The sequence below is a fragment of the Pelobates fuscus genome, chromosome 2 (assembly GCF_036172605.1).
Source record: "Pelobates fuscus isolate aPelFus1 chromosome 2, aPelFus1.pri, whole genome shotgun sequence".
NCBI lineage: Eukaryota > Metazoa > Chordata > Amphibia > Anura > Pelobatidae > Pelobates > Pelobates fuscus.
Window position 1 is genome coordinate 78,566,779 of NC_086318.1, and position 265,110 is coordinate 78,831,888.

Below are 265,110 nucleotides of genomic sequence, written 5' to 3' on the forward strand. Positions count from 1 at the left end.
TCCGCGTAGGCCGCCACTTTATAGTCTGTGTCCCGATTTTTAATGCCGGTAATGGTTGCGTCTTGTCGGATTGCCTGTAGGAGGGGTTCCAGGGAGAGGGCGAAGAGGAGAGGGGAGAGGGGGCAGCCCTGTCGTGTACCGTTGTGGATCGTGAAGGTGGGAGGTTGGGCATTCGGGATAAGAAGGTTTGCTGTGGGTTGGGAGTATAATCCTTTAATCATTCCGATAAAGGTCTCGGGGAAGCCCATTTTGTTGAGGGTTGTGAATAGGTAGGGCCAAAGGATGCGGTCAAACGCCTTCTCGGCATCTAGGGAGAGGAGGAGTGTGGGGTGGTTTCGTTTGTTTGCTAGCCAGATGAGGTCAAATGTTCTCCTGGTGTTGTCGCTGGCCTGGCGGTGTGGGATGAAGCCTACCTGGTCCGGGTGTATCAGTTTAGGCAGGAATGGGAGAAGACGGTTGGCGAGTAATTTCGTGAGGATTTTGATGTCGGTGTTGAGTAGTGATATGGGTCTGTAGTGGCCCGGGTCCTGGCGGTCTTTATCGGGTTTCGGTATCAGGCATATGTTTGCCCTTAACATGTCTGGGGGGGGGGGTTCTCCTTCCATGATGGAGGTGAATAATGTTAGTAGGTGCGGGAGGAGTTCCGTAGGGTAAGTTTTATAATAGAGGCCGGAGTAACCGTCGGGTCCTGGGCACTTATTCGGCTTTAGGGATTTTATAGCTTGTGCAATTTCCTCGGTGGTGATTGGTGTGGTGAGTGTTTGGCGGCCCTCTTCTGTTAGTGAGGGCAGAGGGATGCGTTCTAGGAACGCTTCTATTTTCGTGTGCGCCAGGGTGGGGTTCTGTCTTATATCGGGGGTATGGTCGTAGAGTGAGGCATAGTATTTTTGAAAGGCAGACGCGATCTGGTGTGGTAGCGTGTGTATTTGTCCGTCGGGTGTTTTTATCTGGGTTATATGTTTAGCTCTCTGCCGCCGGCGCAGTCTGTGGGCCAGTAACGTGTCCGCCTTGTTTGACTTTTCATAAAACATCTGCCTCGTCCATTGGAGTGCTTTTCGGGAGTCTTGCGCCATAAATTTGTGTATGTTGTTTCTATGCGTTTGCAGTTGGGCTGCCAGGGCGGGTGTAGGATTTGTTTTGTGTAGAAGTTCCGTCTTCCTGAGGGCCGCGAGGTGTAGTTCGAGTTCTGCTAGTTGTTTCTTTTTATGTGCTGTGGCTGCTGCTATCAGCTTGCCTCTAATAACGGCCTTATGTGCCGCCCATAGAGTGCCTGCCGAAGATACTGAGTGTTTGTTAAGTTCAAAGTAGGTTTGAATCAGTGGCGTACATACCGGGGTCGCAGGGGTCGCGGCTGCGACCGGGCCCGGCCCACCAGGGGGCCCGGCCGCCCTGCGACCCCGGTATGTATGTCACTGGGCCAGCCTCTTCTCCTGGGGGGCCCAAGAGCCGGCCACCTCAGGGCCCCCCGAGGCTGGCCCTGCTGTCACCCGGCTGGCCGGTCCTGAGCGCGCGCGAGGGAGCACTGTCTCCTAGGTGCTTCCTCTTCAGCTCCCTCGCGCACCGCACTGATACCGGAGCCGGAAGATGACGTCATCTTCCGGCTCCGGTATCAGTGCGGCGCGCGAGGGAGCTGAAGAGGAAGCACACAGGAGACAGTGCTCCCTCGCGCGCCCGCAGGACCGGCCAGCCTGACTGCTCGCCGGGTGACCGGCCCCCCAGGAGCCCAGCAGCACCACTGGACCCCAGGGAATCCCCTCAGCTCTCCCACAGGTAAGGAGGCTGGGGGGATTTAAAAAAAAATGTGTTTGTGAGTGTTAGTGTATGTTAGTGTTTGTGAGTGTATGTTAGTGTGTGTGAGTGTATGTTAGTGTGTGTGAGTGTGTTAGTGTGTGTGAGTGTGTTAGTGTGTGTGAGTGTGTGTTAGTGTGTGTTTGTGAGTGTGAGTGTGTGTTTGTGAGTGTGTGTTTGTGAGTGTGAGTGTATGTTAGTGTGTGTGAGTGTATGTTAGTGTGTGTGAGTGTATGTTAGTGTGTGTGAGTGTGTGTTAGTGAGTGTGTTAGTGTGTGTGAGTGTATGTTAGTGTGTGTTTGTGAGTGTATGTTTGTGAGTGTATGTTTGTGAGTGTTTGTATGTTAGTGTGTGTGAGTGTATGTTAGTGTGTGTGAGTGTGTTAGTGTGTGTGAGTGTGTGTTTGTGAGTGTGAGTGTGTGTTTGTGAGTGTGTTTGTGAGTGTGAGTGTATGTTAGTGTGTGTGAGTGTATGTTAGTGTGTGTGAGTGTATGTTAGTGTGTGTGAGTGTGTGTTAGTGAGTGTGTTAGTGTGTGTGAGTGTATGTTAGTGTGTGTTTGTGAGTGTGAGTGTATGTTTGTGAGTGTATGTTAGTGTGTGTTTGTATGTTAGTGTGTGTGAGTGTATGTTAGTGTGTGTGAGTGTGTTAGAGTGTGTTATAGTGTGAGTGTATGTTAGTGTGTGTTTGTGAGTGGGAGTGTGTGTTAGTGTTAGATTGTGTGTGTTAGTCTTAGAGTGTGTGTGTGAGTGTATGTTAATGTGTGTGTGTTAGAGTGTGTGTTAGTGTGTGTGTCTGTTACTGAGTATGTTTGTGTGCATCTGTTAGTGAGTGTGTATGTATGTCTGTCACTGAGTGTGTGTCTGTCAGTAAATGTGTGCGTCTGTTCATGAGAGTGTGTGTGTCTTAAGCACTTACCTTTCTCCAGCGCCGGACTCCCTTGGCGCTGGGAATCTCTCCGCCCCGATCCGCCTCTCAGCTCCGAATGCGCATGCGTGGCAAGAGCCACGCGCGCATTCAAACCGCCCATAGGAAAGCATTATTCAATGCTTTCCTATGGACGTTCAGCGTCTTCTCACTGTGATTTTCACAGTGAGAATCGCAGAAAATCCTCTAGCGGCTGTCAATGAGACAGCCGCTAGAGGCTGGATTAACCCTCAGTGAAACATAGCCGTTTCTCTGAAACGGCTATGTTTTCAGCTGCAGGGTTAAAACTAGAGACCTGGCACCCAGACCACTTCATTGAGCTGATGTGATCTGGGTGTCTGTAGTGGTCCTTTAAGTGTATGTGTTTATGCATGCACTGGCGTACATACCGCGGTCACACAGGTCGCAGCCCTGCGACCCGGTGCCCGCCGCCATGTGTTGCGGCCCCAGCCCGCACAGAGTAAGCGCGCGGGGGGGCCCACGGATCAGTTTTCGCACCGGGGCCCCATGGGTTGTGTGTACGCCACTGGTTTGAATGTCCTGTCTGATGGCTTCTTTAATAGATGGGTTGTGGAGGTGGGTTGGGTTGAGTCTCCAGGACCACATTTTGGTAGTGTTTGGGATGGTGAGTTGAAGGAGGATCTCCGCGTGGCCTGACCACGTGATCGACCCTATCGATGCTCGCGTTATATATGGGAGCAGGGTGGGGGAGGTGAGGAACATGTCTATGCGCGAGTACGAGGTGTGGGGGTGTGAGAAGAAAGTGAAGTCTGCTGTGGCGGGGTGTATTGTTCTCCAAATATCTACTAGTTGTGTTCGCGTGGCGAATGCTTGCAGCAGTTTGTCCGTGCGGGTAGTTGGTGGGGGCCTTGTGCCTAGGGTATGAGTCCTTTTCCTGTCTATGTCTGGGGCCAGGGTCGCATTGTAGTCCCCACCTACGATCATATGGTGTGATGGGCAGAGTCGGAGGTGGGTCTGGAAGGTGTCCCAGAAGTTTGGGTCTGGGAGGGTAGGGGCATAGATGGAGGTTATTGCGTACCTATGGGGACCTATGTGTCCTGTTATTGTGACGTATCGGCCTTGTGGGTCGGCCACTGTGCGTGTAATCGTGAGTGGGCAGGAGGTGCGAACCAGTATGGCTACCCCGTTTTTCTTTTCGGCTGGGGAGTTCGCTAGGTGACAGTCCCTATAATCTATTGCGAAGGGGGAATGCTCTGGAGTTTTCATAGTGCGTCTCCTGGAGCAGGATGACGTCGGCTTTGGTTCGGTTCGCCCATCTAAGTAGACGGTGTCTTTTGGTCGGGTTGTTTAGGCCTTTACAGTTTATGGATATGCAGGTGAGGTGTTTAGGTTTGGGCTTGGGTTCTGGTCCTGGAATGTGGGTCGGTCCCTCCGGAGGTCCGGTTGTTGGGCTCTGCGGCATCTGGAGGGGGGAGCGAGGAGGGGGAGGAAGCGCAAGGTGGTAGCGGGTGGAAGATTGAAGACTGAAAAAGACGGGAGGAGGGAGAGAGGAGTAGAGGAGAGGAGGTGGGGGTGGGTATTAGGTCGTGTATGTGGTGGGTGTGTAGGTGTATGAAATGAGGAGTCGTCTACACGGTAGACCTGGTCTTATGACAGGGTTGCCAGGTCGTATGTGGGGGTGGCCGTGGACGTGGGTGTGGGGGCCTCTATCCGGTCGGTGTGGACCTTTGGTCCTGTGTAGGGGGTGAGGTGGGCGAGGAGTGGGGCCTCCCTCTTCCCTACTTAGATTCATGTGTTATGGGTTACGAGTTGTTCGTCACATGTTAGAAGGTTGTCGGTGTGGGTTCCTAGGAGGTTTGCGGTCGTCCCGTGTGGGTGGTGTCGGATAGTGTCTTGTCGCGTCTCGTCCTCCAGTGGTGGAGGTGGGGGTTTGTCAGGGATCAGAGGTGTAGGGTGCGTCAGGGGTGCCTGTTTAGGTTGAGGATGTGATCCGACCTGAGGTTGAGTGTGGCAGTCAGGGTAGTGGTCCAACTGTCGTGTCTTTGGGGCTGTGGGGTCCCATGGGCCATCAGTGGTTCAGGGGGAGTTGTGCGCTTTGTAAGTCAGCGTCCCCATGGGTCGTTGAGGTGTGGTCTATGGGCCGGGGGTGGGCGTCTCTTTCGTCTGGGCGTGTCACTTCTCAGATTCCCGTGAATGGTGGTCGATGTGTCATGGGGGGGGAGTCGTGGTACCCAGGGGTCAAGCTTCCTCTTTTCCTATGACTCTATTACCATGTCATGTGAAGTGCTGCGAAAGATAAGGCAGATAAATGCAGTTGATATGACAAATAAACATTACATGTAACATGAGAAGGTTGCTGGCTGGTGGAGGGGTTAAGTTGTAGGTTAGCCTCAGGGGGGGGGGGTGAGGGGTAGGATCCCTTAGGGTCATTGGTATGGTAGTGCAGCATGAACATGAGGATCAGACATATGAGGAGAAGGCCTATGAAGATATAGCGCATTCGTGACAGTGCCGATGACTCCTGGTCCCCCCACCCCTGCGTAATCGGGTTTCCCTCCTTAATTATAATTTTCCACAGAGCCCTGTTCCGGGTGCCTGGGGATTTGTGGGTGGGTAGGCGGGGCCCAGTGTTGGTCCCAGGTGTGGTTGGGTTGCGTTATGGGGTGGTTGGCACCTGGGAACCGGGTGTATTAGCAGTAGTTGGGGTCCCTCTGGGTATCTAGCGTTGATCATAAATATCAGGGGCGGGGGGGGGAGGCACCGACACTGTCACCGTATCTCATGCCGGGTTATATGCTTCCGTGCGCTATAGTACAATATATTATTTTGCAATATCATGTAGAGCAACCTAATATAATACAAAACGATATAACATAACATAACATAATACGATACCCTTCCTAGGTTAATATCTGTGGGTGGGTGACATGCACCGTGTGTTAGAGTCTCTAGTTCTTGGAGCCAGTTGAACGAGGTTGGGTCCGGTCCGTGCTCGCGGTCGTGTTCGGGGATGGCGTCGGTTGCGGTCTCAATGTCCAGGTAGGTGCGTGAGGAGCATCTGAGTGGGAGCATAGCGGGGCTGTCCGGGTGAGTATGTCCATGTCCTTTGGGCTCCTCGAGCGGTATAGGTGATGTTCCTGGGAGCCCTGGGGGGGGGGGGGGTTTGTGTCCATGGGGTGTCTCAGGGTGATTTCCAGGTCCCTGGCGTTGGCTTGAGGTCGGGGGGGATAACAAGTTGGGTCATCCAGGGGAGCAGTTGTATGCAGGTGTGTCGGTCGGAGGCACATGCAGGAGGTGGTAGGGCTGTGTTTAGTTCTGTTCTTCAGGCCTCATGGGGAGCCTCTTCCGTGATGTTCAGCGGGGGGAGTCCGAGAACCTTTCACGTTGGGTGCGTGGTCTGCTCCTCACATTCATGGAGTTTGTTTGCTGGGCTGGTAGGAGGGTAAGTCCCAGTGAGTCCGCAAAGGGGGTCATTTCTGCCGCACTCACCAGAACGTGCGTTTGGCCGTCTTTTCTGACGATCAGTTTGAATGGGTGACCCCACATGTAACGGATTCCATAGTGATTCAGTGTGAGGGTGAGCTGCTTGAGGTCTCTTCTTTTCTTTAGTGTGGATGGGGCTAGGTCTTGGAAAAAGGCCAGTCGGGTCCCTTGATATTGAGGAGGGTTGTCTCTAGAAAGGTTGAGGATCCGTTCTTTTATCGCAAAGAAGTGCATGCGGACTATAACGTCTCTGGGGGATTCGGAGTTAAGGGTCGGTGGCCGGAGTGCTCGGTGGGCTCGGTCCATTAGGAGGTCTTGTGTGGAAGCCTCTGGTAGTATAGTGCGGAACAGGTCCGTTAGGGTGGCATGAAGAGCGTCTGGTGTAACCTTTTCAGGTAGGCCTCTGATCCGAATGTTGTTGCGTCGCGACCTATTATTTAGGTCTTCAATGTTTTCCTCCATAGTTTCAATCTTTGCGTATAGGTATGCAAGCTCTTGTGAATGTTCACGGGATTTGGAGGTGAGTTCCGTGATGTGTTCTTCGGTATCGTCTGCTCTCTGTGTCAGGGATGGGATATCTTCACGGAGGCCTACAAGCCTCTTATCAAGCTCCGATGCCATGTGGGATTTAATGTCTGCCGTGGCTTCGTGGAGCATTTGTCGCATTACTTGCAGGGTGAGAGGGGCGTCCCGCATAGGGCTGCTGGGGTCGGCCGTGTTTCCATCTCTGTCTGCTGTAGTTTTGTCTGTCATGTTTTGGCGGCAGGACGGCCCATCAGGCTCCGGTTGGGAGCGGAACATCGTGGCGACGGACGGAGTCTGTTCTTTGGGGTCTTTTTTTTGCTTTCCGCCGCCCATTTCACCGTTCCGTGTGAGGGGTGCCCAGTATAACGTTGTCCGGGTTGTCTGTGGCGTTTTGGGTGCTCGTAACTGCGGATGTTTGCGGATTCGAATAGCGGGGAAGAGGGAGCTACAGGATTATGCTGCCATCTTCCTCGGCGGTCAGGCCACGCCCCTCCTTCTTTTGTTTTTAATCTAACTAATCCTTGTTTTACTTTTCTTTTCTCATTTATGTATCTAAAAAAAGTTTTGTCCCCCTTTTTTACTGACTGTGCTATTTTCTCTTCTGTGTGTGATTTGGAAGCTCTTATAACTTGCTTAGCCTCTTTCTGCCTAATCTTATAGGTCATTCTGTCTTCCTCACTCTGGTTTTTTTTATAATTACTAAATGCTAACTTTTTGTTTTTTACTATTTTGGCCACATCTGCGGAGTACCACAGTGGTTTCTTGAATTTTTTGCTTTTACTGACAAGCCTAATGCAATTTTCTGTTGCCTTCAGTAGTGCAGCTTTTAAATAATCCCATTTATTTTGGACTCCATTTAAGTTGCTCCAGTCTGATAATGACTCCTTTACACATATTCTAATTTTAGAAAAGTCTGTTTTTCTAAAGTCTAAAACTTTTGTTTTTGTGTGGTGTGACTCAGTCACTGTTCTTATATTAAACCACACTGACTGATGATCACTGGATCCTAAACTTTCACCTACAGTAATATCTGATACCAAATCTCCATTTGTTAACACTAAATCTAGTATGGCCTCTTTACGAGTTGGCTCCTCAACGACTTGTTTTAGAGACAATCCCAGTAGGGAGTTTAGAATATGTGTGCTTCTGGCACAAGTAGTTATTTTTGTTTTCCAATTCACATCAGGAAGATTAAAGTCACCCATGGTGATAACTTCCCCCTTCATTGTCATTTTAGCTATTTCTTCAACTAATAGATTATCTAACTCTTCAATTTGTCCTGGGGGCCTATAAATCACACCTACACGAACTATTGTGTGATTACCAAATTCTAACGTAACCCAAATGGACTCTATGTTCGTCTCACTAACCTTTATTAGGCTAGATTTTATGCTATCCTTCACATACAGGGCCACCCCTCCCCCTTCCTTGCCTTCCCTGTCTTTTCTATATAAAGAGTACCCTGGTATTGCTATGTCCCAGTCATTTTTTTCATTATACCATGTCTCAGTAACAGCGACTAAATCTACACTATCAGTTGCCATTATTGCCACAAGTTCATGGATCTTATTCCCTAAACTGCGAGCATTTGTAGACATGACTCTAAGCTTATCATTTTTTAACACACTTGCTACAGGCACCTTCTGTCCTTGTTTTGGGGGACAATTGGATTGATGTTTTATCACCCTTTTGCCCCCCCCTCCTAGTTTAAATACATCTTTGCAAAACCTCTGAACTGCTCACTGAGAACATTTGTTCCCTTTTGAGAAAGATGCAAACCGTCTTTTTTGTACGGTTTATTTCCATTCCAAACAGAGCAACCATGAGCAATAAAGCCAAATCCTTGCTCCCGACACCATTCACCAAGCCACAAGTTAAAGTCCCTAATACGCATCCGCCTGTCATTCTGAGTGTTATGCACAGGCAGAACTTCAGAGAATGACAGTGTGGAAGCAACCTGCCGTATATCATTGGCCCATACTCCCATACAAAACAAGATAATCCCTCCCCTGTACCTGGGAGATAATTGAGTCAAGCACTGTATTAAACTCAATTATCTCCAGGTACAAAAGACACACATTTCCCAAACACCCCAAAAGTACCTTAAGCATGCATAACATCCCACAAAAGTTACATCCCCTGATAGCCCTGATCTGGGTGACCAACATTTCCAAAAATCAGATTTTGACCGACCGCACGCATGGTCCCATGCCCAAAACAGTTCCAAAGAATCAGGGCTTGCGGTCTTCCTAGTTCAGTAGTTTAAAAACCAAACAAACTACTAACATAGTCAAAGTTCTTACCCTGGAGCTTGTTCCCCTTGTCCGTGAGGACATTTCCACTGAACAGTGTCTTTCTAAGTGTTGTAGAACCGAACGCAGGCGATCATGGAAGTCCATCGGTGTTCGGGAGTTTCAGTGTCTGAAAATAGTTCCATGAACTCAACGACCAAACACCGCTGCCTGTGTTCATGCGAACAAGATGGCCGCCACCTCGTGCTCGTCCAAAGGAATTGTGGCCACCCAGACGAACACTTAGAACACTGCGGTGCAAATTGCTACAAAGTATCAATTAGGCTTAACTGATACCGGAGAAACTGACGGAAGCCAAGCACAGATAGATGGACACAGGTTTCTTCAGGAAGGAAGAGATTCTTTATTCGGTTCACCGATCGGGACTCAGAGGGACTAATGTCACCAAAATACAGCAAGTTCTGAGCCCCGGACAATAGTGCAGGCTCCTTATATAGGCATATAACTCCTCCCATATTAAACTCCACCCGCACATTCTCTTGACCAATCAATACAAATAAGAATTAACTTCCTGCTTGACCGCATGGCCTGTCCAGCACAATGGAGGAGGGGAATACTACATCCTGTATTCTCGCACATGCTCCGTACACTACTGATCGTATCTTGCCTTGTGCAACCAACTGATCGATACGTCAGCATATGCACGTACACATGCCACGTGGTAATCTCGGCCTACTAAATTTATTTTTACAGAGATTCCACCACATTCCCCCCTTTGATGCCTCTTGATATTTCACAATTACTTGAGGCATCACTTAACCTTGGTTTGCATACACCGCAAGTTACCATGAACCAGACCAGACTTGTCTATGATGTGAATCTTTTAACACTCATCTTCCTGCATTGGTTCTCCCTGATCTAGAGCCTTATATTTATAAATTGCCATTATCTGTGCAGCAGCCTTATTTTCTGCTATATTTTCTATCAGGCTTTGCACAGACCTAACTACTAAGGGTATAAGACATGGCAGGAGTAGACACAACATTAAAATCAGTAGGACTCCACCTACCAATGCCTTAAGCCCTCCAAACTGCTCATACCAGCTACCAAACCAACTACTTGGATTATACCCTTTCCATACCTGAGTAGGCACATGCGCTAGTTTAACCATATGGCTAGTAAGCTCAGCTATTGCTTGCCCTTCGTCATCTATTTGAAGACAGCAATTGCTCAGGTTAAACTTCCCACATACACCTCCCTCTACTGCCAATAGGTAATCCAAGGCTAATCTATTTTGGTATACTGCTGTCCTCATCCTGGTATTATGCTTCGCTTGAAGATTGAGCGCTTGTGAGGTCTCGTTAGTAATAATCTCAACCACCGCCTGTAACCTTATAATACGGTTGAGCATATAAATTGGGGTTCTATATCCAAAGGTACCATCCTCTGCCCACGTGGCTGGCCCATAGTAATCTATAATACGCTGGGGAGGCCATTCATCATCTTCCCAGGCGCCTATCTCTATGGGTCCCCTTTTCTTCCTATGATAAATAAATTACCATATTTATCTAAGAACTTGTCGGGGTTATTTATAAGTATATGGACTGGATTGCATTCCATAGACTTACAGTATGGATTGGTAGGCAACTTAGTCACAATCATGTCCTTGTCTGCTGTCTGTCCCCAAGTTGCCCACCCCACACAAGACCAATATGGGCAAAAGTTATAATCTCTATTTGGGCATCTAGGACTCACATACTTATTTTTACTGCTTGGACAAATATATTTATCGTTAGACCCATACGTTCTCTCCCATCTAAGATCCCCACATACATTCCACGGCTTTCTACCACTTGATATCGCCTTACATGCATCAAATAGCAGAACACCCGAAGAATGTACGGATTCTAATACCGTTTTGTTAATTAGGGTCCCCTGAGGATCTCCATTCCTGAGAGTCAACCAAATTGTACGGGGTTGATACTCTGGACTGAATCACTTAGGTTCTCCTACTCCTAAATGGCACACACTATACTCTATATTTAAGTATCTACATCTTGATACATCTCCTTTACACTCGTATTGCGAATGCCAAATTAGGGTCTGGGAAATATGGTTACCTGTTCTTGTAGTCTTAATGCATACCTCACAGCTAGGAGTGTCGGTACCTCTACCTTCCTGAATATAAAAATACACATATAAAAACATTATCAGAAACACATCTTTCGTCGTCATCCTCAGTCTTCGTCCGTGCGATGGCACCTCAGCTTCCAGGAGGTAAGGGCTGCAGGGAATGGAGTTCTGCTCGTCTTCACAGGGGTCTCTTCGAGATTTTTCCTGACTTTTAAACTACACGTTGGTGAGCGGACAGGCTTTATTATGGCCTTCTCACTCACTTACCAATCTCTGAAACAATAAAATTTGTAATCCACAAAGTTCCTCGTCACTCCGACTGAGTCGTGCGCTTTAACCGGATCTTGCAGGGATTCTCTGGATCTGCTGTAGCTTGCCAAGAATCGACCGCTGCTGGTTTAACCCTGGAGTGATGTATCCACGGAGTCACTTCGGCCACTTTTATTGCTGTAGGGGTAGACAAAAGAACAACATAAGGACCTCTCCACTTGGGCCCTAACGGTACATTATTCCACTCTTTAATCCACACTTGGTCTCCTGGGTGGTAACTATGAACTGGGGGATAAATATTCACAGGTAATATATCTTGTACCCATTTCTGTACCTCCTCCATAGTCTTACCCAACTCTACAACCTGCTGCCGGGTAATTCCTTCTCCCAACTGACTCAAATCCCCCCTTAAGTTACCAAGTACGGGAGGTGGTCGCCCATACATTATTTCAAAAGGAGAGAGGCCCATCCTTCTGGTAGGTGTACTGCGAATTCGTAACAGAGCTATGGGCAAAAGAACGTTCCACTTAAGTTGGGTTTCCTGACACATTTTTGCCAACTGATTTTTAATAGTTCTATTCATTCTCTCTACTTTACCAGAACTCTGGGGTCTATATGCCGTATGAAGCCTCCACTTTATACCAAGCATATGAGTCAGTTGTTGTAGGCACTGATGAACAAAAGCTGGACCATTGTCCGATCCTATAGAGCAGGGTAGTCCATATCGGGGTATTATTTCTTGTAGCAGGAATCTCACAACTTCTCCTGCTTTCTCTGTACGAGTAGGACATGCTTCTACCCAGCCTGAATAGGTGCACACAACTACCAGTAGGTAGCGATGTCCACCAGATTTAGGCATTACTGTATAGTCAATTTGTAGATCGGACATGGGGAGTCCCCCCATAAACTGGACTCCTGGTGGCTTTACTGGTCCTTGCCTTGCATTATTTTTAGCACACGTTACACATCTTCGTACAATGGCCTGAGTCAAGTTGGACAATCTTGGTATGTAGAAATGTTTTCTGAGAGATTCTTCTGTACTATCTCTCCCAGAATGTGTCCCGTTGTGATAGTTTTGGACAATTTCTACCGCTAGTGATGCTGGAATAACTATTCTCCCATCTTCTAACTGATACCATTTGTTCTCCAAATACTTTCCAGGTTCAGTCTTTAACCACTCATCTTCTTGAGCTGTATAAACTGGAGTCCATTGAGACAGTGGAGTTGGTATAAGAGCAGCTATATGTTCCACATATTCCTGTCTTCCTGATTCAGCGGCACGCTTAGCTGCATTATCTGCCATCCGATTTCCTTTGGTTACATCACCATCTCCCCTCAGATGCGCTCGACAATGTATGATACCGACTTCCTTCGGCTCCCACACTGCTTCCAATAGTTGTAGGATTTCAGCTGCGTACTTGATTTCTTTGCCCTCTGAATTCAATAGTCCTCTTTCTTTATACAAAGCTCCGTGGGCATGAGTGGTTAAAAACGCATACTTGGAGTCCGTGTAGATGTTCACTCTTAAACCTTCAGCCAATTGTAACGCTCGTGTCAGTGCTATCAATTCTGCCTTTTGTGCTGATGTTCCTTTTGCCAGTGGCCGAGCTTCTATCACCTTGTCTATTGTTGTTACTGCATATCCTGCATAGCGGATCCCTTCTTTCACATAACTACTGCCGTCGGTGTAATATTGAACATCGGGGTTCTGGATGGGAAAATCACGAAGATCTGGTCTACTTGAAAATACTTCATCCATCACTTCCAAACAATCATGTTGACTTTCAGTAGGTTGTGGCAAAAGGGTAGCTGGATTTAAGGTATTTACAGTCTCTAAATGCACTCTTGGGTTTTCACACAACATTGCTTGATACTTGGTCATACGGCTGTTACTAAACCAATGATTTCCTTTGTAATCCAACAACGTCTGTACTGCATGTGGGACTCGTACATAAAGTTCTTGACCCAGAGTGAGTTTATCGGCTTCAACTACTAGCAGGGCAGCTGCAGCTACGGCTCTTAGACAAGGTGGAAGTCCGCTGGCCACTGCATCCAGTTGCTTAGACATATAGGCAACAGGTCTTTGCCATGATCCCAAGTACTGTGTCAATACTCCCACAGCCATTCTTCTTTGCTCGTGTACATACAGGTAGAATGGTCGTGTGTGATCAGGCAGGCCTAATGCTGGGGCACTCATCAAAGCCTTCTTCACATCTTCAAATGCCGTTTGTTGTTCTTGAGTCCATAAGAAGGGGTCGTGCTCTGTACCTTTGATAGCTGCATACAGAGGTTTTGCCAGTATCGCGTAACTGGGAATCCATATCCTACAGAAGCCTGCTGCCCCCAAGAATTCTCGCACTTGTCTTCTATTCTTGGGTGTTGGTATTTGGCACACAGCTTCTTTTCTCTCTGGCCCCATTATCCTTTGACCTTCAGAGATATGGAATCCCAGATATTTGACAGTTGGCAAACACAACTGAGCCTTCCTTCTATCCTGCCTTCCAGAGAATGTGTAGTAGATCGTGCGTTGCTTGCTGACATATTTCTTTTGTAACTGCTTCTATCAACAAGTCGTCTACATATTGTAACAATACACACTCTCCTGGGATGGACTCGAAATCCAGTAGATCCTGACTTAGAGCTGAACCAAATAGGGTTGGTGAATTTTTAAACCCTTGGGGCAGTCTTGTCCAGGTCATTTGGCGTTTTGAGCCCGTTACAGCGTTTTCCCATTGGAAAGCGAAGATACATTGGCTTTCTGCGGCAATTCGGAGGCAAAAGAAGGCATCTTTGAGGTCTAAGACTGTAAAATAGGTTGCCCCGCCCGGAATTAAAGCAAGCAGGTTATACGGATTGGGCACAACTGGATGTATACTAACAACCGCATCATTGACTGCTCTCAAGTCCTGCACAGGTCGATACTCATCTGTACCGGGCTTTTGAACAGGCAGCAATGGGGTGTTCCAGGGGGAAGTACAGAATTTTAGGATACCATACCGTATGAACTTATCCAGATAAGATTGGATGTTCTTCTTAGCCTTCTGCGGAATGTGATATTGTCATAGGCTCACTGGATAAACCCCAAGTTTTAGTTCGATTTTAATAGGTGGAATATTGCGGGCCAGTCCTGGTGGGTTGTTCTCTGCCCAAACTCCTGGTATGTTGAATAAGGATTCATCACTCCTAGGGTTTTGGCTAGTCAACACTGTATAAAGTCGCCACTCTTCTTCCTTTGGTACGGATAATGTCATAATACCTGAAGGTCCATTAAACTTTAAGGATGTTGTTCCGTTTGGTAGGAACGTAATCTGCGCTTGTAATTTGGAAAGCAAATCACGTCCCAACAATTGGACTGGACATTCAGGCATGTAAAGGAACTGATGTTTTACTACGTGGCCTCCCAATGTACAGAGTCGACTTTTAAGAACCGGTTTTGCAGCACTTCTTCCAGTTGCTCCTATCACGGTAATAGTTCTTCCAGATGGACGAGCAACCAGGTTAGTCACCACCGAATGTTCAGCACCAGTGTCGATCATGAATGCACTCCTTTTTCCCCCTATTGATACATCGACCATAGGCTCCGCTCGACCAAGGGGGATGGAGCCCGGTCGGTATCAATAGTCCTCCATGACCGTGTCAGCCAATCCTACGAAGTCCCTACCTTCTCTATCGCGGGACCTTTGCGCTGCGGGATAGTACCTGTCTTCTCTTACACTTCCTCTGTTTCCATTACTTCCTCTATTACCATTACTCCCTCCGGGGCCTCCTCTACCTCTCGCTCTGCCTCTAAAGTTTCCATAACCTGCCCTGGGTGGATCTCTCTCGTACTGCTCTCTTTGCGGACACTCGCTTCTCCAATGCCCTTCTTCTCTGCAATACGCGCACTGATTCCTACTCAGGGGCTCCCTATTCCACCTACTATCGCCTCTATCTGGGCCCCGTCTATCTACGCCTGCGATCGCTACTGCTAGCATATCAGCCTTTTTACGCATCTTGCGCTCTTCCTCTTTCTTACTTTCTGACTCCCTATTCATATACACCTTATTTGCTACCTCCATTAGTTGGGTGATGGACATTCCTGCAAACCCTTCTAGCTTCTGTAGCTTGCGCTTAATATCTCCGTAAGCTTGGCTGACAAAGGCAGAGTTTACCATTCGGGAATTATCAGCGTCTTCCGGATTAAAGGGGGCATACAAGCGATATGCCTCCAATAATCGGTCATAAAAGACACTGGGCGCTTCATCACTTTTCTGAATCACCTCAACTGTCTTCGACATATTAATGGCTTTCTTCCCTCCGGCTTTCATGCCAGCAATTATAGCGTCTCTATAGGCTTTTAGTTGACGCATGTCTGCACCATTAACATTCCAATCGGGATCGGTATTAGGATAATGCGTTGCGGCCCATGCTGCTGGATTGGCTTGATTTAAAGTATGGGCTTCTTCCTCTAGCGCTTTAATGGCCACTTGGTTAATCCTAGTCCTTTCCTCATTATTGAACCATGTCATTAATAACTGCTGGCAATCAGCCCATGTCGGATTATGTGTCTGAACTATCGAGGTGAACAGATCGGTCATAGCTTGTGGTTTCTCAGTGTACGAGGAATTGTGGGTCTTCCAATTCAAGAGATTGGTAGTCGTGAACGGGACATATACGAAGACTGGGTCAGCATATACCATTTGACCTGCGGCATCGAGATAGGCTGACCCAGGATTCAGACGAAGAGGCATCTGGTAATGTTTGGGTCGTTGGGTACCGGTCAGTTGTCGGGTTAGTATAGGGCTACGTGGAGGGGCGTCGGTTAGAGGTTCGGGGGGTCGGGGGGTGGTAAGACATGAGGATGTAGAAGCTTGATTTTGGGGAAGGTCGGTGAATAGAATATTCCGAGCCGAGCTAGAAGAAGCTTGACCGGAAGTTTGAAGTGGCGCCAAATCAGGGTAATCGGATCTAACGGGGGTTGGTTCCGGAAGGGGAGGTTTAGTACGACGGGGGGTGGATTCTGCACTGGAGGAGGAAGCGGAAGCGGATGGGGGCAATGGGGGAAGGGGTGTAGAACTTCCTGTACTCGTATCACTTCCTTCTAAAGGGAAGTAAGGGGGCGGCAAAGGGATCTCGGACTCAGGGGGCGTGTCCAAAATGGGCCTAACCATAGTCCTAGTGGACAAACAAGTCCTGGCCACCATGAGGCGACATTGCTCCTCGTGGCATATCCGAATCCATCTTGGCGAGTCGTTTACGGCCTGTCTCCAACAATCAATATATGGAAACTGTCCGTAAAGTTCAGGCCTACCTGATACAGCCACGTGTACACGCTGTACCAGAGTTGGATCCAAACTGCCACGTGGCGGCCATGCCGCAACCAAAGTAGGCCACTCCCTAGTGCACAAAGTGACCAAACGTACAGGGGACATTTTAACCCCCAAATCACATGTTGTAAATCCCTTTTTAAAATTCTTTACCATACAACCTAAGGGATCCAAAATCGTCGACTCCGACGCGCCCATACTTATCAATGGAGCGTCGTTGACAGCGAATACTATGCACACGTTCTATTCAACAGTCACACCCGTTTCTTCCGGCAACAGCACCACGTGGTAAAGTTACCAAGTGAAACGTACACAATAACACAATAAACACTCAGGGAATTCCCGTACACGCACAGCTGTTACACCAGTCACTAAATAATCAATATTATGCCCTTTGGCGAAACTATACAGTCACCCACGCTATAATTCTCTATATATGAATTACCCGTCTATAACACACCCCAGTAACATCGTCTTTTACAAACAGCGGTTACAGTACGGTTAGCATAGGTCAAAGCACAATTTAAGGTCACAATACAATTATTAGTGGTTATGGTGTTAAACATGCAATAGACGACAATGATTAGTACTTATATACAGTGTCAGTAAATATACAGGGTTATGGTACCGTGCACTATAATACAGCAACACACTATTAACACTCTTGCTAGACGGCTGAGCTCGCGCTATCTAACAAGATATACACTTTACTAACAATCTTTAACACATATACAATCCCAACTAAACTATTGGCCAGTACCTTGATGGACTACCTAAAACTATCTACATCCGTTTTGGTTAGCCACACTGCCCAAGCACCACATATGGCGAACTAGAGGGCGGAATTTACAACAGAACCCTTTTAGTCTTTCTACTCTATCAATAGTCTAGTGGGTTCCAAATTTACACGCCTTCCCACTTAGCCAAGATAGGTTGAGATCTAGCAAACGATAATGTACATCAGAGTCTGCTTAGTTTCCCGGTCCCTCCGACCTAGCGAATGTAATATACACCCTAGAACGCTAGTCTAGACAAGACACCGGTGTCCGGCTAGGGCTATTTACACAGAACCCCGCCTGACTCCAAACCAAATCAAACGGTCTTACTAAAGAGCGTTCGATTGAGCGGTGCGCCTTCGCTCCTTCCCTCCGACAGAGGGGGCAGATTCCATACACAGATTTCAACCCCTTATGGGCCTACCGCACAATCGGTATACCCCTAGTGGGTCCGCCGTCTAAAACAGCGGTCGTCTTACCTCCTCGTTCCTGAACCTGAGTTCACACTCATCGACGGGGACACCCCAGCACTTCTTACGTAGAGGCCGATGATCTCCTGGACAACAGACCAGTGGCGCCGAGACGAAGGGAGGTCCACGCAGAAGTTCAGGGGTGCAGCCGTAGAGAACGTGGGCAAAGATAGACCGTCTCACGCCTCTGCCTCTCAGCTACCGTTGAACGATGAGCTTCCCGGCCAATGCACCAAATGATACCGGAGAAACTGACGGAAGCCAAGCACAGAGAGATGGACACAGGTTTCTTCAGGAAGGAAGAGATTCTTTATTCGGTTCACCGATCGGGACTCAGAGGGACTAATGTCACAAAAATACAGCAAGTTCTGAGCCCCGGACAATAGTGCAGGCTCCTTATATAGGCATATAACTCCTCCCATATTAAACTCCACCCGCACATTCTCTTGACCAATCAATACAAATAAGAATTAACTTCCTGCTTGACCGCATGGCCTGTCCAGCACAATGGAGGAGGGGAATACTACATCCTGTATTCTCGCACATGCTCCGTACACTACTGATCGTATCTTGCCTCGTGCAACCAACTGATCGATACGTCAGCATATGCACGTACACATGCCACGTGGTAATCTCGGCCTACTAAATTTATTTTTACCGAGATTCCACCACATAACAAGCTCCAGGGTGGTATCAGGTTTGTGCGGTTCCTGAACCATATAGTCCAAATACACGAACAGAGACTTTTACATCACATTTTACAGGGTCCATATAGTCTGTGGGCAGGAGGATGGCAAGCAGGCAAGCAGGAACTTGTGGCAAACCTACTTGGAAAGGGGAGTTTGCCACAATATAACTGTCACGTATTCATCCGCACATAAAAACTTGGTTAATGGCATTTACCGTCCTGACAGAAAAAGTTGTGCCAAGCAGCATTACCGTCCTGACAGGAAAAGTTGTGCCGAGCAGCAGTACCGTCTTGACAGGAAATGTTGTGCCGAGCAGCAATCATGCACATGGAAACCTGGTAATTTATTTTGGGGTCAAAGGCCGGTCACGGCCAATCTGATCCACAGGAGGTGTATTTAAATCCAATTCTCCTTTTGATCATTGCCCTGTTGTCGTTTCAGCCTGATTGTAATCCGAGAGTACGTTCCTGATCTTGATTTTCTGGTACCGTATATACTCGAGTATAAGCCGACCCGAATATAAGCCGAGGCCCCTAATTTTACCCCAAAAAACTGGGAAAACGTATTGACTCGAGTATAAGACTAGGGTGGGAAATGCAGCAGCTACTGGTAAATTTCTAAATAAAATTAGATCCTAAAAAAATTATATTAATTGAATATTTATTTACAGTGTGTGTATATAATGAATGCAGTGTGTGTGTATGAGTGCAGTGTGTGTATGAATGCAGTGTATGTATGAATGCAGTGTGTGTGTGTATGAGTGCAGTGTATGTATGAGTGCAGTGTGTGTGTGTGTGTGTGTGTGTATGAATGCAGCGTGTGTGTGTGTGTGTGTGTGTATGAGTGCAGTGTGTGTGTGTATGAATGCAGTGTGTGTGTGTGTGTATGAATGCAGGGTGTGTATGAGTGCAGTGTGTGTGTGTGTATGAATGCAGTGTGTGTACGAGTGCAGTGTGTGTGTATGAATGCAGTGTGTATGAGTGCAGTGTGTGTATGAATGCAGTGTGTGTATGGGTGCAGTGTGTGTGATGCAGAGTGTGATGCAGAGCCTTGGTGGGGCGTGGGCATTTTATTATTATTATTTTAATATAAAAAAATTTTGTTATATTAGTAATATTTTTTTTTATTTTTATTATTAATATTTTATTTTATTATTTACATTTTTATTTATTTATTTCGTCCTCCCTCCCTGCTTGATACATGGCAGGGAGGGGGGCTGTGTAGGAGGGGGGCTGGCAGCGAGCTGTTACTTACCTTTCCTGCAGCTACCTCCTCCTCCACGCCGGTCCGGTCAGCTCCCCTGTCAGCTCCCAGTGTAAGTCTCGCGGCCGCGCGGAGCGTTGCCACGGTAACCCGTGGCAACGCTCTGACCCCGCGGCTCTCGCAAGACTTACACTGGGAGCTGACAGGGGAGCTGACCGGACCGGTGCGGAGGAGGAGGGAGCTGACAGGAGCTGCAGGAAAGGTAAGTAACAGCTCGCTGCCAGCCCCCAACAGCCCCTTGTCTGTATTATGGCAATGTAAGTTGCCATAATACAGACATTGACTCGAGTATAAGTCGAGTTGGGGTTTTCAGCACAAAAAATGTGCCGAAAAACTCGACTTATACTCGAGTATATCCGGTATTTGACTTTGGCTTTGTTTTGACTTCCCTGATATCTGGTATGCTTGACTTTTGGCTTTCCCTCATCTTTGTGTCTGATTCTGTGTTCCTGACCTCGGCAAGTATTTTGACTATTCTTGGATACGTTAAGTCCGGCCATTCTAAGGTCTGGTTATACGTTATCCTTAGTCCTAGGTGTGACACAGTTCAGCGTGCTGGATCAACCTGTAATCTTGACAATAACATATGAGATATAATATCTCAGGCTGTATACACAGTATATTAAGGGATATATAATATATGAGATACAATATCTCAGGCTGTATATACAGTGTATATTAAGGGATATTTATAATATATGAGATATAATTTCTAAGGCTGTATACACAGTGTATATTAAGAGATATATAATATATGAGATATAATTTCTAAGGCTGTATACACAGTGTATATGGGATATATAATATATGAGATATAATATATTAGGCTGTATACACAGTGTATATGGGATATATAGTATATGAGATATAATATCTCAGTATCTCAGGCTGTATACACAGTTTATATTAAGGGATATATAGTATATGAAATATAATATCTCAGGCTGTATATACAATGTATAGTAAGGGATATATAATATGAGATATAATATATTAGGCTGTATATACAGTGTATATTAAGGGATATATAATATATGAGATATAATATCTCAGGCTGTATACACAGTGTATATTATGGGATATATAATATCTCAGGATGTATACACAGTGTATATTATGGGATATATAATATGAGATATAATATCTCAGGCTGTATACACAGTGTATATTAAGGGATATATAATATATGAGATATAATATCTCAGGCTGTATACACAGTGTATATTATGGGATATATAATATGAGATATAATATCTCAGGCTGTATACACAGTGTATATTATGGGATATATAATATTTTAGATTTAATATCTGGGCTGCTCTCCATCCTACCACAAGAGTGTGCCTGTGATGTGTCAGTAAGAGAAGGCTCTCTCTGTGTTTTTCTCTATAAACCAGAATTAGCCGGAATGGCAGTGACAGAGTAGAGCTTGGTCGCCGGGTGCTCACTCTCCTAGCCCAAGGAGCCGGGGATGAGGCAGGGCAAGGATGGCCTGAGACTTCTTCCCGGGCTCTCCCCTCCCTTTCTAGCCATGGACCCGGCCGGGAGGATGGATAAAGCGGGTCCTTCATGCAGAGGTGCTGAGAGTCCAGGGGACTGTGGGTCTGGAGGTCGGCTTGGGACCCTGTCTGCCCTGATGTGTCACCTGTCTGTCTGAACTTCAGGTGCGACCTGCTGCCAGGGGGGCTCAGTGGGAGTGATAGTCTGCAGGAGGGGCTCAGTGGGACTGATAGCTTGCAGGGGGACAGTTTGCCGGTGGGCTTAGTGGGAGCGATAGTCTGCAGGGGGACTCGGTGGAAGTGATACTCTGCAGGGGTGCTCAGTGGGAGTGACAGTCTGCAGGGGTGGCTCACTAGGAGTGGTAGTCTGCAGGGGTGGCTCAATGGGAGTGGTAGTCTGGAGAGAGGGGGCTCAGTGAGAGTGATAATCGTTAGGGGACAGTCTGCCCAGGGAGTCTGGGGGAGGTGGGGAACTCAGTGGAAGTGATACTCTGCGGCGGGGGGGGGGGGGGGGGTGCTCAGTGGGAGTGACAGTCTGCCGAAGTGACTCAGTGGGAGTGATAGTCTTTAGGGGAACAGTCTGCCCCGGGGGAGCTTAGTGAAGTGATAGTCTGCAGGGGGGCATTATTGGGTATGGTGCCCTGCTATGATTGTCTGTGCCAGCTATTGAGTTTGATACATTGCTGTGTGAGTGTGCATTATTCAGTATGGTGCCATGAATGTGGTAGTCCTGTGAGCTAATAAATATGTTTGTGTAAACAATATACAGTTAATCTGTCACAATTATTTGTTATTGTACACAACAGCATAGCAGTGTAAATAATATATAATGTGTAAATGTTTACTGGTTGAGTAATCAATATGCAGATATTGATTATATATATATATGTGTGTGTGTGTGTGTGTGTGTATATACATTGTAAATACATGTTATTTTGACTATATCCTTGCATTGTATGTATATATGTATCAATAATAAAGAGTGTTTCCTTATTTTTGTATTACTGATATCAGCCAGGGTCAAGCAAAATGTTAATTTCAAAATCGAATTAATTAAATGAAAAAGTCAGTGTGAGAAATGTGCATCTTGAATTTAAACAAGACCCAGCTCTCTTGTTTTTTTGCCAAGATAAAGCAGCTGGTGAGGTTACTTTAGGTCATTATCAGCCTATAGACGTTTGGAGGACAGAATCGTCACAGCCAACTGGTTTTCTGTAGCAAAAATTAAAGCATGTTCCTGTCTTAACTGCTCGAGGGGAGCGCACCTCTTGGCAGAGAACAAATTAATCCGTGTGTTTTCCTCCTCTGTGAACAGCAGAAGGATTTCCTGCCTTTTTGTCTCCCTGGCTGGTACAAAGCCATCCAGAGGATGATGTCGCACACATGCTTGCATTGTGAAAATGGCAATAAACTCTCCGTTTCTTAAGGACAAAGCCTGGGCATGTGGCTGGCAGGTCGCTGTACCCTCCCTTGTCAGCATGATTGGGTAGTGCCCTTGCCCCTGCAAGAACAAGCCTGATCTTCTGCAAATTACAGTTTTAAAAAGCGGCCAAGGGTGAACGGTATATTCTAAAATATATTTTATTAAGGCAACCATACATTTATTCACAAAAGGCATATAAATATATAGCTGTATGATTAACGTGTACGTGGAAAGACAAAAGTATGATTAGAATATTGTGCAAGAAACAGCGTTATTCTTTGTGTTATCTTGTTGCAGCATAAAATATGTGTTGATAGGCATCTCCGGCCTTTGTTAGATGAAGATGTGAGCGATTCGTTATAATGCTCTGGGTACTCTATAACACATAACGTGATCTGGATGCCAGAAGATGATGCAACATAGTTACTGGCAGTGGAGGGATGAGAGGTCGAGATGACAGGCCCTGGGAGTTGGCTTAGATTTGAATCTGAAGGATGATGGTTAGATAAATTTCCCCGAATTAAAAGTAGAATTTCTCTCTCTGGACTTGCTGCATGAAGCCTACTGTACTCCTGTGGTGTCACCATCTTCATGGTCATGCCTCTTCTCCATCTGGGCAACGGTTTTACTGTGCTGTTAACAGATACTATTGCACTTGAAGCTTGTCAGATGGTTCTTGTTCGCTGGAGATTACCAATGTTTCAGATTATTTCTCTTGGAATGGAACTTCTACTGCGAATAGCTTATAGTTGACCTTTGGCACATTAGGGAATCCATACATATTGTCCGGTCACTTCTGTCAGTGGTTTTAATGTTGTGGTTGATCAGTGAATTGCTAACAATATAGTGTTCCTTTATTCACTGCAGCATGAGTGGTGTAATAGTTGATGGACTAGCCCTATGGCTCCCAAAGACTACTACGCCAATGGAACATCAGGTTCTGGAAAGGACCTGGTGTCTAAAACCCTAGGCAAGTTATTTTAAAAGATGTGGAGCGACACCATCTCTTAACCTTCGCTATTCTATCCAACACAGGTTCTTTCCTCTGATATTTTTATGGTGTAGTGACTCATATTGCCATAGCTGCTATCTTCATTCTTTCCTTTTCACCTCCATGTTTGGCAAATGTGATACTATAAAAATAGAATTGAGTGGGATGTGGAAGTGGAGGGTTCACCTTAAAAGCCACCTCTCCTACACCTTGTGCCTCCCCTTCCCTGTAAGCAGTCAAAAAAAAAACCCTCCGGAGCAGGTCAATTCTGTAATAGTAAGATTTATAGTAAAGGAAAACCAGACTAGAAAGTATGGACTATTAACAACAGCTAAGCCAGACTGAATTGTCATCTTGCCAGAGAAAGAGTTTTGCAAAACATGAAATCGGGTAATGTAAGGCCTCTTATTTGGCAACACTGTGGCAGTACGTTTTCACTGCCAATGCAATCTTTCTTGGAAGCGTCAATGTACTCTTCAGTGACACTGGGAAGAACAGACATGCAAAATGTACTGCGGAGCATCTCCATAAAACTTTTAACTTTTGCGACCTTTCCACAAAATTCCCTTTTTTAAGTGGAACTATGAAGGATGATGGTTAGATATGTCCCCTCCAATTAGAAGTTGAATTTCTCTCTCTGGACTTCACGGGTGCAGGAAGCCGTACTCCTGTGGTGCCACCATCTTCATAGGCATGCCTCTTCTACTTCTGGACAGCGGCTTTACTGTGCTGTTGCTAACAGATACTATTGCATTTGAAGCTTGTCAGATAGTGCTTGTTTGCTGGAGACCAATGCTTCAGATCATTTCTCTTGGAATGCCACTTCTACTGCGAAAAGCTTTTAGTTGAGCTTTGGCACCTCAGGGAACCATACATAAGGTCGGGTCACTTCTAAAACAGAAGCCGCCAAGTTCTTTAGATGCAGGTTCTGCAACTAAATGTGACAGAGTTCTGTCTCTTTTTATGACATATTTTCAATCTTTATTCTTCATAAAGTTCTAAGCAGCTGCATCTGTATTTAAGTGCAGATGTTGGACTAACACTTTGGTGCCAGCCTATCCTCTAGATGAGCACTTGATGAAAGTGGATCTGATAGCGAATCGTTTCAATTATTTATCTAGTACCAACATATTCCATAGTGCTGTACAATAGATAAACAAGACAAATTTCTATTTCTAACGTAACACGTATGGCATACAGGAACAGTAGCTGAAGAGATCCCTGCCTAAAAGAACTCACAATCTCTGTGTATGTTCCTGGATAAAGCTCCATCTGGCTCTAATGGTTGCACTGTTTTCATTAGTTGTGAGGTTTTTGGGCAGCGTCAAGGGTCGCTTCACTAACATGGCATAATCTTCAGATCCACAGTATGCCATGAGCTGAATGTATGATATTTATGATGAATGGGTCTCCTCTGTAAGCTGATAGAGGCCATGCCATACTGCTGCCTTATTAGTTATTAGCCCCACCCCCTCTTAAAGCCCTTTAAACAAAGTATAACTTACCTGGAATTCAGTGCCGGACGAAGTTCCTCTTGCTGGATTCCAGCCCTGTCCAAAGTCACAGTCTCCCCCTCCATGGTCCAATCAAATGCATTTGATTGGACAAATTCTCCTGGTTTAAATTCCATGCGCGCTCTCTGAGCCGCTGAGAGGAGGGAGTGGGGGTGTAAAAAAACAAGGGGAGAAAAAAATCCAGAGCTCTACAGGCAGGCAGGGAAGGCATGGAGAGCTCAGTTAAAGGAGGGAGGGGAGATCAAGCTTTCAGTGTATGTTTTGCACAGAATTGATATTAGGCATCATTCCGTGTGGTAGTGAGATAGCGGCAGGGGAGTGAAAGGTCATGTGGTTGCAGGTTCCCTTTAATACTGCCTTTTCTAAGAAAAGGCACTATTCCCATTTATCCCCACGGCCAACCTCTAGTTGCTGTCACTCAGACAGCCACTAGAGATCCTTCCGGGTGTGGTCCTGCAATCTTTGCTGTATCAATGTTGGATACACCTAACATTTCCCATAGAGATGCATTGATTGGCTGGTTAGTGCAGAGAGGCAATTGCAACACATGCACACTAGCCCCTCCAATGCCTCCCTATGGGGAAGAATTGGTTGGCTGAGACCACCTGGAATGATGATCTCAGCCAGGGTGAGGACCAGCGGCCTAGCTCCCCTTTCCATTCCCTAATAGTATGTTTTACTATTCTTTTTTTGCTGTAAAATTATAACAAATGTATAAAAACAATTTGAAAAGAATTGTGGGATATGGGTTAAAGCAGCCTCATAAAGGGGCCACAGCTGCCACATGTATCTTCATCTTTGAACTGGGAGAACAGGGCTTATTTTTGAACAGGGCTTATCTTTGAACAGGGCTTATTTAGCTTGCGGTAGGCTCCTGTCCCTCCTAATAACTATACATGAGTTCCAGGCTCCTACTAATCCTCTCACCCAAATTATGGTGACATAACCAACAGCGGAGGGACATAAAAATTAACTGGCAAAATAGCTGTATTTAAGAATGTGTCTACTCATCTTAGCCCGCTGCTTAGTGAATAAATCACGAGTTATCACCAATAATTATATACTAAGATATACAAGCGAACATAAAACATTTTATTTTTTTATTACAGAAGCATAAAAGTTGGGAAAGTGGCTATAAGTACTGTCATGGCTCCAACCAGCTTATTTCACCTTGTCTTCTTGAAAAGAACGTTAAAATTGTAACCTTAAAATGCGTTCAGCGGACTTTGTCTTCTGCTGACATGCCGTTTATTTTTTTTGTAGTGATGAACTAATAATGTGTTGCTCCCCACACTTCAGCCCTGCACCCTGAGCTAATTACACAATGGATGAACTTCAGCATGATCTGAAATATGAACCCATGTACTCCTTCCAAATATGGGAGGATACTGAACGGATCCTTCAAATAGTCAGCACTTACTGATTGTGTGACTGAGGCAACAAGAGATAAGATGGAATGGCTTGACAGTGAACTATGATTAGGTTAGCATTGGCTATATAATGACATAAGAATATGAATACAGAGAGAAATATGTAACGAATGGGAGAGATTTAGAAGAATAGATAGATGGAGATACAGAGAGACAGACAGACAGTGATGGGGAGGGATGGAGGTTTATGTGTATGTGTGTACATATACCTATTATATATAACAGCGCTGCAGAATCTGTTGGCGCTTTATAAATAATAATAATGATATATAAATAGAGAGAGATTTATAGATATAGATTTTAAAAAAAGGGTAGATAGGGAACGATGACTGAGAAAGACAGGAATAGAGAGGAGACAGAGAGATTGAGATAGCAATATTACTAAAAAGAAAGAAAAAGAGAGGGGGACGATAGATGGAGAGGGGTAGAGATAGCTATAGATCTAAAGAGAGACTGCTAAAAAAAAAGGAGATATTTTTATGTAGCTGGAGAAACATAGACAGATATTGAGATAGCTTCATTCATCGAAAGAGAAACGGATTAAGAGAAAGAACGGAAGTGGAGTGAATGAAATTGACAGGTAGGTGGACAGAGAGAGAATCAGAATGGGAAAAATATAGACAGTCACACAGATGGGGAAAGACAGGTAGCAAAATGTTAACATAGTATCTGTGTGTGTGTGTTTGTGATATATTGGTATGTGTATGAAGGTGCATAGAAGATGTGTTTCTGCATACGTTGCTCATTATATTTCACGTTGTATCCACTATAAGAGGCTTCTGACCGTGGCTGCGATTAAATGTTGTTTCATAAACTTTTCAAATTATTTAATATTTTTGAATAAACTTTAAAAATTATTTAACATTATGAGAAATATTTAACATTTTGTAATATTTTTATATTTTTGGCATGTTGATATATTCTTTATATATGATTTTTTTTGTATTGATTTTTAATTTAAAAAAATTCAAAAATGTATCCAAAAAATTTAAATCATTTGAAAAGCTTATCCAACAGTATTGATATTTAATACCCATATTTGCAAAAATCCAGTTTAATTTAGCAGAACACTCCAAGAACCATAAACACTACAGTTATCAAGCATTAAGCTATGGGTTAAATCCATCCAGCACCTTAAATCTTAATACATAATGAAAAGTTATCTGTACTTCACAAAATGGAATTGTTAGTGGAGTTTACTGTATTTTTCATGGCAGTCCTAATAACAGGAATTTGGATGTCACTTTCTGTAGACTTGCAAATTCATTTTACAGACGCATGATAAGAGAACGTGTAATCTCATGTTGCAGTCCTCTATATGATTTGAATCTTTTGCTGGATGGTAACAGAGAGTCCATAATACATACAATATGGAATTTGCTGTTAGCTATATTTAAAAACAGTTGCTTTGTACGTTTGTCCTTTTAACCGTGATGATTACAGACACGCTTTTTAAAATGTACATCTAGGTATTTTTGCTTGAATGCGTACCATTGAAAATCAGAGTTAATTTTTAATACTCGTTAAGGCATTGCTAGTTCAGTGTGAATATGCCTATATAATTATTGGCGTTAACTTTGTACCCAGTGAGGATTCAATGCAACAGTAGTTCTTGAGAAAGGTATGTTTGGGATTTTTATGGTTATGCCATCCGCAATAGAAAATTGTCAGGTAAAACGACAGCTCTTGCAATTCTAACCTGGCTACCTTGGCTGTTGGGAAATATTTGCAATATAGTGACTGAGATGATGCTGTAGTTGGATCTTTGAATTGCTTATTATTTAAAAGCTATTTCTAAGTTCAGCTGACCAGGGCCGGATTAAGAGCCCAGTGGGCCTGGTGCTGATAATTATGATGGGCCTAATTACAAAATCTTATTGACCAAAAACACTAAAACAGTCCTACCTCCTAAGCGTCATGTATCTGATGGAGAAGATGCTGTAGGGAAACTCATAGGATGCAACTATGAGAAAACACATACCCTTTGCTAATCTCATGCTTTCATCTTTCAAGTAAACCCATACCCCCTAACAGCAGTGTCCAGTAAAGCAGGAAGTCTATGGATGCGGTAAAATGGTGGGCTACTGACACAAATCACCTAACCAGAATGGCTGAAAGGGCGAACATACACAAAAAGGGGGAATGTCTGTGTCCCTATGTCTCCCAGTCCCTTAGTGTTTGTGTCCTCATGTCTCCCAGTGTCCCTATGTCACTAGGGGACATTGAGAGACATTGGGACACTGGGAGACATGGGGACACAGATACTAGGGAACACTGGGAGACCTGGGAAATCTGAGACTCTTGGGGACACTGGGTGACAGACACGAGGGGACACGGGGAGACATGGGGCACTGAGCCACTGTGATATATAGGGGACACTGGAGACTTGATAAAAACCTGGGTACAGGTCAAAATGTTGCGGTGTCCAATAAACCTGCTTAAAGCTATCACAGTGAGTGCCTGAGATTTTTTTCTTTTATACTAGGGGAAACAGACACTACGGGCACAGAGACACTACGGGCACAGAGACACTATGGGCACAGAGACACTACGGGCACAGAGACACTACGGGCACATAGAGACATGGGGCACTGAGACACTGACATAGGGGACACTGATACATAGGGGACATTGGAGACTTGATAAAGACCTGGGTACAGGTCGAAACGTTGCGGTGTCCAATAAACCTGCCTAAATCTATCACAGTGAGTGCCTGAGATTTTTTCTTTTATACTAGGGGACACTGAGACACTAGGAGACATGGGGACACAGAGACATTGGGAGATTAGGGGACTTTGGGAGTCTAGGGAACACTGAGACACACTTAGAGACATGGGGACACTGGGAGACATGGGGCCACTGAGCCACTAGGGACAGTGGCTGGGAGACATGGGGACACAGACTAGGGGCCACTGGGAGACATGGGGTCACTGTGTCCCTAGTGTCTCAGGGTCATGGGCGTCCGAATGGGGGGGGTAAAGGGGGGTACTTGCCCCCCCCCCCCCGGATTTTTCAGCTTGTGCTGCTATTTTTCATTTTAGTGTGAGAATACATTGCAATACCAGCACTGGCCAGTAGGTGGCGCTGTGAATTGAGAAAGGCAAAAAGCTACAGCTAATCCCTGCCTCTCTCTCATGACTGAAACCGCAGGGGAGCAGCACAAAGGCAGCCTACAGAGCAGGTAAGTGAGGGATGGGGGGGTGGGGGAGACCGCATAGAGGAAGGTAAAGTAGAAGGAGCAGAAAGGTTCTGCAAGGGGCAGGAGGGGTCAGCAAGGAATAGAAAGGGGCAGCAAGAAGCAATAAGGGGTCGAAAGGTTTTCATGGAGCAGGAGGGTAAAGTAGAAGGAGCAGCAAGGAGCAGGAGGGGTCAGCAAGGAGCAGGAGGGGTCAGCAAGGAGTAGAAAGGGTCTGCAAGAGGCAGGAGGGGTCAGCAAGGAATAGGAAGGGGATGCAGGAAGGGGTAGGGACAGTCTGCAAGGAGCAGGAGGGGTCACCAAGGAGTAGGAAGAGGCAGCAAGGAGTAGGAAGAGGCAGCAAGGAGTAGGAAGAGGCAGTATGGAGCAGGAAGGGGCAGCAAGGAGTAGGAAGGGGCAGCAAGGAGTAGGAAGAGGCAGCAAGGAGTAGGAAGAGGGAACAGGAAACAATATCAGTGTTAATGTGTTCACTTTTATTTACTGAGTGTCAGGAAACACAGAGGGCCGCTGGGCAGGGGTGCCGCTGATTGGCTAAAACATTGTTGGCTAAAACATTTTTATGAATCGGGAACTAGCGATTGGCTTAGAGTGTCAGCTGACCACTCTAGCCAATCAGCGGCACCCATGCCCAACGTCAATCTGCACTTCCTGACACTCTGTTTCAGAAGTCGAATACCACTGAGCGACCTGGAGATCTGGAGCTGAAGGAAGCCTTTGGGGGTAAACCATTTGAGAGCAGTTTCACCCCTTCAAAGAAAGAGCACGCAGGGGCCTCTTTGCATCACAGCATTTTCATTTAGATAAAGTTGTTATGGTGACCAGAATGTTCCTTAATTTGATGAAAGGAACACTATAGTGTCAGGAATACAAACATATATTCCTGACACCATAGTTGTGAAAACGCTATTCATCCTTGCTTTATGTGAAAATGACTATGCTCCTTCCCTTTCATGACACTGTCAAAAAGGGGCCAAGCATGGATGTCATTACAATTATGCCCCCCCCCCCCCCCACGGAAAAATTCCTGCGGACGTCCATGCTCAGGGTCCCCATGTTCCCCAGTGTCCCAATGTATCAGCGTCCCCATGTCTCGGAGCTGCTGTCTGGACACTCTGTGCAGAGCTGCTCCCCCGCGGATCAGTGAGTAGAGAGAGGCAGGGAGGGAGATGCCGTAACTTCTTATCACTGCCTCTCTCCACACAAACAGCGACCCCTACTGGCCGGCGCTGGTATTGCAGAATAATCTATGTTTATACTGAGACAGACATTTGTGTTGCCGGTATTACTGCAATACCGGCACCAGCTAGGCAGCCTCAAATACCTGAGAAATACTTCTGAGAAATACCTGGAAACCCTAAGAAATACATGAGAAATATCTGGCAACCCTAAGAGTAGTGTGTAAAAAAAAAAAAAAAATGTAAAAAAAAAAAATTTTTTTTTTTTTTTTTTAAACCAATGGGCCTATTCCATGGGCCTGGGCCTGGAGCTGCAGCTCCATCAGCCCCTATGTTAATCCGGCCCTGCAGCTGACACACATGGCTCTCCTGAGACCGAAGAAGCAACTCAGTAAGGATCAAACGCCAGGGCATCTCAGCAAGTTCAGCTGGTGACATAATTGTTTTTTTTATTTTATTTTTTTATTTATAGCCTGAGTAAATTTGCACAATCTGTATTCTTGGGCAATTGCCCCTTTATGGTATTGGCTCTCGTGTTCTTAGAGTTCCAGGTCAGTGTTTGAATAAGCCTTTGCAGAGTTTGCTTGAGGTTTTTGTACCTTGTCAATTGTTTTGTCGTTATAATTTCTGGTCTGATGTCGTGCCAATACTGATTCTTGAGATATTATATTTCCATATATTTCAGCTTGCTTGTCAAATGTATTCCCTATGAGTATAGGCGGTGTAAGATTACAGACAGCTCGTGTCTGAGAGATTCAGATCTGAAATGCTAGAAAAAATTGCATATGCTTGATAGTTTCAGGCATACCCAAGGTATTTAAATGCTGATTATGAGGGTCTCTTTATATGACCCCAAGCCAAATTACAATCTGTTTGATTTGTCTAGGTTTAATATGTCTGCAATGTTGCATCTCATCTGCTCTTATGGGTATGAAATCCCTGCTGAGTGTCACAGTGTCCAGTCTGGATATGTCCTCTGTAATGTCATAATATAGTCTATAGAAGTTTTTCTAGAGTTCCAGGTCAGTGTTTGAATCAGCCTTTGCAGAGTTTGCTTGAGGTTTTTGTACCTTGTCAATTGTTTTGTCGTTATAATTTCTGGTCTGATGTCGTGCCAATACTGATTCTTGAGATATTTTCAAGCACTAACATAATAAAGTAAATGACTTGCTTTGAATGATCCCGTTGTGCCATAATGCAGGCACATTGAACATGGGTTTGATATTCGTTATATACCTTTCCTGGTGAAATTACTTGACATAATTATATCCTATAATGAAACCTATACTTTAATATTGCTTTAATGTTTGCGATTTTTCTGTACAAGGCACAGTAGTAATTCAGATGTAGAGATTTATTGTCAGATAGGACACAAAAACGTGCACTGTTTCAGCCTTAATCATTTTAAGTCCTTTCTAAACAGTTTGAATTGCTAATGCTGTGTAGCCTTGTACAGAGAGTATACACGTTGGGGAGTGCGGGTTCCCCTGCAGTGCTCCGGTGACTGCTCTTTATCCGGTGCTTTGACTCTGCTTTGTATGCAACATTTCCAGTTTGTTAGATTTCCTCTCTAAATTGAACTAGTTTTCAGTGAGGTCCAAGATCTATGATGAGAATATATAAAAATGACAAAGTTCAATCTGGTCCTCGGCCAAGTATGAAAAAGGCTCATTAGCTCATATGGCATTTGGGAGTATTGCAAACACATTTCAGCTTGCTTGTCAAATGTATTCCCTATGAGTATAGGCTGCGTAAGATTACAGACAGCTCGTGTCTGAGAGATTTAGATCTGAAATGCTAGAAAAAATCGCATACGCTTGATAGTTTCAGGCATACCCAAGGTATTTAAATGCTGATTATGAGGGTCTCTTTATATGACCCCAAGCCAAATTACAATCTGTTTGATTTGTCTAGGTTTAATATGTCTGCAATGTTGCATCTCGTCTGCTCTTATGGGTATGAAATCCCTGCTGAGTGTCACAGTATCCAGTCTGGATATGTCCTCTGTAATGTCATAATATAGTCTATCAAGGTTTTACTGGTTTGGTACCATTCCATGTGACAAGTGTGAAAACGAGACTGCAAGCATGATTACTACTACAGCTTATTGTATTATCACGTTTTTTGTGTTATTAGTATTAGAGTTTTTGTATTATTACAGCTTATCGTATTATTGAAGTTTTTATTTTTTTAATTTTTTTATTACAGCTTATCGTAGTGGCTATGGTGCTGAGACCCTATTGAATTGATGTGGTCTCTAAGTGTCAAACTGTTTTCAGGTGGTTTGACAAAAACTGGAGAATCCCCAGCACCCAAAAGCCAAAAGTTGCTGTCCATCTCCTGGAGACATCACAAAGAGGACTTTCACTTTATAAATCTCTGTTTTAATATTGTTACAGTGAATGGTCACAATGTGCAATGATAGGCTATGTTGCCTTAGGTGCCAAGGTTTACCAAAGTACTGTTACGATTCTCATGGAGCTAGACTATAACTTTTGGACTATAGGTTCGGGTTCTGTTTTTGCCCACCCTCCTTTGTTATTAAAAAATATAAATTAACTAACAATTACTCACCTTGTTTCCAGAGCTGGGAGCAGCCATACACTCAACCTTTGAAGACATCAGCATGCCTGCTGACGTCTTCCGCAAACTCAAAGAAGCAATGGATTGGAGATACGCATGCGCGGCAAAGTGCCTCACTCCACCAATTAAATGCTGCTATCACGATTTGATAGGCTGCCAGGACCGAGTTTGACACAGTCTGGAGGAGGAAGCATTTTTAGTGACTGACAGTATGACAGCCACTAGAGGTGTGTTTAACCCTGCAAAAACTGCAATGTTTTAGATTGCAGGGTTAAAATAGCAGGACCACTGCAGCTAGACCATCTTATTGAGATTAAATTGTCAGTGTGATGCTTGTGGTTCTTTGAGGATGCTAACAGACCTGACATTTATGTGCTGTAGCTGAACCATGCTGGTCTGCACCTATATTAATGGCACATCATGAAACAATGCATCTGGACGATTGCTGTCACTTACTGCTGAAACACCCTTTAGGCTCAATTACAAGTACTAGCCGTGGCATGAAATTGCTTTCTGACCAGATGCGATCTTTGCCCATGTCTTTGATTCACCCTAAATTGCGCCATACTACCAACGATCAAATTACATTCTATCCACAATTTACAATGCTTTGGATTTTATTACAGCTAAAAATGTAATTCAATTCTACTGCCAAGGCCAAGTTCTCCATTCATCTCGATCCTTCTCTGCAGATGTCTCTTCCTCTCACTGTTGGGGGAGTGTTGTAGGGGGAGGACATGGACAGCATGAGGACGACAACACTGTACTGCAATTGGGTGACTGCATGCTCCAAGTGCTGATGTCCAGTATGCACAGAATTGATATTAGCCACACAGAACTTGTTCCAGACTGGCTAATGATGCCCTAATGATGCTGCTGGAGGTGGAGTTACAACTCTGGCAGAAAAGGGGTTAAGCTGACTAAAGTGGTTAAGGTGTTTGTAGTTACCCTTTGGGCATATGCATTAAGCATACCCCCCAACAACCCTGAATCTGGCGTGAAAGTCCATGTAAGAAAGACCAGGACGGGGCAGTGGAGGACATGTTAGGCAGTCCGCATCACTGTTTTGTGCATGCAAGCATCTATAATGTGTTTATTAAGGGATAACTCATGCATAACTCAAAAACATCGGATCTGTCCTCACAAATCCGGGACACTTGGAAGGAATTGTTCAAGAAATCTTGGGATTGATGCACTGATGTCTTGAGTGGGAAATTAATAATGGTTGTATGTGGCAGATTAGATAGGTCAGTTGACATTTATCTCCCTTTAAAATTTATATTTTGTAATATACTTTTGCACTACAGTGCAAATGTATAAGTCAGGAGAAAAAGGTAATGTGAAACCTCTTTAATAACTCATCCAAGGATGTCATGATCACAGTTGTTTACAAACATAATCTCTCTCGAAATGCTGTTGGATAATTATTAACTCGCATGTGAAGACATATTTAGGTGAGAGGTCATTTACTAATCAGCAAGCTGACAAATTACAAATTTAGGCTAAAATTGCCAAATTGCACATATTTTCCACCATCTTTTTGTTTTTGACTAATTTGGCCTTTTTTTGGCCTCCATTTGCCATTATGTGAGCTAACCTCCATATGCTTTTGTGAGTTAGATTACTTATTCAAATGTTATACCATGATGGGGGATAGTTTGAATTTGGGACAATAAGTAAACAAAATAAAAAAATGGGGAATAAATGGCTGTCTCAGTATTTTCTCAAGAACTTACAGAGTATACTGCAGTCAGTCAGATTTCATCATTTATTAACACTTTTCCTTTTACATAAGGCCCTACAACTTTAATATAAAAATATAAAGTAAAACATCCTAATGAGCTTTACAATTTAAACTGGATAACCCTTCACCCAAATGTGTGCGTGTGAATCACACAAAACCCAGTAAAATAAAGTGATGCTAAAAACCCAACTAGAGGTCATTTAGAGAGACCTGCTTCGTCAGGGAACACTGCTATGACGAAAGACGCCACATTTACAAATCATGGAGTCATATTCCGACTCCTGACTTCAGTAGACGGACCGCGAGGATGTCAATACATGCCTCTCAGCATCCCCACTGGACCCCCAAAGACAAGTAGGAAGGCTGGGTGAAACAATAGTATTATAATAATATTAATAATTAGTGAATATGTGTTTCTGTGAGTGTGTGTATGAGTGTATCTGTTAGTTTGTGTGTGCCTGTCTGTGAGTATATGTGTGTGTATATGAGTGTCTTAGTGTGTCTCTGAGTGTGTGTGTATGAGTGTGTCTGTCAGTGTCTGTCAAATCAGCGAGAGTCTGTTTGTCATTGAGTCTGTGTTTGACTATCAGTGTGTGTCTATCAATGTGCATGTGTGTGTCTGTCAATGAATGTGTGTGTGACTGTCAGTGCGTATCTGCCAGTCTATGTCTGTTGGGGAATGTGTGTGTGTGTGTCAAATCAGCGAGTCTGTGTCTGTCAGTGACGTTTGTCTTTGAGTGTGTGTGTGTGTATCTGCCAGTGTGTGTCTGTCAGTGAATGTGTGTATGCCTGTCAGAGTGTGTGCTTAAAAGGACACTGTAGACAGCCAGACCACTTCAGCTCACTGAAGTGGTCTGGGTGCAGTGTCCCACTCCTCTTTAACCCTGCAAGTTTAATTATTGCAGTTTCTCAGAAACTGCAAAATTACCTTGAGGGGTTAACTCCTTCCGGGTGGTTAGGTGACCAAAAGATGCCTAACTGGTGCTGGACGTCCTCACTCTGTATATGAGGACATCCAGCATCTGCTAAATACCCATAGGAAAGAATTGATACAATGCTTTCCTATGGGAATGCATAATGCAAGGACGGAGTAGAAGCCTGACCCAGCGCTGAGGGACATCGGCGCTGGATTCAGTTAAATGACTGAAGGAGTTTTAACCTTCAGTGCCGAGTAAGGGGGGAGAGCAAGAGGGAGGGGGCACTATAGGGAACTATAGTGCCAGGAAAACTTTCCTGGCACTATAGTATCGCTTTAACAGGAGTAGGAAACGGTGGAGTCTAAAGAGGAAGGGGTGGGTTCTTAATCAGGAAGAGGTGCGGTCTTGACTGGTAGGGGTGAGGCAAAATTAGATTAGAGGGGTGCCCAGGTTTAGTCATCCCTAGGGCAGCATCAAACCAAAAAACACCACTGATTGGAGCTGACTTTTCTTGTGCGTTTTGGTCAGTAATGGTCTACATCTTGGAGTTTTGTCATGGAAACCTTCTGCGTTTAGTACACGCCTTACTGAGCTCACTGAATTCTCAGTGCCTATGGCCAAGTCTTGCTGCAGGTGTTTTGCAGTCACTTGAGGATTTTTCACAACCTAGCTTACGTTTACTGCCCTGTCCAGGTAGTGTAACCACTGTTCCTTCAACTTTGAACTTGCAAACTAAGCTTCCATCTGTGTCACTAAGAACATTCAGTGCCTTCGCTATCTTTTTGTATCAGGTTCCTTGTTTGTGAAGGGCAGTGATCTCTTCTTTTAACTGTGTGGACCATCGAACATGCAGTCAAACGTGACACTCAACAAACCCCTTACCAGCTCAGGTATTTCAAGTGTCCCAGCTCACGCACACCTGGTGCAACTAATGAAGCCCTTGATTAGCTGCATCAGGTGTGCTTGAGACAACACATATTGTGTATATTTGTGCTGTTGTGAGGGATTCTATTCAGGGGGTTGAATAATTTTGAGACTGGAGAAGACATTTTTAAGTTGCATTTTCATTTGAATTTGGGGAAACCCATTGTAGCATTCATGGTGTTGAGCTATTTCAATTGCTTTTGTTTGATGTGTTCATTGCAAACAGCTGAAAGTCTGTAAGTTTTGACAATAAACCTGATTTTCAATGGGGGTTGAATAATTTTGATTGCAACTGTAGAAAGAAATGTAGAAAGACAGACAGACACACAGATAAATAGATATAGATATATAGAAGTAGGACATAATGTCCTTATATCGAAATTCATCAGTGTTTGCCAGTTTTATAAATGATGGCCGTCATCCATATTGCAGAAGAACATATTATCTCCAGACTTTGAATGCACGTATCTGGAGCTGACTATAATGTGTTCTGTAAGAATTCTCGTAGTGATTCAGAATATAATTATTTCAGGCTGTTTTACCGCAAAACAGTTTAGAAAAAAATGCTGAAATCAAAATCAAAATATCTATTGGTTTAACAACATTTTCCCACCAGAAATCAGTGGAGCTAGCTTTAAGAATTGCATGTTATCTCCGTCACTGTCATCCTCCTGCAAGTTTGAGCCATCAGGCCATCTTTTCTGAACTCTCCAATTACAAAAGTGCTTGACCTCCCCAGGGGCAAAAAAACATTAATATCTCTCTGGTCTTTTTTTATTTTTAATTTATAAAACATCAATATTTTGGATGGCATTAGTAGTGTGAAGATGAAGTGTTTTTACTTCTCAGATAAAATACCACGATTTAAATCATCCTATTTGCCATTATTGGTGGATTATGGACCAGGGTTGGTTTCTACTTGTCTTGCTAGCAAAAAAAAAAAGAAAAAGAAATATTGGTTTTATAGGCTGTGTTTGTTGAGCACATTGTATGTGAGCCTTTGTTGATTTGGTGCCCAGGCTGTGGATGTGTTTTGGGGAGCTGAAAGGAATGCATATTAGGAGAAGAATGGATGATACATGAGGAAAGAGGGCAGTCGGTTTAGTTATAATCAACTGGAGGCTGACAAACTCATTAGCAGTTCGAAGCTTCCTGAAATTGCAATACAAGACCGATAAAAGAACAGATTAAAAGCAGGCAGTGATATAAACAGCTTAGGAACTGACTGATAGCAGCCATATGCTATAAACAGTTTAGGAACAGATCAATAAAAGACAATAGGCCTGATATTGATTAGTTCCTTATAGGCATGCTTGTAGTAAGTTTAAGTAGGAGGTTGTTAAAGTTGTGGGTGCTAAGAAAGTCAAAACTTGCTCTAAATCCTTTATGTTGTTGCACTTGCAGCTGACTCTTTTACTTCTCCCTGTCTGCCTGTAGTATACTCGGTTTAATAGTACTTAGTTGACAGGTGGCATTGTTATGGGGTACACAGCTAGAGATAATATCTGGTACTTAGTTTAACAAACTCACCCTGCATTTAAAGGAAATATGTTTCCAGGTTTGGACTAGCAGCTGAATCATATTTCAGGCCTGGGTTGAGATAATGGCCTTGGAGTTATCAGGCAATATATATATATATATATATATATGTATTATAAAATATAAAATAGCAGGTATTCAATCTGGTGGACCAGCAAAGAATGTGAACATGTTTTTTGCTTTGTATTTGTGACAGTCAGGAGACAGAATGCCATAGCTGCCAGTATGAGTGGTATGAAGCCAGTGTTGGTCAGGACAGGACCAGTGTGGACGTAAGCCAGCGATGCTGGCACCATGCATGTTAGAATGGCAGGCAGCTTACCAAGCAATCATTGGGGCTTGCCCACGGACACTCCTAACGTTTTCTATTTTGGGCAGAAATGCTCTGGAAAGCGCAGCAGTGGAGTAATTCACAAACGGAGGACACTCACACTTAGGAATCCAGGTGCTTATCAGGGCCAGGGTTGGCAAAACCCAGTTTAGTAGATAAAACAAATAAGGTCCAGGCAACAAAAAGTGCAACGTTTCCACCTACACAGAGGCCTTAATCAAGGTTGATAAAGGCCTCTGTGTAGGCTGAAACGTTGCATTTTTTTGTTCCAATAAACTTGCCTTCCTGCAGCAATCCTGAGTGCCTGGACCTAATTTATTTTAAGTGCAGCAGTGAAAGCATTTAGACACAGCTGGGCTATACTTGGTGATTTTCCATGATGTCCCCAGAAGTGGGACTATCCCACTGGAACAGCACAATTGGTTTGTATTTAATGCAAGATGTACTTATGTTGCGTTTTGTCCAGTGAAATGTTGGGTGTATCACAGAGTAAGCAAACTGTACAAAAATGGAGAATAGGGAGTCAGAATCACTAAGGATGGAGGAACAACAAAATAACACTACAAAGTATCAAATTTGTTTGTTTGGTTTCTTTTTATTTATTTTTTTTGCTGTGCATATAAAAGACAAATTAGCTTGCGAAGCCGCATCAGCTTTCACAGATAGTGATTGCATGTCGGTACAGAATTTGCACATATTGCTATTGTAAAATATAATGGTGCGTGGCATTTCTAGGCTAAAGCACAATTTTATAGTATAGTAGAGATGACAGGAGAAGAACATGGCTAGTCACATCTATCTAGCTAATACACAGTATACAGGCTATGTGTTAACAAAGAAAAGTCAGTTTTATAGCCAGGAGACATGCTAGGCTAAGTAATATATGGATATATTTGCTGAACTACACACAGGGACGGACTGACAGTGGTCAGGGCCCCTGGGCAAAATTAGGACCTGGGCCCCCTGTAGACCAATATAAATGTTGGTGTAGATGTACCGTGTATTTGATTGAATGTGCATGTAAAGTGAATGAATGTTTCTGTGTGCATATTCATTGTGAGCTCTGGTGTAAGTCTTCAGAGTATAGTTAAATACATGTTGTTTTTTTTTTTGTTGTTTTTTAAATAGGGTAGTAATTTTTATGTGTTTACGTAGCAAGGGGGTATAGGGGATCAAGAGGGTGCGTAGGTGGGAGGGTCTGTAAAGGGTGCACTGGGGTAGGGGCTGTAGTGGGTGCAGAGCGGTAGGTGCTGTAGTGGATGTTAGGGAGGGGCTGTAGAGGGGGCAAGGGTTTAATAATGACTTTAAGGGGTAAGGGGGTATGGGCTGCAGAGGGTAGTGGCTGTAGTGGGTGCTGAGGGTATAGGGGAATGTAGTATAGGAATGGGGAAAATAGGGGCTTTACAGGGAGCAAGGAGGTATTGGCTGTAATATGTGCAGGTTGGTAGGGGCTGTAGTGGGTGCAAGGGGTATAGGGATTAAGAGGGTGCCTGGAGTTAGGGGCAGTAGTGGGTATAGGGGTCTGTAGTGGGAGCATGTGATAATAGGGGCTGTAGAGGAGGAAAGGGGGGTATTGGTTGTAGTATGTGCAGGGTGGTAGGGGTAACAGGTACAGGGGGTATAGGGATCTAGATGGTGCTTGGGGGTAGAGACTGTAGTGGGGTAAGGGCTGTAATGGATGAATGGGATGTAATAAGTACAGGGGCTGTAGTGGGTGCAGGGGGTATAAAGCATCTATAGGGTGTCTGAGGGTAGGAGTTGTAGTGGGTGCAGGGGGCTGTAGTGGGGGTATGGAATAATAGGGGCTGTAGAAGAGGCAAGTGGGGTAATGGCTGTAGTGGGTGCAAGGGGTATGGGGACCTAGAGGGTGCCTAGGAGTAGGGACTGTAATGGGGTAAAAGGTGCTTAGTGGGGGCATGGGATATTAGGGGCTGTAGAGGGGGCAAGGAGGGTATTGGCTGTTGTATGTGCAGGGTGGAAGGGGCTGTATTGGGTACAGGGGGTATGGGGATCTAGAGGGTGTCTGGGGGTATGGGATGTAGTGGGTGCAGGGGTTGTGGTGGGTACAAGGGGTAGGGGCTGTGGTGGATGCAGGGTGTAGGTGTTGTAGTGGGGGCAAGGGGGTATAGGGGGCTGCAGTGGGTGATAAGCAGTAGTTGTGGGTGCCTTGGGGTAATAGGAGTTGTAGTGGTTACCTGGGGGTAATAGGAGTTGTAGTGGGGCTGTAGTGGTTACCTGGGGGTAATAGGAGTTGTAGATGGATCAGGGGTATATGGGATGTAGAGGGGTAGTGAGGCTGTGGTTGATGAGTGGGAGAAGTATAGGAGCTGTTAAGGGGCAGTAGTGGGGGGATAAATGCTAAAAACATTATTAATTAAGAAAAAAAAAACAGATTTAAAAAGGATATATATTCCCCCCCTCCCTGAGTCTTACCTTTGGCCAGGGAGGGAGGAATCTTTATCCTGGGTGGGGGGGATGCTTCATGTGCCTCATGCTGCCTGTAACACTGATCAGGGCAGCTCCGCATGGCATGATCTAACTTCCTGCAGAACCAGCCACTCGGAGCTGCCCTGAGCAGTGTTACTGACAGCCTACAAGCTCAGTGTGGCTGTGCTCCTCTTCTGGCAGAGGCTCTGCTCCTGGAGCCTCTGCCGAATTCACACTGAGACAGGCACACTGAGGGGCAGCCTAGTGGGGTCTTTGGAAGGCCCCTTAGCTGTCTCTCAGTGTGCCCTGCACGGGAAGATTATATTTTAGCAGCAGGGGCCCGCGGAAGGCTGTGCGGCCCCTTGCTGAGTGCAGGCTGGCTGGGGAGATTGTTTAACTCCCCAGCTCAGCCATTACTGCACTGCACCGGGCGGGCCCCCCAGAGCCTCGGGCCCTCGGTCCATGACCGATTTGCCCGAGTGCTCAGTCCGCCCCTGACTACACACATGCTAAATGCAGCTAGCCACAGAGACATAACCAATGCTACTTGAAATGAAGCGTGCTTATATGAGCTTCTGGTATAAGAGGTAGCCACTGTAAGAGCGTTAAGTAGGAAGGTGTAGGAATGCTTAAATGGGTAGCTTTAGCCCCCTAGGAGATATGTGGGGTAGTAAGAGAGGCCAGCGTTTAAAGAATCATTATAAAGGAAACTTATGGGGTTAGACAGAGCTGTGCCAGCAGATACCGTGTGGGGAGAAAAGATGAGTGGTCATATGCCTTTGAATTCCCAGTCCATGAGCTCAGCTCATCCGATGCCTACTGAGGGGAGAGCAGAGTCCCAGAACAGCGATGCAATGCCTCAGGGCCTAGCGAAGGCAGGCTGGTCCTCGCAATGGGCAGGGTTGGTGCTTTCCCTTTCAACAGCTCTGCATCCTGTCCCGCTGCAAGCCGCAAGCGATCCTCAGGTACTTTAGGAGTCCCAACCTTGGTTTAGGCTGTTTTCCGTCCGTGTGCCGGCTTCTGTTTGTGAGATGAAGGCTTTTTGCTTCGCCGCCATTTTGGGGCCTTTGCAGAGGCCGCGGGTGTCTGCTGCGGGCACACGAGCTGCTGCGAAGGAGAGTGATCCTTCGGCTGCTCAGGGGTGATGCCGGATGTGATGCCCCCTCTTATCCAGAATTTGTCAAAAATTCTGTTGAGTCTGGTCGTAAGGTCACTTTGATCGTAGACAGAGTCATGGTGCCACGTGGCGTCCACCATGCTTGGTGACTCACTTGATTTCCCTGCGGTCTCAGTGAACTCACCCCCTGTGCCCAGTAGAGCAGACGAGCCTCCCAGGAGTGGACCGGGATCACCCCCGCCGGTCCAAGGGGGGGATTGCGGGGCGCTTGCATAATGATTAGGGCTGTTGAACCGCTCCGGCCTGGGAGATTGGCCGCCTCTCCCGTCGCCCTCTAGGCCGCATGTGTCAGATTTTGCTGCCGGGGAGCTTCTGTCACTTTTCCAACTTCCACAGTGTGCTGCAGTCAGGTCAGGATGCAGGTAAGTCGTTGGGTGAGGTTGATTTTGGGCTTGGTGAAGCTACAAACGGTTTGTATTGCCCGAGTAGGAGAGGAGCTCAAGCAAAATGTGACTCTCCACCATGGCAGTCAGGCCTCGCCCCCAGTATCAAATGTTTTTCTGCAATTAATTTAAAGAAGCTCCTTACCCAGAGGTGGCCACAACATTAGACCAAATAGGCAGTTGCCTATACAGTTGCCTCACACTGAGACAGACTGCACAATGAGGGACATCCCACGGGTCCTTCCCAAACTGCCAGAGAGCTACACCTATGTATATCATGGTTGATTGACATCAGCACTTGGAAATAACTGACTTATGTAAATCCTTTACTTCTCCTGGTCCGTTGTATGTGTAATATTGGTCTCTTTTGTATTTATGGCTTTCATACAGCACAGGATGTGCAACAGGAGAGCAGTCATGGAGAAGGAGCCAGAGAAGAGTGTAAAAGGCAGGCCGGAGACAAAGAGAGCAAACCGCAACATTGATGGTGGATGGGCATGGATGATGGTGTTGTCCTCTTTCCTTGTCCATCTACTGGTTATGGGCTCTCAGATGGCACTCGGGATCCTTAACATGGAATGGTTGGAAGAATTTGGACAAAGTAGAGGTCTGACTGCTTGGGTCAGTTCCCTTAGTATGGGAATCACCCTGATTGTAGGTATGTACCGGTAATTTCATATTTCTGATCATTATTGCTGAGTGTTTATTTTTTATAAACCATACTTAATATTCACAGATTATATAAGCCATATTCTATAGATTCAGAGTAAGGTCATACTCTAGATACTAAAGATATCTTGTGAAGGTCCAGGTTCACACTTGTCCCTATATAATAGTTGGGAAAAAACTTTGTGGATGTTAAAGTGCATGTTATGCAAATATGATATAGGTTCTCTTTACTTTAAAATTGTATGTTATTTGTTATGTTTAAAAAAACAAACAAACCCGTTAAGTGGTGCCATACAACAGAAGAGAATAACAGCAATATTAACGTTCTTCGGACACATATATATATAAATATACACTGATCAGCCACATACAGGTGAGTGAATTACACTGATTATATATTTACAGTGGCACCTGGGTCGGATATATTAGGCAGCAAGTGAGCAGTCAGTTCTTGAATTTCATGTGTTGGAAGCAGGAACAATGGGCAAGAGAAAAGATCTGAGTGACTTTGACAACGGCCAAATAGTGATGGCTAGACGACAATGGAGGCAGTTTTTCCCAACGGAGGCAGTTTTAAGCTCTGGGCAATGTTCTGCTGGGAAACTTTGGGTCTTAGTAATCATGTGGATGTTTCTTTGAGGCTTACTAGAGATTGCTGCAGACCACATAAACCCAACACTCTAAGTACACATGTGTCATTTACTTTGACTCCTGTATACATCTTTATATCCAGGATATAATGTAAAGGTTATATATACATATATATAAATAGATTAAATATGAACAAGAAAAACAGGCTTGTATATTAGATTTTTAAAGCCTTACAGCAGCTGTTTCCCTTATGTTAAGATGACAACTGTATTGTAAAAAAATCCTTTAAAATTTCTGTTAATTTCCCCAGTTTGGATATTTTGTCCTGAATAATTTATTTTGTCCTGAATCATGTGCAAACTCATAACAACCCTTTGTTTATTGATCAAACCCATAATGTCTCTGACCAGGGCTGCCATCAGAAATTTTGGGGCCCCTGACACAGCTCAAGGTCTGGGCCCCCCGGCGCCTGCACCCGAGTGTCCCCCCCCCCCCCCGAGTCCACCCACAGGCATGCAGTGTCTGCAGGGCCGGTGCAAGGATTTTTGCCGCCCTAGGCAAAAGTAAAGTTTGCCGCCCCCCCATGTGACATCACAGTGCCCCACCCATATGATCTGCCATGTTAACTAACACAGTGCTGCAGTGCCGCCGTGTTTACATTAAAAGGCCTGCAAGGACAGGCTATAGACACCAGAACCACTACATTAAGCTGCAGTGGTTCTGGGGTCTATAGTGTCCCTTTAATGTGAGGTAAATTAGAGATTACTGCCACGAATAATATACTAGATTGCCTACTTACAACCAGATGAGGATGATGGTGGGCTTCAGCTGCCGTCTGGCTCCATTGGTCTGGTGTAGAACAGGCTCTCTGGAGGCGGTTTGTAACTGTGGTCACAAAAATCAATGTTCTGGGAGAATGGGAAACAGCTCCATTTTTTGAGGGCCCTTTACACAGGGGGGGGGGGGGGGGGAATGTCCTGATGTGTGTAAGGAATGCATTGTGTGAATCTGTGTTTGTATGTGTAAGGGCTGCAAGGTGAGTTTGTGTATGTATGGGATGCAGTGTGTGTGTGTCTGTAAGGGATGCACTGAGTGTGTGGAAGGGGTGCATTGTTTGTTGCTGTGTGTAAGGGATGCATTGCTTGTGTATGTGTGTCTGTGTGTAATGCATTGTGTGTTTTTCTGTGTGCAATGGGTGCATTGTGTGTGTGATGGATGTCAATCTCTCCCCATACCCCCGTCAATTTCCTTCTTCTCCCCCTCCCTCTCATTGCCTTCTCCCCCCTCCAATTTCCTTCTTCTCCCCCTCCCTCTCATTTCCTTCCTTCTCCCCCCTCCAATTTCCTTCCTTCTCCCCCCTCCAATTTCCTTCCTCTCCCCCTCCAATTTCCTTCCTCTCCCCCTCCAATTTCCTTCCTCCCCCCTCAAATTTCCTTCCTCCCCCCTCAAATTTCCTTCCTCCCCCCTCAAATTTCCTCCCTTCCTCTCCCCCCTCAAATGTCCGCCCTTCCTCTCCCCCCCACTCCCTCAAATTTCCTCCCTTCTCTCCCTCTCCCCCACTCATTCAAATGTCCTCCCTCCCTCTCCCCCCCACCCCCACTCAAATGTCCTCCCTCCCACTCCCCCCTCACTCAAATGTCCTCCCTCCCTCTCCCCCCCCACTCACTCAAATGTCCTCCCTCCCTCTCCCCCCCACTCACTCAAATGTCCTCCCTCCCTCTCCCCCCCACTCACTCAAATGTCCTCCCTCCCTCCCTCCCCCTCACTCAAATGTCCTCCCTCCCTCTCCCCCCCCTCACTCAAATGTCCTCCCTCCCCCCTCACTCAAATGTCCTCCCTCCCCCCCTCACTCAAATGTCCTCCCTCCCCCCCACTCAAATGTCCTCCCCCCCCCCCACTCAAATGTCCTCCCCCCCCCAAATGTCCTCCCCCCCCTCAAATGTCCTCCCTCCCCCCCTCACTCAAATGTCCTCCCTCCCCCCTCACTCAAATGTCCTCCCCCCCTCACTCAAATGTCCTCCCCCCCCTCACTCAAATGTCCTCCCTCCCCCCCTCACTCAAATGTCCTCCCTCCCCCCTCACTCAAATGTCCTCCCCCCCCCCACTCAAATGTCCTCCCTCCCCCCTCACTCAAATGTCCTCCCTCCCCCCCCCTCACTCAAATGTCCTCCCCCCCCCTCACTCAAATGTCCTCCCTCCCCCCCCCCTCACTCAAATGTCCTCCCTCCCCCCCCCTCACTCAAATGTCCTCCCTCCCCCCCCCCCTCACTCAAATGTCCTCCCTCCCCCCCCCTCACTCAAATGTCCTCCCTCCCCCCGCCTCACTCAAATGTCCTGACACCCGGCGGGTGCGCGAGGGAGCACTCTCCCTGGCTGAGTGCCTCCTCTTCAGCTCCCTCGCGCGCCGCGTACTGATGCCGGAGCCGGAAGATGACGTCATCTTCCGGCTCCGACATCAGTACGGTGCGCGAGGGAGCTGAAGAGGAAGCACTCAGAGGAGAGTGCTCCCTCGCGCGCCCGCCGGTTGTCAGCAGGGCTGGCCCAGTGGGTACATACCGGGGTCGCAGGGCCCCCTGCGACCCGGTATGTTCCCACTGAATGTGGGGCCCGGACGACCTGAGCAGTCCGGGCCCCCCAGGACCGCCGGGCCCATGACAACCGTTGCGGTTGTCATGCCCTGATGGCGGCCCTGGGTCTGGGTGCCTATTGTGTCCCTTTAATCTGTGGAAAGTCAACAATTATTAACTAATCATTTCACCAGCTCTTCCACATGTGAAATTACTTTTTCTCTGATAGTCCTCTTAATGATTTTCACCCCTGCTGCCTACTCTGACCCCAAGGGCTACTTCTCAAAGCTAGAGAGCTTAGGAAGGACATATTCAGATTCTATTAACAGAAAGAGAAAGACTGTGATTTAATGTGAGCCAGAATTACATATTGATATTACTTACACTGTTATTGTGATGATCATCTCTCTTCAGGTCCATTCATAGGGTTATTCATTAATACATGTGGGTGCCGGAAGACAGCAATGATTGGAGGGTTCTTGACATCTCTTGGTTGGGTCCTGAGTGCCTACGCCACTAGTGTGCATTTTCTGTTCATCACATTTGGCGTGACAGCAGGTAAGAATGTATTCTATGCTACTAGCATTGCAATAATCCGATGTTAGTAGGTAACAGTTTCGTAGTGGAGCACCTTCGAAACAGAAATATATTGCGTGCTTTACAATATTTTAATTAAATTATGTCAACTAATCCTGTCTTGTAAATCAACTTGTAACAAAACGGACATTGGTGCCAAAATTTTAAACCAGTTGTTGTTGGATTAAACATTCTGTACTAATAGTCGGGCAGAAAGTTCTGAGAAAATTAGTAGAACAAGTGAGGGAGCAGAATATAAGAGCCCTGGCTTAAAGTTTTATTATGCTAGAATTGTAATTTGCATGATTTATGATATTAGTTTCAGTGTTTGTTTGTTTATTTTTTCCCCATAGGCATTGGTAGTGGGATGGTGTACCTCCCTGCAGTGGTCATGGTGGGCCAATATTTTCAGAAACGCCGTGCTCTGGCACAGGGTCTTAGTACCACAGGGACTGGTTTTGGGACATTCCTAATCACAGTCCTGCTGAAGTACCTATGTGCAGAGTTTGGCTGGAGAAATGCCATGATTATACAGGGCGCAGTTACCCTCAACTTGTGTGTATGTGGAGCACTCATGAGACCTCTGGACCAAGTGGAGAAGAATTGGAGAGACTGCATGGAGAAAATAAGTGATCACAAAGAAATTAGTGGACCCACACTACTAAATAATGAAGACGGGAAAGCTAATGGTGTATTACATGAGGAGGTGAAAAATGGAACAGCTACAGTAGATCATGAAACATCATGCAACAAGGAGAGTACCATAAATGAGATGGTCACTAAAGACATGAGTAAACTAGGAATTCTGAAGACCGTTACTCGAATGACCGTAGCAGTAAGATCTGGATGCCGAGCCTGGTATTCGAGCTACTTTGGAACTGCTTCCCTCTTCACCAATAAAGTATTTGTAGCATTTGTCTTCTGGGCACTGCTGGCCTACTGCAGTTTCGTAATTCCATTCATTCACCTGCCGGAGGTGGTAAAGCTCTATGGCGTGTCCGAGCAGAACAACATTTTTCCTCTCACCTCAATTATTGCCATTGTGCATATTTTTGGCAAGATTATCTTGGGCTACCTTGGTGATTTGCCATGTGTCAGTGCATGGAATGCCTTCATAGTTTCCAATTTCACACTGGGCGTTAGCATTCTCATTCTTCCGCTCATGCACACATATGCCAGCCTTGCCTTGGTTTGCGCACTTATAGGGTTTTCCAGTGGGTACTTCTCTCTCATGCCTGTTGTCACTGAAGATTTGGTTGGGATCAAGCAACTGGCAAATGCCTATGGGATCATAATCTGTGCCAATGGAATTTCAGCACTTTTGGGACCACCCTTTGCAGGTAAAATATTATGTTATTTGTATCATTGCATGGCCAGCAGTCGTAGAACTTGACCTTCCGTGACGCTTTGTCAGCCTCAAGGATAGAAAGGTATCTTGGTTAATGTAGTTCAGTTATGAATAGGGATCTACTGTTGGTTAGACCTATAACAGGCAGAGAAGCTTTGATAGCCCCTTGATCTCTCCCCCTAGACAGATATATCTCTGCATTGATTTAGCTTTAAAGTTATAATAGAAAATTAAGAAAATCTAATTAAAAAGGTACCAAGATTTTATTTTTTATGTCTGTATGTTATGAGTATTTGATGCTGAAGGAATGTGAACTTTTTGATAAATAAAAACACAGAAATTAGCTCTGTACTCAAACTCCATGCTCTTAGTTGGCAGTAATTGCTATAGTATTGTTCAGCCCTAATATATAAACCTGCACACTATTCCAAATCCATGTCCATTTAAAAAAAAAAAAATGTTGGTAGCACTGTAGTGATCATTAAAGTGTAAGCTCACCTGCCAGTATCAAACTAAACCTCTTGGTGTGGGTGTGTTCTGTGCTAATGTAAAGTACCTTGTTACTTTCTGGTAAAAGGCAAAATCAGTAATTAGATAAAAGTGGTAATTCTTATGAATCCTTAAAAACTAGCTAACCATAAAGTGGTTAAGATAATTAAAAGCTGGGTTTCTGGGGGCGGAGCTAGCCAGCAAGCTGATCGGTCGCAAGCACTCTGAGCTCCGGCAACGAAACTGTCAGGGCTCCGCGGGCAGCGGTGAGGGGAGGCTGCAATCCGCTCACAGCACTCACACTCGGTCCGTTGCTGCCCGCGGTCCCCCCTCCTCTTACCGTTCGGCGAGCGGCGTCCTCTCCTCTTGACACGCCGCTCGCGTCCTCTCCTTCTCCTCCCCCAGCGGCAGCATGTCTATCGCTGCACAGTGGGAGCCGGCACCCATATCAGTACGCCGGGGTCACTCACGTGACCCGGCGTTAAAGCGACAGTACAAAAATCACAGTGGGGGGTATAGATACCCCCCACGTGTGTTTGTTAATTCTGATTGGAAGTTATCCAATCAGAATTAAGGCTAGGATATTTATACTTACCTTTCCTGCCTCTCGGTGCCCTGTTGTGGTCTTTGCTTTATGTATTGATACTGAACGTGTGCTTTCTGGTTACGTACTCTCTGGCTTGTTATACTGACTTTGTGACTTTCTCCTACCCTTTGACCTCGGCTTGTTTCTCGTTATTCTGTTTTCTGGTTCCCCTTACTCGGCTTATCTCCTGACTATTCTGTGTGTGCTTAGCCCGGCCACTCTAAGGTCCGGTACTGCACACTTTCTGTGTGTGTGTCTGTGTGTGTGTTAGCGTGTTGGGTTCCCCGAATCGTGACAGAAACGGGAAACCGAACGCCTATACACCCTCCACAGAGACATAAAACGACCCACACACCGAGAGAAACCATGGGGAAGCACTCCCGTAAAGTTCGGGGTCCAAGCGCGGGACAAAACCGTGATATCGGCCTCATGCTCTCGCAGCCGAGCAGGCCTAAGGTGGCGGACCTACTCCCTGACTCACCATGCAGCTCCGACCTGGCCTTGGAAGATGATGAGCAGGACCTGACTGATCTTCTGGCACAAACCCGCAGCGGCAAAGCCACTCCCAAGAAGCAGCCTGACCCACAATGGGCCACAAAAACGGATATCCACAAAATGGTAACGGACATTAAAACATTCTTTACCTCTGAAATGGCAACTTTCAAAGCTGACCTCGGCATGCTAGCAGGGAGAATTAAAGCTACGGAGGATGACGTCCAAAACCTCGGACTAAAACAACAATCCGCTGAAACTCACCTACTGGAGTTTTCAAACACTTGTGCAGCGCTAAGTGCCAAAGTGGCACACATGGAAGATCTGGCTCGCCAGCGCAACCTGAAAATCCGAGGTATCGCTGATGCTATAGAAGCTGGGGAACTGCCCCACTTTATCAGACGATTGTTTGCAGCAGCCTTGACACCCAAACAATCTAAAGGGTTGCAGCATGATGGACTATACAGACTACCTGGAGGCCCTAGAAACAAGGCTCAGACTCCCAGGGATGTGATACTGGGATTCAAGTCACGATCAGACAAGGACACCTTCCTCTCACAGGTCAAAGGTCAGACACCATTTCTATTTGAACAACACGCCTTGAGCTTTTACCACGACCTCAGCAGAGCAACGCTGCAATGGCGAGCTACATTTAAGGAGGTGACCAGCCAGTTGAGAGCGGCAAACATCCCATACAAATGGGGGCCCTCACGATCCCTAATGGTCGAGCAAAATGACACAAGCCACAAGCTTACATCTCCGTCCGATGCAGACAGCTTTTTCCTAGCACTGGGGATAACAACCCGTGCCGCAACCGGGACTGGCAGACCCACCCATCAATGGGATTTAAACAATGCCACCATCTTCACACCATCTGGTTCCTCGGCTCCGGGATGAGGTGCAAGCGGAAGAGGCCCCGCACTGCAAATGCGCCATTACACGGAGGTTCAACAACAAACTTTCCAACAGTTAACCTAGTCTAAGTTTCAGACGCAGTTTTGAATTGTTACCGTTGCATATGTTTTCCCGCTTTCACTACACCACTGTAGGGACCAATACAGGTCAATTGCCCTCTAGAGCACACAGCAGAACCTAAGTTACGTGCCGTTTTAAGGAACAGTCGTCAATACACACCTAGTCTCCCCCTCCCCCCTGAGCTTCGGGGTCATGGAGCTCACTTTATTCCCACTTGGGCTTGAACACGCACCGACACTTACTAATAGTCTGGCAGCCCAGACACACCTCTCGGAGTACTTCTCCAGATAGTATTGTCATACAAGCAGGCAACTGGCAGACACACAGCCCACACACGTACACGCCCCAGTTACGTGATATGCTCTATATGTTAAGATCAGTGATATCGGAAGTCTGCCATGCGCCTTTGCTTCTGATATCTACAGATGTGGAGAAGGCATTCGACAGGGTGGATTGGCCTTTTCTGTTTGACACGCTGAAACAAGTGGGACTAGGACCAAACATGCGGGCATGGGTCGGAGCTCTATACAGCAATCCAACTGCACGGGTCTATGTAAACAAAACTCTGTCAAACCCGTTCGAGATACGGAATGGCACCAGACAGGGGTGCCCCCTCTCACCCCTACTGTTCGTCCTGAGCTTGGAACCATTTCTCAATGCCATAAGGGAAAGGCCAGCTATTAACGGCATACGCAGCGGATGGGGAGAGAGTAAAATATCAGCGTACGCAGATGACCTACTATTCACAGTGCAGAATCCACTAGCCTCACTCCCGGCCATTATGCAGGAATTCAAACAGTACAACGCCCTAACAAATCTCCAAATCAACTATACAAAATCGGAAATCCTCCACATCGGATGTGACCGCACACTGATTGCATTACTTAAAACGCGCTTCCCACTCCGCTGGTGCAAGGAAGCAATCAAGTACCTAGGAGTTTGGATAACCTCTGATATCTCGCACCTCTTCCGACGCAACTTCCCTCCCCTACTGGAGACGGTGACTGCAAACCTCAAAACGTGGACGGTGCCTCACATCACCTGGCTGGGGCGGGTGAGTGTCCTCAAAATGAACGTGCTCCCAAGGTTCCTGTACCTTCTGCAGACACTGCCAATACCAACCCCTCAGACATTCTTCGCTCAGGTGCGCAGAGCCATCACAACATACATATGGAACAACCGGATGGCCAGAATTAAATACGAGATCCTGATCAAACCCAAACCGCAGAGCGGCCTTGGGCTCCCTGACCTAGCCACATACCACCAAGCGATCCACTTGCTACGGGTGATCGAATGGACAACAGCACCCCCGGATAAACTCTGGACGAACATAGAAGCCAGCTTCACGACACTTCCTCTGCGTACACTCCCGTGGCAACCCAAAATACCAGTGACCAGGGGAGACCGAAGCCACCCCACAATAGCCGCCACCCTCCACATTTGGAAGAAAATACAGGCAGGGGGGGACCTCTCCCCACCGACTTCTCCCCTTTACCCTATCACGGGAAACCCAGTATTTAGGGGCATGGACACCGCCCGGACAATGACCAGCCTGGGACTGCCGCCACAATGTAACCTACATCACCTGCTCACAAACTGAGCCATTACACCGCTCCCTGAACTGCCCACGCCGGAACCTCCAGATCTATTGACAAGATTTAGACACCACCAACTCACACTCAGACTCAAGCAAGTACCTAACATAAACTCGGCTGACAGACCCCTAACCACGTTTGAGACACTCTGCACCCAACCACTCCCCCCACCACATGCCATATCGCTGCTCTACCGGCTACTGCAGACACCACCAACAAACCAGAACTTTCCGTATTTCACTAAACACTGGGAACAAGATTTAGGCCACCCTCTGACAACAGAACAATGGACCAACGCCTTTACGCTGACACATTAGTCGTCAATCAGCACGAAATACCAGGAATCCGGATACAAACTAATCTCTCACTGGTACAAAACCCCAGAGAAACTCGCTTCTATTAGCAACACATGCGCACCGGAATGCTGGAGATGTGGCAAGGAGCTGGGCACGCTATTCCACATATGGTGGTCGTGCACCCAGAGCCAACCATATTGGCAAGAGATACACCGGATCATCTCGGCACTCACAGACCACTCTGTAGAATACACCCCAGAAACCTATCTGCTCCACATGACCCCCATACCGCTGAAGACCTACAAGAAAACCGTCATTCCATATTTGATAAACACAGCGCGCAGCCTCGTCCCGACCTTCTGGAGGCGGAGCTCAGCCCCCTCCACCAAAGACTGGATCACGAGAGTGGAAGACATCAGGAACATAGAGGAAATCATCCTGATGGCAAAGGGAAAAAGCCAGACCTACCAGAAAATCTGGTACCACTGGACACATTGGCTAACAACAATCTACCCAACCTGGCCCGCTGACACCCCCTCTCCTACTAGATCCCATTCTTTACCTCCAGACCAGACCCCCCCTCCTCACCATTATGCTCTTCCGTCACTCCAGGGAACTGGATGCAATACCCCTCCACTCTGGAGGAACATTCCACACACATAGACGGCCCAGGCCGAACAACCACACAGCGGCAAAGAACCCCCCCTAACACAAACCCGACACCACTGACCCACCCTCCCCGACCCTTCACCTGCCAATGAGCAACCAACATGTCGGAAACAAACAACTGGCTAACATGACAAGATCCCCTCAGTCTCACAACTAGTATTATTCCACGGAGGGGGTTTGTCTCAGCACAGAAGTGCCAGTAAAGTGTGTCTGAAGAGCCCCCCTAATCTGTTGGCTTACCAGGGATTAGTGTATGGTTAGGTAGGGACGGTTCTGTATTGGCTTACTGTGATGTATTGCAAATTCTCACCTTGTTTTCACTTAATAGTAACATTAGACAGAGGGGGGGATTTTGCTACCTGTTCCCAACCCTCACACTCCATCAAGGGGCTGCCAACACCAAAGCTCTGCTTTGATCAATTCCTGTGGTAGGCCACGATATGATGAGATACCTCAAATCTGTAGCACCTTGGTGAATAACGAAATGTAGTTTTCGCCCCTGTCTGAGGTACCATTTCTGCTCTTTTGTATGTTTTTATTTTTAATCGTACACACATATGCTTGCGTTATGTCTGAATGTATATTTCAATATGCTGCACAGGTAACAGCTTTGATCCCCTGCCTGCTTGTTACATTATGTACTTGTACCTTGCTTAAATCACAAATAAAAAGAGAATTGGAAAAAAAAAAAGAGCCCTGAGACACAATGCCATCCATGAGTTAAACTGAAAAACAAAATATTTAATCTTTGTGACAAATAGAATTTGCATAATAATTTGGAACAGGGTGTAGGTAGTATTAAAGCATTCTTTAGATAACATTCACTAATATTCTAAGTAACAATATATACTTACCTAACTATCATCAGGTTTATGTACATTATTTGAGTACGAGGTAAAATACTTTAGTGATATTTACCTGCACTAAGGAAATAGCGCTTGATTCAATAAACAAAACCCTTGATTTCAACAAACAAAAAATAATAATTAAATTTAAGACGCGGAGAAGCTTTTAAAGTGTATCAAGTTGAAAGCAAACACACACAAAAAAACGCATAACCAAAAAAGGTAAACAAAAAAAGTACAGAGTTTACAGGGATACCATAGTGCCAGGAAATGTAAAGAGTACTCTGGTGCCTTTTCCCGGTAATGGGGCAAACCCGCCAGTTTCCTGGTCTATGATGCAAATTTACGACACCCAGCTTTTGCAGAGTTTCAGGAGCTGGATGCCGATCCTGACACTTATTTATTGCCTGAGAGTGTCAGCACCTCTTGTTTTGGGCTGCCTAATGACGCCTCAATGATGCTGACAGAGGTGGCGTTACACCTCCAGCATCAGCATCAGAGGTTAAACTCTATATTTGTTGTGTTTCATAGCAAAATGCTGAACATACAGACTGCAGGCACCATGACCACTTCATATTACTGAGTGGTCGTGGTGCTTGGAATAACCCTTTAGTGTAGGTTGAATTAATTTTTAGAGGTCAGTGTGAAAGCAAATTCTGGAGACAGGTCTCTAAGGAAATGCCTGGGGGCACAAGACACGTAAGGTGTCCCTTTGCGGTTTTTCTCTACTCTGTAACCATGGCATTTTTGTATTGATTTTTGTTTCAATAAAGAGAACATGATTCTGCACTGATTACTGATTAAGGAGTGGATTTTCATTCATTGTTTCCGACATTTGCAATGACGCTCCTATCTCCATTCCAAGAACCTTTCCTCAGCTCTTGCTGCAGCCCAACTACAAAGCTGAGAAAGATGTTCTTCTCGAATATTGTTACATGTCAGGCTTTGGTCACATCTTGCTGAATTATAGAGGTCTTTGCAAAGCTAGGTTGTGCAGGATAAGTGAGAATTGAGGTTTGATAGAAAGTGTAATTTCTCTGGAAATGAGATGTTGGCAGGTTGAAAGACAGGCTCTAAAGAGACGGTGATAAAGAACAAAGACGGACATAACCTGCAAGATTAATGCAAAGACCACATACTAGAAGGACGGAGATGTTATTGAGGAGCTTTGCAATATAGTGTCTGGTGTCAAATTTCCTTGCGGAATGGGGAGAATTTGAGAGAGAATGGCTAGTTTGTGTTGCTCATATTCATCTGTCCTGCAGATTAGATAATGATTTTAGGAGCATATAATGGTATTTCTGAATATGAAATCTTTTTTAGGACCAGTGCTGTTTAGGGTAAAGAAAATCATACCTGGGTTATAAAGGTGTTTGGTAGAATCTGTCGAACCCTATGGTATATGTATGAAAAAAAAAAAATGCACACAAAAAATATATATACACAAGTACACCTAACCAACTTAATGGTAGGAATATGCAGAGGTACTTAACTGCGTATAAGATGGATACAGCTTCCCAAGAGGTTTCCCCCAAACGAACCTCAAATATAAGTATGGATATAGACAAAAAAAATGGGATACAGCTGAATAACTAGAAAAAAAAGAATATAAAACACATAGTGAAGTACATTAACAATAATTGGATTTAACCCACAAAGATTGCACTCACGAAATGGTGTAGGGTAATGCGCCTTTAAGCCCACACTGGGCTAAAATGGTATTTGCCTTCCACGGATAGGTTGCTCTGTCTTTCACAGGAAATGGAAGAATGCCAGTTGAAGTATAAAAAGTATTTTTCTTTATTCAAAAGGCAATAAATAGCCTTGAAAGATTCAATCAGTAAAATTATTAAAAATAACTGCAATCTAACGCGTTTCGTCCAAACAACTTGGACTTCATCAGAGAAAATTCTGCAGTTTTAACAATCACATAAAATACAAAGCATGCATAATCCCACCCCCAACAGAGTCCCTTAAATACAACCAGTCCGTGTGTTGATTGGAGAATTCTCTCCTGGAACCACTTCTCCCATTAGGGTATATTGCCTCCAGATGGCTCTTGTTTTATAATTCCGCGGCAAAAAGGCATAGCCGTTTTTCATCTGTCTAGCTTATCAAGATTTGCGTTCCAAATGTCCGTTTCCGGTTGCGTTCCAAGCGCATACTTCCGGTTGCGGACGGCGACGTACGTCATGACGTCAGCGTTGCGTTCCAAATGCGGCATATGCGTTCCAAGCGTGGAACAGCCACTTGAACAGTTAAATAACTGAAAAAAATCTCAAAGTAATCGCAATCAGTGATCAGACTTTCAAATTTAAAATAAAAACTCATAAATAACAAAGAGATACATCATCATCCAATAGAGCTGTAGGACTTTCATCTTCTGCCAATTGCTATAGTATAAATATATTATTTTTATTTTGTTTTCATTTTTTTCATTTTTTTCATTTTTTACATTTTTTACATTTTTTTCATTTTTTTTTTTTTCATTTTTTTATTTTTTTATATTTATATTTATTTATATTTATTTTCATATTTATTTTTATTTAACAGTTTATTTATTTTTATTTTTATTTTATTTTTATTTAATTTTATTCATTTATTTTTGGTTCATTTCTAGTTCATTTATATTTATTTATATATTTTTTATTGAACACATATATAATTTTTCTCATTATAATTTTTGGAGTCTATGTATATATTTATACTATAGCAATTGGCAGAAGATGAAAGTCCTACAGCTCTATTGGATGATGATGTATCTCTTTGTTATTTATGAGTTTTTATTTTGAATTTGAAAGTCTGATCACTGATTGCGATTACTTTGAGATTTTTTTCAGTTATTTAACTGTTCAAGTGGCTGTTCCACGCTTGGAACGCATATGCCGCATTTGGAACGCAACGCTGACGTCATGACGTACGTCGCCGTCCGCAACCGGAAGTATGCGCTTGGAACGCAACCGGAAACGGACATTTGGAACGCAAATCTTGATAAGCTAGACAGATGAAAAACGGCTATGCCTTTTTGCCGCGGAATTATAAAACAAGAGCCATCTGGAGGCAATATACCCTAATGGGAGAAGTGGTTCCAGGAGAGAATTCTCCAATCAACACACGGACTGGTTGTATTTAAGGGACTCTGTTGGGGGTGGGATTATGCATGCTTTGTATTTTATGTGATTGTTAAAACTGCAGAATTTTCTCTGATGAAGTCCAAGTTGTTTGGACGAAACGCGTTAGATTGCAGTTATTTTTAATAATTTTACTGATTGAATCTTTCAAGGCTATTTATTGCCTTTTGAATAAAGAAAAATACTTTTTATACTTCAACTGGCATTCTTCCATTTCCTGTGAAAGACAGAGCAACCTATCCGTGGAAGGCAAATACCATTTTAGCCCAGTGTGGGCTTAAAGGCGCATTACCCTACACCATTTCGTGAGTGCAATCTTTGTGGGTTAAATCCAATTATTGTTAATGTACTTCACTATGTGTTTTATATTCTTTTTTTTCTAGTTATTCAGCTGTATCCCATTTTTTTTGTCTATATCCGAACCCTATGGTATATATTTTATAAGATCGGTGATCAGCAATAGACTATCCCTTTTCTTTCCACATCTGAAAGATAGTTTGTGCAATGATGTGTTTCCAAGTTAGAACTTGGAAATGGGTGTTCTCTCCTGTCCAACTGTAGACTGGTCTTAATGAGCAGAGGAATCATGCGAGGTTGGTGTGATAGCCAGCGCAGCACATGGGAATCATCCAACAGGCAGAGACCACCAACACTTCAAAGAGAAAACTTCTCTTTTTATTTGGAATACATTAAAATAATTTCCACAGTGAGGATATGGACAAATAATGTATAAAACATCTTCAAATAGACATCAGTCTGAGCATACCACAAGACAGAATTATTTTCTTGCATTGCAGTTTTTTTTTACTGCCAGTGGAATCTGTTTATTCTATGTAAAGTCTGTGCTTGCATGAGTTGGTTAAGTTGCTATGGTTAAATACCTTCAGGTCAGTTGGCGCTCTGTCTAAACACGCAGCCAAGGCAGTGATTCACAGGTACTCCCAGAGTTAATAAATCCCAGGAGCTATGCCTCTGAAAAATGTTACTGTAGATATATTATTATATGTAGAACTGCCTGGCTCCTCAAATAAAATAGCTTGGTTAATAACAAAGGGTTACACAATACATATTTTAGTAAATTCCATTGCCTAATCACTGAGGCTACTAGGGATACGAAATGCTAATCTTGTACATTTAGATTTGGCAGATACCATGATCTCGGCCGGACTAATGGAGTCAGGAATACCCCAAATCTTAATATTGATGCGTCTGTTACAGTTCTCTGCCAGATCGTTGCTAGGGTAGATTGGGAGGATAGATATTTGTGAACAGTTTCCTTTACCTACTCCCTGAGGTCTAGAATATCCTCTTTAGAGGCCTGTGTGCATGATGTCACCGCCTGCACTTCAGTCCTTAGCAAGTCAAGGTCAGCGGCGTGCATCTGTTGCATTTCCTGTAGTGTCCACTATTAACTTGTATCGATCTACCGACTCTGCTGGGGTGGCCGAGTTGTAGAAGGCTTCATTAATTCCTCTGCATTCTCATCTGAGCCATTTGGGCTATATTTGCGGTCCAGCGAGGCTGCCATCTTGGAGCCGCAGGGTGCTGTAACATGGCACCTATACCCTGGGTGTCCTGTCCTTGATGGCACCTGGTTATAGCCTCTGGGATCTTCTTCCCATATTGTTGATATCTCGTGTGGGAGGCCTGCTGAGAAACTGGCGTGAGCTTAATGTGTCCGGCGTTGGCACTGTTACCTCTGGTCTGGCCATTACAGTGCAGAGCTCGAGGTAGGCCCATCAGATATCTGTGATCAGGGGCCCAGCGGGGTGCGTTGGTAGGTTTGTTCGCACGAACAAGGCAAACAAAAGCTACCTATGAGCCAGGGGAACCGTTTGTCTTTTTGTTCGATTTGGAACTCCCGAAATTGACCGACCACTACCACTGAAACTATGAAACTGATTTGGGCAGACGCCTCATGAATGGTCGGTCAAAACTTTACCCCGGTGCCGATTCGGCTGTATTCGTGGGATCTAAACGTGCTTTTTGGACAAATTGGGTGCTCAGATCCAAACTATCTGGGAATATAATATTTGTGGGGTTCCTATATGTCTTATATGTGTTTTTATGTATTTTTTATATTTTTTTGTTTTATGCACAGTCATGCTGACTTAGAAATTCATGGGCGTGTTGTGTGAGTTTTATGGGCTTGTTTAACTGTATCCCTGATATTTATAAAAGAAGGCCATCTGGCTAGAATAAAATATTCCTGTTGTACCCTTTATATAGTCTTGACTGATGTTTGGGTATGTGACCGACGTGCCTTTGGATTTCCTTTCATGCTTCACTTTGATTTTCGGGAATGTACGAATCAGCGCTCCATGCGAACGGCCTGTAATCACTAAGTCCCTAGCAGTTCGGGAGCATACGAACGAACGGGTATACGAAATACCAGTGTTCGTTACACCTTCAAACTCCTCTTGTCTTAAACCCCACCTTTCCCTTACTCTAAATGTAACCCCCAGAACCTAAACAAACCCTTACCGTAGTCCCACATTTAAGCACTCAAAGCCTCAACCTGAAAAAACAAAACAGTCATGTACTCGATACTACATTTAACCCAACTCTAACTCTAACCCAACTCTAATGGAATATAATAGTGTTTGAAGTGTATTATTTATGATATCATTGGATTACATGGATAATACACTTACATGGGTTACATTATGTTTTGTAATTGGATACAATTTTATGGTGACACTGTGTTCTCTGTCATCGTAAGTCCTAAAGCAGAATGGATCAATGTGCTTGCTAGCACATGGGTGAAACCAGGCTATTTACACTGCTTCCAATTTCTCAATTTGCAAGAAAAGCCAATAGTTTTTTTTTTTTTTTTTTTAATGTCATGGTCTATTGATGGCTTTTTATGTAGGAGAGTAAGTCGATTAGATCTAAAACCAGGCCTTCCTTTATTTACATAAGGGAGTGTTTAAACACACATGTATTGCAGGTACACATAACTGTGAGTTTTATTGTTGTAGATCTCTTTGATGCCCTCTGACAGAACAATAAAGAGCTCATAGGTAAATGAAAACAAGACCAGGATACACATATATGCCCCAAAGATGGACTGATTGTCCTTCCAAACCAGCCAAACCAGGGACAATTGGAAGTTATGCAACCTTACAATATTGCCAACCTTTAGCCATATTGGTACATCTAATAACCCCCAAATTTGGAGTGAATCAAAGCACCACTATAGAAAGCCTCTCATTTATAGACAAAAATGACTGGCTTGATTTGTTCTTTTTGGGAACAATACTGAATTACATACACATCAAAGGAAAAAAGTAGCCCACACGGCTGGGTGCTGAATGCTGATAATTACTCTTCATTAACTTAAAATGTAAAAGATATGTCGCTGCCCAGATAGGATAGAGTACCGTAAGTTAAATAAAAACGGGATATTTGGAATCTTTAAAGAGGTGGGTGTGTTATTACTGCAAAAACAAATAAAGAGTGATCAAATCATGAACTTTTAAAAATGGTTTGACATTGATGGCACCAAAACATTTACACTGAGGTGGAGTAGTAATCATGATACCCATTTCAATAATGAGAATGTATAAAGATCATTAGTGATAATAGAGCAACTATTGCTTGACTCTGTCAAAAGAAGGCAAACAAATAAAATAAATCTTCATTTTGTTATGAGCAGTGATTTTGTTACCTTATTTGTTATGTTCATGTAATATTGAAATGGTTCCATGTTACCATACCTCAAAACAGAATGCACGTGTAATGGTTGATTATATATTTCCTACCTGTCCTATGTAACATTTTGCATATATTGTGTATTAATATTGGTTTTGTATTTTATTGCACCCTTTTGTAACATAACAATGTTTTGTGGACCCAGGACATACTTGAAAACGAGAGAAATCACAATGTATCTTTCCTGGTAAAATATTTTATAAAAATACTTGGAACATTTTCCGTAGACTTCACATATATCTTTCTGTTGTAGGTTGGATTTATGACATCACTCAGAAATATGACTACTCGTTCTATGTGTGTGGCCTGCTGTATATGGTAGGAATTATCTGCTTGCTTCTGGAGCCCTGCCTGAAGTCAAAGAATGAACTCTCAGAGAAATCCAACGCAAGTCCTGACGTGTAAAGACCAATCTAACCACTTTCTTACCAAAGGGTCAACAAGTACGATTACAAAGTGCAAATATAATATTTTCTGATACTTTGTTGTATGGGATGGGGGGGTTGTAGGACTAAGATGTATTGTACTTTAAAGGTCCAGTGCCACTTTCAAACTTTCCAATTATCTTTTTGTTTAAGGTGGTCCAATAGCCTAAGCATTTGATTTACATCCCCGGAGAATTTAGGACAAAAAACAAAAGAGTAATCTGTGAGAAAATAGAAAAGGTTTTGTAGGACACAGATTGGAAATCAGTGGGGTTTGATTAAAATTAGGGGAAAATGGGTTTGATTATGTAGGATTCTATTCCGAGTGACATCTGTGAATTTCCACTGTTCAGTGCCTAATGGGTATCCCTATCCCTAAGCACTCCAAATGACCTAATAACGGATCTCTGAAATACTCGTAACAAATAATGTGTAGATAAAACGGCTAAAATCTATAAAGGGTCCCTCTCGTTGATGCGCTGTCACTCTTTAGAATACAGACCTTGATGTTCTTAGTGCCACGAAATACAGCCTTGTGAAGAGGAACTCTGATATATGCAGGTGAAGACTAATTTATGAACTTAACATGTCAATCCATTGTCTATGCGCCTCACTTTTGGTGAAATCACTCTCTTATGCAAAACTAATACCTTATACCTACTGTCAAATGTGCCCTTTGGTAATTGTTCTTTGTGGTACACTGGAGAAATTATCCACAATGCTGGGACTCTGGCTCCCGAGTTTAGCTTGTTTTGGTGGATCTTGGACAACTGAAGATGTATGAGAACTCTTTTCTAGAAACTCAAAATACCGGTAGTTGGTGTATATAAAGTGTATATTTACAGCAATAAATTACCAGAAGCCCTCCTTGCTATATATGTCCATCTGTTTATTTCTGTTTATTTAAAATGCAGACATTGTGCATGAAAGATAAGAGAAAAATAACTTAACTGGATTACAGAACATTTATAAACTGGGCAATAATTTTCTTTTGAGTATGTTCCTCCTCAGGGAATTAGATGTAGGTACAATACTTTGGTTGGGAGCAGGATTCATTTATGTCTATTTTTTGTTCCTCATGGATTGTATTATGCCAAAACAATTATGATAACAAACTGTTGTGACACATGTACAAGTTGCCTGTAAAATTCTCTTGAGAAATAAGTGTTAAAACATAGCTATTATGAAACTACATTTATGTTATTTTACTGTCATAAATCCTTCTCAAGCGGTTGGCACTCATTGTAAATCTAAATAGGGAATTGTTAAAGGTCAATCAATGTGATATTGCAGTACAGGGCCGCCATCAGGGGGTGACAACCATGACGGTTGTCACGGGCCCGGCGGCCCTGGGGGGCCCGGACTGCTCTGGCAGTCCTGGGCCCCACTTTCCCTCCCTGCACACATAGATAGCGAATATCGCGATCTATGTGTGCAGCCGGGGGCCCCCGGCTCCCTGTTACCACAGAGGGGGCCCAGGCAGCACACAGACTCTTCTCCTCTCGTTTCTACTAATAACTCTCGCGAGACCCGGTTGCCATGGCAACGCTCCGCGGGTCTCGCGAGAGTTATTGGAGGAGAGAGAAGAGGAGAAGCTGTGTGCTGCCTGGGCCCCCTCTGCGGTAACAGGGAAGCCGGGGGGCCCCACCATGCCACCGGACCACCAGGGATGGAAACTCCCCCCTCCCTAGACACAGGTAAGCAGGGAGGGGGGAGAAACAATTTAAATAAATGTATTTTTTTTTAAATTATGTTAAAACGCCCCTCATCCCCCTCACCCCAGATTGCAAATTTACACACATACACTGACACAACACACACACAACACACACACACACACACACTACATACACTGACACAACACACACACACTGCATACACTGACACAACACACACACACTACATACACTGCATACACTGACACAACACACACACTATATACACTAACACAACACACACACACACTATAAACACTAACACAACACACACACTACATACACTAACACAACACACACACACACTATATACACTAACACAACACACACTATATACACTAACACAACACACACCCACACTACATACACTAACACAACACACACACACACACACACTATATACACTAACACACACACACTACATACACTAACACAACACACACACTGCTTACACTGACACAACACCCTACATACACTGACACAACACACACACTACATACACTAACGCAACACACACACTGCATACACTGACACAACACACACACACTGCATACACTGACACAACACACACACACTACATACACTGACACAACACACACACACTACATACACTGACACAACACACACACACTACATACACTGACACAACACACACTACATACACTGACACAACACACACTACATACACTGACACAACACACACACTACATACACTGACACAACACACACACTGCATACACTGACACAACACACACACTGCATACACTGACACAGCACACACTCTGCATACACTGACACAACACACACTCTGCATACACTAACACAACACACACTGCATACACTAACACAACACACACTGCATACACTAACACAACACACACTGCATACACTAATACAACACACACTGCATACACTAACACAACATACATACTGCATACACTAACACAACACACACACACACTGCATACACTAACACACAGTGCATACACTAATACACTAATACAATACACACACTGTATTCACTAATACAACATGCACTCTGCATACACTACACACTAACCCACTCACTGCATCCACTATACTGACACACACTCTGCATTCGCTACATATTAACACACTCTGCATTCACTACACCAGCACACACTCTGCATCCGCTACACACTAACACACTCTCTGCATTCACTACACATTAACACTCTGCATTCACTACACTAACACACACTCTGCATCCGCTACACACTAACACACTCTCTGCATTCACTACACATTAACACACTCTCTGCATTCACTACACTAACACACTTTCTGCATTCACTACACTAACACACTCTCTGCATTCACTACACATTAACACACTCTCTGCATTCACTACAAATTTACACACACACTACATTCATTACACTGACACACTCTAACACACACTCTGCATTTATTACACACTAACACACACTCTGCATTCACTACACTAACATACACTCTGCATCAACTGTACACACAGCATCCACTACACAAACATCTTGTATTCACAGTACACACACTACATCCACCACAAATTAAAACACTCTGCATTCACTATACACAGACACTGCGTCTAATACACACACTACATCCACTACAGACACTGCATCCACTAAACACATTTCATCTAGTACATACAAACACTACATCCACTACACAAACACACACTACATCACTGTACACACACTACATCCACTACTCAAACACTCTGCATTCACTACACATTAACACTCTGCATTCACTACACTAACACACACACTGCATCCGCTACACACTAACACACACTCTGCATCTGCTACACACTAACACACACTCTGCATTCACTACACATTAACACACACTCTGCATTCACTACACATTTACACACACTCTGCATTCACTGCACTAACACACACTCTGCATTCACTAAACTATGCACACACTCTGGATTCACTATACTGACACACACTCTGCATTCACTAAACTATGCACACACTCTGGATTCACTATACTGACACACACTCTGCATTAACTGTACACACAGCATCCACTACACAAACATCCTGTATTCACAGTACACACACTACATCCACCACAAATTGAAACACTCTGCATTCACTATACACAGACACTGCGTCTAATACACACACTGCATCCACTAAACACATTTCATCTAGTACATACAAACACTACATCCACTACACAAACACACACTACATCACTGTACACACACTACATCCACTACTCAAACACACTTTGCGTTCACTATACACACTGCATCCGCTACACAAACACACACTCTGCATTCACTGCACAAACAGTATCTAATACACACAAACTACCTCCATTACACACATTCTAATTCACTTCCACTATACACACCACATTCAGTCCCGCATCATTGTCAGCGGACTAGGTAGGGCGTGGGCGGCCCGGGAGGGAGGGGGCGGGGGGGGCCCAGACCTTGTGCTTTGTCAGGGGCCCCAAAATTTCTGATGGCAGCCCTGTTGCAGTATATGTATTTACAGAGAAAAATGGTCTTCTAATCACAATAGGGGTACACAAATGAACATTGAAAGTGACAAGAAGAAGCATTCTGTCAGTAGGAGAAAGGCAATACTGATATTGATACTTTAGAGAGAGTTCAGAGAAGGGCTACTAAACTGGTTCATGGATTGCAGGATAAAACTTACAAGGAAAGGTTAAAGGATCTTAACATGTATAGCGTGGAGGAAAGATGAGACAGGGGGGATATGATAGAAACCGTTAAATACATAAAGGGAATCAACACAGTAAAGGAGGACACCATATTTAAAAGAAGAAAAACTACCACAACAAGAGGACATAGTCTTAAATTAGAGGGGCAAAGGTTTAAAAATAATATCAGGAAGTATTACTTTACTGAGAGGGTAGTGGATGCATGGAATAGCCGTCCAGCTGAAGTGGTAGAGGTTAACACAGTTAAGGAGTTTAAGCATGCGTGGGATAGGCATAAGGCTATCCTAACTATAAGATAAGGCCAGGGACTAATGAAAGTATTTAGAAAATTGGGCAGACTAGGTGGGCCAAATGGTCCTTATCTGCAGTCACATTCTATGTTTCTATGTCCCTTACTGTTAAATACAATACGTTTGTCCTGGCTCACAATGCACTTTAAAACATATGACCAGTTTTGGTCTACAGACATGTTGCATTTCCTTAATATCAACCTAAAGTAAAGCCCCTTCCCTAGTGACAATTGGTCATAAAATGGGAAAACATGCGCTGAGACCAGTTACGCAAGGGTACTACATTTCATACAAGACTTCAAATTTTACTACTAGCCAGGTCTTAAAGGGAATCTCCAGTGCCAGGAAAACGATCCGTTTTCCTGGCACTGGAGGGTCCCTCTCCCTCCCACCCACCAATCCCCAGGTACTGAAGGGGTGAAAACCCCTTCAGTCACTTACCTGAAGCAGCGGCGATGTCCCTCGCCCCTGTCTCCTCCTCCGCGACGCTCCTCCTCTCCATTGCGTCGGCCGGTGGGCGAGACTGCGCATTAGCACTCCCCATAGGAAAGCATTGAAAATTAATTTCAATGCTTTCCTATGGGGATTTGAGCGACGCTGGAGGTCCTCACACAGAGTGAGGACGTCCAGCGACGTTCTAGCACAGGTTTCCTGTGCTCTGAAGGAGGAAGTGACCTCTAGTGGCTGTCTAGTACCTATGTGGACAGGTGTCTTCATCAGAAAAAGGGAAATTCAATGAAGACACCTGTCCACATAGGTAGCAATAATTACACTTGCAGGGTTAAGAGTAGTGGGAGCTGGCACCCAGAACACTCCAATGGGCAGAAGTGGTCTGGGTGCCTGGAGTGTCCCTTTAAAAGTTACTTGCCACTGTAAGCCATAGCATACTCACTAATGTCTATTGGCAAATGGGAATTTGGAACACTGTGATTGTTTATACCTGGTTGTTATCTATACACATTATTAAACCAGTATATGGAAGGCATTATCATGTAGATTTATCGAAGAAGGTTTGTTATGCCAATATATGTATGATAAGGATACTAATAAACAATATTAGGACTAGTTTAGCAAGATTGGAGTGGTGACAGAGGGTAGAGAGCAGTCTTTATTAGGGAGAGATACCAGGAGAAGAGGGATGTTGGAGTGAAAAAAAAACAACTTATGTAAGTTTTTCAAGCCGCTTTGTGAATGAAGAGCCATCGATTGGCTGAGAGTGTCAGTTGACCGTTCTTAGCCAATCAGCGGCACCCCTGTGTGACGCAGCCATGCTTGTCTATTTTGAAATATTTCAGCAAACAGAAGGACACAGGGCAGAGAGATGTGGCGCTGGAACACAGACTTTGGGGCTAAATTGTTCGCTTACGGTGTAACCCATAAAGGTTAGCGCGTCGAGTGGTTCCATTAGTGTTTTTATAACCAACAAAAACACAGGAAATGATCTCAATAGAAAAATCAAATTATATTATTTGTCAAAAGAAAATGACATTGTTTCAGCTACCTATGGGACAGGTGTCTTCATCAGAAAAAGGGAAATTCAACATTTCCTCTTTTTCTGACTGTAAATGTGAGTTTGAACCACTGAATTGAGGAGGTACGGGGGCCTGTGCATGCAGATAATATATAGCGCTTAGTAGCTCTAGCAGCATGGTACCTTAGAGTGCCTCTGTCTCTGACATCCCATTGTATGTAGACAACTTGTTGTTCTGTATAATGCATTCTAAATTAAAGGAAAATAAAAGTTATGTTTAACACAATACTGGAAGTTGTGAATGAGATATGAGCGCCACCATCTCACCCGAGACACAAGTTTCACATCTCTCTCTTTCTTGAAAGAGTGAGAAAAGCGTTCCATGGTTCACTCCGAGGGATGGTTTACTAGTCTATTATTATATTGTAAAATTAAGTGGAAGCTAATTTACAATCATTTGTGTACAAGGTTCAAGGAAGACTGAGAAAGCAATAGATGAGAGTTCACTTTTGAACTGAATTACCCAAAGGATTAGAAGTAATTGCATTTACTAGGGGTATTAAACGTAGTGAAAGTGTTAGTTGAGTTACTTGATACGGAGTATTATGTAAATTACGAAAAGAGTAAAATACACAACGGAGGCTGGGATTGAAAGCAGGTGGACATCAAAGTATTACTAGCTGTCTGCAGTTTAGGAGAAATTGTGACTCCTGACCTATAAATACCAAAATTTAGTAGAGGTAGTTGATTCTGTACCCTCGCCATCATGTGACTGTGATCCAGGGGGGTCTGCATGGTATATCAGATAATAATGTCAGTCCTTGCTGTTCCAAAGTGGCAGATCTGTTCCAGTGCTAGTACACAAACCTGCACCTCCCCACTAACTTTCTCCTTTTGGATTCAATACAGCCATATCCTGCAGTGTTTGTTCAGGTATTCACTTGTTATGGTTACTTGAAAATTTTCTTAACCCTTTTATTCCTGGAGTACTTAGCAAAATGCAATAAGGAGAAATCCACCATGGTTATCAGACCAAACTGCATCTTTCCCTTTAGATTTTATTCATAACCCACGTTTGTATAAAAAAAAAAACCAAGAGGAGATATATGAGTACGACCACAATAAAATGTGAGTTAGTGTGTCAGTGAACATTACTCCTACAACGTATATGCTACACAGAACTGTGATCTGCGTGGTCAATATGAATTAAAATGGCGGGATTGTGCAAATGTTTTCATTGCTTTTTTTAATTTCTGGGATGCAAATATATAGCTACATTACTGTACGAGCCATTGTTTTCTTAATAACAAAGCACAATAAAATGATTATATTTATGGCAGTGTGCGACTTTATTTCCTCTGTTTATGGTACATTTCTGATACTGTAACTATGCTATACACTGTTAGAATTTGTCTGGCACAAATGGAAAACAGAAAATGAAGTATTTTTTAAGCCTTGAGGCCTTTCTTCCATCACATGTCCTAACTGAACTAATGTTTCAGAAATAGGTTTCAGTTGAATAATGTCAACATTTTTTTGTTGAAATTGGAATGGCTATTTACACAAGACTAAAGTCTTTCAAACAAACTTTAAATATCAGATGAAAATCATTACGGGGTATTTCACATGGTACCTGTATCTGAAATGTCACCTGTGGTTCTATAGCTTTGATATACAGTATCATGTTTGTTCTTTCACACCTGAGTCAAAATTATTGCAAACGAGTTTTAAATAAGTAAACAATTATGTGAAAAAAATCAATATCAAAGATTAATCATGTGTACATGCAGATTGTAATTGACACAGGTACTGGATATTATTTTTTATTTGTGACGCTAAAGCCGAAATTTAACAGGCCTCCCAACCATTCTGATTTCGGCAGTATAGTCCATATTTTCGGGTCCTGAAAACACCATGCATTCATTAAGCTAATTTTTTTTTCTCTCTTTTTTTATTTTGCGGCCTGATGCTACAACTGTTTAATTTTTTCTTGCGCATCTGTCTGCACTCAATACCCCATAATGACAAAGCAAACAACAGATTTTGAAAACTTTACAAATTTATTAAAGGAACACTATAGTCACCTAAACAACTTTAGCTTAATGAAGCAGTTTTAGTGTATAGATCATGCCTCTCAGGTTTCACTGCTCAATCCACTGCCATTTAGGAGTTAAATCACGTTGTTTCTGTTTATGCAGCCCTAGCCACACCTACCCTGGCTATGATTGACAGAGCCTGCATGAAAAAAAAAACTGGTTTCACTTTCAATCAGATGTAATTTACCTTAAACAATTGTAAATCTTTCTTTTATTGAGGCATTTGTGAGGGATACAGAATAGAAAAAGGGAAATGCGTGGGTAATCATCAAAGTGGATTTGTACAGCGAAAACAGTATGAATTACATTTCCATAATGGTATTGCCTCATTTTTATGTTTTTGTGAGTCAGTAAATGAGAACGCAATTTAAACAGGTTAACAGTAAGTGCTACATGACAGGTACGATCTTGTCATCATAGGCAGTTATACAGGAACGTATAGGCTGAGTGTCATGAGCTAAGGCTGATCTGTTAGAGCTAAACAAAAGCAGACGTGTTAAACAAGACAGAGCAAAGCAAAGCTCTACCAGAGAGAGTATATACAAAGTATAAGTTAAGTTATATGTGATTGGTGTGTGTGACAGGTTATCTCTCGCTTTAGTGTGTGTGTGACAGGTTATCTCTCGCTTTAGTCTGTGTGTGACAGGTTATCTCTCGCTTTAGTGTGTGTGTGACAGGTTATCTCTCGCTTTAGTGTGTGTGTGACAGGTTATCCCTCGCTTTAGTGTGTGTGTGACAGGTTATCCCTCGCTTTAGTGTGTGTGTGACAGGTTATCCCTCGCTTTAGTGTGTGTGTGACAGGTTATCTCTCGCTTTAGTGTGTGTGTGACAGGTTATCTCTCGCTTTAGTGTGTGTGTAACAGGTTATCTCTCGCTTTAGTGTGTGCGTGACAGGTTATCTTTCGCTTTAGTGTGTGTGTGACAGGTTATCTTTCGCTTTAGTGTGTGTGTGACAGGTTATCTCTCGCTTTAGTGTGTGTGTGACTGGTTATATCTCGCTTTAGTGTGTGTGTGACAGGTTATTCCTCGCTTTAGTGTGTGTGTGACAGGTTATAAATTACATATCCGCCATGCTTGTTGCCGCTTCATGTTGTGTGCTTTTCAGTGCAGTCCCCCACCGCACCCTCTCTGGTCTCAGTTTGCCTCCCTGATGTGGACCGCGATCACCCCCGACGGTCCAGGGGGGGGAGTAACGGGGCTCCTGTTTGTTAAACATCGGAATCATGTGGCGCCGGACCGGGAGATCAGCCGCCTCTCCCGCTCTACGAGCGCCAGGCCTCATGTCAGAAGTCAGTCGGCCAGCCGGCCTCAGATTAGTTGCAGACCTCGGTGTCCGGTTAGTGCCCGTTTGTGGGTCAGGTAAGTCTATTTGGGTTGCCAGGTTTGAGTTATTTAGGGCCAGAAACTACAGAATTTGCTCTATTGTCTGAGGAGCTCTGCAGTAGCACGTCTGCCTTCCATGCTGGTCAGGCCCCGCCCCCCTACCTTAAACAATTGTATCTATTTTCTCTGTAAATTTAACTTTAATCACATACAGGAGGCTCTTGCAGGGTCTAGCAAGCTATTAACATAGCAGGGGATATGAAAATCTAAATTAAACAGAACTTGCAATAAAGGGTCCTGGGTTGGGTGAGGTGGTTATTTCCCCCCTTTTCCTCCCAGGATTCCTTTATACATCTTTAGGATTTAAAAATGTTTATGTTCATAAAGCATCAGGACAGGTACGAATGCATCAAGAGTTACTGTAAGTTTTTTCATATTTTAGTTTCCCCCCCTCCCCTACCCCTTTTTATTTACGTCCTCCCAGCCTTCCTACCTTTAGGAGTGCTGCTGTGGATTCTTTCACTGGGGTCTAGTGTGGGGCTTGTGTAATATTTAGTGATGCAGGGGCCAGAGTGACATCATAACACAGCTCCCGGCATCAATACATGACCTGAATAAGTTTTTAAATATGTGTTCTAATCTATGAAACTGGTTTATGTGGGAAAACTTCAAGAACCAATGAGAAAAATTGTTTATAGGGATACTGAAGTGCCAGGAATATAAAACAGTATTCCTGGTCCTACCGATCACTTGTGCCCATTCACAAGAAAGGTAATAGGGAGGAGTCGGGCAACTATAGGCCAGTAAGCCTTACTTCAGTAGTGGGGAAAGTGATGGAAACCATGTTAAAGGATAGGATTGTTGAACATCTAAAATCGCATGGATTTCAAGATCAGAGACAACATGGATTTACTTCAGGGAGATCATGTCAAACTAATCTTATTGATTTTTTTGATTGGGTAACTAAAATTATAGATCAGGGTGGTGCAGTAGACTTTGCTTACCTAGATTTCAGTAAGGCTTTTGACACTGTTGCACATAGAAAGCTTATCAATAAACTACAATCTTTGAGTTTGGATTCCAATATTGTTGAATGGGTAAGGCAGTGGCTGAGTGACAGGCAACAGAGGGTTGTAGTCAATGGAGTATGTTCGAAGCTTGGGCTTGTCACCAGTGGGGTACCTCAGGGATCTGTACTTGGACCCATTCTCTTTAATATTTTTATTAGTGATATTGCAGAAGATCTTGATGGTAAGGTATGTCTTTTTGCTGATGATACTAAGATATGTAACAGGGTTTATGTTCCAGGAGGGATAAGCCACATGGCTAATAATTTAGGTAAACTAGAAAAATGGTCAGAGTTGTGCCAACTGACATTTAATGTGGATAAGTGCAAGTTAATGCATTTTGGACGTAAAAACCCATGGGCAGAGTACAGAATATTTGATAGAGTCCTAACCTCAACATCTGAGGAAAGGGATTTAGGGGTGATTATTTCTGATGACTTAAAGGTAGGCAGACAATGTAATAGAGCAGCAGGAAATGCTAGCAGAATGCTTGGTTGTATAGAGAGAGGCATTAGCAGTAGAAAGAGGGAAGTGCTCATGCCATTGTACAGAACACTGGTGAGACCTCACTTGGAGTATTGTACGCAGTACTGGAGACCGTATCTTCAGAAGGATATTGATACCTTAGAGAGAGTTCAGAGAAGGGCTACTAAACTTGTTCATGGATTGCAGGATAAAACTTACAAGGAAAGGTTAAAGGATCTTAACATGTATAGCTTGGAGGAAAGACGAGACAGGGGGGATATGATAGAAACATTTAAATACATAAAGGGAATAAACACAGTAAAGGAGTAGACTATATTTAAAAGAAGAAAAACTACCACAACAAGAGGACATAGTCTTAAATTAGAGGGACAAAGGTTTAAAAATAATATCAGGAAGTATTACTTTACTGAGAGGGTAGTGGATGCATGGAATAGCCTTCCAGCTGAAGTGGGAGAGGTTAACACAGTAAAGGAGTTTAAGCATGCGTGGGATAGGCATAAGGCTATCCTAACTATAAGATAAGGCCAGGGACTAATGAAAGTATTTAGAAAATTGGGCAGACTAGATGGGCCGAATGGTTCTTATCTGCCGCCACATTCTATGTTTCTATGTTTCTCCCCACTCCCTCCCTGGTAGACAGCCACTGAGAGTAGACTTAATGCTGCAATGTAAACATTGCAGAACTAGGTGCAAAAGGGACACAGCACCCAGACCACTTTAATGAGCTGAACCAAAACAGGGCTCGACAAATCACTGGCGCCAGGTTGTCATGGCGACCAGGAAATTTGTCCTGGTGCCTGGGATTTATGAGCCTGTTCAACCCTCGAGGTGACCGGCTGCCTGAGAGCTGAGGCAGGCAGTCGGCTCATGGTGGGCTGAGGCAGACGGGGAGCGGCAGCCAGCTCGTGGAGAGCTGAGAGAGGGAGGCGGGCTGCCGGCACATTGATAGCTGAGGGAGGGATAGAGGTGGGAGGCTGATGGAGGCGGGCGGTTTACTGAGCACAGAGGCGGCAGGGGAGGGAGTTGTGATCTCCCTGCTCTGCTCCCTCGCGCCCCTTGCCGTGATGCCGGGTTATGACATCACTCCGGCCCCCCGCTCTCTAAACAGTGCGCGAGAGGGAGCTGTGCAGGGAGATGACAGCAACCCCACTTCACCTCAGGGAAAGCCTATACACTCCAGCTCTCCCAAACATAGGGAGACTGGCTGGATTTAAATTAAAATAAAAAAAGTAATTATTTGTGAGTGAATGTCTGTCTGTCTGTGAGTGGATGTGTCTGTAAGTGTGTGTTTCTGTCTGAATGTAAATGTGTGTGTCTGTCGGGAAGCACCTCTACAAGTTGTTTAAGTGACTGTCGCTAGAGTTGTCACCAGGCAGCAATATAAAGACTGCCTTTTGTCTGAAAAGTCAGTGTTTACATTACAAAGCATGCAGCGACAGGAGATAGACTTCAGAACAACTATATTACGCTGTAGTGGTTCTGGTGACTTTAGTGTCCCTTTAAGAATAGGTTTTTTGGCGTTGAAAAACCTGGCTCCTAACTTTTTTAGCTGGCTCCTGGATTCCAAGCAAATTTGTCAATTCCTGAACAAAAACAAATGTACAAACAAACTTGCAAAGCTGCAGAACACAGAATAGGAAGCCAACATCCTACAATGGTGTAGAAATTAAGAATACGTAACCATAGCAGTATACAATGGATATTGTTCACAGTAGGTTGATAGTTGCGCTTCAGACGAACATATAAGTATAACAACATGTTTGTAAGACAAAAAAGAACAAATAAGGTCCAGTGGTGGAGTATATTTCTATATTTGGACAGAAATATGTGTGGAGAGCCATTTATATTTGATGAAGTTTGACACCAGCTCTGAGATATTGATAGGAACAACTCCCGCTTAAGGAATATCTTCTTGCATTCAGTATTAGTCCTCACCAAGACAGAAAACATAGAGTGGAACATAGGAATAGTATAAATAGCATATTATATATAGCAGTTCTGGATAATAATGTAAGTATATAGTGTATGCACTCACATGTTAAAGAGCCGTGAATGGCTCCAATTGATCATCATATAGTGATACAATCCCCATTTTCAGATTTTTCAACTCAAACATAGCCAATAGTATCATGGAAAACAGGGCACAAAATATAGTGCTCTCTGCTTGAAAAATGCGTGCTGTGAAAATAAGAATGTTACCTACATATTTCTGAGCATATTTATGTGATGCTCAATCCTTGAGGCTTTAGTGGATAACATCCCCACTATGGATATAGCTGAGGAAGTGTTAACAGATGAGAGGGAATCCAGGAGTAGAATTAAAAAACAATTAAAAAAAATATAAATACTATTACATAAAAAAACTAATGTGTTTTGCATGTAAAAAGTTTTTTCAACGTATAATGAAGCCTTTTTGTGGTGAAACGCATTAGTGTTGGGTTGTGTAGGTTATGTGATTCGCATCAGTGACCCACCTTTTTACCCTGCCCTTTGGCATCATGTTTCATTAGAGGCTGCTGTTAGGGGGGTATGGATTTGCTTGAAAGATGAAAAAAAGAGATCAGCATAGGGTATATGGTTTCTTGAGTTGCATCCTGTGAGTTTCTTTCCAGCACCACCTGCACTAGCATCATGATGCTTAGAAGGTATGACTATTTTAGTGGTTTCTGTCGATAAGGTTTTGTAATCAGGCCAATCGTAATTGTCAGCACCAGGCCCAATGGGCTCTTAAATGGGCCCTGGCTTCATTAATGCAGAACCAAGAATATGTACCCATAATTATATTCATGCAGAAACTATAAAAGGATAACCAAGTTAACATGAACCAATAGCAAGGAATAACAGTATGCTTTTGGCAGAAGAAAAATGTAACCAAAACAGTATGCGTGAAGAATACATAACCATAACAGTATGCATTTTGCACAAAGAATGCGTAACCATAAGTTAATGTATTTAGCATTAAAAAAAGTGTGACCATAACTATATGCAGTTAGTACAAAGAATGTGTGACCATAACGGTTTGTAAACAAGAAGAAAAGACTGTGGATCTGTTAACAAATAAAACATAACTTTTATTCCATCTTTAATAAAAATTATTGAGAAAATGTATTTTAAGAAAACAAATTGTGTTTCTAATCCAATCACCCTCAATAAGCGAACAGGATGAGAGAATGTACTTAACACGTAACAGGGAAACAACATTCATCCTGTTTGCTGTGTTCAGACATGGCACACATAGCATCATCATGTGTCCCATGAGAAGCAGTAACATTAAACAAATATAAAAATATAAACAATGGTAAACAATACAATTTTGGCTTTTGACTTTTTTAGTGGGCAAAGTGATCATCTGTTACATTATAAACAGAAAGCATAGTACCCACATATATATAAATCTCTATCCAAGAGCTTAATGTCATTGGACTTTAAGGCACAACGTGCATTATCTTAGGTATTACAGGTCAGTACAGAAAAAGGCTAACAGTATATGTCGTATGCTAAGAAAAACATTAAAATTACAGCAAAGAAAATAAAAAACTAAAAACTGGAAGTCAATTAAAAACTCCAGTTCCATTTTCAGGCATACATAGTCCATATCCTTAGTTTTTAGAGAAACAAAATGGCATTTGAGTAGTGGGGAATGATTATAGTAGAAGACTATATGGGGTTGTTACATTGTGTAAGTTATATGTAGTAGGACACACTATCTTTCTTCATAGGCATCTTTGGCAATAGTGGATCAAATTAGTCCACAAGATCTTGATTCTCTTCCTGTCTTTTCTTCATCCTCCGGAGTTGTAATTGCAGTTGTAGTTTGTTGGTGAAGAAGAGTTGTTTCCATCCTATATCCAGCGCAAGAGCCCTCATCTCTGGTGTAACTCTGTCACAAGATTGCTCCACAATGTGTTCCCACAAATTATCTGAATTAGAGATCTGTTTAATAAACAAAATGAAGAGCAAAGTTTATTTATAAAGACATATTGTAAAAAAATTTGAGAGTCAACACTTCCTCTAAAAAGCCTGAAAAGATTGTATACCAAAGTCACCCTATGGTCCCCACATTGTTGGGCTTTGGCTTGAACTGGAGGATAACTACACAAGCTCCTGGGAGTTTGAACCATTACATGGATCGTCATATGACTTGAAGACTGCATTGAGTTAAACTAGACATGTACTGGTTTATCTCACAGTACTTCATGTACCTCCTCTATTGCAGGTGATGACCAGGATATTGTCACCAGGACAGACACTGAACTTTAAAAGGCTCAAGTAAGGAAACAGCCATCAGGTGTTCTGAGTGAGCTACCTCACATGTAGTAAACTTTATATGATGTGACATTGAGTTGTTCTCGAGTAAGCCACCATTCATTGGCGGAGAGGCAGGACAAGAAAATGTCAGCACTACAAAGTGATAGGCTACTGATGGAAAGAACATGAACAGAAGTTGTCAGGAAGAATAGAACTGGTTGATGGTGACATTGGTTTTAATGATTATGATACAGTGTACGATAAGAATCAGTTTCAGGGAAACAGAAATAAACAGTGAATGGGAAGGTCCATTTCAAATTGTTCCATTACAATTTTCTTTGGCATAACTTAACCCCTTAACGACGAGTGACGGACGAGGTCCGTCACTCAGGGGAATGCGTTAATGACGAGTGACGGACCTCGTCCGTCACCCGTTAAAATTAACCCCAGATCGCCGCAATCGCGGCGATCGCGGGGTTAATGGTGCTCCGGTCTGCCTCTGCATTAGAGGCAGACCGGGAGCACCGGATCGGGCTGCCCTAGTACATGTGCCTGCTCTGACAGCATGTCTGAGCGGGCACATGTGCTGTGTATACTCACCTCCGCCTCCCTGCACTTCCTGGTTCTGTGTGAAGTGCAGGGAGACGGATCTTCAGTGATCCTGCCCCCTGGTGGAAAGAAAACATAGTAAAATTAAAATCCCACCCCCCTTTACCCCCCCTTTACCCATTTTAATAAAAAATTAACCCCTTCCCTGCCAATTGATCACTGACTACAGTGATCAATTGGCAGGGATTACATTTTACTAAGATCTGATTTTTTTTTTTAAACCCCTGAGGGTTAATTCTTTTTTTTTTTAACCCTCAGGGGTTCAATTTATTTTATTAATTAATTTAAATATTTTAAAATTATAAATTTAGCTAGCTGGGGAGGGTGGAAGTTAGTGGGGAATTGGGGGATTTAGTATTACACTAACTAGGGGTTAACGTTAAAAAAAGTTTAAAAATAAGCTTTAAAAAGTTAAAAAATTAAGTTAAAAAAAAGTTTTAATAACATTTAAGTAAAAAATTTAAAAAAATAAACCCTTTACCCAGTCCAAATAAAAATTAACTCCTTCCCTGCCAGTCGATCACTGCCTACAGTGATCAAAATACAGATCACAGTATTATACTGTTCTAATTTTTTTTTTTAACCCCTGACGATTAACTTTTATTTATTTTTTAACCCTCAGGGGTTAAATTTATTTAATTAACTAATTTAAATATTGTATAATTAAATATTTTGCTAGCTGGGGTGGGTGGGAGTTATGGGAAAATGGGGAATTTACTGTTAGTGCTGCTTACTGCTAGTTAGGGGTTAACGTAAAAAAAAAAGCTTAGAAAAATGTTAAATCTGTAAAAAAAAGTTTTACGAAAGTTTAGGAAACTTTAAAAAAATGAATAATCAAAACAAAAGTTTAAAAAATAGTTTTAAAAAGTAAAAAAAGTTTTAAAAAGTAAAAAAATACATTTAATAACGCTCATTACCACTACACCTGGTACAAGCTAGCGGAAAAATGATCCCATGCTAAGGTTCAAAATATGCCTTTTGAAATACCCTGGGATGTCTTCTTCAAGAAATGGTATGGCTTTATGGGGTATTTGGATTATATAGCCTGGTAAAATACTCTAAAATGGGACATGGGCACAGCGTAAAAATTCAAAATTTGAAAAAAAATGGAATGGCTGTGTCCCAAATGTGCCCCTCCGATGTCCACATATACCTGGCAAAGGTACATACGGGGGTATTTTTGTACTCAGCAGACATAGCTGAGCAACATATGAAGTATTATACAGTGGTAGTACACATAAGGTTTGCAAAATATACTGTGCAAACTCACTTTGTGTGTCAAAAAGGCAGAAAAAAAACGCTTATAACCACTACACCTGGTACACGCTAGCGGAAAAATGATCCCACGCTAAGGTTCAAAATATGCCTTTTGAAATACCCTGGGGTGTCTACTTTAAGAAATGGTAGGCCTTTGTGGGGTAGTTTGAAATTAAAACCTGCAAAGATGCTTGGAAATTGCACATAGGCCCGGCGTCAAAATTCAAAGTTCGGTCAAAACTGATATGGCTTGGTCTCCTATATGGCACTGTAGCTTCACAAAATAGTGCCATAGACATACAATGGGGGTGTCCTTTTACTCAGAAGACTTAGCTGAGCATAATTTGGGGGGTTTGAACTTAGTGGCACACATGAAATATACAAAATGCCCAGCAAAAATGCAATCCGTATGTAAAAAATGCACAAAATTATTTTTTACCACATACTTTGGCATGTAATGGTAAAAAAATCGGGGCATGTTAAGGCACAATATGCACCTTATGAGATACCCTGGAGTGTCTTCTTTTACAAATGGTAGGCCTTTGTGGGGTGTTTTGAACAGTCAAACTGTTATAATACCCCAAATGGAAGCATAGGCTCATTAAATCCGTCTCTCAAAATTCTACTGTGAATACTGAAAAGGACAGGTCTCCTGTATGGCACTGTAGCTTCACGAAATAGTGCCATAGACATACAATGGGGGTGTCCTTTTACTCAGAAGACTTAGCTGAGCATAATTTGGGGGGTTTGAACTTAGTGGCACACATGAAATATACAAAATGCCCAGCAAAAATGCAATCCGTATGTAAAATATGCACAAAATTATTTTTTACCACATACTTTGGCATGTAATGGTAAAAAAATGGGGGCATGTTAAGGCACAATATGCACCTTACGTGATACCCTGGAGTGTCTACTTTTACAAATGGTAGGCCTTTGTGGGGTTTTTTTGAACAGTCAAACTACTATAATACCCCAAATGGAAGCATAGGCTCATTAAATCCGTCTCTCAAAATTCTACTGTGAATACTGAAAAGGACAGGTCTGCTATATGGCACTGTAGCTTCACGAAATAGTGCCAAAGACATACAATGGGGGTACCGTTGTACTCAGCAGAAGTAACTGAACACATAATAAAACTTTGTACAGGAATAGCACACACCAACTTTACAAAATACACATGAGAAGTTCTTTGTTATAAGTTTGTGTGCGAAAACCCCCAAAAAACACAATTTTACTCCAATATTTAGCAGAGGTTGGCGGTAAAATGGCTACGTAGAAAGTGTCAAAACAACCTTAGGTAAATAGCCTGTGGTGTCTACTTTATATAAATATATACTTTTGTGTGGCAATTTTGTTTTCTTTTATGGCTATTAGGCTTACAAGACAAACATACCAAATTCTAAAATCGCTCCACATAAAAAGTTTATTTTACTCCTTGTGCTTTGTGACCTGTAACTACCAAAAAAAAACTGAAAATCCCAGACACATTATATATTCTGTAATTCAGAACAACTAAATGAATTTATTTTTAATTACTTTCCTTAACCTGCACTAATTATGTACACATTATTATTGCAAAAACTGTAAAAAAAAACACACAAAAATTAATTTTTTTGCATATTTCTGTATTTATTTTATAATAAATAAGCATTTATATATATATGTGTTACATCAAATTAAAGCCCTTTCTGTCCTTTAAAAAACGGTATATAATATGTGTCGGTGCAATAAATTAGTAAAATGTAAATTGCAGTTGAACGCAAATAGCAAAAAATGCCGTTGTCATTAAGTGAAAGACAAGCTTCTGAAGCTCTGTCCTTAAGGGGATAATCATCAGACGGCTTATCAATTATAATAAATGTTTACAAAGAGATATTCTCTTTTATAATAATTGGCGCAAACAGACTAATAAAGTTGGAAAAGCATTGAGCTATAAGACTCTTGTTAACTATCTATTATTGAATTTGTCATACTGAGAGGAGGCCTCCAGTGATGTGCAACACGATTCTAGGCCATTTTTCCCTGAGTGCCTTAGCAATGCTTGTCATGTAGGCAGCTTTGAATTCTATGCTATATTCTAGCTGCATCACTCTCAGCCTTTATTCTGGTTCTACCCCTATCATCTCTAGTTAAATATTGTGGGGTAGGCTGAAGGTGGTCACAAGAAAAATAATGCTATGTGACCTTTTCCTTTTTCCATCTTTAGTCTGCACATATCTAGCATAAACATTATTGCGGTTATACTGTGTTTACTTATGTAGGGAAAAAGTGCCCACTGCCACCATCTCTTCACATTCTTGTGGCATATCGAACACTGTGTAGTGGCAAACTCAGTCATTGGCTGGCTACTACAGTGAGATGTACCCTCAACCCATGCGGGGCCAGTGCTTCCTATAGGCCAATTAGGTGGCCGCCTAGGACGCTACTTAAAGGGGGGCACCGGCCCTCTGGCTTTAGGATCTTTGTGATCTATCAAGTTTGCGCCGCGGCCGCCCCTCTTTTATTTCTAGTGTGCTGCCAGCCATGTTCCCAGGCGCTAGGGAGCACTTACAGTGCTGCTCACTAGCACTCGATCTACCATCAATAACCATCCACACAGGGCCGGCACGTTTTATAGGCGACTTAGGCAGTCGTCTAGAGCGCATCAGCCTAGGTGGGCGCAAGATTCGAGTGACCCAGCAGGAGGAGTGCACTGGACGCGTGGAATAGCCTTACAGCTGAAGTGGTAGAGGTTAACACAGTTAAGGAGTTTAAGCATGCGAGGGATAGGCATAAGGCTATCCTAGACTTAAAGGAACACTATAGGATCAGGAACACAAACATATATTCCTGACCCTATAGTGTTAAAGCCACAATTTAGGTGGCTTGCCCCCCCCCCCCAATCCCCCATTAACCCCCTTTAGAAAATGTGAAAATTCACCCAATTTCCAGCGCTGGCAGGTCTGCCTGCCCCTGATCCGTCTCCTTGGCGACATGATTGCAGATTTTTAGACAAACGGATAAAATCGGCAAGGAGACGGGACAGGGGTGGTGCCAAATGCTGTTTTAGCCAATCAGCATAGAGATGCATTAAATCAATGATTTTCTATGAGGAAAATTCAGCGTCCCCATGCAGAGCGTGGAGACGATGAATGGCAGCACTGCCCCAGGAAGCACCTCCTGTGGCCTCTTGAAGGTGTCCCTAGGGGGCAATGTAAACACTGCCTTGATGTAAACACTTCAATGAGTTGAAGTGGTCTGGGTGCCTATAGTGCACCTTTAACCTTCATTAACAAAATGTCTAAGAGTTGCTTTCACAGATTGTAGTTGCGTTTGCAGTGCAGGTCAGAAACTAGTTATACAGTTACAGTTATTCTAGTGTATCCTGAAACTATAGAGGTAAGACTCGGGGCTGATCGGTTTTCAGATCCTATCAGTGTATGTATGATAAGATTTTTCTCTGAAAAGGCAGTGTTTGCCTTTTTTCAAATACTTAGTAAAAAGTACTTAGTATTAGTAATTAGAGATGTCCCGAACAGTTCGCCGGGAACTGTTCGCCGGCGAACATAGCTTGTTCGCGGTCGCTGCAGCGGGCGAACATATGCGATGTTCGGTCCGCCCCCTATTCATCATCATTGAATAAACTTTGACCCTCTACCTCACAGTCAGCAGACACATTCCAGCCAATCAGCAGCAGACCCTCCCACCTCCATGACGAATAGGGGGCGGACTGAACATCGCATATGTTCACCCGCCGCAGCGACCGTGAACAGGCTATATTCGCCGGAGAACAGTTCCCGGCGAACTGTTCGGGACATCTCTATTAGTAATTAATCTGCTCCTACTCGCTATATTGCAAGTAGGAGCATGTCTAGTAAACTGTTGGGGGCCTGGGGGAGCAATAGGTGCTCACTGTTTAGTAGACACTCGTCAGAAAGTAGATGTCTTTCTGACAAATGAATGAATAGACAAATTTCCCGTCCGAATTTTGGACAATAGCGAATGCCCAAGTGTTTAACTGGGCATGAGTGGGAATTTCATAGAGCTATCTAGTGTGGGCAGATGACGTATCCCACAGGGACTTCATTTGACCACACAAAAATGGCGGCGCCCGGGACTTAGGTCTGAGCATAAAATAAAGATGGAAAAATAGGTAATATGAAGGTCTGGGGGCATTTAGGAGTGACTAGGGGGGCAATTAAATGTAGTGGGGTCGGGAGAGGGGATAAAAAAACAAACGGATGCGGCCATGACAGTGCCGCTTTAAGATAAGGCACTAATAAAAGTATTAAGAAAATTCAGCAGACTAGATGAGCCAAACGGTTCTTATCTGCCGTCACATTCTATGTTTCTAATTACCACTGCAAGTTTAAGTGACATGGGACACTGCATCCAGATCAATTCAATGAGTTGAAGTGGTCTGGGTGCCTATAGTGTACCTTTAACCTTCATTAACAAAATGTCTAAGAATTTCTTTCCCAGATTGTAGTTGCGTTTGCAGTGCAGGTCAGAAACTAGGTATACAGTTACGTTATTCTCGTGTATCCTGAAACTATAGAGGTAAGACTCTGGGCTGATCAGTTTTCAGATCCTACCACTGTATGCATGATAATCTCTTTCAGACAATCTGCAGTATGTCTAGAATGCAACCTAATGCCACTCTGAGAAAGAGCATACATTCTGCTCCAGCAATGTGCAGGAACACAACTTCTATTAATCACCTTCTGACTGTTCCAGGTTATCTCAGGGTCTCAGCACAAGTGCTTCAAAAAGGTGCATTCGGTTTGTCCAAATTTAAAATTGGTGGTTTAGCTGAATTCTGTTTCTCCAAAGAGCCATATGAAAGAGAATGTTTGTTTTGTTCGTGAATCAGAGTTCTGCTGATTACACCAAAAAGAGAGATGCTAGATGGGGGGATAGATGATTGATGGCTGAGAACAGCCTCTAAATGTTGTTTTTTTTTAAATACAAGTGAGAAGTGACCAATAGAAGGGGGGGGGGGGGGGGGGAGGGAGGGGGGAAAGAAGCAGTAAACAAAAAACTATATTTATATATTTAATAAACATAAACAATATATAAATATACATTATAGTTTCTCTATTGGTTACTTTTTCACATATCACTTGATATGTGAACCAAATGGCTGGAAAACGCATCACAATATTTATATTATGTATGTATTTTACAGTACCCTGAAAGGACAATTTGCGCATCATTTTTTGTTTAGCTGAATTGGTGTCAGATTATTTTTCAGGGATGAGACGAACCGTCAAATGAATGAGTGTTGGAGATCCCGAACTAAAGTTAATTTTGTAAAAAATGGATTGGCAAAAAAATTTTCTTCAGAGCACAAGTTTAATTATCACAAAAAGTATTCAACGGAGATGAATGGAAACAGGACACTTGGTTGGGAAATGTGGTCACAACTGGTTATAGGTAAAAAAAGAGAGATAAATACCCAATCGGGGCACATTATTATTATTGCCATTTATATAGCGCCAACAGATTCTGTAGCGCTTTACAATATTATGAGAGAGGGGATTTAACTATAGATAGGACAATTACAAGAAAACTTACAGGAACAATAGGTTGAAGAGGACCCTGCTCAAACGAGCTTACAGTCTAAAGAAGGTGGGGTATAAAACACATAACGGGAAAGGGAATAGCAATCAAATAAGGTGGGAGTGCAGCAGAGCTGGAGGAGAGAGTAAAGTGCTGCCCTTTAGGAGAGAGCAAGAGACAGGTGTGTAAGGTAGAGGTTACTCTGGGAGGCCATAAGCTTTCCTAAAGAGATGGGTTTTAAGGCACTTACTTTTTTTTTTTTTAATTCTTTCTTTTTGTTTGTGCAAGATTTGAACAAATTGGCTTGCTACGCCACAACAGCTGTAGGGAGCCTTTCAATAGCAAAACATTACATGGCATGAGAATAAACTGTGCACAATTTTAAAGGTTAGAGGAAAAGAGATTTTCTTAGATCACACATTAAACAGATTAACATTTCTATATGAATAAACTAATTCGTGTGTTGATGCTAGCAGGATCATTTCTCCGAAATATGAATGCCTCATTTTTTAGTTTTACAAGTCGTTTGACAAAAACATATTTTAAACAGGATGTTATCAGGCTAAGCCTACTGATCACATTGAAAGCTTCACATTTTTGTATTGATTATACACGTTGGAGCGACACAGTGCTAGTATTAAGTCGCCAGACTAACGTTTGAGGCGCAGGCACTGGTTACAGATACCAGATTAGTGTAAGGGCGTTATGCCCATGAGTCGTAGCTTGATTCTAGACCTGTAAGTTGCAGGTATGTGTAATCGTTAATGTGTGTCAGATCATGGGCTTGTAGTAATGTCTATTCAAGTGAGGAGATACCTATTGACAGGTGCTCAATGAGTGGGGCAAGATTGGTAAAGAACCACAACAGATAAATTATAACAATTTACACAGGCTTATTAGAGTAGAATAAATGGCATATTGTGGGCGCTGGAGTGTGTCAGGGCTTAATGTGTATCATGGGTTGGGTCGTTGCCGGGGATGGTGCATCACGTCAGTCCCGGGAAATAGCTCGAGCGAGCCTAGGATCAGAGTGTCCGCCTGGGGGTGCTTAGCCGACGCCTGTCAGTGGCAGGCCGGTATCTCTGAGAGGCCTGGATCCATGTTGGTGTGTGAGCCTGTTTGATGGATCGGCCCCTGTTGCTCTTGGTGTCATGATGGTGCTGGAGCTGCCACTAGGAGGTATCCCTGGTCTACGGCGTGGAACCGGCCCTTTTCCGTCGCAGTTGGGCGGTGAGTATTGGGGATTCCCGTGTGATCCCGTGTGGCTGTAAGGGAGCTGTTCCGACTGGGCCCTCCGGCGTGGTATCTCACAGATGGAACTGTGTGCATGGGGGAGGAGTGGTGCAGGGGTAGCCCCTGGATGAGTCCCTGTTGAGGGTTTAGGCGACTCACCCGTGGTCGAGTATAGGATTGCTGGAGCTTGCGTCGGGCTTCCCGCCTCCTTCTCCCTGCTGCCCAGGTCCCTCTCCGGGTCCATATCTGTGCTGCGGGCTTCTGTGTGGAGTCCCTTGGGGCTGATGCTGATGAGGCTTCTCCCGGGGTTCCCCCACGGTTGGTTATCTTGGCCCAGAAGTCAGCAAATAGCCGGTCTAACCTGTCCGACAATGGGAGCAGGCAGGGCTCGGGTGCTGGGGCCCACGTGGCTTCCGCCATGTTGGGTGTCGATGGCCCTGCGGTGTTGAGAAATCTAGGTTGGTATCTCCGTCTTGGGTTGCATGCTTTGGTTGCCGGGATAACCTCCACCGGCCCGGGGGGGGGGGGGGAGATGGTGTTCCGGGGAGACCTCCAGCAAAGTGGGCTGCAGTCGGCTGGGGGATCGGCCGTCTCCCCCATGCCTCTTGAGTAGGCCGCAAGTAGGCCTCAGGTCTATCCCCTGGTTGCGGTCGCCAGGTTTGTTCAGGGTCGCGATTTGGCTTCTTCTCCATGGTGTACCCCTTCTGCTGGGGCTGGCACTGTGCAGGTAATTGCAGTTTTTGAACTGATTTGGGGCTGTTTGGCCCGGAGCTAGTCTGAAGTGCGACCGCTCTGTTCATCTGTCAGGCTCCGCCCCCCAAGGCACTTATTAAAGGATTGAAGATTAGGGGAGAGTCTGAAGGGGGTAGACAGGCTATTCCATAGGAAGGGAGCTTCCTGTGAAAAGTCCTGCAAGCACGAGTTGTCTGTGACATTAGTCACCGACTAAAGGCTCGAGACAGTTATGGGCCCACCCACAGCTCTGCAGCCATGGTCCAGCTAGGGAGGTAGCTGGATCTCCTTAACCAGCCTGGTATGTTTGTCTTCTGTAGCCAAGCAGGATAGTACTAGACAAATTATTTGAAGTGGTCATGGTGGTAGGAGTCTGAATGTGTAGTGTTTCTGCTTGAAATGCTGCTCGTTCAGATATTTGCAGATGTGTGCTGAGGGCTAGTTACACCACCGGCACATGTGACTTTTGCAATGCCAAATGTCAATTCTATGCATAAATAAAGTTTGTCATCATTAGAGCACACTGCATACTGGCAGACATAACAATCTTCTCCCAAAACAGCTCGCTCTCCCATCCCTCTCTCTGTGTGGTCCTTCTCGCCTCCCTGAATTACTTTAAAAAAAAAATATTATTGAAACTCCCTCCCTTTGCATGTGCACGCTCTGAGCCGGCAAAATGGTCCGATCACAGGTTTCTCTATGAGAATCATTTGACTGAACTGAACAAGGCCCTTGCTGACGTCAGGTGGAGGAGGGAGGTCAGAACCCGGAGTTTCAACCGGCACTGTCTTACAGATAAGGTTTAACTTTTTTTTATGTTTTTGTTTTTTTTATTCTTTATTTTTGGTTGGGCATTGATATACAAGCTGAGTTTCAGAGCCACAACAGCTATAGCAAACGTTTTCAAAAATGTATAGTAGTACAGTTGCATGGCAGAACGAGTAGACAGCACATTTTTAAAGTTTAATATAGTAAGAGTTAAATCTCATGGTCTAGAGCAGAAAAACTGAAAACATGTATTGAGTCCACCATGAAAACAACTCTTTGAGAACTGGAGTGACTTTAGCCTAAAGTAATAGAATTAAAAGAAAAGTCGAATGGGTTAAATGTGCCCGCTCAAAGATATATAAGGAGGCCAAAGCATTTTATTTGCAATGAGTTGGGTTGCTGAGATATCAATAAAGTTTGAAGACACCCAAGAGAGGCCCCTGTAGTATGTGGTTAAATAGCACAACACCAGGTAGAGATCAATACAGTAGGGCTATAAGCAAGAGTTTTGGCATAGAACATAAAACATAAATTAATCAGAGTTAAACAATATAAAAGCTTAAGATAACTGAAGCATGTGTGTGTTCAGCCACTACTCTTCAGGAGTTTGGGAAAATGGTAAATGGGAAACATGAAACGACTGGGGAAATGGGACACATAGAGAGGTTAAGGAGGGGGAAATGGGGCACATGGAAAAGTTAAGGGGTGGAGAGGCTGGGAAGGGGGAATGGGACACATGGAGGGACTGGGGAGGAGGGAAATGGGACAGATTGAGAGGCTGGGGAGGGGGGAAATGGGACACATAGAGAGGCTAGGGAGGGGGAATGGACACATGGAGGGGCTAAGGAGGGAGGTATCCCATCCTGTTTCTTTCTGCGGAGATGTCTGGCCTTGGCTTCTGGTATCCAGTATTTGTTTTTACAATTCTATTTTAGTTTTTCTGGTTTTCTATTCTATGTCTGGTTTTCTTTATGCTGGAAACCTGGAATTCCCAGGCTCCTGGATTCTTTTAAATGTTTGTTTTTTGTTGCCACACCCATGCCATTTAACCCCTTAAGGACCAAACTTTTGGAATAAAAGGGAATCATGACATGTCACACGTCATGTGTCCTTAAGGGGTTAATCCTTTTTGCTTCAGTCTGCAAACAGTGGTCTCATTACCTCTGCTCCTTTCTTTGCAGGTACGTACTGTGTGTGTTTTATTGTTTATTTAGTCATGCATATCTAGGCAGTTAGGACCCACCGTAATTGGAGTACTTTGGCGCAGTGGTGGGCTGCATACATCTTGGCCATTTATGTATGTCTAAATCTCCAATATTTTACATATATAGTACTTTGTTATGTCTCCTCTTTTTTTGCCTTGTATCTCTTGTCTTGTTTTATCTTGTATTCCTAGTTCATGTACAGTCCTGTCCTGTCCTGCCCATGTTCTGTTAATGTTTCCCTCATGTATTATGTATATGTTCTGGGTTCTGCTTTCGGTCCTGCTCCGGTTCTGGGTTCTTCCAGTCTTGTCTTGTTTTCTATTTTGGTGCCTGTTCTAGTCTTGCCTTGTTTCTGTACTGGATACATATCTGCATATCATCTAGCACCTGGGATCCGCAGAAGCTGCATCAGGGCCCTGGTATATGGCCGCACAAACGCTGGTGCTCAGCACCAGTTTCCACGCTGTGACTCCAACCATCATCAGGCATACAGGGGTCCTGGTCTTTGGACCACCACCCGTGACAGGAGGAAATGGGACACATGAGAGGCTAGGGAGGCAGGATGGGACACATGGAGGGGCTGGGAAGAGTGGAAATGGGACACACGGAGAGGCTATGAATGGGGAATGAGACACATGGATGAGCTGTGGAGGGGGAAAACTTTTTTTTTTTTAAATTGCAGGTGTTTTTTACATTTTAAAGTTGGGGACGGGTGCCAAATGCTATAAGTAGGCCACTGAAAGGAGGGACTACTTTGTCTTATGTATTGCTCTTACACTTGGCAATCTTGACAAAGGGTGGAGCTAAAAGTAAGCTTCACCCTATGTTAGCTTGACAAAGAAGTGGAGTCACAATTGTCAAGTGTAGGAGAAATATATAAGACAAAGTAGTCCCTACTTTTCAAGAAAAATAAATCAGAAATTAGGTGACAGAGCCACTTTCAAGGGATACTAGTACCATAATAACTAAAGCTTATTGTAGTTGTCCTGATGAGGATAGTGAGTATCTGCAGCCCTTTTGCTGTAAACACTGCCTTTTCTGAGAAAAGGCAGTGTTTACATTACAGCCTAGGAAAACCTCTAGTGGCTACTCCTCAGACGGCCACTAGAGGTGCTTCCTGGGCCAGTGCTGAACACTCTGCACGTAGGGGCTGAACTTTCCTCATAGAGATGCTGATTGGCCAGGTGGCGTTTGGCTCCATTCCCGACCTGCCTCCTTGGCTGAGATCATCATAATTGACAATGGAAAAACAGTGTAATTGGCTGAAATAATCAATTTGGATGATGTCAGCCAAGGAGGCGGATCGTGAGCAGAGCCAGCACCGGCGGACCCACATGGCAATGGTAAATTTTCTAAATGTTTGTATTCCTGACCCTATTGTGTTCCTTTAAGTAACACAAGTGTGGTGAGATATCCCAGTTTTATTCAAGCAAAACACTTTCTGGTGCTAGTAACTTGTCACTGTGTTGTGAGATGGATATACCTGATGACCAGTCCAGACCATTCCAGACACTTTGTAATATGATAAATGGAACACTCCAAACATAGAAATCACTCCAAGCTTTCTGAAGTACTTTATGTATGAAGGTTTTTCTTCTGTAAAACAGCTCACTGAAAAGTGTGTGACTGGACAGCTGCACACATGACAAACTAGTCTGCAAGACTTCTCATTAGCAGCCTCTGGCTGGTCAATGCTTGGCACCGATGAGAAAGTCTGAGCTGGGGAAGAAGGTGAGGACTTGCATATGCTGCAGATATACCCCCAAGGAAAACAATTTAAAAAAAATACTACTTGCGTGTATTTTGTTTCTTGTTTGGATATTGTGTTCTAATAGTTTTTTTTCCGGTTCTGGGTTCTTCCAGTCTTGTCTTGTTTTCTATTTTGGTGCCTGTTCTAGTCTTGCCTTGTTTCTGTACTGGATACATATCTGCATATCATCTAGCACCTGGGATCCGCAGAAGCTGCATCAGGGCCCTGGTATATGGCCGCACAAACGCTGGTGCTCAGCACCAGTTTCCACGCTGTGACTCCAACCATCATCAGGCATACAGGGGTCCTGGTCTTTGGACCACCACCCGTGACAGGAGGAAATGGGACACATGAGAGGCTAGGGAGGCAGGATGGGACACATGGAGGGGCTGGGAAGAGTGGAAATGGGACACACGGAGAGGCTATGAATGGGGAATGAGACACATGGATGAGCTGTGGAGGGGGAAAACTTTTTTTTTTTTAAATTGCAGGTGTTTTTTACATTTTAAAGTTGGGGACGGGTGCCAAATGCTATAAGTAGGCCACTGAAAGGAGGGACTACTTTGTCTTATGTATTGCTCTTACACTTGGCAATCTTGACAAAGGGTGGAGCTAAAAGTAAGCTTCACCCTATGTTAGCTTGACAAAGAAGTGGAGTCACAATTGTCAAGTGTAGGAGAAATATATAAGACAAAGTAGTCCCTACTTTTCAAGAAAAATAAATCAGAAATTAGGTGACAGAGCCACTTTCAAGGGATACTAGTACCATAATAACTAAAGCTTATTGTAGTTGTCCTGATGAGGATAGTGAGTATCTGCAGCCCTTTTGCTGTAAACACTGCCTTTTCTGAGAAAAGGCAGTGTTTACATTACAGCCTAGGAAAACCTCTAGTGGCTACTCCTCAGACGGCCACTAGAGGTGCTTCCTGGGCCAGTGCTGAACACTCTGCACGTAGGGGCTGAACTTTCCTCATAGAGATGCTGATTGGCCAGGTGGCGTTTGGCTCCATTCCCGACCTGCCTCCTTGGCTGAGATCATCATAATTGACAATGGAAAAACAGTGTAATTGGCTGAAATAATCAATTTGGATGATGTCAGCCAAGGAGGCGGATCGTGAGCAGAGCCAGCACCGGCGGACCCACATGGCAATGGTAAATTTTCTAAATGTTTGTATTCCTGACCCTATTGTGTTCCTTTAAGTAACACAAGTGTGGTGAGATATCCCAGTTTTATTCAAGCAAAACACTTTCTGGTGCTAGTAACTTGTCACTGTGTTGTGAGATGGATATACCTGATGACCAGTCCAGACCATTCCAGACACTTTGTAATATGATAAATGGAACACTCCAAACATAGAAATCACTCCAAGCTTTCTGAAGTACTTTATGTATGAAGGTTTTTCTTCTGTAAAACAGCTCACTGAAAAGTGTGTGACTGGACAGCTGCACACATGACAAACTAGTCTGCAAGACTTCTCATTAGCAGCCTCTGGCTGGTCAATGCTTGGCACCGATGAGAAAGTCTGAGCTGGGGAAGAAGGTGAGGACTTGCATATGCTGCAGATATACCCCCAAGGAAAACAATTTAAAAAAAATACTACTTGCGTGTATTTTGTTTCTTGTTTGGATATTGTGTTCTAATAGTTTTTTTCTAAATTGAGTGTGCCTTTAAGCAACTCTTTACTAAAAATAATGCAGAAAAGCTCATACTGATTTCATAGCTATAATAAGCCAAATCTTTTTTTTTCTGCGATGATCGCCTCAATGCAAAAGTTCATATTAATCCCAAATCAGAACCTAGTACGAATTAAGGCTAACTAGTAAAATAATCTTTAATGAATACACAGACATAGAACTTGACTGCATCAAAGTGATCGAAAGATCGTGCCTACGCAGCAGAGAATTGTATTTCTGCCATGCACATATTTTCCATTGCTCCCTCATGGTCATACAAAGTGCACAGACTATGCCTGGCAAGCAATGCAGAGCACATTGCGTTACTTGGTCTATTGCTGACAGATCATTTGATATAGTGACTCCCCAACATTGCAACCAAAGAACATATAGGGGGTAACACCAGCTTTCATTCTAAATGTGTGCCCCTTAGAAAGCATAAGTTAAACCATGGGTTTTCTATAGGAAAAATCATACACTATCACTGGGAGGAGATAAGTAGAATGTAATAAAGCCATATTTAAAGGACCACTCTAGGCACCCAGACCACTTCAGCTTAATGAAGTGGTCTGGGTGCCAGGTCCCTCTAGGATTAACCCTTTTTTTTTAATAAACATAGCAGTTTCAGAGAAACTGCTATGTTTATAATAGGGTTAATCCAGCCTCCAAATCCTCTAGTGGATGTCTCACTGACAGCCGCTAGAGGCGCTTGCGTGTGAAAATCACAGTGAGAGCACGCAAGCGTCCATAGGAAAGCATTATAAATGCTTTCCTATGAGACCGGCTGAATGCGCGCGCAGCTCTTGCCGCGCATGCGCATTCAGCTGAAAGGGAGGATTGGAGGCGGAGAGGAGGAGGAGAGCTCCCCGCCCGGCGATGGAGAAAGGTAAGTGTTTAACCCCTTCCTCTCCCCAGAGCCCGGCGGGAGGGGGTCCCTGAGGGTGGGGGCACCCTCAGGGCACTATAGTGCTAGGAAAATGAGTATGTTTTCCTGGCACTATAGTGGTCCTTTAAGCTACCTGATGTTGCTACATTTTTTTTTGTCAATCTTTCTTTTATTAGAGGCAAATGAGATAGGGTACAGAAGAGAAATTGGGGGAAACGTTCAAATGAATTACAGTATTGAGTCAGTACAGCAAGTTTAAATTACATTTCCTGAATTGCGTTGCCTCAATTTTTAAATTTTTGTCGTTAAAACTTTAGTTAGAAAATACAGGCTATGGATCATAAGATCCGGTTGGTAACATGCTAAATTATTAGAAGTCATACAGTTGGTTACACGTGTGTAGACAAGAAGCTCACAGTTTAGAGATACAGTGGTTAAACATTAGGTTAAATGGTATGGGTGCCGATCAGTGAATTAAAACATTAACAACGTGTAGTTATATTGCATGCAGGGCCCTATTCAGTGTAGAGTACTGCTAAGTTACAAGTTGTTGCACGAAAAGAAGCAGCTTTAGGCCAAGTAAGGTCCTGGAAACTCAGAGTATAAGATGATAAGCTAGGTGGCTCGCATGTTTTGTCATTTTTATGTGTCGAAAGTATGCAGTCATCTCCACTTGAAATACATGTAAAATCGTGTGTGGCTTTAAGCATTTGGAAACCGTTAGTTGTAAAATGATAAGCAAGAAAATACTTATTTAGCTCTGCTGACCGGAGTGGTGGCAGGGAGAGAGGCTACTGCAAACCTTCACCCTACGCCACTGGTGTGCTGGAGCAGGTAGTCCATGCAGTGACTTGTCATATTGCCTTGAATCCGGTCATCCGTGTTGGGGACCCGAGGTGAGGCAGGATGTTGTGGGCTTTTGGACCTTGGTACTGCCAAATGGTGGTGATGGGAGTAGCTGTCCCGGGAGCCCGTGAGTCTAGTCATGTGCCTTCTTTCAGCCCCTGATTGCCGTGATGATCGGGTCTGCTGCTTACTTGGCGGAGAGCACGGGAGTGTTGACCAGTAGACGGTCCGGGGTGTGCCAGTCTGCTGGTTCGGAGACTTGGCCGGCAACAGTCTGCTTGGGTGCTGGAGCTGGCGCCTTGATTGGGCTTTTTCCCGCTTGTGTTTTCGTGGAGGGGGATTCCCGCCTAATTGGCGTCGTGTTGTCGGGCGGATCCATGCTGTCACCTCCTTTATCGCCCTCGTGTAGGCCGGTCTCTGGGTGCTTAGCTTGGTCCACAGGTTGGTACACATCTTGACATAGAACACCCCTATGTGCTGGGGTGGCATGTGGAGTATGCGGATCGTGTTAGACTGTGCCTGTGCCGCCATCTTGATCGGGGCCTGGCTGCTTCTCCTCGTTTTATTCGTTGTCTCTCGTGCTGGTCGTGGTGTGGGGGTAATCGTCCCCAGCGAGGACCGGGATGACCCCCGCCGGTCCAGAGGGGGGGGGTTGGAGGTGAGCACTGTGTGGGTATCACCTGCGAGGTTACCATCCAGGAGAGCGGCCGCCTCTCCCTGGCTCGATCGCGGGTAGGCCTCAGACCGGGATTGTGGGGACCTGATGGGTTGCGGGTGTGTGTTTAACACCAAAACGATTCCCTGGGTCTCCCCCACTCAGTAGGCACCTTCCCAGCGGTGAGTGAGCGATGGGTCGGGGTATATCCCCGGTTTTAGTCGTCGGTGTGCAGGAGCACTCGTGGAGCACGTCCACCCTGCTAGGAAGCCAAGCTCCGCCCCTGTGATGTTGCTACATTTTAATATGAATAAATATTGAATGCTCACCAAAAAAAAATGTTATAAAGGTATTTCCACTGATATTTACATCTTCTTGTTGAAATATTCTAGCTTTAAAAGCAAGGAGAAAATAAATAAATAAAAATAAAAATAAAAAAAAAGCAATGAGAAGACTATCACCATATGATTTGTCTTTCTCATGACATATCACTAGGAGGCAATCTTAACCCACCCCTCTCCCCATGCAGACATTATATGTGAGGTATCTGTTCCCTCACATTCTCACTACATTCTATCCCAATACAATGACTCATCTTTATGAAAATTATGTAAAAAGGGAGGTAGCCTCTTTCTCATGAGTGATATAAGGAAGCCTTAAACAGTTGCAGTCTCTTTTCCACCTCCAACAAACAAAAAATACACACAACAATACTATGCAAACGAATACTTGTCAACAACATTGTCAGGATACCTGTGGTTGTTGCCCGGGCTGGAAAGGTGCCCGGGAATGTCCTGCCAGTGGAGGGGAACCTTTTCCATGGTCCCTCTCCTCCCCTGAGTGATCTCAACGCAAGCTGATGTAGCTCTCTTTTATGATGCATCGCATACAAGTCAATGTCATGGCTCGGATTGCGTCACAGCACGCCAAAAACGTTCAAATTCAAGTCACAAACCCTGGCGTTCATATTTTTTTTTTGCTATTTTCATTTTTAAAAATTGCACTTTCACTGATGGTATCATTGTCATGATATGTTTTACTGTTTTGAAACACTCATATTTGTGTTCAGCAAAGTCTCCCGAGTAAAACAGCCCCCCTCCCCATGTACAGTCTTAAGGTATTTTGGAAAATTACAGGGCAAATATAGAATTTGCAAATTAGGTCCCTCGAATTGTAATTATTAAAATCACTTAATTTTGTAAAAAGTTTACATATATATATATTTTTCTTCTAACTTTATTTTCAAGTTTGGGGGACTGCCTCACAACCCAGGCAGTCCCCCTCCAAGTGGGCCCAGGCCTAGAGCTGTGTAAGAGGCCCCAAAATGTATGATAAGTTGATAAATGTGCTTCCGATCCACCCACATCTTAGTTCCTTGAGCTGCCAACCGGTTAATCAGGTTCGTCGGTGTCAGGACAATATAGTGGCCCAACACGCAGAACCAAGTCAAACACGGTAAAATATAAAACTTTAGGGAAAAAAACGTATTACCGAGCCTTAGAATGTCCGGAAGTAACGTAAAAAGAATTACCAGTAACTAGCTAAGGTCAGGGATACAGAAAGGAGCAAAAACGTAAGTCAAAAGCCATAGGGTCAGGAAGCCAAAAATAAGAATAGTCAGGACAAGCCAATATAAAAAAACTGAATATCAAATACAGGAATGCCCTCTCGGATAACCAAAATGTAATCGAAACCACGATAGGGCAAAGAAGTGATACAAAAAAGATAATCGTCCACAAAAAGTTTATAATTATTGATTGTATTGTGTTATAAAACCTAGACCTCAATTTAATTCTGTAAACCGAACACAAATGCAAAAATTGATTTTCAGGCAAAAGCCTTGTAGACCATATTAAACTGAAAAACATTTCAAACTTCACATCTGAAAATCTTGTGGGATTGTAGGATTTACAAACTCATGTGACTCCAAGATTAGAAATAAAGGTGTTAAAGCAGAACTCAATGTTAAACCATTTCACCTAAAAAGACCCTATTCTGAGATCTAATCTAGAGCTAAACCTTAGGAGTTCACACATTTTAATGTTATAAAAGTTACTGGTACTTTGAGTCATTTCCTTTGCTCTATGCATTGTCCTTGTAACGAGAACTTTAAGGAATCAGCCCCCTCTTCTGGCCAGCAGGATAAATACAGAGATTTTATTTGACCATATTTGTATTATTATTATTATTTATAAAGCCCCAATATATTCTGCATAACTGTAATTTCACAGTTGTATTTTATTCATATAAAAAAACAAAGCATTATTTTCAAAATTTGGAAAGGGATTACTTGCCAAGTGTAGTGTGAATTATTTCAATTTAATGATGACACCCAGTCAAACCTCAAGTAGAAGTAAGTAAATATCATGTGGGTTATTATAAATTCAATGTAACAGATACAGTGAGGGTTATTCAATAAAATGAAAATGCGAAGTGAATTCACATTTAAAGCAAAAATAGCCACATTGGAAAAATTCAGCCTCAAAAAAGACCAAATAAAGGTCCAGTAATTCGTAACGCTGAATTACCATCACTGTCAGCCGCTGCTGGAGACCACCCACCTCTGTTTTTGTGCTCCTCAGGTCAGCTCTCCACACCTCCCGCATTTCTTCCAGCAGGTCCCTTATGTCCCGCATTTCTTGAAGCAGGTCCCTTATGTCCCGTTTAGTTACAGGAGAGGAGTCTTCCTCTGAGTCTGAGTCTTGGTAGTGAGCCCCATCGTCTGATGGAGGCGAGGCAAGGCTCTCTCTGTCCTCATGGGAGTTGCCTGAGGTCTCACTGAGTGCTTCTGGCGCCATTTTGGCGGGAGCCATTGGAGAGGGTCGTGCAAACGCGAGCCGAATATTGGGGACTTTTGGCGGCTCCAGGAGGCGGAATTTTTTTTTTTCCGCCTTTTAGAATTAACAATGCTTAACGAATGCATTATACAGACAGGCATAAAACTAAACTATACATACGTATATCATTTCAAGCAAATAATAATAATAATAATAATAAAAAAACAAAACACTAAAAAATAACAAGAAAACTATTAAACGTCTCCATAGGAGGTAGGATCAAGGTTAGTTAGGTATATCTACATGTCTTTGGTTGGGGACAGACATATCCCAACTGTTACTGTGTTTCCTGGCCTGTGATCACAAATTTTCCAAAGTAAAAGCATACAATAATATACAATATTTTCACTGTCTGATTCAAGACACTAAGCTCCTAATATGTTAAGTAAAGATTTAAGCTTACCTTTTTAAATTTATGTGACACCTGTGCAAGCTGAGCAATGTCTTCTAGATCCAGGAAGCTTACGATGTACACTAGTAATGGATCAGGTAGGCGCTCCAGGTAATCATAGTAGCCCTGACACAGGTTTAGGATGTAATTCAAGGTTTCCTGTCCAAAGATTATTGCAATTTGAGCTGGATAAAAAAGGTAAGATAGTTGTCATTTTTCTGTATTAAAGGCTAATCAAATTCACACATATTTATGTACACACTATCACATATATAGTGGGCAAAAATTATAGAGTGGCCCATACTCCAATTTTAGGAATAACATGAGATATACTATGTTTAAAACACCTCACAGATATTTAATCCCATCATATTTACTTCTTAAGGAATCTTAAACAATTAAGGCAATGTATAAAATAAAGAAAGAAAAGGAAAAAAATATATAAATTTTAGAAAGAGCTGTCAAATTCTTTAACCCTTATTTAGTGTTAAACTGCTCAGAAATGGTTTATCACTGAATGGAGGGACAGTGCCAATGGACTCTAATCACTATAACCATTTCATCTCTTTGAACTAGATATAGTGCACAGTTTACCTTTAAACACACCGAACAATCTCTGGATCAGTGGTAGTCAACCTTGTACTCCAGATTGTTTGGACTACGTCTCCCATAATGCTCTTACAGCCATAATGAAGGCAAAGCATCAGGGAAGTTGTAGTCCACAGAATCTGGAGTCCTGATGGTTGCCATAGACTATGGTTCCCGGTTATATGATCATATCCAGAAACTTTGATAGATCTCCTTCTTTGCTGCAAAATAGGTCAGCAGGAGAGAAGACAGAATATAATTTTTTTTTAAAGGGACACTATAGTCACCAGAACAAATATAGCTTTATGTAGTTGTTCTGGTGAGTATAATCAGTGCCTTCAGGCATTTTAATTCAAACTCTGCCTTTTCAGAGAAAAGGCATTGTTTACATCAAGCATGTCCAAGGTTTAAGTTTATGTGGGCCACACACACACACACACACACACACACACATTCTCATAGACAGACACACACATACTCACAGACAGACACATACAGACACACACACATACTCACTGACAGAAACAAACACACACAGACAGACACACACACAGACTGACACATACACACTGACAGACACACACACATACTCACTGACAGACACAAACACATACTGACAGACAGACACAGACACACACATACTCACTGACAGACACACACACACACACACACTTGCTGACAGACACACACATACTTGCTGACAGACACACACACAAACACACTGACACAGACACACACACACACACACTTACTTTGTATTATTGCTCCTTACCTTATGGAGCCGATGTCGGGCATCTCCCTGGGGTCCTTCCTGCTCCTCACTGCTCCCTCCCGCACGCGGTTTAGTGAGGCTGGGTGCCGGAATATGACGTCATATTCCGGCGCCCGGCTTCACTTCAGTTGGCGTGCGCGAGGGAGCAGTGAGGAGCTGGAACACTGAGCTCCCTCGCGGCATCTCCGGCCGGGTAAATGATAGCAGAGTAGGCACCTGCAATGTGGAGAAAGCAGGTGCCTACTCTGCTATAACACTGAGCATGTACTCGCAGCGCCACAAAGATGGTCCTTGTGGGTTGCATGCGGCCAGTGGGCCGCAAGTTTGACATGCTTGGTTTACATTGCCCCTGGGGACACCTCCAAGTATCCACTCATCAGATGGCCACTGGAGGTGCTTCCTGGCTCAGTGCTGCACAGTAGGCAGCACTGCTGTTCATCGTCTCCACACTCTGCATGGGGATGCTTAATTTTCCTCATAGAGATGCATTGCTTTAACGCATCTCTACGAGGAGGTGCTGATTGGCCAAAACTGTGTTTGGCCTCACCCCCCATGGGAAAGCATTGGATTGGCCAAAAATAGGCAATTGTGATGATGATACCAAGGGGGCGGGCAATAAGGAGAGTTTTCATTGCTTTTAAGGGGGCTGAGGGTGGGGGGGGGGGGGGGGTGGGAGGGTGGGGGGCAAGCAACCTAAATGGTGGGATTAACAAAATAGGGTCAGCAATACATGCTTGTGTTCCTGACCCTATAGTGCTCCTTTAAGTCTGTTTGTGTGTGTCCCTGTTATTTTGTGTTCATATGCTGCAGAATTATGCAGAAACACACGATCTCAGAGAACAGTGGTGGCTAACCCCTGCATTGTAGTTGTTATGGACTACAATACCCATGATGCTTAGCCAGTGTATAAATATGACTGCGAATGGCAAAGCACCACGGGATGTTTAGTCCAGAGAAACCTAGTCAATCAGTGGGTTTACATACTAATGTATTAATACAGAACAATCTGTCAATCTTATAAACATGAAAGTGAAGTTAGGAGAGACATTTCTGCAGTGTTTGTGTTTAGCTGTAATTTTCCTCTTACTCATTTACTATACCCACACATATTATATACCGTTTTTCTTGCCATTAAATGGTCTTTCTAAATATACCATTATTTTCATCATATCATTAACACCCCCGAACCGCAAAAAAACACCCGTGCTAAATAGTTTCTAAATTTTGTCCTGAGTTTAGAAATGCCCAATGTTCCAAATTTTGGAAACTTATAGGGCTATAAGTACAAGTAGCACTTTGCTATTTCCAAACCATTTTTTTTCAAAATTAACGCAAGTTACATTGTAATACTGATATCTGTCAGGAATCCCTGAATAACCCTTCACATGTATATATTTTTTTAAAATAAGACAGCCTAAGGTATTAAACTTGGGGTATTTTGACTCTTTTCATGCAACCATTTTACCACCAATCTATGCCAAATAAAAAAAAAAAACTGGTGATTTTTTTGACACAAATAGCAATTTAAGAAGACGTGTATAGTTACTGCCAAAGAACACCCCAATATGTGTTCAGCAATATCTTCTGAGTACAGTGATACCCCCATGTATTGGTGTCTCTGGTTCTTTGGGGGCTAAAATACCTTATTTAGAGAGTGCACATTCCAGTTTTCCAACTTGGAATTTTCACAGATGGTCATCATGCACCCATGTCCTATTTGGGACATTTTTGAAACCGGCCAATGTAATTTACTGCAATCAAACCATACATTTTTTAAAAGTAGACATCCTAGGGTATTTCAAATAGTAGTATTTAACACTTTCCATGCACTAATTCTACCACCAGTCTTTGTCAAACTTTTGGGTAGTCATTATTTTGTGTTATTTTTCACACACATTGTACATTAGGCATGGATTCTCAGTTCCTGTTACGTGTTACTGACAAAGAACACCACAATATGTGTTCGGCAACATCTCCCAAATACAACAGTGCCCCCAATGTACAGGTTTTATGGGTTTTTGCAAACTTACAGGGTTCAAATGTAGGGCTTTTCCCTATTCCATGTTTGCACATGGATATTTGCCAGATTGGTTTGCTGTGCCTATGTTGCCTTTGAGACCCTGTAGCAGCCCAGGAATGAAAATTAACCCCATCATGGCATACCATTTGTAAAAGTAGATAAACACGGTATTCAAAATGGGGTCTGTCTAGTCTTTTGTAATAGCCACTTAGCCACAAACGCTTGCCAAAGTTAGCGTTCATATTTGTTTTTTTGCACACAAAAACTGCACTTTTACTGGTGATTTAATTGTCATGATAAGTTTTACTGTTTTAAACACTCATATTTATGTTCAGCGAAGTCTCCAGAGTATAACAATACCCCCCCATGTATAGGTTTTATAGTGTTTTGTAAAGTTACAGGGTCAATATAGGGCTTGCCCAATTCAGTTTGCCAGATTGGTTTGCTGGGTTTGTGTTGCCTTTTGATACCATATGGTAGCCCAGGAATGTGAAATAACCCCATCGTGGCATACCATTTTCAAATGTAGATAACCCAGGGTATTCCAAATGGGTTATGTCCAGTCTTTTGTAGTAGCCACTTAGTCACAAACGCTGGGCAAAGTTAGCGTTTTTATTTGCCTTTTATAAGTGTTTTTTTCCCCTATTTATATTAAATATATAGTACGGCTTTTGGGAAGACCAATCAGGAGAGGGTTACAATAATCCACGCAGGAAATTACTAGAGCATGGACAAGCTCCTTGGTAGCATCTTGCGTAAGAAAGGGGCGGATGCGGGCTATGTTTTTAAGATGGAATCTACAGGATTTGGCAACATGCTGGATGTGAGGCTCAAAGGTGAGGCCAGAATCAAGTTTGACGCCAAGACAGTGCGCTTGCAAGGATGGACTGATGTGGGTACCACAAACTTGAAGGGAGAGCGAAAGAGGAGGATCAGTATTAGGAGGAGGAAAGACAAGGAGCTCAGTTTTAGAGAGATTGGCAAGTGGTGGGGCGAGAGGAAAAGAGAAGAGCAGCCACCTCTTGGTCAGTAACCGGGAGAATGTCTGAAGGGTAGGAAAGGTATGATCTATGAGTAGTTGAGAAACAGAATGGCAAGGAGGGGAGAATTCTTTCCTTAGCTGTTCAATCTTGTCAGTAAAGTAACATGCAAAGTTATCAGCAGTAAGGTTAGTTTGGGGGGTGGTCACAGCAGGATGAAGAAGAGAATTAAAGGTGTCAAAGAGACGCCTGGGATTGCGGGAGCATGAACTAATGAGAGAGGAAAAGTAGGACTGTTTGGCAAGGGCAAGGGCTGTGCTGTATGAACACAATATGAATCTATAATGGAGAAAGTCTGACTGGGTGCGAGACTTACTCCAGGAGCGTTCAGCACAACGGGAGCATCTTTGCAGGTAGCGTGTTGATTTAGTATGCCACGGTTGGGGGCGGGTCCTCCTCGAGGTGCTTGTTTGGAGCGGTGCTGCAGCGTTCAAGGCAGAGGTGAGGGTAGTGTTATATGCGGAGATGGCCAGTGAAGGACAGGGAAGGGATGGACAGCAGTCGTGAATCAATATCAGCTGACAACTGCTGGTCAGTTGTCAAGAGAATTAAGGTCCCTCCTGAGTTGAGGGGGGGTTAGGCTGAGGTTGTTGGGTGAGGGGGTACACGATAAGAGGTGGTGATTGTGGCAAACCTAGCCACTTCAGAGTATATGGCTGTGACTTTAAAGGTTGTCCAGAACACTGCTGCACTTCCATGGTTAAATGTATTCTGATTATTTTGTGGAAATGTATGCTTGCATGTATAACCTATAGCATTCGCATGCTAGTAGCCGAAAAGCCGCTAGCATTCACATGGTTGTTTCACGAACAGCCACTTTACCGGCTGTTCGTGAAACGAACCAAGTACCGAACCAGAGCCCACACACAGAGGGTCGTGTGGCTCCAATTAATGGATTGCAACATTGTTGCAATCGGTAGTTAAGTGCTTTCCTGGGTGACCGTCGTTTGACTACCGACCACGTGGTGGGCGGCCATCTTCGATCCTTTGTTAGCCCAGCGGTGTTTGGTGGTCGAGCGCCTGGAACTAAAATCGGCTACTCGACGACACGAACACCGCTGGACTTCCAGGCCGTTTGGGAACTCCGGTCTTTTAGTGTTGGGTTCCCCAATCGGTGTTCGGTACTTTTAGGTGAATGCAAAATAAATTATGTTTTCGTGTGCCGTTCGGTTATTTAAGCTGGGAGCTGAACGGTACTCGCACGAAATATGCGCTCAGACCCAGCTATCTACGGTCATTAATATTAATCGCACGAATAAAGCAAAAGTTATGGATTTTTATGTTAAAAGCCGGTTCTGCTGTACAGAGGGATAATCCACTTAACAGGATATTCTAGTGGGAGTATCCCTCTCATACAGCAGTGCATGGTGGGAGAAATGAAAGTCGTTTAGAGGCTGCAAAGGTCAAAGGAGGTTAATTGGAATATTGAAGTCCCCGAGAATTAGGGATGGAATGTTAGAAGAGAGGAAATAGGGTAGCCAGGCAGCAAAGTGGTCAAGGAAGAGAAGAGGGGAACCAGGGGGACGATAAATAACAGCAATGTTAGCGGAAAAGGGTTTGAAAAGGCGAATTTAATTTTTTTCAAATGATGGGAAAGAGAGGGAAGGGGGGGTGGGTAGAGGTTTAAATGAGCAGTGAGGGGAGAGGAGAAACCCTACACCACCACCAATGCTTTAATTATTTTATAATATATTATACACACACACACATACATATATATATATATATATATATATATACATATATATATATATATATATGTATATATATATATATGTTTAATATATATATTAAACATTTTAGAAGCCTGGGGGACTGTCTGACAGTTCAGACAGTCCCCCTGCTGGCAGCTCCTAGACTCCTATTGCGTGGCGATGTTATCATGGTGATCACATGGCCCTGGAGGGCCGGGGTTGCTGCAGGGGGACTGCTCGGGTCTCCTGCAGTCCTCCCAGACCGCGGTTGTCGTGGATCGCCAGTCCAGGTAAGTCCAGGGCTCCTATTTGCCACGGTCATACTAGGTACGTCAGCGGTCCTTAACAACCGCTTTTTTGTCAGATGTACGTAGTACGTCCATGGTCGTTAAGGGGATATACATAGATATATATATATAATTTAATTCTAAGTGTATTTTGATATAAATTTATATATATTAATATCACAACACAGTTAGAATAAAATTATATATTATAACTCCCCATCCAACTATCGTCCTATCTCGCTACTGCCTTTTGCATCCAAGATCCTTGAAAGAATTGTGTATGCGAGATTGACAGACTTCCTCGAGTCCAACTCTCTGCTAGATCCGCTTCAGTCTGGTTTCCGCGCTAAGCACTCTGTGGAAATGGCACTGACCAAAGTATCCAATGATCTACTCGCTGCAAAATCTCGTGGTCACTACTCTATCCTAATTCTCCTTGACCTGTCTGCGGCTTTTGACACTGTTGATGATCATCTTCTCATCCTCCGCAATATCGGTCTACAAGATATTACTCTCTCCTGGTGCTCCTCCTACCTCTCCCAGCGCTCTTTCAGTGTTTCTTTCTCTGGCTCTGCTTCTTCTCCCCAACTCCTCTCTGTTGGTGTCCCCCAAGGTTCAGTCCTTGGTCCCCTACTGTTCTCCATCTATACTGCCTCCCTTGGTAAACTCATTAGCTCCTTTGGCTTCCAATATCATTTCTATGCAGATGACACGCAAATCTACCTGTCCTCTCCTGATCTCTCCCCGTCCCTCTTGACTAGTGTCTCTGACTGCCTCTCTGCTGTTTCTAATTGGATGGCTGCCCACTTCCTTAAACTAAACTTGACCAAAACTGAAATTCTGGTCTTTCCTCCCTCAAGTGTTGTTACTCCTGTGTCTGTTACTCCTGTGTCTGTCTCCCTCCAAGTCAACGCTACCATCAGCTCCACCACGCAGGCTCGCTGCCTAGGTGTTCTCTTTGACTCTGACCTCTCCTACAAGCCTCATGTTCAATCTATCGCCAAATCCTGTCATTTCCATCTCAAAAACATTGCGCGCATCCGCCCCTACTTAACGCCAGATGCGACTAAGGTGTTGGTCCATTCCACTGTCCTTTCTCGCCTTGACTACTGTAATCCGCTTCTCAGTGGTCTTACTTGCTCCCAACTTGCGCCGTTACAGTCCATAATGGATGCGGCGGCGAGGCTCATCTTCCTGTCCGCCCGCACCTCCCATGCCTCACCCTTCTGTCAGTCCCTACATTGGCTTCCTATAAAATATAGAGCTCAATTTAAAATTCTGGTTCTTGCTTTCAAATCACTACATAATGCTGCTCCCACCTATCTATCCTCCCCTATACACAAGTATGTCCCGTGTAGGCCCTTACGATCTGCTGAAGACTTACGTCTATCTTCTGTCCGTACTCCCACCTCTGATGCTCGCCTTCAAGATTTCTCGAGGGCTGCACCGTTCCTGTGGAACTCGCTTCCCTCCTCTGTTAGATGCTCACCCAGTCTCCACTCCTTCAAAAAAATCATTAAAAACCCACTTCTTCATAAAAGCGTATCAATTAAACTGTTAATAGCTCCCAACGGATTCCTCTTCTGCAAATGTCACTAGTCTAATACTATCCTTACCTTTTTGTGTCATTTTACCCCACTCCCTCTAGCATGTAAGCTCATTGAGCAGGGCCCTCAATCCCTCTGTTCCTGTGTGTCCAACTTGTCTGGTTACAACTACATGTCTGTTCGTCCACCCATTGTAAAGCGCTACGGAATTTGACAGCGCTCTATAAATATCATAATAATAATAATATAATTTTTTAAAAATTATTTTTATTTTTTTTATTTTTTATTATTATTTATTTTTTATAATATAAATATATATATATATATATATATATATACACACACACAATATATAAAGTTATTATATATATTATATGTATATATATATACACACACACACGTGTGTAATTTTACTGTAAGTACATTTTTATATTAATATATGTATATTTTAATAACAAAATACACTAAGGATGCTGTTAAATAAAAGATATATGAATATATATATTCATCTCATATATATATACACACACACACACACATATATTTTTTAAATGTATTACCTTTTTTTTTTTTCCACCAGCAGGGGACTGCCTGTCAGTTCAGGCAGTACTGGCAGCACTGTGGACACCTATTGTGGCCATGTCACATGGCCCCTGGGGGTCCTAAATTGCAGAGGGGGGACTGTCTGGACTGAGCCCTGACAGTACCCCCTAAGAAGAAGACCGATCGCCGGCAGGGGAATGGCGGCGATCGGAAAGTACATGGGGAGTGAGGGAGGGTAGGGGTTAAATTTTTTTGAAAAAATATTTCATTATTTTTTTACAATTTTTTAATTTATATTTACTGAGTGCCTCGACCCCTCGAGGCACTCAGTACAGGCAGAGCATCGGAAGCCTGCCTGATGGTTTCCGATGCTCTGCCTCACTGCCAGGCTCCACGTGGAGCAAACCAGAAGTGATCGCTCTGGCGGGAGCAATCACCCGGTGTTCTCCGGCGGCCAGGCAGTGTGGTGGGGGTATTGCAGCGATGCCTCGACATCGAGGCATCGCTGCAATACCATTAGAGCTGCTGTAAGCGATCATGAGTGTGGGAACAAGTAACTTCATGACAAAAGGTAAGAAGAGAGCTATACAGAAAGTGGATTATGAGTTTGTTACCTCATTGGTTAGGAGAAAAACCAAATTATTAGGGGGTGTGAATGCATGATAGAATTGTGTGAATCACACTTAATTGCTGTAGTTAACCTACTACAGTCCTATCAAAATGTTCACCGCACACTGAATTACCATAAACCAGTGCAACATGGCTCACTCATTGAAAATCGCTTGTGAGAGAGCTGAAATGAATGTTAGAAGACATAGCAACTGCATCTAGTTAATGTAATATAACAAACAAAATAGAAGATTCACCAAAACCATGTATACATATCTTGGCTTGACTTTGTGAATGAAGATTTAGGAAGCGGGTTGTACAAATCTGATGCAGACTCGCTGATGGATAATGAAGCCAGTTCGGGACAGTGACCGGGCTGCAGCAGCTCCAAGAGAAAATCTGGTCTGACTTTGATGCCACACTGTCATAGTCCTTCCTCTGTTCCTTTTAATTCTTTTTATTCCCAGGATATGCCCTATGTGCATTCTCGAAGGATGACACAGCCCAATGAATGGTGTGTCTATAGGTTATAGTAGACCAGTGCCGACGGTCTTTGTGACAGGCACCATGGGAATTTCTTCAGAGAGACCTTGTACCGATTTGGTGCTCCTCTGTCGCGGTGAGCAATGGAGAGTTGGTTTGGCATACAGCACAATCCTGGAGGCATGCCCTGCCCAGTGCAATTGCGACTTGAAAAGCATTGCCCTGATGCTAGTGGTCACTGCCTGTACAAGAACTTTGATGGTTTTTATGAAGTAATTCCATTAGATGTTTTAGACTGTGCAGAGGCAGTGCTGGCGAAAGCGCTTAAGGAGCTGTAGGTGGTGGCGATAGGTACTCATGACTCAGAATCGTACAGGAGAGAGGTCAGTATGACAGCTCTGTACACACTGTTCTTTGTGCCTCTCCTCAGATGCTTGTTGTTCCAGATTTTTTTTTCTATGAAGTCTACCTAATACTCTGTTTGACTTTGCCAGTGTGCTATCTCTTTTTTCGATCTTGGCATCTGAGGAGATAATAAACCCAAGGGAGCTGAATTGATGGACTATCGTCAGTTCTGATTTGCCAAGGTGATGCAGTGGGAATGTAATCTTCATGAGGTGCCGGCTGGTGGAGGACAACTGTCTTCTTCAGGCTGACTTCAGCCTCTGCCAAAAGTTATTTGCTGGAGGGTTGTCACTGTGTGAGAAAAAAGGGCAGCATTGTCAGTGAAGAGCAGCTCTCTGATAAGTTGGTCTGCAATCTTGGTGTGGGCCCTTAGTAGCCTCAGATTAAATAGGCAGTCTACAGTGCGGTAAAGGATGTAAACAATCCTCTTCATCAAGGTCTATAGCAGCCCTTTGAAGCATCACGCTAAATAATATTGTGAAGAGAGTTGGTGGTAGTACACAGCCTTACTTTACACCCTTGCCTACAGGGAAGTCGTTGCTGTGTCTGACTTGGCCACGTTGATCTTCGTGTAGCTGAATGATTATATTGAGAAACTTAGGGGGCAATCCTAGGAGTTTCCAGATTTGCCACATATCTTTTCTGCTTACAGTGTTGAATGCTTTGGTAAAACCAACGAACGTCACATACAATCCCTTGTTCTGTTCGCAACATTTATCTTGGAGCTGTCTGAGAACATATACCATGTCAGTGGAGCTCTTTCTAGCTCTTTTGCAATGGTAGGTACCAGTCTAAGAGTACTCTTCCAAGGATTTTTCCTGCAACAGAGAGCAGTGTTATCCCCTGATTATTAGAGCAATCAGACTTTTCTCCTTTGTTCTTATCCAGGGTGATGATTATTGCTTCATGGAGGTCCTGTAGTACTTGGTCTTGTTCCCATCTGCAAAGAAATCATTAAGTTTAGTGTGTAATGCTGGGCCCCTATACCTCCAGACAAAATTCCATCAACTGCTGCCATGCCGTTTTTCAGCTCCTTAATAGCCTTAATAGTCGCTTCAAGAGTGGGAATCTCATCGAACGTAGTTTTTTTTGGGCTGTTGTAGGATGCGATGGAGTGCAAAAACTTGGACCATGCAGTTGGTGCTGAAGAGAGACTGGAAATACACTGCCTTCAAGGCTTCATAAAAGGCTCTGTAGTAACCAACATCTCTGTAAAGCTGTGTTATATCTGCAAGGTTTGTCGATCACTTGTTCTGAATCTCTCAATGCTTGGGGGCTGCAGGTTTCTGCATACAGGCTGTTTTTGTGCTAAAATACAATACAAGTGCAGTGCTTATAAATTTTACACCAGAATATAAAAGCTTACCCCTAAATATAGGAATGGGGAAGCCGATACTCATACTCAAAAAGAGAGAGGGGAAAATGAAACAGTGCAATATGACATGGTTCTGAACATAAAGACTGTTGTGCCTTTTAGGCAGCATCAAGACCTCTTCTGATAACCAGCCAAATTCATCCTGAAAAGTGCATAAAGTAAACAGGAGAAAAAATCTAGTTCAATATTGCCATGAGCCATGTAAGAAAAATTATATAGCTTAGTATGCTCAGCTTTACTTGGAGTCCATAAAATACTGGCTCCAAGATTGTAGACACTGTGCCAATATGGCTTGGTATACCATCTCTTTGATTCAATTTCAGATGGAGATTACCAGGCCAGGAGCCAGGTTGCTTTCTTGTAACTGTAGATGTCCGTTCTTTATATACCATAATTTCATGTAATAAAGGTTATAAAGCTGCAGTTATTTTTAAATTAATCCAAAAGATGTTGGATAAACAGATTGCTTTTATATTGCATGGTATTCAATTAATTTTAAATAAGAATAATTTTTGGTTCAAGGACATTTTTTACCTACAAACATGTGGTACCACGATGGGCACTAGGTTTGCACCTAGCAATGCCAACCTATTCATGGCATACTGGGAACTCAAATATGTGCATGGAGGCTATGGCTGGGTGACAGACCTGTTCACCTATGAAAGGTACATCTACAATTCGTTTAGTTTATTTATTTTTTTAACTAAACAGTATGATATAATAGGCATAACTGAAACATGGTGGGATGAGACACATGACTGGGCAGTTAACTTAAATGGGTACACGTTATTTAGGAAGGATAGGAAAAACAAGAAGGGTGGTGTTGTATGTTTGTATGTCAACCATGATTTAAAGCCAAATCTTAAGCAAATGGAATGTGATGAGGAAAATGTGAAAGCTTTATGGGTAAATATCTGCTTGAGGGAAAAGAAGGGAAACCAACTATTGGTTGGGATATGTTATAAACCACCTAATGTTAATATTGACGAGGAACAACATCTGTTTGACCAAATTGAGAAAGCTGCAAATCTGGGTAACACTTTAATTATTGGAGATTTTAATTACCCTGACATAAATTGGGACAGAGGGACTAGTAGCTCAGCAAAGAGAATTAGGTTTTTAAACTTGTTAAATGACACCTTCATGTCACAACTTGTACAAGCACCAACTAGAATGGACGCTTGTCTGGACCTGGTTTTAACAAACAACGTTCTTCTTTTGACCAAAATTCAAGTAGGTGAGCACTTGGGAAATAGTGATCACAATATAGTGTCCTTTGAAATAAACTCAAAAAAACAAAAGCACACGGGGTATACTAAAACATATAATTTTAAAAAGGCCAATTTCAATAAGTTAAGGGAAGCTTTACAATATATTGACTGGCATAAACTCTTTAGTGAAAAGAACACTGAGGATAAATGGATCATCTTCCAACAAATATTAGAAAGGTACATTTCTCAGTATGTACCATTGGGAAATAAATATAAAAGAAACAAATTAAAACCAATGTGGCTTAGTAAAGAAGTAAAACAAGAGATTAAAAATAAATAAAAAGGGCATTTAAAGCCTTTAAATCGGACAAATCAGATGCATCTTATAAGGAAGGATATAAGGAAGCAAATAATGCGTGCAAAAAGGCAATTAGACTTGCTACACTTCAAAATTAAAAAATGATAGCTAAAGAGAGCAAAACCAACCCCAAAGCATTTTTTAAGTACATAAATTCTAAAAAACCCAAAAATGAAAGTGGAGGTACACTAAAAACTGAAATGGGGGTGTTGGTTAATGAAGACCAGGAAAAGGTAGGAATTTTAAATAACTATTTCTCCTCCGTATATATTAAGGAAGAACCCATGGCAACAGATGTGCAAATGATTGCTACTAAAAACTTGCAGAATAATTGTAATTGGTTAACTCAAGACAAGGTGCTGCAGCAACTAAAGAAAGTTAATATAAACAAAGCTCCAGGGCCTGACGGTATCCATCCACGAGTACGTAAGGAACCAAGTGTAGAAATAAGTGAACCTCTGTTTTTAATCTTTCAAGATTCTTTTCTTTCAGGAAGTGTTCCGGAGGATTGGAGGAAGGTTCAAAATCCTTGCCTGGAAATTATAGACCTGTGAGCTTAACTTCTGTGGCTGGTAAAATATTTGAAAGGAAAATTAAGGGATAATATTCAAGAATTCCTTGAGAAGAACATGGTTATCAGCAAAAATCAGCACGGTTTTATGAAGCACAGGTCATGTCAAACTAACTTGATTGCGTTCTACGAAGAAGTAAGCAGAAGTATAGATCAGGGTGTTGCAGTGGATGTGATCTATTTGGATTTTGCCAAGGCATTTGGTACAGTTCCACACAATAGATTAGTGTTCAAACTCAAGGAAATCGGTCTAGATGAAATGCTTGTTCTTGGGTAGAACATTGGCTTAAAAACAGAGTACAAAGAGTTGTCGTTAATGGTAAATTTTCAAGCTGGACAGAGGTGGCAAGTGGTGTCCCTCAGGGGTCTGTTCTGGGACCCCTTCTATTTAACATGTTTATAAATGATCTTGAAGACAGCATTGAAAGTCATGTTTCAGTGTTTGCAGATGACACAAAACTTTGTAAAATAATACAATGTGAGCAAGATATTACTTTGCTGCAGAGGGATTTAGATAGACTGGGGGACTGGGCACTCAAATGGCAGATGAAATTTAATGTTGAAAAATGCAAAGTTATGCACTTCGGCGTAAAGAATAGACAAGCAACGTATACCCTTAATGGAAGCGAATTAGGGATAACAACACACGAAAAGGACTTGGGAATTGTTATAGACAACAAAATGCAACAATGTGCAATGTCAATCAGCAGTGGCCAAGGACAGTAAGGTATTGTCATGCATGAAAAAGGGCATTCATTCTCGGGACGAGAATATCATTTTGCCTCTTTATAAATCACTGGTAAGACCACATATTGAATATGCTGTGCAATTTTGGGCACCTGTTCTAAAGAAGGATATTATGGCACTAGAAAAAGTGCAGAGGCGGGCTACAAAATTAATAAAAGGAATGGAACAGATCAGCTATGAAGAACGGTTAACAAATTTAAACCTATTTAGTTTAGAAAAACGTCGCCTGAGAGGGGATATGATAACATTATACAAATATATTCGGGGCCAATACAAACCATTGTGTGGAAATCTATTCACAAACCGGACTTTACATAGGACACGAGGCCATGCGTTTAGACTGGAAGAAAGAAGATTTCGCCTAAGGCAAAGAAAAGGTTTTTTTACTGTGAGAACAATCAGGATGTGGAAATCTCTGCCTGAAGAAGTGGTTTTATCAGAGTCCATACAGATGTTCAAACAGCTACTAAATGCATACTTGCAAAAACAGAATATTCAAGGATATAATCTTTCAATGTAGGGTAATAACTGCTTGATCCAAGGATAAATCTGACTGCCATTCTGGGGTCAAGAAGGAATTTTTTTCCTAGCTTGTTGCAAAATTTGTTGAAAAAATTTTCTCTTTTCAACTATGTAACTATGTAACTATGTAACTGGTAGCGTAGTATAGAGGACCGTATTCTCTTTCTGGACCATTTAATTTCTAATAATTGTGGCATCAAATTAACTACTACTTTTAAAGAAGAATCAGTAAAATTTTTAGATCTCACTATTTTTATTCAATATACTAAAATTACCTTGATTTTAGTATATTGAATAAAAATAGTGAGATCTAAAAATTGTACTGATTCTTCTTTAAAAGTAGTAGTTAATTTGATGCCACAATTATTAGAAATTAAATGGTCCAGAAAGAGAATACGGTCCTCTATACTACGCTACCAGTTACATAGTTACATAGTTACAAACTTGTAGATGTCAATAATTTTATACAACTGGACTGTTGCCATTTCAATCCACAGTTGAGGAACATACCTAAATCTCAGTATGTCTGTACTGGAAGGAACTGTACGGATGTGTAGATGTTTAATGCCCATGCAAATAAAATGAACAGAAAAAAATGGAGTAAACGATATAAAAAATAAAAGATACTAGCAGAGAATCCCTTTTAAAATATAAATCTAAAGTTCTTAAAAATAAATTGGGAAATACCTTTTATATGTGATTTTAATAAAAATAGCCATCAGGTAAATTTACCATCAGGTAAAAAAAATCTTGACAAAATTTGGGCCAATTTTAAAAAGCGATTGTATTTTTTACATTTTTTAAAATTCTTTATTTTTGTTGTGCGTTAGCTTATAACATTCGCTTGTGAGGTACCCCAAAGGCAATCCTCCAGCGCATTAAAACAGTTAAACATAGAGGTACATAGTAGAACAAGCACATTTTTGGGTTATAAACAGTATGGTTTTATGTTGTTTAGGTATTCTTAGGATATGACATAACATTGTTAGACTGTTGACCCTCAGATTTGACAACTAGTTAATGTTTGTACAGGCTTGGACATTTCGAGAGTACGTTGAGAGTCAAACTAGCTTAAACTTGCATTGCTTTAGGTTCCTCATAATAAACAATATGAAAAATGTATTAATCCACGCCAATGCATATATTGTCGCTTAGCTTAACAAGAAAACCTTAGGGCTGGCTAAGACAAACTGTATGGTTTGACCTTAACTTAGTCGATTATAGAGGTACAAAATAAAATAAAGTAACACGCTAAACTGTGATTAATATTTCGGCAAAGCAGCCGCTGGGTCCTGTGTTCGGTGTGGGCACAAGGGGGGCTAACAGGGTATGAACTAATGGTTGCACTATTATGCCCATTATTGCTGGGGTACATCTGCTGCAGTAAAGAGGGTGTCTTTTAAATAGGCAGGTATGCCCTCAGAAGTATGCCGCTCGGGGTAGGAGCTCACCTGGTCCCTATGTTAAAGTGCATGCTAGACAGAGTGTGAGTACAACATTCTTAACTACGTGCAGTCTTAGCTAGTACACCGTTATAGAGCAGTTTAGGCACATTAGCAGTGATTAAGTAACATGGGAGTTTGTTTGGGGGCATAAAGGGCTGAGTGCCAGTGGTTATTATGCCTGATATTAAGTCCAAGTCCCCGTCATGTCAGCCGATGTCTCCTCGTGAGTGTGTGCCCCTCGTGTTGGTCGATGCAGCTGTTCAGAGGGTCCTGGTGAGTTGCGGTCAGGTAGGCTCTGCTTGGTGTACTGTTGGGTCGTGGTTCTCCTCCTCGTGGGTTGCTGTGGGGCATTCCGCCCGTTTCTCTTTCTGGTATCCAGCTTCCCTGTCTCTCGATCTGAAGCGCGGCCAGAACTGTGAGTGTTCAAGCGTGGGGTTGCGCCCTGCCGGGTAATGGCCGTTAGGGCCGCTGATGTACAGGCGGGTCTGGCATGTTGGCGAGGTCCCCTCCGGGTTGTGTGGGCTCTAGTGCTGGTGCCCAGGGTACCTGGCTTCGTTTCCCTGTGTTGGTCTCCTGGTCCGCCGGGGGGCCTCTCTGGAGATCCCGCCTAATTGACGCCAGAGTGCCGGGCGGATCCACGCCGCCACCTCTGTGATTGCCATCTTGTAGGACCGTCTCTGGGCCTGGAGCCTCATCCACAGGCTGGACCTGGTCGTAGAAGTCTCGTGTGTGCCTGGGAGGCTTGATTAAAGTGCGTTTTGTGGTAGGCTGTGTTAATGCCGCCATCCTGTGTGGGCCTGTGCATGCCCACGTTGCTTTGGGTGTTGTTGTTTGGTCAGACGGTGGCTTGGGGTGATCGTCCCCAGCGAGGACCGGGATATCCCCCCCGGTCCAGAGGGGGGGGGAAGCAGGGTCGTGTTGAGTTCACGCTTGTGAGCTGCTCCTATGCCGGGGGATCGTCCGTCTCCCCCAGGCTCCGCTCTATTGAAGGCCGCATCGTCGGTGTGAGTCGTTCCGCCTCACTTCGGTGTCGGATCGGTATCATTCTGTTACGCATGTCGTCGTGAGTAGATCTCTGGTCACCGTTAATTGCTAGCGCAGTGATGGCGAACCTATGGCACGCGTGCCACAGGTGGCACGCCGGGCCCTTTCTGTGGGCACGCGGCCATAGGTTTGCCATCGCTGCAGAGTAGGCACCTGCCTGCCCGAAACGGCAGGCGCCTACTCTGCTTCCGGTTCGGGAGGCAGGGGAGGGATCTTTGAAGCAGCTCCCCTGTCCTCCCGCGAGCAAGCTGTGTGGAGCGTTGCCGCGCGTTACCATGGCAACACTCCACACAGCATTGCGCGGGAGGACAGGGGAGCTGCTTCTAAGATCCCTCCCCTGCCTCCCGAACCGGAAGCAGTACTTGCCACCACCGGACCACCAGGGATGACTGTGTCCCCCCCCTCCTTCATTAAAGGTAAGAAGGGGGGGGGAGAAGATAATTTAATGTACTTTTTTTTTTTTTCAAAGTTTACCCCCCACACACACAGCACCCCTACCCCCCAGCAGAACCCCTACCCCACACACACACAGCACCCCTACCCCCCAGCAGAACCCCTAACCCCCACACACACACACACACAGCACCCCTACCCCCCAGCAGTACTCCTAACCCCCACACACACACAGCACCCCTACCCCCCAGCAGTACTCCTAACCCCCACACACACACAGCACCCCTACCCCCCAGCAGTACTCCTAACCCCCCCCCACACACAGCACCCCTACCCCCCAGCAGTACTCCTAACCCCCACACACACACAGCACCCCTACCCCCCAGCAGTACTCCTAACCCCCACACACACACACAGCACCCCTACCCCCCAGCAGTACTCCTAACCCCCACACACACACAGCACCCCTACCCCCCAGCAGTACTCCTAACCCCCCCACACACACAGCACCCCTACCCCCCAGCAGTACTCCTAACCCCCCCACACACACAGCACCCCTACCCCCCAGCAGTACTCCTAACCCCCACACACACACAGCACCCCTACCCCCCAGCAGTACTCCTAACCCCCACACACACACAGCACCCCTACCCCCCAGCAGTACTCCTAACCCCCACACACACACAGCACCCCTACCCCCCAGCAGTACTCCTAACCCCCCCACACACACAGCACCCCTACCCCCCAGCAGTACTCCTAACCCCCACACACACACAGCACCCCTACCCCCCAGCAGTACTCCTAACCCCCAAACACACACAGCACCCCTACCCCCCAGCAGTACTCCTAACCCCCCCCACACACAGCACCCCTACCCCCCAGCAGTACTCCTAACCCCCACACACACACACAGCACCCCTACCCCCCAGCAGTACAACTACCCACACCACACACAGCACCCCTACCCCCCAGCAGTACTCCTAACCCCCACACACACAGCACCCCTACCCCCCAGCAGTACCCCTACCCCCCCCCAGCACCCCTCACACACAGCAACTCTCACACACACACCCCTCAATGCAGTGTGTGTACGCGGCAGTCTGCCTGCCTGTCTGCCTGCCTGTGTACGCGGCAGTCTGCCTGCCTGCCTGTGTACGCGGCAGTCTGCCTGCCTGCGTACGCGGCAGTCTGCCTGCCTGTGTACGCGGCAGTCTGCCTGCCTGTGTACGCGGCAGTCTGCCTGCCTGCCTGTGTACGCGGCAGTCTGCCTGCCTGCCTGTGTACGCGGCAGTCTGCCTGCCTGCCTGTGTACGCGGCAGCCTGCCTGCCTGCCTGCCTGTGTACGCGGCAGCCTGCCTGCCTGCCTGCCTGTGTACGCGGCAGCCTGCCTGCCTGTGTACGCGGCAGCCTGCCTGCCTGTGTACGCGGCAGCCTGCCTGCCTGTGTACGCGGCAGCCTGCCTGCCTGTGTACGCGGCAGCCTGCCTGCCTGTGTACGCGGCAGCCTGCCTGCCTGTGTACGCGGCAGCCTGCCTGCCTGTGTACGCGGCAGCCTGCCTGCCTGTGTACGCGGCAGCCTGCCTGCCTGTGTACGCGGCAGCCTGCCTGCCTGTGTACGCGGCAGCCTGCCTGCCTGTGTACGCGGCAGCCTGCCTGCCTGTGTACTCGGCAGCCTGCCTGCCTGTGTACTCGGCAGCCTGCCTGCCTGTGTACTCGGCAGACTGTCTGCCTGTGTACTCGGCAGTCTGTCTGCCTGTGTACTCGGCAGTCTGTCTGCCTGTGTACTCGGCAGACTGTCTGCCTGTGTACTCGGCAGTCTGTCTGCCTGTGTACTCGGCAGACTGTCTGCCTGTGTACTCGGCAGACTGTCTGCCTGTGTACTCGGCAGACTGTCTGCCTGTGTACTCGGCAGACTGTCTGCCTGTGTACTCGGCAGACTGTCTGCCTGTGTACTCGGCAGACTGTCTGCCTGTGTACTCGGCAGACTGTCTGCCTGTGTACTCGGCAGACTGTCTGCCTGTGTACTCGGCAGACTGTCTGCCTGTGTACTCGGCAGACTGCCTGCCTGTGTACTCAGCAGACTGCCTGCCTGTGTACTCAGCAGACTGTCTGCCTGTGTACTCAGCAGACTGCCTGCCTGTGTACTCAGCAGACTGCCTGTGTACTCAGCAGACTGTCTGCCTGTGTACTCAGCAGACCGCCTGTGTACTCAGCAGACCGTCTGTCTGTGTACTCAGCAGTCTCTATATTCAGCAGTCTCTATATTCAGCAGTCTTGTGTGTGTATGTATTGCATTTGTTGGAGATACTAATAAATATAAGCTTAATTTTATCTATGTATATCATTATTTAAAATTTGTATCATTGAACTCTCTGTTGTTGTGTTCTTTTAAAACAAAAGTTGTTAATTAGTTCGGACAACAGTCAGAGTTGTTTTTTCTAAACTTAAACCTCAATATTCAGGTTTAATTGCCGTGTTGGCACTTTAAGGAAAAACATTTGGCATGTATTGCGGTTTGGGCACTTGGGCTCAAAAAAGTTCGCCATCACTGTGCTAGCGTTAAGGGGTCAATCTGTGGTAGCATGTTTGTGCTCTGTACTGCAAGAGCTCTTAGAGTGTGCGGCCGGCCATCTTGGCTGTCCGCGATTGTATATATTTTTTTTAATTCTTTATTTATATATTTTAGTGCAGGGTTTGGTATACATAAGAGGTTAACGGTAATGCGAGACATATAGATTAAAAATACAATTACGAGAGACACTGCACCATTTTTTTTTTCCACTGGCAACTCCTCAGATTGTTGCTAGATGTGCTTCCTGTGGCAGTGTGCAATGCTGCCATTCAATGTTTCCACCCTCTGCATGCAGACACTGAACCTTCCTCATAGAGATGCCCTGTTCAGTATGGGGCCACATAGACATTAGTGAATATCCCGGTTATATTAGATTGCCGTGTGTTGAGGATCTAATTGCTTTGTTGATGGAGTATACTGATAAGCCACAATGAAGTGTAGAACCCAAGTGACTAGTTAAAAATACATTTACTACTATTCAGTGATCACCAGAGATAGAAACATAGAACATAGAAACATGTCCACACAGGTTGGAAAAAAATAATAATCATATACCTCTTAGATCCTCCTAAAGCTTGTGGCAAGCATTTCCCCAAACAAACTACAAAGGTAACTGAATACTGAACAAGTGTTCAACACGTATGATACTTGGCATCTATGCCTATGAAAACTGCCCCCAAGAAGCAAATCAAAACCATCACACTGGGTTCCTATATAAAACAGTACTCTCAGCTGTATACTGAGAGTGCACTTTTCAGTGACCTATAACCTTAAACAGACCCCACTAGCGGGTCCAAAAGGCATATGATTCTTCAGTATTATTAACAGTTCTTCTATATTTAGGCAGCTATAAAACACTGTGTGAAGTGAGACAAGGAGAGGGGCTTATTTTCAACATAATCATACCCTATGGAGGAATGGTCATTATAGTGGCCATTTCAGAGCTATTTTTGAAGACAAACTATCGCTTTCAAACCGTGTTTGCCATTATGTTGCATTAAATATATTTTATGCTTATTTGTAATTTGTAACATCTAGGTTGTGAAACTTTCAATGTGGTTTCCATAACAACCACTTTTTTTTTTGCTTTTTTGTGAATATGCTCTATAGACCTTAATTATTTAGTATAATTTTAAATTCCTTGAAAATGTTCAGAAACATTTTTATAACACCTTTCAATGGAAAGGAGGGGGGTCTTTGTAAGAACAGGAGGAAAAAATGTTTTAAACCTTTTTTTGTTCTAAACAATACTGGAGTGTTAGGCGAGGGGCAGTGTGAGACTGAACCTACTAAACTGGAATAAAGTATGCAAAGAAAATTAAGTAAAGTTTAAAAGGTTACTCAGAGCATCATAACCATTATAGCCTACTGTAGTGTTAATGATGTCATGGGTATCTAAATGATGTTCCTTGTTAATGGTCTTTTTACCTTCTTACCTCGGTCCCACCAGCCACCACACATCTTGTAATGCGCAGTGATGCACATGCGGGTTCTGTAGATTGGCAGAAGCTGGATGCTGATCCCACTGGTTCAGGTACTGAACTACCGGCAGTGCAGCCGGTGTGACCGCACCAGTACCCCAGCAGGTCAGGTGGCTTGTCAATGCCTGTTGCACCCATGAGCCGCATGGGGTCCTTCCGAGTCACGACCGAAACCGCTGGAAGCTCTGGTTTCAAAATAGAGGCAGGGCTGCAGGAAGGCTCACTGGAGCTCGGGGGTAGGGAGAGCTGCACTATGGGTGAGTCAAGTGTATATGTGTGTGCGTTGTGTGCATAAGGGTCAGTGTTTGTGGATGTGGATATTTGTCAGCGTGTGCAAGTGTGTCATTTTATCTGTTCATGTGTGTCAATCTGTGTGTCACTGTGCATTTCTTAGAGTGGATGTGTGTGTGTCTGTGTGCATCCTTATGTGGCGACATGCATCTGTATATGTGTGTGGTAATGTATGTGGCAATGCATGTAAAAAACAATAACATATTACACTAACACACCGCTGCATTCAAAGACTGACACTACGCACAAACGCATCCCTGAATTCAAATAGTAACACTACAAAATAAAACACACCCCAGCATTCAAACACTAATACAACACATGAATACACCCATGCATTCTAACATTATCAAAACACAAACATGCACACACACACACACGTCATATAAAAACACACCAACATTCACATACAAGCACTACACACACATTCAAACCTGCAAGCATGGGCAAATGGTAGATCTACAGCTGAAAAAACATCGACAGATATGAATAACAGTTCAGATCAATCTTCTGACAAATGATCTCAGAAATTTTCACACATCATAATTTATTTCCAGAGCTAAAATGCTTCAGAATTAAATGGACACTACAGTCACCAGAACAACTACAGCTTAATATACAGTCAGGTCCATCGACACAATTCTAATCTTTTTGGCTCTATACACCAACACAATGGGTTTGAAACGAAACAAACAAGATGTGTTTTAACTGCAGACTTTCAGCTTTAATTTGAGGGTATTTACATCCAAATCAGGTGAACGGTGTAGGAATTACAACAGTTTGTATATGTGCCTCCCACTTTTTAAGGGACCAAAAGTAATGGGACAGATTAACAGTCATAAATCAAACTTTCACTTTTTAATACATGGTTGCAAATCCTTTGCAGTCAATTACAGCCTGAAGTCTGGAACGCATAGACGCTGGGTTTCATCCCTGGTGATGCTCTGCCAGGCCTCTACTGCAACTGTCTTCAGTTCCTGCTTGTTCTTGGGGCATTTTCCCTTCATCCAGTGAAATGCATGCTAAATCGGATTCAGGTCAGGTGATTGACTTGGCCATTGCATAACATTCCACTTCTTTCCCTTAAAAAACTCTTTAATTGCTTTTGCAGTATGCTTCGGGTCATTGTCCATCTGCAATGTGAGGCGCCATCCAATGAGTTCTGAAGCACTTGGCTGAATATGAGCAGCTAATATTGCCCGAAACACTTCAGAATTCATCCTGCTGCTTTTGTCAGCAGTCACATCATCAATAAATACAAGAGAACCAGTTTCATTGGCAGCCATACATGCCCACGCCATGACACTACCACCACCATGCTTCACTGATGAGGTGGTATGCTTTGGATCATGAGCCGTTCCTTTCCTTCTCCATACTCTTCTCTTCCCATCACTCTGGTACAAGTTCATCTTGGTCTCATCTGTCCATAGAATGTTGTTCCAGAACTGTTGAGGCTTTTTTAGATGTTGTTTGGCAAACTCTAATCTGGCCTTCCTGTTTTTGAGGTTCACCAATGGTTTACATCTTGTGGTGAACCCTCTGTATTCACTCTGGGGAAGTCTTCTCTTGATTGTTGACTTTAACACACATACACCTACCTCCTGGAGAGTGTTCTTGATCTGGCCAACTGTTGTGAAGGGTGTTTTCTTCACTAGGGAAAGAATTCTTCGGTCATCCACCACAGTTGTTTTCCGTGGTCTTCCGGGTATTTTGGTGTTGCTGAGCTCACCGGTGCGTTCTTTATTTTTAAGGATGTTCCAAACAGTTGATTTGGCCACACCTAATGTTTTTGCTATCTCTCTGATGGGTTTGTTTTGTTTTTTCAGCCTAATGATAGCTTGCTTCACTAATAGTGACAGCTCTTTGGATCTCATATTTAGAGTTGACAGCAACAGATTCCAAATGCAAATAGCACACTTGAAATTAACTCTGGACCTTTTATCTGCTCCTTGTAAATGGGATAATGAGAGAATAACACACACCTGGCCATGGAACAGCTGAGCAGCCAATTGTCCCATTACTTTTAGTCCCTTGAAAAGTGGGAGGCATATATACAAACTGTTGTAATTCCTACACCGTTCACCTGATTTGGATGTAAATACCCTCAAATTAAAGCTGAAAGTCTGCAGTTGAAGCACATCTTGTTCATTTCATTTCAAATCCATTGTGGTGGTGTATAGAGCCAAAAAGATTAGAATTGTGTCAGTGTCCCAATATTTATGGACCTGACTGTATTTGTTCTGGTTAGTAGAATCATTCTCTTTAGGCTTTTTGCAGTAAAAACTGTCTTTTCAGAGAAAATGCAGTGTTTACATTACAGCCTAGGGATAATTCCACTGGCAACTCCTCAGATTGTTGCTAGATGTGCTTCCTGTGGCAGTGTTGCACACTGTGCAATGCTGTCATTCAATGTTTCCACCCTCTGCATGCAGACACTGAACCTTCCTCATAGAGATGCATTGATTCAATGGATCTCTATTAGGAGCTGCTGATTGGCCAGGGCTCTGTTTGACGTGTGCTGGTTCTGCCCCTGATCTGCCTCCTTGATAGTCTCAGCCAATCCTATGTGAAAGCATTGTGATTTTATTAAAGACACGGAGGCTCATATTATGCATAACTCTTTCTTTATTTCCTCAGCAGCAAAGATAGAGGAATATAAATATTGCTAAAATGAAATAAAAAACAGTATAGATACACAGGCAACCAATCACATAACAGAGGAAGTGACTATATAAGGCCTGTGTCTCCCACAATCCCCCTCTTTCTTTGCTGCTTCCTCAGACCAGCTAAGTACCTTAACCTTGCTCTGCATGTTTCATCATTTATTGCTCTTTTATTGCTATTTACACGCTTGATTATTATTACTGTGTATTTACTGTGTTCTGTTTATATCCTGTGGTGTGCCTAGTGGGTTTTCCCTTTTCAGTTTCTGTTTTCCCCGCAGAGGGGATTCCCTCCCTTGCTTTCCCCTGTGGCTGGCTTCCCTTCTGGGTGCTCGCGCGCAGTTTGTGGACGACTGTTTGACGTGGTCTGCTCTTGCCGACCGCGGCTACATGTCCCTCTCTCTCGCGACCTCCGTTCCGCGTGGGTAAGGTACATGCGCCCCTTCCCCCAGTGTGTCCTGGCCGCGAGCGATACCCGCCGGCTTCCACGTGCGGCGGCCATCTTGGAGGCGGAGTTTACTTGCGGCCGGTCCTACTACTCCCTGTGGCCCTGGGTCCCCTGGGCACACCTGACAGCGCATTTTTCATTGTTCTCCTACCTGTGGGTTACTCAACCCTGTTGCTCTTCTGGTTACTGCAAATCGTTTTTCCCCTACTGCATCTGTGAGTACTTTCCCTGCCATTATGCAGGACAGGGATGAGGGGCAAGAGGGCCTTCCTGACACGTTTAATCAAGATGTTCCTGAGGGTAATGTAGCTTCCCAAGAATTCCAAGCCCTCTTGGATGCCACTATGGCGTCATCCTTGCAGAGGGCCTTTACCTCTGCCATGGGAGCGGTGTCCACATCGTTCTCCCAGTCTCTGCAGAATATGCTTTTGCCCTCCTTGGCGGCTCCCTCCCCCCTGGGTGATGGGTCCCCCCCGCCGGCCCCCGCCATGCCTGGGGCCCGTAAGGCAAGGGCTAAGGTGAAACACGTCAGCTCCCACTCCTCGATGCAGGTTATACCTGCCATGATGGACTCGCTTGACGCGGTCACAGAAGGCGCGCCTCGCTCGCGCAAAAGAGCCCCTGGCCGGGCTAAAAAGGCTAGATTGTGGAAACGGGCTAGAGCCCTGGATAATGGGTCGGATACCGACCGGAGTGTGGAGAATGAGTCTGATGCTATGTAGTATGACTCCTATGATGAGGGAGATTCGGGCGAGGATTTACCCCCTACGGGTGTGACCCCCTCGGGATCCTCTGCCACTACTAAGGGTCAAGTACAAGGCCCCACTGGGGATAGTAAAGTATTGTTTGACCCTCAGAGTACCCCCCTGTTTGACCCTGACGACCTTCACCACCCCCGGTTAGCAGATTGGGTCCCTCCTGAACACAGAGCTCATTATGTGGCCCGCCGCATGCATACCCCCCTGTCTAAGGAAGGTCACAATAAGTTGTGCGCCGAATGCCCCAGGCCTTCCCTTCCGGGCTCGGCCTGCAAGACTCCCGATATTAACCCCCAGATTGCCCAGTTCCTGAATAAGTCAGGCTGGAAGTCCAAAAAGGGCCTGGACTCCCTTAAGGGTTGCCAGGACAAGATCTTGGATACCCTGGGCCCGCTTTCAAAGCTGTACGAGCTGCTTGACGCCGCTAGAGCTGGCGATTCTGTTTTGGACATCGATGTGGCCATCGGTTGGGTACAACGGTCTATCTGCCTTTTGGGGAACGCAAATACCACCATGTCCTCGGAGAGGCGTAAGGCGATACTCTTTAAACTTGACCCGAAATTGGCTGCCATGACGGTGGCGGAACCAGGCCCATCCGAGGAAGGGGTCTTGTTCGTTAATTCATTTGTTAAGGACCTGGGGTCATATGTTAAGACCTTTACGGCCATAGACAAAGCGCAGGCGAACATGAAGCGCATGTTCGCACCCAATGTTTTCGGAGGGGCCGGGCGTAGCAGGAACCGTCCACCCGGCCGTGCCTCCAGAGGTTCCTTTTTCCCGTCCCGGGGATTTCAGGATTCAAGGACGCCTCCTTTCTTCCCTGCCAGAGGGAGATCTTGGGGCTCCAGATACCCCCGCGGTACCGCTTCGGGCAGACGCCCTTATGGTGAGTACCCTTTCTTCCCCTATCGCTCATGTGCGGGTAGTGGGAAGGCTGGCTCTGTTCCAGGGGTGGGCAAGTATTACTTCAGACGCTTGGGTACTGCAGTGTGTAAAGGGTTATCGCCTGGAGTTTGTTTCTCTGCCTGTCCAATTTTTATGTCCCCAGGGAATTGTCTCTTCCGCCAGAGCAGGACAAGATGATCTCCGCGGAAGTCGAGGAGATGCTCTCAAAAGGCGCCATAGAAGAGTTGCCGTTCGCCGCTCTGGGCATTACGAGCAATCTCTTTCTGGTACCGAAGAAAGGGGGCGGGGTCCGTCCAGTGATAACCCTCCGTCCTCTCAACGCTTTCCTCCGATACCAACATTTTCAAATGGAAGGTATACACTGCCTCAGAGACCTCCTTCGGCAGTCGGACTGGCTGGCCAAGTTGGATTTGAAGGACGCGTATTTCACGGTCCCGATAGCGGTGGAATTCAGGGACTACTTACACTTCACCTGGCATGGGAGGCGATGGCGCTTTACCTGCCTGCCATTCGGCCTTTCCTCGGCTCCTTGGTGTTTCACCAAGATCATGAAGCCTGTGATGGAGTTCCTTCGTACCCGTGGGGTACGATTGATTATTTACCTGGACGACATTTTAATCAGGTCCCAGTCCAGAGACCATCTTCTAGTGCATTTGGAATGGACGGCCGATCTGCTTCAAAATCTGGGTTTCATGATCAACTGGGACAAATCGGTCCTGAACCCCGCCCAATCGATGGAATTCTTAGGTTTCCAAGTGGACTCCTTCCGACAATTTCTGTACCTACCAGATTCAAAGGTGAAGGCCATCCAAAAGGAGCTGCGAAGGGCCCTTTGTGTACCGGACCTGTCCATCAGACAGTTGGCACGTATTATCGGCCTCCTCGCTGCCTCCATTCAGGCGATATTCCACTGCATTACCATGCCCTCCAAAGGCTCAAAGGTTCGCACCTCCGGTCGGGTCATTCCTACGAATCTCGAGTACGACTAGACGAGGAATCCAGGGACGAACTGGTATGGTGGTTGGCACACATGGAAGCCTGGAACGGGAGGGCCATCTTCAGTTCCGCCCCGGACGTGGTGATAGAGTCAGATGCCAGCTTACACGGCTGGGGTGCTCGCTGTGGCAACGTTTCCACAGGAGGCAGATGGTCCGAGATAGAGAGATCTCTGCACATCAACTGTCTGGAACTCTTAGCAGGGGCATACGCGATTCGCAGTCTTACCCCAGGACGGGGGAACTGCTGCGTTCTCCTCAAGATGGACAACGTGTCGGCGGTACGCTATATAAACCACCTCGGGGCACCAAGTCCAGGATGTTAGCTCTGTTGGCGAAAGATTTTTGGCAATTTTGCCTTTACAACAACGTCTCCGTGACAGCGGAACACATTCCGGGACTGGACAATTCGGACGCGGATTGGAATTCCAGACATTTGAGAGACTCGGGAGACTGGCACTTGCACGCTTTGGTATTCCAAAGCCTAGACAGACTATGGGGACGGTTCAAGATGGATCTGTTCGCGTCCCGTCTGAACACTCAACTACCGTAGTTTTACAGTTGGAGGCCGGACCCGACGGCAGTGGCGACGGACGCCTTTCTCCAGGAATGGCCATCGGGCTGCCTGTATGCATTTCCCCCATTCAACATGATCGCCCGAACGATCTCGAAGTTGGTTCGGCACGATTGTTGCCTGACATTGATCACTCCTCTGTGGAGATCCCGACGATGGTTCCCACGTCTGTTGAAGTTGACGATCGACTACCCCCGGTTGATTCCGAGCTTCCAGGATCTCCTTCTGGATCCGGACGGGAACTCACACGGTCTGGTGCTACAACAGCAATTGCCTCTAGTAGCGTGGCTCCTTTCAGGGGAACCTGGGCTGTCCCGAATGTTCCGAGATCAACTCTCCTGCTCCTCGATAACGCCTGGGCTCCTGGTACGAGATCATCTTACCGTGCTTCATGGAATTCATGGTCTAATTGGTGCATGGAACGGGCAATGGATCCCATATCTGCCCCTCTCCATCTGATCCTGGAGTTCCTCACGTCACTGTTTGATGTGGGCAAGGCGTACCGCACAATCAACCTTTTCCGCTCGGCGATTTCGGCCGGACATAGTGGTTTGGATGGTTCACCAGTCGGCAGACATCCCCTTGTGTGTCGTCTTCTCAAGGGTATCCGCCTCGCTCGCCCTCCTAGATCTCGTTTCTCTGTCTTCTGGGACGTCAACGTCATGTTACAGTTCCTCTCGTCATGGTATCCTAACCACGGACTGAATCTCAAGCAATTGTCCTCCAAACTAGTGATGCTACTCTGTTTGGTTTCGTGTAAGAGGGTGTCTGATGTTAGGGCCCTTGATTGGGACGCCATTGTTTTCACCCCGGAAGGTGTTGCTTTCAACATATCCAGAAGGACTAAATCGGCATCCAAGTAGTTTGTATATCCTAGGTTCCCGGAATGTCCGGCATTATGTCCGGTTGAATGTCTGAAGGCTTATCTGGCTGCTACACTCTCTTCGCTCCTTGGATCTACATCCTTTATTCGTGTCTTTTAAAGCACCTCACCGGCCTGTTTTGACTCCGACTCTGGCACGTTGGGTACGCTGGCTTTTATCTTCAGCGGGTATAGACACTTCTGTCTTTACGCCTCACTCTGTTCGGAGCGCTATGGCTATGGAGGACATCATGCGTGCAGCGGACTGGTCTAGAGAATCGACCTTACGCAACTTCTATTTCAGACCTATTGAACATATCGCATCTCAGGTGATAGCACAGCTTTAAACTTGCATAATATGAGCCTCCGTGTCTTTAATAAAATTCCCAGATTTTACTATTAACATGACGTAAAGTCATGATTTTATTAAAGACACGGAGGCGAGTATTATTCCCTCCCACCCTCCCAATGTGGGTCTAGGGATGAGATGCTATTGGACTCTTCAGGTATGTTTCATTTCGGTCTGATGGGATTTGTGTATGTTATTTACATATTATATTAATTATATATTTTAGGTTTTTCAGATTCCAGTTTTCTATCATTGAAATACCAGCAGTTTGTTTTGGTAAGTCTACAGTTTGGAGTTTGGATATTACCATATTTCTCTCTCTCTTTTAGCTTGACGTTATCGGTTTGTTGCCGTTTCCTGTTCTGGACAAGTTGGATTTCGATATTCTTACCTGATCTTCGGTTTTCGCAAGAAAGAGGGGGATTGTGGGAGACACAGGCCTTATATAGTCACTTCCTCTGTTATGTGATTGGTTGCCTGTGTATCTATACTGTTTTTATTTCATTTTAACAATATTTATATTCCTCTATCTTTGCTGCTGAGGAAATAAAGAAAGAATTATGCATAATACTCGCCTCCGTGTCTTTAATAAAATCATGACTTTACGTCATGTTAATAGTAAAATCTGGGAATTGTTTTACAGAATCACTTCTGATGATGTCAGGAATGCAGGCAGTTCAGGGGCAGAGGCAGCAGCTGCAGACTTGAATACAAGTAAGATTTTACTATATTTAATGAGGGTGTGGGGGGGCTAGATGGTGGTTTTAACACCATAGCATCAGGAATACATGTTTGTGTTCCTGACCCTATAGTGTTCCTTTAAATGATTTCATTGTAGACTATTGCTTGCCAGTCAGTCAGTTTGACATTCTGATATTGGATACACTAAATAAAATGTGGGATACAATACAACTCTGGGACATGATTTCAAGGGCAAATTCAACAATGTTTTCTCATGGTTAAATGCACACTTTTAATCAGGAGTGCCGAAAAGGTAGATCCCAGATGTTGTAGAACTACAACTCCCTTGATGCTTTGCATACCTTAAGAATGTCTTTACAATGACAAAGCATCATGGAAGCTGTACTTTAAAAACATCCGGGGCTCTTCCTTTTGGGCATATCTGCTTTAAATGTTTATAACATTAATCTAATTTCTTCAAAAAACTAGTAAATCCTAAGTATCATCCAGGCTGCTTTTTGTATAAATGTCTGTATTGTTAACAATGGAACTAATGACACGGAGGAACAGCATATGCATGTATTTTGTAGCTTGTGAAATGTTAAATGCATGGGAAACAGTTGTGGTTTGTGGATGCTGTTCTTAATTCAGTTCCTTGCTTTAGTGACATGCTGAGAGAACAGCTGGTGTGCAAATTGCACTGTCTCTGTTTCCCCAGCTCCTCTCCTGACATATCAGTTTTCGGAATAGGGGCTGACTGAATGGTAACAGCTGCAAATAGCAACTGCTGTCCCGGAGTGTAACTCCCACCATGATCAGGCAGGCAGGTTAAAACCCATGCTTTGTAAGTTTTTTGCATGATGTGACATCACCCACCATAAAATATTGGAAAAAAACTTAATATCTACACATAGAAATAGAACACGATTCTCCAAACTCTGGCCCTCCAGATGTTGCTAAGCTACAACTCTCCTATAAGTCTTTTGAACAGTGGGCTCCACATATTGTGAGGGTACATGTATATACATCTACATACTATATATATATATATATATATATATTCTTTTAATCCGTCCAGTATACTCAATATAGTACACTATATTGGTGTTACATGCATGTTCTCTTCACATACCCCTGGATCACGACACAAGTATATCCTTAGACAGTGATCATACCGCCCAGGAGAATCAATGTCGAGCTAATCACTAGCTCCGTACCTTGTAAGTGCAATTCCTTTAGTTTTATCTCACCATATCACATCTTACTTGACCATGGGTCTTCAACCTGGTCCCTACCGCCCACTAGTGGGCGTTTCAGGATTCCAGGTGGGCGGTAGGGATTTCGGCGGCTAAATCCTCTTTTTGAGAGGATTTCTCCTTTTTAGAGTGGGCGGGCGCGAGCGGCTTGGGGGCGCAAGATTTCAGTGACCAGCAGGAGGGAAGCGCTCCCTCCTGCCAGGCCACCTTCTGGACCCCCCCCCCGGGGCGGCAGAGTTCTAATCCGAGGTGGCGAGGGAGCTCTAACCTCTCTGCTCTGCTCCCTCACGCAATGTTTGCTGATGCCGCGGGAGCAGGAATATGACGTCATATTCCGGCTCCTGGCATCAGTAGACAGCCCGCGAGGGAGCAGAGCAGAGAGGTTAGAGCTCCCTCGCCGCCTCGGATTAGAACTCTGCCACCCGCCGAAGTGAAGCCCCACTGGATCCCAGGGACAGATCCACACCAGCTCTCCAGGTAGGGAGGCTGGGTGGACATTTCATATTAATAATTTGTGTGTCTGTAAGTGTATTTGTGAGTGTGTGTCTGTAAGTATATGTGTGTGTGTCTGTAAGTGTACGTGTGAGTGTGTATGTTTGTCTGTGAGTGTGTGTGTCTGTAAGTATATGTGTGAGTGTGTTTGTCCAGGGGCGGACTGAGAACCCTCAGGGCCCACGGGCAAAATAAATCAAGGGCCCCCTTACAGGCCCCACCCATGCTCCGTAGCAAGCCCCACCCTTGTCCCACCTCCAGCCACACCCTACACAATCTTTAGACACAAGGAACAAAAGTGCAATAATCCCCTCAAGGCCCCAGTAGAGACTACAATTGAGGGCTAATGGGCCATGGAGGGGGGGGTCTTTCTAGCAGAGGCTATCTCAGTGTTATTTAGAGAGTGTTAGAAAGAATCTACTCAAGCCCCATTAGAGACTACAACGGAGTCTAATGGGGGCCTGGAGGGGGGTCTCTCCAACACTCTGGTTCCTATTTACAATATAGCAACACTACATAGCTTGCTGATACCTAGGCCAAGTTGGCTCCTCCTACCTTAATTACTGTTGCTGGAAGGCTGTGGGCTTGCTGGCTGCGGCTGGCAGGCTGTGGCTTCCCGGCAGGCTGTGGGCTTGCTGGCTACTGCCGGCAGGCTGTGGGCTTGCTGGCTACTGCCGGCAGGCTGTGGGCTTGCTGGCTGTAAGCCTGTGGCTTGTTGGCTACTGCCGGCAGGCTGTGGGCTTGCTGGCTGTAAGCCTGTGGCTTGTTGTAAGTCTGTGGGCTGGCTACTGGCCTGTGGCTGGCTGCTGGCCTGGCTGGCCTGTGGGCTGGCTAACTGGTGGCTTGGTTGGCTTGTGGGCTGGCTGGCTGGCCTGTGGGCTGGCTACGGGGGCACTTGTAGATTATTTAAAGAAATAATCCATGCACAATAACCACTGCTGCTCTGTGTAGTGGTTATGGTGCCAGGAGGGCCAGGACCCCCTCCCAGAGTAAGTAGTCAAATCGTTTAAGAACAGTTTGAAAACTTACCTGGGGTCTGCTGGGATATGGGGCTGTATTAGGGTATAGGAGCAGTGGTGCAATGTGTGAGGGGTGCAGTGTGTGTGAAAGGTTCAGTGTGTGTGTGTGTGTGTGTGTGTGTGTGTGTGTGAACATATAGGGTGTGTGTGGCAATGTTAGTATGGGGGGCTGTGTATGGGGGTCTGTGTATGTGTGTGTGTGTGTGAGGCAATGTGTGTAAATGTGTAGGGTGTGTGTGGGGACAGTGTGTGTGTATGGGGGGCAGTGAGTGAATGTGTATGGTGTGTGTGTGGGGGGGCAGTGTGTGTATGGGGCTAGAGTTCACTCTCACTACTGCGACCACCAGGAATCCCTGGTGGTCGCAGTGTTGAGAGTGAACTCTAGCCCGTAGCTCCAGGGCTAGAGTTCACTCTTGCGAGAGCCGGAGCATTGCCGTGGTAACTGCGGCAACGCTCTGTGCTTGCGTGAGAAGGACCCAGAGAAGCTGCAGGCTAAGCTCCCGGGTCCTCTCTTCTTCCCTCCCTGCCAGCTGCCCGCACGGTGCCTGCAGACCGGGGGGGGGAGAGATCGGCTGGGGCGATCCACCAATTATATATACAGCCCTACTGTGTGCCTTTTTGTCTCCCCCAGTCCCTCTGTATGTTTCTTTCTCCCCCTCACTGCTCCTCTGTGTCCATGTCTCCCCTCTCCTTCCCAGTCTCTCTTCCCCCTCTGCCTCTTTCTCCCCCTCCCCTTGTGGGTCTCTCTCCTTTCTCCCTGTGTCTCTCGTCCCCTCTGTCTCTTTCTCCCCCCTTTCCCTGTGTCTCTCTCTACCCCACATCTCTAGTCCCCTCTGTCTCTTTCTCCTCCCTTTCCCTGTGTCTCTCTCTACCCCACATCTCTCGTCCCCTCTGTCTCTTTTTCCCCCCCTTTCCCTGTGTCTCTCTCTACCCCACATCTCTCGTCCCCTCTGTCTCTTTCTCCCCCCTCCACCATCTCTCTATTCCCCTTCTTTCTCCCCGTGTCTCACTCTTCCCCCCTGTCTCTCTCCCTCCTTTCCCTGTGTCTCTCTCTACCCCACATCTCTCGTCTCCTCTGTCTCTTTCTCCCCCCTTTCCCTGTGTCTCTCTCTACCCCACATCTCTCATCCCCTCTCTCTTTCTCCCCCTTTCCCTGTGTCTCTCTCTACCCCACATCTCTCGTCCCCTCTGTCTCTTTCTCCCCCTTTCCCTGTGTCTCTCTCTACCCCACATCTCTCGTCCCCTGTCTCTTTCTCCCCCCTTTCCCTGTGTCTCTCTCTACCCCACATCTCTCGTCCCCTGTCTCTTTCTCCCCCCTTTCCCTGTGTCTCTCTCTACCCCACATCTCTCGTCCCCTGTCTCTTTCTCCCCCTTTCCCTGTGTCTCTCTCTACCCCACATATCTCTTCCCCTCTGTCTCTTTCTCCCCCCTTTCCCTGTGTCTCTCTCTACCCCACATCTCTCATCCCCTGTCTTTTTCTCCCCCCTTTCCCTGTGTCTCTCTCTACCCCACATCTCTCGTCCCCTGTCTCTTTCTCCCCCCTTTCCCTGTGTCTCTCTCTCTACCCCACATCTCTCGTCCCCTCTGTCTCTTTCTCCCCCCTTTCCCTGTGTCTCTCCCTACCCCACATCTCTCTTCCCCTCTGTCTCTTTCTCCCCCCTCCACCATCTCTTTCTCCCCCTGTGTCTCACTCTCCCCCCTGTCTATTTCTCCCTCCTTTCCCTGTGTCCCCCCCCCTGTCTCTTTCCTTCCCCTCCCCCTGTCTCTCTATTTTCCCACTGTCTGTTTCTTCCCCTGCCTCTATCTTTTCCCCCTCTCTGTTTTATTTTTCCCCCTCCCATTTACCAAGAGAAGACTGAAGGGGCCGGGTACATGCTGGAGCCGCCGGGCCGGGTGGCAGCCTCGCCGGTACTCCTGTCAGGCTGTCAGTAACGCTGAGGACGGAAGGAGGGGAGGAGCATGTCTCTCTCACATGCTCCTTTGCGGTTCCCACATCCTGTGCTGGGAATTGTGGGAACCGCAAAGGAGCATGTGAGAGAGACATGCTCCTCCCCTCCTTCCGTCCTCAGCGTTACTGACAGCCTGACAGGAGTGCCGCCGGACCGGCGAGGCTGCCACCCGGCCCGGCGGCTCCAGCATGTACCGCAGCCGGCCCCTTCAGTGTGCCACCGGACCGGCCACCCGGTGGCACTTACATGCACAGATGCCGAGGCCGCGGTGGGGCAATCCGGCCCTGCCGCCGGGCCCCCTGATGGCGGCGGGCCCCCCTCCCAGCCGGGCCCTCGGACCATGTCCGAAGTGCCCGACTGGTCAGTCCGCCCCTGTGTTTGTCTGTGAGTGTGTGTGTCTGTAAGTGTATGTGTTTGTCTGTGAGTGTGTGTATGTGTCTGTAAGTGAGTGTGTCTAAGTATATGTGTGTATGTGTGAGTGTGTGTATGTTTGTGTGTATGTGTTTCTCTGTGAGTGAGTGTGTGTGTGTGTGTGTAAGTGTATGTGTGTATGTGTTTGTCTGTGAGCAGAGTACTTGTAGAATAGAAGAAAGAAGGAGCAGAGTATTTGTAGAATAGGAGAAAGAAAGAGCAGAGTACTTGTAAAATGGAGAAAGAAGGAGCAGAGTACTTGTAGAATAGGAGAAAGGAGGAACAGAGTACTTGTAAAAAGGAGAAATAAGGACGAGAGTACTTGTAGAATAGGAGAAAGAAGGAGCAGAGTACTTGTAAAAACGAGAAAGAAGTAGTAGAGTACTTGTAAAAAAGGAGAAAGAAGGAAAAGAGAGAATTGTTGTTGGCTAATAATAGTAAGTGGGCTACCTAGCTCAGCCTTCCTACTGGGCATTGCTATAAGGAAGGTAAAAAAAATAGAAAAAAGGGGAAAAAAAGGTGGGGAGGGGAATTGAGGAGGGAGAGGAGGGGAGCTGATGCACAGATGAGAAATCATATAATGAGGAAACAGAGAAATCGTCTGAATATCACCAAAAGAGGAGACCTTTGTTTGTTCCTTACGAAAATCGAACCAGATATCAAATATTTAGTCTCGCAGCATCAACCTCAAGGATCTCATTAATCACTAGTAAAGGTAATTTAAATTTACTTTGTTTTCTCATTAAACTTTATAAAGTTAAAAACATTATAAACATGCATAAAGTAGAAATAAAAAGATAAATATACGTACATTTTTTTTAAAAAAAAAACACTCTCCTTTCTAAAAAATATTCTGCACTTGTGTGAAAACTGGTGGGCGGTAAGGAAATTTTTCCATCAAGAAAGATGCATTAATGGGCGGCAGGCAGAAAAAGGTTGAATACCACTGTACTAGACTACATTCTGCTTTTCGTACCATGTAGCGGAGTAGACGTATCAACGGCAATATCTCCGATGGTAGACTTGATCAGCATTCAAATAAAGTGTAGCGTGACAATTCCAATCCCATTCCCCAACAAATGGACAAAACACAGCTTTGGGAGTCAACTGATTTTTATTGAGCCACAGCTGGCTTTTATACAATTCCCCACTCAAGGGGTTTCTTTAATTACATTCCAGGGGTTTTCCCCTGGTGGACCTTGTGGAGGACAGGGAACAAATACATATTTCCCATGATTCTTTTCTCAGAACTCAGAATCTGAGCGCCCAATCTGTCGAAATACCGCTCAGGTACGTTTGGTAGAACAGGAAAGCCATTCGAGTGAAGTTTTATACTGGTCAGCCACAAGGTGAAGCCCCAAAACAGTTCCATGTGATTAAATGCTTTGACCGGTCTTCTTTCAGGAGTTCTCACGAACAAACTAACGAATGTAAACGTTCACAAACTGGGTAGTCGTGTGTCTGATGGTCGTTCGTTCAATTTAGTCGAATGCCGCTTTTCTTAGACGAAAGGAAAGGCACGTACGATCAGGATGGAAGTTCAGCGGTGTTCGTGAGGTTGAGTGTACGATTTTAGTACACCGCTGGGCGTTCATGCGCAAAGATGGCCGCCGCCACGTGTTCGTTCATCCGAACGGCTGCTACACATTGCGGTTTTCAAGTGTTACAATCCTCAATTGGAGACACACGACTCCACTTGGTGGTCTCCACGTTCGGTAGTTGGTTTGACTGACGAACAATATGTCCATATTCTGTTCGTGAAGTAGAAATAGTCGAACCAACTCAGTCTCTTGTACAAAGAAGTGGCTAGTTTTGACACATAACCCCCCCCCCCCTTTTTTTTTTTGCTACATTTTGGTCCATCCTGACCTGAATTGGACACTCTCAAAAGCACTGCTTCCCTCCTCTTACATAATAATGATCAACAACCAAAAAGGAGAGAGTCTGGTTTGGGTTGTTCAAGTATTTAACAAGCAATAGAAACCTCAAACCCTTTATTACTCTTTTATCCAGCTCCATTATTGGACATATAAAAGGTACCTAGATGCTCACCGGTAACATCCTAGATGTGACCCCTTTTGTTATAAGAAAGCCTCAATTGAAGTATTTCATAGGCCTCATATTTATTCTAATCAGTAATCTAAACTACTTAGGCACTAACCTGTGGTGGGATACCCAAACCTAAATAACCTGGGTACAGATAGATAAGCTGCTGCAGGCCTGTATTCCACTGGAAAATTGAGATTTTACAAACAAACAGTCTAATCTGCTTACACTAGAGGCCTCCTTACACACCCCATGTACCATTGTTATCCCCTCTAGCAGAGAGGCAAGGTCAGACCCCTGGACACTGGAATGGGTACACCTACTGTTCCCTCTAAGGGTCGCAGCCATGCATATCTCCTTTGGCAAATTCTATGGGTGACATGACATGTAAGAAGCATTTAGTATGTATATATCCCCATTTATTGGACTGCATTCACCATTTCTGCCTAAGTTGGGGAATTAACATGCTTGCCCAAATACAGTCAACAAAATATCAATATTATCTTTTGGCTGAATAAAAGGTCAATTTGTTTTATGGATTAAATTGCTATTGACTGTGGTGAAGGTGGGGCTGAAGCTTTGTGTCAAAGTATATAGACAACAAGCTGGAAAAGTTTTCTTGAAAAAGTTTAATTGTTTGTACCCTTGTCTGCGCAGTTGCCCCCTATTTGTTTCTATGAACTGTCTGACAGACCAAAACATGCACTATTGTTTAGCTGACAGAGCTGATTTTATTTCAGCCACTTTTGAAAACATTAAGTGGTGGAATTATGCACCTACTATAAAATTGGCAAGCTTCTGAAATGGAAATTTGTGCAAGAAATGGCGGAATTCACTATAAAGAAAAGCGTCACTTTTTAGATCACTTTATTAAATAGGATCGAAATAATAAGGAATTTCCTTTGTCTTTTTCAATGGTGTAACTTACAGAGAGGTGACAATTGCCCTTCTTTACCAATTTGCGTTAAAGGAGCTGGGGAGACAGAATTGTGAGAGTTCTGTCTTCTCAGTTTCTTTTCCACAATATCATTACCAGGACAGAGCTGAATGCAATATCTTCTAATCTCAAAGAAAATGTTCCAACTAAACCTTGAGATGGGGGCTCCCTATAATGCACGGTGTCAAACTGTTCTTTATAGAAAATTAAGCTTGGATAACATCATCAACCAGTAAATATGGGATTTGAAAACATTATTCTCTTGTTTCGAAGGCGGGTTACCTATGCACTTAAAGTAACTATACTGTAATGCCTTATCACCTTTATTCTTACAGTAAATTACTATAAGAATAACGTAATTATGGGTTAAAGCACGGGTAGATCCCAGATGTTTTAAAACTACAACTCCCATGATGCTTTGTCATTCTAAATACAAGCAAAGCATCATAGGAGTTTTAGTTCTACAACAACTAAGGAACTACCTTTTGGGCACCCCTGGGTTAAAGAATAAGTAAAAGTAATGGTATGCTACATATGCCAGTTGTCAAGTGAACATTTTGACCCTGTCACACTAGGTTGCAGATCTCATTTGTCTCTATATTATTAGTATTGCCATTTACATAGTGCTATCTTATTCCGCAACACTTTACAATATTAAACAATTCTGTCACAGAGCTTGTGATGAAATGATAAAAAAAAAGAAGAAGAAAGGTAGCAGGGCTTACATTAAACCATAGGGCACAAGTAACCTGAGGGTTAGCTTTGTGGAGACTCGTATATCTCTGCACAGTGAATGCTCTTCCTACTTACCCTGTAAAGTTGTATCATCGACAAAGTCCACATGAGATTCTTTAAGTTCTCCAGGTTTAGTGTTACGAAATTCACTTCGGAGAGATATTTTCCACCATCTGAAAATAACCTGGAGATACAGGAAAATAAGGCCAGAGACTTTATATTCATCTTCCTTAGACATAATTATAAAACATAACAAAAATATCATGAAACACAAAATAAAGAAATTAACCTATGACCTTAAATACCAGATAATATGGCAAATGAAAACTGCTTAGTATGGAGTGAGTCCACGTTTCTGGGTATATATAAGCAACACAACCAAGACTTGTGAAACCAATATAGTCTCAGAGAGTGCCATTCCGCCGTTTTATGTTAATCTGTTCAGGAACAGTCTAAACGGGTGATCTTCCTGACATCCAGAGAGGGCATCCGTTACAATCAAGTTGGTCATAGGGAATTTACAATTCTGTATTATCAGTTTTTCATCCAAAATGGATAGCAGCTATTGGCAGAGTGCTCTGAGCTATACTCTTTCCCCCATTCCAGGACTCTCCACCAGTAGCCACTATCCATGTCAGAAAAAACTGACATTGACTATTTGGAAGTTTTTATTGTGCATTATCAATGCAGCAAAGAGTAACAAATTTTCGGTTGTCAAGAACATCAATGGTGTTTGTCAACCCCCTTCTAACTGGTGTGACATATATACCTCCTAACTCCAGTGTCCAGCTCTATGAAGTGGTCTGGGTGCCAGGTCCATCTAGGATTATCCCTGCCTGCTGTAAACATAGCAGTTTCAGAGAAACTGCTATGTTTACATTAGGGTTAATCCAGCCTCTAGTGGCTGTCTCACTGACAGCCACTAGAGGCGCTTCCGCGCTTCTCACTGTGATTTTCACAGTGAGAAGACGCCAGCGTCCATAGGAAAGCATTGAGAATGCTTTCCTATGAGACTGGCTGAATGCGCGTGTGGCTCTTGCCGCACATGCGCATTCAGCTGATGACTTCAGAAGAGGGAGGAGAGTCCCCAGCACTGAGAGAGCACAACTTGAGCAAGATCTTATGGCTATGTTTACTACCTAAAATTCCCATGTGACTAGGGCTTTCATATGACTCTTTGAAACAGCTTGCTAAGAAATTGCTTGTGCAGTAGCCTTGTCTATGACAGGCGGCTACTAATAACCGGCTTTGGTAGTTTAACCCCTTAAGGACACATGCTACGTGTGACGATTCCCTTTTATTCCAGAAGTTTGGTCCTTAAAGGGTTAAGGGTTCTGGCGCCAAACAAACTTCATACTCCACGGACTTCATGGCACTGCCATTTCAGACAATGCGATGCGCACGACTGACTGGGAAATGTTGGAAGGTAATAATCTTGTTTATTTTATTTTGAGAGTATCCATAAAATTATTCCACAACACATTGTTAAAAAAAAAATCTGGAGAGCGGAATTAACCCAAGCCTAGAATGTCCCTTTCACCTCTGCCACTGCAGTTGTTGTGGACTACATTTCCCATGATGCCTGCATAAACTGCAGTTTCAAAAAGCTTCCAGAAAAGGAAATGTAGTCCCCAGCAGCAGACACCGACCAGCTCCATCGTGTTAAATCTCACAGAGGGCCACCTTTCCTTTTCCCTCTCCCCGTGGAGAAGGTTCTCCTTTGTTACCTCAGTGCGAGTCACGAGGATCTGGTGGAAGTCTTTGCTCGGGGAAGGAGCCTGGTTGCTGCTCTCAAACAGGATTTCTGGCAAGAGGGACGCCATCTTGAGACGCTGTTCGCCGTTGCTAAGGGAGACCGAGCCGCATTACGCGTTTCGGCTTGTTTTGGGGGAGAGCGAGATAGAGAGATCCCTCCGCGCGGGAGGCGGAGATGCGGCCCTGAGATCCGTGCTCCTCCCCTCACATTGTGAACAATAAGCGGCGGACTCAGCGCTCGGACAGCAGCGCGCACGGTACCGGCCGCCTCATAACGGAGCTCTCAGTGCGGCCAGTGGATGGTGGCAGTGTAAGGATATAGCTGTCACTAAGCGGGCTTTTTATTGGTTTAAAGAAAAAAAACGAGAAAAAAAAAGGCTTTAATATCAGGTGACCCCCCCCCCAACAGACAAAAGGCGCATTGCCGTCACCCCATTTCTAGCTAGCCACCCGGCGGGTGGAAGGATACAGTCGTTATGCCGGGACTCTGAACCCCCCGTTTTCGCTAAGTAGTGCGCGCGGATGGGTACATAACTGACTGCTTGGCGTTGTGTGATGTGTCCGTGAGAAAAAGGTACCGCCGGCTGTGGTGGCGGAGAGGTTTATATCTCGTTCTCTCTCAGTAAAGAAGTAGTGCGCGGAGGGATCAGCGCCTGGCTGGGCTCAGCTGATCGGTGAGACGGCGGAGGAGAGGAGAGCGGAGACACCCGGGGGGAGCGTGGCGGAGACAGAGGTACCCGGGGAGGGGGGGGCGATGGGGGACTCTGTCCCGGGGTCCCTTTTACTCGGTGCGTCATCGGCCGGGGCCCTGGCAGCCATGGGCAGAGCGAGCCAGGACTCCGCTAATAGACATTACATAATATACACACACAGTAATGGGACACCTACCGACACGGGGGGGCTATGTACCAACCTGGGGGGCGAGAGCAGCGCTATCTGCTCCTAATAGCCATATACACCGCTGGTAGTACATAGCTAGGCCTACACTGTATGTATCGCCATGGGGGAGGGGGTAATACTCCATATCACTCTATATCAGCCCTCACAGGCACAACAATGTATCTCACTATCCTCCTCTTATATCCCAGTCTGTAGCTCACTATCCTCCTCTTATATCACTGCCTATAGCTCACTATCCTTTTATGTATCACTGCCTATAGCTCACTATCCTTTTATGTATCACTGCCTATAGCTCACTATCCTCTTATGTATCACTGCCTATAGCTCACTATCCTCTTATGTATCACTGCCTATAGCTCACTATCCTCTTATGTATCACTGCCTATAGCTCACTATCCTCTTATGTATCACTGCCTATAGCTCACTATCCTCTTATGTATCACTGCCTATAGCTCACTATCCTCTTATGTATCACTGCCTATAGCTCACTATCCTCTTATGTATCACTGCCTATAGCTCACTATCCTCTTATGTATCACTGCCTATAGCTCACTATCCTCTTATGTATCACTGCCTATAGCTCACTATCCTCTTATGTATCACTGCCTATAGCTCACTATCCTCTTATGTATCACTGCCTATAGCTCACTATCCTCTTATGTATCACTGCCTATAGCTCACTATCCTCTTATGTATCACTGCCTATAGCTCACTATCCTCTTATGTATCACTGCCTATAGCTCACTATCCTCTTATGTATCACTGCCTATAGCTCACTATCCTCTTATGTATCACTGCCTATAGCTCACTATCCTCTTATGTATCACTGCCTATAGCTCACTATCCTCTTATGTATCACTGCCTATAGCTCACTATCCTCTTATGTATCACTGCCTATAGCTCACTATCCTCTTATGTATCACTGCCTATAGCTCACTATCCTCTTATGTATCACTGCCTATAGCTCACTATCCTCTTATGTATCACTGCCTATAGCTCACTATCCTCTTATGTATCACTGCCTATAGCTCACTATCCTCTTATGTATCACTGCCTATAGCTCACTATCCTCTTATGTATCACTGCCTATAGCTCACTATCCTCTTATGTATCACTGCCTATAGCTCACTATCCTCTTATGTATCACTGCCTATAGCTCACTATCCTCTTATGTATCACTGCCTATAGCTCACTATCCTCTTATGTATCACTGCCTATAGCTCACTATCCTCTTATGTATCACTGCCTATAGCTCACTATCCTCTTATGTATCACTGCCTATAGCTCACTATCCTCTTATGTATCACTGCCTATAGCTCACTATCCTCTTATGTATCACTGCCTATAGCTCACTATCCTCTTATGTATCACTGCCTATAGCTCACTATCCTCTTATGTATCACTGCCTATAGCTCACTATCCTCTTATGTATCACTGCCTATAGCTCACTATCCTCTTATGTATCACTGCCTATAGCTCACTATCCTCTTATGTATCACTGCCTATAGCTCACTATCCTGTCAGACTATCTGTGTTTTACAGGACAGTCTGTTGTTTTTGTTAGTTTTTTAAAACAAGTTCTCCCATATTCAGTTTTCTATTGAAAACACATTTATTTTAGTGTAATACACGACTTATAATTTATTCTCCTATGTATTACATATGTATTTTGTGGTATACAGTACATTACATATAGTGTGTGTGTGTGTATCTCTAGTTGGCAATATATGGTGGTTTGTGTTGAGGGTTGTTATTGTGCTGTTTTTTGTGTTGGTAGTATGATGGCATTCTGTTTATCTCGCCTTATTGTTTATTAGAGGGCTGCCAGTATGTGTTTTCTTAGGATTGTAGGGTTTACTGTGTATATTGTATACAATACACTGTATTGTGATATTTTATACGTGCGATTGGCTGACATTTTGTGATCCCACCTATGATTGGGGTCAACGGTGGGGTAAGGTGGTCTTTTGTAGGGATTTATTCATTTTTTTTTTTTTTTTTTTTTTTGTGTGGGTGCTTTAAGCCCTGCTGTAAGATCTCAATTTCCATTTATTTATTTTTTATCTTTGGGGAATCTCCATTCGTAGATTAAATTATGGGCCTCTATTTCAGGTCTGTCACTGTATTAAATGCTATACACTGACATATTTTATTTTTAGCATGCAAGCTGTATTTTTTGATCTGCTCAAACTGTTTTTTTTTTTTTTTTTTTTTTGAAAACCTTTTTTATTTTTTTAAACAAGGTTATTGTTGTAAGCTCACAGTGACCTGCAATGAAAACAATGTCAGCTTCCTGTCTCTCTGATTTGGTCAGCCATCTTCATTTGTTTGGTCCACCAGAATGCAACCTATATTTTGGGATGATGTAACCCAATTAATGTCTAACAAATCACCTTTTATATATCTTTATTGGTGTCTTGTTAGCAAGGCCTTCTTTGTGTTTTCACAGCAGCTTCCTGTTATTATTCTTGCAGTGGGATTTGGCCTAGTGACGTTGTGTGGTTATTATAGGGCTTATCCTATATTTGTAACAACCAATGCTTTTCCTGTATGTGTTGTGGTGGTGTTTTTTGTTGTTGTTGTTTTTACACTATCAGGGCTTATGGGCTGTCACCTACATATGAGTGTTTCCGCTTAATTACACTTTAGTTTTTTTTTTATATGTTATGCATGCATTATAGTTTAGTAATGCATAATTTATTTGGGAGCATTGCAATAGGATTTACCTATTTGTTATGGAAGTTAAATTTGGGCTTGTATGTAATCTTATTTTAAAGATCAATGGGGTTTACAGTAATATGTAGGTTTGTAGAGTGCAGAGGGTGTCTAATGGCAATACAAATATGGCTGTAACATGAAGGCAACTATTTGTTGTGTTAGAAGGGGCTTCAGTGAGGTTTGATGGAAACATTTATTATTACATGGGGATTGGCAACATGTCTAACCTACATTAATTGTTTGGTATAAATGGATCAGGGCAGAGGGAAGCCCATGTTTTAAGTTACATGTATGATTATTTTATGTGTGCAGCTGCATTGTTTGTTATTGGCTTTCAGGAGTGTGCAATAATTCAGCTGTATGTTGGTATATAGGGGATTATTAGTATGGACGTGGCATAAGGGGTGTATTTTGGGCAGTACATTTCTTGAGGTTTGTATGATATATTTCTTGTTTGTAATTTGTTATATATCCATATTTTTTATTCCTCTAACTTATTTTCTATTTTTTTAATATAGCTTGGTGGCTTTTGTTTGGTATGGGTATACCTATTAAAGTCAATATAAGGTTAATTTTATGTACATATCGTTATAACCAAAGTTTTACATTAGAACAGGGGTTTTTAACCTAAGGGCTGTGACCTAAACCTAGGTACCCGTGCTATTTGAGTTGGTCAGTTGGAACAGACACACCATTTTAGTCAGGCCTCATGCAGCTGCCTGCAATAAATTGTTTTGAGTAGTGGCACTGCTTTCCCAGTGTAAGAGAACCATTGAAGGTGATGTGTAGGTGTATGCAGAATTTCGTGTTATATTGCATTTAAAGCTTCTTTCTCTCTGGTTTCACACAGATCAGATCTTTCAGCTGTGTTTACCTGATATGACTGGCTTTTTCTATGAAGAGACCTGAGGCCTGCAGTGTCACTATTAAAGGGACAATATAGGTACCGAAACAATTTTAGCCTAATTGAAGCAGTTTTGGTGTATAGATCATGCCCCTGCAGTGTTTTATTTCAATGCCATTTAGGAGTTAAATCACTTTATGCATCACTAGTCACACGTCCCTGCATGTGACTTGAACTGCCATCCTAAACATGTTGTGTAAAGCGACATATACTATTTAAACTTCCTTTATTGCACATTGTTTGATTTAGAATGTATTTCTTGCTCTGTTGATAGCCTGCAGGAACCGCTCGTGTATAATTCAATTACATGTATTATTCAATTACATACATACACTTCAAAAGCAAGTTAACATCTGATTGAAAATGTAACTTTTTTTTCGTTTTTTTTCTTCTTTTTTTTTCCCTTCCCATGCAGACTGTCAGTCACAGCCAGGGGAGATGTGGCTAGGCCACATAAATAAAAGCCATTTAACTCTTAAATTGCTGATTGAGCAGTGACACTGGAGGGGCATGCTGCTTCATTAATCTAACCTAAAATTGTGTTGATGACTATAGTATCCTTTTAAATTTGACCTCTTTATTTTACTGAGAAGTAACATCTAGTAGTAGACCTTGACTATATTTAAAAATGCAAATGTGATACGCACTCTTAAACCACATTTAGGCAAATCATACTAACCCGTTATCCATATTGGATTTACCTATTTATTGATATCCAAACCTAACTGGGTTTTGGCTTTAAGAAGTATGCTCTTTAAATTCTGCTTAAAACTTTAAAGTTTTATATTAAGGGATCACTAAAGTTACCCAGTCCACTTCAACTCAATGAAGTGGTTTGGGTGCAGTGGTCCTGTTCTTTTAACCCTGCAGTGATAAATCCACCTTATACTGACAGCTACCCCAGGTGCTTCCGTTGCGCTGACAGAGTAAAACTTGGTCACGTGAAGCAGAGGCCCCTATAGCAAAGCATTGAATCAATGCTTTCCTATTGGGATGCTTGGATGCGCACGTGGCGTTCACTGTGCATGTGCATCAGGTACCCAATGCTCCTCTATTACATTGCAGGAGAAGGAATGGTATGCAGCACAGAGGGAGCCTCCACTGGAAAATGTGAGTAAAAGATTTATTTTTAATAATGTATGGGGGAAGGGGAGGCACTTTGAACTAGGATCAGGAACACTAAAGCGTTAAGAATAGTTTTGTACTCCTAACCACTAGTGTTTCTTCAAGTTCTCCATCTTCAAATTCACCAAATTAATCTGTGATATCTCTCTTATCTTTTAATAGATGTCAATATTTTCCAAAAACTAGTTGCTTGAATGTGCATATAATGGCTACATGAAGTGTTACAGGAACTGATAGGGAAGGCCCTGCTTAAATAAACTTCAGTTAAGTGCTCTCATAGACATGCACCAAAACAATATAGGGGCCTGGAAACTCATGCAAGTTTCTAGATGAAGTGTTATAGACCTCTTATGTACAGCTCAAGAGATACCGGTTATATATATATTTTATTTTTTTTAGGACAAGATGTCAAGATTGGGGGGGGGGGGGGGGGTGGAACAACTTCTAACTCTACCTGTTGTGTCACATATTACCATTAATCAGTATTTACATAAGACAGAGTACTTCTTATGTTTGTCTTGTGTCTTCTAAGACAGTGCTGCCTCACAAATTAATAATAGTATGTTTTGAGATTCCTGCAATGGGTATGGGTCTACATCAGTCTAATTGGGACTGTACTGGGACAATGTAATTCAAACGACACAGCCCTCCCAAGGTTAAATCCCTTCTCACTCAAAGGTGTCCATGTATCATGGGACATTCTGATGATTAAATATTATTATATATTTACAAAGGGAACACTTTGCACAAAGGGCTGAATGCAAAACCAAAGCAAGAAAAGAGAGAGAAAAAAAAAAAAGGGGGGGGGGGGGGGTTATACGAAACTCAAACTGATGTTGGCAGTCTTTTTAATTTTCACACCTCCTAAATGTTTGTTAAATGTAAGATTAAATAAATATAACTTTGGAAATTTGGGTGTAAAGGGAAATCCTTTCTATTGTGTCTATTCTGTTTAACTCAATTCGTGCATATTTGGTTTTATTTGGAACTGCCATTATAAAATCACCCACTTGGTGATATTTGGGAGCCATATACAACATTGTTAGTGGCTTGAAGACTAATTTACATGTTATTACAAACAGCTTTATGACCCAGTGAACACACCTACAGGTTTATTCACTAAAGTGAGAACTCAAAGTGAATACAGGAGGATTTCCAAATTTAAAGTCACCAGAACCATTATAGCTCATTATAGTTGTTCTGGTGAGTACAGACAGTCACTGCAGGCATTTTCATGCAAACACTGTCTTTTCAGAGAAAAGGCAGAGTTTACATTAAAGCCTAGGGACACCTCCGGGGCCCACTCCTCAGATGGATACTAGAGGTGCCTCCTGGGGCAGTACTGCACATTATGCAGCACTGACGTTCAGTGTCTCCAACCTCTGCATGGAGGCACTAAACTTTCGTCAGAGATGCATTGATTCAATGTTAAGGAGATGCTAATTGGCCTGGCCAGTGTTTGGCACCGCCCCCCACCCCGCCTGCTTGGCAACCTGAGCCAATTCAGTGCTTTTCTTGAAAAGTCCTGTGAGTGCACCTTTATATAATAAAATCATTTTATAATATTATAATATATGATTTCATTATAAGTGTACTTTGGGATATATACACTTATAATATAATCATTTATATGCATTATATATATATATATATATATATATATATATATATATATATATATATAATATAAAATGCTTTATTTTATACTATATTATACATATATAGGAAATAAAAGTATGCATATGAAAAAAACCTGCACCCCAGGCAAGCCATAAGACTTGCTTTTCCTAGAGAAATAACAAATTTGCAGTGATGTTACTACCGCAAAGGATTCTGGGTGGGCTTATGCAAATTAGTTTAACAAAGAATCAAATTTTTGCCTCAATACAATTTAAACATGGATTCCTTTTGAGTCTGTTTGCTGTATACAACAGCTTTCAAACACAACTTGGGAAAAGATGCAACGCCAGTGAACCACTCATGGACAGCTGTTGCATTGTTAATGCAAATCATCAGCATCAGGTTGGCTATTATAGAGGCTTGGGAAGCAAAAAACAATATTGGGGAAACTATCCACAGACTTCAGGTGGAAGGGGTTTTCAGTCACAATTTTTTTTCCCCAGCATGACCTTTTTGTGTGTGTATGTATTATATTATATTCTACATATATATTTAACTATTAACTACAGGTGATACTCGAAAAATTAGAATTTCGTGCAAAAGTGAATTTATTTTGGTAATGCAGCGTAAAAGGGGAAACCAATATATGAGACAGACGCATTACATGCAAAGCGAGATAGTTCAAGCTGTGATTTGTCATAAGTGCGATGATTATGGCTTACAGCTCATGAAAATCCACAATCTCAGTAAATTAGAATATTACATGCAATCAATAAAACAAGGAGTGTACATAGAACAATATCGGACCTCTGAAAAGTATAAGCATGTATATGGACTCAGTACTTGGTTTGGGCCCCTTTTGCAGCAATTGCTGCCTCAATGCGGCGTGGCATGGAAGCGATCAGCCTGTGGCACTGCTGAGGTGTTATGGAAGTCCAGGTGCTTAAATAGCGGCCTTCAGCTCTTCTGCATTGTTCGGTCTCATGTCTCTCTTAGCAATGCCCCATAGATTCTCTATGGGGTTCAGGTCGGGCAAGTTTGCTGGCCAATCAAGCACAGTAATCCCACGGTCATTGAACCAGGCGTTGGTGCTTTTAGCAGTGTGGGCAGGTGCCAAGTCCTGCTGGAAAATGAAGTCCGCATCCCCATAAAGCTCATCTGCGGAAGGAAGCATGAAGTGCTCCAAAATCTCCTGGTAGACGGCTGTGTTGACCCTGGACTTAATGAAGCACAGTGTCCCCCAAATCAACACACTGTGGAAACTTCACACTGGACTTAAAGCATCTTGCAGTGTGTGCCTCTCCATTCTTCCTCCAGACTTATGGTCCCTGGTTTCCAAATGAGATGCAAAAGTTGCTCTCCTCAGAAAAGAGGACTTTGGACAACTGAGCAACAGACCAGGTCTGTTTTTTCTTTAGCCCAGGTAAGATGCTTCTGACGTTGTTTGTTGTTCAGGAGCGGCTTGATAAGAGGAATACGACATCTGAAGCCCATGCCAGGATCTGTCTGTCTGGTGGCTCTTGATGCACTGACTCCAGCCTCCGTCCACTCCTTGTGAAAGTCGCCAACTAGGGATGCACCAAAATGGAAATTCTGGTCCGAAACCGAAAATTCAGGATGCCCTTGGTTGAAAACTCGAAAATGACTTTTTCCCAAAATGATTTTTAAAAAGTTACTTTTTAATTATTTTTCCTATAATTTTTTTTTTAATGTTAGACTTTTTAATGAATTGAATTAATCTAATATGAAAAACTTCCCTTCTCTTTTTAATGTTCCCCTCTTCCCTCTCTCTCTCTTTTAGTGTTCTTTCCCCCTCTCCAGTTCCATGGTGTTTTTTTCTCCCCTCCCCTTTCCCAGTTTTTTTCCCCACCCCCCCTCTCCTGTCCCATAGTGTCTCCCGTCCCCCCTCTCCTGGCCCATAGTGTCTCCCGTCCCCCTCTCCTGGCCCATAGTGTCTCCCGTCCCCCCTCTCCTGGCCCATAGTGTCTCCCGTCCCCCCTCTCCTGGCCCATAGTGTCTCCCGTCCCCCCTCTCCTGGCCCATAGTGTCTCCCGTCCCCCCTCTCCTGGCCCATAGTGTCTCCCGTCCCCCCTCTCCTGGCCCATAGTGTCTCCCGTCCCCCCTCTCCTGGCCCATAGTGTCTCCCGTCCCCCCTCTCCTGGCCCATAGTGTCTCCCGTCCCCCCTCTCCTGGCCCATAGTGTCTCCCGTCCCCCCTCTCCTGGCCCATAGTGTCTCCCGTACCCCCCCCTCTCCTGGCCCATAGTGTCTCCCGTCCCCCCTCTCCTGGCCCATAGTGTCTCCCGTCCCCCCTCTCCTGGCCCATAGTGTCTCCCGTCCCCCCTCTCCTGGCCCATAGTGTCTCCCGTCCCCCCTCTCCTGGCCCATAGTGTCTCCCGTCCCCCCTCTCCTGGCCCATAGTGTCTCCCGTCCCCCCTCTCCTGGCCCATAGTGTCTCCCGTACCCCCCCCTCTCCTGGCCCATAGTGTCTCCCGTACCCCCCCCTCTCCTGGCCCATAGTGTCTCCCGTACCCCCCCCCTCTCCTGGCCCATAGTGTCTCCCGTACCCCCCCCCTCTCCTGGCCCATAGTGTCTCCCGTACCCCCCCCTCTCCTGGCCCATAGTGTCTCCCGTCCCCCCCCCCTCTCCTGGCCCATAGTGTCTCCCCCCCCCCTCTCCTGGCCTATAGTGTCTCTCGTCCCCCCCCTCTCCTGGCCTATAGTGTCTCTCGTCCCCCCCCCCTCTCCTGGCCTATAGTGTCTCTCGTCCCCCCCCTCTCCTGGCCCATAGTGTCTCCCGTCCCCCCCCCTCTCCTGGCCCATAGTGTCTCCCGTCCCCCCCCCTCTCCTGGCCCATAGTGTCTCCCGTCCCCCCCCCTCTCCTGGCCCATAGTGTCTCCCGTCCCCCCCCCTCTCCTGGCCCATAGTGTCTCCCGTACCCCCCCCCCTCTCCTGGCCCATAGTGTCTCCCGTACCCCCCCCTCTCCTGGCCCATAGTGTCTCCCGTACCCCCCCCTTTTCCTGGCCCATAGTGTCTCCCGTCCCCCCCCTCTCCTGGCCCATAGTGTCTCCCGTACCCCCCCCTCTCCTGGCCCATAGTGTCTCCCGTACCCCCCCCTCTCCTGGCCCATAGTGTCTCCCGTACCCCCCCCCCTCTCCTGGCCCATAGTGTCTCCCGCCCCTCTCCTGGCCCATAGTGTCTCCCGCCCCTCTCCTGGGCCCATAGTGTCTCCCGCCCCTCTCCTGGGCCCATAGTGTCTCCCGCCCCTCTCCTGGGCCCATAGTGTCTCCCGCCCCTCTCCTGGGCCCATAGTGTCTCCCGCCCCTCTCCTGGGCCCATAGTGTCTCCCGCCCCTCTCCTGGGCCCATAGTGTCTCCCGCCCCTCTCCTGGGCCCATAGTGTCTCCCGCCCCTCTCCTGGGCCCATAGTGTCTCCCGCCCCTCTCCTGGGCCCATAGTGTCTCCCGCCCCTCTCCTGGGCCCATAGTGTCTCCCGCCCCTCTCCTGGGCCCATAGTGTCTCCCGCCCCTCTCCTGGGCCCATAGTGTCTCCCGCCCCTCTCCTGGGCCCATAGTGTCTCCCGCCCCTCTCCTGGGCCCATAGTGTCTCCCGCCCCTCTCCTGGGCCCATAGTGTCTCCCGCCCCTCTCCTGGGCCCATAGTGTCTCCCGCCCCTCTCCTGGGCCCATAGTGTCTCCCGCCCCTCTCCTGGGCCCATAGTGTCTCCCGCCCCTCTCCTGGGCCCATAGTGTCTCCCGCCCCTCTCCTGGGCCCATAGTGTCTCCCGCCCCTCTCCTGGGCCCATAGTGTCTCCCGCCCCTCTCCTGGGCCCCATAGTGTCTCCCGGGCCCCATAGTGTCTCCCGGGCCCCATAGTGTCTCCCGGGCCCCATAGTGTCTCCCGGGCCCCATAGTGTCTCCCGGGCCCCATAGTGTCTCCCGGGCCCCATAGTGTCTCCCGGGCCCCATAGTGTCTCCCGGGCCCCATAGTGTCTCCCGGGCCCCATAGTGTCTCCCGGGCCCCATAGTGTCTCCCGGGCCCCATAGTGTCTCCCGGGCCCCATAGTGTCTCCCGGGCCCCATAGTGTCTCCCGGGCCCCATAGTGTCTCCCGGGCCCCATAGTGTCTCCCGGGCCCCATAGTGTCTCCCGGGCCCCATAGTGTCTCCCGGGCCCCATAGTGTCTCCCGGGCCCCATAGTGTCTCCCGGGCCCCATAGTGTCTCCCGGGCCCCATAGTGTCTCCCGGGCCCCATAGTGTCTCCCGGGCCCCATAGTGTCTCCCGGGCCCCATAGTGTCTCCCGGGCCCCATAGTGTCTCCCGGGCCCCATAGTGTCTCCCGGGCCCCATAGTGTCTCCCGGGCCCCATAGTGTCTCCCGGGCCCCATAGTGTCTCCCGGGCCCCATAGTGTCTCCCGGGCCCCATAGTGTCTCCCGGGCCCCATAGTGTCTCCCGGCCCCCCCCTCCCCCCCACGTCCTCAAAATGTATTAATTTCGGCAAATTTGACCCGTTTTTGTCCGAAACAGGGTAGGACCATGAAAATGTTGGTAGACAAAATTTCTGTGCATCCCTATCCCAAACACATTTGAATGGCTTTTTCCTGACAATCCTCTCCAGGCTGCGGTCATCCCTGCTGCTTGTGCACCTTTTTCTTCCACACTTTTCTCTTCCACATAACTTTCTATTAATGTGCTTTTATATGTTGGATGTTTTGGGAACATCCAACTTCCTTCGCAATAACCTTTTTGAGGCTTATGGAGGGTGTCAATGATGGTTTTCTGCCATGTCAGGTCAGCAGTCTTCCCCCATGATTGTGATTCCTACTGAACCAGACTGAACGACCATTTAAAGGCTCAGAAACCCTTTGCAGGTGTTATGACTTACTTAGCTGGTTAGAGTGGGACACTGAGAGTAGAATATTGCACCTTTTCACAATATTCTAATTTGCTGAGCTTGTGGATTTGGGGTTTTCATGAGCTGTAAGCCATAATCATCGCACTTATGACAAATCATTGAACTATCTTGCTTTGCATGTAATGCGTCCATCTCATATATATGTTCCCCCTTTTACATTGCATTACTGAAATAAATTAACTTTTGCACAATATTCTAATTTTTCGAGTATCACCTGTACATAATTAATTATAATTTGATGGACCAGGCAGACAGTCTAGAGAATTTAATTGACAAGTCCAATATTTAACCCTGTAACTTTCCAAAACACCATAAAACCTGTACATGGATGGTATTGTTATACTCTGGAGATTTCGCTGAACACAAATATGAGTGTTTTAGAAAGTAAAACTTAGGACGATGATATCACCAGTAAAAGTGCAGTTTTTGTTTAAAATAAATGCAAAACATAACACAAACTTTCGTCAGCGTTTGTGACTAAGTGAAAGACTGCAAATACCCCATTTTGAATTCCCTGGGTTGTCTACATTTGAAAATGGTATGCTGTCATGAGGTTCTTTCACATTCCTGAGCTACCATATGGTCTCAAAAGGCGACATAGACCCAGCAGACACATCTGGCAAACTGAATTGGGCAAGCCCTATATTGACCCTGTGACTTTCCAAAACACCATAAAACCTGTACATGGGGGGTATTTTTATACTCTGGAGACTTCGCTGCACACAAATGAGTGTTTTAAAAAGTAAAAATTATCACGACGATGAAATCTCCAGTAAAGTGCAGTTTTTGTGTAAATTAATTTGATATAAAATGCAAAAAAACAAATCTGAACGCTAACTAAAAGACTGGACATACCCCATCTTTTGGATACGCTGGGTTGTCTAATTTTTTCAAATGGTATGTCATGGTGGGATTAATTTTCATTTCTAGACTGACTTACCGTCTCAGAGGCAACATAGCCAATCTGGCAAATAGCAATTTACAAAAACAGAAATTGACAAATCTTATGTTTGACCCTGTAACTTTCCAAATCACCATAACATTTTCAGTACTTGAGGGGTACTGTTTAGGGATGCACCGAAATGAAATGAAATTGAAAGTGTGTGTGTGTGTGTAGGGAATATAGTGAGGTGTGGGACAGGGATGTGGTGTGTGTGTGTGTTGGTTATATAGTGTGTGTGTGTGTGTGTGTGTGTGTGAGATAGGGATTAAGTTTGTATGTAGAATGTGTAAGGCACATAGTGTTGGGTGGGCAGAGTGAGCGGGTGACTGGTGGCGGAGTGGGCGACTGGTGACAGTGAAGTAGGGTGTTAGAAATTATTATTTTTTATTTTTTTTGCCAGTGTTCTGGCTGCAGACTGTGCTGTATCTCCAGTGTCCATGCTCCCTGGTGGTCCGGTGGTGTCTCCCCAGTCTGCAGCTCTGCCCGGTGTGAGATGCAGACTGTACTGTATCTTGCGAGCTCCAGAAGTCAGAGCGTTGCAGAGCAAGCCGTCGGGTGACCTGACAAGTCACTCTGCCCTATTTTCGGCAGATGTGACCCTTTTTCGGCCGCAATGGGATCGGCCCATTTTTCGGTCAGAAGTATCGTCGCATCCCTAGTTACTGTTGTACACGTGAGACATTACTCTACACAAAGTGTTTTAGAGCAGTAAAATGTATTCTACTGATATCGTTGGTGAAATGGCAGTTTGTGTGAAAAATGCAAAAAAACAATCAAACAAAAAAAAAACGAATATAAAAGCTAATTTTGGCCAGGGTTTGTGATTTTTGAATACCGTGGGTTGTCTATGTTTTACAAATGGTATGCCATAATGGGGTTAACTTTCATTCCTGGGCTGTCATACGGTCTCAAAGGCAACATAGGCCCAGCAAACCAATCTGGCAAATTTCAATGTGCAAACAGATAAATGGAAAGCCCTACATTTGACCCCTGTAAGTTTGCAAAAACCTATAAAACCTGTACATTGGGGGTACTGCTGTACTCGAGATGTTGCTAAACACATATTGGGGTGTTCTTGGTCAGTAACACATAACCGGAAGTGAGAATCCATGCCTAAAGTACAATGTGAGAGAAAAATAACACAAAAATTACTACCCAAAAGTTTGACAATGACTGGTGGTAGAATTAGTGCATGGAAGTGTTAAAATACCACCATTTAAAGTCCCTTAGGGCAGGGGTTGGCATCCTTCGGCACTCCAGATGATATGGATTACATCCCCCATAGTGCTAGCAAAGCATCAGGTGTAATCTAAAACATCTGGAGTGCCGAAGGTTGCCTATGCCTGCTGTAGGGTGTCTACTTTTCAAAAAATATATGGTTTGATGGGGGTACATTACATTGGCCGGCTTCAGAAATTTCCCAAATACAACATGGGTGCATGATGCCAAGCTGTGAAAATTCCAAGTTGGAAATCTGGAATACGCACCCTCCAAATAAGGTCTTTTAGCCCCCAGAGAACCCGACACACCTATACATGGGGGTATCACTGTACTCAGATGATGGTGCTGAACACATATTGGGGTGTTCTTTGGCAGTAACCCTTAATGTTCTCCGTACATGTATTCTTAAATTGCTGTGTCAAAAAAACACTAATTTTTTTTTTTTTTTTACATTTGGCATAGATTGATGGTAAAATGGTTGCATGAAAAGAGTCAAAATACCCCAAGTTTAATACCTCAGGTTGTCGTCTTTTTAAAAATATATATATATATACATGTGAAGGGTTATTCAGGGATTCCTGACAGATCAGTGTTTACAATGTAACTTTAACTAGAATTTAATTTTGAAAGAAAATAGTTTGGAAATAGCAAAGTGCTACTTGTATTTATTGCCCTATAACTTTCCAAAAAAACTAAGAACCTGTTAACATTGGGTATTTCTAAACTCAGGACAAAATGTAGAAACTTTTTTTGGCAATTGTAGAAGCATAACAGATTTTGGGGGTCTTTGTTAGAAAAGGTTTGGGTTTGTATTTTAATTTAATCATATTTTATAAAAAAAATTTTTATAGTGAATTATATGGTGAAAATAATGGTCTCTTTAGAACGACCATCTAATGGTGAGGAAAAACTGTATATAATGTGTGGGTACAGTAAATAAGAGGAAAATTTCAGCTAAACACAAACACTGTAGAAATGTGAAAAGAGCCCTGGTCCTTAACGGTAAGAAAACTGGAAAAATGGTCTGGTCACTAAGGGGTTAAAGGATAATGGACTTACAGTGAGGAATATGTATACATTTATACTTTCAACTCTTTTTTTTATTATTCTACTGACCATTTATTAATAGGCAAGGGGCTAAGAGATACTAGGTTATTAAAGCGGCACTGTCATGCCGAACTTACCTTTCCTCAATCTCTTCCTCTTCTCCCCCTCTCTCGGGATCTGTTCTTCTTTTCTTCCTGTCTTCTTTAGTTTTCTTTAAAACCATAAGACAAAGTAGGGACTCTTTGTCTTATGGGATTCCTCCGCTTGACCAGCTCTGACCAGCGGAGGAGCAAAGTGTGCTTCATTTCCGCTGGTCAGAGCAATTTTCCCATGATCCCTAGCTTTCCTCCCTGTTCCCACAATGCTTCCTGTCAGTATTGCCGAACGTCCTGTCACTTAGACAGAACGCCGGCAAAACTGCCGAATTGCATCCTAACAGAATGAGCACTGTTTCTCCATTGGTGTTAGGATGCAATTCGGTACTTTGTTCGGATCGGAATTTCATTCTAATGAATGAAACTCCGATCCTATTCATTGCTGTGGCTGCATCTTGCAGCCGCTTAGTAGATAACTCCCTAATTCCCACGGTATCAGGGAGCTATCTACTAAAAGGCTGAAAGACCTGAATTGGTCTTTCAGCCAAATGTACTAATACTAAGTAAAGATTACTTAGTATTAGTAAATAATATGCCCCTACTCGCTATACCGCGAGTAGGGGCATGTCTAGCAATAAACACCCCCCCTCCCCTGCGCGGGGGTTAAAGATTGGGGGGGGGGGGGGGGACACCTACTGTCTTCCCTCCTGGCCCCCACCCCTTCGCGGTGGGTGGGGGCCCTAATAAAACAATAAGGGGGGGGACCTACTGTCCTCCCCCCCGGCCCCCACCCCTGCGCGGTGGGTGGGGGCCCTAATAAAACAATAAGGGGGGGGGACCTACTGTCCTCCCCCCCGGCCCCCACCCCTGAGCGGTGGGTGGGGGCCCTAATAAAACAATAAGGGGGGGGACCTACTGTCCTCCCCCCCGGCCCCCACCCCTGAGCGGTGGGTGGGGGCCCTAATAAAACAATAAGGGGGGGGGGACCTATTGTCCTCCCCCCCGGCCCCCACCCCTGAGCGGTGGGTGGGGGCCCTAATAAAACAATAAGGGGGGGGACCTACTGTCCTCCCCCCCGGCCCCCACCCCTGAGCGGTGGGTGGGGGCCCTAATAAAACAATAAGGGGAGGGGCCTATTGTCCTCCCCCCGGCCCCCACCCCTGCGCGGTGGGTGGGGGCCCTAATAAAAACAATAAGGGGGGGGGGGGACCTACTGTCCTCCCCCCCGGCCCCCACCCCTGCGCGGTGGGTGGGGGCCCTAAATGAACCCCCCCCATCAAGGTGACTAGGGGTCCCAAGCCCCTAGTCACCCCCCCACCCAAAACATTCTATCCCCTACCTACCCCCCTCACCCTAATAATAGTGAGGGGGGAATAAAATAACTAACCTGTAAAAAAAATAAAAAATAAACTTACCATTTGACGTCTTCTTTTTTCTAAATTCTTCTTACTTCAGCCCCCCAAAAGGCCAAATAAAAATCCATAAACCCGAATCAGAGTGCTCTGTGTCATTTTACACAGCGTGGGAAAATTCAAAAGAACTTTCCCACGCTTTGTAAAATGACAGATCACTGTGATTGGATGGTTTTCAAACCATCCAATCACAGTGCTCTGTGTCATTTTACAAGCGTGGGAAAATTCCAAAGAACTTTCCCACGCTTGTAAAATGACACAGAGCACTCTGATTGGCTTAAACCAACCAATCATTGTGTTCTAAGCCTAATTGCAGGGCGGGGCAAGGCTTTATAAGCCTTGACCCGCCCTGCGGAGCTCAGTACGCGGCGTGCCCTCCATGGGTGAAGATGGATTAATTTTTGTTTGCGCTCGTTTTTTTTTTTTTTTTTGCGACGGGTTTATGGATTTTTATTTGGCCTTTTGGGGGGCTGAAGTAAGAAGAATTTAGAAAAGAGAAGACGTCAAATGGTAAGTTTATTTTTTATTTTTTTTACAGGTTAGTTATTTTATTCCCCCCTCACTATTTTTAGGGTGAGGGGGGTAGGTAGGGGATAGAATGTTTTGGGTGGGGGGGTGACTAGGGGCTTGGGACCCCTAGTCACCTTGATGGGGGGGGTTCATTTAGGGCCCCCACCCACCGCGCAAGGGTGGGGGCCAGGGGGGGAGGACAGTAGGTCCCCCCCTTATTGTTTTATTAGGGCCCCCACCCACCGCGCAGGGGTGGGGGCCAGGGGGGAGGACAGTAGGTCCCCCCCTTATTGTTTTATTAGGGCCCCCACCCACCGCGCAGGGGTGGGGGCCAGGGGGGGGAGGACAGTAGGTCCCCCCCCCTTATTGTTTTATTAGGGCCCCCACCCACCGCGCAGGGGTGGGGGCCGGGGGGGAGGACAATAGGTCCCCCCCCTTATTGTTTTATTAGGGCCCCCACCCACCGCGCAGGGGTGGGGGCCAGGGGGGGAGGACAATAGGTCCCCCCCCCTTATTGTTTTATTAGGGCCCCCACCCACCGCTCAGGGGTGGGGGCCGGGGGGGGAGGACAGAAGGTCCCCCCCCCTTATTGTTTTATTAGGGCCCCCACCCACCGCGCAGGGGTGGGGGCCAGGGGGGGGAGGACAATAGGTCCCCCCCCTTATTGTTTTATTAGGGCCCCCACCCACCGCTCAGGGGTGGGGGCCGGGGGGGAGGACAGAAGGTCCCCCCCTTATTGTTTTATTAGGGCCCCCACCCACCGCGCAGGGGTGGGGGCCGGGGGGGGGCCCCCCTGCTCACTGTTTAGTGGACATGCCCCTACTCGCGGTATAGCGAGTAGGGGTATTGGGGAGATTTTAATCTCCCTTGTGCTATTATGGGGGTCATATTGACCCCCATAGAGTGAGGGGGGGACATGGGGGGCTTAGGAAGTGGCGAGGAGCACTGCTCCCTGCCGCTTCTATAGTTACATATTACAAGGAGGGAGCTGCACGCCGGTAGCTCCCTCCTTGTAATAAACTGAACGAACAAACTAACACTGATACTCAGTGTTAGTTTGTTCGTCTGATGTTTCTATTCATTCATTCGTCTGTCTGATGAATGAATGAGTAGGTGAAATTCCCGTTCGCATGTCCAGGTGTTTCACTGGGCATGTGCGGAAATCTCACAGTCTGTCTAGTGTGGGTAGATGACGTGTCCCACAGGGACTTCACCTACCCACACAAAGATGGCGGCGCCCTGAATATATATCGGGGCAGAAGATAAAGAATAAAAAATAGGTAATGTGGGGGGCTTAGGGGCATTTGGGGGTGACTAGGGGGTCGATTGGATGTAGTGGAGGCGGGAGGGGGGTTAAAAAAAAAAACGGAATTCGGCATGACAGTGCCGCTTTAAGAAGAAAAAAAAAGTACTTTCTCTGTAATTAAAAGGCCCAAATTTGTTGGTGGCAAGAAACTCTAACTTGTTCTATGGACTTAATTTTGTCTGCACACCACAGCCACTCCATTATATGTAGCTTATTTCTGTAAAGCAAAGAGTAGTAGTGCTTCCAACGAGCATACTCTTGAGACTTGTGCCACATTTTGTTACAGTAGTTACAGACTGCCACTGGTACTTGTAACAATATACTACACAGACCTGGAGTTGATGATCTGCAGCAAATAACTTTACTGTGGGACACAAATCTAATTTATATATATATTTTTTTAATTCTTTATTTTGGCGTGCAACAAAAGAATTACATACAGGCTGGTAGAGCCACGACAGCATCTACAAGCTTAATATGGTCGAACAGTTGTATACATTGTCATGGCATGTGAGACAATTGCAATTTATTTATTTTTGTGAGTTAAAGAAACAGGCTTCAATATAGATTGTAGTATAAGACTTGAAAACCAACGTTAGGAAAAGATTAAATGTGTTGCTGTGTTAGTGTGCAGAGGTATGATGCCGAGGATGTCAGTGGGTAAGTAAGAGCTTTTGAACTAAAAATTTAACTGACAGCTTATTTATGGAGAGACCTAGTTCACGGACACCAGAGGCTAGCCTGTGGTAGGGCAACGCTTTGAGTATAACAGGCTGAGTGTGCTGCTGCTTAGCGCGTGTTCTTAGCTAAAGAGGTTGACCTTTTGCTGATACCAATGTGCTAGGCATGTGTCAATAAAGGGTACTATCCCTGCAGTTCCATTGATTGCTTTGGGTACCCAAATAGTAGGGTATGTGATACATGAGGCAGGGGCTCTGTGTAGGTCGTCTTAGTAGCTAAAGAAGACAAGTATAAAGTTTGGTAACACGAAAAATAACATAAGGATAAGGTAAGGTAATGCTGACTATGGGCCATGTGGTCTGTTCCTGCATTGTATTGCAGAAGAGTAGGATGAAGCCCCCCAGCAGTCCATGTTGGTTAGTCTATACCCCTTCTGGAGGCCCGTGACATGGCCCTAGGTGTGCTAGTAGTACTTGCAGCTATGTAAAACTGTGCACATTTTTAAGGTTATGATCGCTCGACACACATGTACATAAGCAAGCTTACTAAGAATATAATGAACATAATGCACATTAACGATTTCTGAGTGCATTGCCTTCGGTTACTGCATATTTGTAAATGGCTAAGCACACGTACACTGGAAAGGCTGAGCAGTATGTCAAAATAAGATTTATAATGTTAAACTAAAAGTTATAATAAGTTGCACGTAAGCTGATTATAAGCTGTTGCGTTAAACTCAATAATACCAACATTGAGCTTGTAACGTGAACAGGTTTGGTTAACTATGCAGCTTTGGTGCTATAAGGTAGGTAATGTAACTGTGGCTAAGACATAGATTAATATTTTAAAAGGCTATCAATTGCTTATGGTGTAAGCTAGCATACTTAATATATAACAAAACATATATGCTTTTATGCCGCTGAGTCAGCAGTCTTGATTCTGTGTCCCTGTTCAGTGACTTGTCTTGGCCTGCAGCCATATCCCAGAGTCAGAGATTTAGCCGATGCCCTTGCTAGGCTTCTGTATGACATGCGTGTATTGTCCATTTCGGTGAGCCATGTCCCGATTTATTGCTTTTGTGAGCCCCTCTTTCGGTGCCCTTAGGCCTGGTGCCTTTACGCTGGAAGTCAGCTCTGGTTGCACCTTGTGGGGTGTGCAGCCGCACATACCCTTTTGCTGCAGCGTTGACGGTACTGAGTTGGGTTCTGTTGCACCGGTTTTGAAAATCCGCACGTGGAGCTTGTGTGGTAATCCCAGGTTTGTGTGTAAGCAGGTAGGAACATGCGTGGAATAGACATGGCGCCCTTTCCCGCCTGGAGGACTACTGGAACCTGCGTTGCCGGACCGCCGCTTTGGAGGCTCGGGGTAGGCATCTGTATTGGCTGTGTCGTGCCGCCGGTCTGATCCATGAGGCCACTATTGTTTCCGCCTGGCGGTAGGTTGATCCTCGGCTGTGCAGTGTATCCCATAGCCTTTTGCAGAGCCAGTCAAGGTTTTTTTGTTGCGGTGTAAACGGCTTGGAGTGGGGGCTCCGTTCTTGAGGTCTGCGCCCTGCGGCCATTTTGGTAGAGCGTTGGTGGCTTGAAGACCCTGCATACTGTAGGGCTAGCTTGTCCGCTTTTCGGTCTGATCGCTTGGTCCATTGGGGACCGGGATATCCCCCACCGGTCCAAAGGGGGGGGTAGGCCGCTGTGCTGTCGCTTGAGGTTCCCGGCGCTGGGGGGAGCGGCCGTCTTCCCCCAGCCCCAGTAGGCCGCAGTTGCATCTTTGCTTTCCCAGCTCCGGCGGGCCCCGGGGTGATATCATTCTGTTTTGCGGTGCCCCCCAGACATGAGAGGGACACCCTTGAGGTTCCTTGGGCCATGTGGCCGCCGCTTTTTCCCCCTTTTCAGCCCGTCGAGCAGGAGCACATCAGACGCGTCTGCTTGTCTCGGTGTCCAGGCTCCACCCCCTATTTATGTTTTATGTAGCTGAATATTGCCTCACATAAGGACTTAATCTTCATTACAGGGTGTAATTGACATATTATGCTGGTTGTAAAATAACCATTTGTTGCCCTTCTGGTCAAATTCCATGAGTATGGCAAATGCCACAGCATTGAACTATATCTGCAAACCTGTATCTGGTTACATATCCACTAACCTAATGGCATCATTCATGGCTCTGGAAATTACTACCCAATAGTGGAAGAAATATGGTGGGTGTGTGTATGCAATTTAATTTTTTTGTCTTCTTTCAGTTGTTGTGGTTGTCTGAGCTCCAAATGCTGAATGATGTAGAATTAGTAAAGGAAACTAAAGATTTTGGTACATGATCTATGACTGACAAGGTTATGTGATGTACTGTGTGCTGCTGAACATTTCCTTTCACCAGCAATGACCTTCAATGATTGTCCAAGATTACTAGAAAATGTGGAACTTGCATGCCACTCAAACAACCTTGGTCTAAATTGGGTAATCTTTTTGTATGCAAATCTGCCTTAAAATGTTTCTCTATGCTTTACCGGTAAAAAGAGAAGCTTTCTAGTTAAAGCAATATAACCTATAGCTAATTTTATTTTTTGGGTGCGAGGGGGGTTTATTTTTATAAATATTCTTTGATTTTATTACTTGTCACATTTGAATCTACTAGTTGAAATAAAATTGTATAAAGGGACCAGTTTCTATAGCAACTATAAACAATGGCTTGTAGAGTGCTCTGTCTAGAGGGAATACAGTGATAATTTGCAGTTTACTAAACCCAAGCAACCTCATATACACATGCATTCTGAAGTGAACAGAGGGACCTTGTAGAATTAGAAGTGAGTAAGGAAGCAGAAAAAAATGGAACTAGCAGGATTGGTGAGCAGTAGTGTGTATTCATTTTTGAGTGTGTGTATTTTAAGGGACTCTCTATGCTCCCAGACCATTTCTTCCCAATGAATTGGTCTAGGTGCAATGTCCCTTTAGTTGTAACAGAGTAAAACTTGTCTATTTCAATCTGATTGTTTTAATGAGACCATTTGATTGGCACATTACCTGCCTGTTTTGCTGCCATGCACACTAGCTTTTCAATGCTTTCCTATGGGAAAGCATTGGATTGGCTGAGTTCATCAAGATTGATACTGTCAGGAGGCAGGGCCAGCTGCAGGAAGAGCAGAGCGGTGGGTGTCTAAATATATATATAATTTATTTATTTTTCTTGCTTGGCGATGGATGGATGTCACCTATTCTTTGACATCTGTATTCCAAACCTCCCACAGATCTAGATATATAGATAGATAGATTACCAGGTTCCTTTTGTGTAAGGAAAAGGTGTGGAGAACCATGAAATTTAACTGCAATCAAACACACATACTTCTCGCTGCAGCCAAACATCCTATCACAAGATCATCATTCCTGGTAATCTCTATTCCAATCAGATGTTTTGCGTAGTGAAACATTGAGGACCTGTGGCACATGAGTTGAAATCATTGTGCCCTTTCAATCAATGTTCTCTTCGAGATGCATTAGCCATCCTATATCCACGTCCTACATGATGATACTGAATGTGATGACATTTGAAAATGTAAAGGGTCTTAAAGGAATATTCCAAGTAAAATAAACACTTGTGTAGTGTCTATGGTACCTTCTCCTCTGTCATAGAAATCAAACCATTTAGTTAAGGTTTGACTCCTTACCTCCAGTAGTATGGATTTAAAAAAAAAAAAAAACACAAAATAGTTTGCAAATAAGTGATATCCTAAGCTCTGGAAGCTGTACAAATCTTTTAAAAGATTACTAAATTTAATAAACAATCCTGACTGTAAAATGTAGAGCTCAGTATCACATTAAGTAGATGTATTTTTTTTTTATTTGGGCTTGTATGGTGTCCTTGGACTGGCGGTGAAATAACAGAAACCAGATTACCAGAGGGGAAGGGGGGAGAGGGGGGTTCCACTACAAAATGAGTGCAGCCTCTCTAGTGAGCTCTAGTTAAATCCACCTGCCATATCTCTAAGTTATTTTAGTACTTGATTTATTTGTAGAAGTATAAATTAGACTACAGATTAACAGTTTTGCTAAAAGGGACACAAAAGGTGGATTGGGTAGCCTAAGGGACATGCTGTATTCATTATGGTACAACCTCTTGGCGCAGGTCTACACTGGTATCATTAAAGTCAAAGCTTGTACTAACTCATTAAAGGGACACTATAGTCACCTGAACAACTTTAGCTTAATGAAGCAGTTTTGGTGTATAGAATATGCCCCTGCATAATCCTCTGCCATTTAGGAGTTAAATCCCTTTGTTTATGAACCCTAGTCACACCTCCCTGCATGTGACTTGCACAGCCTTCCATAAACACTTCCTGTAAAGAGAGCCCTATTTAGGCTTTCCTTATTGCAAGTTCTATTTAATTAAGATTTTCTTATCCCCTGCTATGTTGATAGCTTGCTAGACCCTGCAAGAGCCTCCTGTATGTGATTAAAGTTCAATTTAGAGATTGAGATACAATTATTTAAGGTAAATTACATCTGTTTGAAAGTGAAACCAGTTTTTTTTTTTTTCCATGCAGGCTCTGTCAATCATAGCCAGGGGAGGTGTGGCTAGGGCTGCATAAACAGAAACAAAGTGATTTAACTCCTAAATGACAGTGAATTGAGTAGTGAAATTGCAGGTGAATGTTCTATACACTAAAACTGCTTTATTAAGCTAAAGTAATTTGTGTGACTACATTGTTCCTTTAAGATCTATTCTAGTTCATCCCATTTTGGATGGGATTCATTGTCTGAGAGCATCAGCCATAGCTTTGTCTATGAATTTTGTCTAAACACAGATACAGTAAATGTCACAATTACAGAAGTAGGAACGTCTATTTGAGAAACATCTGTCGAGGACTGCAGAACTGTGCCAGTGTGCTGTTGTGCCAATTCTGATTTTTTTTTTTTACTCTCATTTTGAAAGGTTGTGTGTGTGTATTTTTTTATTTTTAAATAATGTATAGTAATTTTCTGAGTGTTTCTAGATTAAAGGGACACTATATAGTCACTTAGATCAGTGGTCTGGGTGCAGTGTCCCCGTAGTCTAACCCTGCAATGTAAAACATTGCAGTTTTTGAGAAACTACAATTTTTACATTCAAGGTTAAGTCCTCCTCTAATGGCTGTCATACGGACAGCCACTAGAGGCGATTCCGCTGCACTAACAGAGTGAAACTCTGTCACATGATGTGGAAAATGGATAGGAAAGCATTGATTCAGTGCTTTCCTCTGGGAACGTTTGTGCGCGTGGTGGTCACTGCACAGTGCCTCTTTCATGACGTCATATTTAGTGTGTGTAATATTGTGCTTCACTGTCCCTTTAATACTGCAGAGGCTAGGAGTGCTTGTGGCTATCTGTTCTATTTATAACTGTGAGATCTCTGTTTATGTATTTATGCTCCACGTGTGAACTTGCATATGGGTCTGGTTTGATGCATTGGGCAATTTAATTTTTGCTAGACTGAGTTGCAGTATGTTAACTCCTACATCCGATAACCCTGAAAAAGCTTTGGAAGCTACTTGTAATCAGGCCTTTATCTGTAAGACAGTAATTCTGTATTGGGCAGCGGTGATGATCAACCATTACACTCCAGATATAAAGTGGTGAACTGGAGCACAGTTACAGGGTTAAAAATCTTATTTAGCCTTAGTGAATGTGCCATGGGCCCTCCAAGCTTGTTGTGGCGAGTAACATTTTGGGCTTGTCTAGTGTCATAAGACTTGACACTTTAACCCCTTAAGGACCACACTTCTGGAATAAAAGGGAATCATGACATGTCACACATGTCATGTGTCCTTAAGGGGTTAAGCCATGATGAGTGTCCAAAGTTTTGGCTTCCCTGGGCTGCATTTAGCACAGAGGAATTGTTTTGGGCCACACATAAAATCTATAATATAAATAATTTGTATAATAAAACATAAAAACCCATTCTCTTATGTTTACTAGGTAACTCCCTTATGTGTACCCTATATAATCGAGTATAAGACAAATTTTTTGGCCTTTTTTTTTTTTTTTTTTTTTTTTTTTTTTGAAAAAAACCAAAAACACTTTTCTTATACTCGGGTCAAGGTCTGTATTATGGCAACTTACATTGCCATAATACAGACCAGGACCGCCGGGCTCTTTACAAGCCCGGCGGTCCTGTTGGGGTCCGGCAGCAAGCTGTTACTTACCTTTGTGTCAGCTCCGTCCAGTTCAGCTCACAGTGTAAGTCTTGCGACACCTGCGGCCATCAGAGCGTTGCCACGGGTTACCGTGGCAACGCTCCGCGCGGCACGCAGACCGCGAGACTTACACTGTGAGCTGAACTGGGGAGCTGCTACAAAGGTAACAGCTTGCTCCGGCCCTCCCTCGCCCTGCACAGCCCATCCACTGGACCACCAGGGAATGTTACAGCCCCCCTCCCTGGCCAAGTAAGAAGCAGGGAGGGGGACAAAAAAAATTAAATATTTAAATAATTATATTAAAAAAATATAATAAAAATGCCCTCCCCCACCCAGTGTGTGTGTGTGTGTGTGTGTGTATATATATATATACACACTCTGCATTATATACACTGTAAATAAATATTCGATTAATGTAATTTTATTGGGATCTAATTTTATTTAGAAATTTACCAGTAGCTACTGCATTTCCTACCCTAGTCTTGTACTCGCGTCAATCATTTTTCACAGTTTATTTTATTTTTGTGGTAAAATTAGTGGCCTCGACTTATATTCGGGGTCGTCTTGTACTCGAGTATATACGGTAATTACCATATTTAAAGGGACACTATAGTCACCAGAACTAGAGCTTATTGAATTTGTTCTGGTTAGTAGAATCATTACCTTCAGGTTTTTTGCTGGAAGCCCTGTCTTTTCAGAGAAAATGCAGTGTTTACATTACCGCCTAGTGATAACTTCACTGGCCACTCCTTAGATCGGGCTTCCCCAAACTCCGTCCCTCCAGATGTTGCTGAACTACAACTCCCTTGATTCTATGAATGAAATAGATGGGCTGAGAATCATGGGAGTTGTAGTTCAGCAACATCTGGAGGGCCGGAGTTTGGGGAAGCCTGCCTTAGATGGTTGTTAGAGATCCTTCCTGGGTCATGGCTGCCTAAAATGCATTCAGACATTCAGTGTCTCCTCCCTCTGCATGTAGACACTGAACATATCACAGATATACACACAGAACCCCCACCACACACACAATCAATCACTGTCAAAACATACACAAAAATTACATTCATACACATTTATTACACCCACCCAGCCTCCTTACTTTGCTCTGGGATGGCTGGAATGGATCCTGTGTCCCTGGTGGCTAGCGGTTGCTGCTGGGCTGGGATCTCCCAATCAATCACCCGCGCCCAGTTGTGATACTGGGGATACAAAGCAACCCTGGAAAAAAAACATTGTAGGCCATCCCCATAAGTAATTGTGCCGTGTGTGTCTGTGTGTATACACATAGACAAGCTCACTCATTAGCAGGCACATACACACACATTCACTGACAAATTAACTGAAGCTTACTTGGCACTGAAGACTGTGGGAGCCATTTCTTGACCTTTTCCTGCTTGAGTCGTGGGCAGAGCTTGCAGCTGGGGGCGGGACTTGTGTGAGGGGGTGGAGCATAGACACGGCATTGCTGAGAATGGTGAAGGGAGTCATACAGTGCTTTATCTGGCCGCCAGCACCCTAAATGTGGCTGCAGCAGTCCCCAGCACCTAATTTAATAATCCCCTCAAACTGACACAGGCTTTGTCTGTGGGGGGAAATAAGTGTGTGTGTGTGTCTATCTGCCTGGGTGGGCTAATCCAGTCCCTCTCCACCTAGACTGCAACCGGGCTGTGGGTTAGACACCCCTGCTATAGGCCCAGCCGAGACAGTGGAGAGAGTGGAGAGAGTGTGGAAGTGACAGGGTTAATGACACCAGACCCCTGGTTACCTGTTGCTAGTCCCAGCAACCACTCAATTAACCCCTGCAATCCCTTCTACACTAACCCCCTAGTACACACTTTACTGCCACCACCAAGACTTTTAAACCCGGGCGTCTTAGGTTACCCCGCACACAGGAGAATTATAGAATCTCAGTTCTACTTTTACTGATCAAACGCATATAATTAACCCTTTTTGGTAACGTGTTTATCTGAGCTTTTCTTTGGAGGGTGAAGCTCTTAGAAAACAGACACAAGCTGATTAAGTAAACATTTAATCTGACAAAAAAGATTCACAGTGCTGAGTACAAAATACAGAAATAAATGACATACAGATAACAAATTGCAAAACAGTACATAAAATAAAATAGAAAACACAAGAAATTCCTTACATATATTTACCCCATATAGAATTCTTGTGGGAGTCTTAGATGGTATTGATCTCCTAGAAGTTACTGACAAAAGAAAAATGAATAACTGAACTCCCTGGATAGTCCAGCACCCTCATTATATATCTAAACTAGTTGTTTCTCAGTGGGCAGACCCCTGGGGGGGATCAGAGGGGGTTGGTCTTGGCAGTCTATTGCCCACTCTATGAAATTCCTTGTGTCCAGCTCTGGTGATGGCTATCTAGATGTTTTATGGTCTAGGCCTGGTGCAAGATCAAAGACCACAATAAATGTCATCCCAAGGTTTAAAAAAAAAACAAAAACAAAAAACAACTCTTAACATATATAAACACACATCAAGCAAGAACTCATGCTTTTGGCATGACACCTGCCTTAAAGGGACACTGCAGGCACCCAGACCACTTCTGCCCATTGGAGTGGTCTGGGTGCCAACTACCTGGGTCCCACTACCCATAACCCTGCAACTGTAATTATTGCAGTTTTTTTAATAAACTGCAATAATTACCTTGCAGGGTTAACTCCACCTCTAGTGGCTGCCTACTAGACTGCCACTAGAGGGCACTTCCGTGTCCCTAGCACAGGAAACTTGTGCTAGAGCTGTGTGAGGACCTCCAGCGTCGCTCATTTCCCCATAGGAAAGCATTGAAAAGCATTTTCAATGCTTTCCTATGGGGAGCTCTAATGTGCATGCGCGGCATTGCCGCACATGCGCATTAGGTCTCCCCGGCCCTTGTGCGGGATCAGTCTCTCCCACCGGCCGACGCAATCACTTGCTCATTTTGCAAAAAGTGCAGATTTCAATGGAAATTTAACACTTTTTTTTTTTTTTTTTTACAAATTAATCGGTTATGTCCCTCTGGCTTTCAAGCACACAACCGGTCTTGTTACTTCCTGGTTTGGTTAGCTTAGTGAAGCTAAACTCCAGAGACTACAGTTGCCCAGAGTACTGCCTTGCAAAGACTTCTCATTGAGTTGCATTGGGCAGTCTGTGATTGGACAGCAACAGACTGTCTGGGTGGGTTTAGATGGGGCGGGGTTGCAAATGCAGCTGACGAGTGATCTGCAGATGTAGAAAGCGACTTTAGATCTAGCCCTAATGAAAAATGCATTGGATACATGCAACTCTTAATTTGGGGCATTTATACTAAACAGTTTTTTTTAATATATTTTATATTTGGGCACTGGAGGAATTCTGCACTTGTGTTGATGGCTCCATTGAGAATGCTATAACATGCCTCCCACACTAGGAATATAAACATGTATTCCTAATACTACAGTGTCTCCTCACTATTATTTTAGATGGCCCCTTAACTTAAATTTAAAGGGAAAATGTTTATTTTTATGTTGGCACTGAGACGGAATTTGTCCTGCTGCCCTCTCCTACCATGTCGTCATCCAGTGCTTGTCATAGAGAAGCGCATGCTACAAATGGCAGTGTTTTACATTGCAGGGCTAAAACGCCAGACACTACACACAGGATGCTGAATTCAGTTTAATGGAGAAGGAAAAGCAGAACAAAGTCAATTTTTAAATGTTTTAAAAAAAAAAAGTGTAAATATATTTTTATTAATTGTGCTGTGACATAAAGTTAGTTTGTATGGCAACTTAGTGTCCTAGTTTAACCCCTTAAGGACCAAACTTCTCGAATAATAGGGAATCATGATATGTCACACATGTCATGTGTCCTTAAGGGGTTAAACCAGTCCTGCTTTGCTGACTGTGTAGCATGTGTCTGAGGAAGCTCAGATGAGTCAGCTTGGCAAGGGAAAGTGGGATTGTTTAGTGACTGCAAAATTCTGGTGACGTAGGATTTGATTTTTTTTTTTTTTTGTGTGTGTGATACTCTTGATAGGAAGGAGTCTGTGTCATTCTGAGTAAGCTCAACATAGTGGGTGTTTTAGGCTCTGCCTATTTTCATAGCAAAAACTTCCTCCTGTGCGACTTTATTCTACACGTTCACAGGAGCCTCTTTTTACAGGATGCTGCACCCTTTTCCTCACTTCCAAAGCTGCGTAGAAAGGGTAATTTTTCTTATAAATTTTGTTTATCCGTGAAGGAGATGTTCGTGTTTCAAGTTTTTACTGGGCAGAAAATGATATCCTAGAAGTGAAGTGATTTCTGGGGCAGAGCCTAATACCTGCTGAAAGGAGGCCTTGTGTAGGGAGGAGGATTGGGTTAAAGGTCAGCTGTATTTATGTTCAGATTTTGTACGTTGTATACTATAAGGTACCAGTTCTCTCAAATGGCTAGTGGACATATTTCTCTGTAAATGTTATTTATTCAGTGTTTGTGTACATTTTGTTTTCTTTAGTTTTCAGAAGTGGATATTGTTTTAGTTTACCTGCATTTGGTTATTCCCAGTTTATTCCATTTGTTTAAATGCTCGGTGCAGAATCTGCCCATATTAAAACTTTATTGTCATTTGCAGGTCAGCTCTATTTTGTTTAACTTTGTAAGAGCAAAGGATAATCCATGTTGTCCTCTCTCTAATCTGAAAATGTAATCCCTTTTTTTTCATGATCAAATGGGGGGGGGAAATAAAACTTTTTTTTTCCCCCGCTAGTTTGATACAGGCATTAAACTGCTGCCACTAAACATTCTTCCTCAAACACTGGCATTAAGAGTTAAACGGTGGGAAATCCCATTGTCTTGGCAAAGGTTCCCTCCCATCATATTTTTACACATCCGTGTTTGGATTAATATTACTCTTGTGTACAAATTTTAATAATAATGGTAATAAAATGGCTGCAGGAGAAAAAAAACACTATTGTTTTTCTTGGAACTTATTTTTGTGGTTCGTTGATCGCTCTCTGCTGGTGGCTATAACTTTTCTAGTTGGCTTGCCACATATGCTTTGGCAGGCATTGTCTGACACATTTCCAAGTGAGTGCCACAGTAACAAGTATAACAGGCTGGTCTGGAATGCATTACTTTATCACCAGTGGAAAGTTAATGGGTACGATCCACAAAACCTTAAAATAGTATATGCTGTACGTCAGCAAGTGTAACAAACAGATCACAATGTAAATATACCAATCCTAGCTTTTAGTCATGGCACCCAAATGTGACATTTTAAAGAGAAAAACACCTTGTTCTTGATGTAATAGGAGTACATTTTTAGTACTGTAACCCTATTCTGTGTACCACAGTATTCTGATATAAATATTTAATTGTTATGGGTGGGAAGAAAGAATTCTTGTTAATTTTGCTGTTTAGCAAAATGTATGTCTCTAACATACTCTCCATCACAGACTCCTAGATACTCACACACTCTACTACTACTGCTAAAGGGACACTCCAGGCACCCAGACTACTTCTGCCCGTTGGAGTGGTCTGGGTGCCAACTCCCACTACTCCTAACCCTGCAAGTGTAATTATTGCAGTTTTCTATAAACTGCAATAATTACCTTGCAGGGTTAACTACATCCTCTAGTGGCTGTCTGCTATAATCCAGGGAGTTCGCTCTAGTGGCTGTCTAGTAAAGATTTCCTTTGCTAGAGAGTCGCTGGACGTCCTCACGCTATGTGAGAACCTCCAGCGTCGCTCATTTCCCCATAGGAAAGCATTGAAATAATTTTTCAATGCTTTCCTATGGGGAGCGCAAATGCGCATGCGCATTAGGTCTCCCCGGCCGGTGGGCGGGATCAGTCTCGCCCACTGGCCGACGGAGACAGTAGGAGGAGCGGCGTGGAGGAGACGGTGACGAGGGACATCGTCGCTGCCTCAGGTAAGTGACTGACTGAAGGGGTTTTCATCTCTATATATCTCTATATCTCTCTATATCTCTAGATCTCTATCTCTAGATCTCTAGATCTCTCTCTAGATCTCTAGATCTCTCTCTAGATCTCTAGATCTCTCTATATCTCTAGATCTCTCTCTATATCTCTAGATCTCTCTCTTTATCTCTAGATCTCTCTCTATATCTCTAGATCTCTCTCTATATCTCTAGATCTCTCTCTAGATCTCTAGATCTCTCTCTAGATCTCTAGATCTCTCTCTAGATCTCTAGATCTCTCTCTAGATCTCTAGATCTCTCTCTAGATCTCTAGATCTCTCTCTAGATCTCTAGATCTCTCTCTAGATCTCTAGATCTCTCTCTAGATCTCTAGATCTCTCTCTAGATCTCTAGATCTCTCTCTAGATCTCTAGATCTCTCTCTAGATCTCTAGATCTCTCTCTAGATCTCTAGATCTCTCTCTAGATCTCTAGATCTCTCTCTAGATCTCTAGATCTCTCTCTAGATCTCTAGATCTCTCTCTAGATCTCTAGATCTCTCTCTAGATCTCTCTCTAGATCTCTAGATCTCTCTCTAGATCTCTCTCTAGATCTCTAGATCTCTAGATCTCTAGATCTCTAGATCTCTAGATCTCTAGATCTCTAGATCTCTAGATCTCTCTCTAGATCTCTAGATCTCTCTCTAGATCTCTAGATCTCTCTCTAGATCTCTAGATCTCTCTCTAGATCTCTAGATCTCTCTCTAGATCTCTAGATCTCTCTCTAGATCTCTATCTATCGTACAGTTTAAATCCAATAATTAATTACACGCTGTTTTGTTTAATGGATACTTTTATACATACACAGGCTCATGCACAATCCTATTGCCACACTTTTTGTTTTCTTCTACTTCTCAACCGGAAGGTTTAGCTTTTGGTCTAGTGCTCAGAGAAAAGTCTTCCAGTACCTAGGTTTTTATAGAGTTTATACACACATATAAAAAGGTGGAGCTCCTAGAAATATGGTACAGTCAATAATCTGTAAAACAAAATTATACAGGCAATAGTGCAACACTGTAAATAAGAATTAAGAATGTATAAGATGAGATATAACTCACAAGCCTGGAGTCATACCCTCAAACGACTCAGGTGGTATGCGCTTCTGGACCATTCAAGGATGTGTGTGTATCTTTATGTTAAAAGTAATTTGAAAGTTTATCTAAAAATATTAAATAGCCTCAGTCATGAAACCTGGATAAAATTATTATTTTTTTATATCATCATCCTTGTATTTTACTGCAATGAAACACCCCCATATTTCATCAATGTCCCATGAGCTCAACAATACCACCATGTGCAGGTTTTATGGGTTCTTTGGAAGTTACAGTTCTATATAGGGCCTGCTCATTTCACTCTTCATACACTGAAAATTGTCATTGATTTTCTATATCCCTTTTGAGGTGGTATGGCTGCCTTGGAAATAAAATGTCCTCTTCTGGCAAACCATATAAATAAAACTAAAAAAGTAGACTGCACAGGGTATTCAAAATTTTCAATTCTTTTAATTTTTATTATATTTTAGCCACTTTGTAAAAGTTTTATAAAGTCAGGGGATCCACAAGCTGGAATAGTCTGCATAACAGGACAATAATTTGACAAAGGCTGCTGACTGAGTTATCAGGGCAAGCTGAGGTCAGGAATCCAGAGTTACATAGTTATTGACTTAATATTTTAACTATGATGGTCTTCTTAAAAGCAGTCAAAAAAACATAGGTCAGGTAGAAGAGCAATAGTAGCAGTAGAGACTAACTCCTCGTTTTTTGTAACAGTCTACAGTTTTTCTGGGGTGACATTTTGTGGGTGGAATTCTCCAAGGAAAGTCCCTGTCACAAAGTCTCTAAACATCTTTGCATTCAAAGGTTGGAAGGATTAGAGGTCTGTCTAAAGAAAATATCTGATAAAAGCACACATTGATTGTGGACTCCAGTTTTTTTTTTTTTTTTAGTTCTACTCAACAATGCACTTTGGTGTTTTTAGTTTTCTGCATCACTTCTACTGACTGAAACTGCCTCTGTACTTTAATCATGAAGTGTGGACAGTATGTACATGTTTTCATTTTTTGATCTGTATACCAAACGGCCAGCGCTTTGTCATGGCACAAATCAATTTTTGCGCCTTTACAGATTTTACTACACATCTGCTTCTGGTGGCAACTTTTTTTTAAAATTTATTTTTATTTATTTTTCTCCGACAATCTATGGTGTGTACATTTTTAAATCTATGCCAATTCAATAAATGTCTACCCATAAATGAGGACTTTTGTTCACCAAGGAAAGGACCCACACAGTTCTGCTGTTTGTACCCACATACCGCCCACATACCGTATATAGTAGAGTATAAGCCGACCCGAAAATAAGCTGAGGCCCCTAATTTTACCCAAAAAAACTGGGAAAACTTATTGACTCGAGTATAAGACTAGGGTGGGAAATGCAGCAGCTACTGGTAAATTTCTAAATAAAATTAGATCCTAAAAAAAATTATATTAATTGAATATTTATTTACAGTGTGTATATAATGAATGCAGTGTGTGTTTGTGTATGTGTTGCAGAGCCTTGGTGGGGGGTGGGCATTTTTATTATTTTTTAATTTTTTTTTGGTTATATTTTTAAAATATTTTATTTATATATTTTTTTTCGGCCCCCCTCCCTGCTTGATGCATGGCAGGGAGGGGGGCTCTTACTTCCTGGTGGACCAGTGGCATTGGCAGTTCAGTGGAGGGGGGCTGGCAGAGATCGTTTACTTACCTCTCCTGTCAGCTCCCTTCTCCTCCGCGCCGGTCCGGTCAGCTCCCAGTGTAAGTCTCGCGGCCGCGCTATGACCCCGCGGCTCTCGCAAGACTTACACGGGGAGCTGACCGGACCGGCGCGGAGGAGAAGGGAGCTGACAGGAGCTGCAGGAGAGGTAAGTAAACGCTTCCTGCCGGCCCCCCTCCTACACAGCCCCCTGTCTGTATTATGGCAATGTAAGTTGCCATAATACAGACATTGACTCGAGTATAAGTCAAGTTTGGGGTTTTTCAGCACAAAAAATGTGCCGAAAAACTCGACTTATACTCTAGTATATACGGTAATCAAGGCAGTCTGGTGGATCCTTCATAAATGAGAAATTCCTCTAGAATAGCTAGTATTATAATTTTGAAAATGTAATTCCATAGTAAGGTCCTGTAGATGGAATATATTTATTGAAAAGCAGCCTTCCCTTGGGTTTCTTAAGGAATTCTTTCATACAGGTGTTCTGGTCAGGGTGTAGTTTTCATAAATGTTTTCGGTGGCCTAATTTTGAACAGCCTGTCATACATGGGGACATTTCTAGGATGACACTGGTTGTTGGGGCCTGAGAGTGGTCTCTTATCATATCTTTAATCATTAAATTCTTCGATATGCAGTCTGTTCTGAACAAATGCGAGAAGTAACTATTTTCAAATCTCTTTTTCTTCAAATCTGTATAAATTTATGAAAACGGCCAGCACAATGTAGACAGGGAATTTGATGCATCTTAAAAGAGCAAAAGCACTCCCAGCATGACCGCATACTTCATGTTAGTCCTCAGGGCAAAAGCACTGTAAAGTATATAACAACTTTATTTTGAAACCTGTTGACACTTTATTAATAAGATTTTAATGCACGGCTGCTTTTTGAGCAATATATCTGTAGCGGAATGCAGTAAGCCTGTCCTATAATTTACCTGTGTAACTCTATTCGTGCTTTGTATTCATGTCTTTATGTATGATTTCGGATGTGGGTTCGGTAGTTCCATGAGAATGAAACTACCGAACCATTAGACCACCCCAATGAGAAGTGTGCGCCTCGTTAGGCGTTCACACTTCTCACAGAAACCGCAACTTGAATCTTAATTGCTGATGCCTGGGTGGCCGCTGTTTGGTATACGAACCACGTGCGGCGGCCATCTTACGCATCAAAATCTCAGCGATGTTTGGTCGTCGAGTGTCTGGAACTCAAATCGGACACTCAAACAACCGAACACCGCTGAGACCTCCAGAGCTCCGTAACTACCGAACGGAGGGACCTAACAAAGCCCCATTCGGTAGAAACCAAGTACCGAACGAGGGAACTGTAATGCAGGGGGATTTAAGTGTGGATGGCTAAGATTATTGTATATTTCACCTGCCGAACGGAGACCGGACGCAGGGCCCAAACATATGGAACCCTTTTCGGCTACCACCTCGTGTGCGTTCAATCAAACTTCACCCTCCACCCAACTACCGAACCCCTGGTCCGATCTGGGTGAATTTTGGATATATTGTTCAGCCAGATCAGGGCTACCGAGCGGTACCCTAATATTAATGTTATGTGCTAGTTTAGGGGTACATCCATGTTTGGGGTAAAATACTGTAAGTTAAGGGGATTATGAGTCGCCCTGAGGGGAGGAGATGTGTGGGAGGGAACATTTACAGTATTGGTTACTGTCCTAATTGATGTAAATCCCTCCCTTGCATGGGAGCATGCTTTAAAAGGAACCCTGGAATAAAGATTGTGAGTTCTGCGCCTGAAACTGTGTGTCGTCCAGTTATTGGGATTGCTGCTGGGATATTGCGGTGTTATTTTACCTGCTGGAAACTCTGCTTGTGGATTTACTATTGCCTTGTTCCTGAGCCTCACTGGGATCTCAAGTGGAGAATAGCTGTGGGATATCAGCTCTCCGCTACAATATCTTTTTAAAAATGTGTGTATGCTGAAATCTATTTATTTTTTTACTGCAATTGTCACAATTTGTTTCGTTGTTTTCTCGGGTTGTTGGGTGGGTGGGTGAGAATAATATATATATATATATATATATATATATATATATATATATATATATATATATATATATATATATATATATATATATATATATATATATATATATATATATATATTCTCTTTTTGACTGTATTTTTTTTATTTTTTTTTAGTTCTTTATTTTGGGTGTGCACAGAATAAACAGGCAGCCGGTATGCGCCACAACAGCGGCATCCAGTAAAATCGGTAAACATAGGTAATACAGGTCATGGCATACGGTATACAGGCACATTTTTTATAGTTATTATAGTTTTACGATAGTTTAGGTTGGCGTTTTGTTTTCAAGGTGGTAGCATAATGTACATTCCATGCAGGAATAGGTAGGAGAGGGACCAAAGAGAAAAAACATGGCTCGAGCAGTAAACGTACATATAAGAGCATTTGAACAGTTGAGTTATTAGCATTAAATCACGCTTGTTGCCTATGCAGTAAGAGACTGGGAATTCGTATATTTTTAACGAATAAGTTTTTTTATAAGTTTAACTAGCCTAGACAACTAGAGTGTTAGAGTGAGTGCAAACAAAACATGTGAGAGCACCCGATGGCCAACAGCTATAGCCTAGACACCCCATGATATATAAGTCTGCTCACTGTTACAGCAGAGCAGACAACGCTTATGATTGAACAAGATCACATTAATAGGAGAGGTGGTTGCCATCTGGTCAGGTCTGACTGCTATTCCGGACCTTAACTGAGTCATTTAAACAAGCAATTCTATAAGGTGGAACGTATTGAACACTAACAGATTATTTGTGAACATTATAGATCTGCATACTCATCAGTATCCTGGTGTAGTGGGTTAGGATCAGTGTAAGCACTAGTCTTCAGTGTTACACAAATTATAAGCAAGTTGCTTTTAACATAGGACAAAGTCCCCAGTGACTGCAGGTTCGTAGTTGCGTGGCCACAGGTCGGGTCACCGTGTATCAGTGGGGATCATCCTACTCCTGCGGTCTGTATTGGTACGGCCCAGCCCGGAAAGTCTCTTGGGATCCCTTCCTCTGCTGGCTGAAAGTGGGCTCTTTGCCGGTTTAGTCCGCCGGGCCATGGCCCTGGAGCTTTGTGGTCTGCTCTGAAAGCTGCACCGATGTCGCTAGTGTGCTTCAGGGGGTAGTTCACTCTATAACCCCGCGTGATGGTTTGCGGCAGGTTCCAACTACTCAGTTTTCGGCCCTCCGGTTTATGCCAGGTTTGAGTGAGGGCTGTGATCTTGCTGTGCTGGCATCCGGCTTGGTTGTGAGTGGTGGTCTTCCCCGAACAGGCTGTGGCACGTAAGTTGCCATGTTCAGCGGTTGCCGGTGCTGCTATGCAGTGGTTGAATTGGGTCTGTTTGGTGGACCCGCTCAGCGAAGCGTGAGTTTAAGAGTGGGTGCCTGCAGAGCTTGTTCTCGTTTCCCACCATCTGGGTCGCCAGTCCGTTCTCCGTCTGCGGGCTGCTCTGGGGACCCGGTCTGGGTAGCTGCACAAGCGGCGCCGGGTGGCTGGACGAATCCATGCCGCCAACCCCTTCATAATTAACTGGAACGATTGACCCTTGAGGCGGTGTTTTGCCAATAGGATGGTGCAAAGCCGATTAAAGGATTCAGGGGTTAGTGTGGGCGGTTTCGTGAGGGTGCATTTTGTTGTGGGTCTCGCTCGAGCTGCCATCTTGCTTGGGCTCTGGCAGGCTTGGTTAGCCGTTGGTCTATCCGTTTGAGGAAGTCGAGTGGTGGGGATATCCCCCGCCGGTCCAGAGGGGGGGGGGCCGCGGGGCAGCGTCCGCTTCTTGCTTACAGGTGGGGTCCGTGCAGGGGGATCGGCCGCTTCCCCCATGCCGCAGGCCCCATTTCTGTGTAGGCCGCATGGCCGGTTCAGGCTTTTGCTTTGCTTGTCGTTGCTGAAAAGACATCAAACTGTTCCTTGTGTTGTGCTGCATCCCTCTATGGGCTCCGTGTGCTGCTTGCATTATGTGGTTGTATAAAAACCTTGTTTTTATGCCCGTTGGTGCAGGAGCTCACAGAGAGCACGTCCGGCCATCTTGGCTGTCAGGCCCCGCCCCCATATATATATTTTTTAAATGTATTAAACATTTTTATAAAGGAAAAGGGTGCACCTTTTTTGGTGTACCTTTCCTGCTTGGTTGCTGTATTTTTATTTTATCTTTATACACGTTACATAGCTGAAAAGAGACTAATAGTTTCCTATTTGTATATAATGCCTGTGTAGCCTTGACAGTCTTTGGACCTGGTGCCCAAAAGCTCTGCATAGCATACATTTGTAGGTGTCTTGTTTGGTGTTCCTCCACCCCCACTCCCCTCCCCATATTTTAAGTAATCAGGCCAATTTTATAATTTATGGGGGAGTGCATTGTTTCTTTAAATGAAAACTCTCTAATCACAAAACCAGTGTTATTCAGTTGGTCTTCATGTATAGATCAATTCCTGTGCCTTCTACCTGTTCAATTCTCCGCCATTTAGGAGTTAAATCACTTTATGTATCCCTAGCCACACACCCCTTGGCTGACAGCATTGACTTGCTGCACACTTCCTAAAAAAAATTAGCCAACTTTTTTTTTTTTTAAACTTCCCTTATTCCACCATGTGTTTAATTTAGAAGTTATCTTTTAATAGCCTGCATGTTTGATTAAAGGTTAGTTTGCAGGACACACTGTGCTGGATATGATTAGAAAATTAAAAAAACAAAATCATGCATACTGTGTGTCACAGCCAGGGGAAATGTGGCTAGGGCTGCATAAAATGAAAAACAAAGTTCAGATAAATGACATCAAATTCATAAATGTTTCAGGTGATGTGTAGTTCACGGTTTACCCAAATGTTATTGCCATGAAATCCCCATATGTAGAAAATGCTTATGAAGATTGTAAAAAAGTTTCCACGGGGAACTCGTCATTTACACCATTAACTACACCTTAAAAATCACCTAGAACTTTTAGCAAATGACCTCATAATCCATATCAGGCAAAGCAAAACTGTTGGAATTTGAGGTAGAGAAACCAAAACATTGTTCTATGTCTCCTCTCATCTTTATTCTATCTTTTTGACTGCTTGGCGCAAGAAGCGGAGCTTAGACTAATGGCTAAGATGGAGGCACCTCGTTGTAGGACAAAGGTGTTGTCTTTCAAACTTTGTATTACGAAGGCGTGAAAAATATAAAATAAAATTTTCCATTGGAGTATAAGAATTTATTTTAAAAACTACTTGGTAGATCATTGCAACAATGAAAACGCATATGTATTGATTGCTATATTTATTTATTTACTTTGGGGTATATCTAAATAGTTTGCAAACACTACAGATCTCTTGTATGAATCCTTTGCAAACCCTCTACTTCTTACCCCGTCCAGACTTTCTGTGGTTGTCCAATCACAGACTTCCCAATACCGTTCAATGAGAAGTCTTTGCAAAGCAGGTGCTCTGAGCAATTGCTGGCTGACTAGTTTAGCTCCCCTAAAAGTGCCACTTACTCTTGACACCGTGCACGTGAGTAAGATAAATTTAGTTGTTTAGAGTGTTGTTTTTGGGTATAGAGATAAGTAAACGTAATATTAAAAATAACCTGGGATGTGACCGTTCCCCCTTTAAAGAATGTTTGCATGTAATTTACATTTTTTTTGTTTTGTTTTTTTTCTGGGCAATATCCATCCCAATGTGTAATTTCTTCTGCTTGGTGGTAAGCTGATCTACCAGCAAATGTTAATGCAAACAGATCACATGGTCTACTTGAATATCAGGCATTGGAAAGTATTGTACCCAGTACAAAAGTGTAAATTGTCTATAGTTTATACTCTGTCTACTGGAGTCAGTACTAGAACAATGGTCATGCATGCTGATGTAGCTAGAGGTCTGTGTTTTTGCTGTTGGATCCTTAACAGTGCGATATATATTTATATAGAAATCTATCTCAAGTCCTAGGTATAATGCTGAAGGATCCTGTCCCACATTAAAGGAAGGGGAGAGGGTTTTTTATTTTTTTAATTCTTTATTTTAATAGTGCATATGATATACATGTAGGCCTGTAACGCCACAACAGCTGGTGCAGGCTAGTTCGAAACAGAGATAAACAGTTGTATGGCATAGTAACATTGCACATATTTATATAAATATATATTAAGACAGGAGTGTAGATATAAGTTGTAACTAACGATGCTATGATGGGTCATGCTAGTGTTGCCAGGGGTCATGTAAAGCCCTATAAAGTTCAAGGCTGCACTTTGCTAAATGTATGGTACATGTGTATATTCGTGTTAAAGTAAGAAGGGTAATCTGCATTTCGTCCAACTGTTTAGGCTGGGAAAAGAGTTGTCTGGAGAGAGACAAAGCTGCATGCGATAAGTGGGTGGTTATACTGACCGGTTATGTGAGGGGTGTGCGTGTCTAATTAGTAGCATTGCAAGCTAATGCCTGTGAGCTAGGTACCTCAGTGCCAGTACATCAAGCCATGGAGCCAGCGACATGCCAGGACTTGGGTGACAGCAGTGCGCATGTCGCTTGCAGATTGTGGTCGGGACAGGTGTAGGCAGTGTGCTGGTTACCTATTGGGTAGCATGCTGTAAAGGCTAAACAGTGCTGAGTTGGTATTGCTCGGGGGCATGGCTCGGCAAGTATGGGGGAGCTCCAGTTGCCATACCGGCGGGATTGAACTATATACATGGTGATCACAGGTATCTGAATTGCTCTCGGGGTTCCCTGCTCGCTATCGTGTGTAAGGAGGTGGGTGTTGCGGGGAACCTAATACGGCTGTGTTAAACATGGAGTGCTCGGTCGCGAGCGGAAGAACTAGTCCATGGGTTCAGATGTGGGGGCCCATGTGGCGGCCTCCACCTAGGTGTCAGCTGAGGTCCTCCGAGGCACAAATGGGGCTGTATTTGCTGGGTCCCAGGTATGCGTTCCGACCTTGCCAGGTCCTCCGTGTTTGAGGGAGTCTCGTGGGAGACCCAGTCTCTAGGATAGTCTCTGCTCCAGCGAGATCCTGGATTGAGTAGAAGGTGTCGTTCTTCTGGATTACCAACTTGTGATTATACTTCCAGCGGTATGGAATACTGTTTGCTCGCAATAGCTCCGTGAGTGGCTGCATTGTTTTCCTCCAGGCGAGGGTGCTCCCCGACAGATCGGCATAGAACGTGAGTGAAGAGCCTTCAAAGCTGTATGGGGAGATTCCTCTGATTGCGCCCATCACCGCTGCTTTGTCTTGCCCACTTCTGAACTTTACAATCAGGTCCCTTGGTGCTGTTGTGGGTGCTTTGGTCGGCCTTGGGATCCGAAACAGACCCTCGGTTGTGATTGACTTCGCTTGTTTTGGGGTGAGTAGTGCGCCAAGTAATCGTCTTAGAAAATGCGGCAGCTCTGCTTCGGGAACTGCCTCTGCCACCCCTCTGATCTTGAGGTTTTTACTGCACCTGGAGTCTCCGAGCATTGCGAACTTCTGCTCCATGGTGGTTTGTCGCAGTTGGAGCTCGTTCATGTCTTGCTGCAGGCGGGTAAGTTGGGCCTTGGAGTTGCGGGAGTCGGCTTCCAGTATACCTGTGCGTGTTGTCAGGCCCTGTAGGTCCTTGCGGAATGTGGCCATGTCCGCGTGGATATGCCTCCGGAGGCCTGCCAGCATCTCCCTCATGTCGGCTTTTGTCACCGGTGCAGAGTCCGTGCAGGAGGCTGCGGGTGGTTGCGGTGTTGGTGGTTCTTGTGGGGCTGGTGAGTGGTGGTCCTCGGGTTCTGGGGCTAGATCGTCTGAAAAATCAGAACTCTCTCCCATATAGGAGGCCATTTTGGGCAGTGAGCCGCCATGTGCCTGCCGCCACATATCTCCGATACTCGTCCCCACTCTCGGCTTGCCTGCCTTCTGTTTCTTAGTTTTTCTGCCCATATTACTTGGGGCTGTCGAAGGATCCGGTTGGGGTAACTGAAGTTGGGGTAAAAATTGTGTGTGTATCTCTAACAATAGCTTTTGTCACTCGGAGCTCTGCCGACATGCGACCGCTCAGTTCGATAGCTTGACTCCGCCCCCGGGAGGTTTTTTTTTCTTTCTTTTTTTTCCTTCAAAGGAAATAGATTGTTATATTTAATGAATTATATGACGTATTAATGAAAAATATTAAAACATCTTTAATGATGTTTCTGCACAGACTGGGTATTTTGCCTTTCTAAAGTTTATAGATTACTGGAATTGGCAATGTTTGGCACAAGTACAAGAATCTGTTAAGGAGATTCATTTTAATACTAGCAGTCCTACTTAACCGAGCAAATTGTTAACCCCACTTTGCAAAGTCGAGTGTAGTTTGCGTAAATAAGTCATAATAAATAGGCTACTTTTTGTCAAGCCATTGTTTAGAAGCAAGACTTTTCTTTGGGCTCTACATAGCAACATTTTTGGTTTTATAGCAGAGTAACATTTTATGTTTAGGCTATATAAAAAAAAATTCCCAGAAACAATTTGAAATAAGTAATATTAGATGTTAACCCCTGCTGCCCTAATTGTCCCACAAATGTGTATTTTGTTTCCCCAAACCCCCTTTTCATCTATTATTTAATCATCTATCTCTGTGTCAGCCATCTTAATTGTCCTCATCCTGGCAGTGATGCTGCCTCTCTGCCTTTTCCTGCCCTTTCTTCTCCACACAGGTCAGATCTTGTGCATACTTACTGTGTGCATGTCTGGAAAGTAAGATTATACTAGGCATGCGTAGATACAAGAGACTCACGATCTGTGACCTCAAGGAACACAATGGAAAGCTAAGCATTATGTTGTTTTTTTTTTTGTTTGTTTTTTTTTAAAGGCAAATTTAGTAAGCTTGACTTAAGCTCCACCTTTTTGTCATGTTTTGTTAAAGTGAATAGAATGCAGACAAATAAAAGGGGAATCAAATGAGGTGACAGAGCTACTTTTTATTAGTGGTGTGTGTCCAAAGGAAAATGAAAGGTGGATTCCAGTATTCTAATCGGTGATGGTTGGATATGCTATGTACACACTAATCTTGATTTGGGATTTTTTTTTTTTTTTTTTTTTGGATAAACACAAAAATGGTGGTTGTTGTATGTATGGTCTTGTTTAAGGACATCATTTTCGTTGCTCTATTATTTCGCTTACATTTAAAATCACAAAATTAAACCAGTGCTGATCTGTTTGGGATCTATATACTATTCTGATCTAAGGTTACTACTAGAATGACTTGGAGTGGGAGAACAGTTGTGGAATGGCTTGCAGAATGTGTTAGGAGGGATAGGCTACTTTTTGTTAAGCCATTGTTTAGAAGCAAGACTTTTGTTTGGGCTCTACATAGCAACATTTTAGGTTTTATAGCAGAGTAACATTTTATGTCTGAATTATTTTTTTCTTCTTTTTACAGTGAATGGTAGTATCTAGAAAGGGTATGTCCCTTCAGGAGAGAGGTGCCAATGTCCAGCCGGCTTAATAACAATCCAGGGGGGTCACTGCGACGTTCACAGAGGAACACTGCTGGGGCCCAGCCGCAAGAGGACACCACTGGAGGAAGGTGAGACATCCGTTTGCTCACTAAGATTCTCTTCCAAGTAGTGAGACCAACAACAACGAAGTTTACCTAACTTGTCTGAATGTTCTATAGACAAAAATTAGAAGTCTACACCTGTCAAGCTCACTGTCTGACCCTAAATTCCACTTCGTAGTTCAAAATACAGTGTAAAACAACAAACATTTAGATATTATTAATAATAATAACGCGACTCCATAAACACTATGCCCTATTGTAGTTCTTATAGTGTAATGAAGACATCGAGCAGTTGCAAAATTTAATAGTTTTTTTTCTAATTTTAAAGGGACACTACAGTCACCCAGAACACTTCAGCTCAATTAAGTGGTCTGGGTGGCAGGTCCCTCAGGTTTTAACCCTTCCGATGCAAACATAGCAGTTTCAGAGAAAACAGCCACTAGAGGCGCATATGCGATGCTGGATGCGAGTTTCGCATCCATCGCACAGAGCGTCCATAGGAAAGCATTGAGAAATGCTTTCCTATGGACTCTTTGAATGCGCGTGCGGCACTTGCGCATTACGCTCCACTAGGGAGCGGACGTCGGACGGGGAGGAGAGGTCACTGGCGCTGGAATAAGGTAAGCTGCTGAAGGAGTTTTAACCCCTTCAGCGCCACGGGAGGGGGAACCTGAGGGTGGGGGTCACACTCAGGGCACTATAGTGTCAGGAAAACCGCTTTGTTTTCCTGACACTAGTGATCCTTTAATAAATTCTCGTCAACCAATCTGCACCCCTCCTTTTATCATTATGAAGAATTGTATCTATCAATAGAGACCATTTTCTACTTCGGAATCTTATATTATTTGACAATTTTTTTTAATGGTAATAGAAGCTGTAGTTGGATTTAAAAAAAAATATATATATTTATCTACATAAAATTTTACACTAAATTTCATTTACTATTTATATAGTTTATAGATTAGATGTTGTAGTTAAAACCATCTCATTTTGGTATATAGCAACTGATCTTATCCCATAAGGAATATGTTGTTTGAACAATTGGGATAATCTGATGACAGCTGCAATATGGCTGCTTTCTGTTTATACACAGACTGTTTCACAGTTGTGTGACCCAATCTGTTCTTTTTCTTTAGGAGCGCTATGGACGCACATGCAGTGTGTGGACTAGCAATGTCACAGCCTTCCTTATCGTGCATGAGCTGCACACACAATTGGGAAATAATTGATACACGCAACCCATAACATAAGTATTCCAGGCTGCCTGATAAACATCCATTGTGATTTTACTTTTAGCAGAAAGTGCTTTTTATGATAGTTGCCACTACATTCTGAATGGACTCTGAGTGCTGTAAACACCATACACTAATACATAGTGCTTATGGCATTTGGACTGACCCATTAAGGCATTATATGCTTCACAAATTTGTTTGGAATATAGGAGCCAGTTAAAGTTAAAAGCCGGTCATTTTCAACGAGAGTGCAATTCTTTAAGGGACACTATAGTCACCAGAACCACTACAGCTTGATGTAGTTGTTCTGGTGTCTTTAGCCTGTCCTTGCAGGCGTTTCAGTGTAAACATTGCCTTTTCCGCAAAAAGGCAGAGTTTACATTGCTGCTTAGTAACACCTCTAGTGACAGTCACTCAGATGGCCACGAGAGTCCTGGGTCACTGCTGCACCACGTGCAGCACCCAGGTTGTGTTTCCAAGCTCTGCATGGAGGCGCTGAATGTTCCTCATAGAGATTGATTAAAGGGACACTCCAGGCACCCAGACCACTTCTGCTCACTGGAGTGGTCTGGGTGCCAACTCCCACTACCCTTAACCCTGCAAGTGTAATTATTGCAGTTTTTCATAAACTGCAATATTTACATTGCAGGGTTAACTCCACCTCTAGTGGCTGTCTATTAGACAGCCACTAGAGGTCACTTCCTGGGTTCTAGCACAGGTTTCCTGTGCTAGAGCGTCGCTGGACGTCCTCACGCTGTGTGAGGACCTCCAGCGTCGCTCAAAACCCCATAGGAAAGCATTGAAATGATTTTTCAATGCTTTCCTATGGGGAGACGTAATGCGCATGCGCGGAATTTCCGCGCATGCGCATTAGGTCTCCTCGGCCGGTGAGCGAGATTAGTCTCGCCCACCGGCCGACGTAATCACTAGGAGGAGCGTCGCGGAGGCGGAGACAGCGGCGAGGGACATCGCCGCTGTCCCAGGTAAGTCACTGAAGGGGTTTTCACCCCTTCAGTAACCAGGGATTGGTGGATGGGAGGGAGAGGGACCCTCCAGTGCCAGAAAAACGGATCGTTTTTCTGGCACTGGAGTTTCCCTTTAATGTAACGCATCTCTATAAGGAGATGCAGATTGGTACATTTGCTGCACATGCACAAAATCCTCCCTAAGGGAAAGCATTGGCTTGGCTGAGATCATAAAGATTGATCAGCTCAGCCATGGCAAAACTGGCACGGCGTGGGAAAATGGGAAGAAAGGTGAGTAAAAACACCTTCCCCATGCGATCTGAGGGGCAGGTACCTAAACACACGCACACACTCTGACAGGCTCTCACACACTCTTACGCTGACAACAAGCTTGTACGCACACTCTCTGACAGGCTCTCACACACACATTTTTGTTTTAATTGAAACCCACTCCGCCTCCCTACCTTTGGGAGAGCTGAGTGGGTCTTTCCTGGGGTCCAGTTGGGGCTGCTCTCTTGCTGTGTGCAAAGGAGCAGTACTCTGCCTGTCGCTCCTTTCTGCTCCCTCGCGCTCTGTGATGATGCCGGGGCTGGAATGACGTCAAATTCCGGCTCCTGACATCATTAGACAGCGCGAGGGAGCAGCTACAGAGTACTGCTCCCTCGCGCACTGCCTATAATGTTCCTCTGGCCGCGTCAAATATTCCCCATGACGGCCGCTGTCAAAGCTCCCTCCCACACTAGAGAGCTGTGGGGGCGCAAGGGAGGGTTGGGGGGAGGGCGCTATAGTGCCTGGAATACAGCTTTGCATTCCTGGCACTTATAGTATCGCTCTAAATTAGCAGTGAACTCTACCATGACTAGTAAGCGACTTATCCAGTTGTTATGTATCCTGTAACTGATGGTGTTTAGTTTATCCCGTGAATTCCTACACAGCAGGGATTCTGAACAGTTGTTGTTCATTTATAAGCTTTTTACTGTGGGGAGAAAAAAAAGACAAAATTATAATATTGAAGAAAGAGTGAAAACATCAGAGGCTGGGAAGGAGGTACAGAGGGGCTGGACATGTGGTAAAAACAAATAAAAAATGAAAAGCACATCGTAAATAACTGTACCTACTCTTCATAATGCAGACATCCTTCAGGAAATAGCACTGCTTAACTAAAACATCATTCTTCTCTGTCCTTCAGTTTTATGTTGGCATTGATAATTTATACTGTCTTGGTTATCTGTCATATAAAAGGCAATTATTATTTTTGGAACTAGTGAACAAGGATCAAAAATTCCAATGCATTTCTAAAACTTGTACTTATTGCGTGTCCGGTATTTCGCTTAAACAAGATGTGCATTTTTATTTTTGGGCATTAGTTGATTATTTCATCTGCACTTTCTACCTTTGCCTGTCAATTGTCCGTCTTGCTTAAAGTTGTTCAATTGTCTCTTCAAAATGTACTTGTAAAAATACTAATTGCGTTGCAACATTGCTGACTGTTGGGTTTCATCAAATTTTGCATAGTCAATTTCCTGGAGGGCTTGGACCTTTCTACTTGTATCTATATGCTGGTGACCTCTCTACATATAGTGTCAAAAGATTTACTTGGTTAATTATACGTATATGTCCTGCTCTTTATAGTGGGATGAACAGTGTGCATCTTACAATGCTTATAACAGCATGGGGTTGAGCTGTGTACTGTGGCACATGCATACCGCTATATTGGCATAAATGTAGGTTTGCCCCACCCTCTCACCCCCAAGAAATGGGAACTGAAAAAAGTTAACTATCTATACAAATTCTGGATATAATGAAGTATAGCAGACAAAGCATTATGTTGTGTTTTACGTTTGTTCATTCCTCTCTAAGATTCTATTGAATTTTAGAATTAATTTGATGATAGAGGTGACGATTTAAAGGATAGGATTGTTGAACATCTAAAATCAGATGGATTTCAAAGTCAGAGGCCACATGCTTTTATTTAAGGGAGATCATTCCAAACTTATCTTATTGATTTTTTTTTTTTTGGTTGGGTAACTAAAATAGATCGGGTGGTGCAGTAGACATTGCTTAACTAGATTTCAGTAAGGCTTTTGACACTATTGCGCATAGAAGGCTTCTCAATAAACTGCTATCTTTAAATTTGGACTCCAATATTGTAGTCAATGGAGTATATTCGAAGCATGGGCTTGTCACCAGTGGGGTACCTCAGGGATCTGTACTCGGACCCATTCTCTTTAATATTTTTATTAGTGATATTGTAGAAGGTCTTGATGGTAAGGTATGTCTTTTTGCTTATGATACTAAGATATGTAACAGGGTTGATGTTGCAGGAGGGATAAGCCAAATGACAAATGATTTAGGTAAACTGGAAAAATGGTCAGTTGTGGCAGCTGCAAGATGATGCATCTTGGACGTAAAAACCCAAGGGTAGAGTACAAAATATTTGAGAGATTCCTAACATCGACATCTGAGGGAAGGTATTTAGAGGTAACTATTTCTGATGACTTAAAGGTAGATAGAGCAGCCCCCGGGTAATCATGACGAAAACAGTGATTTTTAATATAAACAGACTCATTACCCGGACTGGGAGCTGCCCCCGCCCCCTCCCCCCGCTAGTAGACCAGAGCTCAATGGGGCGCAAACAAAAAATTGAAGATGGAGAAACCTACGTACGAACTAACAATTGGAGACGTGGAAGCAAGCGCATGGCGCCGCTGGGCCCAAGATGGTAATGCTCTCGGGCGGCTGCTCCGATTTCTCTGATCGCTCTCGGAGGACACGGAGGGTTTTCTGCCTGCTCCGGCTTCAGCGCCGAAGGCCTCAACAGGTCTGGATGCCTTCCCGGTGACTACCGCGGTCCTGAAAGCACTCCTAGCATACCTGCAGAAAAATATACTAGCAGACGTTACAGCGATCCGCAGTGATCCGCAGTGATCTGCGGGGTCTAACAAGGCGCATCGAAGCTCTAGAGAGTACTGCTAACTCAAGCACCCAGCAGATAGCTGTGCTCCAGCAGGAATTGAGGCAGCAAAATCTGTCGCATGAATGCTTCCTCGCGGATCAAAACACCTGGCAGCGAAATAACCTTAAAATCAGGGGAGTCTCAGAGGAAGTCCGAGAGGTTGAACTACCACGCTGTCTGAGACACTTGCTATCTGCCCTGCTGACACCCTGACAGGCCAAAGCACTTACCTTGGATGGAGTCTTTCGGGTCCCCAAACCTGCCAAGGCACCGGCTGAGACCTCCTGGGACCTAATCACCGTCCAAAATGGGAGAGACAAAGCGGCGGTCCTCACAGCCCTGAAGGGGAACTTTCCTTTCCACTTCGAGAATATGTCGCTGACGTTCTATGCAGATCTATAAAGCAACACTCTGGCCTGGAGAAGGTCACTGACCACTCACATCCATACTTCAAAAGCATGAAATCTGATACAGCTGGCGCCTCTCCCGTTCACTCGTAGTGCAGAAAGGAAACACTGCATCTCATACAAGATCTCCAGAGTTCAGCGGCACTACTGAAAGATCTGGGTCTACCCCAGGACTCGCTTAGCCAGCCAGAGAATCACATGGCACCTAAAGCACCCCATACCGGGGACCCTGCCAGAAGTGCCCCGTTTATTTGGCGAAGGGGCACTCTGGACTCATACGTGGCTGTCACCATCTGAATGGGAACTCACACAGCCCATTGTTTTAATTGTTTAGTTTGACTTAAGTTAACATTCTGTTTACCTTACATTACAACACAAACGACTTGAAGGACCTCAAGGTCTCAAGCCCTCCTAACTGACCCAGAGCTGACAGCTCGCTTTAACTACCTACCGCCCCAAAGTAAAACAGGCCTAACAAAGGCTGCGAGTTGATCTTGATGGGAACACATGCCAATCCACTAGCTGGGAGTTTGGCTCCTACTTACCTTCTCACCAAGCTCTTTCCTTTTAGTGCAGAAGCCTATTAGATGCATATCGCCGAATCTTCTTATGCCTGTGGACTGCTATTCCTATCTGCCCAGGCAATAAAAGGCTCAAAACCCACCAACTAAGGGTAAGGTCCGCTTGCCTCTCTATTCTGTAATCCACAGGCTTGCTGCATACAGACACTAGCTTGTGACAGAATAATTTGTTCTCACGTCTGCAGTGTTATTGTTGGAATTATTAGTTATAAAAATCCTGTGCGGTCACAGCCATGCTATTGTCTTGACATGTTGACCTAACGGTGCTTGTTCATGCCGTCCTGGCTGCGCAATCTTATTTGTTATACCTTGCACAAAAAAAATAAAGAATTAAAAAATAAAATATCAGAAAGCATTACATTACGGAGAGGGTAGTGGATGCATGGAATAGCCTTCCAGCTGAAGAGGTAGAGGTTAACACAGTAAAGGAGTTTAAGCATGCGTGGGATAGGCATAAGGCTATCCTAACTATAAGATAAGGCCAGAGACTAATGAAAGTATTTAGAAAATTGGGCAGACTAAATAGGCCAAATGGTTCTTATCTGCCGTCACATTCTATGTATAATAGCAGTGTTCCCCATTTTTCTTTACCTTTATGTAGCTGTGAAAATCGCAAACTGTATGCCTGCCAGTAGTTTGAAAAGGGATATGTTATAGAAATATATATAACTGTTTTTTTTGTTGTTTTTTCTGACACGGTTCTCTCTTGGTTTTTCAGCAACAGGTCCCAGTTAGAGCAGGCAGAACATAAGGCCCATAGCCTTCCTCAGAGCAGAAAATCTCTTTCTAAGACCCCCAAAGTGCAGTCTAAAACAGCTTCTGGCCAGTCCAGAGGATACAGCTCTAAAAGGTAATTTTGTTAACAGATTTTTTTTACTTTCTGGTTATATATATATATATATATATAGTTATTATTTCAATCTGTATCCTACATGCCAGCCCAAATCTACTTGTTGCTCGGCTCAAAGCTGTTTCTTAATGACTGATGGGGTTTTATGAAATAGCACAAATAAGTCTGTGAAAAATTGCATGCATATCTTCAAATGATTGTTATTAAATAAAATAAAAAATTAACCATGTATGCAATTTCAGGTTTAATTTTACATACTGCATTTAAAAAATCACTATATTTTTTTTGCTTAAGAGGAAAGTTCTGTTTTGCTTATCCTGTGACACATTACACGTCACATTATTTTTTTTATTTATTATTTTTTTTTTTACATGGCCCTCTCTATAATGTTTGCAAATGGGTTATTTGGTAAACCAAGATTTCACTGTATACTTTGCACCTTTTGTGCAATGACTGCAAAACCTACACAGAGTTAATGACTAGTTTCATCTTGGGTAGGTATACTTGTAATTTGCAGATTGTGCTGATACAGATGATTATTGCTTTTTTGTTCATAAGATTGCTATTGCAAACAGCCATCTTTATTCATTGGGAGGAATATATCCCATAATGTTCGGAGTTGTGGAATGTTAAAATGGTCATTTAAGGCCTGGTGACAGCATGTTGGCATGGCTATAAAGGCACAAAAGTTCATGAAAAATGTAGGCATAACTTTGAATGTATTTGTTAGCAGTTTGGCTTGCAAAATATATAGATCATATCTTGCCTGTACAGTGGCATAAGACCATAGTGTGCAACCTATCATGACCGGTTTATCTTAACTTAAAATAATTACTAAGCAATGATTATATCACTTGAAGGAACACTCTAACACTATTAATCATATTATAGTGTTGGTGTAATTTTCAGCATCTAGATTCAGGGCCCATCCTTTAGAAGCATGGGGGGAAAAATATTTTATCCAGACCATCCTGATCTTGTCACTAAAGCTGCTTCATCCATATTAACGATCTTTTTCCAATCAGAGATTTCAGGGGACCTGCAGCACATGTGCACATTCTCATAGAAAAGCATTATTACAATGCTTCTCTGAGACCACTTTTCCAATGGCTTAATGAGGAATAAATACCTCTAGCACTAGTGACTTGTTCTTACAAATGTAAACATTGCCGTTTCTAAGAAGGGACAGGTTCACTAAACCAAAACCACTACATTAGAATGTAATGCTTTTAGTGCTTAAAGTGTCATTTTAAAGCTATTCAATATTTTCAAAGGGACACTATAGTCACCAAAACAACTTTAGCTTAATGAAGCAGTTTGGGTGTGTAGATCATGCCCCTGCAGTCTCACTGCTCAATTCTCTGCCATTTAGGAGTTTAATCACTTTATGAACCCTAGCCACACATCCCTCATGTGACTTGCACAGCCTTCCTAAACACTTCCTGTAAAGAGTCATCTAAAGTGTATCCTTCCTTTATTGCAAGTTCTGTTAAATTTAGATTTTCTTATCCCCTGCTATGTTAATAACTTGCTAGACCCTGCAAGAGCATCCTGTATGTGATTAAAGTTCAATTTAGAGATTGAGATACTTATTTAAGGTAAATTACATCTGTTTGAAAGTGAAACCAGTTTTTTTCTGTCATATGGTGGCAGTCACATATGGGTTTTGCTCCTCCCTGTGGACAAGACTTTTAACAAGCTTATTAAAAAGGATCCTCCCCCTTTGGGTATAAAGGCTCAGACCGCAAAACCTACCCCAGTCTTCTTTCTTGTCCCGATAGGGATGGACAGGACTTCGTCGTTTGGTGAGACACACAGGTTGCTGTCTGGGGGATCCGGTCCGAGAGCTGCCCGGGTGGTAAGCTGAGTGGCCCATGCTCCGTTTTCTTAATCGTTACGGAGCATACTGAGGTCTGTAATTTATGCCGAGAAAGTTTCCGGCAAATACTTCCGGGAGGCGGAGCTCGCTCTGAGCAAGCGCACAGCGGTGGAACGCACGCCCGGGTGGTGTTTGCGTTCCACCTAAGCTTCCGGGTGCGCAAAGACACATGCGCAAACGGAAGCTTAAAGAGATATTGCAAAAAAAAAAAACGCGAAAATTTGAATTTAAAAGCTGTGCTAGTACCCACTGACAGCATGATGCAGATCAGAAGAGGTACGCCGTGTCACCTGCCCCCCCACACGGCTCAGAGGTATTTTGAGGTAAGATTTACAGAAAATAGATCTTTACTTTGAAATACTTGCTGAAGGAGAAAATACCTTCTAAGGAGTATCCGTTTAATTTTTACAGATATGTCTAGTCCACCTGAGATGGATAAAGAGAAACTAACTCCCACGCCTAGAAAGGCTACGGTGAAGTCCAAACATATTGTTTGCAGCGAATGTGCAACTCCCCTCCCAGACGGGTCTAGGAAGAAAATATGCAGTCTGTGTACTGCAAACTCGTTGGAAAGAGAGAAGCAAAAGGATATGCAATCTTTCCTATCCTGGTTCCAGGAGAGTTGTCCCAGACCTTGGACACGATTAAGGATTCTAAGAGGGTAGAAGCCCCCAGTCAACGAAAGATCAATAAAAGAAAAAGAGATTCCTCATCTGGATCATCTTCAGGGGAATGTTCTTCTTCTGTCGAATCAGAGGATTCAGGTTCCTCATCCAGTGAACCAGTGGGTTTTCCATCAGAGGCAATCCGTAAATTTGTTAAAGAAGTGAATCTGACCATCCTACCTCAGGGAGCAGAAAATCCTAAGAGAGGTTTTTTTGTACAACAGAGCCTAGTTGATTCTATTTTTAGGGAATGGAAAAACCCGGAAAAACGTGCCTTTATTTCCAGACACTTCAAGGACATCTTTAAGCTGGCTAGCGACGTTATGTGGGAAGATCTCCCAAAAGTTGATGTTCAGGTGGCACAGATTGCCAAGAGAACCACGATCCCTATTGGAGAAACTGCAGCATTAAAAAATCCCATGGATAAGAGAGCCGAAACCTCGTGTAGGCGAGCTTATCAGACAGCCGGTTTCCAATGTAAAGCCCTTCTGGCAGGGGCAGCAGCAGCCAGAGCGAATGAAGTTTGGCTAAATCTAGTACAAGAAAATTTTTCATCTGGCCAGGTTGTTGATCTTAGTCACATGTTTCAGAACATGCATTTAGCGAATGAATTCCTTTTGGATATGTCAGTAGAAGTGATGAAATTGGCCTCCAGGATCATGGGTTTGACTTCGGTGGCAAGACGTGCCCTATGGTTGAGGTCTTGGTCGGCAGATACGGCGTCCAAGGCAGTCCTTTGTGAACTTCCTCTGAAAAAAGCTAAATTGTTCGGCGCTCCCTTAGAGGAAATCATACGTCAGATGTCTGAAACCAAGAAGGCACTTCCTCAGGATCGAAAATTTTCCTGGAGAGCAGGCTACAGGAATGATCAATCCAGGGGTAGACGACCCTTTCAGGAAAGACCACACTATTTTCAGAGAAAGGAAAAGAACCGAAAATTTGAGCAGAGTAACGAAGTCAAGAGAAGCTTCAGAGACAAAGGGAAGCGTTTTTGACGCCAGAGGTGTAGGAGGACGACTCCAATATTTTTTACCGACTTGGGAACAGACCACAAAGGATCCTTGGGTTCTAAAGATTATCCGAAAGGGACACAGGATTGTTTTTCTGGAAAAGCCAAGATCAAGGTTTCTACTATCATCCTACCAGTCCAGAAAGAAATCTCGAGCTCTAGATTGTCAGACCAGGCTGCTTCTTCACAAAAGGGTAATAGAAAGAGTGCCACAGAAACAGGAATTTCGAGGAGTCTATTCAAGACTGTTTCTCGTTCCAAAACCGGACCACTCATTTCGGCCCATTCTGGATCTGAAGAGGATAAATCAGTTTATCCCTTATCACAGATTCCGTATGGAATCAATCGCATCAATTTTTCCCCTATTACAAAACGGAGACGTTATGGTAAAAATCGACTTAAAGGATGCCTATCTACATGTTCCGATAGCCACTACTTCAAGGAAATATCTAAGATTTGCAATAAGAAGAAGTAGTCACACCGTTCATTTCCAGTTCAGGGCTCTACCTTTTGGTCTGTCCTCCGCTCCAAGGATCTTTACCAAAATCCTTTATCCTCTAACTGCTCATTTAAGGGAAAAGGGTGTTTCAATTGTCCCATATTTAGACGACTGGCTTCTGGTGGCACATACCGAAGGTCAACTGCACGAGGATCTGCGGATCACTATAAAGTTTCTTCAGGACCATGGTTGGATTTTGAATCTAAAAAAATCAGTTTGCATTCCAACAAGAGTAATAGAGTTTCTCGGGTTCAAGATCGATTCAACCACCATGTCAATTTTTCTGCCCAGACGGAAGAGAATAAAGATCCGAAGATCGATTTCCAACCTCCAGAGAATGAAAAGTTGTTCATTCAGAGAGGCCATGAGTGTGTTAGGGCTTCTTACGGCCACTTTTCCCGCAGTCAAATGGGCAAGATCAAAGGTCAGACCTTTACAGTGGAACATCCTGACGTCTTGGTCAAAGAAGGAGGAAGATCTAGACGAAAGATTCCTACTGTCCCCTCAGGTGAAAACACAGCTAGATTGGTGGATAACCTCAGAGTGCCTGTTAAAGGGCTTGTCCTTTCTACCAAAGGTCTGGCTGATAGTCACCACAGACGCTTCAAACTCAGGTTGGGGAGCCCACTTGGGCTCCACCATGTTCCAAGGAAAATGGTCTTCCAAAGAAGCAGAGGAATCCACAAATTTCAAAGAATTGTTGGCGGTTCTTTATGCTCTTCATCACCTCAGACCTTGGTTACTTAAAAGAGCGGTCAAGATACAGTCAGACAATTGTACGGTAGTCTCTTATATCAATCGACAGGGAGGAACCAGAGCGAGAAGGCTTTACAGTCTTTGTACAGCCGTTATGGAATGGGCGCAGAGAAATCTGGAAGACATTGCGGCGGTCTACATAAGAGGCAGCGACAATGTTATAGCCGACGATTTGAGCAGGGGAAAGTGGGACCAAAAGGAATGGTCTCTAAACCCGGACGTATTCAGAATCCTAACTGGGAAATTCGACGTACCAGAAGTAGATTTAATGGCAAGAAGATCAAACAAGAAGGTTTACCACTTCGCCTCCCTATTCAGAACGGATCAACCCAGTTGGATAGACGCTCTATCAATAAGGTGGGATTTTCAGCTGGCTTACATCTTCCCACCTCTGCCCCTGATCCCAAAGGTTCTCCTCAAGATACGAACGGACAGGGCAAGGATATTGGCAATAATCCCTTATTGGCCAAACAGAGTCTGGTTTGCCGCCCTAAAAGAGATGACCATCAGCTATTGGGAACTTCCCATGTCAGCTCATCTCATTGTGAACAGGAACCTACCCTTGAAAGTACTAGAGATGTTCAGATTGACGGCTTGGCTACTGCAAGGCTGATCCTTCGAAACAAGGGATTGCAGGATGAGAGAATAGCTGTCTTACTCCGCGCCACTAGAGTATCGACTTCTAGGATATACTTTAGAATTTGGTCCAAGTTTCTGCACTGGTGTAGGGATCACCGGTTCCCGATCTTACAACCATCAATTGATAACATTCTTCAGTTTTTGCAAGAGGGCTTTGACGCTGGCCTGGGAGTCTCAACTCTCAAGGTCCAAATATCAGCTTTGAATTTTTTTCTTCTAAAGGATCTGGCAGCAAATGTTTTTGTCAGAAGGTTTTTTAGGTCTATCAGCCTCAGGAGGCCTCCTAAACGATCAGTGTTTACATCATGGGACTTAGCCCTAGTCCTTCAAGCCCTTAGTGCTACCCCGTTTGAACCTTTGGAGGAAGTTCCTTTAAAAATGTTATCTCTTAAGGTTTTGTTTTTGGTGGCCATCACCTCAGCCAAAAGAGTGGGAGAACTTCACGCCCTATCCTCCTCAGACGAATTCACTATTTTCCATGAGGACAAGGTGGTTCTTTACCTGAGACCATCTTTTCTTCCTAAGGTTTTATCTTCAAAGAATGTGAATCAACCTATTATTTTACCTTCTTTTTTTAGTGCGCCCTCATCCCTTCAAGAACACAGATGGCAAAAGTTGGACGTAAGAAGAGCGTTACGTATATATTTAAACAGAACAAAGGAATTCAGAGTGTCGGATCACCTGTTTGTTAATTTTCAGGGTCACTTAAAGGGTAAGGTATCTTCCCGTGGTACTTTATCTCGTTGGCTTATTCAGGCTATCGATTTGGCATATTCTTCCTCAGGTCTTCAGTCGCCTGCTGCAATCAAGGCCCATTCTACTCGAGCTATGGCTACCTCATGGGCAGAAAGAGCACTTGCATCTCCAGAAATCATTTGCAAGGCAGCATGCTGGTCATCTTACAACACCTTTATCAAGCACTACCGGTTAGACATTTTCTCTGCCTCTGAAGCTGCCTTTGGGCGTAAGGTGTTACAAGCCGTCGTGGCATAGGTCCCGCCCAGAGGGATTCTTGCTATATCCCATATGTGACTGCCACCATATGACAGAAAAAACAGAAATTTTTACTTACCGTAAATTCTTTTTTTCTTAATATGGTGGCAGTATTATAACCCTCCCTCTTTATTAAAATAATTTTGCATTGGATATTGGATTTGTCTGGTTTCTTTACTTGTCACGTACTGGGGTAGGTTTTGCGGTCTGAGCCTTTATACCCAAAGGGGGAGGATCCTTTTTAATAAGCTTGTTAAAAGTCTTGTCCACAGGGAGGAGCAAAACCCATATGTGACTGCCACCATATTAAGAAAAAAAGAATTTACGGTAAGTAAAAATTTCTGTTTTTTTTTCCCATGCAGGCTGTCAATCATAGCCAGGGCAGGTTTGACAAGGGCTGCATAAACAGAAACAAAGTGATTTAACTCCTAAATGGCAGTGAAACTTTTGAGGCATGATCTATACTCTAAAACTGCTTTATTAAGCTAAAATTGTTTAGGTGACTATAGTGTTCTTTTAAGAGCTGCTATGATCTTTCTTGCCTACTTACCAGTCTTCTATAGGTGTGTTGTGTTTTTCTGAAGTGATGTATTTCTGTAAAATGGGGGATGGGGCTTTTATTTTTACAATTTGTTTAAAAAAATAATTTTTTTGTGTCCCCCCTGGCCAGGGAGGGGGCTATGGCATTCCCTGGTGGTCCAGTGGCGTGTACTTAGCAGTGGGGGCCCACAACAAGCGATTACTTGCCTTCCCGTCAGCTCCCTGTGTGACGCGCGGAGCTTTGCCATGGTCACCCGTGGCAACGCTCTGACGGCCGCGGGACTCGTGAGATTTACACAGGGAGCTGCTGGGAAGGTATGTAACAGCTTGCTGCGGGCCCCCCAGGACCGGCCGGGCTTGTAATGGGGCCGGCGGTCCTGTTCTGTATTATTGGCAATATCAGTATCTTCATTGGCCGATACCGATATTGCCGAAAATGCCGAATATCAGCCGATAATATCGGTAAAACCGATAATCGGTCGATCCCTATTCTTAATGAACTCCCCTACACACATACCCTGGTAATATGAGACATATGGGTATGTGTTTCCCTTTACTGTAACACCAACCCTCTAGACCAGTGGCTCCCCAACCAGTTCTCATACGGAAAAACACAAATTCTGGATAGTTGGTGGACTGTTTTATTCCAATGGAGATACTGACAAAACCTGGACTGGCTGATGGGTCTTGAGGAATGATTTGGGAAACACTGCTTTAATTACCTTGCAGGGTTAACCTCACCTTTAGTGGCTGTCTACTAAACAGCCACTAGAGGGCACTTCCGTGTCTATAGCACAGGTTTTCGCTGTGTGAGGACCTCCAGCGTTGCTCAGTTCCCCATAGGAAAGCATTGAAAGCATTTTCAATGCTTTCCTATGGAGAGCTCTAATGCACGTGCACGGCATTGCTGCGCATGCGAATTAGGTCTTGGCGGGCGGGATCAGTCTCGCCCTCCGGTTGACGTAATGACTGGGAGGAGCGGCGGCCACCCGAAACCATCGCCGAGGGACATCGGCGGAGGTCTCGGGTAAGTGACCTGAAGGAGTTTTCACTCCTTCATCAACTGGGGATTGGGAGGTGGGAGAGGGGACCTGCAGTGCCAGGAAAACAGATTGTTTTCATGGCACTGGAGTGTCCCTTTAAGTATTAAATTGGAAACGCTTGTTTTGAAAGTCACTGTCCAGCTCCTAAAACATCTTTAAAGATGCCATGTAGCTTTTTAGTTTGTCCAGATTATTCTGTACCATCTATATAAAAGATCGCTAATTACATTTTTAGATTTAACCTTGCTCCACTCATGTGGAATATGTGTGTTAATAAGTTGTGTATTTCTAACTTTTTTTTTTTTTTTTAAATCTTCCTTTTCCCCTTCCCCCACCTACTCTTCAGGGGTTGTAGCTCTTCTTCTGTTGTATTACCACAATCAGAGGATCCTGATCGGACAAACACGTCAGAAAGTGAAAGGCCTAAGAAAGAAAACTTGCGTGGTGTGAAACGTAGTGCTAGCCCTGATTATAGCCGGACCAACTCCCCCAGCTCTGCTAAGAAATCCAAAGCACTTCAGCACACTGAGCCCTCTGGAGGGACAAAGCGACCAAATAAACTCAAGAAAAGACAAGCCACCCAGGAGCAACCTACTCCACTCACATCATTGCCGTCTACAAGCAAAGCCCACGGCAGGAAGGGTGGAGCCCCCGGCACCTCCCCGCTCCACAAGAGAAAAAGGACGGATAGCTCGTCTTGTGTGACTATCAGTAGCGCGGCCGTTTTATCGACCGGTGCAGAAGACAGACCTCCAAAACCCTCCAAGCTGGCTTCAAAATCGGCCACCTCAGCCAAAGCTGGGTGTAGCACCATTACAGATTCTTCTTCTTCTGCCTCCACCTCTTCTTCCTCTTCCTCCGCTGTTGCCTCTGTCTCTTCTGCTGCAGGTGCCCGTGTGAAACAAGGAAAGGATCAGAATAAAGCCAGACGCTCTCGCTCTGCTTCTAGCCCAAGCCCCAGGAGAAGTAGCCGGGAGAAGGAGCAGGCAAAAGCCAGCAGCTCCTCCAAGTTTGATTGGGCAGCTCGTTTCAGCCCTAAAGTCAGCTTCCCAAAAACAAAACTATCCCTTCCTGGGTCTTCCAAAGCTGAGACCTCAAAACCTGGACCTTCAGGATTACAGGCTAAGCTCGCAAGTAAGTTAAATGCAAAAAACACTCCTTCAAATAACCTAGCCATAAAGGGGATTTTAAGCACCATAACCACTACAGCTGAAAGGTTGACAAAATAAAAGCACGCAGTCCAGCCTCTTATTCAAAAAATGCAGCCATTTTAATTGTGTTCTCTCCAAAGATGTCAACCCTTCAGTGCCAGTGGTTGGCTGCAAGCAATGGCCTTGCGTGCACAAAGCCTATAATTGCTGTGTAACGTTTGATAGTTAATGGGAATGAAACTTCTATATTATGAGTAACAAGCAAAGGATTGGGCTTTGGGTATCCTGAAGACCATATTTTTGTTAAACTGCTCAAATAGTATGAGCGTCAGGTTGTGATATAATGACATCAATAAAGTGACCAAGGCATATGAAGGCCTGTGTGCTCTCCTATTGCCAAAAATACACCTACACAAAATGTGTGCAGATGGCCCATGTAACCTTCTGCCTGACTTAACACATGTGCAGGAATCAGACTTTGGGATCTGCGGCCTGCGTGCATGCACACTAATGTGTTGTGTGCAGATGGCCTCGTTTGTCTGTGTAACAAACTGTTACGTTTTCTCACCTAGGCACACAATGTTATGGAAAACGTAGATGACTTAGCACAAAAGTAATGGCCAACTTTTTATTTGCCGTAAGAGTGTGGTTCATCTTTAAATTGTTTTAGGGGACATGTACTAGAATGAGGAGATGTGGCTGTTCCACTTTAGGAATATTTTATTGAGCTAAGTAATGCTACAGGGGTGTGTTTCTGTTTTTTGGGGGATTTTTTTGGCCACTTTGTGGCACATCTATGTTCAGGGCACACAGTCATCTTTTTTAAGAAATGCTGTATGAATACATGCTTGCTCTAGCATTCCTTGAATAGTACTGTCAGGGCCCATGCACATCAGGGATTCATTTAGATGTCTGTGTCAAATCCATTGGACATTTTTAAATTGCTCTTAGCCTGTATAAATTCTCATAGAATCATTAACAAAACACTGGATTTTGTCCAGATGGACAAATTACAGTGAAAACAACAGAATGCCGACCGCAGTAACAATTCTCATTATTATTTCTGGCATTTATATAGTGCCAACATATTCCGCAGTGCATATTCTAAAAGGGGGAAATCTAACAATAAATAAGTCAAACACAAAATGTGTCAGGAACAGTAGTTTGAGGGCACTCTCATATTTACTAAAGCCAAATACGGTTGGAATTCGGTCAGCCAGAGTGAATCTGCAGCAATCGAATGGAAGCATTCAGTGTTCAGATTAAAATATGTGCTTTCACTGTCCTTTAAAAAGTATAAGAATTGGAAAACTCACAAAGCACCAATTTTGGAACTGAATTCATCCAGCATGCAGATAACCAAATTATCATTCACTTTCATCCAAACTAACAATTTTAGGTACTGTAATTATGTGGTGGCATGTCAGTGCTTCCCAGCCTTCACATTAAATAGTTTAAAATAAATAAGTCTTATAGGGCTCAGTAAGACACCCATACTACACTAATGAAGGTTTAACTCTTCCCTATGCATCTTCCTACCAAGTGGCAGGTGCGGGCTTGCCTACTAAATGTCTACCATTAGGAGCCTGCCCAGCCTTTAGAAATTCCCCAATGGGTAAAATAACAGGAGGGGTATAGTGTTCCCCCACCTGGCCTTTTCAAAATAAGCAAGGAGAGGAGTCCCATCCTCCCCCACTTGCAGCAGGTGGGGGCCCTAAATATAATATTCAGTAGAAGCACCTAAGGTTCTCCGACACAGTCAAGAGATATGCCTCTTGTAAGTGTAAGGACTACTTATTGTAGCTTCACCTTTTGTCAAGCATAGGGGATATACTACTGCCATAAAGTCTCTTTTCTTCTCAGCTGGCACTTGTGACAACTGTAGGGAGAAAGGCACGATCTATGGAGGATCCCACGTTCTTACAGGATCCTCCATATACCTCCGTGTTGTAATTTGTGTGTGAGATGTTTTGACAGGAGCTGAAGAGTACCTGCTTGAAGACCATGGCATCAGCTGTGAGGGGCAGGTTTATGTAAGTAAATCGCACCTTCCCCAGCACCCTGCAGCCACCTGACCGCCGTGGATCTCTTTTTAATTTAGAGCCGCTTTAATGAAAATACTGAGATTACCATATTTTTCGCTCCATAAGACGCACTTTTTTCCCCCCTCAAAAGTGAGGGGAAATGTCTGTGCGTCTTATGGAGCGAATGTGAAACTTTACTTACTTGTCTTGAAGCGTGGGCCGGCTTTACAGCGCGCACCACGGTACTGGAACGTCAATTTCAGGTACCGGTTTCCGGCGGGACTGAAAGGAAGTGCGCCCTCAGTGTGCACACTTCCTTTCAGTCCCGCCGGAAACCGGAACCTGAAATTGAAGCTCCAGTACCGCGGTGTGTGCTGTGAAGCCGGCCCACGCCACAAGATAGGTAAGTAATTGGGGGACACTATGGGACGAGGGGAGTGGGTGGTAAGGAACACTATGAGACCGTTTGTTCAGAATATTTTTTTTTTCTGGGTTTCCTCCTCTAAAAACTAGGTGCGTCTTATGGTGTGGTGCGTCTTATGGTGCGAAAAATACGGTACTTTGATCCATAAAAAGACATGGTTTATATAGTGAGGAAAGAAGAGGGTTAGCTCTTTAAAACAGAACAAGGCAGCAACTTTAAAAAGGGAATCCCTCAAAACCCTTAAAGCACAATAGGTAAAATAAAAGAAAAGGCTGCGCCAGACAAATCAATAAAAGTAGAGATAATATAAATAAAATAGTCCAAATAAGAGAAGTCCAAATAAAATAAAGTAAAAGTCAGTCTTAGCCGGATGAATCTTGTTTAAATAAGATGTTCTACAATGGTGGTATCCTCGTAGTCCTTCCTCAGGTAAATCCAATAATATGAAAAGATAAAACAGATATCCAAAATAGTGTAATATGTTCTCTAAAATATAATATATAAAAAGAGAATGATATAGCACTCACATTTGATAGAGCTATTACCAGCTCTAGTGTAGAAAGCGTACAGCGGTATTAATCCCCGCTTATGGGATACAATGCGATTTCCTATTCTTCAGGGGTAAGTGCCACTCTAAGAGAAGATAAAAAACTAATAGTGTTCTCTGTATAAAAGCAGTAGGAAAATAAAATAAATGAAATGGTACTCACAAAGGTGGAGCAGGCTGACTGCTCCTTGATGACAGCGTAGGTGGAAAAATCCCCACCAAGGATTACTTGGAGTCCAGAAGTATAAAATGCCAGGTGATGAAGTGTATATAAAGATTCTTGGCACAAGCAAAATAGTGACCAAAAAAATCTTTAATATATAAAATGTACAATTAAATGTCCATAAATGCGTTTCGCCTATAATGGCTTTATCAATATGGAATAAAAAAATTCCAAATTGATAAAGCCTTTATAGGCGAAACGCGTTTATGGACATTTAATCTTTGGACCTCATGATAATCTCTCATGATCCACTCTTGAATGGAGCTTAAATAGAAGTTTAGTTCTGCATTAGTTAAAGGGACACTATAGTCACCCAGACCACTTCATCTCATCGAAATGTTCTGAGTGCAATGCCCCTGTCACTTTTAGCCCTGCTATATAAATCATTTTTTATTTTTTTGCGAAACTGCAATAGTTACCTTGCAGGACACAGCCTTCCTCCAGTGGCTGTCAGACACTGCATGAGGACATCCAACTTCAGTAAAATCCCCATAGGAAAGCAATGCTTTCCTATGGGTTTGGCCTGAAGCTCTCGCCGTGCATGGGAAAATGTTGGGGGAAGCGGAGTGATGACCCAGCGCCAAGGGACATCTGGTGAGTAAATATCCCTTTAAATGTTAACTGTTAAAAAATGTAAATCTCTTAAGTTTGGGGAAAAAAAAACAAAAAAACCTGAGAGGTGATATAACATTATACAAATATATTCGGGCCCAGTACAAACCATTATCTGGAAATCTATTCATAAACAGGGCTATACATAGGACATGAGGTCACACATTTCAACTGGAAGAACGATTTAATCTAAGGCAAAGAATTTTTTTTTTTTTTCCAGTAACAGCAATAAGGAATTCTCTGCCTGAAGAGGTGGTTTTATCAGAGTCCATACAGATGTTTAAACTGCAATTGGATAAATACTTGCAAAAACATAACATAAAGGGATATAATTTCTAATTAGTTGGCTAATAGCTGCTTGATCCAAGGAGACATCTGACTGCTATTTTGGGGTTAAGAAGGAATTTTTTCCTAGTTTGTTGCAAAATTGGAAGCGCTTCAGACTAGGTTTTATTTGTGCCTTCTTTTGGATCAACAGCAAAAACATATTTTCAGCTATGTAACTGGATGGAAACCGGTTTCCTTGTTCCATTGATAACTGATCAATAACTATTAATGTAAATTTTGGATTGCAATTTTATTTCAGATTTGAGGAAGTCCACTAAAAAGCGAAGTGAGTCACCGCCTGCTGAGCTCCCCAGCCTGAGGCGGAGCACACGCCAAAAGACCACGGGCTCCTGTGCTAGTACCAGGTACAAATATTGATGTCTGACCTTGATGCTCTTTTAGGCCTGTATCTACCAGTGGCAGGCTATTCCTGTTTGTATATCTGTGCATAACGATACAGGAATTGTTTGGCCTTGTGTGGGAATTACTGGCTTCTCTTAGAATTTTACAAAATCTATCTTCTCCAAGCCAGGATCTTTTGAGTGAAATCCTTACTATTGGATTTTCTGGGGAAATAGTCTGTCTGGATTTTAAACCTGTAAATTTTTCTCCTTGCAGTCGGCGAGGCTCTGGCCTGGGCAAGCGAGCAGCAGCTGAAGCTCGCCGACAGGAGAAGATGGCAGATCCTGATAACCAGGAGGGTGCAAATTCTTCTGCTGCTCGCACAGATGAAACTGCTCAGGGAGCTGCAGGTGAGTTCTAGTGGCAATAGCTGGCAAATCATGGAAATGGTTTACATTTTAAATCTTTGTGTTTCAATGTGGGGCAATTGTAGTGTGGTGTTTTTTGTTTTTTGGGGGGTTTTTTTGCGGTCTTAAGATGTACAAATATATCTTGATTTCCACTACATTAATTGTTCTGCAGCAGAAGACATTTACATTTGTAAAACTACTTATTCCTGCAAATATATAAAATAGACAATCTAGTCCAAAGGTCATTTCACTACCAAAGCAATTGCATTTGTTACTGAGCTAGTTTTGATGTTGACCTGATAAGTATTAGGTTTTCCGTACACAAATTAACAACCTAAGGTGTGAGTTTACCTGTGCCTGCACTCTCCTATTTCTTCTAGGGAAGTATTCCTTGCAGTATAGGGATCCACCACTAAAATAGCATGTTGTTTGGAGGGCAGCCGTTGCTACACTTTCAGTGTATGCTTGGCATGGTCTTCTAGCTATGGCATCACCGGCACTTCCTCTGTCTTAATGTGATTTTTTTTTTTTTTTTTGTTATTTATTTAAAAGGAAGAGGAAGCTCTAGAACATGCAATATTAAGAATGTAGCATTGCCCAAAAGATAATGCTATTTATTTTGGTTGGTCATTTAAAATACTGTTTATGCGTGCTTTGCTTCACATTATTAGTTACTCTGCATATTCTGCCTGATCTGACCACAACGTTTCCATATTGTTCCAGCTCTGTGTAAGAATAAAGCCATAATGCAAATACAGTTGAGTTTCACAAAACCTATCACCATGCTTCTCAAACTGTCCTCAAGAGTTAACAAATATTTAAATTTCAATAATTGATTAACCTCTTTACAGAGTTGGATAGACTTGAACCTTTTTTTTTTTTGGGGGGTGGGGGGGTTGGGAGGGGATACTGGCTAATTTTAAAAAGTGCTTTTTATCTTTTTGCTTTTTAAAACTACATGTAAGTGATCATCTTGATTGTGTCTAATGGTGTTAAGGGCAATTTTTCCTCCTCGACAAATGTTATTTCAGCACACAATAAAGGAGAAAATTTTATGTTAAGGATTTCAAATGTCATTATTCCAGTAATAACAATGAAGCATGGATTTCAGGTTTAACGAGAACACCTGGAGAAAGATTTGCATCTCTTCTCTTCCCTTCAGCTTCTAGCTCTGTGGCAGGTGCTGTGGGAATGACCACGTCTGGGGAAAGCGAGAGTGATGACTCTGAAATGGGACGACTTCAAGGTAACCGTTCTTTTTCTGTAAATACATTGTGTTGCCTTCACCTGTGAAGTAAGGCAATGCTAAAGTTACAGTTGTCTAGGTAAAAATATTATCTAATATCAAGACTGTGTAAAGTCTTGATACACAGCATGTTTTCTGAATTTCTGGTAAGCCATATAGGTAATTTGCTATTTTTTACAATTGTGTGGGTGTCTGAACCACCTGGAGCCCTCATTGTATCCTCTGCATGATCAACACATGTAGCATTTATTGCAACCTTTACTAAAGCAAGCATAGTATAGTAGTGGTACAAGTGTACAAGTGTTCTAGCAGTTGAGACTCCTCCTGTACTTTCTGATTTCATGTCCTCTGGTATCTAATAGGTAATAGGTATCTGGCACCTTTAGGAAAGCTTGACTTTTGGTCCAATCATTCTTGATCTGGGATGCAGTAGGTGTGTAAAATACATTCTTTGTCATTCTATAGCAATCCATTATGGGATTGTCCAGCAACATGGATGTGGTTTAACAATTATTCATTATTTTACTTGGTTTTTCAAAATTCCCCCAAGGTTTTAAAATTGTACGTCTTCTGAAACTGAGTAACTCCCATTTTGTTATGTACTCCCTTCCTTATTCATGCTGGGCAGTGACAAATCAAATGCTTTTTGTAGAGAAGCATTGGGTACTTATTTGGAAACTATGAAAATAGATATTGGTAAAAAAAAACGCTTGTTTTGTAATTCTGTTCCAAAGTGTACTGAACTGTAAGTTTTTTTTTTTTTTTTTTTTGTATTTCTTCTTGCTTAGTCTGACTTCATCTGACCTCATATATGATGCAAGTTTGCACTAGCATGCAGTTAACAGGGCCTGTGTCCCACATCCCCTTCTCTCCAGGAAGTGTAAAGGGAGACTGTGTGAGGTGTGGCTGGGGCTACGTAAACAAAGTGATTTAATTCCTAAACAGCAGAGAATTGAGGAGTGAGACTTCAGGGTCACGATCTATACACACAAACCACTTCAGCTAAAGTTGTTTTGGTGCTTAGACAGTTACTTTAATGCAACACTCCAAACACGTAAAGCACGTTGGCCCCTTTTCTCTCTACTAAAGTATTTTATTTTTATTTTATATTTTTAATGTTGTATGCCACTTTTACATTTGAGCGCCAAACCGTTTTATTTTTTATTTTATTTTTTGGTCTGGCTGGTCGGGGAACATATTCATGTATTTTGAAATCTTGGCTAACCTCACATAATTGTGTGAAAACCAGTGAAGGTGTATGCTAAAATTGACAACATTGATGAATGTTAAGACAAATTCAAGTATTAAGGGGTCACCATTTATTTATTTTTCCAGCAAATACCAACCAATCCACCCAGTTTGTAATCTTGCTTTATAGCATGACTCTTCACACGCATGAAGTTCCATCTAACCGCATTCTTAAATACTTCAGAACATAACCAATTTTTCATATCCGCAACCATCTTAAAGTGCTATGTACAAATGTCTTGTAAATTCTAGATTTTAATATTGCAAGCATGTGTTCCCAAGTTGTTGAGATCTGTCAAATTAATGTGTATTAAGATGATGTGGCGATCAACTCAAGTACCTTTGTCAAAGTCGACTATTGCCATTCTATTCAAAAATCTAAGCAAACTGAATCTTTGTCAAAAAGAACCGATATGGTGGATTTTATTTTTGTGCATTCCTAAAAATGTTTACTTTTAAAGTAATCCAGTACTTTATTGGTGGCTTAAGACGTGGAATTGGACCTATTCCAGGGTCTTGTATAGATATTACACATTGACCCAATATTGTGTTCCACTTTACATGTATTGCAAGAAAATAACTTGTAATAAAGACTGCCTTCATACAAAACTCACCCAAGACTTGAGTTTAGTAATTTTACCCAGAACAATCTCATTTGTTTTGGCGCACTTTAATTTCTCACTAAAAAGATTTGGGAAATATCAGTGTTCTTGACTTGTAAAGTGTGGTGGACAAATATTCTTCTATAATTTTCTTTGATCACCTATGGGTGAATTAAAAAAAAATATATATATATATATATATTTATTGGTCAAAATGCAATGTGAAATTGTGTTTTTTGTTTTTTGTTTTTGTTTTTTTATATATATTTCTGTATTCTTATCAAATGGTGCAATTTTTAAGTTTATGGTTCTCATGCATAAGCTCATATTCCTTACCCACAGCATTACTGGAGGCACGTGGTCTTCCTCCTCACCTCTTTGGTCCCCTAGGACCTCGTATGTCCCAGCTGTTTCATAGAACCATCGGAAGTGGGGCAAGTAAGTATGACTAACCATGCGGTTCCCTATTCTTTTTATTATTTATAAAGCGCCAACAAATTCCACCGTGCTTTACCACATGCGGACTAACAAACCTATATGACGCACAAGATCAGAGGATGTTGAGGGACATGCTCATTCTTGAAACTTGATTGGTAAAAAGGTGTACTAATCTATGTATGTGCAAGATCTTTATAAATATTAAGTTGTGTACAAACAATCGGAGTATTTTTCATCCGTATATTCCATAGAGCTACATTGCATTAAAGAATATAACTATATTGGTGCAGATTTATTCTTGTGCTGGTATACATGTATCTAATCTATGCGGGGTATACTATTTTCACTCTCCTGCTTGCAGCTGGCAAGTAGGAACCATGTTGTGTTTATGATACTCAGTATATTGGTGTAACTGGGTTTTCAGCAATAAAATCTATGCATATATTTTAAATTGAAGAAATGTGAGGAGAATCCGTGTCCGTGTGGTTTATTTTAACGAAGTACCATCCTCTACAGGCTCTAAGGCCCAGCAGCTCCTGCAGGGTCTCCAAGCCACAGATGAAAGTCAGCAACTCCAGGCAGTAATAGAAATGTGCCAGCTGCTAGTGATGGGAAATGAGGAGACTCTGGGAGGGTTCCCAGTAAAGAGCGTGGTGCCTGCTTTGGTAAGTAATTACCTTTCTCTGCCATTTGCACCTCTGATTTTCAAGTGATAACATACTTGTTTTGTTCAGGTAATTCAACAAGCTGCACATTCTATCTTTGCAGATAACATTGTTGCAGATGGAGCACAACTTTGACATTGTAAGTTGTTTGTGGTTGTTTTTTTTTTTTTTTTGGTCCCTCTCCCCATTCCTCCATAATTTAGGAATCAGTTTATGGTTATTTTTCATATCTACTAGGGCAGGGATAGGCAACCTTAGGCACTTCAGATGTTGTAGACTACATGCCCCATAATGATCGTACACCTGTATTGCTGGCCAAGCATCATGGGAGGTGTAGTCGAAAACATCTGCAGTGCCAAAGGTTAGCTATGCCTGTACCAGGGTATAGTTTATGGCACCATGTTGGATGGTTGCTGTTTTCTGTGATAATCTCGTTAATATGTTCATTAGGGATACTAATGAACTCTAATCTTATGAGCACTGACCTTTATCACCTTGGAATTTCCAGACTTTTTGCCAAAAAAAATAATAATCACAGTTTAGTAAACTTAATACATTAAAACGTGTGTGTGTGTGTGTGTGTATATATATCTATCTCTCTCTCCACCCACCCATTGGAGTTCTATCTAAAAGCAGCTTTTGCCAGCTACCTTTGCAAGCCCTCCCACTTTTCCCCAGCCCAGACCTCCCATGGCTGTCCTATCACAGACTTTGTAATGCAGCTCAATGAAAAATCTTTGCAAGGCAGGTGCTCAATTGCTGCCTTTTGTGTTTAACTCCAAACCAGGAAGTAAGCAGGTTAATTTATAACCGTGCAAATTTCTATTGAAATTTGCACATTTTGCATTTTTAATACATAAAGCCTTTCAGCATGCTTTAGGGTTCTTTTAAGCTCATAGAAACCTTTTGTCAGCAACAGCTGGAGTTACAAATTATACCCATATCAATTCATAGCATTTTGCCATTTGTCCTATAGTCTCTTATTACTTTAACATTCATATGAAAGTAGTCACTGAGACTTTTTGATTTTGAATATATGGTTGATCCTTACTAGTAGCTGGTCACTAAACTAGCAGTTAACACCTGGTGTTTGCTGTTCTTTACAGATGAACCATGCCTGTCGAGCCTTAACTTATATGATGGAGGCACTTCCTCGTTCCTCTGCTGTCGTCGTAGATGCCATCCCTGTATTTTTGGAGAAGGTAAGCGGCAAATTAAATTCTGTCCTAGAGGGCATATTAACCACCCACTTCCATTAGAAATGTATATATTTTGACCTCTGTACACATCTCTTCCAGCTGCAAGTCATTCAGTGCATTGATGTAGCTGAACAGGCTCTCACTGCTCTTGAAATGCTATCGCGTAGGCACAGCAAAGCCATTCTACAAGCTGTAAGTACAATTCATAAACAGCTTTCCTCTACTGTTCTGTTTTTTTGTTTTTTTTGTATATGGTGCCTTGCGTTTTCTAATGTAAACACTGGAAAAACCTGTGTGACTTTTTTTTCTTTTTCTTCCTGCTCTCTTTCCTCCAGGGAGGGCTTGCCGATTGCCTCTTGTATCTAGAATTCTTCAGTATCAATGCTCAGAGGAACGCATTAGCCATAGCAGCCAATTGCTGCCAGAGCATCAGTCCTGATGAGTTCCACTTTGTTGCTGATTCTCTACCATTGCTGACACAGAGATTAACCCATCAGGTGAGCTTCACTCCCCATCCAGATTTTGACTGATCAGTCTACATGTTGAGTGTTCTCTCATCATCTGAAATGGTTAAGTACAGATTCAGGTATCATTTGGCGACTCATCAGACTGCTTATTACCACTCCACCACTCACTCACCTAATTGCTTGTTTTAATAACGCTCCGCTGCAGGCAGAAACGGTCACTGGCTTTACTCCTATACATTTGTAACAGTGACATCTTCCACCTCTCTCCACTTATGCATCGGTCATATCAGAAAATTGCATTGATATATACTTGGTGTACATATGTGTATATAATATGCAAATGTATTACATGAATTTAATTGCTTTGTGCCTTACTAATAATGTTATGAATTACATTGTGATTAACTGTTTATGCTGTGGATAATAAGTTTGTGTTGAAAAATCTAAATTTATCCTATAATGGAAATCACCTGTCCCTCGGTAAGCCTTTTGGTTTACTATGCAATTGCATATTTGCAGTGATCTTGTTTTTTTAAATGGGTATTGACGGTAATAAATCTGTGCTTTAATTTATTTTATTTTTTTTACATCTGGTTTTTGATATTGCACCAGGCTCTTTGTAGAACTGTTTATTTACTCTGATCATGTTAGTTACACATCCTGTAGGTAGAGCAGTGGTTCTGTTATATAGTTGGATATTATATGTGGATTTTTTTTAAAAGCAACATTACATTTTATAATCCCATTAATTGAAGATCTTGTTTCCTGCGTGACTGCTTTTGTTTATTTTGTGTATATTTGTCAGTGGGATATGTACAAAGTTCCATTAATTACAGAAGAATAAGCAAATATTCTATTTTACAGGATAAGAAGTCTGTGGAGAGCACTTGCCTTTGTTTTGCACGACTGGTAGATAATTTTCAGCATGAAGAGGTAATGAATGCTTCATTAATGCTGTTTTTGTTTCTCCTAATTTTAAGTTGATTAAAAGCAAGTCTTCAATTTGAGGGTATGGAATATTGCTTCTTTACATGACTCACTGAAATAAGGTGTAAAAATGTTGCAGTACCTACTGCCTCTTATTGAAAATAAAATACAGCGTATTCTCAGTATATTCTCTCTCTCCCTCGCTTGCTCGCTCGCTCCCTATTTTGTCCTAAAATTTGCTATTTCCCTGTGAATTCTTTGAATTCTTGGTATAGTGAATAACTCTGTATGTGTTTTATATAAACTCTAGCTTGTTATAAGACAATCCTTAGCTGGAAAGATGTAATCTAAAAAAAATAATAATAATCTTCCCAGGTTTTAGTATATGATCTACATAATGTCTACAAATATGAAAATCTCACATTCTTAGTACTACATTTTCTTTATACACTTTTGATATTCTGGGAAAAGGAGATGCGTATATTCTCACCTATATTCTCTTTTTGATTTGGGTCCAGGTTTTTATTTAAGTTTATTTATTTTCCTCGTAGCATTCATTTGTTTTATCCCACTTTTAAAGAGACATTACACACATTGTACATTTAAAGGTATAGCATTACCTTTCTTTCCTCATTCACTAGTGCTTAAGCCATTAGTCACTTAGCTAGCTCCTGGAGTCTACACTCTTTCAGAGTGGTTCTCTACTCAGTATATTCTCATGCAACCACAGTTTGTAGATGGCTATGTGATGTACCTCCTATATCTTTTTTTAATGATGATTTTTTTTTTTAATTAATACTGCAATCGATTTTCGACTGTTTTTGTCTACAGAATCTTCTGCAGCAAGTGGCTTCACGGGATCTGCTCACCAACATCCAGCAACTTTTGGTCGTGACACCACCTATCCTAAGCTCGGGCATGTTCATTATGGTGGTCCGCATGTTTTCTTTGATGTGTTCAAATTGCCCCATGCTGGCTGTGCAGCTCATGAAACAGAGTAAGTTCCCGTCACTTTTTTTTTTTTTTTTTTTTTTGTGTTATTGAATAGCTTATATTTTCAAACGATTCTGTGTGACTTGTTTTTTATAATACTCTGTAAAGATAACGTACACAATCCTATTGTGGCATATCAAAGCAGTCAGGAAATTAACTCTCAAAGAAGTTACTCCGAGCACCATAACAACTACATCTAAAGATTCCAGGGGTTCTCTTACCTTAAGGGGTAAGTTTAACTAAAAAGTGTGCCTCAAACGCCGATCCTCAGGTCTCCCAGCCGGCATCCAGCTTCTGCATCTACATTTCATAAAGAGCTGAGTGTCGCCCAGCGGGATTGCAACTGATTGGCTTAGAGAGGTCAACTGACTCTCTCAGCCAGTCTGTAACTCACCATTCATAAAACTGTCTTGGAAAGAAACGTATGGTTTCCTTTTGGATGAAGTTGTTATGGTGCCTAAACGATCACTTTATTGATAAGGAAATTGGTTTATTTGCCACTGCCAAATAAAAACGGCTTTTCTTAAATGAATTTGTGTAGTTGTGAAGATTTTATGATGTAGGTGTCACAACAAACACAAACGTCGTGGGGATGTTGGAACACCATTCAATCGGGCCAACTTTGGTTCAGGTTTCAACCACTGCAATTCGGTGAGGGTTGCTACTCATTCACGGACGAAATATCAAGGTCAGGATGATTTTGCGAACGGGAGTTCTTCCATTTTACAGAGAATGTGTATTGGTCAGTGAAAGCTAGACTTGGTTAGAATGGTTTATTGGCTAAACAACAATTACTATAGCAAATACAGCGTTGGAATATCATTATGGGCTTGTTTATGGGTCCATGTCTCCTGGTGTTTCAGGAAAATTAGATCAAACACATGACTGTAATTTGGTAGTAATACCAGAATTGGAAAATATCTGTAGAGCATCAGCTAAAATAACCAGATTGTCGAACGGGTTTCACGTACTTGCATAGTTAATTAACTAGGCTGTTTGCATAAATTGAGGAGTTAAAATGGAGTCTTTAAGTTTAATTTTGAAATTGGGGAAAAACCACGTGAGCAATTTTTATGGCTTACATGCATTATAATACACAACTCTCTTCATAATAAATTACAGAACCTTTGTATTACATGACTCCTTTGCTCAGGCTTTTCTCCGCCCAATGGTTTTTAGGCATTATAAACCCGAACAAAAAAATTAAAGACCAAGTTGTGCTATTTCATAACTTAGGGACACTCCAGTTCCCTAAAGCACTCTCCCAGCTGTCAGATAACGTGTCCTGTTGCTTCCTGGTGGAGCTAAATTCAAGAGCATCTGCCTGCAAAAACTTCTCATTGAGCTGCATTTTGAAGTCTGATTGGTCAGATACAGAACCTCTTGGCGGGGTTAGAAGGGGACAACTTGCAAAGGCTTAAGGCAAGAGATCTGTAGCTTGAAGATGTTTACAGATACTGTCAACGAGGAAAAAATGCATAATTAAATGCATGCAGGTTTTCAATGAGGGGGGGGGAGGACACTGAGACAGGGGAGGAGGGGAAAGGACACAAAGGGAAGTTTTTCATATTAGATTAAATTCATTAAGTCTAATAATAAAATTATAGGAAAACTTATATATTTTTTTTTTTCTGTGAGCAGTGTGATCTTGTTGAAACTTAAGCAAAGTTCAGTTTTTGTTAAGTAAACTTGCCAACTGTGCATTGATAAAAAGTATATATAAAGTGAACATTAGGAGAGAAACTTAAAGAAAAGGACTGTGCCACTTTAACAAAAATTTAAATTTTCACTTTCCTTGTTTTTAACGTTAAGGTCTTTTTGGGTATTTTATTTTTACCATTAGAATGAAAGCAAATCTAGGTCCACAACGGTTTTATTCAGTAGCATTACGTTTCAAAAATTTTTGTACTTAACACATTGGTTGTTCTCGTTTTTAGATATTGCGGAGACCTTGCATTTCCTTTTATGTGGGGCTTCAAATGGCAGCTGCCTGGAGCAGATTGATCTGGTCCCTCGAAGTCCACAAGAGCTATACGAGTTAACATCACTTATATGGTATGTATAGTACAGGACTATTTTCTTACTGTTCATTAATATTCCCCAAAAATAACTTGTTTCTTGGAGGTCACCGATACCTATGGAATGTATTTCTACATTTGGTAGGGTACCCCAGCATACTCTCCAGCAATAAATGCTTTCAGATCAGTTATTGTACATTTATAACCCTCTACCCTCTTTACGGGTGATAAGTGGAAGACTTGTAGAGGCATGAATTCTTCATTATCAATATGTCAGTCGTCCTTGGAAAGAATTCAAGATGTTTGGATTTTAGATCCATTAATCTTAAAGTATTTTTAAGAATAACATGTAAGCTTTCTTCATAGTCCCCTCGTTGATTTACTCCATATTGTTACTTAGTGTATATTTAAATATCGTACTTTTTTACAATGGTGAATTCTTTGTTAATTATTTTTTTTCTTCAATTGATTAAGGAAGAAATTATTGTGCTGCATATGCCATTGTGTGTGTTTTGGTCTCACTGTCCCTGTGCTGTTTTTGGAATGATTGTGTCCTCCCATTGCTGGCTGTGCTATATTTTATGCAAGGACGATAGACTACAGTTTTGTGCTGTTATGATGGGAGGAGGTTGCAATGCTACCTGATGCTGCGGTCTGTCCTGCCTTGCATTGGTCTTTGTGTGGTGTTGCTGAACTGTGCTCTTGCAATGTTTGTGCCTTTAATCAGCTGCCTGTGATGTCTTGCAATTATGATGGCAGAATGTTGCCGCCTGTGCTGTCTTACAATATTTGTGACCAGAAGTTACTGTTTTGTGGCTGGTGGATTTTAGAAAGGAACACTAAAGGCACCCAGACCATTTCATCTCATTGAATTTGTCTTGGTGCAGTGTTCCTGTCCCCTTAACCCTGCAATGTAAAACCTTTCAGTTTCAGAGAAGCTGTAATGTTTATATTGCCGGGTTAAGACTGCCTTTAGTCGCTGTCTACCAGACAGCCACTAGAGGCACTTCCTGCAGTTTCTTGGAGTTTAAGTTTGTGAAACACTGAATGTCCTCGTGCTTTATAGGAAACTTATAGGGAAAGCTTAAAGTAGCACTGTAGGGTTATTCGGTCCCTCCCCTCCATCAGTTAAAACCCCTTCAGCTACTTGCCTTAATCCAGCACCGTGCTCCCTTGGCGCTGCCGACGTCCGCTCTGAATGCGCGGCCAGAGCCACGCGTGCATTCAAACCGCGCTTAGGGGAAAGCATTACTCAGTGCTTTTGATATGGAAGTCGGCATCCTTTCAGTGATTTTCACACTGAGAATCGTGGAAGCGGCCTCTATTGGCTGTCAGGGAGACTCTGTTGCTTGTTATATCAAGTATTGTTGGATCTCTTAGCTTGGGTTATTTGCAACTGAAAGACTCTGCTGTTTGGGATATTTAGAACAGAATCTAACTGCTGCTTTTGCCATTTCAGTGAACTGATGCCGTGCTTACCGAAAGAAGGAATATTTGCTGTTGATACAATGTTAAAGAAGGGTAATGCCCAAAACACTGATGGAGCTATCTGGCAATGGAGAGATGATCGTGGTCTTTGGCACCCATACAGCCGAATAGATAGCCGCATTATCGAGGTAGCAGTTTTATCATCAGTGATTTAATGTCCTTTTGTACTCTACATCTTTCAGAATTGAACTTAACCTAGAGATTTAGAGTGTGTGTGTGTTATAATCGTACATGTTATACACCTTTATCTCTATTGTAGAAATATTAAAGGTGGTTTCTATATTCATTCTCATTTAGATTATAATTTTACTAAAGACACTTGAAAAAAGAGAAAAAAAAATTGTGAATAATGTATATAATTTTAATAACTGACATAAGATTGCAACATTTCTAGTACAACATGTACATTTACTGAACCACACCTCATACTGAATGATGCATTACATCATGTTTAGGTATGCTGTTATGTAGTTTGGTTATTTTTAGATTTTGCACGTCTGTAATTTGCTGTATCTGTTTGGCTTGGTTGCCCCCTCCCCCTTAATCATACCTGTTGGCTGTCTATGGGTAGATGCATACATGCATTGTTTAGCTTTGTATACATTTCTTCCTACATATGTGATGTCCTTGCTGTCATGTTCTTCAAACATCAGATTTGTCAAAGCATCATTAAAAAAAAGAATTGGTGCAACACCCTAAAATTGAAGATATTCCAATGGAATTTGTAGTAATGTTTTCATGTTGATTTCTTCATCTTTAGAACTTTGCCCCTTTTTATCTTTACAACAGAGATCTCCCCCTATTTTACACAAACAGCTGTATTTTAACATCTGTGTAGATTAGCATTACTTATGACCGTTAGGCAATGTGTTGTCCTATATGGGTGCCAATTACCAGAGCCTAGATTATGAAAATTAGTTTATTACTTTCATGCCTGAGATTATCCTATCTTGTATGTGTGTATGTGTGTGTATATGTGTGTATGTGTGTGTGTGTATATATATATATATATATATATATATATATATATATACACACACACACATACAAGAGAGGCCTTTTTCTTAGAAAACTTACCATATTAATGATATATATATATATATCATTAATATGGTAAGTTTTCTAAGAAAAAGGCCCTGTGTTATGGTGTTTGCCAAGTCTCTAGAAGTGGCCTAACTCTTGCCCATTGGGAAATGTCTCCCACTGTTCAGTAGCCCCAACTTATTAGGGCAGCTAAGGCATATTGTGCTTGGCTACTGAAACTCTATGGAGACCAGCACAGCAGATATGAAAGAATTTCATAACAGTGTTGCCATTTCTCTCTTGCCTGTGTCGCCATGGAGTTTTATTTACTTTTTGTGTCTCAGGGCCATTTCATTTAATCTACCAATTAATTTAATCAACCATTCGAGTTGAGAATTCTGTTGCAGTTATTTTACCAGGAATTATTTTAAAGCATCTTAGAGCTGCTTGTGCCATTATTTATAATATTGCGTTTTTTTTTTTTTTGTTTGTTTGTTTTTTTTTTGAATTGTATAATATGGTTGCTAACCTGAATTCACAGGCACATATTTCTTCGTTTGATTTCACAAAACACTTTAATGGTATGACCCATTGGGTAGATTGGCATGTATATAGCATAGTATTGGTAACCCAGAGAGGACAAAACACAGTCTAACATTCTGCGTGACAAAGTCTTGGTGTTTCTATTCAAGGATTATCTCTCTGTTTTATATCTGTGTTCTCAGGCAGCCCATCAGGTTGGTGAGGATGAAATAAGTTTGTCTACACTGGGGCGTGTTTATACTATTGATTTTAATTCTATGCAGCAAATCAACGAGGATACCGGAACTGCACGCGCCATTCAGAGAAAACCTAATCCATTAGCCAATGCTAACACTAGTAAGTATTCCACTTTTGCATTTAATCTCTTACTATGATATATATTATTTTTCATTTTGGAGGGTGAAAATCATCCAGTAGATATATTTATTTCTTTATGGGTTTAATTTGATTAGATATTTATTTTTTCCCATGTGTGTGTTTTGTATGTGTATATGCAGTTGATAACCACGTTCACTTATGTCTGTTTTTGATGAGTTGCTTGGCCGTGGTTAAATCACCCAAGCTTGATCCACTAGCATCAGTTTGGACGTTTTGCAAGGCAGAGGAAAACAGAAAATTAGTGTTGGTGCTCATGGATTTTCAAACCTAATATTTCCCCTTAAATTTTTTTCAGGCCAATACCCAAAAACACTTTAAGCCTTTTGCATTATTAAATGTGCTTGTAATGCATAGGTTTTTATTATGATGCTTATCAGTAATAGATAAGTTGCAAAAAAAATCTGCACCAAACAATGTTAAATCTATTTAGTTGACACCTGGTATCTTCAGTAATTTAAAAAGGAGATTGGTTAAGCCATATTCATTCACAAGCTCTTTTTATAAAGTCGGTTGCATTGAATTCATTAATGTATTCATTTAATTTAAATGATGCAGATAACACTAAAAAAAAAACTACTTTTAGTACACGAATAAGGGGAGTGGTGCAAATGTATGGTAGGGGAATGAATACAACAAACTAACCTTGATTGTATATTAAAAATCTATTCCCTGTGCACTTGGTCTTCTGGAAATAAAGGAAGCTGTAATATAAGCAATGGCACGCAGCGCAGTGATCTCTCATAATATTGCGATGTCCCTCTTCTTAACAAATGGTGTTCTCTGCATGTATTTGGTTCCGGCAGGTTTACTCGACAGCTGTTTTGCTGATGTGCAGTAATTCCGAGGATTCCATGAATCTCTTAAAATAAGTAATCCATAATCTTTTCTTCTGCCTCCTATAGGTGGACATTCTGAACTAAAAAGGGATGATGCCAGAGCGCAGCTGATGAAAGAGGACCCTGAGCTTGCCAAGTCTTTTATTAAGACCTTATTTGGTGTGCTGTATGAGGTGTACAGCTCTTCCGCCGGGCCTGCCGTTAGACACAAGTGCCTTAGAGCAATTCTTAGGATAATTTATTTTGCGGATGCTGAGCTCCTGAAAGATGTGTTGAAGAACCACGCAGTGTCCAGGTATTGTTTGGGCTGATATTTGTAAGACTGCCATTGTTAGGCAGCAGCTGTGTGGATGGGGAATCATCAGATTGTATGTAGGAGAGATGCATTTTGCTTGGTCTACCAGCCATTTTTGAGTACTGTTAAGTGTGTTTATGCATAGAGTTCCAGAAATATCAAGCACAAATATTTTAGCCTAATTTTTTTTTTTTTTTTTTTTTCTAGTCACATTGCGTCAATGCTGTCAAGTCAGGATCTCAAAATTGTAGTAGGAGCTCTTCAAATGGCAGAGATTTTAATGCAGAAGCTACCTGATATTTTCAGTGTGTACTTCAGAAGGGAAGGTACGTGATTTTACTACTTATTTATTGTTGATAACCCAATATTTCAGTTTCAGGTTTGTCTTAACATTGACGTTGATGAAATAGTTGCACGGTTTCTTTCATTAGCCATATATTTATATAAATTACTATATATGTATGTTTGCCAGACAACGCTTCTCTATAGTACCTTTTCTGCATGAATGTTGCGCATTTATTTGTTTGCCATATGTTGAGGTGATTAGCCTCTTTTCTATCAGTAAGGTAAACGGGACACATTTTTGTTTTCTCCCTGCCACAGGTGTAATGCACCAAGTAAAAAATTTGGCTGAGTCAGAAACTCTGTTAACAAGTCCACCAAAGGTTTGCACAAATGGCTCTGGCTCTCTGAGCAGCACAACGACCATAAGCACTGTAGCTGGAAGTGCAGCTGCTGACCTTGGGTCACCCAGCCTACAACACCGGGATGATTCCCTTGACCTTAGTCCACAAGGGTGAGTGAAAATCTTCTTGATTGAGTTGGAAAATACCCACTGGTGCGCTTACTGCATCAACACTGTACAAATGTTATAAGCAACATTAAGTTAGCACCTCGTCAACCAAATTAGCACAATATATTTTTCACTGTAATTCTTTTTAACCTGTAAGCCAAAGAAATCGATGGCAATAGTGCAATGACTGCTCCCACCAATCAGGAGGGTTTTATTTTAACACTTTGCTTTCACGACTTTAGACGGCTGAGTGATGTTTTGAAGAGGAAAAGACTGCCAAAACGTGGTCCGAGGAGGCCAAAGTGTTCCCCACCTCGTGATGAAGACAAAGTAGACAATCAAGGTGATATTTCTGAAACAACCTGAAACAATTTAAATCTGCACTCGAGACAGGATTTCACTCTTCCTTCTTTGACTATTATGCAAGAAAGCGTAAAAAATGAAATTAAATAAAAGTATAATTTTCCTTTTATATCCTGCACAACAATCCCATGCTGTGCAGAATGTGCAAGGAGCGGTCGCCAAAGAAGTGACCAATACCTCTAATTTCTGTAAAACTCCTGCACTAAATCCCATACGTTCGATAAAGAGCAACTCCAAGAAACCTTACTAGGTCCACAAACTCTGTTGCCATTATGCAGTTGAAAGCCAGCTACTTGACTACGAGCGAAAGGAATTGCATCATATACAACAGTACTTTCAGAGCAGAAAATAGAATTTCAATGTGGTATTGAGCGTAAAGAGATTTTTTTTTTTTGCCTTTTTTTTTTTTTTTTTTTAAATAACAAAGGAACACTAACATAACTATACTCTTTAACACCAGTTGCTCTTCTATTTTTATATAGGTATTTTTTTTTCACTGTAAATATTGTTTAGCTACGGTATGTATTAAAAAACATAGGGTGCAATTCGCTAAATATACCCTTTCCGAAATGTATTATATTCAGCCCAATTAATTTTCATTGGGTTTTGGGGAATAAAATATTTCTATCTCAAGTCATGGAAATTAAAGTTGTGCAACCAGTCTAATAACAAATGTTTTGTCTATCCTCTTTGCTCTGATCGCTGTAAATATCAATGTTCAAAGGAACATTCCACGCACCATAACAACTTTGGCATAATGTGTATAGCTCATGCCCCTGCACTTTGTTTCTGTTTATGCAGCCCTAGCCACACCTCCCTTGCCTGTAACTGACACAGCCTGCATGAAAACAAAATGATTTCATTTTCACTCAGATGCAACTTTCTTTAAAAGTTTTTATTTATTTTTTTATTTTTTTTTATTTCCTGCTCTATAAAATGAACTTTAACACAGGAGGCTCCTGCAGGGTCTAGCAAGCTATTAACAGAGCTGGAGATAGTCTAATTAAATAGAATTTGCAATAAAGGAAATGTAAACATTAGTTGACTCAATACAGAAGTGTTTAGGAAGCCACAGGGACTACATAAACAAAGGGGTTAACTCCTAAATGGCAGAGAATTGTGCAGTGAGACTGCAGGGGCATGATCTGTACACTAAAACCAATTCATTAAGCTAAAGTGGTTTTGGTGACTAGTCTCATTTTAAATAACCATTTAATGAAAAATATCTACTTCAGCAAGACTTCTTATAGTTTGGTCATAGCACAAAGTTTAATTCTGTATTTGTACACATGTTTGAATGTTAATGTCACATATATTATGACTTCTGTGCTTTAGCAACAAGCATATTAACTATTGCTTTAAGTCTTTCTGGAATTACAGAAGCTTTAACTTTTACTAGTCAGTTGCATGCCTGTATGTGAGAATGCTTTCAATTATAGGTTATTTCTTCCTTTTTTTTGTATTTAGCCACTGACTTCTTTCCCCCTCCCTCCTGCTGTTCAGCAAAAAGTCCCACAACCACACAGTCCCCAAAATCCTCATTCCTGTCCAGCTTAAATCCAAAGACCTGGGGCAGGCTAAGCACGCAATCTAACAGCAACAATATTGAGCCTGCACGTACAGCAGGGGTCAGTGGATTGGCAAGGACAGCTTCCAAGGATACCATCTCCAACAACAGGTAAGACCGTTTTAGGTATTGGTCATTTCCTCAGTTTCTTTAAACTTTACATTTTGACAATTCGAGATATAAAGGGTATTGCCTATACAGGTCTCTCACTGTGGTCTTGGTATATTTTCTTTACATCTATCAAGTTTGGAAGATAGTTGCACTTTCAAATCCATTTTTTGAAATGCTTTCCACTTGTATGTATTCTCTGATACAACTAGATTTCATTTTTATTTTATTTTTCTTCTTGTTTTCATTTTAAAGAGAGAGAATCCGTGGATGGATAAAGGAGCAGGCTCACAAGTTTGTGGAACGATATTTTAACTCTGAGAACATGGATGGGAGTAATCCTGCTCTTAATGTGCTACAAAGACTTTGCAATGCCACAGAACAGCTCAATCTCCAGGTACGTTTTGCATACTATAAGAACAGACAAACAAGTTGCTAATCTACCTCAGAAAATCATTAACCTAATTCTTCAGAATGAGGAGTAAACAAAATGGAGCACTGTGGGTTTTTTTTTGGTTTGTTTTTTTTTCCTCTCACCCTTATTCTTTAAAGTGAATATTTTTTTTTGCTCAATTGTAGATCAAAAGACAAATTGGACATTATTTTAATCTCTGATGTTTTGGTTGACTTTTTTCAGTTCTGTTGTCTGTTTCAAATAAACCTTTAAACTTTAGAAATTATATGTATGAAATTATATATATATATATATATATATATATATTATATATAATTTTTTTTTTTTTTTTTTAATTGTTTCCCTTCTGACTAACCGATGAGCTGTGTGTAACACTCAAATCTAAAAGACCCCGATCGTTTCTCCCTACATTGGTCTTTGCGTGCTGAAGAGAGTCAATGCTCTTTGTTAAACGCCAATGAGTCTGCTGATTCCTAATGTTTCTTCCCCTTCCCCAGCTTCTATTATTCTACCTGCTCCTCCTTTCTTGCTTCTGTTTGTTTCACATTCTCACTTTTCACAATGTTTGCATTCTTCTCTTAGGTGGATGGTGGAGTTGAATGCCTTGTAGAAATACGAAGCATAGTGTCAGAGTCTGATGTGTCTTCATTTGAAATCCAGCACAGTGGGTTTGTGAAACAGCTGCTATTGTATCTCACATCAAAAAGTGAAAAAGACATAGTAAGCCGTGACATTCGTCTCAAGAGGTTCCTGCACGTTTTTTATGGTTCTCCTGTAAGTGTTTCAATACTGTGATGAAAAAACAAAAATGATGCTGTTCATTCACTGTCGGCATGGAAATAGATGATCTAAATGTTCAATGTTGAAGACCATTGAGTGGAATGGCATCCAGATTAAAAAAATTAAAAAAATTCTGCACAGTTCTTTTAAAGGGACACTATAGTCACCTGAACAATAACCGCTTAATGTAGTTGTTTTGGAGAGTATAGTATGTCCCTGCAGGCATTACTAGGGACATCTCCAGTGACAGTCACTTAGACTGCCACTAGATGTGCCTCCTGGGTCAGCGCTGCACAGTGATCTACATGGATACGTTGAACAGTCCCAATAGAGATACATTGATTCAAAGCATCTCTATTGGGAGATGCTGATTGGCCAGCATGGCTTTTGTCTCTGCCCCTTGATCCACCTCCATGCTGAGATCATCACAATGGGCTATCTCAGCCAATCCAATACCTTCCTATAGGAAAAAAGGTGGTTGGGGCCCGTGCAGTAGACCTGCATGGCGCTGGAATAAAGGTGAGTTTTTATCCTATTTAATGGGGGGAAAGGGTGGGCGGGTAGCTAAATAGTGTTTTTAACATTATAGGGTTAGGAATACAGGTTTGTATTCCTGACCCTATAGTGTTCCTGTAACATTTTCAAACATTGTTTGCCCAGTCTATAAAATATCATGTGCGTATATTTGCTCGGTATTTTTTTGCATTTTATTTACACACAACGTAAATTTCTTTTATATTTATTTTTGCAGTGCTTAGATTTAACATAAACACTTGTAACGTCATGATAGCGGGTACAAACCGTGGAATAAAACTTGTTGTACAGCATCATGGCAATCAATTTAACAGCACTTTTTTTTTGGCGAACATTACATTGAGACTAGATGTTGGGTAACAGGTAACAGTTGGTGCACTCTGCAATGGCATTTGGAGAGTTAATGTTGCTGAGGTCTGATAGATTAGCCCAGATTCAGTTTGAAGCTAAAGATAACACACACAGTCCCTTTTTAAGCATTAATCTGGTACATGAAATATGACAGTGTTATTTATGAGAGGAGTGATAGCAGGTCATGGAAGATAAGGACATAAGGCTTATACAGTATAGACATTATTATTTGTGCTAGGACCTATCGCCCTGACCTCCTAGATGCCATCAGCACTGCATAGGTAGTTAAGTGCAAGGAGTATATTGTGCTAACAATCCAAGCAGGGGTTAATGCATGTCAGTCACATGTAATGGAATGCTTGAAATAAATGCAAGACAGGAACTGAAATACTGATTAACTGAAAAGTTCACCCTATCCCAAGCCTCGCCCTCCAACCTCCTTGGCTAGTGAAAGTCCCAGTAATCCGTAGTTTGCCACTCCGTCTGCTGCGGGCTTGAGTGGGAATACGGTTCACACTTGTCCGGCTGTGTGTGTCTCCGATACTGGTGTGCCGGTGCGGTTCAGTGTTTGCTGGGTCTTGAGGTTTCTCCCTCTGGAGGTGCGTGATGTGCATCAGGGAGCTCCCCCTTGTGGCTCTCTGCCCGATGTTGCGGTGATGAGTGTTTGGTCGTCTTGTGTCTCCAGTAAGTTCCAGAGGGCCGGTCGGCTCTCCGCCGCAGGTGCAAGCAGCACGGTTTGGAGATTGTTTGCCCTGCGAGGTCACGCGTGGAACGGTAAGTATCAGGAGATGAGCCTTGCAGTGGGCTGTCGCCCTGCTCCTCTTTCACACGATTCTTGTGCCTGTCAGCAAGTTTGAGCCAAAGCTTGGTGAAGATTTCGTCCAGGTGCCTCATCGATATCTCCAGACTGCCATCACATGGCGTGTCTGCCATTTTAGTGGTGACTGTACGGGAGGCCTCAGAGTGCAGGGGCTGTTGCTGTGTTGCAGCTGTCCCTTTAGTTTGACGAGTTGAAGAGTGAGTACCGGGATGTCCCTCACCGGCAGGATGGGAACGGGGGGCCCCTTCACCTCTCCTCGCCCTGGCAGGATGCTCAGCAGGGAGACCGGCCGTTTCTCCCTAGCTGCCCCCACAGGTAGGCCTCAGAGCTGCAACGGGGTAAAACCACCACTCGAGCGGCTAAATGCCTACAAATGTGTCACTGATTGTCTCCAACTGGAGTTGTCTCGATTGCTTAAGGGTCGAGTTGCTTTATTTTGCTTGGTTCTATAATTTTGCCGGAAGCTCACACGAAGTCCGTCTAGCATGGCGGTCAAGCCCCGCCCGCCCACAACATACATTTCTAATAGAATAATATTGGGGTATTCAGCCAACAGAATTTTAGTGCTGTAAACTTTTTTTTTTTTTGTGAAAAAAATAATTCAGATGCATATTGGAATTTTCCTATAAAAGGAATGATCTATAAAAGTCATGAACTAATTTTTCATCACAGTTGCCTGGAGAAGAGCCACTTGGAAGACTGGAACCAACAGAAAATGGCAACTTATTGTCACTGATCCATAAGATGAACAACTGTCTAAGTCAGATGGAGCAGTTTCCAGTCAAAGTGCATGATTTTCCAAGCGGAAATGGGACAGGAAGCCGGTAAGAATCTTGGAGAAATAAAATGCTTCGAGTGAAATAACTTTGCTCTTGTATTATACATTTTTTGTTTTAATTTTTGATTTATTATTATTTTATTTTAAACTGCCCAACTTTGACAGAGCCATCCGGCCAGAGCAGAGCACAATTTCCATTTCAAATATCCAAAGTCTCCAAATCCCTCATCCATCCGCGCAGCATATTAAAGTGCTCTTAAATATAAATGATATTTATAATAATGAAAATTAGGTTTTGCTTGAAAGAAAGCTGCATTCTCGGCACATTATACAAGTCTTTGAGTTCTCCTTTGATATGATCAGAGGAACATCTTTGTATCCTTGGTATTTCAAATGTTGTGGCTGCATGTTTTTTTTGTTTTGTTTTTTTCCTTTCTTCTTTCGCTTGAATATAAATGGCATACTTGCTTCAGTACTTGTTTGAGCCAATTGCTTATTAGCACATCAAACTTTATGTAAATAGAGGCCACGTGCTGGGTGCAGTTTTTATATAAAAAAAAAATCCATATTTGAGTGGTATGTCTTATAATAATATACATTCCTATGAATCCATTCAAGAAGACCACTTCTACTTTTATCAGAAATGCAATCAGGCAGTCCTTTTCCAAACTACTACTTTTGCCATTGTTTAAAAATGCCTGGTGCACTTTAGTGATTAATGCTGAAAGTACACTGGCACTGGCAAGTTTGGATTTCCTGAAATGTATAATTTTAGTGCAAAATTGGTGCTCTGATTTGGCTATTTTCAGGCCGGCTGTTGTGACTTTAAATTGCAAAATCATTTTGATTTTTTGACCACTCACCCTTTCGTGAATGACCTTGATAGTAATCTTGCAGAACAAAGTTCAAAGGATTTTCTCAAGTTCCACATGCCAATTTTAAGGGCACATTAACCCCTTAAGGACGGAGTCAAATGTACATGTTTTGCTCAAAATAAAACGTAAACAAAACTTGGAATTTGACTGTCTGTCAACCGTAATGTGATAAATTAAGATTATTTTATAGTTTGTTTTGCATGACATTTTAACTGTGAATGTCATAATACTGTTTGCTTTTAATGCAATAAAATATACATTTTGTATTCCACGATGTCTCACATGTAAAACAGTACCCACTATGTACAGGTTTTATGGTGTTTTGGGAGACGTTACAAGGTCAAATATAGCATGTTACATTTTCCAGTTTTTTCACATTGAAATTCGCCAGATTGGTTACGTTGCCTTTGAGACCGTATGGTAGCCCTGGAATGAGAATTACCCCCATGCTGGCATACCATTATGTAACTTTTTACAGGTAGCAAGGTGACTACATGTCATTCCAGGCACTCCCTCTTCTGGCACTGCTATGGCCGGCTATTCTGTCCATGTGATCGTGAGGTCCTCGCAAGGACCTCGTGATCACATGCCCAGGAGGGCCGGATCAGCAGCAGGGGGACTCCCTGGGATGCCAGGTAAGTTCTCCCCACCCCCATCGCGATCGCCGGTGAGCATGTAAGTCCCCTAGACAGCGGGGACATACTATGCCGCCCGCCGGCCTTTAGAGCGGGGTCCCCGAGGATGGCATAGCACACACGCTGTCCCTAAGGGGGCTAAAGGAACAGTGCTTTCCAAACATTCTCTTTAACTGCTCCACAGACTGGAGCACACACATCTAACTGACATGACTCTGTTTTATCTGGCAGCACACTTGCAGTACAATTATTTTTGGACAGGTTTCTGGCAGAGCAAAAAAACTTGTGGATCTGACAGGGTCTCTTCTAGATTTTTTTTGGGGGGGGGAGGGGGGGGCTTGCTGTTGTGCCTCATTTTATGTCACTTCTAAATTCTGTGCAGTGTTAACATTCGAATAAACAAATTAACCTAGTCTTTTTCTGCTTTTCTCCAGAGGATCCCAAGCACTGAAGTTTTTCAATACTCATCAGCTGAAGTGCCAGCTACAGAGACACCCAGAATGTACGAATGTTAAGCAGTGGAAAGGAGGACCTGTTAAAATAGATCCCTTAGCTCTTGTACAAGCAATTGAGAGATATTTAGTGGTCAGAGGTAAATATGATACAAAATTACCAATGCAACAAACCGTTAATTCATACACTGTTGGTATAGCTTTCTTTTGTGTGTTAGTGTTTTGTTTTTTTGTGGGTGAGATGTCTTATTTGTTTTGTGGTCACAGAGTAAACCATTGTTTTTCAAATGCTTTGATATGCCATGTTCTTACTGAGAGATTTTTAATTTTTTTGCTTTCCAGGTTATGGCAGAGTGAGAGAAGATGATGAGGATAGTGATGATGATGGCTCAGATGAAGAGATTGATGAGTCACTGGTATGAGGATTATATATGTGTCTTTAAATGTTTTCCATTTTTGAGATGTGACACGTAAGGCAATTAGAAATAAATTAATAAAAATAAAAGCTTTTGCGCGGCAGGTCTGAAAGATCCCATTTTCACATCAATCCCAGAAGCTAGATGTTTCTTCTGTCTCGGTTGAATTTGAATTTCACATATTTAGCAAATTTGGTGAAATGGCACAGTCAGCACAATGTTTATTGCATTGGTCTGTAGACCATATTAAGACTGTAGTTTAACCACACTGCAAATACCAGGCAGTATATGTAAATTGCCATTGCTGCTGAACACTTTTTGTCCTTGTGCCAATATTACATGAGCTGATGTTTTGTACCATTTTACTTTAATGCATATTATAAGCTGTTCTAAAAAAAATAGCTTGAGATATTTGCAGCTAATCGTCATGTGTGATTTGCTTGCCTTCTCCCAGCATTCCACTGTGCAGTGGTAACAGATTATTTCAACTGTTTCTTGAATGCCCACTGTTCCACATGAAGCCAATGTTCATTGTAAATTCATTACTCATGTGAACAGGTTTTAAAATGATCAGAACTAAATCAAGGGTTGTCTAGTTTTGTTTTTTGTTTTGTTCCCCCCCCTCCCCCCTTCCCTCAAGAGCTCTATGAGCTGTGTGAATATGCGTGGCCTTTCATGTTTCTATTCGCAACACAAGGTGGTTTAATTATGATTATAGCAAATGTTGTCTTAGTGACTTAACTGTTACATACCTTTCCTTTTTCACCAGATGACTGACTCTGTAATTTCCTGTCTATGTTGTTTAAAATCCATGTCCGTAAAGTTGAGGCTTCTAAATTCCACTCCTCTCAGTAAGTAGAGACTGGAATATGTATGCCTCTTCTAACTCCTGTCCTTTCTAATCCCATCCTTAAGGCTGCTCAGTTCTTAAATTCAGGAAACGTACGGCACCGGCTACAGTTCTACATTGGAGATCACTTGCTTCCTTACAATATGACTGTGTATCAGGCTGTTCGGCAATACAGTATACAGACAGAAGAGGAGCGAGAGTCCACAGACGATGAGAGTAACCCCCTTGGCAGGGCTGGCATCTGGACAAAGACTCACACAATATGGTGAATGTCTATATTGTTTTATGATTTGGAGTGACTGTTTTAAAACAGACTTATTCACAAGATACTTTAAACTTGTGCTAAAATGTGGATGTTGTTAGGTACAAGCCTGTAAGAGAAGAAGAGGAGAGCACAAAGGACACAGTGGGGGGAAAGCGTGGTCGAGCCCAAACTGCACCAACTAAAACGTCTCCAAGGAATTCTAAGAAGCACGATGAGCTGTGGCACGGTATGTATGTGCTTTGAGATGTCTTCGATAAAATTTTCTTATTTGTTAGATTTTCTAGTAGAAATGTCACATTAAATTATTTTTGTATTTTTGAACATTAATTACTGGTCACCTGGACTGGTGGAGGATGGGTAAGGATTACATTTTGGATTAGAAGGTTCAGTCTTGGTTTAAACCAATTTTGTTAGTCTGACAAACTACCTACTGCTCTTGTGTTAAACAGTTTGCTAAAAAACTGTATGGTTTACCTTCATTAAAGGTATTCTCCCCCCCGTGAATCAGTATTAACCTTGGTTCTGATATCTTTTTGCAGATGGAATATGTCCGAAAGTTGCAAACCCCTTAGAAATGTACCTCATCTCAGTACCTCCTGATAATATCACATTTGATGACCCATCCTTAGATGTGGTGATCTTGCTGCGGGTTCTGCACGCCATCAGTAGATATTGGTATTACTTGTATGATGTAAGTCCTGTTAATGAACTTGATACCTCCAGCATGTTTTGTATTATTCTGTGACTTCTCATTGAGTAAGGTTTTCTTATAAGACTCACATAATTAATTATTTTTGTGTGCATATTTGCAAGGCAAGCAATATTGAAAACCATCTCAATAGGTCTTTCCCTATTGATTACATGTCACTGACCCCAATTCATCTAGAGGACACTGTCCATGTGTGTAGACAGTTACTTGGGATAGGACCATTACGCCATGCACTCCCTATTTACACACTCTTTATGCATGTACATAATTGCTTTCTCATAAGTGCTTATGCACAGTCATCCTACACATTCACCCCTGCATACACAATCTCTGCACAAATACACCCTGACATTCACACAGGGCAACATCGAGCATCCTTGCATGCGTGCAATTACTCCCTCCATGCTTTGGGAGGAAAGCCTGAACTTTGTCATGCTTTGTTTTTTTATGGTTTCGTTGCAAGTAACTTTGAGGACTGCGGGTAGTTTAGAACTTGCAAATTTAAAACATGCTACCATAATCTGCACAATGACCATTCACCAGAAACTAAACTTTCATTTTGGATTTTCCTTCTAGAATGCAGTTTGCAAAGAGATAGTTCCCACGAGTGAGTTTATCAACAGCAAGTTAACTGCAAAGGCCAACAGGCAGCTGCAGGACCCTTTGGTCATAATGACAGGAAACATTCCTACCTGGTTAACAGAACTTGGTAAAACCTGGTAAGTTTACAAAGTATATTTTTTCCTGCTGAGATAGCCTAGTATGACTTATTACAGACACAATGCTTCCATATGTATAGTTTCCATTCATTTTATATTGAAGAATCAATATTTCTGTTAAATGCCTAACTTAACTTTATTTAACATCGTACCACTAGCGAACGTCTTTATATAATTTCGATCTAATAGAATAGCAGTATACTTTTTTTTTTTTTTTCTCCTCTAAAAATGCAAATTATCTGATTTTGGCTTTCACGATATTAATTTTGCTCCTGTATTTTAACAATGGGTGGAATAAAGCTTTTTGGGTTAACATTCAGAGTGCTAAAATGCATGTTAAAGTGATATTTTTTTGGTTTTTTTTTGCTCTTGGTGTCGACCTACTATTTAATTTCTCCCAAAATGTAATCATTTCAGCATGATTTATGCCTTTTTTTTTTTTTTTTTTCAGTCCATTTTTCTTCCCGTTTGACACTCGGCAAATGTTGTTCTATGTAACCGCATTTGATAGAGACAGGGCTATGCAGAGACTGCTGGACACTAACCCAGAGATCAACCAGTCTGACTCTCAGGACAGCAGAGTTGCCCCAAGACTGGACAGGAAAAAGGTAGTTTACTAGTAAAGCGAAGATATACTCTTTAATGGATATTCCAGGTTCTTTCTAGCCAGTTGGTAATCGGTGTAGTTTTGGTCATTGTTCTAAGAACCCTATTTTATTTTTATTTTTTTTTTTTATTATTATTATGATGGAATATGGTGAATTGTTGGAGTGGCTTTATATTAGGGAAGACAAATTTAACGGACATTAGGAAGGATTATCCACCTATAAAAGGAACGCTCCGAACACTATATAACAAATTAATTGACATGAAGTTATTTTGGTGTTAGGTCCCTGGTGCTGGCTCACCTTTGGGTATATATATATTCAGTTTTTATGACTGCTCTAAGCCAATCAGGCTTAATACCATATGTATATGTAGATGTAGATGTAGAGATATATAGATATGGATATATGATATATATGAGCTTACATTGTCAACTAAGCCAAGAAGTGGCATCCCTATCTAAGGTTTAGTATAGCGGAAGGACAGGGAGGGCAAAACTATACTGCTCAGGAACACAGACTTGAGTGTTAATACCTTTCTGATTGTTGAACCCTAAAAGTGAGCCAGCATCATTGACATTCTGCCACCATAACAACCTAATTTCAATTAAGTTGTTATGGTGCCCAAACTTGTCCTTTAAGTATTCTTTCTTTACCCTTTTTTTGGGTCTTCCTCCATCTCTGTTATAAAGGGGTTCTGTTATTTTCCCCACTTAGATTATACAGTACTTTTAACCCCTTAACCCCTTAAGGACACATGACGTGTGTGACATGTCATGATTCCCTTTTATTCCTGAAGTTTGGTCCTTAAGGGGTTAAGCTACTCTTCCCTCTTAACACTTAAAGGGAAACTCCAGTGCCAGGAAAACAATCCGTTTTCCTAGCACTGAAAGTCCCCTCTCCCTTCCCCCCCCCAATCCCCGGTTGCTGAGGGTGAAAACCCCTTTAGTCACTTACCAGAGGCAGCGACTATGTCCCACGTCGCTGCTTCTTCCTCCGCTGCCGCTGATCCCGCCCACTGGCCGGGGAGACCTAATGCGCATGCGCGGCAATGCCGCACATGCGCATTAGAGCTCCCCATAGGAAAGCATTGACAATGCTTTTGAATGCTTTCCTATGGGGAAATGAGCGACGCTGGAGGTCCTCACACAGCGTGAGGACGTCCAGCGACGCTCTAGCACAGGTTTCCTGTGCTAGGGACACAAGTGCCCTCTAGTGGCTGTCTAGAAGACACCCACTAGAGGTGGAGTTAAACCTGCAAGGTAATTATTGCAGTTTATAAAAAAAAAACGCAATAATTACACTTGCAGGGTTAAGAGTAGTGGGAGTTGGCACCCAGACCACTCCAATGGGCAGAAGTGGTCTGGGTGCCTGGAGTGTCCCTTTAAGGAAGGACAATAATGCCCTCCAATAGTTATTAAATGGCATTCAGATCCCTTGATTATTGCAGGAATTATGACATTAGCCACATCTAAACAACAAAGCCTCCTGAAAATGAAAGAAGAAAAAAAATTATCACACAATTTTCACAGGAGAAAAAGGAAATAATGCAATTGTGTATACAACCTATTATTTAGCACTTTAACCCCTTAAGGGCACATGACATGTCATGGTTCCCTTTTATTCCAGAAATTTGGTCCTTAAGGGGTTAAACGTATTACTAGTGTGTTGAGCAAGTGAAAGATCTGTTAAACCTAGGAAAGGACAGAACACATATGTATTAGGAAAGGGTTTATTTACGAATCTCCTTCGGTTTCCTCAGCGCACTGTGAACAGAGATGAGCTTCTAAAGCAGGCAGAGTCTGTGATGCAAGATCTAGGGAGCTCCCGGGCCATGTTGGAGATCCAGTATGAAAATGAAGTGAGTGTTTTATTTATTTTACCTTTGTTATGGAATTCACCAGATCTATACAGGGAGCCTTACGTGTGTATATTAAAGTGGCCTTTTTACCATAATTTGCGAAGACCCCAGATGGCTATTGCTCTGCCGGGTGTCCGGTGGTCGCAGAGGAAGGGGAGTTATACTTACCTGTGCCTCGCAGTATTTGGGTTTTTAATGAAACGTGACACTTTATTTTTAATTTTTTTAATTTTTTTTTTTTTCTTTATTTGTATTTCATAAGATTTTCTGTTATGTAGTACTAATGATGGCGGGAGGTTTACTGTTCTGCTTTAAGCTATTAAGGCACAATTAGTCGAAATCGAACTGTGTTGATTGTGTTATGGTGTGATGTGTTATTACAATTCCCTTTCTTCATCCATCACAGGTTGGGACAGGATTAGGGCCCACTTTGGAGTTTTATGCACTTGTATCTCAGGAATTACAAAAAGCTGACCTCGGCTTGTGGAGAGGTGAAGAAATAACACTTCCTAATCCAAAAGGTATCCTATCTTTCTTGATGGTTTTAATTTTTTTTTTTAATTAAGGCAGCTTGACAAAATACTTTACGGTGTTGCTGCTGATTACTATATATAACCGTGGTGATAAGTGCTTTCATATATAAATTGTAATTAGATGTATAAACTCTACGATCTTGCCGTGTTTAAAAGGGTGATTTACAGCCTTCAGAAAACTCTACCTTCTATGGATCAATAACTGCACACATAATGCTTAGAATTAAAGTAACTGCTTTCACAAAAAAGACCAGTTGTAGAGCCTGTTATAGTCCAAGTTGAAGTTCTTTGCTGTAGCTGTATTATACGCAACACCGACCATTAAGCCAACAATGTTCCTCGGCTGCATCAACAGAAACAAGTTATTTAAAGGACCACTATAACTTTAGGAATATTTCTAATGCTATATAGTGTCCCCATTGCTGGGTTTAAAAGAAACTTGCAGTGAGCTGGTCTTCATGCTGCCTTTTCACATCCCTGACTGAGATTATTATTATTATTATTATTATTATTATTATTATTTGTATAGCGCCATCAGATTCCGTAGCGCTCTACAATGGGTGGACTAACAGACGTAATTGTAACCAGACAACTGGACGTACAGGAACAGAGGGTGGAGGGCCCTGCTCCATTATAATTGATCTCCGCTAATTCAAAGCTTCCGTGTAGGGAACCATTCGGAGGCTGGTGTGCATGCCCGCCAAAATACTAGGCCATTTCAAGGATTTAAAAGACTTTGAGATTACATGGGCTGGGTGCCTGTAGTGTTCCCTTAACTCTTAAATGGCAGGTAATAGAGCAGTGAGACTGCAGGGGCATGATCTGCACACAGAATCTACTTAATTAAGCTGAAGTTGTTTTGGTGCTTAGTGTCCCTTTAACCCCTTAAGGACACATGACATGTGTGACATGTCATGATTCCCTTTTATTCCAGAAGTTTGGTCCTTAAGGGGTTAATTAGTAATTAGGAAATCCATGAAGTATATACTGTAAGCTGAGCCATCTGCTGCTGTATAATGCACATTCGTGATGTACAGATTCATGTGTGTAATTATTTTTAATCATTTTCAGGAAACCAAGAAGGGACCAAGTATATTCACAGTCTGCAAGGTCTGTTCGCTCTTCCTTTTGGCAGGACAGCAAAGCCAGCACATATTGCTAAGGTCAAGATGAAGTTTCGGTTCCTTGGCAAACTTATGGCTAAAGCAATCATGGACTTCAGACTGGTGAGACCTGTATTTATATGTAAAAACATAAGTAATTACTTGAACTTTATTTTTAGTGACAACTTGTTCTATGGTAATTCTGGCGCAAGATAATTTAGGCATTCAAATTTCAGAAGTCTTTAAAAGCCTTTCAGGAAACCATATAAGTCGGGAAAACAACATTGTCAGGATTTCCAGTAGTTAGGACTACAGATTTTTGTTTACTCATTTAAGACTATTTTATAGCAAACCTAAAAAGAGGCAGTGTACACACATAATCAAGAAATATTACCAGCGGTGTTAAAAAATGCTTGCACAGATTAGGATATCATTTCTTTTAAATGCAGATCTGAAAGAATAAACCTACATTCTATAAAATGTGTTAATTATCCCGATCATTCCAACCTCTGTAAGCATTTGTTAAACTACTCTATTACACGTGGACACTTGCTTTTTGGATTTGCCTTAAATTAACTTTCTAAATTACACAAAGTAGGTTAATAAGTGTTTGGTTTTTATTGTACTATATTCTTTACTGAAAGTGTGAAATCGTCGTAAGCACTTTTATTACCTTTATCTTATTGCCAAGTAATGGACTAACACTGAGCTGTTGTCATTCAGTAAGTGTGCACAATGGAGGAAGCAGAGTTTATGTTCTTATTTACAATTATATTGCATTTGACTTTTTTTAATGAATAAAAGCATTTCATCAACCTGATTTTCATATTAACAGCTCATAACTATAGGCAATGCTCAATCAGTTTTTAGTACTTTGTGGAGAGATGGCCTTTTATTTATTTATTTATTTATTTATTTTGCAACATTGTATCTTGGTCTCGAATTGGAATGTAATTGAAGACATTCAGAGAACTAGCAAATATGTAAGCTCTCCATCTGTATGCAAAGAGACCATAAAGATGCTACATTTATGGAGGCATGAGGTGTCCAGGGAGGCTAGCTGGTGGTTTTAACACTATAGGATCAGGAATACATGTTTGTGTTCCTGACCCTATAGTGATCCTTTAAGTATCTTTACTTGTCACTCCTTTTGTGTATCTGTGTATGTATGTATATATGTGTATGTATATATAGTGAGTTACAAGCTCTAGCATTTCTGTCTGGATGAAGAGCTTGCTATAGGCCTTAAAACTTTCAATTATTATGAAGTAAGACATGCTTAAAGGACCACTCTAGGCACCAAGACCACTTCAGCTTAATGAAGTGGTCTGGGTGCCAGGTCCAGCTAGGGTTAACCCATTTTTTTTTTTTTATAAACATCGCAGTTAGAGAAACTGCTATGTTTATAAATTGGTTAAGCCTTCCCCCAAATCCTCTAGTGGCTGTCTCACTGACAGCCGCTAGAGGCGCTTGCGTGATTCTCACTGTGAAAATCAGTGAGAGCACGCAAGCGTCCATAGGAAAGCATTGATAATGGTTTCCTATGAGACCGGCTGAATGCGCGCGCAGCTCTTGCCGCGCGTGCGCATTCAGCCGACGGGACGGGACGGGGCGGATCGGAGGCAGAGAGCTCCCCGCCCAGCGCTGTAAAAAGGTAAGTTTTTTACCCCTTTTCACCTTTCCAGAGCCGGGCGGGAGGGGGACCCTGAGTGTGGGGGCACCCTAAAGGCACTATAGTGCAAGGAAAACAAGTGTGTTTTCCTGGCACTATAGTGGTCCTTTAAATTGCAGAAAATTAAACCCCATGGTTTTCCTCTGGTGTTCAGTGCAATGTTTTGTGGACCCAGGACATACTTGAAAACGAGAGAAATCTCAATGTATCTTTGCAAAAAATGAATCCCCCATGGTTTTACACTGGTGTTCAGTTAGTACGTCATGGTAAATACTAGCACTGCCTTTCTTTTCTAATAGAAATGCGAAGGAAAAAGGAGTCAACAGAAGTTAAGAGAAACAAAACAAACTTGAAATCTGCACATAGATCTTTCATTTAAAAAAAGAAAACCAAAGAAAGTGGGTTTAAAAATTGGAAGAACACTTTTTTTTAAATTTTGTACATTTTCTTTTTTTTTTTTGTCTTGTTAAATCACAAACTTGTTAGAATTATGTGCTCCCTACATTTTGATATTACAATCTTGACTGTGTACAACCTTTTAGAAATGTATTATCCCCGCAGGTGGACATTCCTCTTGGGCTCCCTTTCTATAAGTGGATGTTACGGCAGGAAAGCTCCCTTGCTTCGCACGACTTACTTAACATTGATCCTGTTGTGGCCAAATCTGTTTATCACCTGGAGGATATTGTGAGGCAGAAAAGGAGGCTAGAACAGGATAAAGCACAGGTTAGAGAGTTTGACTTTTTATTTTACACGTTTGCATGAATGGTTCTAAAGGTAAATGCAACCTTTCACTATGTATTTAGTTGATCTGAACTCGTAAATACAAATGGCAGTTTATGGAAAGAAGGTAAATAATATACACGTTTGGTTGCATAAAGCCTGCTCATTCCAGGCTTTAAATATAAAGCTCCAATCAATTGGCTGATCAACACACTGGAAATTTCTCTCCTCTGATTATTATTTTTGTCATTTATATAGCGCCAACAGATTCTGTAGCGCTTTACAATATTCTAAGCGGTGGGGATTTAACTATAAATAGGACAATTACAAGAAAACTTACAGGAACGATGGGTTAAAGAGTACCCTACTCAAACGAGCTTAATGTTTGTAGGAGGTGGGGTATAAAACACAATAGGACAATCGTGTGCAGCTCTGCATATACTTTGTCACACTGCTTTGGATTAGCAGCAGTGCCTGGACCACAACGGTCATTTTGGGGGGGAGTGGAGGGAGGGGAAATCATATCTGTACATCTGTGTATACATTTGTTTTGGGACACACTATATTTGTATGTTACCGTATTTTTTTTTTGTTTTTGTTCCACTAACACCCATTAAACTACTCTACTTTATCATTGTAACATTATTGTGGTTTATTAGTGATACAAATCTTAACTCTTCACAGACCAAAGAGAGTCTGCAATTTGCACTTGAGAGTCTGAATATGAACGGCTGCTCTGTTGAAGATCTGGGATTGGATTTTACATTGCCTGGCTTCCCAAATATTGAGTTAAAAAAAGGAGGAAAGGATGTTCCTGTCACCATTCACAACCTGGACGAGTATGTACGGGTAAGAAATGCATACAGCTGTCTTCATACATGTGAGCGCAATGGCAAATCCAACAGTTAACCATCAGCTTATCTTTGGAAGCTAACTTCGATTATTGGGATTCTGTTTCAATGTAGAAATATGAACGTTCACCATCAGAGCTCATCTCCAAGTTAATTGTGATTTGGGATATATGCAAATCTAACTCCTCCATAATCTCTTGGATTTGTCAGGATAGTTTTGATTTTGGGCACTTGTCGTTCTGTCCTGTTTGCATTTTGGTGCCCTGCTTCAGGGGTCAGCAGAGACTCGGTCCACAAAAAGTGCAATGTGTGCATCACTAGCCACACAAAGCAAGAGCTTTAAAGTTGCTCTGTACAAACCTGGCCAGTACATATGCTGCTAAGCATTGCAAGGATGCACGTTAGTCTAAGTCCTATTCCCAAGTGATTTCTGGATGGGTTTTCCCCTCATGGACATGTGTCCCACATTTATACCTCCTCGTTTTTGGGTGCTATGCATTTGTGACATGGCTGAGGTGGACTAAAGACCTTTTATGTTTAGTATTTATACAGCATAATTGTACAGAGCTGTACAATTTGAGGAATACAGACCGTACAATGTAAACATACCAGTACAAAGGGTACAGAGGACCCTGTCTTGGGAGCTAAAACTTTGCATTCCTTATTTGAGTACAGTGCAAAGTGGATATTGAACTTGAAATATTGTGGTTAAAATTGAGAATTGAAACAAGTTGAAATGTTAAAGGAACACCCCTAAAACACTTTAGTTTGCTGTAGTTCTTTGAGTTAAGAGTTTCCCCTTTGTCACTTCATAAGTTTAAATTTCAATAGAAACTGGATTTTTTATAAAATGACATGGCTGCACTCATCCAGTTGTTTTACTTCATGCTAGGACCATTTTTTTTGTTTGGGGAAAAAACAAACAATCTCAGCCTGGGGAGGTGTGGCTAGGGCTGCATGGAGAGAAGCAAGCCTATTTTAACTCCTAAATTACAGACTGCAGAGGCATTATGTATACACACAAACTGCTTCATTGATCTAAAGTTGTTTTGGTGACTATGGTGTCCCTTTTAAAGGCAGTTAACCAATCATGCTATAAAGCAGACTAAAGAGAGGATGGGTCAGAATCTGAGGATGTGGTTAGTTCTTGCAGAGCTTGGCATCAGTTGCATGAGAGGTGGGGGTTCAGGAGGGCTAGGAATAAATACCGAGGGTAAATGCTGATCCCTGAAATCTGTTACATTAGAGGTGAGGATTGCAGATACAAAGCCCAAAAAAATGAATGAAATGGTGACGTTGGCTATTCAGTGGAAGGTGTAGGACTAGCACTTGAACCCCAGAGCCATTCTGGTTAGACATTGCCTATTGGAGGCTGGATTGAACACAGCCAAGCTCTGCTACTGAGCGTACACGGAATCTATTGAATATAATTGGAGGCAAGTTACTATAAAATGGATTTTCGACACCTATCTGAGCTGCTGTGCAATAGTCTGTAGATATAATCTTAACACTGTGATAAATGGCTGTTACCAGTTACATTTGATATAGCATATGGAAACATGTTATGTTGTCAAGCATATAAACACATTCTGCTGCTCTGGTTTAATGTATTCTGGTTTTCTTCTTCTCCAAAACTATAATCTTTGGATGAATATATCACTGACAAGTTTCTTTCTTGCAGCTTGTAATATTTTGGGCCCTGAATGAAGGTGTTTCCAGGCAGTTTGACTCATTCAGAGATGGCTTTGAATCAGTCTTCCCACTTAATCACCTGCAGTATTTTTATCCGGAGGAGGTTTGTATTACTTTAATTTTTATATGCATATTGTTTACAGCATGTCATGCTCACTTTAAATATTATTTTCATGTAAAACATAGGAGTTTAGTACTTTAACAACTATACATTTTAAAGGAACCATATCTGTATAAAATATATGGCAAATAAAAGCCATATGCTTTCTTATTTTGCACAAACTGCAATGTGTTTCTCTTATTAAATTGCATGTTGTGGTTTTAATGATGCACCTATCCACAAATATTTCTATAATGAGTTGGTGTTTTGTTTTTCTTTTACCCTGTATATTAAGGAATATGCCAACCCCAAATGTGCCCAAAATTATAAATCATGGTTTAGTAGATATATCCTCAATTAATATATACAAAAACTGCTGTACTTATGAACTGCAGCCTTTGCAAGCCCTCCCCTTTTAGTCTCTTCACTGGGAAGTACCGGTTTCTAATTTTTATGTTCTGATTTCTATGAGAAACTGTCCGAATAGGATACTGCTCATCTAAAAAAAAATGCTTTTTGGGATTGGATTGGTACTTTAAAAGCATTAAAAAGGATCCTGCCATGCATCTAGAAATACTGTCTAGCTATCTGTGTTGACAAAATAAATTGTTTCCCCATATGCCTTACTTGTACATTTAAAAAAAAATTATATCTTGGATGATGGTAGCAAATACAATTTATTCTTGGAAGGGACACACTTCTAAAAACACATCTTATTGTAGAGGATACGGTGCAAGAAAGCTATACTAGGAGTCCCTGTCCTCCTCCTTCCTCTCTGATAAAATCTTAGGTGGGGAAAAAAAGTAATGGCACTTTGTTTGCCTTCTCTGCCACGAACAGAGGGACTCCTAAGCATGTCTGACATGAAATGTAATTTGGTCATGACAGTGGTATTTGGAGTCAGTCTTTCCACATATTGTTCCTTAATGTGTCTGTGAGCTTGGATTTTTGTTCACCATAGTCTAGCACCAAGGTTTGTTAACTGGCAGCGCCCAAAAATTCGATTTCTTGACTTTTTTCCCCTGACAATAGCCCATGGAGCATCATCCTTTATTACTTGATTTTTTTTTTGTGACGAGGGGGTGTTCCGCTTTTGTAATCCTTTCTCTTTCACTCAACCTGTATGTTGATCTGCGTTTATGTGCAAGGTAGGGACTGAATGAGAATAGCAAGTCTCTTCACATTCTTTATCTCTAGATTGGAAGCATCTAGTTTCCCAGTATACTTGATGTTCCATATACTGTCATCATACATCATGTCAAGAGTATTCCTATTATTTCTTGCAGCTCATTGTAGATCAGTTAAGTATTTCTGGAGGCAGATTTAAATATTTTAACAGATTTATAGGTCCTGCTGCAAAGAGAGTGTATTCTGCACAGCCTAACAGGCCTTGGTATATAAATGAAGCGACACTGCTCCTTTTCGTAAATGCACTGCATATCTGATATTTTAGGTACATTTATTTTGTTTTGCAGCTGGATCAGCTGTTGTGTGGCAGTAAAGGTGATCCTTGGGATGTGAAGACTCTGATGGAGTGCTGCAGACCAGATCATGGATACACGCATGACAGGTACATGGTATAGAGAGATTGATATAGCTTATTTATTTATCACTACAATGACGTAGGATTACAGCCTCCTTATTCTCAATTTCCCTCCCAGCATATATCAGTGGAATTGTATCCAATAAAACCACCCCAATTATCCCACCATTTTTCTTTCGCACTCATAGATGCTTCATTCTTTTATACTTGATGTAGATATTATGTATTTGTTTTCAATTTATTCATTTTAATTTTTTTTGCGTTTTTGACCTGAATTATAGTATATTTTCATTCAGTATATGGATCAGTATGTCCCTGCATACAGTTGTACATATAAACTAGTAAACCAAATAACTTGCGTCATTCTTGTTCTTTCAGCCGTGCTGTGAAATCTCTTTTTGAAATCCTTAGCAGTTTTGACAGTGAGCAGCAGAGACTTTTCCTGCAGTTTGTCACTGGCAGCCCCAGACTCCCAGTTGGAGGTAAGGAATTGGCAACTCTGCCACGTGCATATCGTTTAGGATCAGCAACATCAGTGTTCTGTTCATACTTAGATGATTTGAGACTTTGTACTACAAATGTTAGGTCTACATTTGACCATGTATAGTTCGGGGGACAATGTAAGGAGACTATACCTGGACCTTATTTTGTAATGTTTGCAATATTCTGTGTAATTGATGGTCATATTATTTAAATATAATCTACCATAAACCGAATCGACAAAGTTTAAGTAGTGAAAGTCTTCTGATTTGTGGACATTTTAGTCCTCGCAGGGATTGCAAAGTTTGCACATTGGCTTTAGAACCTAGAGTCCATGACACACTAGGGCTGAATTTTCACTCAACCTGTATAACTGGACCAGATAGCAGCAGAGCACAGTAGTATTTTAACTATTTATATAAATAGCTTGACTTTACTTGGGTGTTATAAATGTTTGTTTAAAGGAGTAAAAGTATATTTGTGTAATGATCAAATCACATCAATATAAGCAGGTGCCTGTTGTATTTAATAATATTTACATTTGTTTTTGCTTTTTGTTTTATTTTTCTCATGGGAACATAGGCTTTCGGAGCCTGAACCCTCCACTGACGATAGTCCGCAAGACTTTTGAATCCACCGAAAACCCGGATGAATTTCTCCCTTCCGTTATGACCTGCGTAAACTACCTTAAACTGCCAGACTATTCTAGCATTGACATTATGCGTCAGAAACTGTTAATAGCTGCACGTGAAGGACAACAGTCATTCCACCTTTCCTGATCCTGAGGATCTTACCACGGAGCCCATCTGAAGGATTAATAAATCATGATTTCTTTTCTAAATGTATCACCAGAGTCAAGGCAACGTGTCCTGCCTTACTGTAGAAAAACCCGATGCAGATTATTACATATAAACACAAAAAAAGCAAGAAAGACGCAAGATCCATTAAACAGCCTCCTGGACGTTTAAAACTGATCAGACTCGAGAGTTGTGATATAAGTTTGTTTAGATTTTTTTTTTCTTTGCTTAAATTATCCTTTATTTCAAGAGTGTTGTTTTTAACATGCTTTGCTGTGTGACTTTAAATGAGGAGGTGTGTAAAAACAAACAAACCCAACATGGAGACATTTTTAAGCTGGAATAAAAAAAAAAAATATTGCCATGCAATTTAAGAATAAAACAAAGTGTGTATCCATCTAAATACACACCTCCCTCAGCTTCTTGCCCCATCCCTTCTTCTGCCCTCATGCAAAGTCAGATTCTGGTTCAGACGTGAAGAAAACACAAAAAAATCACCAGTTATTTGAAAAGTTAGTTAAACTAGATAAGCATTTTTTTTCCCCTCTCTCTCTCGATACATTGTCCTTGCCCTGAAATTTGTAATGTGCAATTTATTTTTCTTCCGTGTGCAGACTGACGGCAAGCCCCTCATTCTTAATTTTGTTTTACCAAATCCCCTTATCTGGCCTCCAATCAGTGGCTGTTTTTTTTTTTTGGGAGGGGAGGGTGGGTTGGTTTGATTTGAGCCACAGTCTCCCATTCTAACTCTTATCCTGATGTTAAGGCCAGAGAAGGCAGTCCTTCTAATAAATAAGGGCTTGATTGTTTCTTTATACTGGCCTTTTCACAGGATACTTAAAACTGTTTACACAGTATATAAAGAACTGAGTGGCGGGTCTCTCTATTATTTTTTATTATTCTTGGTTTTTTTGCTTATTTGATATTGTAAAAGGAAAAAAAAAACTATTGGCTGGCTTGTATTCATTCAAATAGAGCCATAGACTTTCAAATTAATGTACATTTTTAAATCCTATCCAGTTAAATTCCCTGTTCAAAAGTAATTTTCTTTCTTCAGTTATATTTTTTAAGTATTGTTCCCTGGTTTTCTTTGGGGGGGATTTAAAGAGTTGGAAACGTTTTCACACAGATGAGAGCAACTGTTCTACATGTCCTGTTCTATGTGCTGATTTCTCAGATCTGCAATAATCTACTTCATCAGGTTCATGTTTTTACCTGAATATAAATAAAACCGAAAAAAAGTTTGCTTCATGTGTTTTATTTTGTCTGAATAGTACACCAGAATTGAAACTTTGTTGTTTCTTTTTTTTTTATTTTTTTTAAAGCACCGACAAAATTCGGTACCAAATGCATATAACAGAATGTGCTTTCAAGAATATTTCACTTGCTTTTTTTACTTTTTGTATTTGCAAAGCTAGCTGCTACACTTTAAGAGAAAAAACAAAACATTGGGCAGCTATTGCTGTGAAATAAGAGAGGGGCATGCAAAGTCTTTCCTGTGCAATATAAGCTCTGTCTGTGCCAAGACCTCAAGGGATGAACATGTATTATTTTTATTGCGTCACATTTAGGGTGGGGGGCAAAAGTTATCAGGAGATAAAGTAAGGGGTCATAACACACATACATATATGAATATACAGGCATACAAGTTTAGTGAGTGTTGGGGAAGAAACTCCCAGCAAAAGCTGCCTAATTTTTAACCGAAAGAGAAAATGTATAAATAAGGAAACTATGCATAGGAAACAAGACTAATCGTTCCACCAGGCATATTCAGATGGTTATTTGGGAAATATGTAACTTAATTTGGTCTTTTGGCACTGAATAAAAAGGGTTAAAAAGATTTCTGATGGGAAGTTCAACTTTTTATTTTATTGGTAATGGTTTTTATGCCGTTTATCCACTATTGGGTTGAGGGGTGGTAGTACAGTTACTTAAACGTACTGGCCGTCGGCTAGGGGATTTGGGACATGGTCTTCAGGGGAATAACTATACTACAAATTGGGCAGATGGGGAGGGGCAACGAGTGGGGGCTGGGGATATTAGGCCTCCCTGCATATTAATGACCCTCCCCATAGGAAAGCGTTGCTACCATGCTTTCTTATGGGGAATTGATTGACACCTTAATGCAGAGCGTTAGGATGTCCAGCATCCGACAACAAGCAAGAATTCAGACAGCCACTAGTGCCAGTCTTAACCCTGCAAGGTAACTAGTTTTCTCAGAAACTGCAATAGTTACCATTGCAGGGTAAAGGGGACAGGAACATTGCACCCAGACCACATCAATGACCTTAGGTGGTCGGAGTGCCTATAGTGTCCATTTAATGTTTGCTGCTGTGTAATCCTAAAGATAGATATTTGGGAAAGTTGGAGGGTTGCACCTTTAAATGTGTCCCCAAGTATGTGTAACATAAATAGTCCAGTACATGCAGTATTCTTTATTAATGGGTTTGCACAGACTGTAATTTTTTTATTTCTTTTTTTTTGTTTTTTTTTTCTCACAATAATGTGGTTATCAACCAGTTTCACTGAAATATAGTGAACTGGGGGGGGGGGGGGGGGGCGAAGGTTGACTGGCATGCAGGGCAATCGCATGCCAAGCGAGCTCCTGATCATAGCCTGCCTGATAAGCTTTTTAAACTTGCTATACTGCATCTACTCCCCACAAAACAAGTGTACTGCATTGTGAGACCCTGGTGACCCGTTTGATACCACATTAGGTGTCGTTCTGATCTGGAATAGCTTCCCTTCACTGTTTGGGGCCTTCAAGCTTGATGGGCACTGGAGAGACGGCCAGCTCTTTGGACGCCACATCCGTATATACACTGCGGATTTCTGCACACACCCAGGGGAGGATGAGAGTCCCCAGGTATGGGCCTGTGCTCCTTAAGATGGAACACACTTGTAAGAAATCAAAATATTTTACCAGGAAGGATACATTGGAATTTTTCAATGTTTTCAGGTATGTCCTGGGGCAACTAACATTCCATTGTTAAAATCGGGTACAATATTATATTAAAATTCCAAAATCGTATTAAAATATACACACTGCATGACATGAACAGCATACTGTTACAAGTTCAACCAAAACACATACTGCAAGGCATCTCAGAATGCAATGTGCCTAGTTTATGCCACCTAATGTTACACTGAAATGGTGTTAAATCCATCTACATTATTTCCCCTGGATTTAAAACTGGGGAGTGCAGATAGTGGGAATGGTATTTGTACTTCTGATCTTTTTGTAAATTCACTTTCACGAGATGAGTTAGCTGACGCCCAGGTACCCCATGATTGTGCAGCACTAATGGCACAAGATACAGCAGGTTTTTCGCATGTAATTGATTCTCCATTATCTAATGCAGATTTTGAGTTTTTTGTAAATGGTTCCAGATATGCTGATGAGAAGGGTAATTCCCACCCTGGATATGATGTAGTCTCTGCACACGAGGAAATAAAAACTGAACCACTCGCTCCTCATTGCTCTGCACAGGAGGCAGAGCTGAAGGCAATCGCTGAAGTGTGTAAAATGGCCTCTGGTAAGACTGCTAATATTTACACAGATTCTCGCTATGTCTTTGGTATAGCCCATGATTTTGGCCCTATATGAAGGGCTCATGATTTTCTCACAGCAGGAACTCCAATCAGACCTCTGAAGCCGTGAGTGCACTTATGGACGCTACCCACTCAAGTAGGCATCATCAAGGTGGCAGCTCACGTGAAGATCACAGATGAAATTACAAAAGAAAACCGCAAAGCTGCCACGCAAGCCGCAATTTAAGCACATCCTTCTAAAGTTAATATCTTCCTGCAAGTTGTTCTTACAGATGATGCCGTTGACTACAATATACTGCTGAGCTTACAAAGACAGGCAAGCAAGGAAGAACATGACCTCTGGAGGAAACAAGATTATTTATAAAATATTTTACCGGGAAAGATACATTGAGATTTCTCTCGTTTTCAAGTATGTCCTGGGTCCACAAATGATGCAGAACCTGATGACAGAATGTGGAGGGAAGGTAAAAGACTGTGTTTGCCACGAGTGTTGTGCCCCATGATGGCCCATGGACCTACACATCTATCCAATATGCTCATGAACCGCATAGTAAACACCCATTGGGTAGCACCTGGATTTACTGTTGTAGCAGCTAAACACACCCAAGCTTGCATGATTTGTGCTAGAAACAATCCGGGATAGGTTGTCAAAACACCAAATAAGCATGCACCAAGGCCACTTTACCCATTCCAAAGACTGCAGATAGACCATATTCAACTACCTAAGGTAGGAGTGTCTTTGTGCATTGATCTCTTTTCAGGTTCGCCTGAGGCCTACCCAGTGTCAAAAGCCAGAAGATTCCATTCCAGACTCTGATTCTGCAACTCACAAACTGCAGCCTGGGGATTGGGTGGTGATAAAGAGGCATGTGAGTAAAGGACTTGAACAATGCTTTGACGGTCCATTCCAAGTGCTCCTGACTACGGCTACCTCAGTGAAACTAGAAGGAAAAGCCACGTGGATACACGCCAGTCACTGTAAACAAGTCACTCCGAATGATCCACCGACATGAAGCTGTTCTTATCCTTTACCATTTTATACTCTGATCAGATATTCTACTCTGACTTGAGACCAGAAGTTAATAATGCATGGCAGGGAAATATATGGTTGCAGATAGCAAAGGCTTTTAATTTAACATCCTTTTGCCTCAACCCTCTCCTCAGTACTGAAAATGCCATAGAATCTTGTCTTATAGCTGTCCCAAACCCCATTTCACTCTTGAGGAAGTACCTACATACCCAGCGACCCCATAAATCTCTACAACTATATTCCCTGCCCCCCAGCCCTGAAGAAAATTAATGTGACAGCCGCTGAACTATGTTGGTCTTTTTCATGTAATTGTTCAAGAGACCCTAATACTAAATCACTGTTTTGTCCCACATGGTGTAAAAATACCACGAACTGTAGAACCCTGAGCACCACCACTATGAATTGTACCAAAACTCACCAAGTTATGAGTTACCACTACCATGTCTATCTCCCTAAAGGATGGACTTTCTCCTGTGGAAATATTACTTATGCTTATGTCCCAGGTAACGTTACAGGAGGTCCCTGTGCAATCGCACGCCTAACCATGACCATGTTTTCCAAATCTGACCTGATCCCTGAAACCACCCAGCTACACAAACCACAGAGAGACAGGAGAGATGTCAAAAACGCCCTTACTTCAGATTGCAACCCTGAAATCACTCTCTTATCTAAATCCGAATACTCTGCCATAGCATACTCTATGGTAGGAGTCCCAGGCTTAGCACTGTATAATAACTGAGTAATTAATGCTGTAGCCTATTACCTTGCAAAGGGTTTGAATGCCATTTCCCAGGCCCTAGAAGAGCAACTTATGGACACCCAGGCAAATAGGTAGGCAATCCTTGAGAATAGAGCAGCCATTGACTACTTACTAATGAAAAATGACTTGGGCTATGAAGATATTGAAGGTATGTGCTGCTTTAACCTATCTGATCATGGCACTATGATCCATAAACATATAAAAGATTTACATGACTTAGTACCATACAGGATACTGGCTTCTTTGGGGATTGGGATTGGACATTTGGGCTAGGAACATGGTTGACTTTACTAATTAAGAAAATGTACTTTTTGCTATTAGCTGTATTTGTTATTATGGCCATTTTTCTAACCTTTAGATTTTTCTCATGTCTACTAACCTCTATATGTGAAAACAAACCTACTGTTGGTCGTACCTTAACTTACATTCCAGCTCCGACTTCGGAAGGTTTTTACGATGTTACCTCGCCTAACAAATGAAGGAACTCTCCTTAGCTGATTCTTGTGGTCTCTCGGTCCAACGGAACCGTGGTGAAGAAATAAATGGAAATACCTTGGACATATGGGTGACCCTTGGATCAAAATAGGGGATCGTGAGAGAACTTACTTTGATTCCAAGGTTCAAGCTTATAGGTGTCATATAATGATATCCTATATTAAAATTGGCTAACTTGGACACAGGAAATGCTTGATGCTTAAAACGACACTTAAGACCATATATGTCTAGTTCTGGGAGCAGATAGCCCCTACCTGAGCTGTCTCTCCTAAATCAGTCTGTTCTTTCTTGGAACTTATTTGTTATATGTACATGACTTTCATCCCTATGTCTTATCTGTACTCCTTTTACATTTCACTCCCTTCCTACTACTGTCCTATTAGTATTTGCACGTAAGCACTTTTTAATGTATTAAAACACAACTGACAAAATAAAGGGCAGCGGCTTATTTTGATAACCAACACGCGTCTGGTGTCTAATTCACGTTTCTCCAAGTGCACCTGTAATAATAATTTGGGCTTCCTCTGAATATAACAAAGATAAATATTTGGATCTATATCAATACAAATATATTTTTTAACTCTGAACAAGTAAGAAATATAATAAACAATGATTACAAGTGCATTCAATATTGAGAGATCTCTTAAGGATTTTAGACTGGAGGACGATTTGATCATGTCCATTCGGTTTTGCTCTGTAGGAAAATGAGGATCGATCCACTTCATTTTTGTATTGCAGTATATTAAATGATATAATGTATTGATGACTTTGACAAGGATTTAGGTCTAACATGCGATGTTGTGTTTCCAATTTCTTTGTTAAAACTTCCTATGTTTTTATTGTATTCAGTTGTCCAATTGTGGCTACTTGTGTCTTTTTAATGAAACTTTAAATAGAGATTGGAAAAAAGACACTCACTCACTCACTCTCTCTCTCTCTCTCTCTCTCTCTCTCTCTCTCTCTCTCTCTCTCTCTCTCTCTCTCTCTCTCTCTCTCTCTCTCTCTCTCTCACACTCTCTCTCACTCTCTCTCACTCTCTCTCACTCTCTCTCTCTCTCTCTCTCTCTCTCTCACTCACACTCACTCTCTCTCTCTCTCTCTCTCTAAATGTTTGTGTACATAATTCAAAAGTAGCCTCTTCTCTATGGATAATCATGTGAGCAGTGCTTACCAATTGGTAGCATCAAACGTGAGAGTAATTGTGTCTACAACAGTGTGAATTGTGAGTAAAACATTTTTTTTTTTAATTCTTTATTTTAAGTTTTTATATACATAACATGACAGAAATATATAACATAGTCAACTTAGACCATCCTGAGGTATTTCAAACATTACTTTGTATTCACATTGAGGAACAACAAACTAGAGCTTTCGGAGTATGTTAACGTAGTGATATATTTCTGTGTCCACCAGGGGCCCCCAGAGGACCACCAGCCAAGGCACCTTTCTGGGCCCTTTTGGAGCTAATATCACAGTTGGTATTCACTGAGGAACATATGTCAAATGATGTGTGGTGCAAAAAGGGAAGAGAAAGGAAAAGCAGAAACACAATTAGATGTATGTTAGATCGATACTCTATAGGAATTACTTGGTTCTTACTTTTGATGATCTTAACCCCTTAAGGACACATGACGTGTGTGACATGTCATGATTCCCTTTTATTCCAGAAGTTTGGTCCTTGAGGGGTTACCACTATAGTGCCAGGAAAACATACTCGTTTTCCTGGCACTATAGTGCCCTGAGGGTGCCCCCACCCTCAGGGACCCCCTCCCGCCGGGCTCTGGGGAGAGGAAAGGGGTTAAAACTTACCTTTCTCCAGCGCCGGGCGGGGAGCTCTTCTCCTCCGATCCTCCTCCTCTCCTCCCATTCGGCTGAATGCGCACGCGCGGCAAGAGCTGCGCAGGCATTCAGCCGGTCTCATAGGAAAGCATTATCAATGGGTTAACCCTAGCTGGACCTGGCACCCAGACCACTTCATTAAGCTGAAGTGGTCTGGGTGCCTAGAGTGGTCCTTTAAGAATGTGGTCCCCCTGATTGAAAAGGACCATGTTACATGCAAGTGAGGGATAATGTGGGAATTCGTAGGGTCAAGCAGCCCTTCACCAGGGAGCGTGCCTCTTTCAAGAGGCTATGTGACCAATGTACAATAGTAAATATATAGATTACTCAAATCTACTCTACCATTTTTTGTGTACACACACGGGTAGGAGGACTACTCAATTACTGTCTGCAATGGGGGGGAGTATAATGTGTATTTTTATTTTCTTTGTTACACTGGCTTACAAATAAAGGGCTAATAAAAAGCGACAAAATATGTGTATAAATATGGGTAAGGAATATGCTAGAAAAAAAATATATATATATATGCACAGTGGCGTACACACATACATGCACACACAAGGCATACATACAAACAGACAGGCACACACACACATATGGACATACATACAAACAGACCCACACACACACACACACACACAAAATGTTTGTCACCCTCCTGTTTCCTACCTTTTAGGTGCAGGAGGGTGACTTTCCCTGGGGTCCAGTGGTGGCTCAGGTTGATGGGAGTCAGAGTTCCTCCTCTGCTTCCTCCTGTGCGGCTCTCTGATAGCTGGGAGGAGTGACTGGGGCAGTCACTTCCTCCCAGCGTGTGATGTCATCACGGGGGGCCTGGTCGCGTTATTAAAGCACTGCAGCGCTGTCCGTGTCCCCTGGAAATTCATACCCATCGGGTGACCCTAACAGCATGGGTCATCCGATGGACCACTTGGACGGCGGCCCCCGGCAATTTGCTGCGGCATGGCGGCTGGCACCCGGTCGCAGGGGTCCAAAGGGCGGCCGGTCCCCTGGAATGCGACCCCTATATGTATGCCACTGTATATGCACATGCGAGCAAATGAAATATATAATGCCAATGTCAATAACACAGAATTTGTAAATGTATTTTAAAAAAAAAACATGCAAAATAATTATTTTCATTAAGCACTCTCATTAAGCAATTGTGTCCAACATTTCAATTAAATAAGTCTCTTTGGAGTAATCATCTGGACCTGTCTCCTCCTCCATTAAAAGGAGAGACATGGTCAATTGCAATTAATCTTCAGGTTGATAACCTGTTTGTTCATTTTAGTAACCCGAAATGCAGTATCCATGAACCATGTCTTGCTGTGTTAGGTCAGTTTTGCCAATATAATATAAACCACATGGGAATTAAACAAATAGATAACACGGTCTGTTTGACATGAAATATAATGTTTGATTAAGAACCTTTTACCTGTATGAGGATGTGGGAAAGAATGGCCTCTTAACATATTACTGCAGGTTACACAAGACCCTGTAAATGTAATCAGAATTTTTTTCTCAATTCTTTCTTCTGGTTTCATCATTTTGGTGTACCTTTATTTTCATTAAAAAAAAAATTAAAAGAAGTTCAAGCTTTTATTTATTTTTTATCGATGAAAATCATTGAAAGCGATTAATCAGCTGATATTTTGTTTATATTTGTTTATTACTCCTTGTATTTTCTCAGAGCATTGTATGTTAAAGGGAGTAAAATTCTATGTATCTAAGATGTCTGAGTATCTAGAGAAGAAGTGGAATGAAACATATCTTCTGTTCTGATCAAGGCTTTATCTAAAGTTTGCCTCTTTGCTTAAAGGAAAACTTAAAACATGTATTACTGACCCTGTAGTGTTAAAACCACCATGTAGCCCCCCCTGGACACCTTAAATGTAGTAACATCTTACCTTTAATCCAGTCTACTGCTGGCTCGGCCCCTGATATGCCTCCATGGCTGACATCATCATTCTAATAGGAAAGCATTGGTTTGGCTGATATTGTCAAGGAGGTAGATCAGGGGCAGAGCCAGCACAAGTCAAACACAGCCCTGGCCAATCAGCATCTCCTTATAGAGATGCATTGAAACAATGCATCTCTATGAGAAAAGTTCAGCATCTCCATGCAGAGGGAGGAGACACTGAATGGCAGTGCTACACACTGTGCAGCACTTCCCCAGGAAGCATCTTTAGTAGCCATCTAAAGGAGTGGCCAGTGAAGATATCCCTAAGCTGTAATGTAAACACTGCCATTTTGCTGACAAGACCAGACCAATTCCATAAGCTGTAGTTATTCTGGTGACTATAGTGTCAAATACATATATTTGAGCTGAATTTGACATTGTTACAGTTATTGCATATCACTATAAGGAATTGCAAAACAAGTAAGGAATTTTGTTAAGGCTGGTCAATGAAAGTGGCTGATGTGTAATAATGTATTACGATCTGATTTCTTCTTTAAAAAAGTGTGAGATTTTGTATCATACGTGAGCATCAACTGACTCAATCTGTAAATCATCATCATCATCATTAAAGGAACATTATAGTCACCTGAATTACTTTAGCTAAATAAAGCAGTTTTAGTGTATAGATTCCCCTGCAATTTCACTGCTCAATTCACTGTCATTTAGGAGTTAAATCAGTTTGTTTCTGTTTATGCAGCTCTAACCACACCTCCCCTGGCTATGATTGACAGAGCCTGCATGAAAAAAAAAAACTGGTTTCACTTTCAAACAGATGTAATTTACCTTAAATAATTGTATCTCAATCTCTAAATTGAACTTTAATCACATACAGGAGGCTCTTGCAGGGTTGAGCAAGCTATTAACATAGCAGGGGATAAGAAAATCTTAATTAAACAGAATTTGCAATAAAGAAAGCCTAAATAGGGCTCTCTTTACAGGAAGTGTTTATGGAAGGCTGTGCAAGTCACATGCAGGGAGGTGTGACTAGGGTTCATAAACAAAGGGATTTAACTCCTAAATGGCAGAGGATTGAACAGTGAGGCTGCAGGGGCATGTTCTATACATCAAAACTGCTTCATTAAGCTTAAGTTGTTCAGGTGACTATAGTGTCCTCTTAATACTTTGAAATGGTTCTGTTGACACATTGAAAGAAACGATTCAAAGTAGAAAATTCTCCACGAACCGGTGCTATACCAACAAACACAATTATAAACTCTGCTAGGTTTAGGGGATACAAAGGACTGAGTAAGAATTGTGTGCGCTCACTTAAAATAATTTTGAAACAAAGGCTGTTAAATGTGACAGTTTCTTAATTTGCCCATAGAGGGCGCATGCACTCTACGCACAGCTTGTTCATGGAGTTATATTCAAAGTCAGGTTGCTAGGTAAAGAGCATTTAAGGTTACGCACCGATTTTCATATTGCAGGTAGTAATGTTTGGAATTATTTGAATTGCTTTAATTATGTGCTGCATGCCATGCGGCCTTCTGCAACTTATTATTATATCTTGCACATGATGCTGCACTCCTCTGGCCTTGAACGTTTGAAGGAGAGATTAATGATCATGAAAAATATATGACCCTGTTAGCCTCCAGATTGCCATATGTGATTTTTGCGTGGCTGCACACAATTACAAAATGCTAAATTTGCTGTTACTTGTTGCAAGCAAACCCAGGACGCATTTTGCATGAACTAATCAGTCATAAATATAGTGGATACAATTTCGGATATTTTTTTTTTTACATTTTCCCAAACCGAGAACCTTGTCTAGATATAAAGTTATTCAGAATAACGACTGGGATCTTCATCAAACTACATTAAATGATCTTCAGAGTGGGATATTTATCAACTGACAAGTTTTAGGAATTACATTTTAGACTTTATTTAAATAAAAGGTCACAACTGGAAATTGTAACAAATGATGAACATACAATTCTAAACATAATTATGAACACATTGATTAGTGTATGATAACAATGGAGAGGAAGATCAGTGACAGCATGTTGGAATTGGAGTTCATAGGGAGACTTGGGCTGAAACAAAGTGAGATGATAGGGTTAAATTGGTGCAGTTTGGGTAGGTGTATGCATATAGGAATTAATTGTCTGTTAGGAGAGATAGGCCTAACAGCATGATAGTATGGCAAACATATATATATACACCTCTATGTCCGCAAAGAAATAACAAATGTGGTATGAAACAGATTGAATAGATAAGACAGATACACTGCAGATAAAATACTATACATCAAGTGCAGGAGGGTAAGGGGGTTACTTGAGAATCCCAGAGGTACCTTGTAACGTGAAGGGAAGTCAGTCTCGTGGTTTCTATGTTGTATGCTGTTGATTTTTGCCAACTATTCTCAGCAGCCCCTCCTAATAGTACGATGAAAGTGGAGTTCCTTGGAAGACTGGCTGAAACAGAGAGAAATAAGATGGTCAACAGATTAAAAAAAGACATGGTATTATGACATGAAAAACTCAAGGGGATTGTGTCCAAAAGAGACTACAGTTCCTATAATGTGGTCAGCTCCCTAAATGCAAATAGCTGTGTTTATATTGTGCCATCTCAAGGAACACCCCGATGGCCTAAAAACATTATGGTACAGTGAGCACAAACCAAATACCAGTGACAAATTGTCTCACTGCACACAGTGACACACTTTACATCCTTTACACTGAAAATGTTATTTAAATAACACGGTCATCAGAAATATATTTGCACAATCACATACCTGCTAACTGTCTCAAATCTGGCAGGACAGTCACAATACGTGGTCAGAGCCAGATTAAAAACCCAGTGGGCCTGGTGCTGACAATTATGATGGGTCTAATTACAGAATCTTATCGACAGAAAACACTAAAACAGTTATACCTCCCACGTGTCATGTATCTGGTGGAGGTGGTGCTGGAGGGAAACTCACAGGATACAGCAGTGATTGCGAACCTTTTTGAGCCTGAGTGCCCAAACCGCAATACATGCCAACTTTTCTTTCCCCTAAAAGTGCCAACACTGCAATTAAACCTGAATGCACACAGATAGACTGCTGAGTACACACAGACCGTTGAATACATACACACAGTCCACTGAATACACTTACACAAACAAACATACACACAGACTGCTGAGTACATGCACACAGTCTGCTGAATACATGCACACAAACACACACACAGTCCGCTGAATACATGCAGACTGCTGAATACACACACATACTGCATTGATAGGTGCAATGGATGTGTGGAGTGCTGTGGGGGGTGCTGCAGGTAACAAATGTGCTTGTTTTTTATTTTATTTTTTATTATCCTGACTTATACATTATTAAAATCTTTATCCCCTCTCCCGTCTTACCTTTGGTTAAGGGGGGGGGGGGGCACAGCCAGCCCCGGTGGTGGTAAGTTCTATGTAGGTTCTAGCTGCAGCTCTCCTGTCCTCCTGCGCGCAGAATGCTGTGTGGAGCGTTGCCATGGTAATGCGTGGCAATGATCCACACAGCCAACTCGCGGGAGGAGTGATCTGCTTCCCAGATCCCTGCCTGCGGGTCCTCCCGATACAAAAGCAGAGTAGGCGTCTGCAATTTTGGGCAGGCAAGTGCCTACTGTGCATTGCTGCTGACCGGCGCCCCCGGCAACCTATGGCCACGTGCACACAGAGAGCCACGCGTGCCATAGGTTCGCCATCACTGGGATATAGCTATCAGAAAACACATACCCTATGCTAATCTATCACTTTCATCTCTCAAGTAAATCCATACCCCTTAACAGTAGTGCACGGTGAAACAGGACGTCGGTGGGTGGGTTAAAAGGGTGGGCCACTGACGCAAATCACATAACCGGCATTGCCCAAAGGGGCGAACATGCCCAAAATGGTGGCATGTCTGCCAGAAAATTTACAAGGCCAGCCTGGCATGACTGCATTTCAGGCTGCCTGCCAATCATGCAGGCTGGCCAGCTAAGGATGTGTTATACAGACAGTGCCCTGAGCTTGGCATAAATGAGTCTAATGATGTGCTCACTCCACGCTTTCTAAGGACTGTCCTCTAGCACTCATATGTCCACTACTCTCCTTATCTTCTTACTAGCAGGCAGAAGCTTCTGGTATATAGTATGGGATAGAGAAAATGTGTATGTAGTGAGTGTAGAAGAAAGGGAATATGCCACAGTGTTAGAGAGACTGAAGCAGCAAAAGCATTTGCATATTTTACTTTAACTAATTTCATTGTCAATCAGCCCACACAAGTTTTGTTCCCCTACATCCCTCTTAAGTTTCCATACTTAAGCAAGAACATGTGAAGAGTAGTAAAATAGTAAAAGTAGTATTTTTTTTTTTTTTTTAAATCAATGGGCCTATTCCATGGGTATGGGCCTGGAGCTGCAGCTCCGTCAGCCCCTATGTTAATCGGGCCCTGTATGTGGTTCCTTTTCTGACATTCCTTGGTATCTTTGGTATGCAGCTTCTTGGGACTGCATGAATAAGGACAGAGCAAGCACGTCATTAAATTCATGTTTAACCACCCTCCTGTTTCCTACCTTCTGGGTTTGGAGGGTGGCTTTCATGGGGTTCAGTCTGCTGGCTGTGGATGTTGTGATTTAAAGGCTTTCCCAGTCCACGCTCCCTCCTCTCTGCCGGGCAGCTCAGTCTGTTAGCTGGGAGGATGTGACCGGCTCTCACTTCCTCCCATTGCTGCCATTATAAAAGACACATGCCCAATCAGGGTGCCTGAGCAAGTTGCTGGGGCAGGCAGATGACACTGGCAGGAGTTTTGGAGGCGCAAATGGCTCATTGGCATGATATAAAAATGTTATGATTTTACTGCTCTTTAGCATAATATACCGGGTATTTGCATTTACTCATCATTGGCATGTTATACCAAAATTATGCATTTACTACTCATTGTAATGATATACCAAGTTTATTCATTTAATGTTTACTGAAATCAGGGCCGCCATCAGGGGGTGACAACCATAATGGCTGTCCGGGCCCCACGTGGAGCGGCAAAACTGCCGCAGGTGCATCTGCACCAGGGCCCATCAGGTGGCCCAAGCATTTAGGGCCAACCGATGGGCCCCATATCTTCAGGGGCCCGGTCAGCACTGCGGCCGGGTAATTGCACGACCGGGCCCCTTTACAAAAAAAAAATGCAGGTACACCGCAAGGGCTGCTGGGAGGAAGTGACGGCCGGTCACTTCCACCCAGCTTACTGCACGCGGGAGGAGACCGGAGGGAGAGGAAAAAGGACAGGAGAGAGGAGAGGCATCCGCTCACTCCCATCATCCCCAGTCACCCTCTTGCAACTTAAAGGTAAGAGGAGGGTGGCTGATAAATGAGGTGTGTGTGTATGTGTCTGCATATATGTCAGTATGTCTGTGTGTATGTCAGTATGTCTGTGTGTGTGTGTGTATGTCAGTATGTCTGTGTGTGTGTGTGTATGTCTGTATGTGTATGTATGTGTGTGTGTATGTCAGTATGTGTGTGTGTATATGTATGTCTGTGTGTATGTCAGTGTGTGTGTGTGTGTGTGTGTATGTCAGTATGTGTGTGTATGTATGTATGTGTGTATGTCTGTGTGTGTGTCAGTATGTGTGTGTGTGTAGGTCAGTATGTGTGTGTATGTATGTCTGTGTGTATGTCAGAATGTATGTCTGTGTGTATGTCAGTATGTGTGTATGTCTGTGTGTAAGTCTGTGTGTATGTGTGTGTGTGTGTGTGTGTGTGTGTATGTGTCTGTGTGTGTGTGTATGTCTGTGTGTATGTCAGTATGTGTGTGTATGTATGTCTGTGTGTATGTCAGTATGTGTGTGTATGCATGTCAGTATGTGTGTCTGTGTGTGTGTATGTCTGTGTGTATGTCTGTGTGTATGTATGTGTGTATGTCAGTATGTATGTCTGTATGTACAGGGAGTGCAGAATTATTAGGCAAATGAGTATTTTGACCACATCATCCTCTTTATGCATGTTGTCTTACTCCAAGCTGTATAGGCTCGAAAGCCTACTACCAATTAAGCATATTAGGTGATGTGCATCTCTGTAATGAGAAGGGGTGTGGTCTAATAACATCAACACCCTATATCAGGTGTGCATAATTATTAGGCAACTTCCTTTCCTTTGGCAAAATGGGTCAAAAGAAGGACTTGACAGGCTCAGAAAAGTCAAAAATAGTGAGATATCTTGCAGAGGGATGCAGCACTCTTAAAATTGCAAAGCTTCTGAAGCGTGATCATCGAACAATCAAGCGTTTCATTCAAAATAGTCAACAGGGTCGCAAGAAGCGTGTGGAGAAACCACGGCGCAAAATAACTGCCCATGAACTGAGAAAAGTCAAGCGTGCAGCTGCCAAGATGCCACTTGCCACCAGTTTGGCCATATTTCAGAGCTGCAACATCACTGGAGTGCCCAAAAGCACAAGGTGTGCAATACTCAGAGACATGGCCAAGGTAAGAAAGGCTGAAAGACGACCACCACTGAACAAGACACACAAGCTGAAACGTCAAGACTGGGCCAAGAAATATCTCAAGACTGATTTTTCTAAGGTTATATGGACTGATGAAATGAGAGTGAGTCTTGATGGGCCAGATGGATGGATTGGTAAAGGGCAGAGAGCTCCAGTCCGACTCAGACGCCAGCAAGGTGGAGGTGGAGTACTGGTTTGGGCTGGTATCATCAAAGATGAGCTTGTGGGGCCTTTTCGGGTTGAGGATGGAGTCAAGCTCAACTCCCAGTCCTACTGCCAGTTTCTGGAAGACACCTTCTTCAAGCAGTGGTACAGGAAGAAGTCTGCATCCTTCAAGAACATGATTTTCATGCAGGACAATGCTCCATCACACGCGTCCAAGTACTCCACAGCGTGGCTGGCAAGAAAGGGTATAAAAGAAGAAAATCTAATGACATGGCCTCCTTGTTCACCTGATCTGAACCCCATTGAGAACCTGTGGTCCATCATAAAATGTGAGATTTACAAGGAGGGAAAACAGTACACCTCTCTGAACAGTGTCTGGGAGGCTGTGGTTGCTGCTGCACGCAATGTTGATGGTGAACAGATCAAAACACTGACAGAATCCATGGATGGCAGGCTTTTGAGTGTCCTTGCAAAGAAAGGTGGCTATATTGGTCACTGATTTGTTTTTGTTATGTTTTTGAATGTGAGAAATGTATATTTGTGAATGTTGAGATGTTATATTGGTTTCACTGGTAAAAATAAATAATTGAAATGGGTATATATTTGTTTTTTGTTAAGTTGCCTAATAATTATGCACAGTAATAGTCACCTGCACACACAGATATCCCCCTAAAATAGCTATAACTAAACACAAACTAAAAACTACTTCCAAAAATATTCAGCTTTGATATTAATGAGTTTTTTGGGTTCATTGAGAACATGGTTGTTGTTCAATAATAAAATTAATCCTCAAAAATACAACTTGCCTAATAATTCTGCACTCCCTGTATATCTGTATGTCTGTATGTCTGTCTGTGTGTATGTCAGTATGTGTGTGTATGTATGTCTGTGTGTATGTCAGTATGTGTGTGTATGTATGTCAGTATGTGTGTCTGTGTGTATGTCTGTGTGTATGTCAGTATGTATGTCTGTGTGTATGTCTATGTGTATGTGTGTATGTATGTATATATCTGTCAGTATGCATGTATGTCTGTGAGTGTGTATGTGTGTATGTCTGTATGTATGTATGTATGTATCTGTGTATGTATATATCTATCTGTGTGTGTGTGTGTATGTCTGTATGTATATATGTATATCAGTATGTATGTGTATGTATGCCATTATGTATGTATGTCTGTTTGTATATATGTATGTCAGTTTGTATGTATGTCTGTTTGTCAGTATGTATGTATGTCTGTGTGTGTGTATGTATGTCTGTGTGTATGTCAGTATTTGTGTGTGTGTATATGTGTGTATGTATGTATGTGTGTATGTATGTATATATGTGTGTATGTCAGTGTAACGGATCGCCTGGCACCCCGACTTGGTACCTCCGTTAATGGATGCTCCTAGTGCTTCCTGAGGACTCCAAGCACTCTGGCAGACACCACAATCACCGAATCCGAGAAACCTTTTAAATTCTCCCAAGCGTATGAATGCTGTAGACCATTGAATAGGAACCATACGAATAGGCTTGTACTCCTAGCAGTCAACTGGAACAGCATACAATAAATCCTTCCCCCAATAATGAGACGACACATCACTTTGAGGGTAAAACAGGAACTCTGGACTGGCTCATCCAGCCTGGCTTTTATTTCCAACTCACACATACAGGCCACACCCAGGGGGAGGCATAAAAGAACCAATGACATAGATGTTACCTCCCACACATCCCCTCCCCTTAGTGTGACACATAATCCCATTATGCATACAGTGTAAAATAAACTTTTACATAACTTTCATAACTTTAAAACCATACATCACATTTACATAAAAATACATATCCACAATCAATCCATTCAGGGGAACAACATATTAAAAAATGGCATGAATCCGACCAGGGGTTTAAAAGTTACTAAAAGTATCTTTTGTTCCTTTCTGGCTGGCAGAAAAACATCCCCACAATGCACCCTGGTTTCCTCCCTTCTGCCCTGGAGTTAATTGGAGAAGTAATCCAATTACCCAGGACTAAAGGCAGACTCCATTAACCACATGGTTGCAAAACGACATAAAACACTTTAAAATACATAAAGTCACATTTACACATAACACACAGACATTTCACCTATCCCCAGATAGCTGGGATCTGCACGCACAAAACTACCGAATAGCGCGCAGATCCTACTCACACAGTACAATTGCCATGGAGCTAAAGTCTTTCCCATAGTCTTTCATTATATGAATAGGCTCCATGGTATGGCTATCTGGGGTATCACATTCCCATAAAGTCTGGTCCATAGTCCAAAGGCAAGAGGCGGGCAATCAGCCCCCTCCAAGGACACGTGGCGAGGTCGGTTTCGCCACACTTCTCCCCTTTACCCCCCAGACTAACAGGGTACTTGACCTCCTGCCGGTCAGTGCCCTTGTTAGTCCAGCAGCCCACCCACAAGACAGAAACAGCAGAGCAGCCCACCCACAATAAAGAGTTACTACACCTGGGTGAGGGAGAATCTTGTCCAGGTTCAGGTGCCTCACCACGGCTGTGTGGGGGACTGGTAGGCTGCCTTGGTAGGTTGCTGAGGGGGCAGAGACCAGCGGTACTCTGTCCTGTTGCCAGCACTACCACGGGAGTAGTCTGGTTGGAGCCTGGTTGCTGGAGACCGACTGTCTCCCCTTTAAATACACCGCTCTGCTGCTGGAGACCGACCGTCTCCCCTTGAGTTACACCGCTCTGCTGCTGGAGACCGACTGTCTCCCCTTGAGTTACACAGCTCTGCTGCTGGAGACCGACTGTCTCCCCTTTAGTTACACAGCTCTGCTGCTGGAGACAGACTGTCTCCCCTTTAAATACACCGCTCTGCTGCTGGAGACCGACTGTCTCCCCTTGAGTTACATTAAGCTGCCGCTGGGGAGAGGTGGTAACCAGCTCCTCTCCCATTAGAACACTCTGCCGCTGGGGAATGGAGACTGGGCTCTCTATTCCCTGTACATTAATGATCCGCCGCTGGGGAGAGGTGGTAACAATCTCCTCTCCCATGCATACTTCCCTTCTCTGCGGAGGGAGACCGACTGTCTCTCCTCCCAGCACAGAGTCCTGCTGTGGGGGAAAGGGGGATGGGCTCTCTATTCCCTGCTGGATACTCTGCCGCTGGGGAATGGAGACCGGGCTCCCAATTCCCAACAAATCACACTGCCGCTGGGGAGGGAGGACGGCTCCTTCAGCTCCCTGTAACTTGGGCGCAGAGACCACGGTCCCATCTGCGCTGGTGTGGGGCTTACGGTCTCCCCTTGGTGGGTTAGGCTGCCGCTGGAGAGAGGGTGTAACAAGCTCCTCTCTCTGAACTGTAACCTGCCGCTGGGGATCTGGGCCGACTGCCCAGCATCCCTGTAGGGCCAGTAGAGAGACCTCGATCCCATCTCCACCTGCCATCTGTGGGTCTCTCCAGGACCAGTCTATGAGGTCTGGTTCTGCTTGTCGGGTAGGTTGGAGCTGCACGAAGCTGAGCAGGTGTTGGTAGTCCTGCTCCAGCTCCCACTCCCTTGTTACCAGGTGGGTCATGTCTTTGCTCACCTCGCATTCGTCAGCCCAGACATACATGCCCATCCGGTAGTCGTAGATGTCCCAAAACCTAGACCCCTCCGTGCTGCCAAGATCAATGTCGTCCTCCAAGGCATCCCATAATAAACCCGGGCCATCATAATCATCCCCCTCCGGTAAGTTGTGCTCGGCCGTCCAGGGGGTAAGTCGAATGGTATGCCACCAGAGGGCCTGGTATGCGTTGTCTAGCCAGATCTCTCGCCATACCAGGGTCTCTAGTCTTGTCACCCACTCATCCAGGGGCTGCTCTCCCAATAGATACATGCGCATCGCCACACGCTTCTGTAGCCGCTGCTCATCACTGGGGAGACTCTCACCTCGCCGCCACTGGGCGTCTTCCAGGGCATCATACCAGACTTCCTTTCTGTCTGCATCCCTGTAGTCCGCGGCCGCCTCCTCCTCCTCATCATGGAACGCTGTCCAAAAACTAGCTGATTCCATCCTGCTGTAGCCAGGGGCGCTGTACGGATACTAGCGTTGCCCTCAATTTGTAATTCCAAACGTTACCAGTGTCTCTGAGCTGCTTCTCCTCGCACTAGGACGCCATCCCACCGCTTGCCACCAATGTAACGGATCGCCTGGCACCCCGACTTGGTACCTCCGTTAATGGATGCTCCTAGTGCTTCCTGAGGACTCCAAGCACTCTGGCAGACACCACAATCACCGAATCCGAGAAACCTTTTAAATTCTCCCAAGCGTATGAATGCTGTAGACCATTGAATAGGAACCATACGAATAGGCTTGTACTCCTAGCAGTCAACTGGAACAGCATACAATAAATCCTTCCCCCAATAATGAGACGACACATCACTTTGAGGGTAAAACAGGAACTCTGGACTGGCTCATCCAGCCTGGCTTTTATTTCCAACTCACACATACAGGCCACACCCAGGGGGAGGCATAAAAGAACCAATGACATAGATGTTACCTCCCACACATCCCCTCCCCTTAGTGTGACACATAATCCCATTATGCATACAGTGTAAAATATACTTTTACACAACTTTCATAACTTTAAAACCATACATCACATTTACATAAAAATACATATCCACAATCAATCCATTCAGGGGAACAACATATTAAAAAATGGCATGAATCCGACCAGGGGTTTAAAAGTTACTAAAAGTATCTTTTGTTCCTTTCTGGCTGGCAGAAAAACATCCCCACAATGCACCCTGGTTTCCTCCCTTCTGCCCTGGAGTTAATTGGAGAAGTAATCCAATTACCCAGGACTAAAGGCAGACTCCATTAACCACATGGTTGCAAAACGACATAAAACACTTTAAAATACATAAAGTCACATTTACACATAACACACAGACATTTCACCTATCCCCAGATAGCTGGGATCTGCACGCACAAAACTACCGAATAGCGCGCAGATCCTACTCACACAGTACAATTGCCATGGAGCTAAAGTCTTTCCCATAGTCTTTCATTATATGAATAGGCTCCATGGTATGGCTATCTGGGGTATCACATTCCCATAAAGTCTGGTCCATAGTCCAAAGGCAAGAGGTGGGCAATCAGCCCCCTCCAAGGACACGTGGCGAGGTCGGTTTCGCCACAGTCAGTATGTGTGTATGTCTGTGTGTATGTCTGTGTGTGTATGTCTGTGTGTGTATGTCTGTGTGTGTATGTCTGTATGTGTGTATGTCTGTGTGTGTGTATGTATGTCTGTGTGTATGTCAGTATGTATGTGTATGTATGTCAGTATGTGTGTCTCTGTGTGTGTATGTATGTCTGTGTGTATGTCAGTATGTGTGTGTGTGTGTGTATGTCTGTGTGTATGTCAGTATGTATGTCTGTGTGTATGTCAGTATGTGTGTATGTATGTGTGTGTATGTCTGTGTATGTATGTCTGTGTGTAAGTCTGTGTGTATGTGTGTCTGTGTGTGTGTTTGTATGTCTGTATTTGTGTATGTCTGTCTGTGTGTATGTCTGTGTGTATGTATGTCTGTGTGTGTGTGTGTGTATGTCTGTGTGTATGTCAGTATGTGTGTGTATGTATATGTGTGTGTATGTATGTCAGTATGTGTGTGTGTATGTATGTCAGTATGTGTGTCTGTGTGTATGTCTGTGTGTATGTCAGTATGTATGTATGTCTGTATGTGTATGTATGTCAGTGTGTATGTCTGTGTGTATGTATGTCTGTGTATGTGTGTATGTATGTATATATCTGTCAGTATGCATGTATGTCTGTGAGTATGTATGTGTGTATGTCTGTATGCATCTGTGTATGTATATATCTATCTGTGTGTGTATGTCTGTATGTATGTATGTATATCAGTATGTATGTGTATGTATGCCATTATGTATGTATGTCTGTTTGTATATCTGTATGTCAGTTTGTATGTATGTCTGTTTGTCAGTATGTATGTATGTGTGTCTGTCAGTATGTGAGTATGTATGTACGTCAGTGTGTGTGTATCTGTATCTGTGTATGTGTCTATATGTGTGCGTGTCTGTTAGTATGTGTGTATCTTTCTGTGTCTGTGTCCTTTTGTGTCTGTGTGTGTGTATTCCTGTAGGCGCGATTTGGAGGCCTGGCTTGGAGGCGGGCACACGGGGGCCCAGACCTTGAGCTGTGTTAGGGGCCCCACAATTTCTGATGGCAGCCCTGTATGTGTGTATGTCTGTATGTCTGTCTGTGTGTATGTCAGTATGTGTGTGTATGTATGTCAGTATGTGTGTCTGTGTGTATGTCTGTGTGTATGTCAGTATGTATGTATGTCTGTATGTGTATGTATGTCAGTGTGTATGTCTGTGTGTATGTATGTGTGTATGTATGTCTGTGTGTATGTCTATGTGTATGTATGTATATATCTGTCAGTATGCATGTATGTCTGTGAGTGTGTATGTGTGTATGTCTGTCAGTATGCCTGTATGTATCTGTGTATGCATATATCTATCTGTGTGTGTGTGTGTGTGCGTGTGTGTGTGTCTGTCTGTATGTATATATGTATATCAGTATGTATGTGTATGTATGCCATTATGTATGTATATCTGTTTGTATATCTGTATGTCAGTTTGTATGTATGTCTGTTTGTCAGTATGTATGTGTCTGTCAGTATGTGAGTATGTATGTACGTCAGTGTGTGTGTGTGTGTGTATCTGTATCTGTGTATGTGTCTATATGTGTGTGTGTCTGTTAGTATGTGTGTATCTTTCTGTGTCTGTGTCCTTTTGTGTCTGTGTGTGTGTATTCCTGTGGGCGGGATTTGGAGGCGGGGCTTGGAGGCGGGCACACGGGGGCCCAGACCTTGAGCTGTGTTAGGGGCCCCACAATTTCTGATGGCAGCCGTGACTGAAATGATATACCAAGTTTATTCATTTAATATATTATTCACTGGAATGATATACCAAGTTTATTTATTTAATATATTATTCCCTGGAATGATATATCAAGTTTATTCATTTAATATATTATTCACTTTAATGATATACCAAGTTTATTCATTTAATATATTATTCACTGGAATGATATACCACGTTTATGTATTAATTGTTGCCATAATATACAAGGTTTATGCATTTACAGCTCATTGATTTGGTGTACACAGTTTATGCATTTAATGCTTTAATAGTATTCCCTTGCTGGAAAATCCTTTAAAACTCCTTTTACTAAATGCTTGCCTGGTTGGGGAGATCTCTCTTATTGATTAATGATGTCCATGTGTCACGTGGGCAGGGCTCTCGCTCCCCGTGCTGCTCTCTCTTTTCACATCTAAATGCCCAAGTGCATAGCACTCTAATTATTTCTGTTCAATTATCTTGTCTATCAAAGACATCTATCAACACATCTATTTTGTTTGAGTAACTGTGTTTATCCCTGATGTTAATGGATCAGGGATAAATGGGATACAACCCCCCCCCCCTCACCAGCTGACAGCCCTCCCCTGAGAACATATCTCCCTAGGGTGAGAACATGAGAAAAGCGTTTAGGGTTTTATTGTTTAATTAATTAATTCATTTAATTTAAATATAATTTAAATATTTTA

The 265,110-nt window shown here is 43.0% G+C and overlaps 3 protein-coding genes across 19 annotated transcripts; 2 read left to right on the forward strand and 1 right to left on the reverse strand.

Moving 5' to 3' along the window:
- The first annotated feature begins 21,218 nt into the window (after window positions 1–21,218).
- SLC16A14 (solute carrier family 16 member 14) lies at window positions 21,219–63,054 on the forward strand. Of its 2 annotated transcripts, none has more exons than XM_063442283.1 (5): window positions 21,219–21,505; window positions 43,485–43,752; window positions 47,336–47,479; window positions 47,851–48,837; window positions 61,891–63,054. In XM_063442283.1, exons 2-5 carry the CDS (start codon window positions 43,491–43,493, stop codon window positions 62,040–62,042), a joined length of 1,545 nt encoding a protein of 514 aa, XP_063298353.1. In that variant the 5' UTR covers window positions 21,219–21,505; window positions 43,485–43,490; the 3' UTR covers window positions 62,043–63,054. The 2 variants fall into 2 exon arrangements, with proteins under 2 accessions (XP_063298353.1, XP_063298354.1); XM_063442284.1 differs by having other exon boundaries at window positions 43,490–43,752.
- A 13,151-nt stretch (window positions 63,055–76,205) lies between these two features.
- On the reverse strand, window positions 76,206–138,838 carry FBXO36 (F-box protein 36). Of its 2 annotated transcripts, none has more exons than XM_063442304.1 (4): window positions 138,666–138,838; window positions 137,014–137,122; window positions 97,894–98,045; window positions 76,206–77,158 (listed from the first exon to the last, which is right to left on the reverse strand). In XM_063442304.1, the coding sequence occupies exons 1-4, from the start codon at window positions 138,759–138,761 to the stop codon at window positions 76,970–76,972; spliced, it is 546 nt and encodes a 181-aa protein (XP_063298374.1). In that variant the 5' UTR covers window positions 138,762–138,838; the 3' UTR covers window positions 76,206–76,969. The 2 variants fall into 2 exon arrangements, with proteins under 2 accessions (XP_063298374.1, XP_063298373.1); XM_063442303.1 differs by having other exon boundaries at window positions 97,873–98,045.
- Window positions 138,839–138,911: 73 nt separating this feature from the next.
- On the forward strand, window positions 138,912–242,522 carry TRIP12 (thyroid hormone receptor interactor 12). Of its 15 annotated transcripts, XM_063442290.1 has the most exons (44): window positions 139,206–139,426; window positions 143,162–143,254; window positions 144,281–144,325; window positions 182,328–182,474; window positions 189,307–189,438; window positions 197,808–198,595; window positions 203,029–203,134; window positions 203,388–203,521; window positions 204,633–204,767; window positions 206,960–207,055; window positions 207,572–207,720; window positions 207,824–207,859; window positions 208,827–208,922; window positions 209,019–209,111; window positions 209,255–209,416; window positions 210,251–210,319; window positions 211,145–211,310; window positions 213,244–213,361; window positions 214,784–214,940; window positions 216,561–216,714; window positions 217,659–217,887; window positions 218,095–218,213; window positions 218,491–218,683; window positions 218,923–219,023; window positions 220,511–220,721; window positions 220,974–221,115; window positions 221,716–221,907; window positions 224,291–224,442; window positions 226,341–226,498; window positions 226,701–226,774; window positions 227,690–227,889; window positions 227,988–228,115; window positions 228,429–228,580; window positions 229,175–229,317; window positions 229,769–229,925; window positions 231,685–231,783; window positions 232,190–232,304; window positions 233,388–233,542; window positions 235,653–235,817; window positions 236,499–236,663; window positions 238,347–238,460; window positions 239,933–240,027; window positions 240,379–240,482; window positions 241,063–242,522. In XM_063442290.1, exons 4-44 carry the CDS (start codon window positions 182,377–182,379, stop codon window positions 241,257–241,259), a joined length of 6,249 nt encoding a protein of 2,082 aa, XP_063298360.1. In that variant the 5' UTR covers window positions 139,206–139,426; window positions 143,162–143,254; window positions 144,281–144,325; window positions 182,328–182,376; the 3' UTR covers window positions 241,260–242,522. The 15 variants fall into 15 exon arrangements, with proteins under 15 accessions (XP_063298359.1, XP_063298356.1, XP_063298362.1 ...); XM_063442289.1 differs by lacking the exons at window positions 139,206–139,426; window positions 143,162–143,254 and adding an exon at window positions 138,912–139,003; XM_063442287.1 differs by lacking the exon at window positions 143,162–143,254.
- Window positions 242,523–265,110: the final 22,588 nt, after the last annotated feature.

Bases quoted from the DNA above. Each gene is read 5' to 3' on its own strand.
- TRIP12 (XM_063442289.1), top strand. From the start codon at position 182,377: ATGTCCAGCCGGCTTAATAACAATCCAGGGGGGTCACTGCGACGTTCA. The intron at 203,135-203,387 runs GTACAAATATTG...TTCTCCTTGCAG, and splicing joins GGCTCCTGTGCTAGTACCAG to TCGGCGAGGCTCTGGCCTGG. The intron at 209,112-209,254 runs GTAAGTACAATT...TCTTTCCTCCAG, and splicing joins GCAAAGCCATTCTACAAGCT to GGAGGGCTTGCCGATTGCCT.
- SLC16A14 (XM_063442283.1), top strand. From the start codon at position 43,491: ATGTGCAACAGGAGAGCAGTCATGGAGAAGGAGCCAGAGAAGAGTGTA. The intron at 47,480-47,850 runs GTAAGAATGTAT...TTTTCCCCATAG, and splicing joins CACATTTGGCGTGACAGCAG to GCATTGGTAGTGGGATGGTG. The intron at 48,838-61,890 runs GTAAAATATTAT...TTTCTGTTGTAG, and splicing joins TTTGGGACCACCCTTTGCAG to GTTGGATTTATGACATCACT.
- FBXO36 (XM_063442303.1), bottom strand. From the start codon at position 138,761: ATGGCGTCCCTCTTGCCAGAAATCCTGTTTGAGAGCAGCAACCAGGCT. The intron at 98,046-137,013 runs GTAAGTAGGAAG...TTTTTTATCCAG, and splicing joins CGATGATACAACTTTACAGG to CTCAAATTGCAATAATCTTT. The intron at 77,159-97,872 runs GTAAGCTTAAAT...TTTATTAAACAG, and splicing joins TGTCACATAAATTTAAAAAG to ATCTCTAATTCAGATAATTT.